This window comes from Malaclemys terrapin, chromosome 17, assembly GCF_027887155.1.
Source record: "Malaclemys terrapin pileata isolate rMalTer1 chromosome 17, rMalTer1.hap1, whole genome shotgun sequence".
Classification (NCBI taxonomy): Eukaryota; Metazoa; Chordata; order Testudines; family Emydidae; genus Malaclemys; species Malaclemys terrapin.
This window is the reverse complement of record NC_071521.1, coordinates 20,514,333-20,731,135: the sequence shown is the minus strand read 5'-3', so window position 1 is coordinate 20,731,135 and position 216,803 is coordinate 20,514,333. Positions and strand designations below refer to the sequence as shown.

General features: G+C 53.1%; 6 protein-coding genes across 9 annotated transcripts; 3 read left to right on the top strand and 3 right to left on the bottom strand.

The window, feature by feature from the left end:
• The first annotated feature begins 18,847 nt into the window (after positions 1–18,847).
• Positions 18,848–46,805, top strand: CLIC3 (chloride intracellular channel 3). Its single transcript, XM_054007883.1, has 7 exons — positions 18,848–18,884; positions 29,066–29,226; positions 41,924–42,033; positions 42,885–43,010; positions 43,393–43,499; positions 44,208–44,383; positions 45,589–46,805. The coding sequence occupies exons 1-7, from the start codon at positions 18,848–18,850 to the stop codon at positions 45,748–45,750; spliced, it is 879 nt and encodes a 292-aa protein (XP_053863858.1). The 3' UTR covers positions 45,751–46,805.
• Positions 46,806–46,891: 86 nt separating this feature from the next.
• PAXX (PAXX non-homologous end joining factor) lies at positions 46,892–55,464 on the bottom strand. The gene is made up of 7 exons (XM_054007708.1): positions 55,302–55,464; positions 51,329–51,389; positions 50,054–50,103; positions 49,762–49,952; positions 48,774–48,854; positions 47,989–48,082; positions 46,892–47,379 (listed from the first exon to the last, which is right to left on the bottom strand). Exons 1-7 carry the CDS (start codon positions 55,397–55,399, stop codon positions 47,340–47,342), a joined length of 615 nt encoding a protein of 204 aa, XP_053863683.1. The 5' UTR covers positions 55,400–55,464; the 3' UTR covers positions 46,892–47,339.
• Positions 55,465–57,187: 1,723 nt separating this feature from the next.
• LOC128825067 (uncharacterized) lies at positions 57,188–87,462 on the top strand. 4 transcript variants are annotated; one of them, XM_054007106.1, is made up of 15 exons: positions 57,188–58,053; positions 62,107–62,284; positions 63,008–63,239; positions 65,412–65,506; positions 68,222–68,418; positions 69,136–69,214; positions 70,183–70,361; positions 72,296–73,003; positions 73,452–73,670; positions 74,012–74,078; positions 74,662–74,787; positions 76,303–76,547; positions 77,281–77,729; positions 85,727–85,829; positions 86,317–87,462. In XM_054007106.1, the coding sequence occupies exons 1-15, from the start codon at positions 57,872–57,874 to the stop codon at positions 86,390–86,392; spliced, it is 3,135 nt and encodes a 1,044-aa protein (XP_053863081.1). In that variant the 5' UTR covers positions 57,188–57,871; the 3' UTR covers positions 86,393–87,462. The 4 variants fall into 4 exon arrangements, with proteins under 4 accessions (XP_053863081.1, XP_053863079.1, XP_053863080.1 ...); XM_054007104.1 differs by having other exon boundaries at positions 74,662–74,808; positions 77,284–77,729; XM_054007105.1 differs by having other exon boundaries at positions 74,662–74,808; positions 85,730–85,829.
• Positions 87,463–88,319: 857 nt separating this feature from the next.
• On the top strand, positions 88,320–92,590 carry TMEM141 (transmembrane protein 141). The gene is made up of 5 exons (XM_054007398.1): positions 88,320–88,436; positions 89,024–89,090; positions 90,999–91,082; positions 91,600–91,707; positions 92,270–92,590. Exons 1-5 carry the CDS (start codon positions 88,383–88,385, stop codon positions 92,347–92,349), a joined length of 393 nt encoding a protein of 130 aa, XP_053863373.1. The 5' UTR covers positions 88,320–88,382; the 3' UTR covers positions 92,350–92,590.
• A 5,003-nt stretch (positions 92,591–97,593) lies between these two features.
• Positions 97,594–145,860, bottom strand: ENTPD2 (ectonucleoside triphosphate diphosphohydrolase 2). The gene is made up of 9 exons (XM_054007715.1): positions 145,614–145,860; positions 120,944–121,061; positions 116,042–116,192; positions 110,332–110,491; positions 108,284–108,511; positions 106,934–107,203; positions 106,436–106,555; positions 103,903–104,037; positions 97,594–101,200 (listed from the first exon to the last, which is right to left on the bottom strand). The coding sequence occupies exons 1-9, from the start codon at positions 145,722–145,724 to the stop codon at positions 100,997–100,999; spliced, it is 1,497 nt and encodes a 498-aa protein (XP_053863690.1). The 5' UTR covers positions 145,725–145,860; the 3' UTR covers positions 97,594–100,996.
• A 61,529-nt stretch (positions 145,861–207,389) lies between these two features.
• On the bottom strand, positions 207,390–209,530 carry LOC128825295 (uncharacterized). Its single transcript, XM_054007661.1, has 2 exons — positions 209,193–209,530; positions 207,390–208,198 (listed from the first exon to the last, which is right to left on the bottom strand). The coding sequence occupies exons 1-2, from the start codon at positions 209,362–209,364 to the stop codon at positions 207,723–207,725; spliced, it is 648 nt and encodes a 215-aa protein (XP_053863636.1). The 5' UTR covers positions 209,365–209,530; the 3' UTR covers positions 207,390–207,722.
• Between the last annotated feature and the right edge of the window lie 7,273 nt (positions 209,531–216,803).

Sequence of the window (216,803 nt, the reverse complement as noted above, 5' to 3'; positions counted from 1 at the left end):
ATGGCCAGCTCCCCCCCCAGGCTAACCCAGCCCCACAGAGAGCCCCTGGGGGGGCGGCCAGGGCAGAGTAGACTCACAGGGCATTGCATACTCTGGCCTGATTCTCTCTCTCCCCCACCCCTCTTATTTTAAACTAGAGAGAAAAAAATCCTGGAATAATTTGTGGTTGAGGAGATGGAGGCTGGGGGCTGCTGGAGCAGGAGGGGGCCTGTCCCCTCTAGGGAGCCAGTTGAGGTTGCAGGGGTAACTCTGGAAACACGTTCATGTGGCAGCGTTAGGGTTTCTATTCCAGTGGGGTATGGCCACTGGGGGGGCGATATTGTCCAGCGCCCCCCGCCCACTGGAGCAGCCCGCCCTCCAATCCACGGGGTCCAGTGGAGCGCATGCAAGCGGCTGACCTGCCTTCCTCATCAACTGGGGCATCCCCGGGCCAGCCTGAGGCAGCCTTGTGTTCCCAGCCAGAACACTCGGCTGCCCCAGCCGCACAGGGGGGTGGAGGGCAGCCTGGGCCAGGAGACTGTTCAGCCCCCCAGGGCGTCTTGCCATGAGAGGCACCAGGGCAGCATGGTCGGGCCCGGAGGTGTAGCTGGGCTTGGGAGTGGCTGGAGACCTCCTGAATCCCTGGGCCGAAGGTCCATCCTCCACAGAGCTGTGGCCCCGCCTGGCGCATAGAAGGGAGCAGAGGCTGAAGGGAGACTGGAGGTGATCTCGCCAAGGGGAGATGGCTCCCGAGGGATGCCAGGCGGGCCAAGGGCTGTGGAGGACCCCCTCAAGCATTGGAGCACAAGCAAAGCCCGCCCACGCCTTTTCCCTCAGCGGCCATCCCCGCCATCCAGCTTGGAGTGATTCTGTTTGAGGCCAGGTACCTGCCAGTTGGTTTCCTGGCCATGGCGTGGCCCCTGCCCCGTCTGGGCTCTGGATCCCAGCAACCCTCACTCCGCTGCCATTAACCTGTCACACCCTGCTGGGCCTGCCTGCGGTTTTTCCTTGCTTGCGTTGCCGTGGCCAGCTGGCCTCGCCCTGGGAGCCCACACAGCCGCTGATTCCTGGGTGAAGAGCTGTCAGGTGTCCGAGACGTCTCGTGCCGAACGGGGTCACTGGGCACAGGCTGGGTGGCATCCTGGCATTGCATTAACAGGGCTGCCGTCAGGATGCACCTTTGCTCGTATTTCCTGACTTGGTGTTGTTTATAATTTATAATGCCCACGTCCCGAGCCACCCCCGCAGACGCACCGGTGTGTTATTGGAGGGTTGCTCAGAAGGGCTGCAGACAGGTTTTGGGGTTTGAAGCTGTGAATCATATTGGTTTTCCTTTAGTGGCAGGGCATCAGGAAGGTTGTGGGTGTGAGACAGCCAAGGCCCCTGCCTGCGGGCAATGGACCGTTAATTTAACTTTAAAATCTGCAATAAAATCCGGGGTTGCTCACTTGGGCTGGGAGCCTGTGACTGGGCAGGCGGGGGAGCAATGTATGTAACATGGGTGGGGGGGGAGTTGAGGGGAAGGCATGGGCTGGGAGAAGGGACGTCATGCCTGTTTTCCCAGCCCCTTGCGGATACCTTCCAGGGAGGAAGCCGAGGTCTCCATGCTGGGCACATCCTTGGGCCGGTCTGCTCCCTTTGACACTGGCTTCTCCCCTTCAGCGTCGGGCAGAGGGCTTGCGTGACATGGTAGGAGTGCCAGGGGCCCAGCACCTTGTAACAGACGCAGCCGATGTCCCTCCTTTCTGCGGAGGAGCCCGCGGACTGGTTTGCCTTGAACTGAGTCCCCCGAGCAGGGCTGATCTTGGCATGGCTCAGCCCTGGCATCACCGTCCGGGGATTTCCTTTGCTCCTCTCCAAACTCTACTGCTCAGCCAGTTTGTGCCAATGCACTACGCCCTGCCTGGCCTGTGGAGGACAGGAGATGCAGCAGCTGGTACTGTATGGACCACTTGGCTATTCCAGAGCCACCAATCTCCACCAGCCACTGAGTGCCCATCGCCAAGGGGACCTATGGGGCGTGTCTGCCCACTTCATCACCTTTGCTCATCTTGTAGATGCTTTGTGTCTTGGCAGCTGTTTGCTGGCACCCGTGGGCTCTGTTCTCACAGGAGGGCAGAGGCTCTGTCAGGGGTGCTTTCGCCCAGGGTGGCGCGTTGCTTCTCGGATGAGACGCAGCGTCGCCCCGTCATTGTAATGGTTTGTTTTTTCCATGGAGGGTGGCTGCTGTTTGCGAAGCCCCTTCAGCGCGGTGACATCGTCCCAGCGTGTGGGTCCCACCAAGGCTGTCTGCAAAGTCAAGAGGGAACCCAGCGGCGAGGGTCGGTCTTGGGCTCAGTGTCCCACCTCTGTCCCCAGCACCAAAGATTCCTTTGTATTCAGGGGCTCTGGCCTCACTGAACAGGGGAGGTAGCCTTTTGTCAGCCAGGTGTGTGCCTGTGGAGCTCTGCAAAGTGTGATGTGTGTGTGTGTGTGTGTGTGTGTGTGTGTGTGTGTGTGTGTAAGAGAGCGAGCGCCAGTAGGAGCTCCCCAGGCAGCTGGTGGCACCGCTGGGTTAAAGCCCTGTATGAATGCACAGGTATATGCCCACCCTCTTCTGGCCTATGAGCTAGTGGCTCAGGGCAGGGCCTGCAGCAGCGTTCTGCTCCTGGCACTCCTGCCCAGTCCAGTATGTCAAGTCAGTCCTACCCTGCCATCTCCCTTGGGAAAGGGTCTGCCCCCTGTCCTACTGTTCAGCCTGGGCACTACCTCTCTCCTTCAGGGCTGGGCCGGAACCAGAACGATGGCACTGCAGTGGTGTTAGATCCAGGCCTGGAAGTGCATTTAGCAAATGGCCCCGGGATTTATTCATGGTCTTGGCCTGCTTCTCCCTGGGCTTTGGGAATGCTGCCTTGTGGTCTCACGTAGGGACCCGGCTGCACATTCCCCGCTGGGAAGCCACAAGGCCAAGCTGTTGTGCCTAAACGAGACCCCCCTGTGCTTTGCTTTCAGTGTCCACCCGCCCAACTCTGAGCTGTAAGGGCTGTAGGTACTGCCCCCCGCCCCGCCCCACTTGCTGTAGCCCTGCCACCTCCCCACCAGCCGTCTGCTACCCAGGGGTCTCGGCGATCCCGTGGGGGTGGGGGAAGGAGCCCTGCTGTTGAGTTGGAGATGGGGAGCGGCCTCTCCCAAGCCATTCAGGGGCTGAGTGGGGAGAGCAGCATTGGGGGTTGGTAGGGGGACAGGCAGCAGAGCTCACTCTCCAAGGCAGGGGCGTGCCGTGTGCCCTGAAACGGACGTGCCTGCATCTGTGGTAACACCAAGCTGGCCAGACTTCAGCCGTGCAGGCTCTAGATTGTGATACGATAGACGTGTATTTCCCCCTATTGAAAGTACCATTTTCAGACCATGTATTTTTAAAGCATTTTGAAAATTGGTCTGTTTGTGTCACTGTTAAAGTCGGGGGCGATGTGTTTGATGGGGCAGCCCACAGGCTTCGCCTCTGTCCGTGGGGCTACCCCCAGCAAAACCCTGCTTGGCTCCAGCCCCGTCCAAAAGACAGACAGGCCTCAGGAGAGGATGAGTGATGTCATCCCCGCCTCCAGAAATGACATCACAATATTAGCCACTCATCAAAGCCATGATGTCATTCTCCCGCATCCTGCCTCCTGAGGCAGGGCCTTCCCCCATGGGGATGAAACCAGAGATTCCCACCAGACGCCCGTATAACTAGAACCACCCCACTGGCGACTGCCGTACCTCCAGCTTCGCCCCAGTGCAGCAAAGACCAGAATTCTGCCTGTGCGTCTTGCAGGGCTGGACACTTCGGGCTGTGTGACGGCTCACACCATAGACATCTCCTCCCCCTCCACTCTTCTCACTGCTCCCTTCACTTCCAGGCCCCCTTCACGCCTGCCCGGCCGCCTTCAGCTTCCTCCTTAAAAGCCACCGCGGGAAATCCCTCCTCATTCCCAATCCCCTGCTCCCTCTCTCAGCCAGCATCTTGTCTTTGCTTTCTCCGGCTCCGGACCTGATCCTGCTCTCACTCCAGTGACATTTACACCAGTGCGAGCAGGCCCATAACTCTTCCTTGGGGGTGCTTTTTAAATCACTGTAATACCAAATGCCACCTGTAGGCAGTGCACCAGCCCTGAGGATAGTCCAACTTTCAGCTTGCTCGTTAGCACTTGGTTTAATTGGAATTTCTGCTGTGTTAAAAAGGAACATAGAAATTGAGACTAAATCCAGGCTACGCGGCAGGGAGTCTGCTTCTGTCCCAGAGACTCTAGATTTCTTTCCCTCTTTTAATAATCTGCTGTGAGAGCCCAAGGCAGGTGAGTCACACGCTCATTTCAGGGCGAAGGGACGGGACAGAAGCTTTGGGCCAGTCCAGATAGAAGTAACACCCACTGACCTAAAGCGACCAGAGCAGACTCCCTGTGCGGACCCTCTCGAGTGGGGGTGGCGGCTCCTGATCTGTCACTGCGGTAAGTGTTCACACAAGGATGTTGTGCCAATTTAGAAACTGCTTGGGTTAGACAGGTGCAATTACCTGAGCCTCAGCCAGGGAGTTCAGTCCTCAGAGCCACCGGGGCTCCCTCACCAGGCTGAGGCCCAGTTAATTGCATCCAATTTCTTATTGGGCTCAGCCTGGCAACCAGTGTCCCCCCTAGCTGCCCAGTTGGACTGGGTGGAGCACCCCGTGCAGTGTCTGTGCAAGGCCAGGTGCTGCATAACCCTTCAGGCCAGGGCTTTATCAGTGCCTGTGGGACCCACACTCCTCCTGGGTGTGGTGTTCGGTCCCATCTAGGGCACTGAGACCACTTAGAGAGAGAGCGATTCAGGAGTCTGCTCTACAGCCTTAGCTAAGAGCCAGTTGGCTCCCCAGGTTCGATCCCGCCCGCCAACAACTGGGGTCTGTTGGCGTTACACCTGGGCTTCATGCCGCCACCTTTTTCTGAGTGCACCTCCCTCCTGCTGCCACCTTCTGACCCGAGCTCCTCTTCTCCTGCCATTCCCACAGCAGCCAGAGGCCGTGCGCTTCTGGAGGAACAAAGCGCCTGGTGCTGAGCCTCACTGATGCCAAGGGGGGGTGAGCGACAGAGGCAGAGCTGTCGGTGACGCGGAGCAGCTCACATGGCCCCTTCCCTCAGCCAGGGGTTCATCTCAAAGGGCAGCAAACCGGGCAGGGCTGGTGTAGATACCACACCCGCCGGTGGTGGCACTGGAGACACAGAAGGCAAGGTGGGAATCCATTTTAAGCCCTGCTAACCCAATCTGGCTCCTTGTCCCCCTCTCGGAGCTAGGTCATGTATTGTGGTTGCTGCCTGTGACCTACGAGGGCTGGCCCCTTAGCTGAAGCAGAAGAGGCCTCTGTTTTTTAGCTCCGGAGGTCTTGGGTTCTGTTGGCCCCAAGCACGGTTCCAAGGGACAGTGCATAGCCATTGCTGTCCCTTGGAACAGTGCCCTAAAGCTGCAGTTCTCAAACGGGGGGCAGGCCTCCCACAAGAGGCACGGGCATGTGTCCAGGGAGGCGAGAGCGGTCAGCCCCGGGTGGCTGGGGCTCGTGCAGAAGGGCCGTGCACACCTGGGAGGCGAGGATAAAGGGGACAGTCAGAACCCCACCACCCTGGGGCTGACAGACGGAGCTCTGCCGCTTGGGCTCTCCTTCCCCCCGCCACCCCCATCCCTCGCTTGGGGGCAGCAGAGCTCCAGCTGTCAGCCCTGGGGTGGCAGCAGTGGCGCAGGAGTAAGGGTGGCAACGGGGCACTGCCTGCTGTAAAAAGTGATATTGACGAATATCACTTGTCACATTGCTGCTCTTCCTGCCTTCGGTGCTGCTGCTGGCCTGGCGCTGCCTTGAGAGCTGGGTGTGGGGCTGGCAGTCGCCACTCTCCACTCTGCCTTCGGAGCTGGGCACTGGGCGGCAGCCGCTGCTCTCCGCTCCGCCTTCAGAGCTGGGGGCCCGGCCAGCAGCCGCTGCTCTCCGCTCCGCCTTCAGAGCTGGGGGCCCGGCCAGCAGCCGCCACTCTCCACTCTGCCTTCGGAGCTGGGCACTGGGCGGCAGCCGCTGCTCTCTGCTCTGCCTTCAGAGCTGGGCACTGGGCGGCAGCCGCTGCTCTCTGCTCTGCCTTCGGAGCTGGGCACTGGGCGGCAGCCGCTGCTCTCCGCTCCGCCTTCGGAGCTGGGGGCCCGGCCAGCAGCCGCTGCTCTCTGCTCTGCCTTCGGAGCTGGGCACTGGGCGGCAGCCGCTGCTCTCCGCTCCGCCTTCGGAGCTGGGGGCCCGGCCAGCAGCCGCCACTCTCCACTCTGCCTTCAGAGCTGGGCACTGGGCGGCAGCCGCTGCTCTCTGCTCTGCCTTCAGAGCTGGGGGCCCGGCCAGCAGCCGCTGCTCTCCGCTCCGCCTTCGGAGCTGGGGGCCCGGCCAGCAGCCGCTGCTCTCTGCTCTGCCTTCGGAGCTGGGCACTGGGCGGCAGCCGCTGCTCTCCGCTCCGCCTTCGGAGCTGGGGGCCCGGCCAGCAGCCGCCACTCTCCACTCTGCCTTCAGAGCTGGGCACTGGGCGGCAGCCGCTGCTCTCCGCTCTGCCTTCGGAGCTGGGGGCCGGGCAGCAGCCGCTGCTCTCCGCTCTGCCTTCGGAGCTGGGCACTGGGCGGCAGCCGCTGCTCTCCGCTCTGCCTTCGGAGCTGGGGGCCGGGCAGCAGCCGCTGCTCTCCGCTCTGCCTTCGGAGCTGGGGGCCCGGCCAGCAGCCGCTGCTCTCTGCTCTGCCTTCGGAGCTGGGGGCCCGGCCAGCAGCCGCTGCTCTCTGCTCTGCCCTCAGAGCTGGGTGGAGGTAAAAGTACTTGGGGGGGATGGGATTAAATGACTACAGACACAAAGACGGGCCCTAATGAAATAAGCTTGAGAACCACTGCCCTAAAGCTTCCACGGGGATGGGTCCCTCGGAGGCTCAGCGGTGCTGCTCCCACAGAGGCCTGGCCCATGCAGGGCTGTCTGAGCTGTAACCTCCCTTTGGTTATTTGAGCCCCACTGTCTGGCGCGCTGCCTTAACTCCATTTGCTTGTTTGGTTCGGGTCCCCCACCTCTCACCTCGGCCGCCGGCTTTCTCTGTTATGCCGGGGGGAGGGGGGTGCTGTTTGATTGTATGGCACGGATGGCGTGGGAGGCGCAGACAAGTGGAGATGGCCTGGAAGAGCCTGTATATTGCTAGCAAAAAATTCAACAACAAGATGTGAAAATGATTGTTTTAAATAAAAAACTATCTATATAACAATCCCAGCTTGGGCCTCGAGTTAATGACCAGCGGGGTTGCTCTTCGTATGGCATCGCCTTGGCCACCTCCCGGCCCTCTGGGGACTGTGGTGCACTGGCTATTATATGTATTACGGTAGTGCCTAGGAGCCCCCAGTCATGTCCCAGGGCACCGTTGTACCAAACGCTGGATGGTATCAGGTGTATTACGGTCGCGCCCAGAAGCCTGGTTATGATCAATGCACACAGCCCCATTGTGCTAGGTGCTGCACACACCGAGCTTTGCCCCAGGGCATAGGCACCTGTATCACAAATGGCACCTGTCTTCAGGGCCGGCTCCAGGCACCAGCTTCTCAAGCAGGTGCTTGGGGCGGCCGTTCCGGACCGGGGCGGCAGTTCCAGGTATTCGGCGGCAATTCGGCGGAGGGTCTGTCGCTCCGCCTGGGAGTGAAGGACCTCCCGCCGAATTGCCGCCGCAGATCGTGATCGCGGCTTTTTTTAGATCGCGATTGCGGCTTTTTTTTTTTTTTTTTTTTTGGTTTTGGCTGCTTGGGGCGGCCAAAACACTGGAGCCGGCCCTGCCTGTCTTGTGTGTGCAGTAAGAGACTCATTTACGTTGTCCAGAGATGCAAGACGCTCTCGTTCAGGTCAAGGGGACACGCACCTGATGTTAGCATGTGCTTAAGCCCCTGGCCTAAATGACACTATGCAGTAGCCTACCAGCGAAAAAGCAGAAGTTTGTGGATTTGAATCATTCTACATACATTTGCATAACAATGTGCGTTTACACAGAGAGTGGGTGGGGAAAGGGGGCTGGGAGTCCCCAGCATTTCACGGCTCCTCCCCTCGTCTTTCAGCAAGGGCAGGATCTTCACCCCTCCCAGGCCTGGGGAAGGGGCAGAAGGAAGCGAGCACTTGGTGCTCCACCAGCACTGGCTGACTGCCCTGAGCCCGGGGGACCACAAATCCAAAGCGGCTGGGGAATAAACAGGCAGAGCTAGGAATTTTAGTACATGAGCGAAGTTATCACTTAACTGGCATCCCCAAGACTTGGTGGGCTAAAGCTCATGCCTGGAGTATTGGTATAGGGGAGCGTAACTCATTCCGGGAGAGGCGGGGGAACGAATGGGAGGAGGGGATGCATGGTACACCCAGATGGTCTATGTTTGTTCTGAGGGAGGTGAGCGGCAGACCAGCTGAAAGTTTTGGGGGGGAAAACTAGGGGTGATGTCATGCTGGGGGCCTAGTACAGCCCCCCCCCCCCCCCAGATAAGGAAGAGGCGGTGGCTGAGGCATTTCTAGAGCAAATAACAGAAATAGCCAAAAGACAAGCCCTGGTAGTCATGGGGGCCTGTATGACGGAGTGGGGACGGGCCCAATTCGAGTGAGTGGCATTGCTATGCGATGCGACACCCAGAGCAGGGCGCCTGGCCCAGCCCCACAGTGTGACCTACAGGGCGCTGCAGGGTGTTGTATTTATCCATCAAGACAGTCTTCTTGATAGCTGCTGCTTGAGCAAGGCACTCAAGTGAATTGCAGGGGCTAATGGCAGCCCTATCATCTACTGTCTTTCACAAAGATAAGGTGATTCTCCCTACAGACCCACGGTAGTGTCGGGTTTTCATATAAATCAAGCTAGAATTGTGACGGGTTGGATCACAGAACCCCACCCCCGGGAGCTGCCACCCAATGTGCCAAGACTACCTCTGCTCCTGTTTTCCCTGCCAGCTCAGGGCTCCAGCACCGTGTTGCTGAGCCAGACACTCCCATCTGCTCCAACAAAGACCCAGGGTCTGAATTACTTGCCCCAAAGCTGCAGGTTTACCTGAAAACAGCTCACAGAAGTGTGCTTGTCTTTAGCACTCAGATGCCCAACTCCCAATGGGGTCTAATCCCAAATAAATCCCTTTTACCCTGTATAAAGCGTATGCAGGGTAAACTCATCAATTGTTCGCCCTCTATAACACTGATAGAGAGATATGCACAGCTGTTCTCCCCCCCCCCCCCCCCGCCCCCAGGTATTAACATACTCTGAGTTAATAAGTAAAAAGTGAGTTTATTAAATACAGACAGTAGGATTTAAGTGATTCCAAGTAGTAACAGACAAAACAAAGTAAGTCACCAAGCAAAATAAAATAAAATGCACAAATCTATGTCTAATCAAACTGAATACAGATAATCTCACCCTCAGAGATGCTTCAGTAAGTTTTTTTCCTCAGACTGGACCCCTTCCAGGCCTGGGCACAATTCTTTCCCCTGGTACAGCTCTTGTTCCAGCTTAGGTGGTAGCTAGGGGATTCTTCATGATGGCTCCTTTTTACAGACTAATCTCCTTTTAGCCTGGGTCCAGCAATCACTCACACCCCTTTGTTCCAGTTTCTTCCAAGTATCCTGGGGGGTGGAGAGGCTCCCTCTTTAGCCAGCTGAAGACAAAATGGAGGGGTCTCCCATGGGTTTAAATAGACTTGCTCTTGTGGGTGGAGACCCCCCTCCTCACTCCTATGCAAAGTCCAGCTCCAAGATGGAGTTCTGGAGTCACCTGGGCAAGTCACATGTCCCTGCATGACTCACAGTCTTTACAGGCAGAAGCCATTGTCCACATGGTATCTTGTATGTCTCCAGGATGACTTCTTATGCGGATTGGAGCATTCCAAGATGCATTGTTCCCCAAGTAGTTCCTGATCGGGTCCTTAACCTTGCGAATTCCTTCCTAAAGAAGCTGACCAAATGCCTCCCAAAGCTTACTTAGAAATCAAGCAAGTATACGGCCAATATTCTTAACCTCAAGTACAAACTGATATATGTGTACAAATAGGATGAATAGATCTAGTAGACCATAACCTTTACAGAGATATGTTACATGGCACAGGCTGCACAAACCCTATTCCCGTTATGTCATATTTCCATAAACCCTTATGGGAGGTACCGTCACAAGAATGTTACTGGTATTTTCCCCCAAACCTCAGCCCCAGAAAGGGGAGGCCAGATTACATCTGCTCATTGTCAGAAGGACTTCTGCTTTCGTAGAGCGTCTAAAATGCTTAGTTCTAGCTCCCAATTTGTTTCTCTCTTATGAAAAGAGGAATCAAGGGCGAGCAGTCACCGTACACGCTCTCTCAAGCTGGGTAGACGATGTATTAAAGAAACAGAGACTGAAGGGGCTCCCTCTGCCTGAAGGAACGAAGGTACATTTCACTAGATCCAAGGCAACTTCCCTGGCACACTCCAGTCTCGCCGTCGTCCTGTCTCTGAAATATGCAGTGCCAACCTCACTCGGCTTTACGCAGTAGACTCAGAATCTAGATCAGTATCAGATTTGTCCGGGCAGTTCTGCAGTCCTTACTTAATTCGAGCTCCGTGTTCTCCCCATCCCGGGTCACAGTTACTGTTTGTTAATGTGTCCCAGGAGGGGGAATATGCAGCAGACACTCAAAGAAGAAATGACGGTGACTTTTCTGAAACCTGGGTTCTTGGTGATGCAGGCGGCGTATTCCCACTCGCTGCCCACCATTCCCCTCTGCCTTAGCGCCGTATTGCCCAACGGGCCTGGGGGTGTTGTGGGGAGGAACCGCGGCAGCTGGAGCGGTGGATGTGAACTGATGGGAGGGGTGAGGAAGGCACACAGGCGCACCACCGAACCCGGTTAGCTCGAGCACCGCTGCTCAGACTGCACCGGTCGCGGTGGCCCAGGAGGGGGAATGTGCAGAGGACGCTCAAAGAACTCCAGGTAAGACACGTCCATTGCTAGGACTGGCTCTGAAATTGGCCCTTTACACGGCAAGTGACGTCATCTCCCTGGGCCTCAGCCACAAAATGAGAATGCTGCTGCCATGCCCGGGCCAGTGAGCACCATGGCCACCTACTGGCTGCAGTCTGAAATGCGTGATGGTGTGGCATAGGCCCTTTACAGCTACTGGAGATTCTCCTTTCGCTTCCATGGCTCGGCCAGTGCTTTGGGAGCAGGAGGCCCTGAGCACCCTCTCTGCTGTTGTGAATTTTGTGCAGCTGGGCCCAGGTCTCTGCATCTCCAAGCCAGATGGGGGAGTCACACAGGCGTCAACTCCAGGCAGCATCATGATAACAAAGCACCCCCCACCCCATTGATAGCCCCAGACAGGTTGATTTGCCTCCTGCCCGGGCTCATTGGCCGACCACCTCCCCAGGCGGCTATTTCTCACAGCCTAGTGCCAGGGGTGTGATCAGCCCAGCTCGGGCCACACCCTCGGGCAGGGAGCAGCCAGTACTCCGTTCATCCCAACCCAGGGCTGGGATTCGATCTCAATGCTCCAGGTTGCACCGTTCTGGACATTGCTGGCCCCTGCGTGAGCAGCTCTGTTCCTCCTGCCCCCGGCTGGGCACCTGGTGCCACTGCACGCAGCCTGGGCAAGCTCTGAGCCGCAGCCTCACCCATCTGCCCCATTCACTCAGGGCAGCCACAACCCTACACTGGGACATCCCCCATGCTGGGCCTGGACACACCCTTCCTGCCAAGGGGGAACCCAGGGCTGGGTCCTTCAGGATTACAGAGAAGCCAGCGCTGGGCTGGGCAGCAGGAATAAGGGTGGTGGGTACCAGAGAGCCTGGGGCTGGGCAGGGATGCAGGGATTAGCACTGGGGCCAGCAGAGACCCCGAGTAAGGTCGCCAGGTGTCCAGTTTTCGACCAGACGCCCAGTTGAAAAGGGACCCTGGAGCTCCGGTCAGCACTGCTGACCGGGCCACTAAAAGCAGGGCTAAGGCAGGCTAGTCCCTACCTGTCCTGGCTCTGCACTGCGCGTGCCCCGGAAGTGGCCAGCAGGTCCATCTCCTAGGGGGAGGGGGGAGCAAGAGGTTCCCTGCGCCACTCATGTGCAGGCACCGCCTCCTCCAGCTCCCATTGGCCGTTCTGGCCAATAGGCGCTGCGGGGGCTGTGCTGTGCATGAGAGCAGTGTGCAGAGCCTCTTGGCCCCCCCTGCCTAGGAGCCGGACCTGCTGGCACTTCCGGGGCACGTGCAGTGCGGAGCCAGGACAGGTAGGGACTAGCCGACCTTAGCCCTGCTGCACCGCCGACCGGGAGCCGCCCAAGGTAAGCCCACGCCCCAACCCCGAGCTCTCTGCCCCAGCCCTGAGCCCCCCACAACTCAGATAACCCTCCTGCACCCTAAACCCCTCATCCCCGGCCCCACCCCAGAGCCCACACCCCCCCTGCACCCCAACCCTCTACCCCAGCCCAGAGCCCTTTCCCATGACCTGAACCCCTCATCCCTGGCCCCACCTCAGAGTCCTCACCCCCTCCTGCACCCCAACCCCCTGCCTCAACCCGCAGCTCCCTCCCGCACTCCGAATCCCTCGGCCCCACCCCCCAGCCTGGAGCCCCCTCCTGCACTCCAAACGCCTCGTCCCCGGCCCCACCCCAGAGCCCACACCCCCAGCCAGAGCCCTCACCCCCTCCCACACCCCAACTCCCTGCCCCACCCAGAGCCCCCTCCCATACCCTGAACCCCTCATTTCTGGCCCCAGAGTCTGCACCCCCAGTTAGAGCCCTCACCCCCTCCTGCACCCCAACCCCCGCCCCAGCCCAATAAAGAGAGTGAGGGTGGGGGAGAGCAAGCCACCGAGGGAGGGGGAATGTAGTGAATGGGGGCGGGGCTTTGGGGAAGCGGGGGGGTGGGGTGTTCAGTTATGTGCGACTAGAAAGTTGGCAACCCTAGCAGCTTCCATTGGTCCGGAACCGCGGCCAATGGGAGCTGTGGGGCAGCGCCTGCGGGCATGGGCAGTGCACACTGTGCAAAGCCGCCTGGCTGCACCTCCGCCTAGGGGCTGGACATGCCGGCTGCTTCGGGGAGCAGCGCGGAGTCAGGGCAGGCAGGGAGCCTGCCTTAGCCCCGCTGCACCACTGACTGGGGGCCACCTGAGGTACGCATCGCCTGGCTGGAGCCCGCACCCCAAGCCACCTGCCCCAGGTCGTAACCCCCTCCCACACCCTAACTCCCTCCCAGACCCTGCCCCCACACCCTGAAATCCCTGCCCCAGGTCGGAACCCCATCCTGCACCCCAAGCCACCTGCCCCAGATCGGAACCGCCTCCCACACCCTAACTCCCTCCCAGACCCTGCCCCCACACCCTGAAATCCCTGCCCCAGGTCGGAACCCCATCCTGCACCCCAACTCTCAGCCCCAGATCGGAACCGCCTCCCACACCCTAACTCCCTCCCAGACCCTGCCCCCACACCCTGAAATCCCTGCCCCAGGTCGGAACCCCATCCTGCACCCCAACCCTCAGCCCCAGATCGGAACCGCCTCCCACACCCTAACTCCCTCCCAGACCCTGCCCCCACACCCTGAAATCCCTGCCCCAGGTCGGAACCCCATCCTGCACCCCAAGCCACCTGCCCCAGATCGGAACCGCCTCCCACACCCTAACTCCCTCCCAGACCCTGCCCCCACACCCTGAAATCCCTGCCCCAGGTCGGAACCCCATCCTGCACCCCAAGCCACCTGCCCCAGATCGGAACCGCCTCCCACACCCTAACTCCCTCCCAGACCCTGCCCCCACACCCTGAAATCCCTGCCCCAGGTCGGAACCCCATCCTGCACCCCAACTCTCAGCCCCAGATCGGAACCGCCTCCCACACCCTAACTCCCTCCCAGACCCTGCCCCCACACCCTGAAATCCCTGCCCCAGGTCGGAACCCCATCCTGCACCCCAACCCTCAGCCCCAGATCGGAACCGCCTCCCACACCCTAACTCCCTCCCAGACCCTGCCCCCAGACCCTGAAATCCCTGCCCCAGGTCGGAACCCCATCCTGCACCCCAACCCTCAGCCCCAGATCGGAACCGCCTCCTGCACCCAAGCTCCCTCCCAGAACCCGCTCCCCCACCCCCACTCTGATCCCCCTGCCCTGAGCCCCTCCCACACCCCAAGCCCCTCATCCCCAGATCCACACTAAAGCTTGCACCCCCAGCCAGAGCCCTTACCCCCTCCCACACCCCAATCCCTTGCCCCAGCCCAGTGCCCCCTCCTGCCACCCTGAACCCCTCATTTCTGGCCCTGCCCTGGAGCCCTCACCCCCTCCCTCACTCCAACTCCCTTCTCCAGCCCAGTGAAAGTGAGTAAGGATGGGGGAGAGCGAGCAACGGATGGAGGGGGGCTGGAGTGAGTGGGGGCGGGGCCTAAGAGAAGGGGCGGGGCAGAGAAGGGGCGGGGCAGGGAAGGGGCAGGGCAAGGATGTTCGGTTTTGTGCAATTAGAAAGTTGGCAACCCTAAATCCAGGGATTGTGGGTAATAGCGCTGGGGGTGGGCAGAGACCCTGAGGACTGTGGGTAATAGCGCAGGGGGTGGGCAGAGACCCCGAGGACTGTGGATAATAGCGCTGGGGGGTGGGCAGAGACCCTGAGGATTGTGGGTAATAGCGCTGGGGGGTGGGCAGAGACCCTGAGGACTGTGGATAATAGCACAGGGGGTGGACAGAGACCCTGAGGACTGTGGGTCACAGCGCTGGGCTGGGCAGAGACCCCAAGCATTGTGGGTAATAGCGCTGGGATGGTGTAATTTTCAGGGTGCCATTTCCTCAGCTGTCCTGTCCTGTCCCCAACATCGCACCCAACGCCGATATGACTCCACAGGGATTTTTAGTCCCAGTGGCCAGGGAAGGGACTCCAGTGTCACTGGCGCAGGCCAGCAGTGTCAGGGTGTGTCTGGCAGGAGGCTGGAGCAGAATCCATCCCCAAGGCTCTGAGTTTTCTCATTCCAGGGACCTGCCGGGGTGAGCTGTGGGGCAGGGACACTGTCCTCTGTGCTGAGGGGGCACAAACGCTAATCAGGGAGGACGGGGCAGGCTCCTGAACTGTTGCAGGAAACTCAGAGCTTTCAGGCGCCAGTTTGTGGGTACATGGTCATAGCCAGAGAGCAGCCGGACTAAAGAGGTGCTGGGGAGCGAGTGTGTAGCCACCTGTTATCCTCCCTCCCCAGGCTGGAATGCAACGCAGGATGTAGACAGGCAGGAGCAAAGGGCCTCGGTCCTGCCCAGCCCTTGTCCCCTGCAATCCCAGAGCGCTGGTGACGGGGTAGGGGCACCAATCCCCACCCACTGCTTTAGAGGATGATGAAACAATTGTCTCGGAGGGAACCCCTCTGTGATGGGTTCCCCAGGGTACAACCTGGGACTGGGGGACCGCTGTGCCCCCTTTGACTCTCCAGCCTGGGCTGTCTCTCACAATGGTTTGGTAATGACAAGCAGCAAACCCCTCCAGGCACTGGTATCACTCAGCACAACCGCAGGTGAAGCCCCACACCCAGCTAGATTCCAGGAATGCTCCCAGAGCCACTCACAAATCACACAGAGAAAGGCACCAGCCAATTCCCCCCTGCTCCCCAGCCTTGCACCCCGGAGCTGTACATCCTGCCCTGTTCAGAAGCCTGGTCAGAAGTTTATTACCCACTTGTAGCCCATAGGATTACTTTGCTAACTATTATATTTTACTAATCCAGCCAGCCATATCAACGAGTATGTTTCTCTTTCTGAATCAATCCATTTTATTCTTCTATTTTATCAGTATTAATTCCTACGAATTTAGGATGTGTTGAGGCATCTGATATGTGTTTCCTAATAATTATACACAGAATAAGTTTTGCTGAAATGTAAGAAGCCGACCGGCCTGTATCCGGTAAGATCTGCTAAATAGCTAAAAGTATAATCAGTTAAGAGTAAATCCGTGTAAAAGCTGGCAAGCTTTGGCACAGATAGCAATGGTCCCTGAACATTGGGGAACCAGAGGGAGGAATTACACACAACACTGAACGGGTTTATCCGGTGTCCTCAACCGTTTGGTAACCGCAGGGTACACCGCACACCTGGAAGTCATCAAGAGAGCCTATGTTGGCAGTTTTTGGAGTGAGATAATATATAGAGAGTAAGTGTCATAATCCGCTAACCTATAGGATAAGGGTCCCCATAAATTTCTTAGGGTACGGAAACAAGATTTGAGTATAGTAGATTGGGCCTGAATTGTATAGCATCAGGATCCTATAAAATACCTTGTAAGGATATCATAGGAAGTCTTTAGCTCTTTCTTTAATTTGTTCTCCCATATTCTATAGACTATCTTTTTATCTATGTCATTCTATCTTCCATCACACTATCAGCTCAGCTTGTGTAGTAGAACTAGAGTAGAACTACTCAGCATTCCTAACTAGTGGGGAAGCCAGCACCATTGTGTTATCGGGCATGCCAGGAGTAAGGCTGGTCCTTCACCTCCTATTACCGGGTCCTCGAGGAAGGGTGTGAGTATGTTAGGTTAGGTACTTGTAATAGTATAGATTATAACTTATAACACCAGGAGTTTGGGAATTTTTTTACTGTTTTGCAGTGATAAGTTTCATAGCATTTGTTATTCTTTTGTTAATCTCAATAAAGTTTTTATCAATTTGGTATTGTCCTCTGTGTACGTGTCTTTGCCAAGCACCTCGAGAGTCCTCTCCCGATCTAGAACTCTCGGACTTCTCGGACCCTGGAGTCGGAATTGGACAAGAATCTATCAATCTTCTGGTCGGATACGATCAGTGGCGAGCCATAACAACTAACCCATCAAATTCAGGTGAGCCAGCAGGAGTTTCAAGGTGTTCGTGGCAAACACTTATTTAAGGGGTTAAAAAGCAAACCTCTGTGTGACCTTGTCACTGGGCACAATCTGGTAGCAATTTCCTTTGTAACAGGCGAATTCTGGGCACCGATCCCAGAGAACTCATAATACTTCCTTTTTTCCCCCCTTGCAGCTTGTGGGTCAAATGGTTTAACTGTTTCATGTCTGTTTGTCTGTTGTATATGCCCAAATATTGGGAGTAATGGTATTGTACGCGCGATAAGGGTGGGGCTGAGTACTGATTAGGCAATTGCATTGGGCCCAATAACCCACACTCGTGGCAGTGGAGTTGATTAATATTTTAAGGACTGTGGTAGCTCAGAACTTGTACTGTTCCAGTTACCACCTTTGTAGTCCCCTCAGCTCCCCCGGGTTGCCCCCTTGAGCCGTTTCTGAGCAGTATTTGTCCCTCTGTTCAGTAGGTCCCACCAGGGGTTTTACCTCTCAATCTGCTAATATATGTTGGCCATCGAGGGAAGGGAGGGATCCTGCCCCCATCCTTTCTTTTTGGGACTTGTTTGAAGCATATGGGGGGTGGGGTAGCTCAGTGGTTTGAGCATTGGCCTGCTAAACCCAGGGTCGTGAGTTTAATCCTTGAGGGGGCCACTTAGGGATCTGGGGCAAAAATCTCTCCAGGGATTGATCCTGCTTTGAGCAGGGGGTTGGACTAGATGACCTCATGAGGTCCCTTCCAACCTTGATATTCTATTGTTGGACCAGTCCGGGGTATATTTTTATTATTACTATTATTAGTTTTGTAAGGCGCCTTTAGATCTCTTAATTTAGATTTAAGATTTAGAGTTAAGTGGTGATGTTAAGTTTTTCTCCTTGTTATTTTAAAGGTTAAGTAAATCTATTCAGTATAAAAAGCAAAAATGAGTGAGAGAACGGCAGCCGAGCCTGCAGAGGCTGCCTGCAATATAACCTTAGGGTACGTCTATACTTACCTCTGGGTCCGGCGGTAAGCACGAGAGGAGTACGCAGCGTCGACGGGGGAGCCTGCCTGCCGCATATGGACCCGCGGTAAGTTCGAACTAAGATACTTCGACTTAGTTTGAAGTGGGGGGTTAGTGTGGACCAGGCCGTAGAGATTTTTGTTAAAAGATACATTAGGGAACATGGAGGAGGATTGGAGCAATTGAAAGATAGGGAAGTTCTCTCCGAGCAGAAGAACTTGTGCTGTCTTGAGAGTGAAATGAAAGGGATTGCAATGGAGTGTTTGTTGACAGCTTGTGGTCTTCTAGGACGGACGTTAAATGCGAGAGTGGAGCTGCTCAGGAAGGCACAGAAAGCTGTAGAGAAGAAGGATAAGGAAATCAGGAGTTAAAGGAGCAGTTAGGCACTGCCTCTGAAGAGTGGGTCTCTCTTCTGTAAAGGAAACGAGTTGGAAAGCAAGTTAGAACGAAGTCAGCATCATGCCCATGAGGTGCGTGAGGAAGTGTATGGGTGGCAGAAACAAGCAGCTGCCAGTTTAAAAAACAACAAGGAGTCAGGTGGCACCTTAAAGACTAACAGATTTATTTGGGCATAAGCTTTCGTGGGTAAAAACCTCACTTCTTCGGAAGAAGTGAGGTTTTTACCCACGAAAGCTTATGCCCAAATAAATCTGTTAGTCTTTAAGGTGCCACCAGACTCCTTGTTGTTTTTGTAGATACAGACTAACACGGCTACCCCCTGATACCTGCCAGTTTAAAAGCACTGGAAGGTTATAAACTAGACCATGGTCGGTTGTTGGATCAGATCAGAAAGTTAGAAGGCAGTTGTGATTCACTCGGAAAGGACGAGGCAAGGTAAGGTGTATGGCACCAAGCTGTATGGGAGAGACCGCAGGAGCACCTGGGTCCAGACAGAGATTGTAGATAAGGAGGAGCCCCCATGGATTATGGCCAAGGAGCTAGAAGAGACAGGAGATGAGTCAGCCGTGGTTCTTATCCCTATCGGGCTAGTGGAACCAACAGAAATCGATCGGCCCATGGGGCCCGTGACAAGAAGGAGAGTGAGAGAGCTAGCTAGCGGGAGATGGCTTCTGGAGCCGCTAACGCAAAGGAACAGCCTGGTGAGTTAGAAGAGGAAGTTGACAGTGAAGTAGTGGGAGCCAGTGTGCCAGCAGGAAAGGGAAGACCTCCGGCCACAGTGCTAGAGGAGGAGTGAACCAGACACTGTCATCCAAGAAAGCAAGAGGATGTTGCAGAGGGAGAGAGAGAAGGAGATTCGAGGAAAAGCCTGTCTCAGCTCTTAGCAGAGCAGGAGAAGCGCCTTTGGCGGTTCAAATGGCCCGGGAAATGAAGCGTGCTGTCTCTGAAGTGGTTCAGGTATCTAATGCGTGTGATACAATCGTCACCAGGATTCAGGAGAGAGAGCGAGAGCGCAGCCGAGAGATGTCATTCCCCCACCTAATGTGGTGGCACCATCCAGTTCAGGAGGCTTTTCAGGATTCCCTGAGGGGGGTGGTCCTTTGTCAAGGCAAGCAGGCCAGTCACCAGCACCACCCAGGTTCCTGGAATATGTTAATGTCACCACGTGTGCCAGTGGAAGTGTCAGTACGGTATGAGAGTACCCACCATAGGAGTTAGCCAGAACGCTACACTAACTAGATATTTCCCAGGTTCCACTCAAGGGAAATATCTGATAGTTCTGATGAAGGAAGTACTGACTCGGGTAGGAGAAGGCCCCCAGGTTTGGTGGGAGACACTGATACTGATTCCAGGGGGAGCCGCCCAAACTCTCCAGTAACTCCTGACTGTCCCGTAGCAGTGGTTACAGATCTTAGAATCTGGATTTGGCAGCTAAACAAGTAGGAATGATGGAGGAGTCTTCTGGTGCAGTACAGGCACAGCGTGTTCAGGAAACAGCACAAATATTTGGTTTGCCAAGTGATGATTGTGTTAAAATCTTACAGCTTACAGTAAATCGAGCCTTAGGGAGCACCTTGCCCCTGGAGTATAGGAAGGGTGAAAAGTCTTTTTCAGACACAGTGGCCGTGCATGAGCGTAATCAGCATCCTAGACAAGCTGGAGTGGCTATCCTGTCTAACTGGAAGCAAAAGCCAAATGAGTCTCCCCACCAATTTCATTTACAGTTAAGTGCAGCCTGGCACAGTCACGTGAAAGAGGACACAGAGGAACCACAGTATGTTAGCTTGTTGGTTAATAATTCTCTTCCTTACCTACAGGAAAGGGTTAACTTGCATATCCATGATGGAACCTCCCTGGAAGAGGCCCTGGCTCTTCTAGCCAAGGCCCTACCCAGGGAAACCCTAAAGCAGGTCGGCGTGAAGCCCCAGTTGCAACCCTACAAAAGCCACAGGCTACTCCCATAATGAGGATTGAGGGTCCTACCAAGACACCTCAAGGGCAGAACCAGACTAATCCTAGGTCCACGCGATCTCAGCGCTGGGCCAATAACTTCAATTCACGGAACAATCAACAAGGGTATGCATCTGGGCCTCGAGATTGTGTTCCTTTCCTTGCGGGTGCTGCGCAGAACTCTTTTCATCCTCAGGGTTCTAGATTCCCCCGTCCACCGCCTCATCAGGAGGAGGACCTCTCCTGGTGTCGATGTTCAAGACTGTTGCCTGCCCAGAACTGGGCCCCGAGATGGCAAACAGGGGTTCGTTGCCCGGTGTGCTTGGCACCAATAAAGACACCGAGGGGAGAAAGCAAGCCAAGTTTATTTCAGAGCTCTGAAATGGCACTGGGAGACCAGCATGTCTCAGATCAAGTGCAACAAATACAAACAAATTTTCCCTTTTATATTCCAAGCAGTTTCTGTGCAAGCCTTTGTCTAGTTCACCCTTCCCCCTCCCTTCCAGACAACAGCTACAGCAGGGACACAGTGTGCATGTTAGAAACTTTCCCTTCGCCTGCTTATCTCTTGGCCTTCCAAGGCCTGTTTACAGCAGTTTTCCCCCGTCTTTCCCTCCCCTTTTTCCCCCGCATTATCACTACAAGTTTTGCGAGTGTGAACAAAAGTACAGCTGTCTGCTAGAAAAGCTGACCCTTACGTTTCTGCTTCAGCATGTAAGCCGTTAGCACAGAAGTAGGTGAGAGTTCTGAAGATGGAGTCACTGTGGCTCAGGTAAGCCCAGAGCAGAAGAGCTTCATCGGCACTTTTGGCCTTCCACTCTCCCGAGTTACCTGGTAGCTATGCCTAGTGACACCAACAAGACGGTGCAGCAAACCCTGGAGACCCAACGCCAGGATATCCGAGAACTCCGGACACGCCTAAACGAGTTGGTGTTGGGAGATCAACGTCCAAATCCCTTAAACCAACCAGTGGCCTCTGTGGACTCCACCCCTCCTCCCAATTGGGTGGCTTATTCTCAAGCAGGGTCGGCTATTCCTGAGGAGTTGGAGGTGGAAGAGCCTGAAGGTTACCCGCCTATCTATCCTAGAGATTACTCTGCATGATGCCAGCCGGCCCCGGGGAGCATCACAACTCCTTTGGGAAGAGACGCAAGTGGAAGACCCCCGGTATCTATAGTGGTAGGGAGCTGCCACCTAAATTTTATTGTAGATACCAGAGCAGCAATCAGTATCATCCATGTGAAGGATCCTAGATCCTCTCTTTTGGCATCTGGAAAACAAAGATGCTATCAATGTTTGTAAACTACTAAGTTATGGCCATGCTATCTGTCACGGTTCCTTCCCCACTCTGAACTTTAGGGTACAGATGTAGGGACCTGCATGAAAACCTCTAAGCTTCTCTACCAGCTTAGATCTGCTTTTGCTGCCACCATTCCCAATGTGCTAACTCCCTTCCCTGGGTAGCCTTGAGAGACTCTTCCACCAATTCCCTGGTGAACACTAATCCAAAACCCCTTGGATCTTAAAACAAGGAGGAATTAATTATTCCCCCCCCCCTTCCCTTTCCCCCCCACCAATTCCGGGTGAGTCCAGATCAATCCCCTTGGATCTTAGAACAAGGAAAAATCAATCAGGTTCTTAAAAAGAAGGCTTTTAATTAAAGAAAGAAAGGTAAAAATCATCTCTGTAAAATCAGGATGGAAAATAACTTTACAGCGTAATCAAACTTAAAGAGCCCAGAGGAACCCCCTCTAGCCTTAGGTTCAAAGTTACAGCAAACAGAGGTAAACACTCTAGCAAAAGGAACATTTACAAGTTGAGAAAACAAAGATAAAACTAACACGCCTTGCCTGGCTGTACTTACAAGTTTGAAATATGAGAGATTTGTTCAGAAAGATGTGGAGAGCCTGGATTGATGTCTGGTCCCTCTTAGACCCAAGAGCGAACAACCCCCAAAACAAAGAGCACAAGCAAAAGCCTCCCCCCCCCACCAAGATTTGAAAGTATCTTGTCCCCTTATTGGTCCTTTGGGTCAGGTGTCAGCCAGGTTACCTGAGCTTCTTAACCCTTTACAGGTAAAAGGATTTTGGTGTCTCTGGCCAGGAGGGATTATAGTATTGTACACAGGAGGGCTGTTACCCTTCCCTTTGTAGTTATGACACTATCTAAACCTATCGAAGTACAAACTGGTCACCTGCGCACGACCCATGTCTTTGCGTGGCTCACATTGTCAGACCCAAAAGGTAATCTGTTGGGGTCTGATTTCCTAGGTAGGCAGGAATGTGTTATTGAATTGGCTAATCGGTCATTGTGTCTTACTGCAGGACAAGAGTTGGGTTGCCTGCTAGTGGTCATGCCGCAGTGTGGTATGGTCACCCCAGTGGAGGAGCCGGAACCAGATGAATACCACCTGGACACATTAATAGGCAAACACGCCCTCTATCCAGAGTTACAGGCCATACTTTGCGAACATGCTGATGCCTTTGCTAAACACAAACATGACTGCGGGTGCATGGCCGTCACTATTGTTGTGGATGGGGGAGACGTGCCCGCCTCAAAACAATATTCCTATCCAGACCAGGCCACAGCTTACGTAGCCAAGGCGATCGAGTCGTTGCTGGCACAGGGAGTCCTGCATAGATGCACCTCTACAGCCAACTCCCCAATTTGGCCCGTTAAGAAACCGGATGGTTCTTGGCACCTCACCGATTACAGACGGTTAAATCGGGTCACCCCTACTTGTGCCCCTACTTGTGGCAAAGATGCCAGACCTCATAAAGTCCTTTGAGCCGGAGGCTAAGTGGCTGTCTGTGCTGGATATCAGTAACAGTTTTTGGACTTTGCCAGTGGCCCGGGAGTCGCAATACAGGTTTGCATTTAGCTGTTGGGGATCCAATATGCCTGGGCCCGATTACCACGAGGATATAACAATAGCCCGGCATTGTTCCATGCTCAAATGCAGCGAGTCCTGACACGATTCTTAAGGAAGCGGGATTAAAGTGCAACCCTGCCAAGGCGCGACGAATGAAAACTATCGTCTCTTTCTTAGGTCTTACTCTGACAAAATGGGGTCGAACTCCCTCACAGTAAAAGGTGGAGGCAGTCCAACAATTGCCGATACCAGAGGACCTAACAGCGCTAAGATCCTTTTGCGGCTTAACTGGGTTCCACAGGGATTTCATTCCTAATTTTGCTTCCATTGCAGGTCCCTTGTATCAACGGCTAAAGAGGGATGTTCAATGGGAATGGACTGAACAACACACGGAAGCAGTGTCCCAGCTGAAACAGGCCCTTGTCAAGGCTCTGGTGTTGATCACTCTAAATCCTGGGCTACCCTATCACCTGGAGGTGGCGATGAGTGTTAATGCATTAGCTGCTGTTGCTTCCCAAGAGAGGCATGGAAAATTCAGACCCATGGAGAGGACATGCATCAGCCTTTGTAAACTGAGCTGAGATTTCCCAAGCATTTCAAGCAAAACCCACTGGTTTAGGGAAAGTATCAAACGGATTTATTAACTACAGAAAGATCGATTGTAAGTGGTTATAAGTGGTAGGCATAAAAGTTCTGAGAAAGTTACCAAAGAAAAGAAAAGATAAACACACAATCTAAATCTTACACTAGGCAGAATTTAGATCTAGTGGTTTTCTCACTCCACTGGAGGTTAGAGGTCTTAATACACAGGCTTCTCCCTTAAGCCAGAACCAGTTTCCGCAGTTGAAGTCTTCGTCTTCTCAGCATTCTTGTTGCTTCCAGTATTGGTGGGAGAGAAGCAAGGCGAAGACAGGGTGCCACTGTCCCTTATTTCAGACCCCCAGTCCATGTGCCTGGAAAATACTAGTCTAGACACGTCCTGGTGGGTTTTGCTGAGTCGCAGGGTTGAGCAATCCCCCCGGTGTGGTCTTGTGCCACTGTCATTGAATTATAAATCCCTTGATTACAACTCCCCCTCCCCTGATTAATGGTCCTTGAACACCCTCCTGGGCGGGGATCATCTCCTTTGTATGTCGCTAGCAAACTTACAGCATATTTCAGTAACAACCAGACAGCACAATCTCATCACTTGATCCACACTAAGGATATATGTATTTTGACAGAAAAATGGGTTTCAGCAGATCATGACCGTTCATAAGATATCTCACATGACATGCTTTGTATGAAATATATCATAATTATATGACGGGGGGAATATGGAGGTTCCGGGATGCTGCTTGGAGGTACAGAGTGCCACACCCTCCTTGGCCTCAGAGCCAGTGCCCAGCTCGGCCCAATCCTGCAAGCAAGAGGCGCAGACAGCAAAGATCTGATCCCATCTAGACTCTGCTTCGGAACCTGTGAAAATTCAAGGGGATGAACCTCCAAGATCGTCCTCAGGGCCGTGATTGATGGAATCACTCTCCACCCAAACCAGGAGCACAGGCCTTTGGGATCAGCTAGCCCAATGTTTCTCAATGACCAGGACTGGCGCTAGTCCATGGACCGGAGATCTCCCTGATAGAGTTTAGGAAGGCAGCAAGCCAGTTCCTGGTATCACAAAGGTTGAGAAACACTGATTAGTCTGACCTCCCATATTACACAAAACACAGAATTCCATCCAGTGAGTCCTGCATCAAACCCAGAGCCTGTGGCTGAACTCAGCATGTTCTCTTGAGTTAAAGCTCGATTCCACCCAGCTCGAGTCCCAGCTTGGTCTCCCTTGTTTACAGGGGTCACGCCCAGTCTGGCACTAACTGACTGTAAGGAGCCATGTCGCTGCACGCTATCTGCACCTCACGGGGCTGGAAACCTACAGCATCCTCAGACTCCCTTGGGAGATTTCCTGAATGTTGGGGGTTTGGCTAGGGTGGAAAAGCCCAGTAAGCAGCCCCTCCCCCTATTTGTTTTGACCAAACGAGGATGTGCAGGGGCCAAAACCCCCTCAGCTGCCCACCCTCCCTCAAAAAAAAAAAAAGTTCAGGCACCTTCCTGGCCCCAGGAGTCTGCTCAGGCTCTGGGCTCTGGGAGAAGAGGGTCACGGAGCGTGTCTGGGAAGGCGCCTACAGGAGCCACGTGGTGGGGAGCAGTAAGGGACTGGGAGGAGCTGGTTCCAACTGCTTCCCACAGCAGTCCTTGGCCTGGAGCCCAGAGGCGTGGGCAGGCCTGGGTTCCCCTCCCTGCCCTAACAGAGGGGTGGTTCGACCCCTGAGAGCAAAGGGGCCTGAATCCCAAGAGGCAGCTGGCCCTCCTCTAGGGTTACCGGCCTCCTGCCCTGCTAGACTCTTCACCGCCCTGAGAAGGGAGAGACTGTGAACTTGGCTGGAATCACGGCAAGGAACCAGCAGACTGGGGACCAAATGGTGATTGGTTGAGCAAGGGGAAACTGAGGCAGACTCTCCATAGCACCTGTTCAATCACCGGGGGGCACCAGAATCTGCAAGCAGCTCCAGGCACGTCCCCTGTGCGACTGGTCCCTGGGAGTTACAATCCGGTGTGAGGAAAAGCAGCGGTTGGAAGGGCAGTGCAGCAGAACTGCCCCAGTCTCTCAGTGAGCCCCAGGCTGGGCACCCCGAGGCCATGGCCAGCTTCTTCACCCCTTCCTGGAGGGTGCTCCCTGGTGTCACGGATCCACAGGGTCAGTGCTCCCATGCCAGCTTTGGAACACACCAGCCCCCCCCACAGGATCTCACTCGACCTCCAGCGTAGCCCACGTGGCCTCCACCCCTCCTTAGACCAAACCCCTGGGGCTCCAGCAGCCCAGGAGCTCTGTTCAGTGAATCCAGCTGAGACAGACCCTGGGCAGAGCCTTGAACGCCCGCTAAGATCAGCACACCTCCCCAGGCATTTGCAGGGACACCCACACAGTGTTGTCAAAACAGGCGGGTTTCTAGTTAACTGGAACACAGCAGAGGAAGTCGTCAGGTGAGCATAGAGCGAGGAAAGTTAAAGCATCGTCCATCCTGGTGAGCCCAGAGCCCAGCCAGGCCGGAGCAAACCCACTGTTCAAGCTCTGTCTGAGTTCCAGCTCTTATCCCCACTTCACACCGCCCAGGCCTTGGTTCTCGAGCTGGGGGACTGTGCTCAGCTTCCCTGCTGAGAGGTGGGGAAATCCGCCTCCTTCTGGGGCCTTGCTTGCTCGCGGGCAGTGTCCTGATGAGTGGGTTTTCCAATGTCGTGTCGGGGTCAGCCTCGGCCAGGCCTTTTCAATGACCCATCCCGGCTCACACAGCCGGGCGCCATTCACACCTGTGTCTCAGCCTGCCCCGAGAGCAAACAGGCCTTGTCCACCCACTGGGGAACAATGTCGCATACAGGGGAAACTGAGGCACACATAGGCATCATAAAAATATTACCAAAAAGTCACACGCCGATTGTGATAAAAGGTGTGTTGTGTTTCCCAACGAAGGGAAGAGAGAGGGCAGAGTTTCAGTGATTGCACAAGATCTTTCTGTGACGAGCCACTCGGGACAAGGGGCTGGGAGCACTGCTGTCAATCAGAGAGCTGCACAGGTAGGCTGCTGCACACTAACTAAGGAGCTGGCCCTAATGTAGAGCTGGGACCTCAGAAACCTGTAGCAAAGGGCGAGACTGCACAGCAGCCCTGTTCCATTGGGCTTTGACGCTGGAAATGCATAGAGAGGAGTTCCTGAATGATCTGTCCCAAAGGATTGACAAGATAATCATGCAATGGGAGGGGCCCCTGCTAGCACCCCCCTCCCCCAGTCTTGACCTGCAGCCCCCTCTATCCCAGGCCTGGGCTCCCCTCCTGCCCTGCCCATGACCTTCAGTCCTGACCCACAACCCTCTGCTATCCCACCCTGTTCTCCCGATGACCCTCAATCCCAACTCTGCTTTTCCAGCCCTGAGCTCCCTTCCCGCTCTGCTGATGCCCCTCAGTCCCGACCCACAGCCCCGAGCTATGCCATCCCTGAGTGCCACATGACCAATGTGCTCTGTTACAGTTACTTCAGGGCTGGGGGAATTTTTGGTACTCCCCAACCCAACCATAGACCCCCCCGGCTGTTGTAATCGGCTCAGACACTGCACCCAAGAGTTCATGATGCCACCCTCAGCCCCATCAGCCTCCCCTTACCCTGCGCCAGGCCCCCTCAAGTCTCAGCTCCCCCTGACTCCAGCTGCTGCAGGACACTGCCCCTCAGCTCAGCTCCCAACATCGCCCGCCCCCACCGTCCTCCAGCTAACCCACCACCCAGCCTCATCGTGTCAGCTCCACAGGGCCCCCTTGCTTCTCCCCGGGCCTTGCTGCAGCCAGACCCCCAGATCTGGCCTGTCTCTACCCCGCCCTGCTCCCACCGCCCGGGGGCTCCCACCCCTCTGCCCAGTCTCTCTGATAGAGGGACATGGGATCCGTGAGGATCCGCCCACAGAACAGTATTACACATCACAAATTAGGGGAACATGTCAACGCCCGTTCTCGAAGAAAGGCAGTTTCTTGCCCTCGTGGCTGCAGAGAGAAGCTCAAACACACCCAGCACCGATTCTTTTCTAAAATCTCGTGATTTTTTTAAATCCAATCTCATGATTTCGGGGGGGCTGACTTGTGCGATTAGAACACTCGGCTCTGTCCAAACAGTTCCCTTCTCCCACGCCCAGGCCTCTTCGTTCCCCTCCCCGGGAGCTCTTGTGTCCCCTCGGTGGCTGGGAAGCACTCGGGGTTGGAGCGTCTGAAATACACGACCCACGGTTGGTTGCATAAGTTGGTAGTGAATAGGGCAGCTGCGCTGTCCGATGCCTGCTGCGTGATGCGGGCATGGTGTTGCCTTGTGGCCATCGGACACTCCGAAGAGGGGCCCAGGAATTCTCTCCGTTGAGCTCAATGGAAATACAGTAACTCCTCACTTTACGTCGTCCCGGTTAACGTTGTTTCATTGTTTGTTGCTGATCAATTAGGGAACATGCTCGTTTAAAGTTGTGCAATGTCCCTTATAATGTTGTTTGGCAGCCGCCTGCTTTGTCCACGGCTTGCAGGAAGAGAAGCCCACTGGAGCTAGCTGGTGGGGGCTTGGAACCAGGGTGGACCGGCAGCCCCCCCATCAGCTCTCCCCTCCCTAAGTTCCTTGTGCGGCAGCCGCCCAGCAGGCTAGCAATTGCTGGGCAGTTCAGCTGTCCCTCCTCCCACTGCCATGTGCTGCTCCTGCCCTCTGCCTTGGAGCTGCTCCCTGGAGCCTCCTGCTTGCTTGCAAGAGAGGGGAAGTGGGGGGGCTAATGTCAGGGTGTCCCCCTCCCCCCTGCTCCTGCCCCCCCGCTTACCCCATCGGGCCATCTCCACAGAGCGGGGGGGACACGACAGGGCTCAGGACGGAGGGAGCTTGCTGGTAGAAGCTGCTGTCTCAACTTGCTGATCTACTTAAAAAGGCAATGTACTTAGAGTGCGGTCAGCATACTTAAAGGGGCAATGCATGTCTCTCTCTCACACACTGTGTGTGTCTCTGTCTCTCTCTGCCATGCTGTCTCCCCTCCCTCCATTCGTGCTGCCTTGTAGAATGAGAGGCTACATTAACAACAATGTGTTAACCCTTGAGGGCTCAGCCGAGTGCTAGTTCATCATTCAGCAGTAAGGCATTCCCTGGGAAATATCCCACCCTCTGACTCCACCACCTCAACCAAGCTTCACACTCATCATCTCTGTGTACAGTATTAAATTGTTTGTTTAAAACTTATACTGTGTATATGTGTGTGTATATATATATATAGAGAGAGAGATAATATAGTCTTGTCTGGCAAAAAAAATTTCCCTGGAACCTAACCCCCCCATTCACATTAATTCTTATGGGGAAATTAGATTCACTTAACATCATTTTGCTTAAAGTCGCATTTTTCAGGAACAGAACGATGACGTTAAGCGAGGAGTTACTGTGACTATCAGGTGCGGCAGGTTAATTTCTGGGAGACTGGGAGGAAAACAACCCCCAGCCCAGGGTGCTGCACTCTCCCCAGAGAGGAATGCACTTGGAGGAGCTCAGGAAAAGGCGGGGCAGTACGTGACGGTGCTGTATAAAGACGGCCTGCCTGAGCGTGTGTACTCAGAGCAACTCCTGCCTGTCCAGAGCAGTCGGCAAAGGATGGCCGAGAGCTCCAAACTCCAGCTCTTCGTCAAGGTGAGGGGTGTAGCTGCCGGCTCCCATTGGAACTAAGAGCAGGGGCTGGCTAGGGGGATGCTGTAGTAAATGCTGGCTGGATTTGTGCACATCACTGACCTAGAGAGAGTCACTTGTTACTATTGATTCATCCCCCTGGCATGCAATGAAGGGGGCTGGGAATGATCTTGGAGCCGAGAAAGGTGCAGGCTGGCAGCAGAATCCAGCTGTTACTGCATGAAAATCCCCTCGGGCTCTCTGCCATAGCATGGGCCTTCTCCTTCCAGAGGGCACAACTTCTGCCACAGGCTTGGCCAGCGCGCCAGAGAGCAGTGTGTCTGGAAAGACTCTGGGGAATATTTTCAGACGGGATTTGGTCACATGGAGCTGTAATCGCAGGGCCTTGGGCACGTACAGCCACTCTGAAAGTGGTCCAGAGATGCTATTGAACCGGTTCCCAGCTCTCTGTCCCGAGCCGGGGTGGCATCCACACCGGGCAGTTGGCAACGTAAAGAAAAAGTTCACTTGGGGCTAAAATGAAAAGTAAAGTTTTGGTGAATCAAAAAAAAAAGGTGGTTTCCGGTCAGACCCAAATGGTTAGTTTCAATTTTGAGCATTTTAATGGTTTTAAATTTTTTGAAAATAAAATTACAGGAAATTTCAAAACAAAAAGTTTATATTGGGGGCATTGTGGGTTTGGAGTTTGTTTGGTTTTTTAAACAAAACAATTTGATGGAATTGACATGAAATATTCTGGTGTCACCAAATCTTCATTTGTTGCTTAAAAAAAATTTTCACTGAAAAATTGTGCCCAACTCTTGCAATGGGGGTGGGGTGGGGTGGGGGTGCATCATGGCTGGCCGTATGCCCCAGTGCAGTGGGGGTGGGGGGGTGCATCGTGGCTGGCCGTATGCCCCAGTGCAGTGGGGGTGGGGGGGTGCATCGTGGCTGGCCGTATGCCCCAGTGCAGTGTGTGTGGGGGTGCATCGTGGCTGGCCGTATGCCCCAGTGCAGTGGGGGTGGGGGGTACATCGTGGCTGGCTGTATGCCCCAGTGCAGTGTGTGTGTGTGGGGGTGCATCGTGGCTGGCCGTATGCCCCAGTGCAATGTGTGTGGGGGTGCATCGTTGCTGGCCGTATGCCCCAGTTCAGTGGGGATGGGGTGGGGGGGGTGCATCGTGGCTGGCCGTATGCCCCAGTTCAGTGGGGATGGGGTGGGGGGGGGTACATCGTGGCTGGCCGTATGCCCCAGTGCAGTGTGTGGGGGGGGTGCATCGTCGCTGGCCGTATGCCCCAGTGCAGTGGGGGTGCAGGTGGATATGAGCAGTCCAGTACCGTTGCTCCCCCATTCTCTGCACCCCCCCCCCACACCATGTCCCTGTAGCACACTCGGCTTGCAGACATTGCTGGGGATCATTTGGATTGGGGGCGGGTCATGCGGGAGTCTGGGGGAGCAGGGGCTGGGGTGTGGGGCAGGGCTGTGTGGAGGCACACCAGGCCAAGCTGTGGAGAAGTCTGGCATGGGGGAGGGAGAAGTGCGATTGAGCGAAGGGGGCTGGGGGTGGGTAGGGAGACGCACTCGGCCAGTCCCTCCTGTGCAGCCTCAGAGCACAGAACCCGTCTGCTCTGCTTCTCCCCCCAGCCCTCCGCCTTCCCGCATGCTGCCCCCGTCCCAAGCTCTGCGCCCCCTGCCTAGCTCAGCCGGCACTGGGGGTCTGCACAGCTGAGGGTCCATCCGCCCAGTGCTCGCTCCCCAGTGCATCTAACCACCGCAGCTGCCTGCCTTGTGCGCTACATTTTCACAGCCGCTGCCAGGGCCGGTTGGTGCCTCTACGGATCCCACACGCCCTGGGACGCCTCCTTTGCAGAGGAGGGAACTGGGGCTGAGATTTCCCCTGGAGGGTGAGCCCACCCAGCCCTGACTTCATACACCCCTCGGCTCAAGACAGCCAGGCTGTAGCCACAGGCACCTGGCCCAGGATACCAGCCTGGCACCCCCTGGTTACTCCTGGCTCCCCTGGCCTCCCCCCAGTCCCCGCACCATCCCCAAGCCCCCTCTATCCGGTGGTGCCAAGAGAGCTGGTTTGGTGGCCTGCCCCATGGCACACAGAGGGCATGGGCTCCCCTTGCTTGGCCTCTCTGAGACCAGGCCCCTCCTGTATCAGCTCAGCAGGGCTCCGCTGTAGCCTCTTGGGGGCCCATGGGGGGGCACTTTCACCACGGGGAGCACTTTTCTGTGCCAGGCCCTTCAGCCCCGTGCCTGGTGTATGGGTCACGGTGCAGAGATGCTTGTGCCCACACGTGCTCCTGGCACAGCCTCGGCTCCCATCTGACCCTGTGGGGACTGGAGAGTGCAGAGCTCCTGGCACCCCCCCGGATACAAGGCCGTAAGTGAAGGGCTCCATGTGGCGCCAGTCTGGGAAGGAGCTGGAGCCGGTTCAGACCCCAATCCCTGCAGCGATGGAGCTGTACAGAGCCCTGACCAAGGCTGGCTCCGGGCTCCCTGCCCTGGAACCGTTGTTGGCTGCCCATGGGTCAGGTTGATGGCCTTAGTCAGCGTGGGCAGTGGGTGCTCCCGTGATCAACCTCATTGCCCCAGCCACAGAGTCCCGCTGAGGGGCCGCCCATGCCCGATGGCTGCTGCCAAGGAGCTGTTGGCCCTGGAAGACCCTCATTCCAGTAGCCCTATGCCAAGAGAGCACATATGCCCATCCCTATACCCAGACCTGTAGAGGGGGGCTGAGACCACAGGCTGTGCTGCTCCCGGGCCAGCCAGGGTGGGAGCAGGGCCAGGCAGCCCACACAGTGCGGTGGGGACTGAGCAGGTTGTGGTGCTGACGCGCCGTCCCTCCCGTGTCCTGCTAGTGCTTGGAGTGGCCACAGCACCCCTGAGGATGGGAACAGGGATCCTGAAGAACCTCTACTCCCTATTTCCCTCCCCCGCTGTCCCCACCCATGTCTCTAGCAAACCCTGGAAATCCTGCAGCCCCTGCCCTACCGCCAGCTGATGGGAAGGCACTGACGAAAGGCAGAGGAGCAGATCACTGGCGCCTTGCAGCCCTGATCAGTCAATGAGAGCCGCCAGGAGCCCAGCCCCAGTCTGTGTGTGCGCATTGCTGTGGTCTGCCTGGGGTAGAATGCCCTGCACCACTGCCCAAGCCTCAGGGGCATTTGCATGAGCAAAGCAACCTACTGATTTCCTGCTGCCAAGCTGGCTGCAGCAAAAGACAAACCCCTGGTTTCTGGCTGACACCCTGCCAAGATAATGAGCACAACATCCCCAACCGGTTACAGAGCAGAGCAGAGCACGCCCTGCCCAACCCCCTACCTCTGGCAAACCCCCAAGCAAGCAGATGTCCTCTAGTGCCTTTCATCCAGGAGCTCCTGATGTGTTTCACAGATTTCATCTAGCCTGGGATCCCTTCACCTACAATGCACTGAAATGCAGCCACCTCTGGGGTGGAACAGTTTGTGCAATGCTGTGCCACAGTTTAGGGCAGGCCATGAAGAAGAATTCTGTACCCAATGGAAACTGCAGCGGGGATTTGTGGCTGGCAGACAGCATTTAGCTCTGCTGGAATTTGGGCACTACCCTATCCGTGTGTATTTGGCCTTATTTGTGTCTTTGAGAGTGAAGAACTGCTGTGTGCCCGTGTGGACTGCCATGGAGAGGGGCTGGTTATTGGATAGTTTGGATGGGGCGGTAGAATCATCCAGTGAGCCTCAAACAAGACAGGGAGTCAGGATTTGGGTCTACTGTTTCTGCTACTGATTGCTGTGTCATCTTGGGCAAGACACATCAGCTGCGTGCCTCAGTTTCCCCACCCATAAAAAAGGGACTAGTAATAAACACCTACCTCCCACAGGACAGTCATGAGGTTTGATTTAGTAAGGGGTTGTCTATAAATTAGGTAACTTTTTTTTGGTGATTTTTCAAGCCCCACCACTCCTGGTAACATTTTGTAACAAACACCCCCACCCCTTAACGTATTACGTGATTTGTGGCCAGCCCCACTTTGAGAGCCTCCCATGGCAGGCGCTCTAGACGGGTGAGATAGGATGTGAATGTGCACGTGTTTATGTCCATTATGTATATCTCTAATTTGGGCATTCTTGACTGATCGTTGCACTTGGACGTCTCCTAAATTGGTAGGAGTTGAAGGCTGGGCCATGTGCCAGTCTTAGGATGGCAATTAGGTTTCAGATTTGCCTTGAGGTAGTAATGCGCTCCAGCCAAATCTTTGTTTGATTTGCAGACTTGCTAGAGAGGTGTCACTATAGAAGGATAAAATCAATGTACAGAATTCAGTCATTTCTACATTTTAGCCTCACGCAGGCCCCTCTGCCAGGGGAGCAGCTGGCTCCAAAAGGCCCTTGCTCGCTCAGATATTTCTACGTTCCAGTTACAGAAATGTACAGCATTAATGCCTCAGACGGGCCATAACTCCCCAGCAATACACAGTGCATGCCACATGGCTCACATGCAAGTGCAAACATCTCGTGAAATATAGTGTAGAATCCTTTGGCTAAACTCGGTTTTGTCTCTCAAAAAGATGCATAAAGAGGGGAATCTTGAGCAGGAGCAGAGAGGTTATTTTACCTCCGTTCAGCACTGCTGCGACCACTGCTGTAATCCCACGTCCAGTTCTGGTGTCCACAAGTCAAGAAGGATCTTGATGAATTGAAGAGGGGTCAGAGATGAGCCACAAGAATAATTATCAGAGGGGTAGCCGTGTTAGTCTGAATCTGTAAAAAGCAACAGAGGGTCCTGTGGCACCTTTGAGACTAACAGAAGTAAACCCATGTGGCAGGTAGGATTTTAGACAGCTTACGGTCCTTTTTCCTTTGTAGAGAGGTGAAGTGTGTAATGTAGATCTCCTGTCTTATTTTAGTAAAGTCCGTTGGTGTGGAGGGTTGGTTATTTATGAGAGTCTCCAGGTTGGAGAGCTCTTTCTTGATGTTTTTCTGTTTGCTGTATAGGATGCTGATCAGGTGGTTCCTCAGTTTCTTTGATAACGTATGGCATAATCTCTCACTGTGGTCTGTGCAGTATGTAGATAGCAATGGATTTTTCACCTTCAGTCCATTTGGTATGATGTCCATCTGTTTGCATTTGGAAAGGAAGATGATATCTGTCTGTATTTGTGCAAGTTTCTTCATGAGGTTGATAGATTTCCATTCCATACGGCTAAATGCAGTGCCTTGCATAGAATAATTAAAGCATCAGAAAACCTGCCTTATCGTGAAAGATGGAAGGAGCTCAGTCTATTTAGCTTACCAAAGAGAAGGTGAAGGGGTGACTTGATCACAGTCTATAAGTACCTACGTAGGGAACAAATATTTAATACTGGGCTTTTCAATCTAACAGAGAAAGGTCTAACCCAAGCCAATGGCTGGACGTTGAAGCCAGCAAAATTTGGACTGGAAATAGGGTGGCCAGACAGCAAGTGTGAAAAATTGGGGTGGGGGTGGGGGTAATAGATATAAGAAAAAGACCCCAAAATTGGGACGGTCCCTATAAAATCAGGACATCTGGTCACCCTAACTGGAAATAAGGCATCAATGTTAATAATGAGAGTAACTAACCATTGGGACAATTTCCCACGAGTCCTGGTGGATTCTCCATCACTGGCAAGTTACAAATCAAGCCTGGGTTTTTCTAACCCAGCTGCTCCAGGGATTGTTTTGGGGCAGGTCTCTGGCCTGTGTCACACCCAGGAAGTCAGATTAAACCATCACAATGATCCCTTCTGGCCTTGGAATCTATGACCCTCAATTCAAGAGCTGACACATTCTTGAGTAGATCACGGGCCTGAGTTAAACCCCATTGAACAGTGGAAACCACTGACTCTAACAGCCACTGGATCACATAGCTGTGTCTAGCCTTTGTACTCAGAGACCCACTCAGTTTTGCCCTCTCTAGAGGCTGTGCCTGTAAGAACATGTATTCTGTGCGATGGAGCTTGTATTTCACTGCTGCTAACTTGGCTGTAACTGTACGGCCCTGTCAAGTTCCTTCCCCACTCTGAACTTTAGGGTACAGATGTGGGGACCTGCATGAAAACTTCTAAGCTTAACTGCCAGCTTAGATCTGGTTTTGCTGCCACCACTCCCAAGTGGTAACTCCCCCTTCCCTGGGTAGCCTTGAGAAACTCCTCCGCCAATTCCCTGGTGAGTCCAGATCCAATCCTCTTGGATCTTAAAACAAGAAAAAATCAATCAGGTTCTTAAAAAGAAGGCTTTTAATTAAAGAAAGAAAGGTAAAAATCATCTCTGTAAAATCAGGATGGAAAATAACTTTACAGGGTAATCAGATTCAAAGAGCCCAGAGGAACCCTCTCTAGCCTTAGGTTCAAAGTTACAGCAAACAGAGGTAAACACTCTAGCAAAAGGAACATTTACAAGTTGAGAAAACAAAGATAAACCTAACACGCTTTGCCTGGCCTTTACTTACAAGTTTGAAATATGAGAGACTTGTTCAGAAGATTTGGAGAGCATGGATTGATGTCTGGTCCCTCTTAGTCCCAAGAGCGAACAACCCCCAAAACAAAGAGCACAAACAAAACCCTTCCCCCCACCAAGATTTGAAAGTATCTTGTCCCCTTATGGGTCCTTTGGGTCAGGTGTCAGCCAGGTTACCTGAGCTTCTTAACGCTTTACAGGTAAAAGGATTTTGGTGTCTCTGGCCAGGAGGGATTTTAGTATTGAACACAGGAGGGCTGTTACCCTTCCCTTTATAGTTATGACAGGCCCAGTGTCCGACACACCGGATGGACCAGACTAAATGTAACCAGCCCACAGCATCCACCCTGTGACTAGAGAGACGGGCATGTCTGCTTAGAATAAACTTTGTCATGAAACTCCCTGCGCCTTGGGGATTATTGACCTGCATGCCAGAGGCTGCAAGCACCTGCTGGCCTGGGGCCTTTCCTGGCCATGGCAGCTGGCTTATCTTGCTGGCTGGGAGGATCCACAGGGTCCCTGCTCCAGAGCAGGATTATTGGACGCTCCAGCGCACCAGACTGGGGTGTTAGGGGCTCAACCCCCACAACTCTGCAAGCCACTCGTGGTGGGGAGCAGGCGGGAGTCACCGCAGTGCCTTTCCCCGAGATCCTGCCCCGCGCACTCACAGAACCAGCCCTGCATCCCCAGGCAAGGACAGAGCACGAGGCCCTTGGTCACCAGAGCACGGGCCCTGGGACCGGGAGAGGGACCAGGCTGGCAGAGGCTAGACTCTTATTAGCAGTGCTCTGGGGAAATACGGGCCCGACTTCCGAGTCCCTAGTCCTCGTCTGCTCTGCCATGGGAACGGCAGGCCGCCTGCTTTCGCTACTGCGTCCGTAAGTGGCTGACACGGGAAGGCCAAGCTGTCCCAAGGAACAGCATTACGCAGAGTCGTGGGGCCGGCAGCTTTGAGCAGCGCTGCTCCATGAGCCACCGCAGGTCTCCTGGGAGCGCGGCTGCAGGCTCAGGGGCAGCTCGGGGAGAGAAGCCAGTTCAACCAGGGTCTGATTCATTCCCCTTTGGCTCAAGTCTATGCACCGCCACCGCTGGGAATTGAACAGAGGTGGGGAAGGATCCGTGCAGGGCCCCAGCCTGCAGAGGGCACCTGGGCACAATCGGTGCGCCAGAGTGAAGTGAGCACTTGGGCCTCACACAGTACAGGACTTTGCCCCGTAGTCTGACAGCCCCCGACTGGGCGAACGTGGGCAGCTGTCACAAGGGGGCTCGCAGGAACGGCTGACATGGGATGGGGGGCCGCAGTGTCACAGAGCTGGGCCTCAGCCAAGCCCCGGTCCTTTCTGCCCGGCTAGACGCCCTGTGAAGGGGAGGCGGGAGGGGCCAGGCTAGTGACAGCAGGCAGGGCCATGGGGGTGGGTGTAAGATGGGGCTCGTAATCAGGGACCTTGGCTGCAAAGACCCACATTCCACCAGTCTTTCTTCTTGTGTCCTTAGCAAGACACACAAGGCTGGATTCCACTGGGGCAAGGCTCAGCTCAGCCCTTTGTTGAGGGAAGCAGCTTCTAAGAAATCCCCTTAGCTGCAGACAGCTCAGCTGTGCCCTTCATTCTGGTGACCCTCAGTGCCCTGCCCGCCCCTGGCAATGGAAGAGGGCAAGGAGCCTGGGTGTCTGATAGAGAGAGAGAGGCCTTGTGCTTTACAGCAAGGGGACAGGTTCAGATCTGTCACACCGAGGTACGTCCCCTGGGCCCCATTCCCCACGTGTCAGCACTTACACTAGCGCAGGGGAGTATAACACACCCACAGTGGGAGCATTTCACACACCCCAGGCACCCCTGGAAACGTCGGCACAAAGTGACGGAGATTCGAGCAGCGCTGCGTGGGGACGGGGTTTGTCATTTCACAGGACAAGTCAGGATTTCTACTTTTTTTTGTCCCCGTCGGAAATGGAACGAAGCCAGAACGTTTCGCTGTGACTTGAAATTCCCCCCAATGTTCATCCTGGGGTCCATTGAAACGTTTCATTTTGCTAAAATCAAAACATTTCCTTCCAATTTTGACTTGGCGTTTCTGTTCTGAAGCGGCTTTGCATGGCCATTTCTGAAACACTGAAAATCATACAAACAGTTCCATTCCAAAAAGGGGCAAAAGACTTTTTAAAAACATCTTCTTGCTAAACAAACCTTGCCTCGAAATGGGCCGGTCGCCACGAAACGTTTCACTTGCAATAAATCGGTATTTTCCAGCGGAAAAACATCTTGTCAGAGTGTCTGTAAGAACTACTGTAGATTTACTGTAACTGAGGTCAAAGTCTAGCCCGGATCATTAATAATCCGGCAGCCCCACCCTGTGCATGGTTTCAGTGCTATAAATCGGAGGCTGCATACCAACGCCCACAAACCAGGTAAAAATCGAGTCCCGCCCGCCCCACTGAAAGGGGAGCTGTGCCAAGACCCTGGGGGGAGCCCGGAGCGCTGTGAAGTGATATTCATCAGGATTGCTCAGGCCTTTCCTTTATGTCACTGGGGGCAACCACACTTTGCTTAGCCCGGTACCTTGTTTTCCTTTCTCTGCCTCACCAGCCAAGATGCAGCCTTGTTGCCCCCAGAAGCAGCACGTGCCTGTGGTCTGTCCTTCTGAGAGCCATGGGACCGTGTGGAGGGGCATTAGCCTTGCTGCTGCCAATGCTAATCCAGTTCCAGCTGGTGCAACTGGCCCCTCAAGGTCAGGGGCACAAAACCCACCCACTAATGTAAAGGGATAGCATTGGTTAAACAAAGCCTCCCTTGTCCCCTGAGGGATTAACAATACACTGGTGTGACGAACTGGGACTGTTCTTGCTGGGGTGTGGGAATGCTGACAGGGGAGTGTGACTAGGATGGTCTGCATCGGAGGATGGGAGTCGGCCCGAGGGAACATACCTGAGCTTGTAACATGAGAACCCAGGAGGGGGTTGGAGCTCAGGTGACTCCGGGGCCCGGGAAACTGAACAAAGGCTGTGGGAGGGGTCGCTGAAAGCAGAGTGCTGGAAGCAGGCTGGAGAGATGGCTGGGAGGCAGAGATGGCTCTGACCCCCCAAAGGGGGGTGGGCTGGCATGCCCTGGGACCCCAAGCTGGACCTAACTGAGGGGGGCCCTGTTGTCTGTGCCTGCAAGACCTGTCTTGGACTGTATTCCTGTCATCCAAATAAACCTTCTGCTTTACTGGCTGGCTGAGAGTCATGGTGAATCGCAGGAAGCCGGGGGTGCAGGGCCCTGAGTCCCCCAATACTCCGTGACAACTGGTCATCTTCTTCCTATGGCTGATGAACGCAACAACTAGCGTTTTACACTCAGAGGATTAAGCCAGATAATTGTGTCAGGAGTAGCGGAGTGTATCACCCTGATGCCTCCTTCATATGCCTGAATCGGGCACTGAGGCGTTATATGTTCCAGGGTCTCTTCTGGGTGACACACGCAGTCACACGCTGGAGAGTTTTGAATTTTCCCTTTGTGCAGCAAGTAGCCATGTAGCCGCCTACTGTTCAGCATTGTCCATAGCAGGCCATGGTTTGAGACAAGGGACGACCCTTGCAAGCTTCAGCATCAGGCCTTTAAGCCAGACCCTGTCGTAGGCCAATGACAGGTCTACAAAGGCTGTACCGTTCTTGGTTTTCTTCTGGAATTTGGCCTTGATGTGCATTCCAAGGGCCAAAACTTGGGCGCAACAACTGCGTTTAGGCCACAATCCCTCTTGTTCTTCGGGGGTCACTGACTCGACAAGAGGACTGATTCTCCAGAGGATGATACGTTCCAGGAGTTTGTAGGTCATGCACAGGAGTGATATCGGCCTATAGCTTCCCGGGTCGTCGGTTGGCTTGCCCGGCTTGAGTATGGCCATTACTATCACCTCCCGCCAGGCTTTTGGGATGCATCCAGATTTCACGGTTTTGGAGTCATTTCGCCAGCCACTGGAGTCCCTTAGGGCCTAGTTGATGAAGGAATTCGAGTGGGATACCATCTCCACTGGCCTCCTTCTCTTGCTCGATTACAGCTAAACTCTCCTTTATTTCATCTGTGCTGCTGGCAGTGGGGGTCTCGTGGAGGGATTGAGGTCATTGCTGGGTGTAGCTAACGATGGATCTCTCCCTTCGTGTTTTTGTCAAGCAGTCCTTTTGTCCTCTCCGCCAGTTTGGAGACTGTGGAGTCAGGCCAGACTTCCAAGGTCCAATATCCCATCGGATTAGTGGCTCCGAGATGCCGTAGTGGGCCCAGGCACAGTGATTGGAGTGTGTGAAGTCCAGACCTTCAACACACTCAATCCACCGCTGGCGTCTGGCTGAGTCTAGACTCTAGCAGGGCCTTCACAACCTGTGGGCTGCCCGACTGGTTGTTCTGCCAGAGCAGGTTCTGGGCCCCGGAGATGCGCTTCTTGGCAGTGATGGCAAGGAGGCCAACAAACCGGCGATAACATTCCAGTGTTGCAGGGATTCGGATTGCTGCTTTTTGCATGGATTCCCTATAATAGTCTCAGTTGGCTTTGGCCAGGTTCTGCCGTGGAATTCATTTAGACCAGGGGTCGGCAACCTTTCAGAAGTGGTGTGCCGAATCTTCATTTATTCATTCTAATTTAAGGTTTCGAGGGCCAGTAATACATTTTAACGTTTTTAGAAGGTCTCTTTCTATAAGTCTACAATATATAGTTAAACTATTGTTGTATGTAAAGTAAATAAGGGTTTTAAAATGTGTAAGACGCTTCACTTAAAATTAAATTAAAATGCAGACCCCCCCCGGACCGGTGGCCAGGAACTGGCAGCGTGAGTGCCACTGAAAATCAGCTCGTGTGCCGCCTTTGGCACGCGTGCCATAGGTTGCCTACCCCTGATTTAGACAGAATCACTGGGATTTCGGTGCGCCGTGGGTGATAATGGGCCTGTGCTGGCTGTTGGGGAAGTCGGGAAGTATTTTGATCTTTGGCATGATGGTTGTAGTCGCATTGCCAGCGAGCGGAGTGGAAAGTTGCTTGCGGTTTGGGATCGTCATTAGAACAACGGACTTCAAGAATCAAGGGCCAGATCTTTCCCTGGTGCAAATGGGCAGATGGAAATGACTAGATTGGCGCGAAGGTGATTTACACCAGCTCCCTGCAGCCTCACCATGTTACACCAGCCGAAGATCTGGGTCCAAAAGTATTTTCAAGCCTTTCTGTTGTTTTTTCCTGTCTCCCATTTCCCTCCATTCAGCCAATGCTGGGAGCCTTCCCCCTTGCTGCCGGCCTGTGGCCTTGCTGGCTCTCCTGCGTTAATAGAGAGCATGCTGGCTCTGCCCCTCGTGTACTCACTTGTGTCATATGCTAGTGTTTCACACCCCCCCATGCAGCACAGGGTGCAAGGCCAAAGAACCGAACCCAGTGGCATTTGGCCTCCTCGGCTGCAAAGGATCAGTTCAGTGCCAGGAACTGCCCCTTAGCATTGATATTTTAAGATATGGGCCGTGAAGACATGGCTGCTCATAGTAAAATCCCATTTTTAATACACAAATTTAACCAACTGTTGGGTCTAAAAGTACCCGAAGGGACTCTTCATAGCCACGCCCAGCTCGCCTCCCTCCAGGGCATGGGGAGGTTATTTTAGAAATAGGAGCATTTTCTACGTGTTGGGAAAAGGATGAAAATTGGTAGTTAACTATTTTTGCTTTGGGGAGGGTGGGGTGGATACCTGGAGGGTTCTGTTATGGGACTGGTCGCTGAGTCATTGTCTCTTCTAGGGGGAGTCACTGCTGCATCGTGACTCATTTTCCCCATCTGTATAATGGGGAGGCTGATACCAGCCCAACAGCCAAAGGCTACGCCAGAGGAATTTACATCCCCCAGCACTTTACAAGCTGGGACTGGTTGAGGCACATCTCGGTTCTCCCCAAACCCCCAGCCCCACCCCCTGGAGCTGGATCAAGGAGTGTCACAAAGAGGTGGAGCCAAAGAAAAAATCCCAGATCCAGACAGCCTGGGGGGTTTTGGGGCACAGGCCCATCTCTAATCATAACCCCCATTATACATACAGATGGGAGAAACTAAGGCACAGAGAGGCTCAACATGAAATCCAAGTTGTGCAGCACTGTACCATCAGGGAAAATCCTTCCTGACCCCAGCCAGCCATGGGGCTCGGCCCTGCGGCATGAGCGTGGCGCCTCCTGGTGAGCAATGGTGATGCTGTTCAGGGACACTGGAATGGCAGCGCTGCCTGGTTTTCAGCTCACTAAGTGTCATTCTTGTCTCCCCAGGCGAGCGACGATGGGGAGAGCATCGGGCACTGCCCCTTCTGCCAGCGCCTCTTCATGATTCTGCTGCTCAAGGGGATCCCCTTTACTCTGACCACCGTGGATATGAAGAGGTGAGGACGCAATGGGAACCATGGAATATGGTCAGCACAGCCCCAGGGCGCTACCCACCCACCTGCATGGTTTTACCATTGAGCGCCCTGCCAGTCCTCCAACTCCCCCTTTCCTCTGGCAGTGCGTCTGCCTGGCTGACTCACACCCAGCACTGCGGCTGCCAGCTCCCTGACTGTGCCAAACAGGCCCAGGATCAGGGTGGTGGCGCTGCACAGATCACGAGACTGGAGAGCACAAATTCCCCGTTCCCCACCCCCGACGGCCCAGTCCCTTGCCCCACATTCACCCAGCCCTTGATAAAGAACTGCCGAGGGGGCGTGGGCAGCTGCGGGTGGGCAGGAGGGTTGGAGGCTCCTGCTGCAATCATCCCCAGCGCGCTCACGGAGCACGTCTGGAAAGCCTGGGGGCAGCACTGCGGGGCTGGGAACCTGGCCCTGGCTGCTGTCTGGTGGGACAATGCTGCATCCCCCACCCTGCCGCCAGTGCCAAGGGGGGAGCATCCGTCTGTCAGAGCCCTGAGGGCAGCCCCTTCCCACGGCCTGGGCTTCTGGGCACCCGCTTCCCACGGCAGGAGCCCCGCGCACTGGGCCGGTTGGAGCCGGCACTACGCAGGGGGTAGCAGTCGCGGGCGCTCAGCCCTTGGGAGGCCGGGAGAGGCAGCTGGGGCTGTCTCCCGTGTGGCAGCGCTGGCCAATAGCCGGCATCGGGGCAGCCTGAAGCCTTTGTATCACTGCTCTCTGCAGCCGGGCCGGCAGCAGCTGGTCTGCACCCAGCATCTGCTGCCCTCTGCCCCAGCAAGCCCCCCGGCAATGCCCTGGGGTGACCGAGAGCCTCTGCCCTCCCTCTGCAGGGCCCTGGATGTGCTGAAGGATTTTGCCCCAGGAGCCCAGCTGCCCGTGCTGCTGTATAACGGGGAGCCCAAAACCGACACCAACAAGATCGAGGAGTTCCTGGAGGAGACCCTGGGCCCCCCAAAGTGAGTGAGGGTCAGCCCCTTCCCCATGTGGGCACAGCAAGACATCAGCCCCACAGGGGAGTCCGGGCCGGGGCATCACTCCAGAGGGGGGGGGGGAGAGGGGAGAGGAGTCCCTGCGGGGATGGGAGGCAAGGTGGGCTGGGGAATCGGGGCCAGGCAGGGTGTGAGGGTCAAGGGGGCACAGGTGGGACCAGCGGGAGAGGATGAGGGGAAACCATGGATGGGGGAGGGGAATGGGGCGAGAGAGGAGACCGAGCAGGCCAGAGAAGAGGGGAGGAGGGACGGTTCTCAGGGCATCGCTGTGAGCTCTGGTGCCCAGGGCACAGGCTGAGCCCCCAGCCCCTGCCCAGCCCCTCTCCCTCCCTCCCTTTGCCTCCTGCAGCTTCCCCAGTCTGGTTCCCCGGTACAAGGAGTCGAGCACGGCCGGGAACGACATCTTCCACAAGTTCTCTGTGTTCATCAAGAACTCGCTGCCGGCCCAGGATGAGGGTGAGGGAGTTGGCACACCAAGGGACAGGCGGGATGTGTGTGTCCACATGCAGCCACGTGGGGGTAACACCGCTGCCACCACCAGAGCCCGGACCCCCCAGTGCTCCCCCACGGCAGTGCATGTACTGGCTGCTGGGTTCCTGCCCAGTGGGATCCCGTGAGCACATGGGACAAGACAGGGCGAGGGGCCATATTCACCCAGCAGCCTCCCCGACCCCCTTGCAGCTGAGCGAGGCCACAGCCTGGCTCTCCCGTCCGGCCCCTCCTCTGCTGCTGGCCCTTGTCATGGCACGGACTAGGGGCTTAAAGGGCTGGCTCCAGAGGGGCTCCCCCTTCCCCCACCAACAAGGGTCGAGTCTGCCCTGGAGGGGCTCCCCCAAGAGGCCAGAGGGGGTTCACGCCCTGGCGCATGCAGCCATCTGCAGCTCTGCCCAGTCCCTGATAGAAACCCAGGTGTGGGGATAGCCGGGGGCCCTCACTGCCCTGGTGTGTGTGTGTGGGGTGACTAGTGAGGCTGGCAGGCTGGCTCCACCCCACAGGAAATGCCACCTCTCCCAGCGTGCAAATGCCCCAAGAGCCCCCCGGCCCCTCTCTGCACAGGGGGGAGGGGTGCCAGCAGTGCCATGTCACTTGAGGACCCCCACGCTCCCCCCACCGCTCCCCGGGCAGGTGCCAGCTGTGCAGTGACTCTCTGCCCTCCACCCCCAGTGCTACAGAAGAACCTGCTGAAGGCCCTCCTGAAGCTGGACCGGTACCTGAGCACCCCCCTGGAGTACGAGCTTGTCCGGGACCCCAGCCTCACCATCTCCCACAGGAGGTTCCTGGACGGCGACCAGCTGACGCTGGCCGACTGCAGCCTGCTGCCCAAACTGAACATTGTCCATGTGAGTACGGGTGCCCCGGGGGTGGGACCCCCACAGCCACCACCAGCCCCCTGACCAGCCTCAATCCATACGGCCACCCCACCATCTCCCACCCATATGCCCCCCCAGCCACTGATAGCCCCCCCATCAACCCTTACCCAGCAACTGACAGCCCCCCCCATGATTCCCCACCCATACAGCCTCCTCCCAGCCACTGACAGCCCCACCATCCCCCACCCGTATGTCCCCCCCCACCTACCACCAGTCCCCCACATCATCTTCCACCTTTATGGCGTCCCCAGTCACTGCCTACCTACCCCTCGCCCACTCTCCCCCCCCCACCATCTAGAACATCCCCTTCCCCTGCTCCCCATCTGTGGCGGCCCACCACCCTCCGTTCTGCCCCCTGCCCTGCGCACCAGGCCCCATATGCCTGAATGAGTTTCTCTGACACGGGAGCGGATCGAGACCAGACCCCAGGAGCCAGGCAGCTCTGGGCTCGGGCACAGCTTTATTCAAGCCTGCGAGGAGTTGCAATGGGGAAGGTGGGTTAGCTGTGGGGCCAGCCCGGTGCTGGGCAGGTGAGCTGGGGGGAGGGGGGGGGCAGGGTGGATTAGCCAAGGAGGCCTGTCCCAGGCCAGGCACGTTAGCTGTGGGAGCAGGCAGGGTGGGTTATACAATGGGGCACAGGGATGGGGGCCGGGCCGGTTAGCTGTGGGGGCAGGCAGGATGGGTTATCCAATGGGGCACAGGGATGGGGGCCGGGCTGGTTAGCTGTGGGGGCAGGCAGGGTGGGTTAGCCAATGGGCCATGGGGGTGGGGGCTGTCCCGGGCTGAGCCGGTTAGCTGTGGGGGCAGGCAGGGTGGATTATCCAATGGGGCACAGGGATGGGGGCTGGGCCGGTTAGCTGTGGGGGCAGGCAGGGTGGATTATCTAATGGGGCACAGGGATGGTGGCTGTCCCGGGCCGAGCCGGTTAGCTGTGGGGGCAGGCAGGGTGGATTATCCAATGGGGCACAGGGGTGGGGGCTGTCCTGGGCTGGGCAGGTTAGCTGTGGGGGCAGGCAGGCTGTTTTAGCCCAGAGGCAGCACAGAGCCAACCCAGAGCTGGGCAGGTTAGCTGAGGGAGGTGCAGGGCCTTGGGGGCAGGTGAGGGGCCAGCCTGGGACGGGAGGAGGATACGTCCATTGGGACACTCTCTCTATTCACCCCACCTCTGTCCCCAGATCGTGTGCAAACATTACCGGCAGCTGGGGATCCCCCAGGAGCTGCGCGGGGTCTGGCGCTATCTGGACAGCGCCAGGGAGGCCAAGGAGTTCAAATACAGCTGCCCCAACAGCGAGGAGATCGTGCAGGCCTATTGCACCGTGGTCAGGCCGCTCAAGTAGGCAGAGCCCGACGCTGCCTCTGCTCAGCCTGGCGCTGCCCTGCACCCACTGCTCATGGTGCCAGTGCTGGAGAGGGGCCTGGGGCTGCCCTGCCCAGCCTGGTCCTTCTTCATCTGGAGCCACTGCCCCTCTCGCCTCCCCTGGGCGCAGCAGCCTCAGGGCTAGGCCAGCTTGGACTCTTGGGGGGCAGAGGAAGCCATGTCCCCTTTGCCAGTCAGGACACAGGACAGGATGGGACCTCCTGGCTCCTCAAACCCAGTCGCCATCCCCTTCCTGTACTTATTGGGGGGAAGCTCGTTCAGCACCTCTTCCTCCCCTCCCCCCACGCCATCCTCGTCTCTCTCCTGCCGCCAGAGCCTTCTCCTGGCAACCCAGCTAATGCTCTCCTTTCAGCTTCTGCTCCACCGGCTGGGCTCAGCCATGCTCTCTCCACAGGGGGCTGCTGGCTGGGCCCTGTCGGCACGAGCAGTTAGTCCAGCACTGGCTCAGGTCTGCCCCGCTTAGAGACAGGCCAGGCCAAGCCACCAGGGGAGATGGAGGCCGGAGCACCCACTGCAGCCCTGGCAGCGGCCACCTGCCCCAGGAGACGATCGTGTGGGACGTGGGGCTGGGCTGGTGCAGCCATTGCAGAGAGCCAGTGTGGCCTCACCACAGCCTTTGACAATCAGTGCAGGGCCCGGGAAGCCCTGCATGGCTCGGCCGGGCTGCCAGTGCAGGACTCCGGGCTCCCGGCAGGCAATGGCCTTTGGCCGTTACTCAGCCCCATAGCCAGAAGGAGTTCAACCGGGAATGAGTCTGTCCCCTCCCCATTTGATGGGGGAAGGGGGGGGACCTGTATTATGTCAGAGCATTTAAAAATCAATAAATAGGAAAGCAAAGAGGTGGTGATGTCATGAATGAGCAGCCTGCTATGGAGATGGGGCAGGGCTTGAGGGCAGATTCTCGCCCCCACCTACCCCAGCTCCGCTCAGCCACAGGGAGAGGGGATGCCCGCACGGTGCTAGATACATCTCCGCCTCCACAACAGCCCTGCAGAGACTTCAGACCCCGCCCCGCCTCCCTACAGCCCAGCCCTCACTGGGCGGCAAACGCCCCCTGCACGTGGAGTGGGATCTTCGCAGGAGAGACGATCCGAGCAGGCTGGAGTCATGGGTTTATTTAGAATAAGTTACAGACACACAGCGTGGAGTTAAAACATTGGTAGAAAAGTCATTAAAAACGTAATTCATGACAAGCCCCTTGCATGGAGCGACGGCGACGGGACGGCCTGCCAGCAGCGGGGGACTGAAGGGAGCAGCTGGGAAGCGTGGGCTCGACCCCCTGGTGTGTGCATCGACTCTGCCCAGAGCTCAGGCCATGGCCTCCATTGGAGGCTCTGCTCCCCGCCCCGGCTGCACGGCTTGTGGTCATAGTGGAGGGCTCCTGGCCATGTCCACTCCCCATGATCTGGTTGAGCACAGGGCTGGGCAAGGCTCTCGGCATTCACACACGGTGTGTGGCAGGAGGCTGGACGTTCATAGGCAGGCGGTAAACTAGTCTGAACAACTCATTAAAAAGCTTCATTAAGGGGACGCACTGTCCAGGCTGGGTCAGGAGTCTTCAAAATCCACCCCGGTCGGTGCCTTCTTACTGGAAGAGAACGAGGGTTGCCAACTTTCTAATTTCTGAAAACCAGACCCTCCCTCTGGGTGGGCAGGGTCTCTTCCCCGAGGCCCCACTCCTTGCTCCGCCTCTTCCCCTGAGGCCCTGCCCCCACCTTCCCTCCTCTCCCCCTCCCTTAGTTCAATCTTCTCCACCTTCCTCCTCCACCAGCTGGGCTCCCTCTGCTCTGGGGCCAGGATGGGAGCTGGAGCCTGCTGTCTGCCTGCCCATGAGGCAGGTAGGAAGTAGGCCATGGCTGAGCGGGACCTGGTGCAGGTTGATGTCCCAGCACTTGCCTCCCCCTCCCGTCCGTGGTAACCAGACTTTTGGTGGCCAGTCAATACATCTGGCCACACTGAAGAGAACAGAGAACGGGGTTGAGTCCCTGGCTGTGGCACTTGGACAAGCAAACTCAGAGGGCCATATTGGCAGCTCTGTAGCTGCTAGCCATCGTACAACCCCCTCCTGGTCAAGGCTACCAGGCAATGGCCCAGCACGTCTGTCCAGGCTGGCTCCAAGTGGCCATTGCAGGTCACTGGGCTGCAGGCAGCGACCCAGGGCTGGGGCTGGGAGAGGAGCAGACCCTGGGGGAGTTACCTTTTGAATCCTGGGTTAATGAGAGACTCTCCTGGGACTCGTTTCTTGGCTGTCACGGCTGAGCCGCCTCCCCTGTTCTTCCTGGGACTCAGGTCTGCTCAGAAAGGAGGAGAGCCGCTGGTCAAAGTGCTGCTGCGGCCAGGCCAGGGTGAAACCTCGTGTGGCGGCATTAGGCTGCGTTTACTCAGCCTGGGAGCCACAGAGAACCACGGGGTCTGTCTGTGGCCAGTGGCCTCTATAAAGCCACTACCGGCAAGCCACCAGGGACACGCCGAACCTGTGCTTTTGGGCAAGAGGGTCCCCGTTCCATCCTCACTGCTGGTGCTGTGTGCCAGGTGTCCCGCTGACCGGCCGAGGCGCTCCTGGTTGTCACCAGGTTTATGGTGGTGTTTAGAGAGGGACATGCTCCTAGTAAGCTTTGCTGGAGTGACACTGGCTAGAGAGCAGAGTCCTTCCAGTGCCTGGCAACATTCCCACCGTGAATCCAGGTGGAGGGGCATTAGAGCCATGCTGGCCAGCGTGCGGTAGTGGCGATGGATCTCAGACACAGCACATGCCCCGTGGCTGAGTTATTGTTGCCGCGGACGCCTCGATTCCCTGACTTTCAGTGACCATCGGTGAACCCCAACGTTGCATTAACATGGCGGGGGGCATTTCATGGGGAGTGGTGGTGTCGAATTCATGGTGCACCGAGGAGTTCTGGAGAGTGAATGTATCCAACAGCAAGAAACTTTACGCAAATTGCAAACAGGGCAGCAAAATCCTGACAACCATCCCACCCCTACCTGGGATCAACAGCCTTCGGCTCTGTAGCAGGTTCTTCTCTGGACTGCACGAAGCAGCGGCGGCGGCAGCATCCTCTGCAGCTAGGAGAAGGAGACAGACGACATCTGGTCAAGCTTTGCCCCAGGTGCGGCGTACATGGCCCCGTGCTCCCAGATCAGCTGCTTCGTGCAGTGGTCAGCACCACCCGGGAGGAGGTGCTGAGCAAATGGGGGAAGGGCGAAGTGCACGTGGGCTTAGAGTGATGCTTGCACAGCTGGACTTGAAAATACCCCCGAGCTGCGTTCTCCTCCTAGTGCCTCCCCCACAACCCTGCCCTGCACCCCACAACGGGTCACCATCAAACTCCCAGGGCACGGTGCCCAAAAGGTCCCTGTTTGCACTCCGTCAGCTCCAGCTGGGTTGTTCTATTTACACTCTCCTCGCATCCACCTGCCCGAAGAGCCAGCAAACAACCACAGGCCTTTACTCTTCTGTGGCCAACTGAGGTCCTGGCAGGCTCCAGCTATAAACCAATCCAACTATGGCTTCTCACCAGCTCTTCACACACCCAACTTCTGCACCCCTCTCAGAGCAACAGCCCTGAGGGCTGGGCCCCCTTCCATGACTGTGTGTGGGAGAGGCGAGGGGGGATGCAAGTTACCCCAAACTCAGAGGAGGGCAACAACCCCATCAGCACCCCCAGCACACACACACCCTCCGAGGCTGGCTCTGCACCCCAGCGTGCTGTCCACACACAGGCTGGCCCAGTCGCAGCTTAGTTTTCCAAGTGCAGGTAAAACATTTTCCTCCATTATAGGTGGCCATGGTGCAGCCACCTCCAAGCACCAGCTTCCCACACACCCCGAGGGCCATGAGGAACCTGCCCGTGCCCAGCCCTGAATTAAAGCAGTGGACAGCAGATAGTAAGATAATGGCAGCTGAAATCAATGGCCCCCTTCCCCGATTCCAAAAAACACGCACGTACACACACACACACACACACGGTACCTTCAAGACGTTTCTCCAGTCTGCTGACACACCCCACTAAGCCAAACATCAGCGCCTGCAACTGTTTCCTAGCTTCAGAGCAGGGTAGCTTGAATAGGTCAAAAGTCAAGCTCCAGGTACCTTCCTTCAGCTGCAGGGTGGCTTTGCTGTCATGCACTGTCAAGGCAGCTGCTCTGTGCTCAAAAGCTTCTCTGTGCAAGGAAGAGATTGGAGTGAGACAAGGGTTTCCAGACCCACCGGAACGAGCCCTGATTATTCTTTCCCAGGTGGAAGATCTCACCTGAGAGCTCACCTGAACTTTGTGCTGTAATCTTCAGAAGGACACATCCCACTCTGGGACTTCTGAAAGAGAGACCCCCAGAAGAAGGCTTAGCCGCCAGTGACAGACACAAGGGGCCTGATCCCACTCTGCCGCATGCAGCCCCTTGCACCAGCGAGCGCAGGTGCAAAGCACCCTCTGATTTTACAACAACTCTGTACCGGTGGAAGCAGCCATACAAGGCCCTAGAGTTATGGATTGGCATTGAGCTATTTCACAGCGACTCCATCACACCGGCCTCTTCATTGCAGAGGAGGATTCCTTCCTCCCACCGAAAGAGATCATTAGTGACCAAATGACTGCTGGATGACCTCACAGAGAGCAAGTACGCCCTGGGGTACATGGAGCACGTCTTACAGCTACCCGCACTGCTACAAATGCAGGCCTTGTTTCTAAGCTGAATTTGTCTGGTTTTAACTTCCAGACGCTGGTTCTTGTAGGGCCTTCTCCACTAGGCTGAAGGACACTTCAGTACCTGTTTTTTTCTCCCCCATTAAGGTACTTATACATAGGTTTGGAAAGATTTAATGTTTATGGATATCAGTAAACGCTGATTTCTGTGCATACACACAAACGGATGAAAAGTATTTCCATTGATAACCAAAACTTAGCGATAGGCAAAGTGAGAAAAATACCACCTGAGAACTTATTAGAGGTTGATTGAAGGATATTTACTTTCGATATTTTGACATGTGATACTGACAATGTGTGTTTTAAAGCTTTATAACAATTAACTTTTTTAATCTCAACATCAACTGTCATTTAATTATTGTCTGACCCCCCACTAATTTCCCACAACTGTGAAAATTTAAATACATGAAAATATTACAAAATTCTTTAAAATAAACATTGATATTATCCATCAAAATTATAAAAAATAAAAATTGAATTCTGCCAAGCCTACTTTTACAGCCACAATAAATATAAATTATTGTTCCTAAAAGCTTGGATAATAACCCTTTAAAGTTATAATTAGACACTTTGGTTTTCTTAGGATTATTTTTTCCTGATTTTCTCTGCTTATTTTCAGGCCAAGTGTGATGTTTTTAAAGGAGCCAAACTGCTGTTTTTTAATCCATGTTTTTAAAACATTGCTCTCCTTAAATTATAACATATGTATAAAGTTTAACATCCCCCTGGTCCCCGCCACATTTGCAGGTCCCCTTTAAGTTGACTTGATGTGTGTGGTATCCATTGTGACTAGCATCTCAGCCACCCAAAGTTGGAATCCGCACAATTGTTACCTACGTGTCCCTCCAGCTTCTCCAGGGTGAAATCAGTACTCCACACCTCGGATGCATTGGTTACACTGGGGAAACAAGATGTGATGAAGTTAAAGGGACATCATCAACGTGACATCTAGCCCATTAAAAAAAAAAAAGGTTGAAGTAGTTTGGGGCCCCGTGCCAGCTGCGGTTTTTACAATCACACTGTCCTGTGTTTAAGAATTGTTTTAGTCTCTCCTTTTACTCTGGGGAAGACCAGCCCAAACAGGGGAAAGTAACTTAACTGCTGGGAACCGATTATACCAGGGAACACACAAAGAAGCTATTTCGCGAATCTTTCAGATACAGCCGTGGGTGTGAGTTGTAAGAAGAGAAGGTCAGTCATTCAGACAGAAATGCAATTTTAGTTGGCATCCCTTTAATACAAAAAGCAGAACAGTTCAAATCAAGAGAGTTGTATTCTCCTTCCTCAGTTGTCCCTTTACAACCCCCCGGCAGTGCAAAGGGGCCCTCAATGAAGCCCAAATGCCATTTAGGTCCCCTTTAATGACTCCCTTTGTGCTGCTAAGTGGAGGGGAAACTGAGATCCAGGCCCTCGCATTTGTTTTTAAAAAGGGGCGCACAGATTTAGATACGAGTCCACACAGATCTGGCGTTTCCGAGATTCCCACCTCGGGTTAGTCTCTTAGTGGGAATCATGTTGGGGTTGGATTTAAACTCTTCTCTTGCGCGGGTTGCCACGGGTGCAATGAGCTAACGCAGGAGAGACTGACCCGGGTGGGCGGACTCATGTCTCCAGTGTCCCAAGGGAGCCCCCCAAGGAGAGAACAGGCAGGAAACAGCCGAGAACTGGACCGGTGCGACGACACGTATAGAAACCCTCCCGTTTTGCAACTGGGTGCGGTTTCCACCAGCAACGTGATCATCTGGGCTACTTGTTACCACCTGGTCCATGGGGTTGCGAAACAGGAGGGATGGGGTTTGTGGTCAAAAACACTCATGACCTGCTTCCTCCTGGCTAATGTGACAAATTGCTCTATCTGACTAGGAATGGGGGGGGAGAGGGGAAGAAGTGTAGCAGATGCCAATTTGAGGTGAATATTCTCTTGGCCAGATTCTACTGGGTTTATGTTGCTTTGTGCTATGGACTGGAGCAAAGTGGCTGGTGAATAACCAAGAATCTGGTTAATAATTATTCTCTAAATTCAGCTTTTTATTTTCTCGCTCTCTGCATTATCACTAATTCAAAATAGTGGTGTGCAAGTTGACTGGATAATGGTAATAGCATAATCTCTTGTTATAACATTGTAAACCCTACTACCTGATTTTTATATAATACACTCACTATACATAATACAAGAAATCCCTGATGTTAGAACCTGGCTATGCCACTGCTGTAGAGGGCTCATCACCCAGCAGCTGGGGGCCACAATGTGGGCTCGGCAGGGCTGCTGGCCATGGGGCCAACGAGTGTGGGTGGGATCTCGGGAGTCACGTCCCAGGGATCTGCCCCACTCTCCGGCACTGCTCCAGCTCTGAGCTGTCTCCACTGCCTGGGACCTGTGGGGCCCCACCTGCCTCCCTAGGGAAAGAGCCACCTGGGACTGGTGCAGAGGCTGGGCCAGTCTCAGCCAGTCACAGGGGACGGCTGGGGCGGGGGCGGCTCAGCTGGGTCCTGCCAGGCATGTGGGTCCTGAAGGAGCCTGGCCCGGGTAGGCTCTGCTCCTGCTCCAGCCTTGTTGATTGCACCCCCAAGGGGCCGGAGTTATCCTGCCCCAGGACCAGCTCTGGCTGCGCTGCCGGCTCAGCCTGGCAGACAGTCACCTCCCATCAGGGCCGGCTATTGTGGCTGGGGGTTAGGGTGTGGGAGAGTAGGTCTCTAGTGGGTCTGGGGGAGGGTGCTGTGGGGGTTGGGGAGATCTGTGTGTGTTGGGGGGGCTGTGCAGTGGGGAGATCTGCGTGTGTCGGGGTGCTGGGAAGTGTGGGGGGTGTGGGTGGGGCACTGTGCAGTTGTGGCAGTGGGGGGCACTGGGCAGTGAGGGAATCTGTGGGGGGGCTCTGGGCGGGGAGGTGCAGGACACTGTGCAGTTGTGGGAGGACTGTGGGGGGTCTCCAGCTAGGGGGCACTGGGCAGTGAGAGTATCTGTGGGGGGGTTCTGAGTGGGTGGGGGAGTGGTCTGTGGGAGGGCACTGGGCATGGGGGTTTGTGGGGGTCTCTGGGTGGTGTGGCACTGGGCATAGGGAGTCAGAGGGGTGCTGGGCAGGGGGGTAGCACGGTGCAGCATGGGACTGCCCTGAAGGGGAAGAAGCACGATGGGAGTGCAGGGCCGGGCTGGCCAGTGTGTGTCTGGCAGCTCCCAGTTTGTAAACAGTGCCCTTGTACTGTGCTGGGTGGAACGGGGCAGTCCCTGCCGTGCCATGACCCATCTCATTTCCCATTGCCCCTGGCCAGCCCGTCGCTCTGAGGACTCTGCCCCCCTGCCCCATGTCCCCATTTCCACCATGGGGGCTCACAAATATGTTTAGCACCAGGCCCACAAAAGGTTAATCCAGCCCTTTTTGGTGTGCAGGCAGGATGCAGGCTATGGGGAGTTTGAGTGAGGGGTGGAGGCTCTGAGCTGGGGCAGGGGATTGGGGTACGGGGGGGGTGCGGATATGTGGGCTCTGGGAAGGAGTTAGCAACTCAGCACGTTATATAAGAGAAATGAGCTGCAGTGAGTGATTTCATATAGACATAGAAACTGATAGAAGACACTTTTACATATTCAAAATGTGAGAGGCAGAGTTTGAGGGAGGGAGGGTCTGTACAATTTTTCACCGGATTCAGTCTCCTGGCTGGAGCAGTAACGTAGCCCTGCACAGGGCTGCCCAGAGGATTCAGCGTCCAGGAGTGGCGTTGGAGCCACGGCTGTGCAGCGCACCAGGGCTGCTCCCGGACGCGGTGTGCTGAGACACAGGGGCTTGGGGGAAGATGGAGGCGGGGACAGCCTCCAACATACTTGTGGGGGCCCCTGTGGAAAATTGCCCCACTTGCCGCCCCCCGGGCAGCCCTGGCCCTGCAACACTTGTATAGGATAGAGAGGAGCCGCGGTGATTAAGCTTTGACAGGCTAGGAATTGGAGGCCTGTGCCTTTAACACCCCAGTCCCAGGAACCCGCCCTCTGCTCTGGGGCTGACATGCAGCATCCTGTGAGCAGAAGGAAAACCGCCTCTGCACCCCGACACCCCTAGATTAGCGAGCACAGTGGGTGGCTCATCCCACGGGGTCACTGTCCCCCCCCCTCCCCCAACACGGGTATTGTCCCTGCACGGGGTCTGGCAGCATCTCCCCCCAGGGTTAACCCCGGTTCCCACCCCCCACCCCCAAGTTTTCCCCTTCAGCCCCTCTTCTGAAGCTAGCTACAGTAGCTGGAGCCCCCTGGCCAGTAAATTTCTGCCCCCCGCTCAGACCCTGACAGCCCCCGCGGCGATTTGCCCCCTGAAGCCTTTGAACCCCCCCCCCCCCCCAAGAGGCGGCAGCAAATCGTAAGCAGAAGTAAGGGCAGAGAGAGGGCAGTGGCGACAGGGAACGTTACTGGGCATGCTCAGTGCGGGTGCGCATGCTCAGTACACCCAAAGTAGGGAAACGGGAGCAGGGTCTATGGAAATCGAGCCCCGCCCCCAGGCGGCTCCAGCCACGCGCGGGGGCTCGGGAGCGCTGCCCCCGGGAATCCGCCCGAGGGGCAGTAGCCAGCTCCCGGCCGGGAGAGGGGCCCGCGCTGCAGCGTCTCTCCAGCGCCCCCGCCCCGGGAAGCGGGACCCCGCCGGTCTGGCCCAGGCCCCCCTGGGAGGCGGATGAGCTGCCGCTCCTGAGGCCGGGGGCGTGCGGACCGCACGGGGGGGCAGGGGGGGGATTTCCCCGGGCGCTGGGGGGTCACAGCTGGAAGGGGGGGGCTCCCTGCAGCCTCGCGCCCCCCGGGGTACGGGGGGGGGGGGGGTCAGTGCCCCGCACTTACTAGACATCGAAGCCGCCGCTCTCCGGCGCGGCGCAGTAGCACAGATACTGGTGCCCCCCGTGCCACAGGGCGTGGAAGGGGCCCGCAGGCTCCGCCATCCCGGGGGCGAGGACCCGGCAGCGGGGCTGGGGGCTGCTCCCCTGGCAGGAAGGGGCGGGGCGGGGCGAGCGCGGCTCTTTAAACCTCCCAGCCGGGCTTCAAGGGGGCGGGGCGGGGGGGGCCGCAGGCAGGTTTCCGCTTTTCCTGCCGAATGGAAACAGGTGTCGCTCTGGATTGAGCCCCGCCAGGCGCAGCAGGCCCAGGACGTGAAACTGACCCCACTGGCCAAGCAGACAGACACCCCCCGCCCCCTTGCAGGCCCCGTGGCGATCTGGGTAATTTAGGGCCCCGAGTTTGCCAAGTACTAGGGTGACCAGATGGCAACTGTGAGAAAAAGGGGCCCGTGTGGGGGGTAATAGGCGCCTATATAAGAAAAAGTCCCCCAAAACGGGACTGTCCCTTTAAAAACGGGACAGCTGGTCACCCTCCCAAGTACCCACCAGTAACTCCACTGACTTCTGACCTGATGCAGCGTTAAGCACCCGTGGGACTGTTTGCAGAACCAGGGCACAGAGAGTGGCAGACAGAGCCAGGTAGAGGGAGGGGAACGGATGTAGGTGGTGTACCTTCTCCCCTGTCTGATCCCTCTCCGGAGTGACTGGCCGGGGCCGGGGCCTGCAGAGAAAACGGGGGGAGGCTTCACAGCTTGAACCAAAGAGCCGGGTGCTGGAGCTGGCCGGCCCCATGCTGGGGGGATTGGGCCTGGAGGGGACACACCACACACCCTGACCAGTGGGTTACATTATTAGTAACACAAGGAAAGACACTCGTTGTTCAGTTACAGAGGGCTATTGTCCTCATTCTCTCCCGCCTGCGTTGTGCAAAGAGAAACGCAACACCAGTCACCCGTTGCATGCTCCGTGCACGGGCCAGCCCAAGGTGCAGGGCGTCCATTTCATCTTTGCCTAAATGAACAAACGTGGAGATTTCATCTCTTCCCTGCTGGTGCGGAGAATGCTCACACAATCCCATTCACACCCCCCCTCCCCAGGCTGCAGAAACAAAATAAACCAGGCTCCCTAGTTCTGAATGAAGAGTCTCATTCAAAAGATAAGCGGCCTGCTGTTCTCTGCCTTCTCCCTTCCCACCAGCAAGCACTAAATCACCTGCACAGGGCAACAGATGCATCTGACAACAGGCACATGGGAGAAAATCATTGATGCCCTGACCCTGCATGGGATGTGCGGCTCCGACTGCAGGATTGGGGCCTTTGTTCACTGTCTCTTTGTCAGTGATTGAAAATTCTTTCCTGTTTTCATTGAGAATGTTGACGTTTATAGCAGGAGATAGTGGATTCCCCGCTATACAATATTTCCTTAATGTATATTTCCATCTGCAGGCAAAACTAAGGAGGGGAGGGATAGCTCAGTGGTTTGAGCATTGGCCTGCTAAACCCAGGGTTGTGAGTTCAATCCTTGAGGGGGCCACTTAGGGATCTAGAGCAAAAGTCAGTACTTGGTCCTGCTAGTGAAGGCAGGGGGCTGGACTTAATGACCTTTCAGGGTCCCTTCCAGTTCTATGAGATAGGTATATCTCCATGTATTATATTATTAATTGGTTTACAGTGTTTTTGTGCCTATTGTTACAGGGGTGTTCCCCTTTAAATATGGTATGACAACAAAGCAACTGACAACCACTGTAACTAACTGGAGTAGCTAAGGGCCTTCCCTTCCCAGACAGGGCTTCCCTTTGATTGGTGGCATAGGACATCAATCTTCTGTGAGCTGAAATGTCCCTCTGCCCCCGGAATGCTGCTGGCAGTCCATGAGATGTGTACACACACTGGCCCTGGGGCATTGGCTGCAGGGAGCCAGGCTGAAAGGAGAAAGGAACAGGCAAGGCACTAGGAAAAACTTAACAGGATGCAAACTCCTGGGTTTGCACTTTCTCTCTGTGACTTTGTGACTGCTGCTTCCTGATCCACCTAGTGCTACAGAGAGAAACAGCTGGGAGAAGGGGCAGGGGAAAGAACAGACCTGGGGGCAAGTGGCTCTGGGGGTTGCTGAACCCTCGCTTGATGTCTCCTACCCAACTGGAGGTGCCAGGGCAAGTTTATCCTTTCCTTTGAAGACCGCAGTGAGTTCCTGAGTGTGGGTTTTGCTCCCTTCATGGTATGTATGTCTACACGCCCTAATGCAGTCACCTAGCTACACTGGTAATCTGAGACCCGGGCAGCACTTTTGTGGGCCCCCGGCTGCAGCCAGGATGGGATAATGAATAAGCTGGAGAGAGATCTGGAAGAAATGCAGAAGAAAGGAGCGGGAAGTGACCACTGTCTAGGTCGTGTTTGCTCCCATGTCCTTTCCAAGGAGGAAGCTCACTGGAGCTCCTGGTAGCAGTTCTGTCCTTTCAGCCACCTGCCTGGATGAAGCTTTGCAGCTGCCTGACTTGACATCTCTGGTGGCTCCCTTAGACCCTGGCTTCTTGGGACGTTTGCTCCTGGTCTTGTTCCCGCTGAGGACACTGCTGAAATGGGCAGTTCCTTCCCCGTGCTGCTTTCCCCAGACCCCCAGCAGGTGCTGCAGGCCGTGCAGGGCCTAGTGGCTGGTCTGCACAAGGACAAAGGAGGCATGCTGGAGGTTTTCTTGGGAGACGCTGAGTGCGAAGAGTATCTGGGGGCTCTTTGTAGTCTCCTGGCTGCTCCCAAAGTCAGGTGAGTGAGGGAGAGTGGGACTAGTCCCCATGTACAGCGCAGTGGGGATACCCACGTGACACGGTGTGCTTTTCTGAGACTCCCCTGCTCTCACACACCGTCCACTTCTATGACGGCCGCTTCTAACGAGAGATGGACCCATACTGCACCCTCCTAGCCTAGCACAGCCAGATCCACCCTGCCTCATTCCATGTGGTCCATGAACAGATGCATTGACTGAGGCAGGGGCAGTTCAGATGCCCTGACCGAGGGACCATCCGAGGCAGGACATAGTGGTCTTCGGATCTGTGGGGCTTAGATTAGATGACCCTTGCGGTCCCTTCTAACCCTATGGTTCTATGATTCTCTCCAGCCCGTGATGGGAATTCATTGTTTTATCATTTTCCTTTAAAAAATAAAACAGGAACATTCCACCCACAAAAAGTCCGTAAAGGGATGTTAAAGTGGCAGCACGAAGTGCTAAAACATCAGGAAATGCCAAAGATCAGTTTGTCCTGGTGACCTTAACTCAGCCCCTACTGTGTCTACATTCCAGTTCAGTCTTTAACCAGATAGACCGATACCATTTTCGACAGGCCTTTTGCCTCATTCAGCTCCTGAGATCGCTTTAAATCTAGGGGACTTTAAAGCTGATACAGTTGGACTCTGTTTATTGGCCTGGTGGGGTTTGCCAAATTTTCCAGCTCCTCTCTGCAACCACTAAGAGACTTTTTTTCCCCACATGACAGTTGCCAGGCTCACCTACTCACATGACTCCAGGAGCTGGGGCTGTAAGAAGAAAACACTAACCATCATTACCGGCAGCATGGGGTCCATAGTGAGTAAGGCAGGGGACTGGCTCTCCATAGACGTATATGTAGTTACTGGAGTGTAAGTCTAGAGTAAACCCACATACCTGCCAGTGTGTGGAGAGCATGTTGGTACTTGCACTGGGCGGGACAGAGGATGTGGCGTGGAAGACACGGGGTGGGCGGTTAAACAGGACATTGAGCAGCTGCCCTGTTCTCTGAGCAGTCATGTCTAAGCCTTGAGCCCCACAGCCAAAGCCCATAGGAATCAAGGGAAAGTTTCCCCCCATCTCACTGAGCCTTGGCTCAGCCCCTAAATGAAGCCTAGGATCTGGGCCCCACGCTCCTATGCTCTAATCCCCAGACCCTGTGGCCTACAGAGACTGGACAATGGGCGCCTCCTGCTCTGGTGTTTGCTCTTGCAGGGTTGTGACCAACCCCCTTAACAGGCCCTGGGAAGATAAATGGCTCCCATTCGGAGGGCGGCGTACAGACACGTTTAGGCTGTTACACCCGGTGCACGGCTACAAAGGAAGGCAAACAGGCTCGGAGCTTGGCAGGCTCTGCTCCAGGGTGTGACGCTGCCATTCAAACCGAGGAGATCAGACCCCAGCCAGTCGGTGGGGGCTGGGCCTCTTGGAGCCACGGCCTGTTTCAGTCTCCATGCAGTTGTGATGGCAAAGCCCCAAACAGCTGTCGAACCCTCGTCTCCCTTGAGCCCTGCTGCTCAGTTGTTTGGCACAGCTGCTGCCCGTGCCGGCTGGCACCCTCAGCACCTGGCACCCTCAGCGCCTGGCTCTGCACTAGCTGGATTCTCCCTGGGCTTTGGGGCTGCTTTGTTCTTCCCAGCCGGGCTGGAAACGCTCACGGCTCCCTCTCCCCACGGCTGATCACTGACAGTCAGGTAGCGGCCTTCAACCTAGCGGCCTTAACCTTACTGGAGGCTGCTGCTGGCCATTTCAGCGGAGGCCAGGCCAGCCGCAGGACAGGAAGAATGACTCCAGGCTGGAGGCATGGGAACGCTGGGCACCACGCTGGCACCGAGGCTAATGACCTGACCTCAGTGTCTGACCCTGCGGCAGCCTGTGTGGGAGCTGAGCGCAGTGGGGCCGTATCCCCTTGGGCGCTCACAGTGCACCCAGATACCGCGTGGGGCAGCACCCCAGCTGGGGGCGTGCCCCATGTACCAGGTGGCTTAGGCAGCGACGAAACAGCTACTTTCTAACCCATTGCCGGCTCCAGTGCAGCCCTGGCATAAGCAGGGGCAGCTCCCCCTGAAGACAGTGTGGGTTACACCCGCTTGCAACAGGGCTCAACTTGGCCCCATGTGGGTTTTATTCATGCAAAAATCAAACTGTTTTGAGGCTAAAATCCCCGTTCGATTCTGGGCATTATTCATCCCTGAGCAGCGTCCTCCCCATCCCTGTTCTGAGCGCACTGCTGGGGCGTAACGAACAAGGAGTCCGGCTCCTGTGTCTCTTTCCAATGGAAGGGGGCTGTTCCCCCAAACGGGCCATTCCATCACGCCGCACAACACCGGCCTGTCACTCACTCCTTGACCTCCAGCATCGACGCAGCTAGGTGGCCGGAAGCCCCCGTAGTGTAGACAAGTCCATGGACCCTGCCCGGGTGGGTGCCCAGAGACGGCTGTGCCTGCAGAGCGGGGCACTCACTGCACCGGGGCAGTGCCGTACTGCAGGAGTGCATGGTAGGCACCTGGTAAGAATTTACACCAAACCTCCACAGACCCTGCCCCCCAAGAAGGTGCCCCACTCTCCCAGGCATGAGTCTTTCTCATGGTCTCCAGTGCTTAGTATTATTTATGTACAGTATTGGTATTGCGGTAGCACTAGGACCCCCTCTCGTGGATCAGGACCCCACGGTGCTAGGCGCTGTACACACATAGAACACAGACAGGCTCTGCCCCACAGAGTGGCCAATCTAAGTAAGCTGTCCCTGCCTCCCAAGGAGGGTCCAGAAATGGTACCAGGTACTGAAACTTCACAGGTAGAAGAATCATTCATTGCTCTTCCTCCTTCCCTGCCCTGGGTCACTGCCTGTCTCCTTCCTCCAGCCTGTTTGGACAGGCTGTCCTATAGCTTATACGATCTGCAGACTCCTGGACAGCTGAGGTGGGATGGGTATATGGTTCTAATGGGCTTCCTGTCCCCCTCCTGCCTTCCCTGCTAGGAGTCACAGCGTGAGGGTAACAAGCTTCCCAGGTCTCAGTCAGGTGCAGGGCCTGGCACCTCTTTTCATGGTGGCACGCCGCCCTGGCACCACTGCTGGCAGTGGCATATCGTAAGGAAAGCAATTCTACACGTGCATGCAAGGCGTGAGCTCGTCTGTACGGTGCATGCGAGGGCAGTGGGAGGATGCCGCTTCGGGCTAGGAACGGTATCGTTCTTGCTGGAGCCCTGCCACCTCTTTCCTGTAGTTTCGGGAACCCATCAGCCTGCTGCAGAAGGTGCAAAGTTCAGGAGCACGCCATGGTAACGGCTGTAACTCAGCGCGGAGGAGCCAGGCACTCAGCACTGAGCCACCCTCCAAGCTGGGTTTCCCTGCCCTCCACCACAGCAACCAGCATCAACCGCTCACTCAGCGCTGCCTGCCAGCGCCCCGCTCCAGCCGAAGGGAATGGGAATTGCAGGTGGTCAGCACCGCCCAGGGGTCCCTGCAGGATCGGGCCCTAACTACCCTTCTCTCTCCTCTGCCCTGATTTCAAGCTGCATTGCTCAGTTTCACTCCAGTTCTCCCCCCCCACCACACACACACTCCCTAGGAACCTGGTGCCGTGGCGTCGCTAGGGCTTCGGCCTCACCACAAGGCCCAGCTGAGAAATGCACCCCAAATACCCCGGATTTACCACCGCGGGGATGCTGGGAACTGTAGCTTGAGGGGGCTGCTGGGGCCTCACTCCCCCAGTGCCGGCTGGCAGCGCAGCGCTGAGTTCGGTTGAACGCGGTATAACACACACACACATACACACACACGTTCCTAAAATATTAGGCCAATTTGCTTAAAACCCTGCAACCAGCTCAACTAAAACCCAAACCTGCAAACGTGAATCACTGCGCTTGGGACAGGCTGCATCTTGCAATGACAGGCCACGTTGCCCCCAGCCCTTGCACGGTTGCACAAGGAGCCGTTGGTGCAAGGGTCTCATTGCCAGCACTCTGCTCCCAGCTAGCAGCACCCTGGCTCTCTGCCAGGCGGGTGGGACATGAAACAGCCCCAAGACCTGACTGGCTCTCTCCTGTACCAGGCTGTGCAGCAACGTCGCCTACATCCTGGGCACCATCGCCGAGAAGGAGAGCGGGGCGGCACGCCTGGTGGCACTGGCAGGCTCGGGCTCCAAGGGGCTCCTGGATAGCCTGAGCGCCATGCTGACCTGGGACGACCCAGAGGCTGTGATGAATGCGGCAGGTACCCTGGGCTCCCTGGTAAGGAACGCTCTTTCCCTAGGCAGTAGGCTGGATCCCAGAGCGCTCCAAGGTTTGTGTAGGTGGAATCCCTCCTTGGAGTGTCCTATTGCATAAGGCTCCCATCCATTAGCAAGCCCATGCCAAGCCCATTCAGGGATTCAGCTGGCTGGCAGCCCCTCCTTCCAGACCTATGCCAGCCTCCGGGACATGGGCTGCACCAGCCTGCAGGGCACAGGGCTGGCTTTTGCAACCCCACCACTGGCTCGTAGAGCAGCCTGAGCGCCAGGGTGCATTGAGCTTGTGGCCTCAGACAACGCAGGGGCAGCACCTCAGCACGGGAGAGCCCTGGGGCAGTCCTACAGCCTGGTGCACAGGATTCACGTCCCTCCTGCTTTCACAATACCCAGCTCTTACCTTGCACTTCTCATCTGTAGAGCTCAAAGTGCTTTACACAGGACGTCAGGATCATTCTCCCGCATTGTACATGAGGGGAAACTGAGGCACGGATCAAGAAAGTGACTTGCCTGAGGTCACAGTTTGCATCAGAGTTGGGACTAGAACCCAGGTCACCCAAGTCCTAGCCTAGTGCTGTATCCAGTAGGCTATGACAGCTGCAGCAGGGAAGGGGAGGCTGTGCCCCAGATAACCTCTCCCCCTCCTGAGTGCACACACCCTGACCTTCCATTTGTGGCTATCAGGTATTTCCCCGATTCCCATCTTTTCACCCATTTTTCCCCCAAGGCGGAAACAGGTCCCAGCCGGCGATGGCTGCTCCAAGCCCCGAAAGCTGATGAGATTATTGAGAAGCTCACGGCGCTGCTGGGCTCGGCTGACGAAGGCACGGCAAGCAACGCTGCCCTAGTGCTGGCCCGAATCACTGGCTCCCAGGAGGGCTGCGTGAAACTGCTGGGCCACCCCCACTCCCAGCACCTCCTGAGACAGCTGATCACTTCCCTGACGGCAGAGGAAGCAGGTGGGTTGGGATGAGCCAGGGGTCTGTGCCTGGGGTGGAGATAGCGAGGGCTCACGGGGGACCGGAAAGGAGGTGGAGAAAGGCTCAGTGAGAACATCAGATTGTATGGATGGGCCAAAGCAGGGGAGTGTCATGGAGGAAATGGGACAATCTACAGACAAGGAGAAGATCTCTCATTCTCTCTGTCACCATCTGTCCATAGAACTATCTGAGGGTCTGTCTGTCTTGGGGATCTGCCTGGCTGAGATACAGTTTTTCAGAATAGGTTTTAAAGGCTCCAATTCCTCAAAACCCCCAAGACAGCCACAAACCAGATGTCTGAGCTGCTCATTCCAGGCTCAGGCGCACCCCTCTCTGCCAGGGTTGGTCCCTGCCCATGCAAAAGCAGAAAGCAGTTGCCCCATGGCAACATTTTCCCATCTCGGGTCCAGGGATTTGTAAGGGGAGGAGTGAGAAGTGGCTGGGGCTGGAGGAGCAGCGGGTCCACCCTGCACCTGACTGAGACCTGGGCAGGAAGTTCCAGAGCCTAGGAAGTGTCTTCGGGAGCAGACCTAGTTGGTCGCCCTGCCCCTGACAGCAGTGTTTGGTCCACGCTGAAGAGGAAAGTGGTAAAATCCCCCTAATACAGCAACCCCCGTAATGTGGGGGCCTTTGTCTGTTAGCACCCCCTTGTGGTGAGAGAGGGCACTACATCAGTCTAGCTTTGTCCCTGTCACCACCCCTAATTTGGTGTTTGGCAAGTCCTTGTTATGACTTGGTCAGGTCCTCAGTAGTCTCTGTCCCCTTCAAGATGACAGGGAGTCAGAAGTTCCTTGGTTCTAGCAGGGCTAATCAGTCCAAGGTCTCCTAGGTTTAAGACCTTCTCCTCCAAAAGCCCCTGGCTGGAGTAGGTAGGGGAACCCAGGTCCAGCCACTCCACTGGGTTCCTGCTCAGGGCCTGTGTTTGGAATAGCCAAACCCATCCTGCTCACCCCCTTGCTGCTCCCGGAGCTAACTCCCACCTCTCCTCCTCTGTGGGCTTCCCCAGCCTCTTGTCTGACCTCTTTGGAGCTTGGGTTTGTCTGGCAGCTTCTCACCTGCGGAGCACTCCTCTCTCTGCATTCTCCCTGCAGCCCTTTTATCCTCATAGCGGCCATGGGGCAGCCAATCCGCTCTGTCAGGCAGTTACTCCAATTCCCTTTGGCCACTGAACCAGCATGGGGTGTATAGACCTCAGGACACGCCCCCAACTTCCTAAGATGTACTGCAGGAAATCCCTTCCTGACCCTGCCTGACAATCAGCTGGTGTCCTGAAGCATGAGGATTGAGAGTCCTGGTTGATTTTGTCCTATCTAGAGTTGCTGAAGATTCCATCCTTAGTCCTATAAGTGTCTGACCCTCATGGGACTCTCTGGTGCAGTAATATCCTGCAGCAGCCAGTTCCACTGGGCCATTTTACGCTGCGTTGTTGAAAAACATTTTCTCATCTGCATGTTGAATATGCCTCATTCTCCATCCTGGGCTTTGGCTGGAGGGCTGGTGATTGTGAAATGGGTCCTGGGAGGTCTAACGTGGTAGAAAATGGAGAAATATGCCCCTCCAGAGAGACAAAGCTGCGGTCAGCTGGCTCAGTGGGAGAGTGCAGTTTTGATCAGGGTGTGAATTTTAACCACACAAAGGAGCTTTTAGGATTATTCTCCTAGTGAACGGGCAGGTCCCCAAGCCCTTTTCCTAAACACGACACACACGCAATAGGGGATTGTCCTAAACTTCAGCCCCCCTCCCTGGAGTTTGCCTCTATTCTTAAGTATATCAACCCTCTAGGAAGGGCTGTACTAACAAACAGAGAACCTCAGACCAAGCTTCTTCCTGGTGTTTGTAGAGTTAATGAGACTGACCTGCTCTGGCTGCCAGGGTGAGTCAGCAGCACAGCTCTGCACCTTCATGCAGGCTTCTACAGCCTGAAAAATGGCCGCACCCCCGTCATGAGTGGCATAAGCAGTCAGTTCTCCACCAGGCAACCTGTAGGGGACCCCCAACCATGCAGAGCAGAACTGTCCAGCCCCCATCCTTCACATCCCCTCTGTCTTTCCTTCCTGTGTCCCCATCCCCCCCCCACCGCGATCCTGGGTGCCGCATGAGAGCCCAGCACTTCTGACCAAACTTCTGAGTTTCTTCCTATTGGGATTCCAGGCTGCAGCATGAACGCTGCCTTCACGCTGGGGCGCCTGTGTGACACGGACCTCGGCCTGCAGCAGCTCTTTGCCCTCCCTGAAGTCTCCAGCATGGTAAGAGGAGAGGCAGGTGAGGGGGCAAGCCCGGGGGGCTAGAACTGCTCCCCCAGCATCGGGGGGGGGGATTGTCCAGAATGCAGTGGGGCCAGGAGCAGGCCACAAGCCCTATCACAAGTCCTGTCCATGGTAGAAACAACGCAGAGATGCCACCACAGACCAAGTGGCATGATTGACACCTGTTCGTCACATCTATAGCAGCCACCTCTGCTGTTCGCAGCACTGGCCCAGGATCTCACAGGGAAGAGCAGGACCTAGGGTTGCCAGGCGTCCAGTTTTCAACTGGAACATCCGGTCAAAAAGGGACCCTGGTGGTGCCGTTCGGCTGTTAAAAGTCTGGTTGGCAGCACAGCGGGGGCCCAGGGCCCAGGGCCAAGGCAGGCTCCCTGCCTGCCCTAGGTCTGAGCGGCTCCCAGAACTGGCCGCCAGGTCCTTGCAGCCCCTAGGCGCATGGGCGGCCAGGGAGACTCCACGTACTGCCCCTGCCCCTAGTGCCAGCTCCAAGCTCTCACTGGCCAGGAACTGTGACCAATGGGAGCTGTGGGGGCGGCACCTGTGGGCATGAGGGCAGCACACAGAGCCTCCCTGGTCGCCCATGGGGCTGCAGGGACCTGGCTGCTACTTCCTGGGAGCCGCGGTAAGCGCCACCGGGACCCCGCTCCCTAAACTCTGTCCCAGCCCAGAGTCCCCTCCCGCACCTCAACCGCCTGCCAGAGCCCACACCCTGCAGCCCACCACACCCCAACCTCCTGCCCCAGCACAGAACCCCCTCCTGCACCCCAAACCCCTCATCCCTGGCCCCACCCCAGAGCCTACACCCCCAGCCGGAGCCCTCATCCCCACCTCCCGCACCCCAACCCTCTGCCCCAGCCCAGTGAAAGTGAGTGAGGATGAGGGAGAGCGAGCGATGGAGGGAAGAGGGATGGAGCGAGCAGGGATGGGGCCTCAGAGAAGGGGTGGATGAAGGGGCGGGGCCTCGACGAAGGGGCGGTGCCGGGGTGTTTAGTTTTATGCGATTAGAAAGTTGGCAACCCTAGCAGCAGCAGGGGGTGGACTTGGAGTCCAGGGATCCTCCCCTCTGCAGCCCTTCAGTGCGGCTCCTTACATCAACCAGAGGGAGAGTAACAGGGCATTCTGTGTCCCTCCCAAATCCACAGCCCCAGCTCTGCCCCAGACGTGGCTCCCCCAGCCACACCAGGCTGGTCTGCAGCCAGTATAGCAATAGCCCCTGCTCATCCCTAGGGCCCTTCCCTGGAGGAGTTCGGAGCACTTCACAGGCATTCATTAGCCCCACCGCTCCTGGTGAGGTGGGGCAGTAGCATTAGCCCCGTTTTACAGCTGGGGAAACTGAGGCACAGAGCAGGGGAGTGCTGCACCCAAGGTCACCCAGAGAGTCAGGGGCCGAGCTCAGGACACCCAGCCCCTGTTCTAACCACTGGACAACTCGGCCTGTACAACACATGCTCTGAAAAGAGGATAGTTTCCAAGAAGAAGATTTGGGAGTTTCCCCAGCGGCTCTGTGTGGGGCGTTTCCAGCTCACACACTGTGACGAACTGGGCCTGTTCTCACTGTGGTCTGTGAATGCTGACAGGGGAGTGTGGCTGGAATAGTCTGCATTGGAGGATGGGAGACAGCCCGAGGGCGCATACCTGAGTGTGTAACACGAATACCCAGGAAGGGGTTGAAGGCCAGGTGACTCCTTAGCCCGGGAAACTGAACAAAGGCTGTGGGAGGGGTCGCTGAAGCCAGAGTGTGGGAAGCAGGCTGGAGAGATGGCTGGGAGGCAGAGATGGCTCTGACCTCCCAAGGGGGGCTGGGCTGGGATGCCTTGGGCCCCCAAGATGGACCTAACTGAGGGGGTCCCTGTTGTCTGTGCCTGCAAGACCTGTCTTGGACTGTATTCCTGTCATCCAAATAAACCTTCTGCTTTACTGGCTGGCTGAGAGTCGCAGTGAATCGCAGGAAGCCGGGGGTGCAGGGCCCTGAGTTCCCCAATACTCCGGGACACACACATTCAGCGGGGACGGCGCGGGTGCCACTTATCCTGACACTACGGGCACAGGCCCGGTGTCCGTGCTGTGGCCCTTGTCCTGTGAGAGCGGCACGCAGAGCGGTTACAGGTTCCTGCCTCCAGGGCACAGCACAGAGGACTGGGAATGGGAGCCTCTCCCCTCTAAACTGCTGGGAAGCACCCAGGTCAGTAGTGGTTCCCATCATGCCGTTGTCCCTTTGCCATGCGTTGGGTGGGAGGAAGTGGAGAGGTGTCTCCACCCCCAAAACTGCTGAGGAAACCGGCTACACTGGCTGGCAGTCTCTGGCTGGACTGCGTGGGGCTAGCTAGTGCCCCCCTTTCGGCCCCGGTCAGGTTGGGCACAGCAGCAGAGAGCCGGGGGGTAGGTTGCCCTGCAGCTGCCCATGCTGTGCCTGCTCTGGGCACAAACAGACAGCACCTTTCCCCAACGCTCGTTTTCAGTGGCAGCCTGGGTTTGCTCTGGGCACTGCTCCACCCTGGCCCAGCCCAGCCCCCCGGGCACATTAGGAGACGACAAGGCAGCCAGCAATGGCGTGGCACAGCATCAAGCTGTGCTCACGCTGTCCATCTGGACAACCACTGGGAACCCAACAGAGGCACAGCCATGGGAGGAGGCTGGCGCTGCCCCCAGCGGCTGCTGCCCGAGGACCAGGCACTAGGTGAGGTGTTTCCTTTTCAGATCCATGCCCTGGTGTCCATGATGGCCAGCGCGGAGGCAGGAGGGAGCCGGAACGCCTGCTTTGCTCTCAGCTGCCTGGCTGCCAACAAGGAGGGGCATGACCACGTGCTGCAGAGCCCTGCCTTCCCCCGGGCTCTGGATACGCTGTGCCGCCTGCTTCGCGCCAAGGAGCAGGAGTCCTCCTGGTTTGCTGCCATGTGGGTGACGCTTCCCCCACACTGTAAGGGGTGCCTGGGAGAGCAAGGTGGAGGGACGTCTGAATCTTCACGTAGAAACGGCAGGGGCAGTACAGAGCGGTGGCACAGAGCTCACAACAGGGCACCAGGAGTGCCTGGCACAGAGCTCACAACAGGGCACTGGGAGTGCCTGGCACAGAGCTCACAACAGGCACCGGGAGTGCCAGGCACAGAGCTCACAACAGGGCACTGGGAGTGCCTGGCACAGAGCTCACAACAGGGCATGGGGAGTGCCTGGCACAGAGCTCACAACAGGGCACGGGGAGTGCCTGACACAGAGCTCACAACAGGGCACGGGGAGTGCCAGGCACAGAGCTCACACACAACAGCCAGTGGGAGCCCATGACACAGGACTCACACAGCAAGCTCATGGGAGCTGATTTCAGTGCACCCCGGTCCAGGCATTTGAGAGGCTGGAATCCGGCTGGTGGATGAGAGCATCACTCAGCCCTCACTTACCCCTCTTCTGTGAGCCCCCACTGGAGCCTGCAGCGCCTCCCTGAGTGACCCGTGGGCACAGGGCGAACGGTCCTTCTCCACTGCACAGTTGCGTTCTGGTTTATCCTTTGGCTCGGCCCATAGCTGAGCCTTCTCTCTTCGCTTACCCCCTGATCTATGGGGCCGGCCCCCACCCCCCGCTGGACACGACCCATAACAGCTGCCATTCATGTTTTCTAGGACCCTGCGTGTGCTCGCCAGCCAGCCCAAGGGGGTGATGACACTAAGAGAACACCCAGAGCTGGAACCCCTCCTGCAGGTACGCTGTCACCATGCGACGGGGGCAGCGGCTCAGGCCGGGCCACATTCTGATCGCAGCGATACTGGGGTAAAATCAAGAGCACCAGTTTCAGATCTCACCGCTGTCACAAGATTGATTTGGCTGGAGTTACTCCAGATTTACACCGGGGAAACAGAGATAAGAATCCAGCCTCTGGAGTCACTTCAGATTTACACCAAGATCAGAATCTGTCACAGTGTATCATCAAACAATATGAATCCCTTGTTTTCCAGAGGATCCCGAATGTGCTAGGTGCTGTCCAAACACAAACGATCCTGCCCCTCCCCCATGCTAGCCGACAGCCCCCTTGAACTCCCCTCCGAGCTCTATTCCTTCAGTCAAGTCAGGAAGTTTGGGGGTTGAGGGGGAGGGAGGGGACTGGTCAAACATTTTCCGTCAAAACTCTTTTTTGACCGAAAATGGGGTTTTCGACTAAACAAAATTGTCTCGTAAGAAGTGGCTCCTTTTCCTGCAGAATTCTTGCTTGATTTTTTTATCAAGAAACCTAAAATATTTTTATTTGGAAACACTGTCACAAGGCCTCGTGGGAACTGTAGTTCAGTTACCTCACATTGCTATTCTCCTCAATGGGCTGGGCTCCCTGCCTGCACTGCACTGCATCTCCCATGATGCACCTCAGCAAGGGACTCCCGTAATGTATCACCCCCGTTCCAAGTAGGGGACCTTGTTGCATCATGGGAGATGTAGTCCGATCAATGAGCTCAGCCTGTAGAGGAGAATGGAAGCATGAGGCTCCTGAAGTACAACTCCCATGAGGCAATGCTGCATCATTTCCAAATCAAAATATTTTGATATTGAAATTTCTGCTTGAAAAAAAAAATTTCTATGGAAACCCCCATTTTGTGTCCAGCTCTACTTGTGCGTTACTGTCCACACTGGTGCAAGGTACTGCCCGCATCAGTGAAGACAGCGTTTTCTCCCCACAGGAAGTGGCTGCCTCAGAGACAGTAGGAGAAGAGCTGCTAGAGGAAGTGACCGGCACCCTGGCCAAGCTCCGGCGCCTCCCGAAACCCCCACCCCCGGAAGCCAAAGTTCTGGATTCTGGTTCCATCCAGGTGGCCTGGGAAAGTTTCAGGCCTCAGAGCAGCCTTGAGGTCAATTACAGGTGCTAGCATGAGAGTCCAGTATCCTCTAGGAATGCACTGAGCAGAGCGGGATGACTTTGACCTTGGGTGCAGAGATATAAAGTGTAATGGGAAGGAGGGGAACCGCCTGGCTCACCATGACCTTAGGGCTATCCTCTACCCACCCCCTAGAGACGAGTTCTGTTGTCGGGTGTGGCTCTGTAGATCTAGAGTAACAATTCTCCTGGATCTATGGGCTTGATTTGGAGCTTCCATTGGGTTTACACTAGTAAGACTTCAATGGAGTGATGCTTGGTGTGATTTGTTCCCCCCCTTTAAGAAGTGGGAGGGAGTGGAAGGGGCAGAGGCGGGGCTAGGGCAGGACGGGAGCGGGGCTAGGGCGGGGCTCCTCCCGTCCTCTTTTTTGATTGTTGAAATATGGTAACCCTACTTAAGCCTCCTCTAGGGCACACAGGCAGGGCCACCCCCAACTGCTGAATGACGCAGACACTGAGATCAGCTCTGGGAAGAATCAGCTTAAGGGACTTGCCCCAGCACTCAGGTGCCCACCTCCCTTGGAGTGCAAACCCAAAGGTATATTATGAAATCCGCCTCCTCCCTCAATGTGGAGGAAGGTATGCACGGCCTCTTACCCGCCCCCCCAATTATGAATTGAACAAACTAGGTTTCAGAATAAACAAAAAAACAAGTTTTTTAACTAGAAAGAGTAGATTTTAAGTGAGTATAAGAGATAACAAACAGAACAAAGCAGATTACTAAGCAAATAAATTAAAACACACAAACTAAGCTTGATTCACTAAAAAAACAGGTTACAGAATGTAATTTCTCCCCCTAAATGTTGAATTAGGCAGGATGCAGAGTTTCTGTAACTCAGAGTTCCAGTTATTTCTTCTTATAGACTGGACTCTGTCTCAGTCTGGACTCTCCCTGTCTTTCCCTTCAAGTTAGTTCCTTTGTTCCTCCAGATACTTTCCTCAGTCCTCCTTCTTGGGTAGGCGATGGAAGAGAGTCTCCTTTGCCTTCCCTTTACATACGGTGGGAATCCTTTGTTTCCCAAACTTCACCCCCCCTTCCCTTTTAGTGGAAAGTTACAAGAAATCCAGGATAATGTTTAGTATCAGGTAACAAGACCACCTGACCTAGTAGTGTCACAGTTACTTCCCAGGACACCTCCCAACAGGGAGAGAGATTAGTATCTTCAGTTTTGTTGTTTCTTCCTGATGGCTCATCAAATCTGATGGCCAGTCGTCTGGTGGGTGTCTTCCTAATACACACCCACTTGTAATTGTTACATAGTCCATATTCCTAACTTTAGATACAGAAATGAGACATGCATACAAATTGGATAATTACATTCAGTAAATCATAACCTTTCCAATGATCCCTTACATGAGCCATCTCACCTGAAGTATATCTCAGTTATGTCATAGCCATATCATAAGCATATTTTCACAAAGACTACGGAGTGTAATGCACACTTGGGTTATGCAACTGCAAGCGGAATCTAACTCCGTGGTCTCCAGTGGGGTGCCGGGTGGGGGGAAGTTGTACCACTTTGCCTCCTGCACTAGTTTTACAACCCATTTACACTGAACGCCTGGTTCTCCTCTCAGTGACCTCAGCAGTTACTCCTGATTTACACCCATGCCAGTCAGACCAGAACCATGCCCCTGCCGTGTCACTGTCCACTCCCGTTTCCATCCTTGCTTGTGATGTGGCCCACCGCCATATAGGATTGACCCTTTACGCCAGATTTGGCTCTCGGTCACACTGGGGTAAATCCAGAGTAACTCTCTGAAGGCCATGGAGCTACCCCTGACCAGTGGGGCTGAGAGCAGAATCTGGCCCTCTGTCCGCAGGCCTAGCATGTCTTTGGGTCTAGTCTTGGCTGACCTGAGAAGACACCACATTCTCTTCTGCTGAGTGGTTCTGTTATCTCCCGCTGTGTCTGCAGGCTCTACGAGGGGGGCGCCCTGCTGTACCGAGGGCCAGCGCTCAGCTATGCCTTCGCGGGCAGCGGGCCATGCCAGGAATACTGCTTTCAGCTCTGCCTTGAGGCCAGGGGCGACCGGGGGCCATGCAGCGATGTTACGGTGCTGCCCAGAGAAGAGCCGGTGCCCAGTTGCCCCTTGGACTTCCGTGTGACAGCTCGCATGGCCACCCAGTTAAAAGTGAGCTGGGCCCCTCCGGCTGAGCCCAGCGGCCCCATCAAACACTACACAGTGTATAGGGAGGAGACCCTGGTGGGCTCCACCCCAGAACTCAGCTGTGTTGTGGGTGGCTTGGCCCCTGCCGCGAGCTACCGGCTCAGCGTCTGCGCATGCACCAGCAAAGCCCAGGGAGAGAAGGCCACCCTGCTCACCAAGACCATGTCCCTGAGGGGCCATGCCCCGGAGAGGTTAACCCTCGTAGTGCTGGGGCGCAGCGAGATCTTTGTGACGTGGGATGTGCCCAAAGCGCCCCTGGGACGCTTCTTTAACTATGAGCTGTGCCTGAACGGGGAAGTGGTATACCTGGGCACAGCGCGCTCCTACATGGCCCGCCGGCTCAGGGCCAACACGGCCTACACCTGCACCGTCAGCGCCCTCACCAGTGCGGGACGCTGCGTCAGCCAGCCAGTCACCAAACGCACGCCCAGGGATGAGTACAGCGATCTCAGCAGGTGAGATCTCGCTCTCACAGCCACATGGTGCCCCTGGGGCAGGCCCCCGTTGTCCCCAACACCACCACCTCGAAAACATCCCTCCCTTGGCCAGACCCACCACCACCCTGGTGCCCTTTTACCTCTCTTGGCATAGCCACCACCACCACCTCCACACCCCTCTACCCTACTCAGCACTACCACTATGACACTGCCCCTGCCTGTGTCCAGACCTGGCCCTACCCCGGCCATGTTCACCGCAGCCTCCACAGTGACACCCCCATCACACTGTGCCACCCCCTTTGTGCCACTCCCGCTGCCCTCTTTTCTATACCCAAATGTGGCTTGCTTGCCAGCCAAGCTGAGCCCACACCTTTCCAGAGCTTGGTCTAGACTGGAGCTAGGTTCTCCAGCACCGTTCCCTGAGCCTGGATTTAAAGCAGTTCTTGTGTGTTGCCTGCTCCCCTAGGTGCCATTACCCCTCCCCAGGGAGCGGGCAGCCTGCCACAGCTTCAGCACCCAGCGAGACTCCAGAAATCCCTCAGGAGCCAGGAAGGGGCAGAGGCAACGCAGGGGAGTCGCTCAAACCTTCCCCTGCCAGGACGCCGAGAGCCCCTCTCCTGCTGAGCAGAAGGGCCAGTAAATGCTGGGAGATCAAGACCAGCGCGAACCCCGCTGCCACGCCCAGGTACGGCTCGGTGGTGAGCAGCTGCTGCAGGCGCTCTGGCTGGGATCTCTTCCATGGGGACCTGCAGGTGGGAACCGGGGGAGGAGATGGGGCAGATGAGAGACATGAGGGGATCCCGTCACCCCTGCGCACTGCCGAGGGCACAGACCACGGGACCCTGCTGCCAGTTCCAGGCATGGCTGGAGGATCACCCCCCATGCCATGGCTGGAGGGCAGAGCGTCAGCACCTGTGCCCCCTTCGCTCTCCCCCACATGCCCCTGGGGTTAGATCGCTGTCCCCGTCCCACCTGAGGTGGTTCTACAGCCTGGCGCTAAGAGAGCTGCTGTTCTTCCTCCCCCAGGAGAGAGCCTGCTCTGTCCTGCTCCAGACAGCCAAGCCAGGCAACGCGAGCTGCCAGCCCTGCCAAGGTGAGTACGGGCAGCACCCTCCCCTCACCCACACACACAGTGGGAACAGGTCAGGCCAGGAACCTGAGACCCCACAGGCCTGATGCAACATTGGAAGCAGCAGGGGTGGGGGCTTGGCTCAGGTGCCCAATGGGGAAGGGGAGCAGCTGGTGTCTGATACTTCTTCATTAACCATCCCCGGGGTTCTGCTCCGCTCTCCAAAGCCCTGGTCCCTGCGACCCAGGGCCCGTTCAGGGACATGCCCAGCCAGGAAGGCCAGCTCGGCACAGAGACGAGAGTCCTGGGGCAGCTCGGCTTCTTGTCATGGGGGGACATTCTGGCCAGTGGCCAGAGGCCTTGCTAAGAGACACGAACACACGGGCCATGCAGGATTTGGGTCCCAGGGAAATCAGGGCATGCTCAGCCCCTGAGGCGAGACGCCGCTCTCCCCCGATGCCTCCGGTGACTGCTGTGGGGTCACTGCCGAATCCCCAAGTGCCAGGGAGCGGAGTGAGACCTTTCCTAGTGCCGGTGTGTAAACAGGGTGAACAGCGATGCACCACTCGATGCACCAACCCCTCCCTTGTGCCTCCCTTCTCACCAGGCTGCCCCACTTCCCAGGCAGCGGGCGCCTGATGCAAAGAGCCTCCCGAGGCAAACTGCACTTCGGCCCAGCGGGGAGAACAGCTCAGCCAAACCTGGGACGCCGAGCAAAACGCTCTTCCCAGAGGTACCAGCAATATCTGTGCAGGTGTGTGTGTGTGCGTGCATGCAACCCTCTGTGTGTATCCCTGTGCACCAGTGGGCGTCCGCATGCATCGCTGTGCGTGTGTTTGTGTGTGTGCTCTTCTCTGTGCATGCATGCAGGGGTGGACTGCCTTGCCCCTTTTCCAACCCAAGCAGCTGGTCAGTGTGTGGGGGCTGGGGCTGTTCCTGGGGAGCTGAAATTGGTGCCAGGCGGGTATTTCTCTGATGAACGGTGACGAAGAAGGCACAAGGCCCTGCTTCTCCAGACACAGGAGGATCCCAGAACAAAAGGAGCAGGTTCTTAGCAGCGTCTTTAGCCACCAGACCCTAACGCGCTCGCTCGCTCTCTCTCTCTCCTTGTCACCCTGTGCTTACCAGCTGCTGCTTGGTCTTTGCCTCTGCCCCTCTCTCTGTTCTGCCTCTTCTCAGTTTCCGGGTGTTCGGCCTTCCCTCACACAAACACCCCCACCCCTCACTCAGCCAGACTCCTGGGCAGGGGCACATCCTGTTCTCTTAGGTGGGGGGGCTTCTGGTCAGCTCAGCCTGAGTTATGTTAAGTGACGGGTGCGTCACCCCCAGTCTCCGAGAGGTTGGTGCTCGATATAGTCACCAGGACCTCTCAGTGTAACACTGCATACATGTGCTTGCGTGTGCATCCCGGTGCGTGTGTGTGTACAATGTGTGTATACAGGTGAGTGGTCTGCATGCATGTGGGTGTATCCCTCTGTGTGTGTGTGTGTATATAGGAGAGTGGTGTGCATCCCTGTGCGTGTGTGCGTGTGTGTGTACAATGTGTGTATACAGGCTAGTGGTGTGCATGTGGGTGTATCCCTGTGCGTGTGTGAACAATGTGTGTGTACAGGTGAGTGGTGTGCATGCATGTGGGCGTATCCTGGTGCGTGTGTGGGTGCGTGTGTGGATGCGTGTGTGTACAATGTGTGTATACAGGTGAGTGGTGTGCATGTGGGTGTATCCCTGTGCGTGTGTGTACAATGTGTGTGTACAGGCGAGTGGTGTGCACATCCCTGTGCATATCTGAATGCCAGTGTCTGCAGGTGGCCTAGGGAAAAGCCACAAGAGCACTAGTGACATTCGCTGACAGCTAGTGGCACAGAACTAACATTGCCATGCAGGGAGGGCCTGGAGTTCAGTGCCTCCCTCCCCTGGGAAATGGGCTGCGGCGTCCCAGGCTGCTGTAGTTGTTGACGCTGGGTCCTGAGCGAGCCCAGCCCGGAGGGACAGAGGGGGAGCCGTGCACATTACAAATGAAGGGCAGCCCGCTGTGAGAGGTCGGTCAGCCACACCTGTGCCATGCGGGGGAGGGCTCATATGGAATCACAGGCGGCAAAAAATTCTCTGCAGCCCGCAGGGGGCCAACAGGCCCTGCCCCAGCTACTCCCAGCACCCCCCGGGCACCACACCAGGGCAGGAGGTAAAACCCCTTTCAGATACCCCCCCACAGGGCCTTCCTGGTGTCTCCTTCTTGTCTCTCAAACAGCTGGCAACAGTCCTCCCACTCGGGCACCCAGCTTGGCAGAGCTCACCCGGTCCGAGTGCTGTGCCCGTGTCCCTTCAGCTCAGCCGTGACCTAGAGCGGAGGAAACCCAGGCAGGCAGCCTCAGGCCAGCAGGGGCCGGGCTACGGGCACCCCCCTGTCCTGGAGAGCTTGGGGCAGGAGCAGCTCAGGGCTCCACTGGGGAGCCAACTGCTCCGGGGGCTGCAGAGGCCAAAGCCACAAACAAGGTGAGTGCCCTCCACGGCGAGCGGCTTCCCCCTGCCCCTGCACTCCTTCGGCGGGCAGCTCCCTGGCCTGCAGGGGAGCCAGCGCCACACAGCATGGGGGGAACGGGGTGGGGGGCAGGGAGGCCGCTAGGAACCGAGGGCGAGGTTGTGCTCAGCCTTAGGCATGCAATAAAGTTTTGCACTCCTGCCCCGGAGCCAGTCCCAGTCCCACTGGGAGTGTGACACGGCTCCACGCTAGCGTCCCCTGCTTGGGCAGGGAGATCACAGCCACGGCCTGCCCCACCGGGCCCCCTGCACGCCCTGCAGCGGAGCTGACGCAGCGCTCGACATGTGACTGCAGCATGGCGTTCCCAGCCCCTGGCTCAGTCAACAGGAGCCCCCCCCACGGCAGCACAGGCCTCTTGATTGCCCCCAGCGTGGGCCCAGCTGTGGAGCTGGCTCCAATGCCAAGGGCTCGCTCTTTGGAGTGGTGGGTGGGGCTGGGTGCTGGGCAAACCAAGCCAGCCGAGTCCTCCAGAGAAACTCATGCACTCGCTGGCCTGTTAACGCCTGGGCACTGCCTGCAAATCAGACCACACAAAGGCCTTGAACTGGTGCCCTGAGGTGCAAGGCTCTGCCCGCTGCCCCCAGCCCTGAGCTAATGGCACTGTGACACTTCACACCAGCTGCGGCTCTGCCCCAAAGCGGCTAGCAGAATGACCATGGCTTTGCTGTGTCTGCTCTCGTCCCTAAGCAGGACTGGCCGGGGTTGTAGCCGGCTCCTGCCAGCCAAGACAACTGTGCCCCTGGGTGTATCTCACAAGGGAAACGCCAGCCTCCACCCTGCAGTGGTACCCACGAGAGCTCTCTGCCCACGGCGGCGGGATGGCTGCGGGAACGGAGCCGGGTTTAACGCTGAACAGACCAGGGAAGACGTAGCCTCGGGGAGAGGCCACCCCCGCCTGCCGCTGCTCTGCCTTTCAGATTGGCTGGCAGGGCTTAGCCGGCGGGCCCCACAGCATGGCAGCTGCCAGGGGCTGAGCGTATTGGAGCGGGAGAGGACCTGGAGGGCTCTGATGTCCAGATTCCCTGCAGGCCCCCGAAGCTTCCCGACTAACCCCCTCCCTGCGATGATCAGGAGGCCCTCTGGCCAGACACCCCAGGGGATGCTCCTCGGAGACCATCTGCTCACCCAAGCCCGTGGTAAGTGGTGACTCTCGGGAGGTGCTCCCCTGTGCAGCTAGACCCCGGGAACACTCCGTTGTACGGCACACCTGGCACTGCCGAGCAGTCTCCGAGCCCGGGGATCTGTCAGGCCCCAGTCTGTGCCAAGAGGGATCTCTCCTGTCTCCTCTCCTTGCCGGGGGTGTGACAATGCGGTTCTGGCAGAACCCAACTGAGAGTGCCAACTCAGGACAAATTGCTCAAATAGGGCAGTTACAGCCCAAGGCCGGGGTTTTTCCACCTCTAAGGCAAACCAAACCAGCCAGATTAAGACTTCGGTCTCACCCCACTGGCTAACCGCAAGTCTCACAAGCAATCTCCTTAGACACCCCAGTTTCCCAGTATTACCACCAGTGCCACACGTTATGGGGACAAATGGTTATAAAAACCAATACCCCAGTAAAAGAAAAAGGTTCTCCTGATCCCAAAGGACCAAGCCCCAGACCCAGGTCAATATACAAATCAGATCTTTCCCACAAATCACGCTACTGCCAATCCTTTAGAATCTAAAATCTAAAGGTTTATTCATAAAAGGAAAAAGATAGAGATGAGAGTTAGAATTGGTTAAATGGAATTAATTACATACAGTAATGGCACAGTTCTTGGTTCAGGCTTGCAGCAGCGATGGAATAAACTGCAGGTTCAAATCACGTCTCTGGAATACATCCCCGCTGGGATGGGTCCTCAGTCCTTTGTTCAGAGCTTCAGTTTGTAGCAAAGTCCCTCCAGAGGTAAGAAGCAGGATTGAAGACAAGATGGAGATCAGGCATCAGCCTTATATAGTCTCTTCCAGGTGTAAGATCACCTCTTTGTTCTTACTGTGGAAAATTACAGCAAAATGGAGTCTGGAGTCACATGGGTCAGTCCCTGCATACTTTGCTGAGGTACAAGGCGTATCTGCCTTCTCTCAATGGGTCCATTGTATAGCTGATGGTCCTTAATGGGCCATCAAGCAGGCTAGGCAGAGCTAATCTCAGCTTGTCTGGGATGTCACCCAGAAGCATAGCATAAGTTTGCCATACAGACAGTATAGAGCCAATATTCATAACTTTGACCACAAAACTGATACACACATATAGACAGCATAATCATAACCAGTAAACCATAACCTTGTCCTAGACACCCCATTTGACCCCCTTTATACAAGATTTGGGTGCCACTACAGGACCTTGGTTGCAACAATGATCTATACGGTCCCAGTTTATGTCAATAACGTCACACCCCCAACGCAAAATTGATGCAGGAAGGGATGACACAAACATCACTGACTGCATCCCAAGAGCTCCCCATCCTGGGTTCTGTCTCACTACAGCTAGTATTGGGTTAGAAGCCGTACCAGTGTATAACAGAAATGGTTTATCAAAATCATGTTCAACCACATGATTGAACCTCTTTACAAACTCAAGGTAAAACTTAGTTAGAACAATAGTGGATTGGATCTGCTCTGGCAGCATGGTTCCTGTATGTGTCATGTGATCTTGCCAAGAGCTAAAGAAAACTGCTACTTTATCCATACAAGCTCGGGCAAATGTTTGGAACCCAATTAACATCGAATAAATGCAGATATTAATGTTCTTCATAGTCCAGGAATCTTGGCATTTAGCCATGAAAGCAATATGGTAGTGTGCCTCAGTCTTCCTTTTCATACAGCACATTAGGTCTGGAATGTCTTTTCCCCTGTGAAAAGTTCCCATATTGTTTATAGGCATTACCTGTGAAACCCCAGTGTAACAAGGCCTTTTAACATAACGTGTGTTTTCATGTATTCCTTTTAACATGTTCAAGGGATTCTTCAAAAGATTAGGCACATTGTTAATTACAAAATTTAGCAATAACAACAAGTTCAGTGCAAGTGTCCATCTACAGTCATGTTTGTCATGCCACACCTTTGGCTCAATACCATTGGAGTTTGGGCATTTTAGGGTTAACCTGTGGCTTCCCTTTGCAAAATTCAGTTTTCTCTTTCCTCCTTGTCCTGCAGGATCAAACCCCGATTTCTTTTGCTTAACAGAATTCACTGGCTGATGGGGTGGGCCCTCTGTGCTAACAGCTATTAGCAAGTCCTTCCTTTCCCAGCCAGGCAAGTAATTTGCACTACCCCAGACCAGAGCCAGTCCACCAGTTTTCATATTCGTAACTGCTATCATTTCCAAGGCTGGACTCTGTCTTAAAGAGATACCACACAAATTCAAAGAGTCTGCGGGTGAGAGTTTGCTTGCTCTCCCCCGCATCCTCAAGCATTTAGCCATAAAACTGCTCTGCTCTGACACATCAGTAACCAAATCTGTCCTTAAACCCTGAAGCACAAACTGCTCATTTAAAGAATCAGAAAGGAGACATTCCTGTTCCAACACCATTGTCTCCCCAACAAGTTGGCCCCACACAGCCACTCGGTTATAGGGATGCCTCAATTCCTTAACAACTTTTACTTCCTCTGAGACCTTCTCAAAGCTACCCACACTGGATCTTTTAAAAGGAAAGTCAGAGGATCCATTCACAACAGACAATTTTTGGCTGCTAGGAACTGAAACTTCCTTGATTAAATCACTCTCACACCCTTCAGTTGCAGGGAACTGCTTGCACCGAGTACCATGAGGATTCCTTTCTCCAGGAGCTTTTCTAAGCAGCAATTCACCCCTTACAGAAATTTTGCCCTTACCCTCTTCACCTAGGGCTTGCTCTAAAGGCACACTTTCCTGAGCAACAACAGACTCTGTCTGGGTCTTACTTACATTTAGGATCACCTCTGGCCCATCAGGCAGATCTCTACACAATCCCCTTTCAGGCGAACCCATAGACTTCCTAGATAAAAGGTTAGAAATACTCCCCTTCTCTTTGCCACACACAAGCTTAGGAATTTTTTCCTTTTTGCTACAAGTTGTTAAACTGTCCGTAGGTAACACAACCAAATTACCTTTCTGCTCTCCTTGTGCCCTGGCTAGGGTATCACCCTGATCAGACAGAGTTGTTACACCCTTCTCCAAACACACATGAGCAACAGGCCCAATACAAGCATCAGAATTGTCTGGTCTCTGGGATTTTGCTAAGACACTAACTGGATGCAACCTAGTTACGGTGCCATTCTCCCCAGCAGATGCAAACTTAGGACCATTCCCTTCCTGGGCTTTAGTTGAATTCAGAACCAACTCTGAGACAACTAAATTACTCTCAACCATCACAGGCCGAAAGGCACCTTCTGTCTGCTCCACAGACAAAAAAGAGTTGGAGACGCATTTTTCTTTACTAGACATATAGTTTGGGATTTCATTTCCCTTGTCCCAGCACACCGGGCTGTTCACAGACAACTGCTTGGAGACTGGGGTAGCTTCCTCCATCGGCAAGTCAATACCCCTGACAGACACAGGCACATTTCCTTCACTGTCACTATTCTTCGCACAGGAAACAGATAAGGTATAGGGACACTCATCTTCCACTCTCCTTGCCTTCCCAAACTGCTGACTGGATAAAGCCATCAGTTCACAAGACTGCCTAGACTCATCCAAAATCTCCTTGTTCTCCTCTCCCTTCGCTTGATCTAATTTCAGATTTACTTCTGAGACATTAGATAGATATTCAGAAACTTCATTCACAGCCAAACAGCTACTTTCCAAAGACAAACTTTTGGAGAAACCCTCCATAGGCACAACCTTAGGATCAATCCTCTCTTGTGCCTGGTTTGTATTAATTTGACTGACCATAGCTTTAATATCATTTCCAATCATAATATCCTTAGGGATTATGTCTTTTACTCCCACAACCATGGTGCCCTCCAATCCCTTCCATTTCAGGTGGATTTTAGCCAAAGGCACCCTGACAAAATACTTAGATAAGGCTACAACAGTTACATCTTCACCTGGCAAATAATCTTCCTTCCTGACAAGACTTGCTTTAACCAGAGTAATATCTGCTGCGGTGTCCCTCCATGCCATACACCTTACTCCATTCACTTCGGCACTGCTAATAAACTCTGCGTTATTTCCCCCATATTTAGCTTTAATGTGAGTTCTAAGGTCAAATTCTTCCGAGACCACAGAAACAGCATTTGCACACAGGGCACCAATGCTGGGCTCTGTGTGGCTTGCCTGTGAGTTTACAACAACAGGGTTAGCATTGGCCGTGGCATTTGGGGTTGCTGGTTTTGGGCCGCCCTTCAGTGTCGGGCAGTCTGGTCTCATGTGGCCCAGGATACCACAGTGATAGCATGTAAACTGTTCCGTCCTGGGATGTGAGTTCCTACCCCCCCGGGTCCCCTTGAACTCCTTTAGAAGAGTCAGGTTTATTTTTAAATCCTTCCCTCCTCTTGAACTGGGGAGAATGGTGATCAGTTTTCCCCGGGGTTTTACACCCTTCTCGAGCCCTGTTTTGGGTATGGGCATCCGCAATCTCTGCTGCCCGTAGGACTGACTCAGGGTCCCTGTCACACACAGCTGCTCTCACATTGTCAGGCACAATGTCTAAGAACTGTTCCAAAGTTATTAAATCCAGCAGTTTTTCAAAACTCCCATGAACCTTGGCTCCCATAACCCACTTTTTAACAAAACCCATCAGCTTATGAGCACATTCTACAAAAGTACAATCCTTAGACATTTTAAACTCTCTAAACTTAACTCTGTAAGATTCAGGAGTAACCTTGAACCGCCTTAACACAGAATCCTTAAACCGCTCATAATTTAAGGCTTCTTGTTCCCCCAAGTCATTAAATACCTCCCTGGCTTTTCCAGTCAGTCTGGTCAGCAGGACAGGCATTCGCTGACCCTCAGGGATCTGGTACAGATTGCAGAGGCGTTCAAAGGTAGACAAAAACTCCTCTATATCCTCAGTATCATTGTAAATGGGACACATCCTTTCCCAGTTTTTCTCATGGTGGGGGGGAAGTGGAGTACCAGGTGGGGATGACTTTCTCCGCTCTTCCATTACTTGGAGCTGAAGTCTGGCCGTCTCCTGTTCCATCCTGTGAGTCTCCTGCTCCATCCTGTGAGTCTCCTGCTCAGCAGCGAGCAGCTCTAGACGTCCCTTACGAGCTCTCTCTTCTCTCTCATCAGCCTCCTTCTTTCTTTGATCAGCTTCTTTCTCTCTCTCAGCAGCCTCTTTCTCTCTCTCTCTTTCTAACTCTGCTATTTTTTGCTTCTCCAGCAATCGAAGATCTGCTAGCTTCTGTTCATGCTCAAATTGCAGTTCACTTGTCACCCTTTGCATCCTAATTTTTTCTGCATCTTCTGCAGCCTCAGGTAAGGGCTGTGCTCTTTCCCCCTGATCACTGGCTATTAGCAGATTTCTCAGTTCTTCCTTTGTAGCTTTCTTTCTAAAGCTTATCCTCTTTTCTGAACACAAATTTTCCAGGGTTTTTTTGCCAAGTCCCTCATATCCTCTTTGCTCAGCCATTGCAGCAGCTCTTTAACCAACAAAACTCTCAGTCCCAAAATTCAAATTTGGATAGCGTGGGGTTCTGACCCAAAGCTTAATTGACCTGGTTCTGTGGATCCAAGCATGACTACGCCACTGTGACAATGCGGTTCTGGCAGAACCCAACTGAGAGTGCCAACTCAGGACAAATTGCTCAAATAGGGCAGTTACAGCCCAAGGCCGGGGTTTTTCCACCTCTAAGGCAAACCAAACCAGCCAGATTAAGACTTCGGTCTCACCCCACTGGCTAATCGCAAGTCTCACAAGCAATCTCCTTAGACACCCCAGTTTCCCAGTATTACCACCAGTGCCACACGTTATGGGGACAAATGGTTATAAAAACCAATACCCCAGTAAAAGAAAAAGGTTCTCCTGATCCCAAAGGACCAAGCCCCAGACCCAGGTCAATATACAAGTCAGACCTTACCCACAAACCACGCTACTGCCAATCCTTTAGAATCTAAAATCTAAAGGTTTATTCATAAAAGGAAAAAGATAGAGATGAGAGTTAGAATTGGTTAAATGGAATCAATTACATACAGTAATGGCAAAGTTCTTGGTTCAGGCTTGCAGCAGCGATGGAATAAACTGCAGGTTCAAATCAAGTCTCTGGAATACATCCCCGCTGGGATGGGTCATTCAGTCCTTTGTTCAGAGCTTCAGCTTGTAGCAAAGTCCCTCCAGAGGTAAGAAGCAGGATTGAAGACAAGATGGAGATCAGGCATCAGCCTTATATAGTCTTTTCCAGGTGTAAGAACACCTCTTTGTTCTTACTGTGGAAAATTACAGCAAAATGGAGTCTGGAGTCACATGGGCCAGTCCCTGCATACTTTGCTGAGGTACAAGGCGTATCTGCCTTCTCTCAATGGGTCCATTGTATAGCTGATGGTCCTTAATGGGCCATCAAGCAGGCTAGGCAGAGCTAATCTCAGCTTGTCTGGGATGTCACCCAGAAGCACAGCATAAGTTTGCCATACAGACAGTATAGAGCCAATATTAATAACTTCGACCACAAAACTGATACATACATATAGACAGCATAATCATAACCAGTAAACCATAACCTTGTCCTAGACACCCCATTTGACCCCCTTTATACAAGATTTGGGTGCCACTACAGGACCTTGGTTGCAACAATGATCTATATGGTCCCAGTTTATGTCAATAACGTCACAGGGGGCTTGTGCATTTCCAAATGATCCCAGCTGGCTTTACCACATCCCTTTGGTATTGTTACTACCAGAGCTGCTGGAGGTCCCAGCTGAGCTCAGGGCACGGCCCCAAAGAGCTTACGGCCCCAAAGAGCTTACAGCCTCAAGAGACCAAGAGTGGCAAAAGGAACTAAGGCACAGAAAGGGGAAGCGACTTGCCCAAGGTTACCCAGCAGGTCAGTGGCAGAGCTGGCAATAGACCCTGGGTTTTTCATAGATTCATAGATTCATAGATTATAGGACTGGAAGGGACCTCGAGAGGTCATCGAGTCCAGTCCCCTGCCCGCATGGCAGGACCAAATACTGTCTAGACCATCCCTGATAGACATTTATCTAACCTACTCTTAAATATCTCCAGAGACGGAGATTCCACAACCTCCCTAGGCAATTTGTTCCAGTGTTTAACCACCCTGACAGTTAGGAACTTTTTCCTAATGTCCAACCTAGACCTCCCTTGCTGCAGTTTAAACCCATTGTTTCTGGTTCTATCCTTAGAGGCTAAGGTGAACAAGTTCTCTCCCTCCTCCTTATGACACCCTATTAGATACCTGAAAACTGCTATCATGTCCCCTCTCAGTCTTCTCTTTTCCAAACTAAACAAACCCAGTTCTTTCAGCCTTCCTTCATAGGTCATGTTCTCAAGACCTTTAATCATTCTTGTTGCTCTTCTTTGGACCCTTTCCAATTTCTCCACATCTTTTTTAAAATGCGGCGCCCAGAACTGGACACAATACTCCAGCTGAGGCCTAACCAGAGCAGAGTAGAGCGGAAGAAGGACTTCTCGTGTCTTGCTCACAACACACCTGTTAATGCATCCCAGAATCATGTTTGCTTTTTTTGCAACAGCATCACACTGTTGACTCATATTTAGCTTGTGGTCCACTATAACCCCTAGATCCCTTTCTGCCGTACTCCTTCCTAGACAGTCTTTTCCCATTCTGTATGTGTGAAATTGATTTTTCCTTCCTAAGTGGAGCACTTTGCATTTGTCTTTGTTGCCTTCCCTGAGCCTGTCCAGCCCACTAGCCACTAGGCCGCACTGCCTTCCCTTTTCTGCTCCTTCAACCTTCCCATCCTCCCTCACTGCAGACCCCCCGAGCTCCCAGTTTTCAGGGCTATGGCCCAACTCGGGGGAAGGTTCTGTTCTGAAGGAAATGTCCAGTGCCTCCCAGTAGCTACCTACAGTCACAGGGCAGAGGCCCTGAGCATCAGAGCTGGGCCCTGCCTCGCGCTGGGTCCTTCCCGGCCGGCGCTGCCAGGTCTCTGCACTCCGTGAGCAGGCTGGCTTGGCCGAAGGTGAGTTCCAGATCTCAGGGCCAATCCCCGTGGCAGTAAAAGCATTGAGTGTCTGTGTCTCTCCAGCAGCCCCAGAAGGAAGATGCGGGCGGGGCCAGCTGCACCCCCTGGCACCACGGCCTCAGCGTGGAGACAAGAGTTTGCAATGGAAAGCAGCCATGAAAAGCAGGTAAATGGGGAGGGGGGAAGAGGTGGGACAGCAAACAGGTGACACCCCCCGATGGGAGAGGGGAACAGGAGCCATTACTCAGCCCTGTGCAGCGGGAGGTGTCAGGAGGCTGGACTGTCTGTGGGCTGTTCCTGCTTCTATGTCCTGGAATTGCGGCTGTTGCTGGATTCCAGCCCAGCTGGCATGTCCATACTCCCCTGGCTTCCCGGCCACAGCACTGCCCTGACCCTGCTCTGGGTGCCAGTGCAATTCCATGGCCCGCCTCCAGGGGGTGCTGCAGAGCTCCCCTCCTCTATGGCCAGGAGCGGGCGTTCTGGGGACTAGCGACCTGCTCACTGCCACTCCCACCAGGCCAAGCCCTTCTTGCACTGAATGAGCCCCTCTGTGCTGGCCTTGGCCAGCTTCTCCCCCCCACCCTGGGACATGGCCCTGTTCCAAGCGCTGAGGCTGGTGGAGATGGGTGGATTCAGTCATTTTTGCCTTCCAGGAACCGTGGCCCTTTGGATGAGAAACTGAGGCCGGAGCTGCTTGTACTGGTGGGCGCTGCTATGGCCGTGCCCTGACAAGCTGTGGTCCTAGGTAATGCCCTGTGCCATCTCCATGGCTGACTCAGCGCTGACGGAGGCCTAGGGAGCAGGAAATCATCCCTCGAGTCTGGATTTCTCATACAGAACTGACCTGACCTCATGCCTCCGCCTACCCGAGCGGTCCCCAGGGGCTTTACACACCCTGGCTTTGATGCCTGCAATGAAAGTGCCTGGGAACTCGACTGTCTCCCCAGACACCCACTGGCAGAGCGGAGCAACATCTCAGCTAGAGGCTGGCACCTGCTCCAGCTGCCTGCCCTGGTGCCGCTCTGCAGGGAACCCAAGCCCTGGTACAGGACTGGAACCCATAACCATTAGATTAGAGGGAAAGTGGAGACAGTGAATGTTCGGCACACCCCTGGGCAGTGAGGGGCTCTGGGTACAGCCAGGGTGGGCGGCTTGCTGGAGATTAACACACACACACTCAGTGTGTTACTCTCTGACCCCCATAGGCCAATGACAGGAGGGCAGGAAGATTACAGACAGGGCCTGGAGGTGGGGACGGAAAGTGATGAGAAATGGGGGGCCCTAGAGGCCCCCTCGTCTCTGCTGTCCAGCCTGCGGCGCTGACACAGGGCCACCAGCCACAGCTCTCATCTTGTCACACACCCGAGGTCTGCCAGGCCCAGAACTCGCATCCAGGCCCCAGACACGACTCTCCTGGGATTGTCCCTGGAGCTAAATAGCTTTGGAATAAACCGTCTCTGTTCCCTGGGCACAAACAACCTGAGAGAGGGTGCCTGGCAAACTTATTCCCCAACAGCGGGCGCAGCACCATCTCCAGCACACACGTGCACACGCACGAGAAGGGTGTCACACAAGGATTCACCAAACATGCCCGCTCACCAATCGAGGGTCCCGCTCCACGTCATCCACCACAGGCACCCCAGTCACAGAAGCAGCGGCTCAGACCATGCCCCCCCCACACCTGACAAAGCCCCCAAGTGGGACCCCAGGTGAGGGACACCAACGATACCTTTTCTGCAGGAGACGGAAAACGCTGTGGGATTTGCACCCTGGCATGTGCCAGGCTCTTCCGGGTCTAGCTGCAGTAAATCATTTTCAGCAATAAAAGGGAAACCAGGGAGGCGCCGGGCGTGTGTGCAGCACAGGGCGCCTCGCATCAGATGGCGCGTTCACACCCATTCTGGACTACGGGGTCCACATGCATGTTCCTCCGGTGACCACTGCACGAAGTACTCTGGGCTTCGCCTCCCCCACACGTGCACTCGCTCACCGGCAGTGGACACCCGACACAGTCCCAGGAGAGAGCGCCACACAAAGATGTTCAACGCTAGAGGGTGTCACACGCAAAAACACGCTTACACAAAACCACACCCACACACCTCACACCCACATTCACCCACAGAGCGTGCCAAATGTATACAGTACAGTACTGCCAAGGGACGGTCTCACACACACACACACACACACACGGCAATGTCTCCCACAAAGGCCTTGTCTAACATAAGTCGTTGCAAGGCCTTATGGACACACCTCACAATGAGCAGGCCGCCATTGACTCCAGTGGGTCCCCTCCCGTATGCACAGTTCTGTGTATCCCCGTCTGTAGTATCAGGGATCTCAGGAGCACATGTGCCCACATGCACACCCGCAATCATACAACCCCTGCCCCCATGCAGACACACGTGCAGACACACACGTGCATGCAGACACCCGTGCAAATACACAGGTGCACACACATATGGCGACAGAAACGCACACCTGTACCCCCCCCCGACACACGCCTGCACCCCACACGCGTAGACATGCACACACGACTGCGCTGCGGTTCAGCGAGGGGCGCCCCGGGGGGTCACACCGGCCCCTTGGCAGAGCCGTGCCCAGGGCAGCCGGCCTGTAGATGGTGCTGCTCGCCGGGCCGGGCCGGTCCCTCGCTGCCGGAGGAAGCAGGAAGCGCCGGGAGCCGGGAGTCGGGAGCGCGGTCTAGGGGCTCTCCCCGGCCATGGTGAACCTGGGGCTGTCCCGGGTGGACGACACCGTGGCTGCGAAACACCCGGTCGGTGGCAGGGGCTGGGCGGCGCTGGGCAGCGGGGCGGGAGGGCTCGGATGGGGGCCCCGGCGGGGCAGGGTCCGGGGCAGGGCGCTCGGTCCCCGCTCGCTGCTCGGCCGGCGCCCGGCGCACGGGCTGCCCCCGGCGGAGGGGGCTGGTGGCCGGGGGCTGCGGGGAGCAGATCGGGGCTGTGCGCTGCCCCCAGCCCGGGCCAGGACCTTCCCTCGCCAGCAGCCCCGGGCTCGAGCGGGCCCTGCCCAGAGCCCGGGCCCAGGGCAGCGGTGGGGTGAGGGGCCGGGGCCGCCAGGGGCAGGACCGGCTCGGAGAGGCGGAGCGGGGAGTAGCGGGCATTGCCCTGGCCCCGCCGGGTGCAGGTGTCCTGTTTTCATAGCGGGGCGCGGCAGGGTTTGCCCCTGGCGGGCACTGGGAGACGGGGGGGGACAGGAGGCGCTGGGGTCCCCGAGCCGCCCGCCGGCACGTCGGGAGGGACAGGTGAGATCCCCGGGCAGGTGGCGGGGGTGGACTCGAGCCCAGGGTTTCCTCGTTTGTGGTTTTCACCCCATCTCATCTGCTGCCCCCAACTCCCTTTCCAGGGGCTGCAGGAATACGCTGCGTGCCAGTCCCACGCGTTCATGAAGGGCATCGGGACCTTTATCACAGGTAGGGTGCAGCGGGCAGTCCTCCTGCTCCTCTGCAGGCAGACACCGTCGGGGCCACTGGCCATCACGGGGCCTCGGGGGTCCGGCCAGGCACTAACAGCCACTCCCCCCCCCCCCCAGCTCTTCGGCTCTCACTGCCCATTTGCATTCGCCCCCCCCCCGGCCCGCTCATCCAGCTCCCAGCAATGGACCGGCCGGAGCACTGGGGGCTGAGCCAAAGCTCTGGGCATCTTCCTCTCTCTGAAGGGCTGCCCCCCCCCCCCCGACTTTGCAGAGTTTTGCTGGGTTTAGCTGGGGCTGCAAGAGGGACCAGTTCAAAGCCCAGATGCTCAGTGTGACAGTGCATGACTCCTCCCGGGGGCTGAGCCTGCAGGCGTTGGTCTCCAGGCCATGCTGTCCTTAGAGCTAGGGGCCAAACTGGGTTGGGGCTGTTGGTACATGGGTGAGAGTCTGTGGGAAAGGCAGGGCACTGCAGGAGTGATTCAGCTGGTGGCACTCCTCCCCCAGTGCCCCAGCCTGGCACTACGGGCTGCCATCTTTTGGAGGAGAAATCAAAGCAAGGTCTCATCCATGTATAACTATCTCCCGTCCGGTGGGACTTTTGCAGGAGTCAGGGAATTAACCTGGCCACTTTCAGCTGGGTTATTGCATCCTGCCCCCCTGAATTTTCCTGCAGCTGCAATTGGCTCTGGTATTCGCAAGAGTGTTGTATTAGCAGGAGTGTTGTAAGCAAGACACAAGAAGTAATTCTTCCGCTCTACTCCGCACTGATTAGGTCTCAGCTGGAGTATTGTGTCCGGTTCTGGGTGCCACATTTCAGGAAAGATGTGGACAAACTGGAGAAAGTCCAGAGAAGAGCAACAAAAATGATTAAAGGTCCAGAAAACATGACCTGTGAGGGAAGATTGAAAAAAAACTGGGTTTGTTTAGTCTGGAAAAGAGAAGTCTGAGAGGGGACATGATAACAGTTTTCAAGTACATAAAAGGTTGTTACAAGGAGGAGGGAGAAAAATTGTTCTTCTTAACCTCTGAGGATAGGACAAGAAGCAATGCGCTTAAATATTGCAGCAAGGGCAGTTTAGGTTGGACATTAGGGAAAACTTCCTAACTGTCAGAGTGGTTGAGCACTGGAATAAATGGCCTGGGGAGGTTGTGGAATCTCCAACATTGGAGATTTTTAAGAGCAGTTAGACAGATATCTGTCAGGGATGGTCTAGATCGGGGGTCTCAACCTTTTTCTTTCTGAGCCCCTCCCCCAACATGCTATAAAAACCTCCACGGGCCCCCCTGTGCCACAACAACTCGTTTTCTGCATATCCAGTCGATGAAAAGCCAGGGCTGGCATTACGGGGTAGCCAGCAGGACAATTGCCTGGGGCCCCACGCCACAGGGGCCCCCGCAAAGCTAAGCTGCTCAGGCTTCGGGTTCAGCCCTGGGCCCCAGTGAGTCTAACGCTGGCCTTGCTCTCTGCTTATTTTGGCGGCCCCCCTGAAACCTGCTCGTGGCCACCCAGTGGGCCCCGGACCCCTGGTTGAGAACCACTGGTGTAGATAATACTTAGTCCTGCCATGAGTGCAGGGGACTGGACTCAATGACCTCTCAAGGTCCCTTCCAGTCCTATGATTCTTCACTTCCTGTCCTAAATTGTTACCCTGGAGGGGCTGCATTCAGTGTTGGCTGAAGGGATCCCTGTATTGTATAGTCAGCAGTGCTTGTTCTGTGCTTTGGGGTCTCTGGATGGAAGGCACTACCATTGCCATGTGTTAGATTGCGCTGATGCCCAGCGTGTGCCGGGCACCTTCCAAACCCAGAGGGCGATGCAGCCCCTGCCCCGAGGAGCGTGCAGGCTGCGACAGAGAGGTCAGCTGCAGGAACTGCATCCACACTCACGCGGGTCTCGTATTAACAGGCATCAGCGCAGCTTTCGTTCTTCAGAAGCTGATAAACAAGAAGCTGCCCTACCCCCTGCAGTGGAACGTGCTGCTGTCTGTAGGTCAGTACTCAATGCACGCTGGGCCTCTCGGTCAGCCCCCGGCCCCCAGAGGTTCCATCAACGGGGCAGGCATGCAGCGTCTGCCCTTCATGGTTACACTCGTAGCAGTCCAAGGTCCTGGGGTTTGCCTGTAGTTCACGAGAGCCGGGAACAGGACTCACAGCTCTGTCTTACCAGAGGAGGATCCTCCCTCGCTCCCATCTATCTATTTCTGTGTGATTTATTGAAACCCCTGCTTCCCTTTAAAGTGCTCAGACTGGCTCAGGCCACTTGCGCTCACCCCCCCGCCCCAGTGAGTGTGTTTGCAGTGGCACCTGTGGACTTCCAGGGGCTCGCTCCCGATTCACGCGGGTGAAAGTGAGATCAGAATCCGAGTGACGAGCAAAAGGCGGCTCAGAAACTGCCAGCCCTTTTCATGCAGCCCCAGCTGTTCTTCACAGAGAGCAGGACCCCACCTGCTGGGAAGCCTCTGCTTCCAGAGGGACTTGGAAACACCCCTGCCTGTTGGTGCTTTTAGTTGCAGGTTCAGTTGCCAGCTACGCAGTGACCAGGGTAGAGACCCGGAAGTGTTCCAACCTCTGGATCTACCTGGAGACAGGACAGTCCCCGCAGGGAGTAGCCAAAGGTGAGAGGCATTCAGTGCCCAGGCAGCAGTCACCTGCTGTACTTGGGGCTCCGTGTGGCTGGTTTCACTTGGGCTGCATCTCCATTTCTGAAGGGTCCAATAGCGTCCTGCGCTTTGTCATTTAACCAGTCCGGGGTGGCAACAATCGCTATACAAATCCCACACACCTACAGAGCCCAGGCTGGAATTCCAGGCCTTCCGCTCTTGTGCTCAAGGAGAATCCCGTTAATTCCTAGTGTCTCTCCTGAAGTTCCACAGGAGCTGTGCAAAGGGTTCTTAGTCCCCAGAGAAGGATGGGGGATGGGATGGAACGGGCTGAGAGCCCCCCTACAATAGCGTCCTGGGGTCATGCTGGTCTCTGATCACCTTGTAAGGTGATACTATGCCAGCAGGGAGCACAGGGAAACACACCCAAAAGCAGGTGAGTGCGGGTGTCTCTGCTGGGATCCCGGGAGCCTGGTGTGCCGTCTCAGTGAGTTACACCAGGTGGCGGGGGGTGTGTGTTTTTATCAGTGTTCCTGGCCGGTCTGAGTTCTGAACAGTTTTCTCTCATCTATTGCAGAAAATCTCCACAATCCAGATCCCACAGAGAATGCAGAAACGAGGGTGAGAGGAAACAAATATGGAGACAACATGGAATAGCTGCGGGAGCCTGGAGCTCTGTCCCGACTCCTTTACCAGTGTACCACGTGACCGGGGCTAGAGCCGCATTGCAACACCTGGGGAGCGAGGAACGTCCCCTCCACTGCCCATTCATGAGGCTTGGGGAAGTGCAGGGAAGGATTTAGGGTGGGGTGGACGTGGGGTGTGCAAAGCCCCCAGACGGACTTTGTGTGAGCAGCAAAGGTTGGAAAAGTAATAAAAATATATAGCTAAAAATGGACATTTTGGACCAAGTGAAGTTTAGGGGTGGTCGGGGTCACTTACAGGGAATGTGAAATCATTGGGGGGGCTACTGCGGGGGAAAGGCCCAGGGAGGGGGTGTCCCCCAGAGTGGTCTGGAGGATCCCAGTCACGCTGCTGGGCCCGTCCCTGCCCTGGGGGTCTGTTCTGCCCTCAGTGCTCACATGGAACGTCCAGGAGCATCGATAGCCCGTACGCTCACTAGCGGGAGAGAGGACACCCCCATGTTGACTGCTGCACTAGCGGGAGTTCTGTGTCGGGGCCATCTGACCCCCGCCCTGAGCCCTGCATCGCTATTACACAAGAACTACGTGAAGAGAACGTTCAGGTTGCAAAGTCAAGTGCTCAGAAGTTCAGAAAAGCCCGAACTAAGGTTGTCTGTGTAAATGAATTAATAATTCCATCTTCAGAGCAGGTTCTGAATAGCGTGCAGGGAATAGGCCTAGGGCCACTGGACAATGAGAACACCAGCTGTTCGTGACGTGAGCCCCGGCACTGACTGAGGCAGGGGTCCTGTGGAAAACGTAGCATGAGAGCAGGTAATTAAAGACTGTATCGTAATGCCTGTGCTGGGGGGTGGGGGGAATTAGGGTTGACCAGGCAACTGTAATTCTGTCCTGTCCTAACTTTGGCGTGTTTTGCAACCTTCGTAACGTTCTGTTAACTCCTGGCTTCTGTTCTTGTGTCCTCGCCAATGTTCTCATTATCCCAGGCTAGGTGCTTTACCATGGGGCTAGACCATCGATTATCCTTGTCTTCCATTCCCCTGCCTCAGGGAAAGGACAGCCAATCCGAGACACCACCTGCGACCGGGCCAGCTCTCCTTCGCCCCCAGATTTCACACAGGGGAGGGCGTCTGGACGACAGGAAGCAGAAAGACCCTGCAGCTCTGGGTCCACACTGCTCCTTCCTCCCCCTGCCCTGAGGTGAATGTGTGGGTCTGCTCTCCCTCCCCTGCCTTCTAGACCCACCCGGTTTACCCAAGGGGTGAATGGCAAGGAACCTGGGCTGCTGAGCTCGCTTGGCTGCTCCTGCCCCTCGCTGGCTGTTGGCCCAACTTACTGGCTCCCTTTCTTGCCAACCCAGCCCAGGGAGGGGGAAAGAAGAAGGCCCGTGAGAGCACCGGGCCATTGGAAATACGGCACGGTAGCATTCATCTGCCATGCGTACCAGAACCCCATCAGTGCATCTTAAACTTGCCATCCCCGTCCTGCGGCTGCCTCCCCGTGCCAAGCTCTGTCAGCCCCCTGCAGCCTGCACGTACCGTTTCGATGCCTGCATGAGATGTGCAGGTGGACTCCAGGAACAAGGGCGGGTGGAGGGATATAGCAGCACCATGCCACACCAAGAGCCTGGTGTTAGAACAGGGGGCTCCAGAATTGAGCCCCTGGATTAGACAAGTAAAGGGACACTTAACCATGAGCTGCGTTCCCCAGGGCAGGCAGAGTGACACTTTACAAACCCCAGCCCGCACCCCTTGGGAGGAGTCTCATGCCTGGAGGGAATGTGGAGCGTAGCCAGACCTTACCGAAGGGCTTCTTTGCAGGGAATGCTGCACCGTGGAACTCGAAATGGCTCTCAAAACAATCTAGATTAAGTAGTGTCTACACAGTGGTTGGCGCAATCTCCGTTTTACAGCCCAAAAGCAACGGTAAGAGGCACATGCCCACCCCCAACATCCCCTTCCGTCCAGGCGTGGTGCTATGGCCGTGCCCTGCCTTCATTTCCCGCTTTGGGCCGCCAGTAGGCTCAGCAGGCGTTTTATGCATTGAGCAGCGCCTCCTTCTGGGGGCCTGATTTATTAACAGAAATCCAAGAGCCCAGAGTTCATAGCAGGGCAGCAGAGTCTATCAGTTCCTCATCCAGGCCCTTTACCTGCCAGGCAGTCCTGACCTTGATTCCTTCCTTGGAGCCAGGGCCTGCCAGCTAACAGCAGCTCGCCTCCCAGCAGCACCCAGGCTGGGTCTCCTGCAGCTGGCAGCAAGATCTCTTCGCCTCGTTCTTTTCCCTGGGAGCTCCTCTCTAACTGACCTTTGGTGGTAGTTTGTCAGGTCCAGGGGCTCATTAGCCAGTAAGCCACCTGGGCAGTTACTTACTGGTGGGCTGAGCAGGGCCCTGACTTCCCTTAAAGGGGCCAGCCACCCTGTGACAACCGTGCTGTAAGAACATGAAGGTTGCAGTCAAGCACTCAAAAAATTTGCAGAATACCAGAATTAAGGTTTCCCGTGCAACCGTACATCTCTCCCTTGTGTTCGCACATTGTGCTAAAGGTGTTAATCACATGATCACATGCGGTTTTATCCCCACAGGACCCCAGCCTCATTCAGTGCACAGAATGGCTGATCTGCTGGAAAATAATCAGGATTGTGTAGAGGAGGAGGCTGGTGTCTGTGAGATCCCCGCTGCATTTGTTGCAGAGGCTGGAAGGTGTGTAGTGAATACGGCCAGGATCTGCAGGAAGACACAGGATGGGCTCTGCCCTGGAGCACTGGCTTCTAGCCAACCCTGTGCCACGGAGCTCCTGTGTGATGCTGGGCAAATCACTTAAACCAAAATGTTCTGAGATGGCTACTGTGTGGTACCCAATGGGAGACCGAGGGCGGGGGAGATTTTATTTGCAGAAGGGCTGAGTCCTTCCAGCTGCATCTGAAGTCAGTGGCAGCGATGCTTCGCCCATGTAAAGTGCTTTAATCTCGGTGTTAGTTCCCCAGGTGTAAAAGGAGGCTAACGCTTCCCTCCCCCCAAAGAGGGGTTGTAAAGCGAAATTAACCACGCTGTGTGAAGAGCTCTAGTACTACAAGGAGAGCAGCGTAGACAGCCCTGAGGAAATGAACAATCCTGTGTACGGTGCAGGGTTTGACTGGCGTGCAGTAAATAACGCACGGGGCTACACAGTGACCACGGCGGATAAACAGCAATACTGACTAGCAACCCGTTCAGCCAGCGCCACCTGCCTGGGCCCTGAATGAGGCACAGCCCCGTGGAACACAGACTAGGTGATCAGTTGATGAACGAGTAGGGCCGAAGGGCTAAAGAAAGGCTGCGCCGGCACCGTTGGTACAGCAGTTCTTGACTTCGCAAGCATAACAAATGTTTAACTGACTGGTTTGGATTGTAAGTCTCAGCGTTCAGCTTGTGGCTGTGTCTGAAGACCACAACCAGGTTGGCCCCGGCCTGCGAGGCCCTGTATTCCAGTGACTGGCGTTCCTTCCTCGGGATTCACACCCTGTTCATTTCACCCCCTTTAGCGGCCTGATGGGCACTTGGTTCCTGCTTTATAACAACCTCTCTGGAGCCCACACAGACCCTTTGCCCCCATGTTCCTGGCTCCCCCAGGAAGAGGCCTCCAGCACTTTCCCTCAAAGGACTGGGGAGAGATGCAGAGCTCACGATTCCTCCCCCACTGGGCGTGGTCATAGTTTCCCCGCTTCACCGCAGCCAGGGTCTGTCCTTCCCTCCTCAGGGAACTGAGGGGGCCAGTTCACAGCAGGGCTGTATCAGTGACTGCCCCACCAGGCCTTCCCACTGCCTTTTGTGCCCGTTATTTTTCACAAGGCTGCTCTCAGCTCCTCTCTGCTCCCTGGCACCATACTCACTGCTGTGCCGATGCCTCCTGCTCCAACCAGGCTCTGCTCTCCTCCTACAGTCTCTGTTGATCACCTCTCTTACTCCCCCAGTCAGCAACACTCCAGCCCTAAGGTCTAGTGCACCTCAGTGGCAGGCTTCCTGGGTTCTGGTCCCAGCCCTGCCACTACTGTGTCTCTCGAGCTGGGATAAATCACTCACCCTGTCTGGGCCCTACTTTGTAACCCACTAGAGAGAAAAGACAGGTCACTGCTGAATCGCTCCAAATTGATTTTATTGACGCAAATGAGAGTCAAATATCATCTCCCCTTTCCAAACCTCTGGAGACTATAAACTGTTGTGTGCCCCAGGTGGAGAGGACCGAGGCCCCTGCAATAGCAGGAAACTGATTCAGGTGATTATGCCCACAGATTCCTTGCTCCACACTGCAGAGGAAGGCAAAACACTACCCAGGTTCCTGCCACTCTGACCTGGTGGAAAATTCCTGCCTGACCCCAAATCTGGCCATTAATGTGACCCTGCACACGTGAGCAAGAAGCAGCCAGCCAAGTAGAGGAGTCAGTGTACCACCACAGAGGAGTGGTTATCTCAGCTATTCGTCGCCAATACCTGATGCTTCAGAGGAAGGTGAAAAATCCCCAGCATGTATCTGACCATTGTGCATGGAGAGGGCTGGGGGAGAAATTCCTTCCTGATCCCTGAAGGCAGCTGGTTGAAGACCTGAAGCATGAGATTGGGTTATAGTCATCATCTTAATCATAGAATATCAGGGTTGGGACCTCAGGAGGTCATCTAGTCCAACTCCCTGCTCAAAGCAGGACCAATACCCAGACAGATTTTTGCCCCAGATCCCTAAATGGCCCCTTCAAGGATTGAACTCACAACTCTAGGTTTAGCAGGCTAATGCTCAAACCACTGAGCTATCCTGCCAAGGGGCAAGTGTTCTGAGCATGGCGAGGGCAATGTAGAGCTTCCTGTTCTCTCCGTGGCCAAGAAGGGAGGGTCCCATGCCCAAGTCCCACTCTGCCAGCTGGGCAGCCACTTAGTTCTTCACCCCCCCCCCCCCCGAGCTGCAAAGCCCTTTGTACTCCCATGGCAAGGCATCAGCCACCTCCATCCAATGCCCACTCTGTACCCCCTGGCTCACAGCTCCTTTCCCTGGCCCTGACGCACACGTCTGCCGTGGGCTCTCCAGGCGTTTGGTACCTTTGTGATGGATCATCTGTAACCCATGAAGACAATTTGCCCACGTCCTCTTAAGTAACAGTTGAGCACTTACCTGCCCCTCGTTGGCTCAGTGGCGCTTTCCAGAAGGAAGAGGATCTCTTGACAACTTTCTGGTTGACACTTGTTTGAAGGCAGCCCGGGTTTTAAAAAAAACAAACCAGACACACAACGTAACATTTCCATCTTGTTTTAATAAAGGTTTCATGAGCAAAAGGGTGGTAGAGGGCTTATTCCTTCACCCTCCCACTTCCCTGGTCCTTCTCGCGTGAACAGAGAGTGACAATACCCAAAGTCCAAAGGTGCAAACAATTCGATGTTTATTAGGGTGAACTTCCAGCAAGCTTAAATCCAAGTTTCTTTTTCCTTATTTTCAAATCCCAATTTACTTCCTATTTGCTCCTAATTGATATAGTAATATTCTCAGCGATACGTGAGGATGTGACCGCACGCTTCCCAGCCTACGGCTGCCCCTGCTTCTTAGCCGAAGGCCTTAGCCTAAGAACAGGGCCTCAGACTGTCACAGCGAGAAAAGGCCCTTACACAGGCAGACAGTGATTTTGATTCTTTCTTTTATACCTCTAGAACTAGCTAAATGATAAACATATACCTACAGGCCTGAATATCTATATCCTAACAAAGGAGGAGGTGAACTGATGGAGTCAGGAAGGGGCAAGTAATCGCCCCACATTGGCTATCAGCCTCCCATTCTCCACTTCTCTTTGCTCAGCCAGCCCCGCTGTGTGGGTTTGTGCCACAGAAGGGGGCCGTCTTCAAAGGAGGAGTAAAAGCACCCACAGCGTCCCCCCTCCTTTATAAAAGTAATCTACAGGAGTGAGCTGGACCAAGACTAAAACCCGCCAAGGAACACAGCCAGGCTGTCTGAGGAGCAGAGTCAAAGCTGGCCCTGTTCGTTAGGGGACAGTCATTGACGGGGACTCGCCATCTCAACGGCTGGCCAGAGCCCCTGAGGAAAATGAACAGGTTTGTTAAAAAACACTCACTGTCCGTAAAAACAGGGTGTCCCTAGCAGGTATCCCATCGGGTCTGAACGGCACATTAGAAAAATCCACCCCGGGGGTTTCAAGTAAAGAACTCTCTTGTCCTGAAGCTACGCCCAGAACAACGGCTGTCCAGTTGTCAAATCACAAGTGAGCTGCCTCCCTTCGTCTCACTGGATTGCTGAAAGGTGACAGCTAATGAGCTCACCGTTGGACAGCGCCATCTCCTCACCGGAAATGGGGCTGCGCCGGCGTGAGCCACAGAAGGACTCAAAATCAGCCAGTGACTGAAAAGGTCTGAGGCAGAAAACTTGTTTCAGGAGTTCGCTGTAAAGTTGATTGAACTGGCCCTGGGCTGCCCAGCAGAATAAAGCTGTTTGAGAGCAAGCACCCACCTTTAGAGCAACCAAAGCCTAAATGCATCCTGGGATGTGGGTACCAAAAGGTGACGACTTCTTGGGCAAAAGATAGAGAAGCGGAAAGTGAATTTTCGTAAAGCAGCAAGGTGTCATTGCTTTAATGTGTGTGTAATCTAAAGCACCAGAGGAACTCGCAGGAAACCTGGCATTGGGCTGCAGTTTATCTCATTTTTTGTTACATCTATCAGGGAATATTGGGAGAAACTTGAAATAACATTAAACGGTTTCACGCAGAGAGTGAGGTTCAGTGTGTGGTCTGAGCGTTCAATATTCATAGATTTAGGGAGGAGATGATTAGCTCTGGGTTATAAGTAGCCGGGAAGGCCATTTTGATTTAAATTGATTTTTGGTAACTAGGTGTCTAAACTTCTAACCAATAATAGCAGAATTATTGCTGGGTGTATTGGAATATATCTTTCATTGTTGCTTAAATTGATTGGCATCTAACTGGACTGGCATCCCCACCATCTTAGTACTGAAATCACCTGCTTAGTGAACAGACTGAGGATATACATTTCTTAGTGGGATTATAGTTTGTGATAAATTCACCACTGTGTGATTATATTTAGTGTAAGTTCTTTCTCTGCTGTGAGCGGCTCTTTCCATCCTGATAAATTTCAAGACGGTGACAATCTCTTCAAATTTTCAAATATTGACCTGGATTTTCTCAGCAGCAATTTCCTATTTTCTCTTCCAATTCTCTTTTTGATTGATAAAATAGATACCTTTCCAAAGAAGTCCCAGCTCTGTGCTTTGGCTGAGAACCCCCGACGGAGGTGACACTGTCAGCTGAGCTCCCCAAAGGCATAAACTATCGCATAGGCTGCCTGTTGTCCCTACAAGGAGTGCAGTCACACCAGTCCCAGCAGTTCTGCTGCAAGCCCGGAGCTTTGCCTCAGGGAACGTTTGGAAGAGCTCAGTGTTCTACTGTCTCCACCCCACTACAGGTGTCTCGGGGTAGCTGCCCTTTAACAAAGTTTATTTCCCCTTTCATCTAAAATCCTCCCCTGGGTTTACATTGTTATGTTGTTTTGTGAGCATTAAAACACACAAATCCCTATTTGATCTTATCTGGAACTAAAGACAGACCCTCCCTGTCCCCAGGCTGATTAGGCTGGGGGTAGAAGGTTTGGGTCTCAACATGCCCTGGCCCGGTGTGTCTTAGCGGGCAGCTCAGAGGTGGTTTCAGGTCTCAGTGCTGTGCGAGGGAGCCCTGAGCATTTTCTCCATCACGCCAGGGGGCTGGTTTACGATGCTCCCTAAGGTACCCAGGGCCCCCCCCCGTTGAATTACACACCTGCTCAGGCTCCACCCCCACCCTTCATCTTGAAACTTCCCCCTGGGCAGGAAGGATTGGCTAGGAGCAGCGCCAATTGTAAACAAACAAAAGAGGCAAGGCAGAGTTGTGGTGCTAAGAGTGGAAGCCCCCTGGATTGTCAGAGCCTGTCGTGGGCAGCACTGCTCTGCAGAGATGGAGGGGCTTCCCGGGAGAGAGCCAAATACCACTGAGATCAATGGCCAAACTCCCAGAGACTTCCTGGAGGCTGTGATTTGGCCCTTGCTCAGGGAAGATAGTGCAGGTCCATGGATAACACCCAGGACCCCAAGTCACAAAATCCCTGGAAGGGACAGGACAGGGCTCCGGGCAGGGGGGCTGGAGGGAACAGCCTTCCACAGACGCTTAGGTAAGTAACCCTCTCCACCCTGAACCCCACCCCCTTGGATGTGAGCATAAAAACCTCCCTTCCTTTGCACTGAGCCAGTCGCCTGCTGGCTGCTGCTGTCCGTTTACTATGTGTCTGGTCTCTGTCCAGTGGCAGGCAAAGGAGGATGCCCCGGATCTGGCTGTCCAGGCTCTGATGCTGCTCCAGGGTGCACCAAAGGGGATGCACTAGGAAACCATTGACATTTGCTCCTCATGCAGCTCCCTGGGTGTCAGTTCTCCTCTTCTGTCCGCTTCTCCAGCTTCCAATCAGGGAGGAAAGAAAGGCAACAGGACTGGTTTCCCTCTGGGCTACAAACAGGCAGCGGGGAGGGACAGGGCCTCCAGGAAACGCTCACATCTGAAGTATGTTGGATGCTGGGCCGCCTGCCAGGATCAGTGGAGCTCACGTCAGCTCCAGGGAGCCACGTCGCTCGGCCTCTCCTGCCCCCGTCCTACATGGTGCGGTGCTGCTTGCCAGACCGGAGCAGGCAGAACGCTGTCCCCAGTGCCATCAGGATTACCGCCACGAAGAGGACGACGAGGACGACCCAGGAGCTGTAGTTCGCGCCCTTTTGGAAGCCCACTTCCTCAGCCGGGATCATGTTGGTGAGGTTCAGCATGTAGCCCAGGGCCCAGCCGATGGAAGTGTCCCCAGCCTGTGAAAACAGCAAGACAAAGCAGCTCAGAGTCTTGTTAGTAACGATGCCTCATGAGGGTACGTCTACACTGCAGTCAGACACCTGCGGTGGGCCCCTGCCAGCTGACTCGGGGTAAGGGGCTCGGGCCAAGGGGTTGTTTCATTGAGGTGTAGACGTTCCGGCCTGAGCTCTGGGACCTTCCCACCTCGCTCCAGCCTGAGCCCAAACATCTGCTGTTGCAAAAAAAGCAAACATGATTCTGGGATGCATTAACAGGTGTGTTGTGAGCAAGACACGAGAAGTCATTCTTCCGCTCTACTCTGCTCTGGTTAGGCCTCAGCTGGAGTATTGTGTCCAGTTCTGGGCGCCGCATTTTAAAAAAGATGTGGAGAAACTGGAAAGGGTCCAAAGAAGAGCAACAAGAATGATTAAAGGTCTTGAGAACATGACCTATGAAGGAAGGCTGAAAGAATTGGGTTTGTTTAGTTTGGAAAAGAGAAGACTGAGAGGGGACATGATAGCAGTTTTCAGGTATATAAAAGGGTGTCATAAGGAGGAGGGAGAGAACTTGTTCACCTTAGCCTCTAAGGATAGAACCAGAAACAATGGGTTTAAACTGCAGCAAGGGAGGTCTAGATTGGACATTAGGAAAAAGTTCCTAACTGTCAGGGTGGTTAAACACTGGAACAAATTGCCTAGGGAGGTTGTGGAATCTCCGTCTCTGGAGATATTTAAGAGTAGGTTAGATAAATGTCTATTAGGGATGGTCTAGGCAGTATTTGGTCCTGCCATGCGGGCAGGGGACTGGACTCGATGACCTCTCGAGGTCCCTTCCAGTCCTATAATCTATGAATCTATGAATCTACACCACAGTTAGCTTTTTAGCCAGGGATCTGTGAGCCAGCTGGCACAGGCCAGCCGCGGATGTCTAACTGCAGTGTGGACGTACCCTCAGAGGCTAGGAGTAGGAGCTGCAGTAGCAAAGGGAATCTCCCATTACCTTGTCTGTTCCCCCCGCATCTACCGTGACCCTCTCCTGGTCTCTCTCATCATCATCATCAATTCTTAGCCCTCGCTCATCCTGAGATCTCGAAAGGCTTCACAACGGTGGGCAAAGACCAGCTGCATTGTCAAGGTGGGGCAACGGGAGGCCCAGAGGAGCTGTGACTCCCAGCAAGCCAGTGAGATGACTAGAACCCAGGCGCCCCCGTCCTTTGCTCCATTCCCAGGACCCTGCTACCTTTAGGCAACAGAACGCAGCAGTTCTGGAGCCCAGTGCACAGCCCTGCACTCGGTTACTACCATCCTGGCAGTGCCTGAGGACTAACGGGAATGCGTGGAACAGAGCCGCTGGTGCTGCTCCTGGGCGGGGCTCCTCCTCGTGCCCTGCTCCCCATGCAGTGCTGCCGGTTTTCTTCGCCCCTGCGGTCTGTTTACAGAGGAACTGGACTCAGCCAGATCCTGATCTTTTTTACACCAGCGTAAATCCAGTGTAACTCCACTGATCTCAGTAGAGCCACTCCTGATTTACACCAGAGTAACTGAGATCGGAATCTGGGCCGAGTTTACATCCTCCATAGTCAGGAGTTATTTTCTCCCTGGGAAAGGGCCGTGTGAAGTTCAGCCCGATGTGGCCTGTTCCCCCCAAGGCTAAGGAGGTGTTTAAGAAGGTATGAATGGCCAGACTGGGTCAGACCATGGTCCATGTAGCCCAGTGTCCTGTCTCCAACAGTGGCCAGTCACCGAGCTTCAGGGGGAGTGTACAGAACAGAGCAGTTCTTGAGAAATCCACCCCTGTCACCTAGCTCCAGCTTCTGGCAGTCAGAGGTTAGGGCCACCCTAAGCATGGGGCTATATCCCTGACCATCTTGGATAACAGCCATTGATAGGCCTATCCTCCGTGAACTTATCTAGTTCTTTTTGGAACTCAGTTATACTTTTGGCCATCACAACATTCCCTGGCAGTGAGTTCCACAAGTTAACTGTGTGTCGTGTGATAAAGTCCTTCCTCTTGTTTGTATTAAACCTGCTGCCTGTTAATTTCATCTGGCGACCCCTGGTTTTTGTATTGTGGGAAAGGGTAAATAATACTTCTCTATTCATTTTCTCCTCACCATTCATGATTTTAAAGATCTCTATCATATCCCGCCTTAGTCGTCTCTTTTCAAAAATGAACAGCCCTAATCCTTTTAATCTCTCCTCAGACGGAAGCTGTTCCACACCCCTGATTATCTTTGCTGCCCTTCTCTGAACCTTTTCCAATTCTCCTGTGTCCTTTTTGAGATGAGGCGATCAGAACCGCACACAGTATTCATGGATTTATAAGGTGGCATGGTGATATTTACGGTCTTATTTTCTATCTCTTTCCTAACAACCACGAACATTCCATCAGCCTTTCTGCTGCTGCCCACTGAACGGAAGTTTTCCGAGAACAATCCACAATGGCCCATTGGCCATTTCTCCTCCTCTGAGGCATCTTCTCCAGCTCACAGAGTGAGCAAAAGCAAAAACCAAAAGCAACCATCTGACCTGGGCACCCGTCAGGATCCCTGTCCCTGCGAAAAGCCTTTAGTCGAGTTCATTTCCTGCCGGGATCCTGGCAAAACCCATCAGACTAGGGCGTCCCCATGTCCTATGTTGGCAAACAATGACAGACACGGACAGATGTTGCATGGCAGAGCCCGGCTAATGGCAGGACCCCATCTGGGCCGAATACCAACCTTTTTCTGGAAGGCGATGTTGGGGAAAGAGCTCTCATCAAAGCGATAGCCCTTGGTGATCAGCAGATAAACAAAGTTGGCAACCGCACAGTAATCTGGCAACCACTTCTCCTGCTCTGGGGCTTTTAGCCGCAGCTGGGCACCATAGGCAGGGAAGAAAGAGAGGACAGAAAGAAAAGAGATGAGTCCTCCCTGCTCTGGCCCATCAGAATCCGGTTATAGACCCTTCGCAGGGAGGGGGACCTGGGATGGGGAGGCGCAGGGAAGCTGCAATTACACCCTTCCCCCACCAGGGGGTGCTGCAGCCTCAGGGCAGCGGGCTCATGGGCAGGAGCAGACAGCCGGGGAGTGGGAGGGGGCAGAGGCTGCTCTCCTCACAGCACCCTGCCCATGGGGCCAGGTGAGGAGGCACAGGCAGGGCCGCTGCTACCATTAAGGCGAACTAGGCGGTTGCCTAGGGTGCCAAGATTTGGGGGCGCCAAAAAGCAGTGCCCCCAATTTCCCCCCGGCGGCAGCTCCCCACCCCCCCGGCCCGGGGAGCCATGCGGCAGCTCCCCACTCCACCTCACCTCTGCTCCGCCACCTCCCCGAGTACGCCGCCCCCGCTCTAATTCTCCTCCCCTCCCAGGCTTGTGGAGCCAAACAGCTGATTGGCGCTGCAAACCTGGGAGGCGGGAGAAGTGGAGCAGCAACGGCGTGCTCGGGGAGGGGGCGTAGCAGAGGTGAGCGGGGGTGTGGAGCTGCCGCACGTCTCCGCGGGCCGGGGGGGTGGGGAGCTGCCGGGGGAGGGGGTGCCTCAGGGCGGGTGCAGGGAGCTGCCGCGGGGGGGCGCCTCAGGGCAGGGGGGGGAGCTGCCATGGGGGGGCGCCTAAGGGCAGGGGGGGGCGGGGAGCTGCTGCAGGGCTGGGGGGGGCGCAAGGTGGGTGCGAAACTTCCTTGCACCGGCTCTGGGCACAGGATATGTGGGGTGGGGCGGACGGACAGAGCGGGGCACACAGAGTGCTGGGGGGGGTCACACAGATGGGTTCAAAAGGGCTACTCGGGGGGACAGACTGGGGCAGGGACACAGGAGCTAGTGGGTGACAATATTGAGCCAGGGGCTGCGTGGGCGTGGGGGTGCAGGGTCACATGGGGACTAGGGTTGCCAACTCTAATCACACAAACCCAAACACCATTGTCCCGCCCCCTGCCCCACCTCTTCCCCACAGCCATGCCCCTGCCCCGCCTCTTCTCTGATGCCCCACCCCCCCACTCCCTCCTCTCCCTCCCTCCATCACTCACTCTCCCCCACCCTCACTCACTTTCACCGGGCTGGGGCAGGAGGTTGGAGTGCGGGAGGGGTGCAGGCTCTGGGTTTGGGGTATGGGGCCGAGGGGTTCAGAGTGTGGGAGGGGGCTCCGGGCTGACCCTGGGGGAAGGGGTTGGGGTGCAGAAGGAGGTGTGGGCTCTGGGAGGGAGTTTGGGTGCAGGAGGGGGTGAGGGGTCTGACTCTGGGAGGGAGTTTGGGTGCTGGCTCTGGGCTGGGGCAGGGCGTTGGGGTGTGGGAGGGGGTGCGGGCTCTGGGCTGGGGCAGGGAATGGGGGTGAGGGGGTTGGCATTTACCTCAGGCAGCTCTCGAAAGTAACCAGCACATCTGTCTAGCAGCGGCTCCTAGGTGGTGGGGACCATGGGTCTTTGTGCATTGCCCCAGCCCACAGGCACCGCCCCTGCTGCTTCCATTGGCTGCAGTTCCCTGGCCAATGAGAGCTGCGGAGTCAGCGCTCGAGGGAACCTGCCTTCACCCTGCTGCACTGCCGGACTTTTAGCATCTAAAATCTCCCAGTTTGGCATCAGTCGCCTCCAGGAGATAGGGCCTGATTCCAGGAGACTCCCGGCGAAACTGGGAGGGTTGGCTACCCTAGTGGGGACAGGCAGTAGTGGGGGTGCAGGGACACATGGGGATGGGAGGAGTGGGGGAGGCTGAGTGTGGGTGCAGGGACACATGGGGACATGAGGGGCGTGGGGGTGCATGGACACAAAGGGATGGGAGGAGTGGAGGGGTCTGAGTGGGAGTGAAAGGACACATGGGCTCCTCCCCCATCTGACCTTGGGCTGCCAGGTGAGGAGGAGGCACCGAGCCAGCCTGGCCACAGTGCGGCAGGGGGAGGAGGCGGAGCAGTGCAATCTGGAACCGCTGCCTCTCTGCTCAGCCATCAGCCAGCTGCCCGCGTCCACCCATGCCCGTGTGGTGCTGCTGCTGCTCCCTGGCCCACCACTTCGGGTGAACCCCAACAGGCAGGGGATGGAGCCGGCCACCGGGGACCCAGTCTGTGGTGGGCCACACATTGAGCCACAGTGGGCACCAAGCTGGGATCTGGGGGGCGGGCAGGGGGGAGAGGGAGAGAGAGATGGAAGGGACTTGCCCCCAGAGGAATTCTGAGATCTGTCCCGTATTTTCGAAATTCCCACTATTGCAGTAGGGCTGCCAACATCGTGACATCCCAGCCCAGTCCTGGCAGCCATTAGACTAGCCCTCTGCTGCCAGGGCACTCACCTCGGGCCATTCGGCACTGCAGATGGCGTCAGCAGCAGTGTTAAGGTCAGCTGGCGAGGCCACATGTCTCTTCATCACTGTCTGGATAAAATCCACCGTGTAGAAAAAGGCAGAGAAGGCCTGATGCCGGGGAGAGAGGAGGTGAGAAAGCAGAAGCTCACTAGCACAGCCCTCAATTTCCCTGCTAGGACACAAAGGCAGGGCTTGTTGAGTCAATGTGGGAGCCGAGTTTGGGGTATATTCATCTCACCCGCAGGGGGCAGCACTCTTGCTGCTAACCATTGCGCTGAGCATACCAAGGCCCCATTCCCATTCTAGCAACCTCCTTGCATCTAGAGCCTAAGTCTCCAGCTGCAGGATAGAAGGGAATCCCATAGAATTCAGTAGGAGACTCGGGCTCCAGGGCTCTGGGCTGCCCCATGCACAATACCCTGGAGCCGGCACTAAACGTCAGAGGCTGCCGGCTGCCCACTAGACCTGGGACCTCGGGACACTTACAATGAAGTTTCCCGAAAGGCCGGGCTGGAAAACCCCGTCGAAGGAGCAGCGGGTGAAGCTGCAGCTGGTGAAGCTGAAGAGACTGTCCACGTGCAGGAGGCACTGGGCTGTGTCCCCGGATCCGCTCATGTTGATGGTACGTTGGGGATCGTAGCTGTCAGGCTTCTCAGCTGCCGTGCAGGGAGAGTCGTAGACCTTTTGGAGTTTCAAGTTCCTTTGGTAGCCTTTGGGCCAGCAGGGGTTGGACACGCTTGTTTTGTAGCCGTCAGCCTGTTGAGGAAGGAAAAGGCACCACACAAGCCTGTCTTAGTCTGCAGCTACCACAGCCATGAGGCGGTCTAGGCCAGGCAGTGCAGTGTAGCGGGTGGAGTCAAGGACTGGCATTCAGAAACACCGCCCCTCAGATCTGCCCCAGACCCACCGTGCGTCATTGTGAACCAATCATGTCCCTGCTGCGTGCCTCAGTTTCCTCATCTGTAAAACACGGGGATCCCCCCACACAGGGGCTGCAAGGTTTCAGTAGCGCCAGTGCTCTGACACGATAGTGTCCAACCCTATGTGTCCACTGCTGTCTCCCCAGGCAGGGAGGTGGCAGCTCAGCCCAGGAAGATGAGTAGCTCGTAACTGGCACAGCCTGTGCTGGCAACAAAGAGCAGCGGGGAGGAGACCTGGCTTTCCTGAGGGGTCAGTTCAAAAGCACCAAAGGAGTTTAACTAACGTGTGTGATGTGAAATGTGCGCCAGGCTCTGCATCAGCACCAATTGCATGGGGGAGGCTGCAGAGCACGTTTGAAATTCCCAGGTTCAAACCCCGTGAAGGGAGCTCAGCCTCCATCCTCGGGAGGGCGATAACAGAGCCACGGGCATTTCCTAGCGCTCGGGGAGGTGGAGCTCCTCCAGCGATGGGAAAAGCCCTTCTGGTCGCTGTCGTGTGCGTCGGCACTAGGGTGCCCGAGCTATGCTGCTGCAGTGCCCGTAGGGTGCACCCAGCTGAGCCCGCCCTGCTCTGTCGGGAATTCTGGGCCCCTTAGCATGGGTTGTAACAGGCTGGGCTCACCCCGGTGCCCTTGACTCCCCGCTAACGAGCTGCCGTTCACTACAGCTGCTCCAGGTTGGGGACACGTGGGGATCAGGGGGGAGAAGAGCAGAACGTGCTCCAGAGTGGGGCAACCACCCTCCCTGCTCTTTCCAAAGCACCTGGTGACCTGAACCTGGAGCCCTGTGTGTAGCAGCCTGGCTGGGAACGTGATGCGGGGAGCTGGTGGTTGAGGAGGGAGGGGGATGAATGCTGGGAGCTCAGCCCTGCAGGCCATCGAGGAGAGCCCGCTGGGGCAGAGCCAGGCCTCCGTACCTTCATGACCTTGGAGAGCACCCTCCTGAGGATCTGGTCCCTGCCGTAACACAGGAAGCTGTGGGTGTACACCTTGTACGTCTGCCCGTAGAGCCGCAGCATCACTCCGTTCTGGGGGTCCTCAATCGGGTCCTGGGTTTCAAAGGTGATCTGGGTAGAGGCTCCCCCCAAGTCCATGGCCCCCAACGTGGGTTTCTTTGGCCGGAACCACTGCCCAATCCAGCCGTACTGTGGGGAGGGGGAACAGAAGCAAAGTCAGAGAGATGGTTAATTGCGAGACACCCCCAGCCTTGGCTTAGTCCATGCAGAACGCCCCTCCGCTCTTGGCTGCCGTCAGAACAACATGCCAGGACTAGAGTAGCACAACGATCCACGCGGGGCCCGATCCTGCACCCGCTGGCAGCGCTCCCGCCAGTGCTTCCAGCAGCAAACCAGCAGGGCACAGTCTAGCGAGGTGCGAGCTCTGTCCACTCTCACTGACCTCTCTCGTGGGGAGGGGTCTCAGCACCCTGCCGCCATGGGGCGTAATAGCTTGCTTTGGACACAAGAACCCCAAGAGGTCATTCTGCCTAAGGCTGGGGCTAAACAACGGGATTGGCAAGGCATTCGGCGAGTCCCGTGTAGCTGCCTACGTGTCACTGCAGGACACTCAGTCGCGCACATTCGGCTCCCGTTGAAGGCAGCAGGAGCTGCATGCATGCAGCCGAAGGACAGTTTGATCCCAGCAGGTTCCTACCCTCTACCTACACTGCACCTCCATGGCTGAGCCTACAGCGCGTGCTGGGTACTCCCCCTGCTCCCTAACTGCAACTCCAGAATGGACGGAGCAGTCTCCGGGCACGAAGCTGACCCCAGTTTTCCTTGCTGAACTGGCGAGGGAGCCCTCTGCATTTCCACCCAGTTCCAGATGGACGCTGCATGAACAGATCCACCATGGGCTTTGTTAAAAGCAGCCTCCAGATTCCCTTGGGCGCTGGAGAGAATCAGTTACAGCTGGGGACTGAATGAGACCAATGCTGGGAAGGTGGAAGGAAAACACAGCTTTGCAAAGGGGCCTGTACCCGACTGAGATGAATGAGGCCCATCAACAGGGAGTAACAGACACCCCCTCACCTACACACCGGCCTTGTAAGAGCCATGCGCATGGCAGTTACTGCAAGAACCCTGCACCCCAGGGAAGGGCTGAATCCCAGCTGGCCTGCTATTAAACTAAGCACAGATGGGTGAAGAGCCAAGAACAATGCTGCAGGTTTCAGATCTGCATGTCAATTCAAGAGACAAACCACCACCAAAGAACAGAAAAAACCCTCTGATTCCTTTCCCCGGTCTCCTGCCCTGACTGGCCGTCTCACTCGGTCTCGGTTTTCCCTTCCATCCAGCCCCCTCGTGTTCACTGCTAGGACCAAGTCCCACTGTTCTCCTCGAGGCTGGCTGGAGACCTGGGCTCTTTGCTACTTCTTTACAGCAAACCCAGGCCATAGCTAGGTTTTTAGACAGTTGCCCATGACCGCGGTATCTGACCGACACGTAGAGCCATTCAGCTCGCTTGGGTGTCTGAACAACAGCTGCCATTGGCCAGTAACATTAATAACACCTGGCACTCTGAGAGGCTTCTAACACGCAGCTCTGCTCATGCTCTATGGAAAAGTGGCAGCATTAAAAAGGCTCCAGACTGCGAGCATGTGTCAGACCCTCCGCTTGAGACCACCTCAAAGGCTAGTGCTGTTGACAGGGCTTTGGCGTTCCCACCTCAGTGCAGTGAATGCGGGAGCCGGGGGTACGTTCACATCTCTGGCCCAGTGGTCTCCACAAAGCAGAAGTCTCTCGGCAGCACCCTGCCTATACAAGGGATGAGGTAGCTGCTTTTAAAGCGGAAAACCTACGCCCTAGGTGATGAGGCAGCCATGGAGAAATGGGCTGTTTCTCTCCCCCGCTATGCCAGCTACCTGTGTGGGGTAGACAGGCTTGCAGGCCAATGATGGGGGGAGCCCATGTCGGGATGGCCATTGGAAAGTACCGTCCTAGGAAGCCAATCCTGCTGGACATACCTTGATGAAGTTCTCCAGGAGATAGTTAGCGGTGACCCAGCCAAACACCCCCTCGTCTTCACCCGACAGAATTTTTGCCCCCCGAAAGTCAAAGGGGTACGACTTCAGCGTCGAGGTCACTGCGCTGAGGACTCTGTCTGAGGCCTCGGCGTCAGTGAGGCTACGGGAGACACAAAGCAATGCTTCAATGCGAGAGAAAAGAGGCAAATGTCTGCACCCCGGGGATCAAACCGTGAGCCAGTCCCCAAAGCACCCAGCACAGTCAGGGCTGTGGAACGCGGGGCAAAGGGAGACAGCTCTGCCACCTCCCTCCCTCAGAGGGCAATGAAAGGCAATGGTTATTCTAACGCCTGGCACAGCTATGGCATACGAGGGACCGAGTAGGGCTGCTACTAATGCCAATGAGTGTCAGATAGGAAGGGAACTAAGTAAGCATCCTTTCAGCAATCCAGGAGAAAGGCTGCCCGAGCCCCCTCCGACATTGAAACTGGCCACTGCACGGGGCTTAGGTGGGACTTAAGTATCAGACCTGTAGCTGTCACTCTGCACTGGGCTGAACTAGTCACAGAACTGGAGGGTCTCTACGTTTCTACACAGGACCCAAGCCACAAAATCTCAGTTCAGTTTCTTCTCCCCAGTCCAGCACAGAAGGCTGAGTGAGACCCTCAGCTGGACTATTGCTTGCGGTGGTCGTCAGTAGCCAGCAGTCCCTCCTGCCCACATCACAGACAGGCACCAGCCGGGGTCTTGTCATTGCTGGCAGGCGTTCTACATCTACCTCTGCTGTTGCTGCCTGGGCAGTGCCCTTGCTGCGTTCGAGAAGGGTGGGGGGAAGCATTGACTCATAAGCCTGCATTGGCCAGAGAAGGTTCATTCCTTCTTTCCTGTGAGCCATGTTTAGCTGGGCTTCTTGCTTGGGTGGGGACATGTGGTTCCCCAATCAGTGCAGGTCTAATGCAGGATATTTATCCTGCCTTGGACAAGGTGATCCAGGGCCCAGGTAGGGCTGGGGAACTCATGAGGAAGAGGAGCACTTGCTACTCCACCCAGCTTCCCCTTACAGGAAAGGAGAGGTGGACAGCAGAGGCTAACAGCGGGAGTTTGCCTGGGAGTTCGCCTAGGGAGAGCGCACTGAGGCTTTCATCTGCAGGTTTCTCCGAGTAGTTCCTGCAACAGTTGAGGAAGCTCCTAAGAGGACGGTGATATGGAAGGTGAGCGATCAGCTGTTGTAACCTGCACAGGTTGTGCCATGTTTGTCTTTCTTCCACAGGACAGAAGCGACTTTGTCTGCACAAAGTGCAAGCTGGTCTCCATATTGGAGGAGAAGGTTCGAGGGCTGGAGAAACAAGTATCAACTCTGCGTTGCATAAGGGAAAATGAAGATTTCCTGGACAGACGTCAGGAGATGCTTCTACGGCCACAATGTTCTGAAGATTCAGAGCAGGCGCAGCAGGGACAGAAGGATTGTGAGGAGGTTTGGCAGCATGTGACCTCCAGAAGAAGAAAGAGGAGCGTCCATGCACCAGCAATGGAGATACAGGTGAGGAATCGTTTCCATGTTCTCTCTACAGGTGCCAATGCGGAGAGTGGACTAGATGGCCCATCTGAGGGAAGGGAGCAGAAGGAGACTCCACCGATTGGAAGGCAAAAGATGCACTGTCCTAGGGATGGGGGTTCCACGACCACCACTCCCAAGAGGAGGAGGAGGGTGGTGGTGGTCGGGGACTCCCTCCTCAGGGGGACTGAGTCATCTATCTGCCGTCCTGACCGGGAAAACCGAGAGGTCTGCTGCTTGCCAGGAGCTAGGATACACGATGTGACGGAGAGACTGCCGAGACTCATCAAGCCCTCGGATCGCTACCCCTTCCTGCTTCTCCACGTGGGCACCAATGATACTGCCAAGAATGACCTTGAGCGGATCACTGCAGACTACGTGGCTCTGGGAAGAAGGATAAAGGAGTTTGAGGCGCAAGTGGTGTTCTCGTCCATCCTCCCTGTGCAAGGAAAAGGCCGGGGTAGAGACCGTCGAATCGTGGAAGTCAACGAATGGCTACGCAGGTGGTGTCGGAGAGAAGGCTTTGGATTCTTCGACCATGGGATGGTGTTCCAAGAAGAAGGAGTGCTAGGCAGAGACGGGCTCCACCTAACGAAGAGAGGGAAGAGCATCTTCGCCAGCAAGCTGGCTAACCTAGTGAGGAGGGCTTTAAACTAGGTTCACCGGGGGAAGGAGACCAAAGCCCTGAGGTAAGTGGGGAAATGGGATCCTGGGAGGAAGCACAAGCAGGAGAGCGCAACAGGGGAGGACTCCTGTCTCATGCTGAGAAAGAGGGACGATCGTTGAGTTATCTTAAGTGCCTATACACAAATGCAAGAAGCCTGGGAAACAAGCAGCGAGAACTGGAAGTCCTGGCACAGTCAGGGAACTATGATGTGATTGGAATAACAGAGACTTGGTGGGATAACTCACAGGACTGGAGTACTGTCACGGATGGATATAAACTGTTCAGGAAGGAGACAGGGCAGAAAAGGTGGGGGAGTTGCGTTGTAGGTAAGAGAGGAGTATGACTGCTCAGAGCTCCGGTATGATACTGCAGAAAAACCTGAGAGTCTCTGGATAAAGTTGAGAAGTGTGAGCAACAAGGGTGATGTCGTGCTTGGAGTCTGCTATAGACCACCAGACCAGGGGGACAAGGTGGACGAGGCTTTCTTCTGGCAACTAGCAGAAGTTGCTAGATCACAGGCCCTGGTTCTCATGGGAGACTTTAATCACCCTGATATCTGCTGGGAGAGCAATACAGCGGTGCACAGACAATCCAGGAAATTTTTGGAAAGTGTAGGGGACAATTTCCTGGTGCAAGTGCTGGAGGAACCAACTAGGGGCAAAGCTTTTCTTGACCTGCTGCTCACAAACAGGGAAGAACTAGTAGGGGAAGCAAAAGTGGATGGGAACCTGGGAGGCAGTGACCATGAGATGGTCGAGTTCAGGATCCTGACACAAGGAAGAAAGGAGAGCAGCAGAATACGGACCCTGGACTTCAGAAAAGCAGACTTTGACTCCCTCAGGGAACAGATGGGCAGGATCCCCTGGGAGAATAACATGAAGGGCAAAGGGGTCCAGGAGAGCTGGCTGTATTTTAAAGAATCCTTATTGAGGTTGCAGGAACAAACCATCCCGATGTGTAGAAAGAATAGTAAATATGGCAGGCGACCAGCTTGGCTAAACAGTGAAATCCTTGCTGATCTTAAACGCAAAAAAGAGGCTTATAAGGAGTGGAAGATTGGACAAATGACCAGGGAGGAGTATAAAAATATTGCTCAGGCGTGCAGGAGTGAAATCAGGAAGGCCAAATCACACTTGGAGTTGCAGTTAGCAAGAGATGTTAAGAGTAACAAGAAGGGTTTCTTCAGGTATGTTAGCAACAAGAAGAAAATCAAGGAAAGTGTGGGCCCCTTACTGAATGAGGGAGGCAACCTAGTGACCGAGGATGTGGAAAAAGCTAATGTACTCAATGATTTTTTTGCCTCTGTCTTCACGCACAAGGTCAGCTCCCAGATTGCTGCACTGGGCAGTACAGCATGGGGAGAAGGTGGCCAACCCTCTGTGGAGAAAGAAGTGGTTCGGGACTATTTAGAAAAACTGGACGTGCACAAGTCCATGGGGCCGGATGCGCTGCATCCGAGGGTGCTAAAGGAGTTGGCGGGTGAGATTGCAGAGCCATTAGCCATTATTTTTGAAAACTCATGGCGATCGGGGGAGGTCCCAGATGACTGGAAAAAGGCTAATGTAGTGCCCATCTTTAAAAAAGGGAAGAAGGAGGATCCGGGGAACTACAGGCCAGTCAGCCTCACCTCAGTCCCTGGAAAAATCATGGAGCAGGTCCTCAAGGAATCAATTATGAAACATTTAGAGGAGAGGAAAGTGATCAGGAACAGTCAGCATGGATTCACCAAGGGGAAGTCGTGCCTGACTAACCTAATTGCCTTCTATGATGAGATAACTGGCTCTGTGGATGAGGGGAAAGCAGTGGATGTGTTATTTCTTGACTTTAGCAAAGCTTTTGATACTGTCTCCCACAGTATTCTTGCCACCAAGTTAAAGAAGTATGGGCTGGATGAATGGACTGTAAGGTGGATAGAAAGCTGGCTAGATCGTCGGGCTCAACGGGTAGTGATCAATGGCTCCATGTCTAGTTGGCAGCCGGTTTCAAGTGGAGTGCCCCAAGGGTCGGTCCTGGGGCCGGTTTTGTTTAATATCTTTATTAATGATCTGGAGGATGGTGTGGACTGCACTCTCAGCAAGTTTGCAGATGACACTAAACTAGGAGGCGTGGTAGATACACTAGAGGGTAGGGATCGGATACAGAGGGACCTAGACAAATTAGAGGATTGGGCAGAAAAAAACCTGATGAGGTTCAACAAGGACAAGTGCAGAGTCCTGCACTTAGGACGGAAGAATCCCATGCACTGCTACAGACTAGGGACCGAATGGCTAGGTAGCAGTTCTGCTGAAAAGGACCTAGGGGTCACAGTGGACGAGAAGCTGGATATGAGTCAACAGTGTGCTCTTGTTGCCAAGAAGGCTAACGGCATTTTGGGCTGTATAAGTAGGGGCATTGCCAGCAGATCGAGGAACGTGATCGTTCCCCTTTATTCGACATTGGTGAGGCCTCATCTGGAATACTGTGTCCAGTTTTGGTCCCCACACTACAAGAAGGATGTGGAAAAATTGGAAAGAGTCCAGCGGAGGGCAACAAAAATGATTAGGGGTCTGGAGCACATGACTTATGAGGAGAGGCTGAGAGAACTGGGATTGTTTAGTCTCCAGAAGAGAAGAATGAGGGGGGATTTGATAGCAGCCTTCAACTACCTGAAGGGGGGTTCCAAAGAGGATGGAGCTCGGCTGTTCTCAGTGGTGGCAGATGACAGAACAAGGAGCAATGGTCTCAAGTTGCAGTGGGGGAGGTCCAGGTTGGATATCAGGAAAAACTATTTCACTAGGAGGGTGGTGAAACACTGGAATGCGTTACCTAGGGAAGTGGTGGAGTCTCCTTCCTTGGAGGTTTTTAAGGCCCGGCTTGACAAAGCCCTGGCTGGGATGATTTAGCTGGGAATTGGTCCTGCTTTGAGCAGGGGGTTGGACTAGATGACCTCTTGAGGTCCCTTCCAACTCTGATATTCTATGATTCTATGATTCTATGACTTTGGGCTGCTCTGGCCTATTCTCCACACCAGCCTTCCCAGCCAATAGAGCAACAGATCTAACCCCTCCGGGGTTCATTTGCAATAACGTAGAACGTGCACTTTGTAGGATTTTATGGAGGCGAAAACCCAGGGACATATTTGGATCAAAACATTTTTATAGGGGTGATAAACCCTCCTGCACCAAGGCAGGTCCAACCTGTAACTTCCCGGGTCAGGAAGAAACTTCTCCTATGGGCCAGTTATTCCATTAATGTCCACTGGGGGGCTCCCTGCCCCTTCTCAGGAAGCTGAGGGGCTTGGGTGGTTGGAGACAAGGCGCTGAGCCAGATGGACCCAGGGTGACAATTCACATGTTCGCATGCTCAGCCGTGCCTCTGCGGGCAACAGGGCACAGGTGGAAGAGTTTAACCCAAGACCATCCCCTTTAAAGACCACAGCCCTGGCCTGGCTCTGGCCTGGCCCTGGCAAGAGGGAGGGGGTTTGACAGCAGGTGACAGCAAAAGCTCACTTCAGCAGCCTCATGCCAGCGGTGGCCCCCAGGTAGAGGGGGGTGAGTGGATGCCTTTCCTTGGGGACGTCGCTCACAGCCTGGTCGAGACACTGCTTGAGGCTCTTGCCGGCGGCCGGGGGGTTCTCTGCGTAGCTGGAGATCCCACCACCTGCGGGCGAGATGAAAACGAGCGTCGGTCTCTGGCCCCTCGGTCCAGGGGCTGAGGAACCGGGGAGCCGTCCTGAGCACCAGCAAATGCCGGGCGGGGAAGGGAGTGCGGGAATGGAGAGCGACTGTAGCTGTAATCGGCCAGCTGCCCCAGAGGCACGCCCCACAAGGGACCCTCCACCCGCACGACAGCTCTGACCCAAACCCTCCTGTAGGGATGGTGTGGGGGAGCAAGAGGCGTCCCCCAGGGTGGGGAGCCCACCGTGGGCCTTATGCGAACACAGCGTGGGTGGTCTTGGCTTGTGTATGCCAGCCAATCCCAGTTGTTCTGTGTTTCTTAAGTAGGGGCAGCCAGGGAGTGGGGGGGGTTGTGCCCTCTTCCCACGCCTGTGCCAGCTCCTTTTAGGGAGGGGACCATGGGGCTTTCCTCACTGTAGGGCAGCTCCGTTCTCTCCAGGCCGGTCAAAGGGCCGGCGTGGTGGAGCCTTGGCTGGGTTTTTGTGGCTGTACACACACAGCTGAGAATGTGGGAAGGGAAAACACACCAGGCTTGTGGGTGACTTGGCACAGTCCTCTACTTGAATCGGGTTATTCTGTGCCCATCGTGTCACGCCCAGGCACACATAACAAGGGCTGGGATTAGCCGTTCCAATGTCCAAACAATATAACCAAATCCGCTCTCCACCCAACACAAAATCCTCCGCCTGCTGAAAGCCAGGCTGAACCAGTGGGTCTTCCGAAAAGAAACCCCGACGCGGGCAGATGGTAAGGGGAGCCGCCCTCCCTCTCGTTCCCAGGAGTTCAACCCTAGGCCAGGCAGTCAGAGCTCACTGGCTTGTCCCACATGGCATGACAGGATTCAGCCCCATGCTAGCAATGACGATGCTTAAAGGTGGCCATCACCCCGAGGATTCTGGGAGAGCGGAGCCATAGGATGAAATGCATCATATACAGCAGCATCCCTCCTACAGCTCCACCTACGTGGTAAGCAGAGAGGCAGCACCTGGAGCAATGCCCCCTGGGACATTCACAAGGGGAGCTGATGGGAGGGACCCATCCTTTGCCAAACACAGGTGAAAAGCCTGAAGTAGACAGAGCTACAGCAGCATGTTTGTAATTACACGACCCGGGGGGGGGGGGGGGGGGTTGTCGACAGTTGGGGAAAATGAACCTGGGACCTCAGGATCTAAAACCATGGCCCTCTACTGCCAGAGCTAAGAGACCCAGCTTTGCAACCCACCCCGCAGCAGGCTCATGAATCTCTGTATGTGGCCCTGTCATTAGAGGGGACAGAGTGCCATGCTGTATCAAAGATTCCTCCGTCAGGAGTGCTCAGCCCACACTCTAGATCCTCACTCTCCAGAACGCCGCTCTCACCCCCCTTATGTCCAGGTGGGATAACAAATCAAATAGTTCCATAACAGCCCATCTAGTACAATTCTGGGCCAGTTCTCTCCTGCCTTGCACCTTGTGTGGTCATTTGTGGCTGTCATTTTTGATCTGTTACCACTCTGCACTGTTATAAGCAATGGCACAAGGTAGTGGCCAAGTAAACTCTGCATCCAATTTGCTGGTGGCCCAAGTGGTGTAACCCCATTGAAATCAATGGAGCCCACATCTACTAAATCCAGAATTTGACCTTATATAGGTAGAAATGAAAACCCTGGCAGGACACAGACAGTTCAGTAAAACAGACTCAGTCCCACTCCCTGGGGGTGTCGGGTTATTCCACCAGCTCTAATTCTTCATCACGATAATCCTTTAGGGTTGCCAACTTCCTAATTGCAGAAAACCGAACACCCTTGCCCCGCCCCTGCCCCGAGGCCCCGCCCTCTGCTCCCTCCATCCCCCCTCCCTCCATGGCTCGCTCTCCTCTACCCTCGGTCAATTGCTCTGCAAGGCCCAAGCAGGCACCAGGACAAGGCAGGAGCTGCCACAGTTTGAATGGGGGAGATGGAATGTGTGATTCAAACCCCTTCACTTCACCAGGGAGAGATTTTAAACACGATTGTAAAATCAACTGACCCCAAAAGACTCCCACTTGCTCGCAATGAGCGACACTAAAGAGACTTACAGGAGCTTGATTTTTCTTGCCTTCACCCAACTGTCCTGGTGGGAGACCCAGTAGTGCTGCAGCCACTGACGGACTCCATCCCTACCTGACAATGAACTGTATAGCGGGGGGGAAGTGATGCTGTTCCATGTTTAAACATATGCGCTTATAGACAATATACGCAATGTGGACAAATGAACGTTATGGGAGTCTTAACGTTAACACTTCCTGACACTTACGTTTCAATACATAACCATAATATTGCACTGATGTTATTGTATGAATTCATTATAGCTCTTTAATGTTAAGGTGAAGTTGCATAAAATGTAATTCATGCTGCAGGAAACTGACCCCTCCTATTGTACCATTCTGCTAACCAAGAGATTTTCTAGTGCTCTTCGTTTCAAATTGTCCTGTGTCCCAGATTTGTCCCAAAGCAGGTTGAGAGGAAATATGTTAGAATGTCACACACAGCGTGACCCCCTGTCCTTCGGTGCCCAATGCTCCACATTACACATCAAATCAATACAGACTGTCTTGGTTACACCACTAATCATGCAAAGGATTGTACACTGTCGTACAAGGTGTTATTTGCATACGAGTGTGTGTCACAAAGAAAACATTGGGGAGGTGCCCTTCAAATAAACTTTCTCCTATCATTTCCAAGTTGTCCTTTATTTAAAACAAAGGGTCTGTACATGGGCCTGAGGGAGATTACCATAGCCAGGACTAGCTCTTCTGTTTCCGGAACATCAGTGCTAGTGAAGCTCTGCGTTCCCTGTGGCCAGGCCCCTATTGTGCTGCCTGTGGTGTTGGCCATCAGACCATATGACCCGATTCCTTTTTGCAGACTCTGGTGGGCACCCACCAGTGCCAAGTGCCAGGCTTTGTGCACAGCCATGCCTGGCTGCTGGCATGGCTCCTGATGTGCCCTGCTGACTGGGTGGGTTGCAGTGGCCACCCCAGTGGCGGAGGCCGGACCAGCCCCAGTGCACTGACCCTGGGTGCACTGACAGAGACATGCCCAAAACCACACTGACCTGCATGCACCTGCAGGGAGGGACTGGCCTCCACAGCCACCTAGGCTAGCAGCTGCTGTGTCCCAAGTTGGCTGCCCCATCCGCTGACTGGACTCGCTGTGGGGCTGTGTCTGGGCTAGCTGAACCCCAAGCTCTGAGACCCCTGATGGGGGAGGGACTCGGAGAGCCCACATGTCTACACAGCAATGTCACAGCCCCAGTCCGCTGAGCCAGGCCAGCAGGGCGTTTAATTGCAGTGTAGACATACCCAGAGAGCTCAGGGGGGCTGACGTGGAGACTCCCAGGTAGGGATGACCGGGGAAGGGAGCCGCAAATTTGGAGCATCTTTGTCTGATCCCTCCTCCCCGAGCAACCGCCAGCTGCTTGTGGGGAGCAGGGCCACCTAGCTGGGGCGGCTGCTAGCAAGAGCAGGAGGGTGCTTGGGGTTAGAGGTATGGGAGGGGGTTAGGAGTGTGGGAGCAGGGTGCAGGCTGGGGGACAGAGGGTTGGGGTGCGGGAGAAGGTAGGGCCTCTGGGCTGAGGATGAAGGGTTTGGGGTACAGGAGGGGGCTCTGGGCTGGGGCCAAGGGGTTCAGAGTGTGGGAGGAGGCTACTGGCTGGGGCAGGGGGTTGGGGTGCGGGAGGCAGTGAGGGCTCCAGCTGGGGGGTGCGGGCTCTGGGGTGGGGTCAGGGGTACAGGGTGCAGGAGGGGGCTCAAGGCTGTGGGTGAGGCGTGGGAGGGGGTGTGTTCTTCTGGAGGGAGTTTGGGTGCGGGAGTGGGTTCCAAGCTAGTGCAAGTGGGTGGGGTGCAGGAGGGAGTTTGGGGTGCGGGCTCCGGGCAGCTCTGGCTGCTGTGGTTTGCAGGGGCTCCGGGAGGTGCTGACCTCAGGTGGTCCCTTAAATAGCAGCCACACCAGTGCTGCCCCCGCATTTCCTGGGGACAGAGGAAGTCTGCATGGCTCCTGGGAAGCGGTGGCATGTCCGGCTCCTAGGTGGAGGGGCGGCCAGGGGGGCTGTGTGTGCTGCCCCCGCCCACAGGTGCAGCCCCAATCACTGGCTCTCCAGCTCCCATTGGCCACGGCGTTCCTGGTCAATGGGCGCTGCAGAGCCGGCGCTCAGAGCGGCACCTGTGGGTGGGGGTAGTGCATGGAGCCTTCTTGGCCACCCCTCCACCTAGGAGCCGGACATGCCGGCCGCTTCCCGGGAGCCACACGGAGCCGGGTATGGAGCCTGCCTTAACCCCGCTGTGGCCAACCGGACTTTTAGTGGCCTGGTCAGGTGTGCTGAGAGCTGCCAGGGCCTCTTTTCAACCGGGCGTTCTGGTTGAAAACCAGACACCTGGCAACCCTACTAACCCTATGGTTGGGCAGGGAAGGCCCTGTGCATTGCAAGGCTTGTAAAAGTCACTGGCCTGATTCTTCTCTCACAATGGGGTAAAATTCGGAGTAACTGCACTGACATCAATGGAGTGACACTGATGTAAGCAAGACGAGAAGCAGGCCCAGCCCGGGCCCATCTGGATACAGACATTTCTGTAGATAGCGAATCATCCTGTGAATTAATCTTGATACCAAAATAGCCCTGCTCTGATTTAGTGTTTGTCTGAAGTCGCCAACAGTACCCAGACAGCACCCACTCCAGAGCCAGGTGACACAGCACAAGCCATTAATTCACTCCTACCTTGCACGTCGCACATGCTGTGCTGGCTGACAATCCCCGTGTCATTCTCTTTGTCCGCAGGCCACTTGTAGATGAACATGGCAGTGTGGGAGGAGCCGGCGTCCAGAACGATTCCATACTGCGGGACAGGGAGACAGAGGGAAAGGCTCAGGCCGGCACAGAGACAGGTGTGCAGCAGCAGCAAGTGAATTCTGCTACCGTCAAGTCCAACAAGATACTCCCAAAGGGCCAGAGGTGCAGCCATTTAGAGGGAAATTTGGAAGACTAGAAGCCCTGCTTTGCGTTTCCTGTGGGCCAGAAATTGCAGGGCCATTTCCCTTCCAAGAATCACTCCGGGTATGAAACGCAAAGAGCATCTTCCGGCAGAAAGACAAGCTGAGCCCAGTGGGGCCAGAGGCAGAAGAGCTCTGCACCCACCGTGCTCTGACATGGGCTCTTCTGACATCCTGGACGAGGGACCCTGCACATTGCCTAACCACAGCCGATTGGCTGGAGACTCGGCTTCAGGCAGCATGGTCCAAATGGAGCGTATGGGCCTGGAGTTCCGGACTCTGCCACTGACCGACCCTGGGGAGGTCGGGGCATAGAGCCAGGCAGTGCTTCGACTGGGAAGGTTCATTGACAGGGTGATGACGACACAGGAAGCTGCCAGAGCCGGGCCTACATTAGGGCTCCCAGTGGTGCTAACCCCGGTGCATCGGCAGCAGAGGGAGCACGGATGGGAAGTACGATTCCCTAGAATGAAGTCCCAGTGAGACCCCAGGGTAAGGGAAGAGGCAAGTATCTGGATTTTGATCATTGGTTTGGTCCCTCCTTGTCCCAGCTAGACAGTAGCCCCGTCCTTCCCTAACTCCTGTATAGTTCTCAGCATTAACCTTCTTTTTGAGTTTTTTCCCTTTACTTTTCTCTCCCTACCACTGAAGCAGACACCCCCTGTTTGACGTCCTTCCTAGCAGGGAATTACAGGGAAGTAGAACTCTGCCTGGTTAATCCCCTTGGTGTTACCATTCATTACTCATTACAAAGGGCTCCCTCCCTCCTCTAGGCCAGGCCCGCTGCTGGCTGCCTGTCTGCAAGGATCAAGAGAGACCTGGGTGGGGACTGCAGCTCTGGCTCCAAAGAAGGACAGAGAGTTCACTAATTAATTCTTTGCCCATGAATGGATTTGCCATTCTTCTTCTAGAAATAGATCCACCTCTCTCCTCTCAGACAGGATTTCCACAGCACCCAAGAAAGAAACAAGGCAGATTCAGCTTTCTATCGTTCCGGGGCAACCCCAGTGCACTGCTCTGCTCACCCACCTCCGCGGAATGGGGCCGAATTTCATCTCTGTCAAATGTATGCTTTGGGCTTTTCTTCCGGCTCGAGAATCCTGCCACCAAACCACCAGACCCTGGGTAAAACCAAACTGCTTTGGGTTTGTCTACACCGGAAAGTTGCACTGCTTGAATTGTGATTTTTAATGACTGCAGAAGGCTGTGTGGACACCCCGATTTTGGTTTAAACCAGGCTTCTTGTGGTTTAGGCCCAGTCGATTAGGAATTAGCTTTCGAGAGGGGAACCGTGTTTCATTTTCTGACCCTGATCAACCAAGTGACTTTATTCTGAGCATATTTACTGTTAAAATGCCAGGGGTGGAATTTACCCCATGCATCAGGCCAATAAGAGGCCTAAACATTGTTTAAGGCCATTGGTTTAAACATGGGTTTTGTCTACATGGGGACACCCAGAAAAATTAATCCAAATTAACTAAAGTGTGAATTTAAAGTGGATTGGTTAAACTGCATCAAGCCCCCATGTGGATGCTCTGATTCAGAATTAAAGTTGACAATTCAGTTTTTCTTAATTCACTTCCAAAGTTGAATTAAAGCCCCTTTAATTCTGAATCAGAGCGTCCACACAGGCACTTAATGCAGTTTAACCAATCCATTTTAAATTCACACTTTTAGTGAAGTTGGATTAATTTTTCTGAGTTGCCCATGTAGACAAGCCCTAAATTGGGTATTTGCCATCCTTTCTAGCAGGTAATTAAAGGCTTTAATGTTGGGAAGTGGCCTCAGGCTAGCCCTCTGCGCAGGGGTAAATTTCACCCTGTGTCCTATTTCCTCCTCTAGGTGGTGCTGAGCAGCAGAGACGGGGTCCTGGGCTGAGGAGGGGAATTCACACTGGGAGGGTGTTTGTCAGGGGAAAGACGGGCCCCACCTAGGTCTCTATGGGAGACGAGAATCTTTGCTCTGTTTCTCCGTTGATGTGTGCTCTCCGGCGCAGGCACAGTCCCCTGCACTGGGCACCCAGGCTCCAGCTATAGTTAGTTTCTCCAGCTTTATGTTCTCCCCCCATTCCCTGGCTGATTCTTCCCACCCCCCCCCTCCTCCTGCTGCAGTCTGAGCACGCTGCCCACCTATTACACCCATCACCAGGGCGTCTAGGCACCAAGACACACGCGAAGCCCCAGCTGCTCCTCCTTTGTCCAAGACACATGGACAAAGCAAGCAGCCGCGAGGGAGAGACACGGCCCTGTCAGTTCCTCTCCCTCTGGCCAGGGCAGGAGAGAGAAAAGACTAGTGGGGCAGCACTGAAGGGCCTGGGCCCGCGGAGCCGGGATTGCGTCTCCAGCTCAGATGCTAACGGCCTCCCCATGCTGAGTTTGTGGCAGGCTTTGACGCGCTTTCCTGGATGGGCCCGAGCTTGGCTTTTAGAAACAGCCGCGGTGCTGGGCCCTGTCTGTGCGGGTGGGGCCAGGAGAGATCCCAGGCCTGGAGGAGACAGACGCGGTGAATGACGGCAGCAAGAACTGAGCTGCAGGGACCTTTGGAGGAAAGGGGAGATGGGGAAGCAGCTTAATGACCTTTACATCCACCACTATCCTTGGGGGGAGGGGATGTGACCCTGATCTCCCCCCCCCATTCCATAGGGAAGTCCCACACCCACACCTGGGAACCCTCATGACCCCCCCCCCCCCACACACACACACAGATGGGTCCTCGCACAGGCTCTGCCAAGGGCATCCCTGCCTTTATCCCCACCCCCATGAGGCAGGTGTCCCCACAGGCCAGAGGGAACCCCGCTCCTGGGCAAGGCCCTAGACTAGAAAACACTGGCTAAGACAGAGAGGTGGCTGGGCTGGGCTGGGCCAGGCTGCACAGCACATGCTGGGAGGAACCATGGCCGAGCAACCTTCTGGCTAACGCAACATCCCCTATGCCAGGACGGGGCCCGAACTTATGCCAACACTCCCCCTTCCTCCATTCTCCTAGGGGAAGGGCCCCATTCTAGTACCCAGCTCTTGGACAGTGTTTTTCACCAGTAGATCTTAAAGCTCCTATACACAGGAGGGCAGTGTCATTATTCCCAGTTTACAGAGGGGAAACTGAGGCACGGGATAGGTGACATGACCTGCCCAATGTCATCCTGCTGGCCAATAAAAGAGCCAGGAACAGAACCCATGTCTGAAGTCCCAGGCTGGTGCTCCAACCATGAGGTAACACTAGCTCCCAGCTCTTTCCTAACCTCCCTTGTATAATACACCCTTGGCCAGAGCACGTAATCCCAGAGCCGATGGCTAGACATGAAGATGGCCTAACCCCCGGCCAGCGCAGGCTTGTTCCCTGGAACGTATTGCAGTGCTGGGCTCTGTAAAACATGCTGTGGGACTGCCATCACTTCCCCATCCGCCCCTGCTGACGGGAAAGGCTAGAGGTCTCCGCCTCCCGTGGATCACGCTAACCGAGTGGCCAGGGTTGGGGTCACCCAAGAAGCTGTTGTACAAGGTGCCAAAATATAAGGAGCCCAAAATCTGTTCCTTGCTGTCATGGACTCCTGGGTTCTATTCCCGGTACTGCCAGCCACTCGCTTTGCTGTGGCCCTGAGCCACCCTGTGCCCCACCTGCCCTGTCGGCACAATGGGAATGGCCCTCCTGAACTCCTTCCCAGGGGCTGTTTGCAAAGTGGCATGAGATAACACCATCCCCTTGCCCTTCAAAGCCTGACTTTACTCCGGGTTCATTTGCTCACATTGATTCCAGGTCAAGTCGGATCAGTTTATAAATTGCAAGGTGCGTGTTTTCTATCGAAACGCCTGCAAACTGCGCCCGCGCTGGAGACTCGGGCTGGGTTCTTCCGGGCTCGTGCACTAGCAGCGATAAAGATCTGCGTCCAGAGCCTCATTCTCCACAGCAAAAATACTATGGCTCGGCCCCACCGGGCGCTGGAGCCAGTGACTGCACAAGGCAGAGGGCAATGCAGAACCCAGGCCTCAGAACGTAGAGAAATTCTGCTGATGACGCACAAGCCAGGACAGACTCCAGCTCATGCTCCCCTCGTCGTGTTGGCTCCCCAGGCTGACAGAAGTAAACAGCAATCAGAGCTTGGCTCAGTCAGTAAAATCACCAGACAGGACATGCGTTTTGTTGCCCTTTTCTGTACCGTTTCCAATTCCAATATAGCTTTTTTTGAGATGGGGAGACCACATCTGGTACTCCCACATCTTGAATCCTGCGTGCAGATTTGGTCGTCCTGCCTCAAAAAAGATCTATTGGAATTGAAAAAGGTTCAGAAAAAGGCAACAAAAATGATTGGGGTATGGAATGGCTGCCATATGAAGAGAGATTAATAAGACTGGGACTTTTCAGCTTGGAAAAGAGACAATTAAGGGGGGATTTGATAGAGGTCTATAAAATCACGACTGGTGTGGAGAAAGTAATAAGGGAGTGTTATTTGCTCCCTTATTTACTTATTTACTTATAAGAACTAGGGGTCACCAAATGAAATGAATAGGCAGCAGGTTTAAAACGAACAAAAGGAAGTATTTCTTCACACCACGCACAGTCAACCTGTGGAACTCATTGCCAGAGGATGTTGTGAAGGCCAAGACTATAACAGGGTTCAAAAAAGAACTAGATAAGTTCATGGAGGATAGATCCATCAATGGCTATTAGCCAGGATGGACAGGAATGGTGTCCCTAGCCTCTGTTTGCCAGAAGCTGGCAAAGGGCAATAGGGGATGGATCATTTGATGATTCCCTGGCCCATTGCTTCACTGTGAGGCCATTCTTACCTCCACTGACACAGGAAGCTGAGCAGGAAGTCTCCCCCTTACGACATCAACTTGCACAGCTAAAGGGTTCATTTAACTAAGAGCTAGGCTGGGTGGTGAGGGGAGAGCATGGCAGGCCTGTATGGGTATGGGCTCCACGCAGAGTATGGGGAATGCCCTGCCTTGGATCAACCCCACTAGCCCTGCTCCCTTGGAACTATGGGAACCGTGTGTTACAAGTGCTGGGAACTCGGACTCCGAGGTTGCTGAATGACTGGAGTGAGCCATCTGTGATCACTTGATGGGCACTCTCGGTGTTTACATCTGGGCCACTCCAGACAATGAGGCAGTGTTCTGCATTGCCAAAATTACTCTCAGTTGAGAAACTGATTTCAAAATATAGATGTCAAAATCATCTGGTTCCTCCCACCCCCATAGGCCATTGGCTTCACAGGAGACCTGTTGTGAGTCTGTGATGCATGAGGCCCACATGCCCAGCAATGCCCCGGGACAGGACTTTTTCATGTAAGGAGCAGGGCTGGCCAGGTCTGCTTCACTGCTGTGTTGATGCAAGGACCACCTCAGGGTTGTCAGGTTTTTTTCCGTGTCTCCTATTTGTGTGACCACAAAGTGCCACCAGGTCACGGCGCGGCATTGGCCCGTCGCTGTGCAACACCACGACTGCACATAGGGAGGTTTTGTGCTCTTATCCCACCCTGGGATATTCTGAGGGCTGAAAGCGATTGTGGGCCTGGGACCTGCAAGCATCTCACAAGCACTAGGAGGTGCCACTGGGACAATCCAGGTGGACTCATGAAGAGTGTCAACCCCGCCTGTGACATAAACCATTTAAAACAAGGTAGTCCAGTGGAACTCCCAGCCACTGGACCATCTTGGATCTGGACTCACTACAAACGCTTCCCTGGGAGCAGCCGCTCAGCTGCTGGGCTACCACTTTTACAAGGCATATGGAGGGAGACATAAGGGCAGGGTGCTTCTGACCTGAGAGACTTCCCCTGTTGTTCCCTTAAGGCCTGGTACACCCTGTAGCAGACCCAAACCTGCATGGGGGTGAGGTACATTCACAAACGTACACTGGGTGCTCGTTCACTCCTTGGCTAAAAGGTGCTAAAGAAGGATACAACGTTATTGTGGCTTTAAGTAGCGATTCAGGAAGTTGTACGCATGCACACACACTAAGTAGGATGGGGGTGAGAGGATTAGTCAGCGGACTCCCAACTGCCCTTCTCCTAAATCAAAGATTCTGCAGTCATAACACAGATCATTGTTTAACGATGTGTGAGCTAGCAGAATCCAGCTCCCTGCTATGCTCCCCTCCGTGGGAAAACAGGAGCAAAATGCAGCGGAAACTTACTTTAGCCAGCAAAGTCCCCGGATCTAGCTCTGAATATACAGGGGGAGTAAGTCAATTGAGTGAATAGGAGCAATCTTTACCTAGAGCCAAATTCCATGGTCCTTAATCATGCAAATCTCTCCTTTAAATCTACAGAAGATTTGCTCCACTAAAGACTAGAGAATTTAGGCCAGAGTAGAACTGCCAGGTCAGGATGTCTGATTGGTGAGACCTCAACTACAGGGTGGCAGTCGCTGGTTTGATGCCTCACCAAAGCCACTGTGAGATTAGACAGTCTTTGCAGGTCTGTCCTAGACAGGTGCCAGTTTCCATTCAGATAAACGTGAGGCACTTCACAGAATAGGTTTCCTCGGTCCCAACGCCCTTTCCCACTAGTGCCCTGTTTGTATCTCTCCACCTGGGGCTTTGATGTTTTACAAGCAAACCTGAAATGGGGTTATTTTACAAGAACAATGCTCAGCGCTTCTGAGACAGCTACAGAGAAAACCGCAAACAGACAGGCGATGAGTCAGAAGGGCATGTGTAGAGATGGGGGTGGGACAGGCTAGAGAAGGCTGTCAATCAGGAGAGCTGGGTGAAATTTTTCAGCCAAAACCTTTTTTTCAGTGGGAAATGAAAAAAAAAAATGCAGTTTCCACTATATTGACACTCCCAAGAATTCGTGTCAGTTTCGCCAAATTCCTTCAGTAAAAAACACAACCCGAAAAAGACTGGAAAAAAATCGAAATGTTTCATTTTTACATGTTCAAAACATTTTGCTTTTTTTTTGATATTTCCTTCTGTTTTATTTTTAAAAATGTTTAAAATGCTCACACTCGCAATGAAACGTTCACACTGTGGGAGGGTGAAGAGCTTTGTTCAACAAGAACTAACTAACTAACTAACTAAATGTATATACATATCTCTACCTCGATAGAACGCTGTCCTCGGGAGCCAAAAAAAAATCGGACCGCATTATAGGTGAAACCGCGTTATATCGAACTTGCTTTGATCTGCCGGAGTGCGCAGCCCCGCCCCCCCGGAGCAATGCTTTACTGCGTAATATCAGAATTCGTGTTATATCGGGTCGCGTTATATCGGGGTAGAGGTCTATTAGCAATTTTTCAGAATTACCAGCAAACTGAAAACTCCAGTATTTACCTGGTTCTCTTGATTGCTTTTGTCATGCAACATACGAACCTGCACCAGCACTAGTGTCAGAGCACTCACGGGGCTGGCATGGGCCCGGCCACGCCATCAGGCAGAGCAGTGTGAGGGTGGCGGGGACCGGAGGGGAGAGAGAAGCAAAGCTGTGGGAAAAGCTGGTGAAGCAGCCAGAAGATGGGCCGTGGGGACGGGAAAGTCTGAGGAGCAGCACCTGGGGTGAAGAAAGAAGTGAGACAAAGGAGAGGGCAGCAGAGAATGCAGAGAGCGCGGGGAGTGGAGGTGGGAGAGAAATGAGGACCGGTTAGCGAGAGCCACAGCACAGGTCAGGAAAGATGTGTGTGAGTCCTCGGGGTGCAGTAGCCAGGGGTGCCCCGGGTCTGTGCTGGGATGCACTGACAAGTGTGCAGGGAAGCCAGCCAGCTCCTGCCTGCACTATCTCCACCCCCAGCCAGTGCAAGACCACCCCTTGCAGAACTCTGAGGACTAAGATAAAACCCACAGCGCAGGGATCAAAGAGCACGGCCGTCGGCCCAGCTGAGGTGAGTCAGAGCTGGGGTAAAGTACACCCTGTGTGAGCTACTCAAAGGGGCTTCACTGCCTTAGCCTCCCCTCCCAACCTGCCCCAGGACCGAGCCTCGACTGGAGACAGATGCACAAGAACGAACCACAATGCCAGCACAGCTGATATTAATAGATGAAATCCCAGCCTCTGCTTCCCTGGAGCTACAGAGCAGACGCATAGCCCAGTCCTGCCGTAAACAGTGCCCCTAGGATCTCTCCATTTCCCAGCCATTCCCTCTGTAGAGCTCACATCAGCCAGCAGCCCAGAACCTGCCTCTCCACTCATCGCACAGGGCAGGGGAGGAGAATGGTGCTTAGCGTGTGAAGATGTGGAAGGAGCGCTCCTCTCTCCCTTCAGCCGGCCACCCAGCCTTAAAACACAGATCAACGCCACCTGCCTAGGGTCTCCATCCTTAGGAACCGGCCTTCATGCTGGATAGAGGAGGATGGGTAGCGTGACCTGGTCGGTAGCTGACACATTGTGACACTTCACGGCAGGGACTCGTCACTGGCCTGTGGGCCGAAGCGTCTAGGTGAGCAGGGTGTGGGAAGTGCGGCAGGATGAAGGTAGCATGAGGGGGGAGGGGAAGGTATAGAAGGAGCAATGCAGAATATTATACATGGGCTAGGCACAGTAAGGCCACTTGTGAGATTATTTAAGCAACAATATGCTCAAGAATGTTTAAACCAGTCCCAGTCCCAGTCCCAGGGAGTTTATAATCCAGCAGACTCTAGCTCTACTGAAATGAATAGGCCGCAGGTTTAAAACAAACAAAAGGAAGTATTTCTTCACACAACGCACAGTCAACCTGTGGAACTCTTTGCCAGAGGATGTTGTGAAGGCCAAGACTATAACAGGGTTCAAAAAAGAACTAGATAAGTTCATGGAGGATAGGTCCATCCATGGCTATTAGCCAGGATGGGCAGGATGACGCCAGAAGCTGGAAATGGGCGACAGGGGATGGATCATTTGATGATTCCCTGTTCTGTTCATTCCCTCTGGGGCACCTGGCATTGGCCACTGTCGGAAGACAGGATACTGGGCTAGATGGACCTTTAGTCTGACCCAGTACGGCCATTATTATGTACTGAAAGTTTTCTGACCAGCTGTCACCAGCACCACACCTGGGTCTCTAATGGCCATGAGCCAGACCCTCAGCTGGTGCAGCTTGGCATGGAATGGCTCTGTCGGTGGAGCTATTCCAAGTTCTGCTAGCCAAGGCGCTGTCCCCATGTCTGCTTTGTAAAATACACCATGCAGAACATAGTTTGCATCCAGGCAAACAGGCAAGATCAAACTGGGATTATAATACAGCAGGAGAGGACATCAAGAGCAACATGGCGCCCACATAGCACATCTGCAATGGAGATGGGACAGTAGGACAGGACCGACGTAACCAGGAGCGTTCCCCTTAACTCTTGTGCCACTAGGATTCAGGCCGGTAATCACTGAATGTCAGGCAGTTACAGCCACGCTGCCTTCTGTGCAAGGCGAGCTGTGTTCCCCAACTGCCAGCTTGGCATACCAACAATGCCCGGCACCCGCCACTGGTCCCACTGCAAGGCCTGGGCCTTGATTGTCAGCTCCCTTGGTAGAGCGGGACCCAGCCACACCCTATAGCGCCACTCCTATCTATGACCCTCTGAGACAGCTGCATCCTCCGGGGTGCAGAGTTTTGGGTGATGCTCACGAGAATCAAAGGTGGGATGCTTTCAGGTGAAAGTGCCCAGCTGTAGAATGAGCTAAGCTGAGGCTTAAACCCACCTATTTGCTTCCAGCCATAACCCACCCCAGGGATGGAGACGGTAACCCTAACGGAGACGGGCATGTACTGAGGGGAATGGGCATAGTAAAGATAAACACACAGATCTGGAGGGCAGCTGCCAGGTTTGGGGTCCAGCTACAGAAAGAGCCCTCTGGAGAGGGAAACAAACCAAATAGGTACAGATCTCTGTCCCTGCTGACAAACTGTACCCAACTGGATTGATGAATAGGGCCCCTGCCGGGCAGTTAGAGGGGTGCAGTGGGTTAGTGCATTAGGCTTTCTGCTCTGGAGACGTGGTGAGGTCATGAGTGAGTCCTAGTTAGGATGCCCCATTCTAAGACACTAACTAATGGCCCAAGAGTCTCCTCTCAGAGGCCTAGAACCAGACTGTCAGGGTGTCACAGCAAGAGCGAGAGGCCAAGGCAGAGCCGTGGGGAGGGGTTTAATAATGAGGTCTGACTTGCCTGCATGCATTGCTGGAGTTCTTTATCGAGCTATGGGGCACTATGAACATTAACCTGCCCAGTGCCTCTCTGAAGCAGGCATGTGTTGTCCCCACATTCCAAGGGGGGAAACTGAGGCACGGAGAAGGGAAATGACTTGCGAGTTTTGGCAGAGCCAGGTCTAGACCCCAGGTTTCCTGACGCTCCATCCCGTGCACAGGGCTCCCTCCCATTCACTCGGGATTGATTCTTTGCGGGAGCTGGGGTGGTGGCAAGAAACATAATGACAAGGCTGAAGGAGGAAGACATCCAGGCTGGGATTCCTGCTTCCCAATGTCCTGCCAGCAGCACGTCCCAGTCATAGGTAACGGAGCCTGCAGGGCAGATTCACACACAAACCCAACAAGGCTGGGCCTAATACGGAGGACTCTAGAGGACTCCTAGACCAGGCATCCTTCAGCCCAATTCCTGGGTCTCAGAAGGACCACAAGGAAATCTGTCCTGAGAGTGAAGGTCGGGATCCCAGCCAGGAGACGGCTTTGCGGAATTACGCTGCACGCTCTGAAGCGTGTCACCGATGAGCAAACAATCGGAGGTTACTCGACTTCTTGCAGAGAGAGAGGAAATGAAATCAACTGACAGATCCAGCAGAGCTAAATTTAACCTTCGTCAAAACCAGGGCCAGCGTCTTGGTTTTCCACTCAGCAACTTCCATATTGGGGCATTCAAAGGTGCTTCCGGTAGCTGGGGTTCTGTTAACTCTTTGCTGGCCTATGCTGAGTCATTCCTCTCCCACGAAGTGGCTGGGTTTACAAGAACCCAGCATCACCAAGGACACCTTTGCCTGGGGAGAGACAGTTAATAAAGGACAGATACCCACTGGGGGCTCTGAGCTCACCAAACTCAACTTGTGACCTAAGCGGGATTTGAACCTGTCACCTTGGCACTCAAGAGGAGCACACTAGTCACATTCGTCTACTTCCACCCCCAGTGAGGCCAACTGCGGATCTTGTAGGATGGAGCCTTCGCTTTTGAGCCACTGGGTACAGCAGGAAAGAGCTTTATGGAGCCCCATTTGCCAGTGCTCGGTGATGGCCTTTCCCATCAGACGTTGGCAGAACAGGCACCAACAACGTCTGCTGCCCCCGGGCCAGCCCCCCAGCCTCTCACAGTTGCACAGACGTGTTTTAAGTTGGAGTTCTGCTCCCCCAATTGTGTACATGTCGGGGGCACACAGACCATCTAATGGCTGCCCCCATCTCCGCCTGCCCTGGAGATCAGAGCAGATTAAGTGCCTAGATACCCAGTGTGGGTCACTTAGAGAGAAATCAGGCACCTGTCTCTCAGCCCGTGCAGACCCAAATGTGGGGTGCAGCGTGTGACCCCAAATGAGGGATGCACAAACATTATTTGGGCAGAAAACTTAAAAATGCCGCGGGATTCCTTCCGGCGGGTAACCAGTCCTCTGTGACCTCCCTGGCAGGACTAAAGTCAAGCAAACTGGCATTGAGAGCCAGACTTTTAAACAGGAATGGTAATTAACCATGCAACATGGGACATTCTCCTTGAAATGAAGCCTGACCGTCTAGCTCAGAGTTACACTGCAGTTCGGGTCAATGCGGGTGTCACGGGGCGACAGTCTGGGCCCTGGAGGTTTCGTACGGGTCCCGTCTGGCCTTACGAATGATGAATTCTTCACTTCTGACGTGAACAATGGTCAATAACTGATGAGAAGGGGCACCAAACTGATGCAGGACACTGGGAATTTGGGGATTAAACGTGGGTGATGTCCCTAGACAAGAGGGACATTTGAGCGACAGGCTTGCATCCCTGACCCCACGTATCCACACTCCCGAGCTGACCCCCACCAGGCTATGGGGGGCTGCCATGGGTGGCAGGTTGACACTTGAGGTTCTTCAGAACGGAGCTGTCTAAGCACTTATACTGTGATCACCACCAGAGCACCTCAGCACCGAATAAAACCATCACCACCAGCCAGCGGTGCTGGAACAATTTGTACAGTGGGGGAGCTGAGAGCCATCGAACCAAACTGTAAACCCTGCGTATGATGGAAACTAATTCAAGCCAGGGGGTGTGGCAGCCCCCCTAGTTCCAGCACCTATACCACCGCCACTGAGAGGCTCACACGTAATCTAGTTTCCTCTCTCCACCCTGAAGTCTGTCCCCTCCACCTTCACCGTCCTCCCCGTCAGCAGGGTCTTTGTTGGAGCTCAGCTGAAGACAGGAGATTTCCACTTTCCTCTGGAAGGGGCAAAAGCTCTGATCAGTTTCAGCTCCAACAGAAGGGAGCTCTGAGGAAGCTCTGGTCAGATCCCCACCCCTCACCAGGCCTTTGTGTCACTCCGGGGCACGGCGACAATGGGAGGCCTTCCAGTTTGATGTTTAGTGTTTCAGACACTAAGACCCAGGGCATTGTTTAACTCTGGACAAGCTCCACGTCTCGCTCCAGGCCCAAGGTTGGACGCGGGCCCATACCACACAGCAAACTCACAGCCGAGGGGCATGGAGAATGAACTCTCCTGCCACGGCGCTGTTGGGGCAACCTGGCATGGAGGAGACATGCATGGCTGCTGTCCACACTTCACCTGCTCTGCACCTCCTGGGGTGCTGCGCCTTTCCCAGGGCTAAGTCCACACGTACACAAGCTCTTCTACCAGTTTGCCCTGAATGCTCCGTCAGCTGGCGGGAGAGTGTTATGCCTCCAGTGGAAATACGAAGACAGAATTCAAATCAGGTTAAGCCCTGACCTAGTTTTTCTTTAATAAGCCACTTTCTGCTGCAACATTGTCCCTTTGATTCCCTGTGTGTGTGTGTGTGTGTGTGTGTGTGTCAGCGGGCCCAGCTCTGAGGCCAGTTCACAAACACATCAGCTCAAAGATTTCCCTCCCCCACCTTCCTCTCTTGCACCACGGTTTAACCATGCCGACGCTGATGCTGAGGTCCCATAGAAGAGGACCACGATGCACCCACACACCTTTCCAGGGTAGCTTGCTTGGAGTTGGGGGCTGGGTACTTTTCAATAGCCTAGCAACGCTCGTGACTTCCCGACCACATTGGGGTGAGACCATCGTAGGGGGCCCAGCCCACCAAGATCTCAGTGCGGGTGGTGCAGACACCTGGGGTGGCTGTTGTGCGTACACAGGGCCTTAATGTGCTGACGCTCTGCTTCCAGCGATGCTGCGCCGAGTCCCCAGTAGGGCATTGAGCAGGAGATGGCAGCACAAGGCCAACAGGAGGGGATGGGTGGAGAGTCGCTCTCAGGATGTGTCTGCAGGGGGCCAAGGAGCCAGCGACAACAAAGGCCAGCCAGGGTACTGTTCTACCAGGGCTTGAACTGTCCATGCCTGCATTCGAGGTCACTCGCAAAGGGGAAATGGGGTGAGGAAGAGCGGGAGTCAGGGTGAAACGTGAGCGGGGGGAGAACTCTGGGCATGGGGCCGGGTCAGCCCCTGACACAATCCCTGAGCTCTGCCCAACTCGCACCCGGATGACAATGGCCCCTGTAGGCCTCACACCACTGGGGAATAGGTGGGGCAGGGGAATGCCTTGGCCATGCCCTCTCCTGCCCCCTGCACCAGGGGGACTCCAAGAGCAGTGGGCTCAGTCCCGACTAGGTTGCCAACTGTCTAACCACACAAACCCAAACACCATTTATCACTTAGGAGCCCTCGTCACAGCCCAGGACCCCACAGTGCTCCCAATATATATTGGGAGTCCATCGCTGACGATAGTGTCGCAATTCTCATTTACGGCTACGTATAGGACTCCACAGTCCGCACCCTGAAGCACAGGGTCGGCCGCACCGAGGGCATGGGAAGTTTGTATCTATCATGTTTGATGATGCAGCTCTGTGGCGCCTTTCACGGGCAGCCTGGACACGATTTCATCGATCCCCTCAAACTTGTCACACGCTGATCTCGTCAGACAGCCAGCGAGTCCTGTTCTGAGCCATTTGTTCTGGTTCTTTAGGATTGACGCCAGCCCTCTGGAGACTCCTCTTCAGATGATCTTCAAAGTGCTTTCACAGATGACCCTTCTTTCCTTTGCCCTGACTCAGCTCCCCATACAAGATCTGTTTTGGGAGACGGCGTCTTCCATTCTGAGGACATGCCTGGTCCACCTAAGTTGTGCTCTCAGTAACATTTCCTCAATGTTGGTTGTGTTTGCTCTCTCAAGGACCTTAATATCGGTCACTCTGTCCTGCCAGCGAATGCTCATTATTGAGGGGAGGGAGTGCAGGTGAAATTGCTCACTCTGTTTAATGTGACGTCAATAAAGAGTCCACATCTCAGATCCATACAGGAGAGATGTTAGAACCACTGCACTGTAGATCTTCAGTTTGGTGGAGAGAGAGATGTTGTGTTGGTTAAGAACTTTTGTTTGAAGTTGGCCAAGGACCTGGCTGTCTTTACGAATTCTGGAGATTTCCTGATCAAGGGAACCATCACTTGAGATGGTGGTGGCCAAATACTTGAATGATACACATTTTTCAGCTGTGTGCCTTGGATGAAGATGACTGGCACTGTGGCATTGGAATGAGGTGCTGGTTGGAACAAGACCTCGGTCTTCCCACGGCCGATGGTGAAGTCAAAGAGCTGGGAGGCTTCAGAAAATCTATCAGCGATGACCTGAAGGTCGTCTTGTCTATGGGTCATCACGGCACAGTCATCTGCAAAAAGTGCCTCAACAAGAAGCCTCTCCAATGTCTTGGTCTGAGCACTGGGTCTTTGAAGATCAAAGAGGGAGCAAGGCAGTCCCTGCTCCAAAGAGCTGACAGTCATTCCAATGCAGATTCCTGCTTTGCCCTGCCCTGCCAGTCTTATTAAGGACTCACTTGAGCCAAACACTGGTTCTTTTTCATTGAAATTCACCAGATGTTTTTTGTGAAGGACTCTGCTTTTGGGGCTCACTCCCCCTTTGGTCTGCCAGGACCTGGGGCTGTTAACCGCCCAGGGACCCATCTGTTCTCATGGAGATGTGAGGACCAGGAAGATTGATGGGGTGGGGATATGGTAGGTATGTGGATAGGCTATTGTGACTGATGGGTTCTGGCTGTGGGAGGGATCAGTTCTATTGTTCAAGGGAAGTTCCGTAATGGCCAGGTGTTTAGAGGAGCACAAAGCCCCCCCACACTGCTGAGATCAGATTTCCAAAAGAGCTCAGAGTGCTTGGTGCAGGTTGGGTGCTGCTGAGCCCTGGGAAATCCCTCCCTAAGGCTGTGTCTACACTTGCAGAGTTTTTGGGCTGTCTGTTTCACCAGTGATAGTGAACCGGTGAAAAAAAAGCACTGGTTTGTGTTCTCACTTACTTCCACAGGCATCAGAGACTGTTCAAGTGTGCAGCACTTCCATCCCCGATGAGAGCAGCGCACGGAGGCAGTTATCCCACAGTGCAGCTCTCTCCATTTTGACGATAGGTCTTGTGGGAAGGGGGAGGGGGGGTGATCGCGGGGCATCCTGGGTCCCTGCACAGCCTCCTCTCCCCAAACACTGATCAGCTCCCGCAGCTCAGCATTGCTCCAAGCAGGGGATCGTTTGCTCCCTGGAGCAGGTATTGTCACCTGGCCAGATAAGTGAGCACTTGCCAAGAAAACAGGAAGGGGAGTTTCAAAGTTCCTGGGGCTTTGCAGGGGAGGGGTGGGCGCCTGTTTACCTGGCTGCTGGCCAGAGTGGTCACTGTGGGATATCCTGCGGAGGCTAAACACGCTGTAAACAGGAAGAAGGTGTCTTCACTTGCACATCACTGCAAAAGCATCACCGGTAAGAGCTGTACGTCTCTCGGGGGAGTGGTTTTCTGAGTTTCACCGCAAAAAGTCATTGGCAAGTGTCGACGCTTCCACGGTTTTTGCGCAAAAAAGGGACTTTTTCCGCTTGAAATGGCAAGTGTAGGCATGCCCTAAGTCCGTCCTGGCTTTTTCATTTTGCGTGAGCTACTGTTCCTTTGAATTAGCATAAAGCAACTGGATCTGGGATGATTGCTTACCACTGCCATTAATTAGGAATGTCTAATTACAGCACGCCTTCAAAAGAGTGCAGAAAGTTTAACTTGCCATTTGCAACAGTGCAGGATTAAGAGTGAGCCTTGTGGAAAAGAAACTCTATTCGAACGCCTACGTGGCTACTGAGGGTGCGTCTACACTGCAATTAGACAGCCGCGGCTGGCCTGTGCCCGCTGCCTGGGGCTAAGAAGGTATTTAATTGCAGCCTAGACGTTTGAGTCCAGGAACCAGCCTGAGCCTGAACTTCTACACTGCAATTAAACAGCCCCTTAGCCTGAGTCAGCCGGCACGGGCCAGCTGCAGGCTTTTAATTGCAAGTGTAGACATACCCTGATTCTCAGCATGGCTCCCTTGTGTTATTCCACCAGATGTTTCTGTGGTTGCCCCCAAAAGTATGGAAAATTATAACTGGAACTTACTGGCCATCCCGATCTCCGGGATTGTATGTTATAGCCCTGCCTGCCTCCTTTCCTCTGATTGTGTCTTCTTAGATTGTAAAGTGTTTGGGGCAGGAGCCTTGTGTATGTACAGCACCTAGCACAATGGCACCCTGATTCTGATCAGCATCTGTGGCATTACCATAACAACAATAGCTTTCCATGATGTCAAAGAGCAGAGATCTGTCTAGCCACTGAACACCAGCCTCAGTTGTTCTTTAGCAATGACAGGATGGGACACTCCTTTTCTGACTCTTCCCTTAATTTATTGCTGCCTTACTCTGCACACGCACACACCCAGCACAGGTGCAGGGGTAGCATCTGCTACTCGGACTGTCAAGCAACCCTGTGCTGCAAATGCATCACTGACAATCTCTCACACACGCCTTTCACTTTGTATCAAGGTTTCCTGACTGCAAGGCAAGTCATAAAAGGCAAGGAGATAAGCAGCTCCCCCATTTGATACCCAATCTATGCTCCAATCGTCAGTTCCCCTTTCACAACCTCAGCTATCTCCCTCCTGCCATTTGCAGCCCACATACCTCCACCCCCACCCTAAGCAACCCACAGTCCGGCCTCTGCCCTGCTGCCAGCCCCTTGTAAATGACAATGTTACAATGCCCTCCATCGACAACACTCTGTCAGATGAAGGTGCTACATAAGGACAATCTCAAAGCACTCTCACAGAGCACCAGTACCTCCACTACACAGTGGGAAATTGAGGTACAGAGTGGGGCAGTGTCTTTATTCAAAGCCACATGCTGGCAGCATAGGGGCGTCCTGCCTCCCAGTGCTGTATTCTAACCACTAGACCACACTCCCACCCACAAATGTAAGCTGTAGACTGAGGGTATGGCTGTGTCTACACTTAAAACACTATGATGGCACAGGAGGGGTTCTGCCGTCAGCACAGGAATCCACCTCCCGGAGGGGCAGTAGCTAGCTCGATAGGAGAATTCTCCCGTCGACCAAGCGCTGTGTACATGGGGAGTTCGGTCAGTTGAACTGCATCGCTCAGGGGTGTGAAAAATGCACCTCTCGGAGCGACGTAGCTGTGCCAATGTAGGATCCCAGTATAGACCAGCCCTGGGGCTGTGCACACACAGCACTGGAATACTCAACCACAGCAAGGTTTCTGCATGACACACGGGACATTTCAGAGCTTCTCCTGTGTCACTTAGCAGCCTCCTGGACTAGCCCAGCTCAGCTGTCCCAGTGGAGACATCAGCCTTCGCCAACTGGCTGCCAGCTTCCCTTCCCCTCCCCAAAGGGCAGGTAGAAGGCACCAGGCAGCAGCTGGAGGGTGCAGACAGGAACAGATTTCCTTGGAGGAAGGGGCCCAACCCTTGCTTCTCCCCATCACTGACCCAGTGCCGCATTTGGGCACAGCTCTCCTTAGCACCATGCCAGCGCGTCACGGAGCAGCAGTGAGGAAAGCCCGGAGAGAGGCAGGGCCTGTTGTTGCAGCTTCTCTCACTAACCGCACTGGAGAGGTGGCAGATGCTGCGCTAACACGGGCACGGAAGGAACCACAATTTCTGCGGGCAGGACCCAAGCACTGCTCCTGGGAAAGGGCAGCAGGGGTTCAGAGCGCTGAGGTTTGGGGAGCACGGCCGATTCCCACTGCAGCATGGTGATGGGGGAGGCTGAGGGACACAGCCCCCGAGGCGTGGTCAAGGAGCTGAAGAAGCTAGTGGACGCACTGCAGCCTCTGAAGCAGCCGGTAACATGCAGGGTGAACTCTCAAGGCAAAGGGAAAACGCTGCTTGACACAGAGGCCAGGAAAGTGAGGCTAACGTCCCCGCGGATGGCTTGATATTGTCACTGCAGACACAGGACCCAGAGAACAGCACGTTTCCCAGCGCCAGCCAGGCCCGGCTGCTCGAAAAGGAACAGATGTGGAGGATTTCAACAGGTTAGGCTGAGTTTCCCGGCATTCTCGCTATCTCTTAGTGCTTCCCTGGCCAGCAGCCAGAGCATTGGCTGAGCAAGGTAAGCTGAACATTGGCACTGCCTGCCGGATTGCCGCAAAGTTCAGCTCTGGGCTCCCTGCCACATGCAGCTCTCTTCCCCACCCCACCCCCCAACGTTGCCCAAAGTGGAGTTGGGATGATGAGACATATGGTCCCTCGTGCCAAATGCTGGGCCCAATCCTGCGCCTTCGCCTCCCAGGGGCGCAGGATCTAGCCAGGCAGCGAGAGCAAGGGCAGAGCCGTTTCCCCAGGCTGATTCTCTCTCGGGCTCTTCCACTTCTCGGCATAACTCAGCCTTCGCACAGGGAGCCACCCTCCCATCCCAGAGCGTGGCTCCCACGCCTCCTCACCTCCACTGATGGAGACCCTGCCTCTTGGCCAGAAAGAGCCGCCCCCGCACCCTGCTAGAGTCCCCTCTGGAAATCCATGCATGCTCCTCCCTGCTCCTTGATCACGGGGTCACTCGAAGAGCGAAGAGAGAACTAGCTGGACTGGTTTTGTATAAGGCTGCTTGGAGAGACCTACAGAATTCTAGTGGAGAAAAAATTTAAAAAGGAGATGGCCTGGGGCAATTAGACCTCAGTTCTTCTAGGAAACGGGCAGCCACCACCCACCCAAGAGAATCCAGGGTGCTCAGCACCTCATCGGATCAGGCCCTTGGATAGGGAAATAAACCCACTTTGGGGTATTTTTAGGGTTACTATTTGTAGCAGCTGAATTGCAAGCAAAATTTCAGGCTGGAAGGCAACAGAGCTGGACGTTTATGTAATTCCCATTGGACCTGCACTTTAATCCCATAACTGCTGAGAACTCTCCCAATCTGCTGGTAAATTCAACTGGGCCGACACTAACAAGGGCCCAGCAGTAACGGGCAAAGGCAGCGACACACAGAACGTCCGGCCTGGAGACTGGAGCCAGGCTGATGGCTCAGGTTCGCCATTTGCCAACTGCTCCTGCCCGGCAGCTTTAAAGGTTTCAAAAGCCGCCTTGAGGGGGCAGGCTAGAGAGGAGAATCTGCTGGGAAATCACAGTATGCTAGTGTGAGTCAGGCAGTCTCTGGCAGAGAGCCCTGGCCCTGCAGCCACGGAGCTGAGTTGGGGCAGGATTGGCGCTGGTGCGATCCCAGCGAGGATGCTCTTTATCCAGAGGACGGTGCAATGGACTCACTGCACCCGTCCTGCCCAGGGAGGCAACCGCCAGGTTTTGCAATACGGTTCTCACAGCAAATTATCCCTCTCTGCACCGGTCAGGGAAACTGCTTGATGCCAACTGGCAACAGAGCCCGGGCCTGATGCAGCACTCCTGGCTGAATTCAGCAGGGCAGAGCCCCAGTTTAGAAGGTAGGTTCAGACCCATGCGTGTGGCCTCGTGGAGAAAAGCCTCGACTCACAGTAGCCTCCCCTGCGATAAAAACCCAGTCTCAGCGCCCGGTCAGCCACTCAGGCCTGGGCTGGAGTCTGGGCTCCTTGATGTGGGGGGAATCTCAGATCCCAGGCACCAGCCCAAGCCTGAACATCTACAGCTGCGAGCCCCGGTCAGCTGACCTGGGCCAGCCCTGGCTGCAGTGGGTCTTCTATTGCAGTGTAAACGTACCCTTAAGGACTCCACTCTGGTGTCACTCATGCACATGAAACTCCCCTCACAGTCAATGGGAGCTACACCTGAGTAAAGGAGGGTGCAGCTGAGCCTTACTTAGTTAATGCAGCCTGCTACTGTGGCCTCCGGGAGGCAGGGCTCATGCCTTGTAAAACTGGGCGAGCACGTCAGCAGGAATATCCCAGGAGTTACCACCCACTTTAACAGGCTGGATAATTGCAGGGCTCCAGTTCCCGTATTTACCGTCTTTCCTCTTTGCAGTAGGCCGGCAAGGAGCACTAAGAAACATTTCTTATAGGAACATAATTTTGTTCCATGCGCCTCTGTGTCCACCTGCTGAAGAGAGCCTCCGGCTGGGGGTAGGGGGAGTGGGCAGGTTCTCTTCCAACGTTTCTTCTCCTCTCTAGGGCAGGGAGAACGGGACCATGCTTGTTCACTCCCCTTCCCCCCACCTTTCCTAGGAAGGGGAGATTACTGGAAGCGAAGGACAGACCTGGCGGTCAGCATTTGCTGAATGTCACACTTTAAGGCTTCCCTGAGGTGGTGCAAGCCAGGTCAGCAGGGCCCAATTCCCCCCTCGGACCTATCTAACTTCAGTCCTTTCCAACTTACACGGGGGTAAGTGAGATCAGAATCAGGCCCGTTGACTTTGTTAAAGCTCCCAGAATATCCCATACACAGTTTTTATTGCCCAGCTGATTAGCCCTCACAGAAGACTTGGGGAAGGTTTTATCTAGCAGTGAGTCTGATTCAGGGAGTTTCTTCATTTCTTTTCCATCTCTCTAGCCGTGTGTACTTACCTACTACCCTCCTGAGGGCAGGGCTCTCCAGCCATGGCATCACTCAGCGCTTCTTGTGGGAAAGTAGCAAACACCAGGGGCCCGATCCTGCATTATCTGTGCACTCTGAACTGCTGCCAACTTCACTGAGAGCCGAGTGTGCAAGAAAGGCAGGGTCAGGCCCCAAGTAACTGGGGCACTGGGAGGGGAATCGTAATCACGACTGCCTTGGGGAAGAGGTGGGAGAAAGCGGGGGGTTAAAACCAGCCAATGAATAGTTACGCTCTCTCTGTAACACGCTCCCGTTAGGATACCAGACGGAGACATGGAGATGCCCTGCTCTGCGGCACTCTCTGTGGGGATGTCCACACTGCAGCTGGAGGTGGGATTTCCAGCTCAGGTAGACGTACGCGCACTAGCGTGCTAAAAATAGCAGCGCATCTGTGATACCGCGAGCTGCGGGCTGGGCGGCCGCCCTGATCACACAGTGAGGGTCTTGGCTGGGAGTGCACTTGGGGTAGCTAGCCTCTCCTGCTGCCGTGACCGCACTGCTCTGATCGGGTCTACCTGAGCTGGGAATCACATCTCCAGCTGCAGTGTAGACAGAACCTGGCAAAAGTCACGTAGTCGCTCTGGGCCTCAGGTGCCCACCAGTAAAATGGGGGTAAGAGCACTACCCAGCCATCCCAGGCTGCTCTGAGCATGAAAGCACTGAAGAGCGAGAGCTGCTCAGATAAGTCAGGTAAGTACCTTGGCTAGACAGCTAGACACACACTAAGTGCTGGGCACAGTATAAAACCCCAGGCAGATTAGATTTGACGGGTGCCAAGTGGCATGTCTGAGTGATGAGGGGCATCTGCACGAAGGGCGCTGCAGAAGGGCTCTGGTTTCCCAGGTGGGCGCCCCATTGCTCTCCGAAAGCGCTGGAGATCCCGCACTGCCCTCTGGAAGAAGCTCCATTTCCCCACAGACCAGGCCCAGCGAGCGCAGCACCGTGCCATCTCCCCTGCCAACGTGCATCAACCCCGACCTGGGAGGGCCAACGCTAGGGCAGGAGAGAGGATGGCTCGTGCTGATTCAAGAAATGGCTGCTCCCCAGGGCCAGTTGCAATGGGGGTGTTTGGGACATGGAGACGTGCTCTGAGAAACTGGACTGGGGCCATCAACTCACTTCACCCAGGGGCCTTCAAACCACTGTGGGATCCTTAAGTGTCCAGCAGCCACGCCTAGATTTCAGCCAGGGACCTAGGCCCCAGCCATGCTCCAGCCATAAGCAAGCGGGGGATCCAGTTATAGATCACTTCGAAGCCGTAGCAAAGAGGGGATGTTCCAGCGAGGCCCCATCTACACTACGGCTTTGAACAGTGTTGTAGCTGTTCCCTGACTCAACTCTGGTTGTGGAGTAACGTTTTCAGAAGTACCCAAGTGACTTAGGAGCCATTTTCAAAACTAATTTTGGGCCAGATTTTCAAAGCTATTTAGGCACCTCACGGCACCGAGAGGTGCTTCTGCAACTCCCACTAGGCACCTATCTGCATCTTTAGGCTCCTGAATTGCTTTGAAAATCTGACCCTTAAGAGTTGACATCTCCCTGAAAGTCAGTGGGAGTTCAGTGTCTGTCTAAGTATCTTTGAGGATAGGACTCTAAGTGCCTAGGTCACTTTTACCAATGAGACCCAGGAGCCTAAGGACTTAGGCTACATCTCTGCTATGAGCTGGGGTGCGATCCCCTGCTCGTGTGCACATGCCCGTGCTAGTGTGCGGAGAGCTAGCGGGAGTATAACTAGCATGGGAGCACACTAGCGGCAGCAGAGGCATGGCTTAGCCGTGCCCGGTACAAACCTGCCTCAAACCGGGGGGCATGCACTGTGCCAGCAACAGCAGCTACCCTGCTTCTACTCAAGCTCGTGTACACCAGCAGGGAATCAACCCCCAGCTCACAGCCTAGACAGAGCTTGTACAGTCTTGTGGATGAAGGTGAAATGCTCTGTATCCCAGTAACATAGCCCCAGAAACCAAACACCCCTACACCTTCATCCTTTGGGCAGAGCACCCTGCCTGCTAGGCACAACTGGAGGGGAAAAAGAAAGGGGGGCCTGCAGGTATCATAACGCAACAGAGGAACAAAGAGAGTTTATCATCTGTGCCTCCTACTGCCAGTGGATCCTGAATGCGCTTGTTCCATCCAGGGACAGCACAAAGCCTTGACTCTCCGTTTTGTTTTTCTAAAGCCCTGCTTTAATCATCCTGCCCCAAGGAAAGTGGAGCCCTTCGGAGAACAAGCATGACCCGGCATAGACCGGATCCTGCATTCCCTTGGCACTCTAATTCCCTTTGGCTTTGGGAGGTGCACAAGGAAAGTAGGAGCAGGTCTGAGAAGCAAATACGTGTCCCCCCAGTGACACCAAAACCACAGCAGTGCTCACCCGGAAACTCAAAAGCCACTAACAGTGGGGAAACCTCGGGAAAAGTTCCGCAAAGCCCCAGCTACAAAATAAAATATTGATCACTATTAAATCAGTTTGTTAAAGAGCAACGGTCCAGTGAGGAATCAACTGCAGGAAACACAAGTCATTCAAAACTACATCAAGTACAGTGAATATGGGCCAGGCGTAAATCAGAATCTCTTCATTTACACCAGCTGAGAATCTGGCCCATTATGTTTGCACATGTCTGATGGGAGGCTGGAGTGGTAAACACAACCACAATGTTGTCAAAGGGGTAATAATTACTAGGAAATTACTAGTCCTAAAATACAGGGCTGGCAATGTGCTACCCTTGCCTCTATGGAACGACTGATCTTAGTGATCTCTAACAAACCTTCAGAAAAGGCAACGTATCTGTGAAATCAGTCTTGGGCGGGTCACAAGTTTTCCAAGAAACCTGCTTTTTGATGGAAAATTGGGGTTTCGACTAATAAACGTTTTCCACAAAAAGGATCTGCTTTCTGTGGAAAATTTAGATTTTTCATTGAAAAACTCAAATACCCCCAAACTCAAAAGATTTTGGCCAAAAAAAAAAACAGATGATTTGGGGTGTGGATCAAATTTGGGGAGGGGTGTCAGCTGAAAATGTGCAGGTTTTGAATTTTTGCAGGGGAAAAAAAATCAAATGTTTCTGCAAGAAAAAAAAACCCAGCCCGTTTTTCTTTCAGACGGGGCTGGCTCTGCCCCGGGACGTCCACAGTTCGCACTGACTTCAGCACAAGAGTGGGCGCCCAACTCGGGAGAAATCAAACTCCTAGAGCGGGGAACTGCGTCTAAACCCGCTGCGGGTTTCTAGTCGTGTATTTTTTGAATGGGAAAATAAAACCATTCGCACGGAAGGGGGCTCGCAGCGACCGCCCAGCTCCGCGTTACGCGGGGGCTCGCTGTCTGCCAGGGAGTTCACTTGGCTGGGGGAACAGGGCGGCTCCTCTGCACCGGGCATCCCTGAGCCAGCAGGTCTGGAGCTGCGGGCGCCCCCGGCTCTGCCCCGGCTCCCGGCTCCCGGGGCGCCCCGTGTTCTCCGCACTCTGGGTGGCCGGTGGCCCCCGCTCACCTTGAAGCCCGGCGGCTCCCGCAGGTCCTTGGTTTTCAGGCACAGCAGCAGGACGCCCACGATGCCGAGGAAGCAAATCAACAGCAGCACCGCGATCACCTTCCTGGCCATGGTGCTCGGTCCCCGCAGGACTGGAGCCCGCCGGCCTGGGGCTGGAGCTGGGGCCGCGGCATTAGCAGGCGGGGCTTCCCTCCTCCTTCCTGGCGCGCTGCCCGGGGGCTGAGACGGGCCACGAGCCCGGACGCTGCGGGAGGGGGCGCAGGTGATCGGCCCACGGCTCCTCCTCCGGCTGAGACGGGGCGGCTGCGCCGGGCTGTGCGCGCTGCGCCCCGGGGCTGGGGCCTGGCCAGGTGGCGCCCGGGCGCTCCCCGTGATCTCCCCGCGTCCCGCTGGGCTTTGCAGGCAGTGGTGGCGCTGCGCTTGGCCCCGGGGCAGCCGGGCTTGGCCTGCAGCTGCTCGCCCCAGTCACAGGCCCCCTGGCTGTGCCTTCGCTGCTACTGGAACCTGCCTTAAGACCAACACCCCTTTGGGGGGAGCCCCCAGCCTAGGTGGAGTGATGTGGGGCAGGGGGCTTGTCAGTGCACACAGGTGGCTGTGTAGACAGCGCTTTGAGCTCGGTTTGTGAAACCCAATCGTTCCCCCATCCTAGCCGCAGCTTCGGATTGCTGTCTACACAGCTCTTTTCGCTAGCGCAAGCCCCACTCGCCCAGCCTGGACTGGGAGGCTCGCTCCAAAATGCTGTGTAGACACTGTAGACAGTGTAGACACAGGGTGGTCACTGACACGTTCCCTGAATACCAGCCCTTCCAGTGCTGCCAGGAACGCCGTGGGCCCACCCCTGCCAGCGCGACGTGTGCGCCAAGTCGCGGGGGGAGAGCAGCGTGCTCTTTAAAATGGCGTACCCCCATCAGATACCGGACAAAATCACGCCCGGTTTTGTCCCAGTACTGGACGGGGGACGAGCCTCTCAAAAAGACTGCTCAGTTTAATAGCAGATAAGTGGCTTCCCTACAGAGCCATACCCTGTGTGCTTCCTGCCGGAGTTGGCACGCCGTGCGCTGCGTTCTGCTAGGGTACCTCTACACTGGAGCTGGAGGTGTCATTTCCAGCTCAGGTACACGTACCCATGCTGGTTCTGACCCAGCTAGTTCACTAAAAATAGACACGTAGCCACCGCAGCCAACTGGAGAGGCTAGTAGCCCCCTGAGTACGTGCCTAGGGCCTTGGATGGGTGCGTACTCGGATGGCGCTGGGACTGCTACACCGCTATATTCAGTGCACTAGCTCGATCAAAGCTAGCGCGTGTATGTCCCCCAAGCTGGGAATGACGTCTCTAGCTCCAGTGACTACTCACCGTCTGATAAATGTGGGGGTGGGGTGAGCCCTGCTGCACCCGCTTGATTTAACCACTTGAGAAGGGATTCTACACCATCCTGCAGTAATGGACTGGAGTGGGTGACAGTGCCTGCCCAAGGGGCAGCAGGACCACCCCATTCTGAGCATGAGGTCGGTTTCCAGAGGGGTAGGACTGCAGGGATGGGTGGAGCCTTGCTTCAAACTTGAAGCTGGGAGAGGAAGACGGGGTGAATCTCTCCAACTGCCTTGTTCTATACACTCCCCCTGAAGCTCTGGGACCGGCTGCTTTCGGAGACAGGACACTGGGCTAGGTGGACCATTGGTCTGACCCAATATGTCTGTGCTTATGTTCTTGAACTGAAACTCTGACGGGCTCAGTGAGTACCACTCCCTTCTTTCACCCCCTGTCCATTTCCTGGGCTCCACTCGCTGCTAAACAGCACTCGCACTTTAGGTTTTAGAGTAGAGCTGGTCAGTCAATTCACCTGTGCATCTGCTGGGAACCTTCTGGGAGGGGTCCACTGCCTGGCACCAGCTTTGGAACCCCCGTTCAGGCAACTGAAAGCAGCTATCAAATCCCCCCTCATTCTTCTCTTCTGCAGACTAAATAATCCCAGTTCCCTCAGCCTCTCCTCATAAGTCATGTGCTCCAGACCCCTCATCATTTTTGTTGCCCTCAGCTGGACTCTTTCCAATTTTTCCACATCCTTCTTTTAGTGTGTGGCCCAAAACTGGACACAGTACTCCAGATGAGGCTTCACCAATGCCAAATAGAGGGGAATGACCATGTCCCTCGATCTGCTGGCAATGCTCCTACTTATATAGCCCAAAATGCCGTTAGCCTTCTTGGCAACAAGGGTACACATATCCAGCTTCTTGTCCACTGTAACCCTTAGGTCCTTTTCTGCAGAACTGCTGCCTAGCCACTCGGTCCCTAGTCTGTAGCAGTGCATGGGATTCTTCCATCCTAAGTGCAGGACTCTGCACTTGTCCTTGTTGAATCTCATCAGATTTCTTTTGGCCCAATCCTCTAGTTTGTCTAGGTCCCTTTGTATCATATCCCTACCCTCCAGCATATCTACCACTCCTCCCAGTTTAGTGTCATCTGCAAACTTGCTGAGGGTGCAGTCCACGCCATGCTCCAGCTCGTTAATGAAGATATTGAACAAAACCAACCCCAGGACCGACCCTTGGGGCACTCCGCTTGATACCGCCTGGCAACTAGACATGGAGCCATTGATCACTACCCGTTGAGCCCGACGATCTAGCCAGCTTTCTATCCACCTTATAGTCCATTCATCCAGCCCATACCTCTTTAACTTGCTGGCAAGAATACTGTGGGAGACCGTATCAAAAGCTTTGCTAAAGTAAAGAAATAACATGTCCACTACTTTCCCCTCATCCACAGAGTCAGTTATCTCATCATAGAAGGCAATTAGGTTAGTCAGGCATGGCTTGCCCTTGGTGAATCCATGCTGACTGTTCCTGATCACTTTCCTCTCCTCTAAGTGTTTCATAATTGATTCCTTGAGGACCTGCTCCATGATTTTTCCAGGGCCTGAGGTGAGGCTGACTGGCCTGTAGTTCCCCGGATCCTCCTTCTTCCCTTTTTTAAAGATGGGCACTACATTAGCCTTTTTCCAGTCATCCGGGACCTCCCCCGATCGCCATGAGTTTTCAAAGATAATGGCCAATGGCTCTGCAGTCACATCCGCCAACTCCTTTAGCACCCTCGGATGCAGCGCATCCGGCCCCATGGACTTGTGCACGTCCAGTTTTTCTAAACAGTCCCGAACCACTTCTTTCTCCAAAAAGCATTGAGTACATTAGGTTTTTCCACATCCTCTGTCACTAGGTTGCCTCCGTCATTCAGTAAGGGGCCCACACTTTCCTTGATCTTCTTCTTGTTGCTAACATATCTGAAGAAACCCTTCTTGTTACTCTTAACAGCCTTTGCTAGCTGCAACTCCAAGTGTGATTTGGCCTTCCTGATTTCACTCCTGCATGCCTGAGCAATATTTTTATACTCCTCCCTGGTCATTTGTCCAATCTTCCACTTCTTGTAAGCCTCTTTTTTGTGTTTAAGATCAGCAAGATTTCACTGTTAAGCCAAGCTGGTCGCCTGCCATATTTACTATTCTTTCTACACATCGGGATGGTTTGTTCCTGCAACCTCAATAAGGATTCTTTAAAATACAGCCAGCTCTCCTGGACCCCTTTGCCCTTCATGTTATTCTCCCAGGGGATCCTGCCCATCTGTTCCCTGAGGGAGTCAAAGTCTGCTTTTCTGAAGTCCAGGGTCTGTATTCTGCTGCTCTCCTTTCTTCCTTGTGTCAGGATCCTGAACTCGACCATCTCATGGTCACTGCCTCCCAGGTTCCCATCCCATCCCATCCCATTTTGCTTCCCTTACTAATTCTTCCCTGTTTGTGAGCAGCAGGTCTAGAAGAGCTCTGCCCCTAGTTGGTTCCTCCAGCACTTGCACCAGGAAATTGACCGCTACACTTTCCAAAAACTTCCTGGATTGTCTGTGCAGCGCTGTATTGCTCTCCCAGCAGATATCAGGGTGATTGAAGTCCCCCATGAAAACCAGAGCCTGCAATCTAGTAACTTCTGCTAGTTGCCAGAAGAAAGCCTCGTCCACCTCATCCCCCTGGTCTGGTGGTCTATAGCAGACTCCCACCACGACATCCCCCTTGTTGCTCACACTTCTAAACTTAATCCAGAGACTCTCAGGTTTTTCTGCAGTTTCATATTGGAGCTCTGAGCAGTCATACTCCTCTCTTACATACAATGCAACTCCCCCACCTTTTCTGCCCTGTCTCCTTCCTGAACAGTTTATATCCATCCATGACAGTGCTCCAGTCCTGTGAGTTATCCCACCAAGTCTCTGTTATTCCAATCACATCATAGTTCCCTGGCTGTGCCAGGACTTCCAGTTCTCTCTGCTTGTTTCCCAGGCTTCTTGCATTTGTGTATAGGCACTTAAGATAACTTGCTGATCGTCCCTCTTTCTCAGTCTGAGACAGGAGTCCTCCCCTCTTGTGCTCTCCTGCTCGTGCTTCCTCCCAGGATCCTATTTCCCCACTTACCTCAGGGCTTTGGTCTCCTTTCCCCGGTGAACCTAGTTTAAAGCCCTCCTCACTAGGTTAGCCAGCCTGCTTGTGAAGATGCTCTTCCCTCTCTTTGTTAGGTGGAGCCCATCTCTGCCTAGCATTCCTCCTTGGAACACCATCCCATGGTCGAAGAATCCAAAGGCTTCTCTCCGACACCACCTGTGTAGCCATTCGTTGACTTCCACGATTCAATGGTCTCTACCTGGGCCTTTTCCTTCCACGGGGAGGATGGACGAGAACATCACTTGTGGAGTGAGGGTGCAGGCTACTAAGCCCTGGGGAGGGTCAGAGGAGGAGACAGAAGTGCCAGGCCTGGGAGACACCTAGAAAGAGGTGAGTTAAGGAAGGGGTTATAAGAACATAAGAACGGCCGTCCTGGGTCAGACTAAAGGTCCATCTAGCCCAGTATCCTGTCTTCCAGCAGTGGCCAATGCCAGGTGCCCCAGAGGGAATGAACAGAACAGGGAATCAAAAAGTGATCCATCCCCCGTCGCCCATTCCCAGCGTCTGGCAAACAGCGGCTAAGAACACCATCCCTGCCCATCCTGGCTACTAACCATTGATGGACCTGTCCACCATGAATTTACCTAGTTCTTTTTTGAACCCGGTTATAGTCTTGGCCTTCACAACATCTGTACATCTAGGTCCAGGCTGGATGGGATCGGGGGTCCACAGGGCCATAGGGTTTTTGATCCGTGTGTCAGGTCTGAGGCCTTTCTCTGCAGCCACATTAGAATAGCAGCTGCCATGAGCAGAAAATCACATCCTCACGTTCCCTCTAAATTATACCAAAATAATGACATATCGAGCTGTTCAGAAGGCTCCTGTCCTAACAGTGCCCATCATCACCACATAAAGAAACAGAGCTTAAGATGTTTAAAGAAAATTTTGTTTGATAAGCCCCAGACGACCTGATCCTGACTGGCCACCAGGAAACGTTTGTCTGCCTTATTGGGAGTGCTCAGCATTGTATGCTTAGGGTGAGAATTCTGTTTTGGTGATTGTTAATAAATAGAGGTTAAGAACATTACTGTGTAAGGCTCTTTCACTGGTAAAAGGCCCTGCAAATGTGCAGACGATTATGCCTTGAGCCCTAGAAATCGGGTGTGGGTGGCCCTGAGCCCTAGGAATGGGGTACGGGTAGGTGCCTTTCGCCCGGAGCACTAGGAACTGGGAAAGGGTCGGGGATGCCTAAATTAACCAGATTACGCCATGAGCCCACGGAAGGGTAAGGGTAGGTGCCCTAGAGTGTGCAGATAACACATGGGTAAGGGGGCCTGTGTCAAGGACTGCCAAAATCTGCTACAGGGAAGGAGGAAACAGAAGATATAAGCCACAATCGAGGACAAAGGCCGTACTGGTTAAAAACCAACCTGGTCTAGTGGGGAAGTGAAAGCAGCTAAAGGCAGCTATGGAAAATTAAAAAAAAAAAAAAAAAAAAAAGACAACAAATAGAAGAAAGGAGAAGTGGATAGTAACTGATATAAATCAGAAGCTCGGGAAAAAAGTTGTAGTTATATTACATGATGATGATGATGACACTCCATTCCAATAATAACATTGGAGGATGTTAAAAAGCAGCTGCTAAAGTCAGATATTTTTAAATCAGCAAGTCTGGATAACTTGCACCCAAGAGTTTTAAAAGAGCTGGCTCAGGACCTCAGTGGAGCGTTAATGTTGATCTCTAATAAGTCTTAGAACACTGGGGAGGTTCCAGATGATTGGAAGAAAGCTAATGTTGTGCCAGTATTTAAAAAGGGTAAACTGGAGGACATGGGTCATTACAGGCCTGTCAATCTGACATCAACCCCAGGCAAGATAATGGAGTGGCTGATAAGGGACTTGATTAATAAAGAATTAAAGGAGAATAATGTCATTTATACTAATCAACATGGGTTTATGGAAAATAGATCCTGTCAAACCAACTTGATACCTTTGAGATGACAAGTTTGGTGCTAAAGGTAATAGTGCTGATGTAATGTACTTAGAATCCTGTGAAGCGTTTGACTTGATATGGTTGAGCCCTACTGAGTCTTTCTCTTCTCAGGCAAAAGTGCTCCTTTGCGGGATCGACCTGCTACCCGCCTGGTCTGAAATATCCAATTCCGGAGTCTTGGGTAAGTATTTAAACAACAGCTTTTATTAGCTTAACAAAGAGAAGGTTAAGGAGTTGCTTGATCACAATCCAATGGCTGGAAGTTGAAGCTGGACAAATTCTGACTGGAAATAAGGTGTACATTTAAACATTAAGGGTAATTAACTGCTGGGACAGTTTACTAAGGGTTGGGGTGGATTCTCCATCACTGGCAACTTTTAAATCAAGACTGGATGTTTTTCTAAAAGCTCTTCTCTAGGAATTATTGTGGGGCAGGTCTCTGGCCTGTGTGGTACAGGAGGTCAGACTAGATGATCATAGTGGTCCCTTCTGGGCTTGGAATCTGGGAATTTACCGACAAAAATGGCAGGAAACTATCAGTGCCATGAGCGCTTTTGCATGGGGTGGATTGGTTTGGGGCCCCATTCACCTACCACTGACTCTAGAGAGATGGGTTTGGAGGGGCAGCAAAGCAGGCGTGTCATGAGCGACCAATAAACCACCTACACGAGGAAAAGTAGATTAAATGTGTTTTTTAAAAGTTACATTTTTAATATTGCCGAAGGGGGTTGTAACACAGCTGAAGACAACTGTTTATAAATATTATTTATTTCTGGATAGTGTCCTTCTACTATTCCTTAATATAGCCAAAGGGAGTAGGAGGTCGATTTCAATAGAGGCATTCTCTATATATTTTGAATATTTTTATTAAGTTCACAAGGGAATAATCTTATGTGTTTTCACTAAGCACATTACAAGCAAAGACAAAGATTACGTCACCTGGCTCCAAATCAGGCCATTTTAAAAGCTCACATGTGTAGAAAGAAGAACTAGAACAAAATAATAGGAAAAGGATGAGAAAGAAGAGCGCTTCCCAACCCAGTTCTCTCTTCACTTTCAATAATGAAGGCCCAAGCAGTATCCAAGAACTTGCAGAATGGATTGGTTTTTAGGCCATGCTAAAACTTCCCATATTTTGCTAGGCTATCTGCCCTATGCATTTGTATCTCTGCCAAGGTTCCTGCATGTCCATCATTGTGCCATCTGTGCATTTGGGTTCCAGTCCAGCAAAGCACTTCAGCATCTACTTGTACATACTGATGTACTTAAGTGTCCCTGTTCTATTTTATACAGGTTCTTACAGAGCTGTGCAAATAACATATATATATATATATATATTGGTTCTCTGACAATTCCAAAAAATTGAAAAAAAATTGTTCCACGTTGAACCGAAAACAACATTTTTAAAACTTTTCAACAAATCGAAAAGGAAAAAATCCATTTGGGGCTGAAAGAAAAAATTTGTTTGACCCAACATTCAATGTTTAATTTATATTCGGAGTGCTTTTTAAATACTAAAATGGAAGGAAAATTTTGCAACAAAAAGTCGTTTCAAACTGAAAAATTGAAATGGTTTTGAAAATGTCAGAATCTTTTTTTTTTCCAACACAGACAATTCAGTGAAACTGACAGAAATTTGCCAAAGGGTTCAGTGTCCCCAGATTTGTGTTTTTCACCAAAATATTTGTTGCCCAGCTCTAGTTATTATACCATGCCCATCATCAGAGCATCTGAGCACACTGCTGAATCCTGGCCCTAGTGCCTCCGACATGGCTGTTCTATTGCTAAAGAAATGTATCCCGGTCAATTGAAAACCCAGCTTCACCCTGCAAGACGGCGGTTCTTTCCTTGCCTTAGTAGATCGTCCACGTGGCAACACCATGCCAAGTACCAGCACCCTATTTAACCATAAATTCCTTCCACATGGCTTCCATCACTGCCTGCAAACTGTTTGTAAACAAGGGCATTTCTCTTCCACGGACCCATTTTCTCCCACACCAAAGTCAGTGGGCTGAGCAAGTGGTGTTCAGATACCAGGGTGATGGGCGCAGCATAAGGACCTCTGTGCCCGCAAGGGGGGCCGTGATACCGGCGAAAGAATGACACTCGGTGCCTGAGAGTAAAAAGCAAGGCTTTACTGAAGGAAGAACTTACACTCCAAGCGCGGATGGGCTGCGGGGGATTCTGACCGTCCGGGACAGCTGGCCAGGCAGGACTCCACTGAAGGGAGTCCGCTGCCATGCTATATCCCCCCACGCTTATCTCAGGGTTACATGGGGTCAACAGCTGGCTACATTCATTTCATTCATAAATCGTACTCATTATATAAGCTAACTTGTTTACTGACAAAAACATGCTGAACTATACTAAGCTACATTTTGGCAGGGTCTGCCGAACAAAGTTCATTGCATGGCCTTCAACTACACAGCCTGCATCTTCCGCTCGCATTCAGTCACATACTCAGTCCGCCACTTAGCTCCTCGCCAAGCTTCCGCAACCTGTCCCCTACACCCTCAGTCTCAATCTCAGAGCAAGGGGCTGACGTTGCATGCATAGAGGTGGGAGTGCATTTCATGACCACGTTGAAGGCGGCTGAATGTGGTGGGAGAAGGAGCCCATCTTTCAACAAAGCAACCTTCAGCTCTGTACGTGGGGTGAAGGATAACGCCACTGTTTTCTATCTCAGTCCTCCCCTCTGCAGAGGAGCCAGCATAAGATCTAGGCACCATATAGACTCCCAAGGCCCAGTCACCCCTTAAGTGCATCGGCATTGTGCTGTACCTCTGCATCCGAAAAACACCATCGGAGTCCCTGACTGGAACCTGCGCAGCGAGAGAACAGGAACAATAACAGGTTTGCCTTCATTTCTGAACTGCACAGAGAGAGATTGGTGAACTCTGCACCCAGCTGGGAAATTGACAGGGAGTATCCTTGCATGGAGCTGAAAGCCGGACCCTGGGCAAATGCTGTTTTTCATGGATTCATCGATTCCAAGACCAGAAGGGACCACTGTGATCAGTCTGACCTCCTGCATAGCCAGACCATAGAACTGCCCCAAAATAACTCCTAGAGCAGATCTGTTAGAAAAACCTCTAATCTTGATTTTAAAAGGGTCAGTGATGGAAAACTGGTCAGTTGTTCCAATGGTTAATTACTCGCACTGTTTATAATGTATGCCTTATTTCAGATCTGAATTTGTCAGGCTTCAACTTCAACTGGATCATGTTAGAGCTTTCTCTGCTAGGTTGAAGAGCCCGTTATTAAATATTTATTACCCAGGTAGGTAATAGGTAGTTACCCCTTCACCTTCCCTTTGTTAAACTAAATAGATTGAGCTCCTTGTGTCTATCACTATGAGGCAAGATTTTAGTCCTTTAATCATTCTCATGGCTCTCCTCTGGACCTTCTCCAATTTATCTACATCCCTCTCGAATAGTGGACATCAGAACTGGACATAGGATTCCAGCAGTGGTTGCACCAGTGCCAAATACAGAGGTAAAGTTATCTCTCTACTCCTACTTGAGATTCCCCTGTTTTTGCAACCAATGATCCCATTAGCCACAGCATTACATTGGGAGATCATGTTCAGCTGACTATCCACCATGACCTCCAGACCTTTTTCAGAGTCACTGCTTCCCAAGATAGACAGCTCTTTCAAAACTCTTGGATGCAAGATATCCAGACCTGCTGTTTTAAAAATGTTTGACTTTAGTAGCTTTGGAATGGAAAGAGTATCAGCATCAGCATCAAGCACTTGTTCCCGCCCCTCACCCCAAATACAGAACAGAAATATTTATTGAACACTTCTGCTTTTTCTGCATTACTATTGATAATTCTACCACTTCTATCTACTAATGGACCAATACAATTGACAGGATTCTTTTTGTTCCTAATATATTTTAAAAATCTCCTTCTTATTGTCCTTAACTCTGTGGGCCATAGATTTCTTCTTGTGTCCCTTTGCTTCTCTTATCAAGTTTCTACAACTCCTAACTTCTGATTTATATTTATTATTATCAACTTCCCCTTTCTTCCATTTATTATACAGTATATCATTTTTTTAAATTTTGCATACCTGCCTTCACTTGCCCTCTAAACCATGTCATGGGTTTTTTTAACCAATAAAATCTTTTTTCTTCAGCTGTGAGATTGTGGCTTTTTGGGTATCTAGTAAAGTGTTCTTGAACAATGCCCAATTATCCTTCACATTTGTCTGATTCAATTCTTCCTCCCAGCTGATTTGGCTCAGAATTGCTTTTAGCTTTGTGAAACCGGCCCTTTTAAAGTATCTATTATTTATATCACTGGTTGCAACTTACAACAATGCATTCAGAAGCTGATTCTAGCCCCAGTGACATCAATGGGCTTTGGCTCAGGCCCCCAGACTGCTGGAATTTGATACCGGTCTTGAATTCTACAACTAGATCTATTTATTTTCTGAGGCCCAATGCCCCTGAAATTCAGTCCGAGAACATGAACATCCACTGAACCTCGGGAGGAAAATCAGGTGTAATTAGAATCATAGAATCATAGAATCTCAGGGCTGGAAGGGACCTCAGGAGGTCCAACCCCCTGCTCAAATTATACACTATATGATGCAATAATGAAATTGTATATAATTAGAGTGCAGAAAAAAATTAAAAACAGAGAAATGTGGACAATATGAACCAGGAGGATCTCGGAGAAGAGAGGGGAAGTGAGCACAGAAGAAAAAGAACAAAGGGAACTTCCATGTATGTTGTGGAGGGAACTAATATAATGACAGGAGAGAAATGGAGAACATTAAAACTCTCCGATATCACTGCTCTACAGCCAAAATGCTTCTGAAATAAATGTAGTCAAACTTCACTAATTCTGGGTCACTGAGAACGAAAATGATGCTTAAAATGGTTGATTGACTCTAGTTTTCAAGATATGCTATTGGGTCAGTATATACGACCCTTGACTTGGGAATGGCGGAGGATAAGTGAGTTATCAAGGGAAGGGATCTCAATTTAAACCAGAAATGACTAAAATACATCTTTGACTGGATCTATGAATAAATCTATGACTGGGTTTGGACAGTACTTGCTTTTTAGGCAAAACAATGAATGATGCAATCTGAAGCTGGTATTACGTCATACATGATATGAATTGCATCATGTTATTCCTAGAAGTCATATATGATGCAATCATAACGAAGCTTACATTACTCTGCTGAACAAATTGCCCTATATCAGCTCTAGAAATCATAGAGTGTCGTGCTCTCTTATTTGTCAGTGTTTGATTTTGCAAAGGGACACATTTCTGTTTAGCCAAAGTGAGCAGAGATGCCTCGTACCTGTGTGAACAGGGCAGATAACTTCTGCTATGTTTGTGGTGAAGTGACTTTTGCATCACAAAAGCGCAGTATAACCACTATGGTTAAGAAAGCCTATCACCTTTATTTTGGCTGCAAAATTGGAGATCAGGACAAGAGGTGGGCCCCACACATATGCTGCAACACTTGTGCAACAAATCTTCGCCAGTGGTTGAACAGGAAAAGGAAATCTATGCCTTTTGCAGTGCCAACGATTTGGAGAGAGCCAACAGATCATACCAGCAATTGTTACTTCTGCATGGTGCCTCCAGTTGGGAAAGGTGTGTCAAAGAAGAAAAAGTGGACTGTGCATTATCCAAACATTCCATCAGCTATACGCCCAGTACCCCACGGAGAAGGACTGCCGGTTCCTGATGCACTAGAATCCTTCTCACTTGAGTCAGATGAGGAAGAGGAAGAGGATGAAACTTCTGGTCCTGAACCATCAATGTCACAGGACCCACATTTTCTCCCATCCTCCTCCTCTGAACCACACCTCATAACACAAGGTGAACTAAATGACCTTGTCAAGGATTTGGAACTACCCAAGAGTAAGGCAGAGCTGTTGGGCTCCAGACTACAGCAGTGGAATCTCCTGGCAGGTGATGTTAGGGTTTCCATGTTCCGTGACTGTCAAAAGGATCTTGTCCCATTCTTCTTCATGGAAGGTGATCTTGTAGCCTGCAACAACATCGATGGTATGATGGCAGCCCTCAACATCGTTCACGATCCAGATGAGTGGAGACTGTTCGACTCTTAAAGCTGTTTTACTGCATAATGGCAATGTTTTGCCATCAATTCCAGTTGGTCATGCAGTCCATATGAAGGAAACCTATGACAACATGAAACAACTTTTGAGGTGCATAAACTATGACCAACATCAGTGGCAGCTTTGTGGTGATTTGAAGGTTGTTGCTCTCTTGCTTGGTCTGCAGACTGGATACACAAAGTACTGCTGTTTTCTCTGCAAATGGGATAGTCGTGCAAGAGATTCCCACTACATCAAGAAATATTGGCCACTCCGACAGTCATTGGAGCCTGGGAGGAAAAGTGTTCAGCATCCACCACTTGTTGAATCAAGGAAGATTTTGTTACCACCCTTACACATCAAGCTGGGTCTGATGAAGGCCATTGACAAAACACAAGCAGCTTTCAAGTACCTCGGTGGAAAATTTCCAAGGTTAAGTGAAGCTAAGATAAAGGAAGGTGTCTTTGTTGGTCCTCAGATTTGTGAACTTCTTCGAGATGATGCATTTGACCATGCACTGCGTGGCAAGGAAAAGACGGCCTTCCAGTTAGTGGCAATAAATTTTCTCAGAAACAACAAGGCAGACAACTACAGGTTGTTGGTGGAAAACCTCCTCAAGGCATACAAAAGCCTTGGTTGCAACATGTCACTAAAGATACATTTTTTGCACTCTCATCTAGATTTTTTTCCACCAAACTGCAGAGCAGTGAGCAACGAGCATGGCGAGTGATTTCACCAGGACATTGCAACAATGGAGAAACGCTATCAGGGCAAATGGAGCCCATCAATGCTTGCAGACTATTGCTGGACAGTGACAAGAGATGCTCCATTTAATGAATACAAGAGACAAGCCACGAAGCGCCGAGTAGACACAGAATAGGACTAAACTATGTACATAATAGTTTTTTGCCTTTTGTTTCATAATAAATTTTATTTATATAGCCCTTTTGCTGATTTTTAAAGTGTTACATAAACAGGACAGGTGAAATATTATCATGTAAAACAACCATAAACCCATGAAAAGACCTAGGTTTACAATTTATGATTAAAACTCTACTATCTACACAATATACATAGACATAAAATGTAAAAACTTAAATATCTTAGAAACAGTAGCCAATCAGTTGTTTTAATTGTCATATTTGAATTCAGCACATCAAAATACATAATAAATAGCACATTTTATCTCTGAAGCAGACGACTTCTCAAAAATTGTAGACCAGTGTAATCAACAAAGTAAAGAGGGTTAAGGCAGAAATCCTATCCCTGCTGAGAAAACACCCTTGTCCGTGCAACTAGTAATACAGCTGGAAATCATTGTGACAGAGTTTTTGTGTTGACTGCTGATAATCTTTTTTTATTTCATTCAGTTTGGAGCATGAAGCTAGACCCGTCGACTTCACATCCCGGGCTGGGATTTCCAAAACAGTCCAAGGGGGTTAGGCACCAAACTCCCGGTGAATTTCAGTGGGATCTGGGCACCCAACCCCCTTAGGCTCTTTTGAAAATCCCAGTCCTATCTCTTGTGCACTAGCATAAGAACATAAGAATGGCCGTACTGGGCCAGACCAACGGTCCATCTAGCCCCGTATCATATCTTCTGACATGTCTGACTGCCAGGTGCTTCAGAGGGAAAGAACAGAATAGGTGATATCAAGCACAACACTCTCGTGGTTGGCTTTCCCACACTGCAAGGCAATTCTTCTTTCTTAAAGAGTTTTTGCCCAGCTTTAAAAAAAATAAAAATAAAATAAAATGTGTCTTTTCATATTATTGCTTTAGTTATACAGCCAGATCTGCATTGTCAGACTCTTAAATGGGTGTGACTGATTGCAAGATTGTGTGCTGAGGTTTTAAAAACATCCTCCAGCCTATATATACAGACACTGTGATGGGGTATACCACCTCCACTCTGGGCTGGAAAGGGTTAAATGACAGTACGAGCCCTGTGGAGCATGTACCAGTTGGAGACAAGGCTGAACAGGGAGCAGCCCAGCTCAGAAGGGAGAGGCTGGAAAGGGACAGACCTGTCCTGAAAGCTCCTGACAAGGGGAATGGAGAAGCCTCCTTGAGGGAATCAGGCTATATCCTAAGCCCATTTGGGGCTGATGGTTTGGTGTCTTTTTCTTTTGTCTTATCTGGACCAGAAGCTGAGAAAGGAAAGCAGTGGTAGGAAGTGACCTAGGGCGGATAACTCAGAGGGCCCCCTCGGAGGCTACGCACTGCTGACCCTCCTAGGACCCGGAGTCAGAGCGCAGTGGAGAGGCCAGGCCGAGATTCCCCTACCACTGCCCCCACTACTGGGTGGGCACTAACCACTAGGCCACCCAACCCACTAAGGACCCTATTACACACACACACATGCCCTTGTTTTTTAAGAAACAAGAACTGACTTGGGCTGGCTAAACTATCTGATGGAGTCAGCCCAAGCCAGCTGACAAACACGGCGGAGTGTCGATGAATTACAGAGACCCCCCAGCGACTGTACTGAACCCAGATACTTGAGGGAAGGGTGACACTCCTTTTATTTTATTTGTCCTCTGAGGGGAAATGAGACTCCAGGATCAATGTCAGAAGCAGTCAGACAGAGGATCCACTGGAGGTAAATTGAGCTGCTCCTGATTCTGCTAGGATCCATGCACGTTTTTCTCCCCATAGACCAGGGTAAATTTCATGCTATGGTCTCTCTCCACCGCAGAACTGTAAACTGAAAAAACATTGTGGAGTTCAAACAGATGGCAAATAAACATGAACCTCACTTGCCAGTTTCTTTCTGCCGTCACAAGGGCTAGAATCTTGTTTTGTTTTAAATGATTGTTCAGACTCCCATGTAATCACATGTGGGGGGAGATGGGGGAGAAAGGAAGGGACAGGGGGAGGGGCTCTAGACCGCCCCTCCCCCCCTCCATAAGCACACCTGTCCCCAGGGAGTGGGCACACCAGGTGTCCTGCTGTATCAGTTGGGTAGGAGATTCTCCTATTTGGCCCCATCGTAGGAAGGCCAGTCTCTCCGTCGTGTCTCTGACAGGGTCCTCAGCTCCACTAGCAGCATCTGGCAGAGGCCATTGCCTCGTGGTCAGTAGGCTGTCGTCCTTAGCTTGTGCCTGCCAGACGGAGAGCACAGTTCCTTGAACACCTGGACTTGCAGGGCAACCCATAAGCACCTTGGTGGGGTAGCTGTAGGGCTGGACAAAGTAGCACCAGATGGCTACTGCGTTTCTTCTGGCTGTGATCGCCTTGAGGGGCACAGTGACCAGTATTTGGTATAGTGATCCACCGTGGTCATGACATAAGATGCATCACTCTGGCTTGGTTCCACCTTCAAGTGGCCCAACGCTACCAACTCCAAGGCACTCTGGTCTCTATCTGCTGGAATGGGGCCCTGTCTTCTGCCTCAGGTTTCTTTCTTCAGATGCAGACTGAGCAGATGTTGCACCACTCCTGCACGGCTATGGCCATCCCTCCTGCGAATGTTCATCGCAGTCTTTCTGGAGCCAAAGTGGCCCAAAGCATCCTAGCAGGCTTGGAACACCATCTCAGCTGCCGTCTGGGGGAGCCCCCTCTGGGTGATCTCTATTGTCCCAGGGTCCTGGGTCTGGTAACTAGTCTTGTTACTTCAGGAGCCAGGCACTTCCAGGGGCAGATGGCCCCACTCAATGGCAGAGAACGCAGCACCTTGTTGGATGATCTCTAGCACTCTCTCTACACCCTCGTGAGTGTCAGGGGTGATGCCAGCTGCCTTGGAGCCAGGGCCGGCTCTAGGTTTTTTGCTGCCCCAAGCAAAAAAATTTTTGGCTGCCCCCCACCCCAGCCCTGGGCTCCCCCCTCCCCACCAGTGCCCTCCCCCACCCACACCCCCTGCTGCCCCAGCCCTGGCTCCCCCCCACCAGTGCTGACTCCGCCCGCTCCCCCCTTGCCTCCAGCCAGTCCGGCACTGGCAGGGTCGGGGTAAGCAGTGGGGCTCTCGGGCCACGCCTCAGCCCAGGGTCCCTCCAGCCAGGGATCCCACCTCCAGGACTGGCCGGACCCGGGAGGGCAGAGCCGGGGGACCGCCCCGGCAGGGGGCTGAGGAGCCGGGACTGGGCAGCCCCAGAGGGAGTGGAGTCCTGGACAGCGGGATGTGGGCCCCGCATGGCAGCACCCCGCCCTCTATGGCCCCGCTGCTGCTTCTGCTTCTGGGTGCCCTGCTGCAGTCCCTGGGCAGCTCGGGCTGTTTCGCCCAGCCCCGGCTGCGGCACTGGGGGGCGGCTGCCCTGCGGTACCTGCAGGTGGCTCCCTGTGCCCCGCGGGGCGGCCCCCAGCACGAGTATTTCCTGCTCGGCCCAGCCACGAGGTACGGGCACTGCTCCCCCACAGCGTGAACCGTAGCAGCCTCAGGGCGCCCTGCGCGCACCACGCACTGCTGCTGCCAGAGCCGGCTCTAGGCTTTTGCCGCCTGAAGCAACAAAAAACAAACCCAAAAAAAGATGGCCGGAATGCCGCCCCTGAAAATGTGCCACCCCAAGCATGTGCTTGGTTTGCTGGGGCCTAGAGCTGGCCCTGCTTGGAGCACACCTGTACCACTTCAGTGGGGACGGCCGCTAATGGTAACTTCCCCAAGTCCTGGCAGGCGTCTGGTGCTTCCGGTTCCGGCACCGTAGGCAGCCTGACTGGGGCATCAGCACTGGCATTGCTCCAGCCGCACTAGAATTCCTTCGAGCCTTAGAATTGGCCAGTCTCGATGCCCAGTGTTGTTCCAGTGCCCTCAGCTTGGCAGAGCCAATATGCGCCAGGGACTGTTGTCCGTTTATAGGGCAAAGGGGATGGCTGCCAGGGAGCCTTTACGTTTCTGGGTGAGGATCCCGACCAGGGCCGGGAATTTTAGTTTGAAGGAGCTGTAGTGTTTGTTGTTCTCGTCTGACTGTTTCAATTCTTGGCTGGCACTAGGAGAGTATGGCTCCCATCCCCTGGTTGCTGGCATCTATATCTGTAGGAGAGGCAAGGTGTAGCCTGGATAGACCAGTATTGGTGCTTTCACAGGGAAGACTTCAAGCATTCAAAAGCCCTCTGGCAGCCAGCATCTCTGTTCAGAGGACCCTTCTGTGCGGCCTGCCCATGTAGAGCCCTTGTAGCGGGCACGTAGGGGCACAGCCAGCTTGGCAAAGTCATCTATGAAACATCTACAGTACTCAGCAAACCGCAGGTGCCTCTGGACATCTCATGCTGTGGTGGGTGTCGGCCATGTCTCAATCATAGAATATCAGGGTTGGAAGGGACCTCAGGAGGTCATCTAGTCCAACCCCCTGCTCAAAGCAGGACCAGTCCCCAACTAATTCATCCCAGCCAAGGCTTTGTCAAGCCTGACCTTAAAAACCTCTGAGGATGGAGATTCCACCACCTCCCTAGGTAACGCATTCCACTGCTTCACCACCCTCCTAGTGAAAACATTTTTCCTAATATCCAACCTAGACCTCCCCCACTGCAACTTGAGACCATTACTCCTTGTTCTGTCATCTGCTACCACTGAGAACAGTCTAGATCCATCCTCTTTGGAACCCCCTTTCAGGTAGTTGAAAGCAGCTATTAAATCCCCCCTCATTCTCTTCTGCAGACTAAATAATCCCAATTCCCTCAGCCTCTCCTCATAAGTCATGTGCTCCAGCCCCCTAATCATTTTTGTTGCCCTTCGCTGGACTCTTTCCAATTTTTCACATCCTTCTTGTAGTGTGGAGCCCAAAACTGGACACAATACTCCAGATGAGGCCTCACCAGTGCCGAATAGAGGGGAATGATCACGTCCCTCTATCTGCTGGCAATGCCCCTACTTATACAGCCCAAAATGCCATTAGCCTTCTTGGCAACAAGGGCACACTGTTGACTCATATCCAGCTTCTTGTCCACTGTAACCCCTAGGTCCTTTTCTGCAGAACTGCTTCCTAGCCATTCGGTCCCTAGTCTGTAGCAGTTGCATGGGATTCTTTCATCCTAAGTGCAGGACTCTGCACTTGTCCTTGCTGAACCTCATCAAATTTCTTTTGGCCCAATCCTCTAATTTGTCTAGGTCCCTCTGTATCCTATCCCTACCATCCAGCGTATCTACCACTCCTCCCAGTTTGGTGTCATCTGCAAACTTGCTGAGGGTGCAGTCCACGCCATCCTCCAGATCATTTATGAAGATATTGAACAAAACCACCCCAGGACCGACCCCTGGGGCACTCGGCTTAATACCGGCTGCCAAATAGTCATGGAGCCATTAATCACTACCCGTTGAGCCTGACGATCTAGCCAGCTTTCTAGCCACCTTATAGTCCATTCATCCACCCCATACTTCTTTAACTTGCTGTTAAGAATACTGTGGGAGATCATATCAAAAGCTTTGCTAAAGTCAAGGAATAACACATCCACTGTTATCTCGTCATAGAAGGCAATTAGGTTAGTCAGGCATGTCTTGCCCTTGTTGAATCCATGCTGACTGTTCCTGATCACTTTCCTCTCCTCTAAGTGCTTCAGAATTGATTCCTTGAGGACCTGCTCCATGATTTTTCCAGGGACTGAGGTGAGGCTGACTGGCCTGTAGTTCCTGAATCCTCCTCCTTCCCTTTTTTAAAGATGGGCACTACATTAGCTTTTTCCAGTCATCCGGGACCTCCCCCGATCGCCAGGAGTTTTCAAAGATAATGGCCAATGGCTCTGCAATCACATCCGCCAACTGCTTTAGCACCCTCGGATGCAGTGCATCCGGCCCCATGGACTTGTGCTCGTCCAGCTTTTCTAAATAGACCTGAACCACTTCTTTCTCCAAAAAGCATTGAGTGCATTAGGTTTTTCCACATCCTCGGTCACTAGGTTGCCTCCCTCATTCAGTAAGGGGCCCACACTTTACTTGATCTTCTTCTTGTTGCTAACCTATCTGAAGAAACCCTTCTTGTTACTCTTAACATCCTTTGCTAGCTGCAACTCCAAGTGTGATTTGGCCTTCCTGATTTCACTCCTGCATGCCTGAGCAATATTTTTATACTCCTCCCTGGTCATTTGTCCAAGCTTCCACTTCCTGTATGCCTCTTTTTTGTGTTTAAGATCAGCAAGGATTTCACTGTTAAGCCAAGCTGGTCGCCTGCCATATTTACTATTCTTTCTACACATCGGAATGGTTTGTTCCTGCAACCTCAATAAGGATTCTTTAAAATACAGTCAGCTCTCCTGGACTCCTTTCCCCTTCCTGTTATTCTCCCAGGGGATCCTGCCCATCTGTTCCCTGAGGGAGTCAAAGTCTACTTTTCTGAAGTCCAGGGTCCGTATTCTGCTGCTCTTCTTTCTTCCTTGTGTCAGGATCCTGAACTCGACCATCTCATGGTCACTGCCTCCCAGGTTCCCATCCACTTTCGCTTTCCCTACTAATTGTTCCCTATTTGTGAGCAGCAGGTCAAGAAGAGCTCTGCCCCTAGTTGGTTCCTCCAGCACTTGCACCAGGAAATTGTCCCCTATACTTTTCAAAAACTTCTTGGATTGTCTGTGCACCGCTGTATTGCTCTCCCAGCAGATATCGGGGTGATTGAAGTCCCCCATGAGAACCAGGGCCTGCGATCTAGCAACTTCTGTTAATGGCCAGAAGAAAGCCGCATCCACCTCATCCCCCTGGTCTGGTGGTCTATAGCAGACGCCCACCACGACATCCCCCTTGTTGCTCACACTTCTAAACTTAATCCAGAGACTCAGATTTTTCTGCAGTTTCATACTGGAGCTCTGAGCAGTCATACTCCTCTCTTACATACAATGCAACTCCCCCACTTTTCTGCCCTGCCTGTCCTTCCTGAACAGTTTATATCCATCCGTGACAGTACTCCAGTCATATGAGTTATCCCACCAAGTCTCTGTTATTCCAATCGCATCATAGTTCCCTGACTGTGCCAGGACTTCCAGTTCTCCCTGCTTGTTTCCCAGGCTTCCTGCATTTGTGTATAGGCACTTAAGATAACTCGCTGATTGTCCCATTTTCTCAGTATGAAGCTGGAGTCCTCCCCTCTTGGGCTCTCCTGCTTGTGCTTCCTCCCAGTATCCCATTTCCCCACTTACCTCAGGGCTTTGGTCTCCTTCTCTGGGTGAAGGGGAAGTTTAAAGCCCTCCTCACTAGGTTAGCCAGCCTGCTTGCGAAGATGTGCTTCTCTCTGTTTGTTAGGTGCTGCCTCCAGAGGGAGGAGGCGCACATGTGATGGCAGCCCCCCACCCCCGACCCGACCCGGCTCCCACCACAGGGGAGGCGAGGGGCCTTTCTGGACCTGAGAACAGCCCTAGGAGCACGTGCAGTGACAGTGATGTGGGGTGAATGCTGCCGGCTGGGGGAGTCTTCCTCTCTGGCCCCAGCCCCAGGGCAGCCTGCCTGCACCCCAAACTCCTCACCCTGGCCCCACCCCACCCCAGAACCCCCACCCCCTGCCAGAGCCCTCACCCCTCTGCAGCACAACCCTCTACCCCAGCCCTGAGCCCCTCCCACACCCCAAACCCCTCATCTGCAGCTCCACCCCAGAGCCCTCACCCCCCTGCACCCCAACCCTCTGCCCCAGCCCTGAGCCCCTCCCACATCCCAAACCCCTCATCCACAGCCCCACCCCAGAGCCCTCAGCCCCCTGCACCCCAACCCTCTGCCCCAGCCCTGAGCCCCTCCCACACCCCAAATCCCTCATCCGCAGCCCCACCCCAGAGCCCTCACCCCCCTGCACCCCAACCCTCTGCCCCAGCCCTGAGCCCCTCCCATACCCCAAACACCTCTCCTGGGTTGGACCCGTTCTGGGCACCACGAAAAATTGCACAAACCTGCCGCCCCTGGCCAGAGCCACTGTCCCCAGGGCTCTTTGCCTAAATTCCACAAATCCTGTTTGTCAGGCCACTTGTCGCATGGGGGGCTCCCACAATCTGGAGAGGGGGCCAGGGGGCCCAGCCATGCACCTCTGCAGAAACACCCACCCTCCCTTCTAGAGCTCAGGGTTAGCCCCTGGAACAAGCACCACACTTAGCAACAGAATAACACTTTTCTCTAGCCCTGGCGCTGCCCTGAGCAGACCCGGGGGAGGAGCTCAGGCTGGGGTTATGCAGACCCCCTTGCCCAGGCCTGGCACAGGGTACAGCACACCGCCCTCCTCCCCACCCCAGCTAGACACAGACTGTGAGCGCAGAATGGTGGGTCTGGCTGTGTGGTTTCTGCTGTCCTGTCTGCTCCAGGCCGTGCTGGGTCTCCTTCAAGCAGCTCCTACTTCAGATTCTGCACATGACTCCTGGTTCTGGGGCTTGAAGACAATCACCAACTGTCACGACAGCTGTCCCCGCTGCATATCAGAGACTAAAGACAGGGAGGCGGGAGGAAATAGGGATTTAGTGATCCCTAGAAATCAAGTCGGAGAGGGAGAGGAGCCCTGCAAAAGGCCCCAATCCTGGTCAACTGAAGATTGGCCGTTGCCTTGACTGGGCCCAAAGAAGGGAGATACTCGCTGAGCCAGGGAGTGGGTGTTTCCATTTCCTGTTTAAACAAGGGGCCCAGTTCACCCCAAACAGGAGATCAGTTGCTGCCAGTGAAATTGAGGGGTTTACTCATTTCCTCTGGCAGACGGGAGAATCCGGGCTCTGCAAGGCTGTGACCTAGCGATCTGATTGTGGTGCTGTGGGCCGGTCCCTCTAAAACTAAGTAACGCAAAGGATGAAAACAAAGCGAGTCTGAAGGGAAATGGGCTGCTGTGTTTACAGAGATGGAAATTTCATGACTGAGGAAGCTCAAAGAATCAAAGCATCAAAAGCAACCTCAAAGCATGAACTCTTTCAATGGGAGAATTGAACAGAGAGAACGAGAGCAAAGGGTCCGTCTGAATGGATGAGTCAGGCTTTCTTTGCAAAGGAGAATAGAGCGGAGCGGATGGGTTCTTAGTTGACATGGAAAACACAGACCAGATTTCTGCCTGCCAAATGAGAACAGGAAAGAAATGGAGTTTGACCCAGCAGTGTAGGGTCTGCGTTTGCTGACACAGATTTAGCCCCTGCAGGATTCCAGTGAAATCATTTCTTTTAAAACAGAAGTGACTTGTGATATACAAACAGCAGAACAGGAGGGCAGACTGGCAAAGGCAGCTGATCAGTCATTCTCCGCTTTGCAGCCATAGAGCTCAAAGCACGTCACAGAGGGCAGTAAATACCATTATCCCCATAACGCACAGAGAGGCAGCAGCAGAGATGAGACCAGCCCCCTACCCACTGGACCACTCTGACAGTAAAAGCTTTTCAATGGTGCTTATCTCCCAAGAGCCCTTGCGGGCTCCCTACACTCCTGCACCCTGCTGCTGGGTGGTCATATAGGGGCCATATATTGAATGTCAAAGATTTTTGGAACTGTTGGAGCAAGAGCTCCCAGTCTCCTGCGACCATCCCGCTCTTCTCAGCAACCATCTCAGCGTGCTGCAGAAAAGAAACCTCTGACCCTAGAAACACTCCACATTCCCAGCCCCCAGGCCCTGACGGGGCAGCGGAAATGCCCCCGCTGGCAGGAGCTGGAAGGGGGATACCAAAACACGAAGGAGAGGAGGAGCAGGGGAGCTGAACCCCACACAGCACGGCACAGTGTCCCGACCGCTGACGAAGGAGAAAAGCTAATCCCCTGCCCCCCCGCACTCAGCCAGGCCTGGGAAACGGGCCCTAGGTGGGAAACACCTGGGTTCCAAGCTGAATTTCCACTCAAATAACAAGAGCTCTCCTGCCACACTGAGCCTGACCCGGGAGTTAGCATGGCCCTCCCATGGGTCCGTCTCCCCAGCAGCTTGCACAGCTGTACCTTCGCTGCAGTGAACCTCACACGGGACCTGAGTCTGCTCCACCTACACTACCGTGACTCCATCACCTTCACGGGAGGTCAGCGGTAGCCCCTCACTTATCACAGAGCGGTGGCGTATTTAGTAACATAAAGGGCCTGACATGAGCGCAGCTGAGAGCAAAATCAAGCCCGTGGCGTTTTATTTGGCTAATACCAAACCAGCTAGCAGGATGAATTCTGTGCTTCTGTAATTAACCCCGTGTTTGCTGAGGCTGCCATTCCCTTCCCGGGGCTGATACAATCCAAGAAATGCTATTTCGAGAGATGATTTCTTGCAATGCAATTGTAACGCCAACAGACCCCGGTGGTTGGCGGGCGGGATCGAACCGGGGACCTTGGGAGCTTAGTGCATGAGCCTCTACCGCATGAGCTAAAAGCCACCTGGCTGCTAGCTAAAGCTGTAGATTCATCTCTCTAAGTGGTCTGGGTGCCACTAGGTGGGACAGACACCACACCCCGGAGGTGTGTGGGTTACACAGTGCCTGGAGGTGGGCGTGACATCGCTGGTTTACTCTGGATTTCCTGGGGCCTTACAGGGCACCCGTGCAAGTAGACTCTAGTTATGATTATTATTAGTTGTGTTGCAGTAACAGCTAGAGGCCAGGGCCCCAGTGGCGGGTGCTGTACAAGCGTAGAATGAAGAGACAGGCCCTTCCCCAAAGGGCTTGCAAGGCAAGTGTCACCAGGCCTCCAGAGCACCCCTTGTGACCTGAGGTGGCTGTGTACTGAGTGCCAATGCTCTGTCTCAGTTTCTCCACACCAGCATTTTCCGTCTCGCTCAGGGATTCCCATGGCTCGGCCCTCTGGCTGGGTCACTTTCAGAGCTCAGTCCCCTTTCCGGGTAATAAAAGTCCACACAAACAAGAGTTCTGCTCTACTGGGGCTATTCTTCAACCCACTCCTAGGCCTGGAGGCTTTCCTGTTTTGGCAGGCCACTCCCAGCCTCACCTGGCTGGAGCCTTTTCCTCCCCCACGTCTAAGGGTCTCCTGCAGGAGTCTCCTGCTACAGGCCACAAAAGCCTGCAACTCTCTGCAGCCTCCTCACGCCTTCTGTCAAGCAGCAACTCCCAGGGCCTCCCACCTGGAGTCATAAATAAGAACGGCCATACTGGCTCAGACCAGTATCCTGTCTACCAACAGTGGCCATTGCCAGGTGCCCCAGGGGGAATGAACAGACAGGTAACCATCAAGTGATCCGTCTCCTGTCACCCATTCCCAGCTTCTGGCAAACAGAGGCTAGGGACACCATCCATGCCCATCCTGGCTAATAGCTAAGGCTACAATTTTGTCATGGTTATTTTTAGTAAAAATCACAGACAGGTCACGGGCAATAAACAAAAATTCAGGGCGCCCTTGACCTATCCATGACTTTACTAAAAATAACCCGGGGGCAGGGTTAAATAGGGGGGAGGAATGGAGTCCCATGGGGGGGGCAATAGGCCAAGACCCCCGCCATGGCAAGGGACAGAACCCCGGCTCCAGTGGCCACAGTGGAGGATGCAGCCATGGGGGGCGTGCAGCCCCCACTCCGAAGATGGCTGTAGCTGCGGGACAGGATGTGCGGCCCCAGCTGCAGCCCCCACCTCACCACCCCAAGCCTCAGCCAGGAGGGGGCGCCCGGCCTTGGGACGCTGCGGGGTGCACAGTCCCCGCTGCAGCTCCCACCACGGGGCTGGGGCATGCAACCCCAACTGCAGCCCCCGGCAGAAGCCGTGGGGCTGGGGCGCAGCGGGGGTATGCAGCCCAGCTCTGGAGCTGGCCACAGCTGGGTGGGGGCACACGGTCCTGGGACCCCACAGGGCAGAGGCGTGTGGGGTTGGGGCGCGTGTCCCTGGTTGCAGCCCCCGACGGAATCCACAGGGCTGGGGTGCAGCCATGGGGGTGCACAGCCCCCGCTCCGGAGCTGGCCACAGCTGCGGGACAGGGGCACAGAGGGTCCTGATTCCAGCCATCCAGCCCCAGTTGCAGGAGGCCGGGGACGCACAGTCCTGCCTCTCGCCCCACTTCAGCTGCTGACAGTCATGGAGGTCCAGTAAAGTCACGGGATCCGTGACTGCCTTGACCTCCGTGACTAAATTGTAGCTTTACTGATAGCATTGATGAACCTATCCTCCATTATCTTATCTAGCTCTTTTTTGAACCCTGTTATAGTTTTGGTCTTCACAACATCCTCTGGCAAAGAGTTCCACAGACTGACTGTGTGTTGGGTGAAGAAATATTTCCTTTTGTTTGTTTTAAACTGGCTGCCCATTCATTTCCTTTGGTGACCCCTAGTTCTTGTGTTATGAGAAGGAGTAAATAATACTTCCTTATTTACTTTCTCCACACCAGTCATGATTTTATAGATCTCTATCATATCCTCCCTTAGTCGTCTCTTTACCAAGCTGAAAAGTCCCAGTCTTATTAATCTCTCTTCATATGGCAGCTGTTCCAGACCCCTAATCATGTTTGTTGCCCGTTTCTGAACCTTTTCCAATTCCAATAGATCTTTTTTGAGACCGACTCTATCCCTGCCCCCTCTGCTCTCCCACAAGGGCTCCAGCAGACACGATATCTGCTCCCGGCTCCAGGGGAAACTGAAGGGCTCCAGAGGGCAGCCAAAGGCCAAGACACCCGGCAGGTCTCCCCTTGGGCACCCTTCCAAGTGAGATCAAAGTCCAGGCTCAGACAAAGTCTAACCACAAGCAGAGCCCAAAAAGTCTGAATAGCATTTGGCTCTGCCCCCCCCCCGGCCGGTTGACAATCCAGGGGAGCCTCAGGCAGCCCACAAGGGATAACGGTCGCCCCAAATCCAAGCAGCATGACTGTGGGGGGTTGTCAGCAGCTGACTGGGCGGCCTGACAATAAAGCCCAGGTCATCTCCAGTTCTTTCACACAAACAGTTCCAGCCCAGCCCCTCGGCTCAGAATTCCCACCAGCTCCACCACAGTGAGCCGGCTGCCCTCCGAGGAGGACGTGTAAGGCCCATCCAGCATCGGCCCCTAGAGCTGGAGTGGTGGAGTCCTTCCCCCTAAATGGGAGAAAGCGTTTTGTGTTGAAATGCCAGGGGGGCTGGGAGAAAGTGGATCTTGGAGATGGGGCAAAATTTGGCAGGTGCCACACCCCCAGTAGCCTTAATCGGCTCCTGTCAGCTGGGCCCCATTGAACTCGGGGGCCAGAGTCATTCCATAGCATGTTACCCCGCTGATGTCCTTGGGGTGGGGCCTGGGGTAGCTGAAACACACACACACACACACACTTTCTGCCTTGGCATCAGCTAAAGAAACGGCTAATTATGGCAATTCCCTTCATTTCTCATTTTGATTCAATGAGCTCTGACCCCCTCCCCCTCCCCCCGCCATGGACCCAGCCCAGCTTCCCCGAATGCTGCGTAAACGGAAAGAATTCCCATCAAGCCCAGTGCTGTTCTGTGCAGGCTCTCTCTGGGCTGGCTCTTTAATTGCATTGGCTTCATGAAAGCGATCGGGCTGCTTCAGATGCCCATTGTTCGGGGAGACAATGGCTCTCAATGTTTAGCGCTCAGAACAACCGCACACTCGCACAGAGACACGCCCAGGCAAACCCAGACCCGCTGGCTGTCTAGGACAGCTTGGCCTCCAGCCAGATGGCGGCGTGCCCCATGGAGACTGAGTGTGACTTGTCCAGAGAGCCCGTTGTATTTGGAACGTCGATGACAGAGGGACATTCATGTAAATCTCAGCTGTTCCCCCACCCCAGGCCACCCTGCACCGATGGGGTTAAATTCAGACCCCTGGTCAGGGAATGTGGCCCCACGGAAGTCAGGGGAGGCCCTTCCCGTTTAAAGGTTTGTCCGGTGAAGAGCAGGAGTCATTCCATTCACTATATTGACGTGACTCTGGGTTTCCACCGGTGTCGCTGAGATTAGAATCTGAGCCTGGCAAAGAAGGGCTGGGATTTGAACCCAGGACCGCTCACTGCCTGAGCGAAAATTATACCCCTTCAACCAGCACGTTTCTCTGCCTGCTTGATACTGGATCGTTTCTATATTGTATCCCCAGGACTGTGTTTTTCCCTGTTCAGACATTATATGGTCCCACATACGGTGCAAGGTGACTACGGAAGAACCTTGGCGGGGTCGCTAACATTTTTCTGTACCTTGCAGCGGAAGGGTTTCTCTTGCTGCAGGCGGGGAGAGAAACGGAGCTAACTCCAGACCGAGCGGGAGAAGACGGACGCTTTACAGCGTGTTCCGCAGAATCAAAACGGCTCTGGGGAAAGCCATTCTACTGCCATTTGGGCAGGGGGACAACGCAGACAGGTTTGGAGGCAGGGAATGACCTGACCCTGCAGGCTCTCTCACACACGGATACTCATGCAGACATACGCCTACATGCACACAGGAATGAGCAGATGCGCAAAGAAGCAAGTCGAACCCACCGGCCTTAGCTCATTTACACCACTTTAACTGAGGGCAGAACTCAGGTGGCTGCTGTTGCTTGATCCTGGAGTGGGGAGGAGGGTTGCTAAATAAATCACAGCTGTCCTCCCGTGCATGCACACACCCAAACACACACACACACCCTGTACATGCTACAGAGTCACATGTGCCAGGAGAGGCGGCTGAGGGAGCCCTGGTATTCAGCAGCCAGGTCAGTGATGCAATGCAAGTACCAGATGCCCTGACAGGGATGAGGCAAGCATGGAACGTGCACGCACAGCCCTGCCCAAGAAACACCAGTCTCTGAAAAGAACATTCCCGGGCAGCGCTTGGGGGACAAGTACGGGGGGGGGGGGGTAGGAAATATCTCAGAGCAGGAGCCAGCAATCTACAGTGGCTCAGACATGTGTGAATGAAAACTAAAGTGAGTTTAGGTTCCTGTTGAAGGCACCCCTTGATCTGGCCATTGGGCGCATTCAGCTGATATTTTTTGTCTTGGCATTTTTTGTTTTCTCTTAACAGTGCCAGGTCTCAGTTTAAAGGGGCAGGTGTCCTGTTGTTCAAATTAATCTAGTCTGAATTTCTGTAATATTCATGTTCTTGCTGGCATTCCTGTGTACATTTCCATCCCTTCAACAGTAAAAGCAAATCTACTGGTTTGAATTGCAGAGGGAGGAGGAGTCAGAGACCAGCTCCTGTTACTCTCTGCATTTATCAAACCTGACTTGTAATTAATAGCTAACTTTCTTCTATGTCATCTCTCTGCTTTTCTAGACGGGTCTAACTCCTTTTCCCCAATCCAGCAGACCCTGCTTTGTTCCATTCTACAGTTTTCCAAACTTTTAAGGTCACAATCCAAACTGTTATGAGTTTCCAGTGCTGATGGACATCCTGGGCCAGATTTTCAAAGGAGCTCAGAACCAGCAGGTCTCAGTGGAGCACTGGCCACGTCATGTAGGAGTTTATCATTTTGAAAATCTGACCCACCGTGATCTAAATTCTGCCCTCATTCACACCCCCATGACCCCTGAATAATGAGTTCCATGTTACGGTTCCCGAGCCCAGGTCTGAACACTCTTACCCGCGTATTCCCACTGGCTTCAGTGGTGAGACGTGGGCAAGCAAGGACGACTTACATCAGGATCAGGCCTCTCTGAGCCACTGATTTAACTCCAACCCTAACCTCCCATTCTTGCATTGATGCCCTAAATGGCTGGCTGGATGTACTGAGGGGGCTCTCTGGGATTGGAGTCACGGCTGCCCTGTTCCAGACACGAGGGTTGCCAACTTTCTACTCACACAAAACCGAACACCCTTGCCCCACCCCCTTCCCAGCCCCTCCTCCAAGGCCCTGCCCATTCTCTGAGGCCCCGCCCCCACTCACTCCATCCCCCCTCCCTCTATCACTTGCTCTCCACACCCTCACTCACTTGGTCATTTTCACTGGGCGGGCTCAGGGGGTTGGGGTGCAGGAGGGGGTGTGGGCTCCGGCTGGGGATGCGGGCTCGGGGTGGTGCCAGAAATGAAGGGTTCAGGGTTCGGGAGGGGGCTCTGGGCTGAGGCAGTGGGTTGGGATGCAGGAGGGGATGAGGGCTCTGGCTGGGAATGCAGGCGGGGGCTCCAGGCTGGGGCTGAGGGTTCATAGTGCAGAAGGGGTCTGGTGCAGGGGGTTGGGGTGTGGGGAGGTGTGAGGGCTCCGGCTTGGGATGCGGGCTCTGGGGTGGGGCTGGGGATGAGGGGTTTGGGGTGCAGGAGGGTGCTCTGGGCTGAGACTAAGGCGCTTGGAAGGCGGGAGGGGGCTCAGGGCTGTGGCAGGGGTTTGGGGTGGGGGTCGGGGTGCAAGATCTGGAAGGCGCTTACCTCAGGCCGCTCCTGGAAGCAGCAGCATGTCCCTCCTCCAGCTCCTACGCAGAGGCACTGCCAGGTGGCTCTGCACTTTGCCCTGTCCACAGGCGCCATCACCGCAGCTCCCATTGGCCGCAATTCCCAGCCAATGGGAGCTGTGGAGCCGGCTCTTGGGGCGGGGGCAGAGTGCAGAGTCCCCTGGCTGCCCCTACACATAGGAGCCAGACAGGGGACATGCCACTGCTTCCGAGAGCCCCACGGTACCATGGCAGGCAGGGAGCCTGCCTTAGCCCCGCTCCGCCGCTGACCGGACTTTTAATGGCCCAGTCAGCGGTGCTGACCGGAGCCGCCAGGGTCCCTACTCCCCAGATAGGCCAAGCCTAGGAGGAATGAGCCTGTAGATGGGGTGGGACCCCCACAGGATGACAGGGCTGCATCCAAGGGGGCCAAATGCTTCCACCACTGGGAAGTCAGGTGTCAGGGAGGTGTGGGGGTAAGTGAAAGCCAGCCCCGCCTGAGTCTCTGGCCAAGCCCTGGAGCGCCCGCCCTGGGGCTGGAGGAAGCCGTGTGCGGAACCGTGTGTGATGTGCACAGTAACCGGAAGATTGTCGTGTGGCCACATGTGTTACAGGGAATGTCGGTGAGATGTAGGGGGCCAAAACGCAGCCCTCCCGGCACCTCTGAACAATCAAAAGCGAGGAAGCCGAGGCAGACGCGTGCTCTGGGACACCTGTGCAGACAGTCAAGGCTGCAGCATCCCTGGCTGCAACTGGACTTTCCTGGCCTAGCCCCTCTCAGGAGTCTGGTCAGCCCCCCCTCGCTCCCCATACAAGAGCAGCTGTAATCCAGTGCTGGGTTCCCTGGGCCCCCAGTGACCCCTCCAGAGGAAATGCTGCCTCCCCCACCCCCACGCCCCTGGGGCCCAGGTCACTGGGGGTACACTCTGCCGGCTGGAGCCTTCACAGGGGCTTTTGTTTTTCCTCAGTGCATTCCTTTGTCCTTTGCAGAAGCAGCCAAGGGCTTGCATCCCATTGTGCCTGTCTTTGGAGCCTCATGGCTGCTGGCTCTGCACAGAGGCCCTGTTCCAAGTGGCTCTGGCCCAGTTTAGTTTTCTGGGGTTATTCTCTTTTAGGACTTTCTCCCTCAAAATCCTTTTCCTGTCACTAATTGAAATCGGCTTGTTGTGGGTGGGAAGAAAATCAGCTCTTTTCCCCCAAACCTGTTACCAGGTTCTGCAGCTTTGACCACACGGCTCCCATTCTGCCCTGCACTGCAGTGTGGGTGGGGGGAGGACCCCAGGAATTGTGTGTAGGGAGCATAGGGCCCTGGGGAAGAGGCTGTCTATCCGTCTGGGAGAACAGCGGAAAGTAACCATAGTTGCAGGACTTTTTGGCTGTTTCAGCTGACTGGATCCAAGTAAATCCAATTAATTGCCTGGGGTCACAGCGCTGACCCACTGCCAGACTGCAATAATTCCCTTGGCTGCCTCTTGTAAACTGGTCTCACATGGTGTGTCCAGAGACGAGGGGAGGATCCGATCAGAACAAACCGAACCCAAGGACTGAAAGCACCTCAGGCCAGCCCCTCAGCTGGTGTCTGGAGCGCTATTGACTTCACTGGCGGAGAGCTGTCCCAGTCCACCAGCTGCATCATCAGAGCCCAGCACGTTGTCATCAATTAACAGATCATCACTTACGAACCATCGGAACACACACAAGCTGGTGGGCCAGAGACTGCAATGTGCAGCGCTCCTCCTTGGGGCAGAAGTGTCCTGGAGCTGGAGGCCTTGTTTGGCTTGGGAGAAGAAAAAGGCAATTGTTGATCATTTTCCTTAAAACTGGCCCAAGTCCCACGCAGGATCCCCAGTCATTTGTCTCCCTGATCAGTTTTCCTCTTACAAGATACATCCAGGTGGACCCCCAGTGACAGTCCAAACCCCAGGATACACTTTTTAGCCAACATCAATATTGTTCATAGGAGTGTTCTGTAGGATGCAGAAGACAAGCAATATACCAGATTCTTGGCGGTATTGAGCTGCTTGGCGCAGTGTGCCAGTCATTTCACAACCTTCATGCCAGTGTGCCCAACTCCTCGCACATCCATGCCACTCAGGAAAAGTCTGGTTCCGAGCGCTCACAGGTTTTGCACAGCTGTTTTTCTGTTTATTCCTTACAAATGATATCATCTGCATTTGGCAACATAAACCTTCCACATCCGAATCACAGCTGAGATGCATTATTGTCTCTTGTCCTTCCATAAGTTTCAGAGCATTCCTTGTTCATTACGGCTTCTCCTTAGCTCCATTTCCATATGGCCAAATCCTCAATCCTGGCTCTGGTTTTACTTCGGCGAATCTCCCATGAGCTTTCACTCCTGAGTCAGGACTTCCCGATCCCACTGATGTAAGTGGGATTTGCAGGAGCTCAGTACCTTACAGGGTCTGGGCCCTTATATTTTAGTACTGCCTATAAGACACTTTGGCTGAGTTCTTGGGTCCATCTGAGCTGTGCCTTGGAGGGGGAGGGAGAATGGTGGCTTGAAGCCATCTTAGTGTCTGTCTAGCCCTAGGGCTGGGTCTAAGTTACACCCAAGAGGCCATTCCAGCAGCCAGGGAAAGCTGGAGGGCATAAGCTCTCTGCCTGCAGCCCCTTTCCCCAGCCCTCCCCCCCACCCCATGCTTGGGAATTCCTGGGTAGCTGATTAAGCCACATTTCCCACCTCTTTGTACTACCACTGTGGAGCAAAGGGGCAATCTCATAACAGAGAATTAGGCCATTGAGATAGTCCCCTGTTGTCATGATGACAACTGGCAACAAATTCGTACTCTTTGTTTACGTGCCTCCAGTTTTCATCCAGACCACATCACACGATCCACTGTCTACAGCCAAGCTCTAAGATACAACCACATTTGCTCCAACCCCTCAGACAGAGACAAACACCTACAAGATCTCTATCAAGCATTCTTAAAACTACAATACCCACCTGCTGAAGTGAAGAAACAGACTGACAGAGCCAGAAGAATACCCAGAAGTCACCTACTCCAGGACAGGCCCAACAAAGAAAGTAACAGAACGCCACTAGCCATCACCTTCCGCCCCCAACTAAAATCTCTCCAGTGCTTCATCAAGGATCTACAACTTATCCTGAAGGACAATCCCTCACTCTCACAGATCTTGGGAGACAGGCCAGTCCTCACTTACAAACAGCCCCCCAACCTGAAGCAAATACTCACCAGCAACCACAGACCACACAACAAAAACACTAACCCAGGAACCTACCCTTGCAACAAAGCCCGTTGCCAACTCTATCCACATATTTATTCAAGGGACACCATCATAGGACCTAATCACATCAGCCACGCCATTAGAGGCTCATTCACCTGCACATCTATCAATGTGATATATGCCATCGTGTGCCAGCAATGCCCCTGTGCCATGTACATTGGCCAAACCGGACAGTCTCTATGCAAAAGAATAAATGGACACAGATCAGACGTCAAGAATTATAACATTCAAAAATCAGTCGGAGAACACTTCAACCTCCCTGGACACTCAATTACAGACCTAAAAGTTGCAATTCTTCAACAAAAAAACTTCAAAAAACAGACTCCAATGAGAAACTGCTGAATTGGAATTAATTTGCAAACTGGACGCCATTAAATTAGGCTTGAATAAAGACACGGAGTGGATGGGTCATTACATAAACTAAAAACTATTTCCCCATGCTAATTTTTTTCCCCTACTGTTACTCACCCCTTCTTGTCAACTGTTGGAAATGGGCCATCCTGATTATCACTAAAAAAAATTTTTTTCTCCTGCTGATAATAGCTCACCTTAATTGATTAGTCTCGTTATAGCTGGTATGACAACACCCATTTTTTCATGTTCTCTGTGTATATCTATCTTCCTACTGTATTTTCCACTGCATGCATCCGATGAAGTGGGTTTTAGCCCACAAAAGCTTATGCCCAAATAAATTTGTTAGTCTCTAAGGTGCCACAAGGACTCCTTGTTCTTTTTGCTGATACAGACTAACATGACTACCACTCTGAAATCTTTGTTTTCTAATACTTTTAACCAGTTTCTGACCCCTGACAGTGTTTTCTTTCTCACCCCATGGCTACGGTGAGTGCCGCTCCACCGGAGCTGAAGGTATAACTTCCGGTTTGGGTAGACATACCTGCGCTAGCTCTGATAGAACTGGTGTGCTAAAAATAGGAGTGTAGCCACAGCGCCATGAGTGGCTGGAGGTGCAAGTCACCCTACAATCCCATCTGAAACCCTAGGTACATACTCGCCTTCCTGCTGCTCGCCCCACCGTGGCTACGCTCCTGTTTTTAGAAGAGCTAGTACAGGCATGTCTACCCGAGCTGGGAATCATACCTCCAGCTCTGTGTCGACATACCCTTAGTTTCCTTAACAGCATCCTGTGAGGGATTTCTATTAGTTGCTTCTCCTTTATTGCTGTTTTCTTGACCTGTCCAGAGCATTCTAGTGGATGGAAAGGCACAATGTTCCTTTGTGGAAGCCCGGCTGGTTTGTCCCCATCCTATCTTCACCTCGGAGATTTACAAATTCTCTCTTTAGTTATTGCCACCTGTACCGTGGCAATGCTCGCTGCTCTGTGATTTCCAGGATAGTCTTTAAAAAAAGATACTGAGGAGAAGTGCAACATTTGCTGCTGTCCAGGTCTCTGCCGCAGCCAACGATTTCAATGGGATGGAAGGAGACGGTAGCAACTCAGCCACTTCATTCAGTTCTTTCTTGGATCCTGCCAGCTGGGCCAGGGGACTCTCTGCTATTTAATGTATCAGTTTGTTCCAGCCCCTCCTCTTGTAACACCTCAGCCCATGGCAGGACCTCAGCTTTATTACCTAAAAAAACAGACCTGGGAAAGTACTTCCTCAAAACCTCTGGGGGGAAGACTGATGCCCGGGAATCATTTAGATTCCCTGCAATGCCCTTATCCCCTGGAACTGCTTCCTTTACTTCCTGTTCGCTCAGCAGACCCTCAGATTGTCTCCCAGTCTTCCTGCTTCTGATACACCGTAAAATGCCCCTCAAGTCTAGTGTCCAGTCCTGGGGAACAGTAATGTAGCCTAACTGGTCACTCAAAGTGCATTCCTTTGGCCTCCCAAGGGGACCTTGGCGCTGTCACCCGGTCTCCCATCACTAGATTCAGGAGACGGGCAGGCTCGTCTCATTGCCCAGGGAATGCTAGGTGGGCTGTGTTAGCAGCAAAGCCTGCTCAAGCGACACAGGGAGAGAATTGCTTCGATTCGTTAATTCACGTGGAAGAATTCCCAGGTAAACACTTAACGCCCGAAGGGATCCCAGCTAGAATACAGACTATAAAGCTCCCTGGTACTGAACTTTCATACAAGTGGGAGAAATAACCCCTGAAAACCCTCACGTGGACACACCGGCTAGTCCAGTGCAGCCCGGTGCGATGGAGCTGTTCTGCCCCGGTCACAGCCAATGCTAGGCGTTCTGCAGGTAGGGTGTCCACATGTCCCAATATTATTGGGACCATCCTGATATTAGGGGCTTTGTCTTATATAGGCAACTACACCCCCCCGCAACCCCCCCCCCCCAAAAAACTGTGTCCCAATTTTTCGCACTTGCTATCTGGTCACCCTATCTGCAGGGAACATCTGTGCTGCAGCCTCCATAGGGTGGATCTGTATAAAGACAGGCCGACCCTTCCTGTCAGCTGCAATGGAGTTCAGAAGTGTGGACAGATTTAAGTACATGAACTGAAGATCCTGCCTAACGTAATCTTTCCGAGCTCTCACCACAGCCTTGTGGTTTCTCACCCTGACTCTGGAGTTTCCGCTCATTGCATTTGTTTGTTATCTCTGTGAAAAGGGCCAGTGCCGCAGACCTGTGGAGAAACGTGATCTGCTAAGAGCACATATTTCAATCAACGCCGTCCCTCACCCCCCCAAAACTCTGGAGCTCCTGCTCTTGTGATGCCACCCTGGCTGAGAATGCCATTCTTGTGCCCTGTGGTGTTGGTGACAGAGACAAGCTTTCAAGCTGCACAGGAGCTCTTCCTCTGGTCACAGAGCTCAGTGTAACTCCAACACTGGCCTCTCACCAGCAGAAGTTGGCCCAGTAAAAGCTATATCACCTCACCCACCTTGTCTCGCTAATATCCTGGGAACGACACGGTTACTTCAACACTGCAGACAGGTATTGTGCTGGCCGGATAGAATTCCCAGGATGTCTGATCATTGGTCAAGGTGTCAGATTTGACATTGGTGCCCCCAAAGTTACACTCCACCCGCCCCGTCCCATGGATGAACTGTGCTGTGAGTAGCCAAATTCCTGACCTGCCCTCCAGCTTTGGAATCCATCGCCCTCAGATTATCCAGTTTGGCTGATTTGAGCTTGGCCCAAGTACAGGGGGCAAACAGGGCTTTAAGCCACCCTCCCCAGTCCTGAGGCACTGGTCTAGCTGACGGCACAAGACAGAGCAAAGCCCATGAGGACAGATTCTAAGAGCTGCTGTAAGGGAAATGGCGAGTGTAATCTGTGTTTGTAGTGCATGGGTTGAGAACGCCTCTTTCGAGCCAGACATATCCCACGTTGGAGATCAGATGGGGGCAACTGGGTACAGACAGAAGCTATCCAGAGGAGCTGCCTTCCTAGGAGAAGCTTAGGTTCTGCTGTTCATCTCTTGGGGGAAACCATGCCTGTTTTAAATCATGATGTTCTCTATTCCTTCAAGCCGGAACTCGGATCCTTCGCCTGCTGCTGCCTTTTGCTACTGCTGCCTTTGGCCCCCAGGCTGAGCTCAGCAAGTTCATTCCTGACTCTGGATGTACTGGGATTCCATCCAAAAGAACAAAGGCAACAAACAACTGGTGGGCGTAGCATTTTCCAACAAGCCCCCAGGGGAGGCAGCTTCAGCATTGCGCACGGGAAATCCTACTCTGCTTCACTCTGTTGACTGACTGGCATTGTGCGGTGTTGCTTTCATGTATTTAAACAGGGACTCTGAAAGACGCCAAAGAGCAATCTCACCCTCAGATGATGCCTTTGGAGCTGGAGGCTTCTCTGAGCTCCATTGTGTCTGTGCATTAACTGGCGGAGTCTTGTCCCCATTGGTGTAAAATCCCACTTCTGACACCAATGCACTTTTGCTACTAACCCAACCACAATAAAGAGCCCCATGAGTCACCTGCAGCTCTTTAGTGGGATCAATGGAACAAAATAATGCCTCTTTCAATCCCCAGCAAACAAGAGTAGTGTTAGAGGGTGAACTCTGTGCTTTGTAAATGCATAGGTAAATCAACGGCACAGTACAAATGGTCATTGATAATGTATTTCCTTCTGCTATCTTGCTTCCCACAGGTGGACCCTGCCAAGGGATAAAGGAGAAATGAGGTTATTGAGTGAATGCCTAGTTAATCCTTCATTCCAACTTTTGCTTTGGACTAACCGAGCCTTTTAAGATGTATTTCTACTTTGTAACTGAGACAGCAGAAACAAAGAGGCCAAGTTCATTCGTGGGAGAATGGAGAGGGATTGTTCCCTGATAAGAATGTTCACAAGGTGTCACTCCTAGTAACTGGCACAGAGTTACTGCAGGTGTAAACAGATACAATTCTACTGCCCCTGATTGCACCTCCAAGGAACTCGACCTATTGTGCATATTGCAGGTTGGGGTGAATGGTTCTGATAGCTACTGAATCTTCATTCAGATTTGCAATTCTGTGGTGATGGAGACTTTCCTTCTTTCCTTCCTTGGGGAATCTACTGTTCATTAATCACAGCTCCCCGTGTGCTACGGGTGTTCAGTCACAGCGCTTACCCCACGCTCCACTGCAAACTTTCTGTGCACCCCCTGGAGCTGCCAGTGCAGTGCCCATAGGGGAACTGGAAGTGCCGAGAAGAAAGGCTCCCAGAGCTCAGATCAAAATAGAGACAGGAAGATCAAGGAAAGGGAAGTGGGGCCTGAGTAAATTCGCTGTTGTCCATCGTGGGAGAGCCTGCAAAATGCTCTTTCGTTTTGCATCTAAATGTCAAGCCGGGTGCAGAGAGACAGGGAGTGGGGGAGTTATACTGCACGGGCGTCTCTGCTCCCCCTCCAGCTGTGCTTTCCCCTCCCTCCCTAGCCTGGCGGGCACTGTGCCCAACTCGAAAGCATTTTCTTTCTCCCTATGTTTATCCCCTTCTAAAATAATACCGTAGCGCAGCCCTTCAAGCTGCTGCCTGGTCCAGCTGTAGGTCCAACAGCTGAGCATTTCTCTACCGTGTAGCGCTGGCTCAGGAACGCTGCTTTCTGCCAGGGCGGGGACGGCTAGCGGGTCTCAGGGATTTGTTCTGAGCAGGGCTCTGCAGGGGGAGGAGATCAGGATTGAGGGGGGAAGGAAGTTCCTTCCTGAATTGGCCATCAGGAGAATCTCATGTCTTGACGTAACCCCTGCTGACCTCACTGACACGGCCTGGATGGAACTGGGGGCAGGATTTGACCCACAATGCATTGCAAATTTCTTCATTGTTCCCGGGCAGAAAGGAATAGGAGGAGCCTCAGGGTTCGCAGAAATCTATTTGACCCAATTTTGCCTGACCCTTGCTCTGTACCTGCCCCACGTGGCTGCCTGCCCAGCACAAGGCTTTACCTAGGAGATGGACCGGAGCAGCAAAGGTCATGTCCGGATTTGGATTTGAATCTTCCTGATGTGCAGGAGGGCTGGGGGTGGTTCTGCCTCTTACAGGGAGAGGCTTGAAGTGGGATCCCATCCTCTTTGCAGCAGCTAAGGTCTCAGCCCCGGAGCTCTGATTCTGGGTCCCTAGGGACCAGGAGGGATCTGAGCCACTGTTCTGTTCCACACCCATCTTGTTTGCAGTGTTGTTGTAGCCGTGCTGGGCCCAGGATATAGGGAGACAAGCTGGGTGAGGTCCTATCTTTGATTGGACCAACTTCTATTGGGGAGAGAGACACGCGTTCGAGCAGCACAGAGCTGTTCCTCAGGCCAGAAGAAGAAAAGCTCTGCAAGTTCAAAAGCTCGTCTCTCTCCCCAACAGAAGTTGGTCCAACAAAAGATCTGACCTCTGTCTCTCTGCACCCATCTTGCCATTTAGATGCAAAAAGAAAGAGCATTTTGCAAGCCCTCGCCCTACCGACAGCATCTCTTATTTATTCACACCCCAGTTCCCTTTCCTTGATCTTCCACCTCTATTTCAATCTGACCTCTGGAAGCCTTTCTACTCAGCACTTCCAGTTCCCCTATGGGCACTGCTTGTCTCGCTGCCCTGGCAGCTCCAGAGGGTGCACAGAAAGTTTAACACAAACACCCAAGGAACAATGCACTGCGCCAAACAAAGACACGTTCAGTTTGAGATGAAGACCTCAGCAGCCCATCCCATCAGCAGCTTTCTGTGCCTAGCGGGCATCTCTATAAAATCATGTTCCAGCTAGAACGCTGGGTACATTCTTGGGGCAGGGGGAAGGAAATTAGTCACCTTACTGCTGGTTACTGCATCAGAAACGGTGCAAAACATACCTGCAGCGCTGTCCTGCGTCAGCTACGTCACAACGTCCTATGGTCATTTCGGGAGGAATGTCAGAAAATCACGGCAACACAGGCTGGACTGGCAGTGAGGGGGTTAATGATAAAGGCAACATCCTCAGTCTTGGGTCTTTAAAGTTAGGCACCCAAATAAGTAGCTAATTTTCAAATGGGCCATGCAACCAGAGTTGCTATTGAAGTATATGGGAGCTCTACGCAAATCTCACCTCTGAAAATTCAGTCACTGATCTAGATGCCTAAATATTGTTCAACACCCAAGTGTGAGCTTCTTCCAAAGCTTTGTTTGTTCAATTTCTTTAAAAATTCAATATTATCCAGGACTGGATGGCTCCATAGAGTGTGAATGGGGGAGGGGAGCTGTCACCAGTTCTGATCGAGCCCAGCTTTGCAGGGACTGACGAACTAGATGGCTACCATCTCCCTAGGCATTTCTACGATGCCCACCACAGTGGCACCTTGTAGCCTGACCCAGTTAGTAAAGTGGACATGCAAAGCTAATGGCAGGGTAGTGACCAACATGGAATGAGCTGGTGGCTCCACTCCACTTCCTCCTGGGCCCACACAAATGGCCCCTTCAGTGGCAGCCCCCACACAAAAGCCACGGACTGAAGGAGAGTGAGTCTGAACCACCCTCTTAGCCTGGAATGGCGCCTCCAAGGCCAGGTTGAGGCTCCTTGGTAGGAAAAGCATATGTGACCGCCGCCATTTTGGCCAACGCACTGGGCATTGAACCAGGACCGCCAGAGCTAAAAGCACGAGCAACTCACTTGAGCTAAAAAGCAGCTGGAATTATAACAGATTTATACCCCCGGGGCTTGGGTGCCGAGCACCCGGCCTCGATCCAGCGAAGCACTTCAGCGCGTGCTGCCCTGTAAACACGCGAGTGGAGCCATTGCCGGCGACAGCCCTGCGTTTGGCATGAAGCCCATCCCCAAGTACACTTAGTCCAGGACCGGAGCGCTCAGCACGCTGCAGGATTGAGCCCTTTGATAGACATTTACCGAATGGGCTCCAGGAATGGGCTCATTTTCCATACGGGAAGCACTTCCCCAACGCATTGTCTGTCTCTCGTTATCACTCACACACTCCAGCACAGAACCGTACCCCAGTGCAGGACTGGAGATGGCGCCCAGGGGCCTGTGTTGGTTTTCTAATGCGCGACATTGCAGGATCCTGCCGGTGCTACGAATCAGGAGCTGTTCCTGCAAACGCTCACTGCTAAGCGCAGCACCTACGAGCTCAAGTGATTTCATTTCTGTCGACGGGGCTACTCACAGAACGCACTACAGGTGAAATCCTGCCCCTATTGAAGCCAAGGGGAGTTTTGCTACCAGGGCCAAGATTTCACCCTACGGCTCAGTAATAAGATCAGAGCTTCAAAAGGTATTTAGGCACCTAACGCCTATTGACTTCAATGGGATTAAGGAACCTAAATATAGGATCTGGGCCTAAATGTTCACAGGATCATGCCCCCAAGTTAACACCGCCTGGATTCTCTCCCCAGCGGTGTTTTACCCAGTATATTCAAAAATAAAATTTAGCCTTGAGGGGATCAAGGTAATTTTATAACATGGATCATCTTCCCAGACTCCTGTGTTTCTTTCCCTCTCATTGGAGATGACGGACATGTCTGCGTGGCTCCACTCCTCTTTCCTTTCTAATCCGGATTCATTCCAGGATCTCACAGCTCAGCCTGTGTGAGCGTTTTCCCGGGGAAGGGGATGGGGGCAGTGTGGTGATGTTACAGGCGTTGGACTGGACAGTTGTAGAAAGCGGATTATATGGATACTGCAAGTGTGTAGAGGTGTGCAGGGTGCCGCACAGACGTGTGACAGAAAAGCTAATAAAAAACAATTCTACTAAAACTTGGCGGGACTCAGGCCGAGGAAGGTTATGGGACCAAGAGGGATCATGCCATAAAAGGGCAAAGCGTTTCAGAGTTTGCTTAAAAGTGGGGAAGGAACAGCTGTCAAGGGGGAACGAGTCCTCACCACAGAGTCATCACAGCAAAGACCTGTTACCTGCTGACCTGGGGATCCCTGAGAGGCAGGTGGGTGGTGCACACAGATACCACTTAGCACACGGCTCGAGCAGTAGAGCGCCGATGAACCCCCCTAGGGTTGCCAACCCTCCAGGATTGGCCTGAAGTCTCCAGGAATTAAAGATGAATCTTCAATTAAAGATTACGTTGTGATGAAACCTCCAGGAATACGTCCAACCAAAATTGTCACCCTACATACACCACGCCCCCGGCAGAGCTGCTCAGGGCTTTAAAAAGCAGCGGAGCAGTTAGGGTGACCAGACAGCAAGTGTGAAAAATCGGGATGGGGGTGGGGGATAATAGGATCCTATATAAGAAAAAGACCCCAAAATCGGGACTGTCCCTATAAAATCGGGACATCTGGTGACCCTAAGAGCAGTGTCACAATTCTACTTCCTGACAGCTGCCCCTGCTGCCTGGGCACTGCCCAACCTGTAGGGTTGAAACAGGCATCGCTGAGCCCAACAGGCGGATGGTGTTTGAAGTGGGTGGGGCTCCTGGCTCCCACGCCCCCAGTCCTTTCCGTAGATTTCCCTGACTCCCTAATCCTGGGAGGGGTTGGGGATTGCAGGGCCAACCTCCCATCTCTCCTTCCCCCCTTTCCCCCTGCTGTGTGCAGCTGTGAAGCATAAATAAAGACGTGCTCCTTAGCTTCAAGCGGCTCTTGGAACGGCCAGGGTCACTCCCAAGTGATGAGGGAGCACGTGAACCGAGGCTGGGGACTGCTCTCAGAAATACATCGGTGTCCTTACTGACCTTTCCAACCAGCTATTCTGCAGCTGCAGAGTTCTTTAATCAGGGGGTGTGCGTGTACACGCATGCATGTATGACTGTGCCCAGGCACTTGCACGTGTGTCTGTGCATGCCTTTGCCTAGGTACCCGCATGTGTCTGTATGTTCCTGTGTACGCGCCCATGTTGATGTGCATGTGTGCCCATGCTGGGAGTGCTTGCATTCACATGTGCATGTGTTCGTGTGCTTGTGGGCACTCATGTACCGATGTTTGTGCATAGGTGTTCATGTGTTCACATATATGTACAGAGGAGTGCGCACGTACAATCTTGCATGTCTATGCGCTTGTGTATCCATGTGTGAACATGTGTTCCTCACTGTGTTTGTGCTGGTGTGTATGCCTGCACAACTGGTTGAGTGGGTGTCCTGTGTGCGCGCACAACTGTTTGTGTGTGTGTGGCTGGACTCGTGTGAGCATGTTTCCGTGTGTGCCCCTGCGTTCGCGCAGGTCTGTTCACTGATTGCACGTGTGCATGTGTCCGTCTGTGTCTGTTTGTGCACATGCCCACAATTCCCGCTTTCCAGAGCCTTTGAGAAAATGGCCAACTGGACAGAATGCCTCCTCACCGAGCAGGCCCGCGGCGTTGTCCTAGTAACTAACTGCAGGGTCAGTGTTGCCTTGGAGAGTAGAGGGAACAACACAAAGCAAACCCAGGCATCGGAGCTTCTGGGCTGTAGCCAGGGCCGTTGGATTCCTGCAGTACAGCACTCCGAGCTCGTCCTCTGCAATGTGCCTTGTCTGAGAGCAGGCAAATGCCCCCTGAAAGCAGGAGGAGGCGGGGGATGAGCTCACTGCTTGGGAAGAGAATCTGCCTGAAAAACGACGGCTCTCTGAGGCACATGCCCAGTCCCCAGGCCTATAGTATCTGAACCCCTCACAATATTTGTAATGCATTTACCCTCACACCCCCCTGTGTGGCAGGGCAATACAGCTGAGAAACTGAGGCACAGAGAGGCTAACTGACCTGTCCAAAGCCACGCAGGGCAGCTGTGGTGGGAGCAGGGAATTAAACCCAGGCCTGCCAACTCCCGGGTGCTCTAACCACTGGGCCATTCTTCCAGCCAGAGCAACCAGCTGTGTTGAAGGTGTGAAAACCCCACACCCATCTAAACTGGGATAATTTTATGTCTCCCAAATATTGTCTCTTCCACTCCCTTTAGGTTCTGCCCCGGCAAAGGTGCAGGGGAGCAAGGTAGGAGGTCCCAGATCCACCCATTCCACCAGCTCCCAACCCAGGGCCCTAGAGGGCCATTAGCCAGACCACTCGCTGATCCACCCCAAATTATTCTGCCCCGGGTCACTTCCTACCATGCTGTGGCTCCTCTGTAATTAGAAAGTTGGCAACCCTACAATCGCAAAACATCAAACACCCCACCCCACCCCCGTCTCTTCTCCAATGCCCCACCCCCGCTTGCTCCATCCCACCTCCCTCCGTCGCTCGCTCTCCCCCACCCTCACTCACTTTCACTGGGCTGGGGCAGGGCGTTGGGGTGTGGGAGGGTGCAGGGTGCAGGCTCCGGGAGGGAGTTTGGATGTGGGAGGGGACTCCGGGCTGGGGGTGTGGGCTCTGAGGTGGGGCCAGAAATGAGGGGTTCAGGGTGTGGGAGGTGGCTCTGAGCTGCGGTAGGAGGTTGGGGTGCAGGAGGTGGGTGAGGTGCAAATCCAATCCAATCCAAACTCTAAGAAAATATACTCAGTGATACCATACAGAGAGCAGAGTCTTTAACGTTGCTTGCAGTCACTTAGTTTGTTACAACTCAGACCCACCAAAACGACCCTGACTCTGCCCCTGCAGTGGTGCCAGCCTGCAGCCTCCACCCTTTGATCCTGTCCAGCCTATAGCCTTGTTTTAAACACCTTTATGTACACAATTAATTTTTCACTCATGGAAAACTGAAAAAAGAAAAAAAAAGGCTGAAGGGTTTTTGATCAAATTTTACTAACAGGTAAAACAAAACGACCCCCAATAACTGAGCATGGGAATGGAAAATGTCAACCCCAGAAGAGCCTATCATGTGCCTTGGGCAAATCATAAATATTGACATAATCTAATTAATGCAAAGTTACCTAAAATACATGAATAGCTACTCCTACAGGAGGGCATTAAGCCCAGTGGAATTATGGAGGTATTTAAAAAAAGAAGAACAGGAGTACTTGTGGCACCTTAGAGACTAACAAATTTATTAGAGCATAAGCTTTCGTGGACTACAGCCCACTTCTTCGGAGGTATTTAAATGACTTAAAAATGGTAAATCCCCAGACCTGGCTGGGTTTCTACCAATTTGTCAGAGCCCAGCGGGTACAGCCACTGTCAGGTCTTTAATGATCTTTGGAAGAGAAAGAGGCCCCTGATGCCTAGAGAGAAGCACAGACTGCTTCCCAAAACCTGCTAAAGACGTATCCAACTTCACATCATACAGGCCCATCTCTTTGCTAAATCAAAATGCTAAAATCTGTGCTTCAGTAAATACACTGAGGGGAAAAACACTGCCAAGACACATTGACAGAGATCAGACGGGTGTGTGTCAGAAAGGGTGTTCGCAGACAGTGTTCCCAGAGTTCTTGATTGGATTGATTTTTAGCTAAAAACGAGCAAACCCCACCCATTGTTATCATTAGACACTTCTTAGCATGAACTGGCAGTTTTTAAAGGGCACCCCTAGACGCATTTGGCTTAGGCCCCCCATTTCAAAATTGGATATTCATTCTACACTCAAATCTAAATACCAGAAGAATTGGCACCTAACTGAATGATTCCCCTTTTTTAGGAATACATCTCAAGCAGGCCTCCTATTACCACATCTCCTTGCTAGAGTAATGGAGCAGTTTGCACAGATGATCAGAAATAACCCAAATATACATGGAATAAAAGTCAGAAACAAGGCTCACAAACTAGCTTTATAAGCCGATGATATCATGGTGTTTGTGCCAAAGCCGCTAGGCACTACTACGGAAATCTTGCAATTTGGTAAAGTTTCAAGTTTTAAAATAAACTATGATAAATCTGAACATCTGGGTGTTGGCATGGAATCTGACCCTCAAACAAACAAAAAGCCCAAGCCAGATCAAAATGGGGGCCCATAGTACTAAAATCTCTGGGAGTACATCTATTTAAAATGACAGAATCTTTATCATAGTAATTCCATTCCTCTGGTCAAGAAAATTAAAACAGATTTAGAAAGTTGGTCAAACTATGAAATATCACGGCTTGGTCAAATTGTGTTAGTCAAAACTAATATCTTACCTCAGATCAATTTTCCCTTTCAAATGCTACTGATCATCATCCCCTGGAAAATTCCGGAACGTTGGCAACCCATGATAAACCAATTCATCTGGGGACATGAGAAGTCAAGATTCAAACTGGCCACTTTGGAAAAGGGAGGGACGGGCTTTACCAAACAGTAAAAATGTATTACCAGGCAAGCCAAATCAGAAATGTGCTACACTAGATCACTACAAGCCATAATAAGCACTGAATAGAGCCAGAACAGGCACATTGTGTAACAATCAAATTCCACAGGATTCCCTGGATAAAGGAAACTTCTAGGCCAAGAACAATATATCGCCCCCCCACACACACACCCCACCTCTAACGCCCACGGTTGAGAACACCAAATTCAACCCTAATAAAACCCTGGGAAGGTTTAAGGCCTGGGAGTACATCGGTATCATGAGATTTAGTCAATTATTCAGAGAAGCCACATTTGGATGTTTGACCTGGTTCAATAGCTTGCAAAAGTTCCACTGTACCAGAACCTGCAACTGAGAAATGTTTCAACCCACCCTCTTAGAAAGACAAACCTCACCAGAATATTGACAGACTTTGAAAAAACTACGCATCACACCCCTGTGAAACACAAGGGTCAGCTTGGCACCTTCGATCAAGTTACTTTAAGTTATTACTCAGAGGAATTGAGCATGTTCATGATAAGGTGGAGGAATGCAGACCTGGGTATGGAAATTAAGTATCTGGAGCATTGCTCCCTGTCCCTCAATATGCATAGTCAGAAAATAAAACTATGTCACAATGGGAATTCGCTACCAATGGTATCTAATCCCCTTACAATTAAACACATCTATTGTGCTGGGCAAATATATGTTGCAGGGAGTGTGAGGAAATGGGCAGATCTCTTCACTTATGGTGAGCTGTCCAAAAGTTAGGGATATTTTGCTGGAAGGTTGGGGACTCCATTAAAGGGGAGATGGGTTGCAAGCTGTCAGATAACCCATTGGGGGGAGGGAGTTATTGAATTTTCCTCCAAAATTCTGTACTGTATAAAAGCCACAAAGAACTAATTACCACCCAGTAGCTGCATTAAGATTCACAGTCGCAAGATGGTGGAAAAGAGGTCAATCCCCTAAATTAATTCTCTGGTTCCAAAAAGTATGGAAAATATTAGAAAACCTGACCCATCCAGTCTGAGTGCTGCAGGGAAGTATTAATCAGGATGGGCAGGAATGGTGTCCCTAGCCTGTTTGCCAGAAGCTGGGAATGGGTGACAGGGGATAGATCACTTGATAATTACCTGTTCTGTTCAAAGCAACAGAGGGTCCTGTGGCACCTTTGAGACTAACAGAAGTACTGGGAGCATAAGCTTTCGTGGGTAAGAACCTCACTTCTTCAGATGCAAGTAATGGAAATCTCCAGAGGCAGGTATATATCAGTGTGGAGATAACGAGGTTAGTTCAATCAGGGAGGGTGAGGTGCTCTGCTAGCAGTTGAGGTGTGAACACCAAGGGAGGAGAAACTGCTTCTGTAGTTGGATAGCCATTCACAGTCTTTGTTTAATCCTGATCTGATGGTGTCAAATTTGCAAATGAACTGGAGCTCAGCAGTTTCTCTTTGGAGTCTGGTCCTGAAGTTTTTTTGCTGTAAGATGGCTACCTTTACATCTGCTATTGTGTGGCCAGGGAGGTTGAAGTGTTCTCCTACAGGTTTTTGTATATTGCCATTCCTGATATCTGACTTGTGTCCATTTATCCTCTTGCGTAGTGACTGTCCAGTTTGGCCAATGTACATAGCAGAGGGGCATTGCTGGCATATGATGGCATATATATATATATATATATATAGTGTTAGTCAAAACTAATATCTTACCTCAGATCAATTTTCCCTTTCAAATGCTACTGATCATCATCCCCTGGAAAATTCCGGAACGTTGGTATATATATATATATATATATATATATATATATATGCCATCATATGCCAGCAATGCCCCTCTGCTATGTACATTGGCCAAACTGGCCCCTCTGGGGCACCTGGCATTGGCCGCTGCCAGAAGACAGGATACTGGGCTAGATGGACCTTTGGTCTGACCCAGTATGGCTGTTCTTATGTTCATAAGTAGGAAAACAAGATGCTTACCTAGAAAACTGGTGGGCTTTCCTTGAAAGGAATTATATCCTAGCATGAAACCTGACAGACTGGGGGATTTCTTTGAATATGAAGGATGGGAGAAAGGGTTAAACTGCTAGCTTACTAGTTGGCCACCATCCTAGCATTACAGATTTCTGAAAGCCAGTTTATGTATCAGAACATGTATGTACATGTGACCAAAGGCACCCCTGTATTCACACCCTACACTCTATTGTAATAATCTTTGTACAAAATATGGCTTGTGAGGAATCATTTGAAAACTAATAACTCACTAGTCAATAATATCATGGTGAAATGTACGTAGCAATATTATATGTATAGTTATGAAATCCCCCCTATATAATGTTCTTAGCACATGTTCAAAACCTCACAGCCCTGGGTATCCGGAAGAAAGAAATTTGTGTTTACCTCAATTTACATATAAGTAGTAAAAGGGGTCCTCACTAAAGTAGGAGAAGAGACAGCAGGAGACAAAGCAAATTTGCATGCAGCAAACATGGGTGAGAAGGAAGAACATGGAGCTTCCTTCACCATCAGACTCCATGTCACCTTGTTTACTGTTTGAAAAAACTTGCTTTGAGGGGTTCCTCAGAGGAATCCACTTCAAAGGTCAACTGGACTATAAAAAAAGAGGAGCAGAAAACCCCAAGGAATCTCTCTCTCTCTCTCTCTCTCTCTCATTCACCTAAGAAGACAAAGGAACTTTGTGGGAGAACCTGACCTGAGAATTTGGTCAGCCAAGTTGCTGGGAACCTGTGGTAAGGATTTTACCTAGAACCAAGTCTAGCTTGTTGAGTTTTAGCTACTAGGAAGTGTTTTATCTTTATTTCTCTTGTAACCATTTCTGACTTTAATACTTTATACTCACTTAAAACCTCTCTCTTTGTAGTTAAATAAACTTTTTTTTAATCTAACCTATTTCAGTGCAGTGTTTAAAATGAATGGTTTGGTAACTCCAGTTAAAGTAGCCAACTGTTGAATATTGACTCTTTACAAAGGCAAGGGACATTCAATATCTGAACTGTCCAAGAGAGGGCTGGCCAGTGCAGAACACACATTCTGGGGAAATTCGGGAGGGTGTTGGGGTGACCCTTCCAGGGGTGCTAGAACTAAGGGTGGCGGGGTGCTGCAGCACCCCGTGGTTTCCATCATATACAGGGTTTACAGTTTGGTTCAATGGTTTCAGTGGTTTCAGCACGCCAACTATACACATTGTTCCAACACCCCTGCACCCTGCAAGTAATAACCCAAACTGGTGGAAGCCAGAGTGTGGCCCGTGTGTTGCTGATGGACTGCTGGGGACAGAGTTGCTGGACCAGGACTGTAGCCATACACAGACCCTCCGGGTGTGACTGTTTGTGAGCTATGCACGGCACCCAAGGTTACAGGGCACTGGTGACAACCCCTCACTGCTCTGGATTGCGCCCCGGAATGTGACAGTACATCACACCTCTTCACTGTGGAATTGTAAAGTTCATATTAGAACCAGGTTCCTGGGGAATCTCAATTTTGTATAAAGCCATCATTTACAGAAGGGTTTTACACTAAAAAAAAAAAATGTTAAAAGCTACATCATAGCTTTCTGGAGGGTTAAAGGACAGAGACAAAAATAAGGGCCTGTCAATTGATGAAACCTCATTTAGAAACAGTATATCAATATTTGATTGACAATAAAAAATAAAAGCTATACAACCTGTGGTTTTTAATTGCTTAAAAGGACAAAGATTAAATAAGGGATCGTCAATGTATAAACTACTCACCCACGGAGAAGTTTTGCAATAACAAATAAAAGTTTAAAAAGACAAACTATACTTTTTGACTGCATGAAAGTGAGAGATAACGGCTTGCAGCTGCTGACGCTATTATCTGAAGAAACAAGCCCCTTAGCCTCCTTTTTTCCTAAAACTGCCATCTTTTGCAGAATCTTCAGTGAAATAATTATTAATTGTAGGATTAAAATTAAATAAAGTGAGAATTGTAACTAACTGTATAAAAACTTTACTATTCCAGGCTCTTAAAAACAACAGAAGCATCATTTTACATTGGATCTATACATTACCCTACAGAGACCAGGGCCGCCCGGGGGGAGGGGGAGTGGGCAAGTGGGGCAATTTGCCCCAGGCCCCAGGCCCAGCAGGGGCCCCCACGAGAATGTTGGAGGCTCCCCCCCGCCTCCGCCTTTCCCCATCACCCGGTGCCTCAGCGCGCTGCGCCCAGGAGTGGCCCCAGACAGTTCTGCAGCCGCGTGGCCTGAGCTCCTCCCGCTCAGAGCCGCGTGGTAAGGGGGCAGGGCTCCGCGCTCCGGGCCGAGCAGCGGGAGCTCAGGTTCTGTGGAGCCACGCCGCTGCAGCGCTGTCCGGGGCCGCTCCTGGACGCGGCGCGCTGAGGCTCCGGGAATGGGGGGAGGCGAGAGTAAGCAGCATGGTAAGCCCCTCTGAGCCGGACACCCCCCTGACTCCCCCCACAGCCCTGACCCCCAGCTCCGAGCCCAGACCCTCTGAGCCGGACCCCCCCCCCCCCAGCCCTGACCCCCAGCTCTGAGCCCAGCCCCTGTGAGCCGGGCACCCCCCGACCCAGAGCCCAGCTCCCCACCCAGCCCTGGGCAACAGCAGTGACAGCCCATTGGCACCAACCATCACCCAGCAACAGCCCATTATGTAATTGCAAATGTATACATACCGTTAAAGCATTGAATGTTTTTAAATAATGTATTTCATGTATTTTCAAATTATTAAAAATTAATTTTTGAATGTATCTCACTGGTTATTTTTTACATTTCCAAATACATGTTACTATAGTATTGCAATTTTTTTTTTTTTTTTTATGGAAGTGTTGGTGTCACTAGGCCTAACCCTAGGTAACTCGGGAGGGTGGAAGGCCACGAAGTGTCAATGAAGCCTTCCTGCACTAGGCCTATATGAACCAAACTTCTTCCATGTTTAAACTCTAATCAGCCTCAAAAGCCAGGTGCAATTGGAATATGTAAGCAACCAGTTATCTGTGTGCAACCCCCTGCTCACACTGGTATCAAGTGGTAATAACGATAGGGTTACCATTCGTCCGGATTTACCCGGACATGTCCTCCTTTTGTGTGCTAAAAATAGCGTCCGGGGGGAATTTGTAAAGCACTCACAATGTCCGGGATTAGCAGAGCGAGCGGCTGGGAGGGCTGCAGGGAAGTCCCGGGCTGGACTCAGGAGCAGCTGTAGAGGAGCCGGATCCGCCCTGCATTCTGAGCCGGCAGCTCCCTTGCAGCCCAGTCCAGCAGCACTGTGCAGGGCCAGACCGGGTTTTGTTGTGCAGGGCCAGGGACCGGGTTTTGTTGTGCTAGGGAGCTCAGCCACGTGTCCGGCTCGGCTGCACAGAGCCCAACACTCTGTTCTGAGCAGCAGGGTAAGGGGGACCGGGGGCAGGAAGGTTCTGGAGGTGGCAGTCAAGAAACGGGGGGGGGGCTTTTTTGGGGGGAGTGGAGAAAGTTTTGGGCAGTCAGGGTACAGGTAGGGGGTAGGGTCCTGGGGGGCAGTTGGGGGGGGGTCTTAGGAGGGGGCAGTTAGGGGACAAGGAACAGGGAGTCTTAGGTAGGGGGTGGGGTTCTGGAGGGCAGTTAGGAGCAGGGGTCCCAGGAGGGGGCAGTTAGGGGACAAGGAGCAGGGGGGGGGTGTTTGGGAGTTCTGGGGGGGGCTGTCAGGTGGCAGGGGTGGGGAGATGGATCGGAGCAGTCAGGGGACAGGGAGCAGAGGGGTTTAGATGGGTTGGGAGTTCTGGGGAGGGGGTGGGGAGTGGTTGGATGGGGCGTGGGAGTCCCAGGGGTCTGTCTGGGGGTGGGGGTGTGGATAAGGGTTGGGGCAGTCAGGGGACAAGAGGCAGGGAGGCTTAGATAGGGAGTGGAGTCCTGGGGGGCAGTTAGGGGCAGGGGTCCCAGGAGGGGGCAGTCAGGGGACAAGGAGCAGGGGGGGAGTGTTTGGGAGTTCTGGGGGGGCCTGTCAGGTGGCAGGGGTGGGGAGATGGATCGGAGCAGTCAGGGGACAGGGAGCAGAGGGGTTTAGATGGGTTGGGAGTTCTGGGGAGGGAGTGGGGAGTGGTTGGATGGGGCGTGGGAGTCCCAGGGGTCTGTCTGGGGGTGGGGGTGTGGATAAGGGTTGGGGCAGTCAGGGGACAAGAGGCAGGGAGGCTTAGATAGGGAGTGGAGTCCTGGGGGGCAGTTAGGAGCAGGGGTCCCAGGAGGGGGCAGTCAGGGGACAAGGAGCAGGGGGGGAGTGTTTGGGAGTTCTGGGGGGGGCTGTCAGGTGGCAGGGGTGGGGAGATGGATCGGAGCAGTCAGGGGACAGGGAGTAGAGGGGTTTAGATGGGTTGGGAGTTCGGGGGGGGGCTGTCAGGGGGTGGGGAGTGGTTGGATGGGGCGTGGGAGTCCCAGGGGTCTGTCTGGGGGTGGGGGTGTGGATAAGGGTTGGGGCAGTCAGGGGACAAGAGGCAGGGAGGCTTAGATAGGGAGTGGAGTCCTGGGGGGCAGTTAGGGGCAGGGGTCCCAGGAGGGGGCAGTCAGGGGACAAGGAACGGGGGGAGGGTTGGGGGTTCTGGGGGGGCGGGAAGTGGGAGGGGCAGGGGCGGGGCTAGGGCGGGGCTCCTCCCGTCCTCTTTTTTTCTTGCTGAAATATGGTAACCCTAATGGAACAGCAAAGATTACTCACTAAATCGTGGCTCATGCAGCTAGGGAGAACAATCTCATAGGTTTGTAGGAGACTTTAAATTTGCTTACGCTGGCCCTGTGTTTAACAGTTGCACACAAGGCTATGTAAGCGTTTAGCACAGGACATGGTGAAGAAGAATCATAGTTAATTGAAACTGCAGGGAAAATGGAGGGGGATAAGATGTAATTACATGAATTGGTATATGCTAGCTAAACTGTCCCAATATCTGTAAGAGAGGCAAGGTGGATGAGGTCATATATTTTATTGGACAAACTTCTGTTGGTGAGAGCGACACATTTTCAAGCTACAACACCGAGATCTTCTTCAAGTCTGGGAAACAGTCAGAATGTCACCATTAAATACAAAGTGGAAGAAATCATTAATGCTAAACTAACATATTTCAATTTATGTTAACATATTACTTATGCTAAACAATCTGTTCCACCTCGTATTTAGCTCTGACACTCTAATTAAGTTTCCCAGATCTGAAGAAGAGCTCTGTGTAAGCTCAAAAGCTTAGCTCTCTCACCAACAGAAATTGGTCCAGTAAAAGATATTTTTTGAGTGATTGCTCATATCGATTCCAATTAGGTGTGTGCATGCTGCATGCACAGACGCCAGAAAGTTTTCCCTTAGCAGCTCCCATCGGGTCAGTTGTGGAGCCCCCTGGATATATGCCCCTGCCGACACGTCCCCTCCTCAGTTCCTTTGTTGGAACCGCAGTCGTTCGCCTAGCAAGTGCTTCCCTTAGCATACTTTCTGATAGTTGTAGTTTAGCTCTTAGTTAGTTGTATAGCTGGTGTATATCAGGGGTTCTCAAACTTTTGTACTGGTGACCCCTTTCACATAGCGAGCCTCTGAATGCAACCCCCCTTATAAATTAAAAACACTTTTTTTATATATTTAACACCATTATAAATGCTGGAGGCAAAGTGGGGTTTGAGGTGGAGGCTGACAGCTCATGACCCCCCATGCAATAACCTCACGACCCCCTGATGGGTCCCGACCCCCAGTTTGAGAACCCCGGGTGTATATAGTGGTAGATAAGGTTTGAGAGTGAGGTTTTTCCAATGACAGGCCTACGCCTCAGGGATCCGAGACAACGTTGGCAGAAGCCCCACCACCTGTCCGGGTCGCCGCTGAGTCGACTCTGGTGCAAGTCACACTGCAGGGCCAGGCTACTATCACCGCAACAGCAGTTGCCTCAGAGGCTCCCGGCACTGACCAGGAGGAGATCAGAGAGCTGGAGGGTCAGGAGGACCCCGTGCCACCTCTGGCCTCCTCATCTTCGTCCCCCGGACAAGGCTTCTATCTTGGGTCCTCCACTGATTGACCATAGGGCCCACCAGGACCTTCTGCGGAGGATCGCCTGTAACATGGGGTTGCAGGCAGAGGAGGTTGTCAAACCTGAGGTCCCGATGGTTGACATCCTCGCACCAGAAGACCCATCCAGGGTAGCTCTGCTCCTGATAAAAACGATCCAGAGCAACATTAAGTCTCTATGGCAGACCCCTGCATCCATCCCGCCTACCGCTAGAGGCATGGAGCGCAAGTATTTCGTCCCTTCTAAGGGTTACGAGTACCTGTTCTCACACCTGCAGCCATGCTCGCTGGTAGTGGCTGCCGTTAATGAGAAGGAGAGGCAGGGGCCAATCTCTAAATCCAAGGAGTCGAAAAGGATGGACTTTTTTGGTAGAAAGGTCTACTCTCCGGGGGGCCTGGAGCTGAGGATAGTGAACCAGCAAACTATCCTCAGCAGATATCTTCAACTCACGGGCCTCCATGGGGAAGTTTAAGGAGCTGATCCCAACAGACTCTAGATCCGAGTTCTCGGCAATTATGGACGAAGGGAAGGCCGTGGCGCAGATCTCCTTGCAGGCCTTGCTAGACTCTGCAGACTCGGCTGCCCGCACCCTTTCCTCTGCAATAGCCATGAGGAGGAGCTTGTGGCTACAAGCCTCCAGGCTACCCTGAGGTGCAGCAAACCCTGCAGGACCTACCGTTCAAAGGCGCAGGGTTATTCTCAGAGCAAACAAGCTCCAGACTGCACAGCCTAAAGGACTCCTGGGCGACTATGAAGTCATTGGGTATGCACACCGTGGCAACCCAACAAAAACATTTCAAGCCCCGACCACAAAAACAGAGATCATATTCTCCTGGGCTGAGGCAGGATTTTTATAGACGTAGGGGCAGGAATGGCAAGGGCATGCCCTCTGATCCTTCTGGGCAGGGACAGGGCCTGACCAAACCTTTGTTGGGCTCAAAGCAGGCCTTTTGAAGGTCCGCCCGAGGACGGAGCACCAGTCTCGGCACCGGATCCTTCCACAAGTTTTTTGAACCGTCTATCCCACTTCTACCGTGCTTGGTCCCAAATAACTTCAGACTGCTAGGTTCTTCACATGGTAAAAGTGGGATATTCTCTCCAATTCTGCTCCTACCCTCCCTCCCACCCCCCTTCCCTATCCCTCTTCAGGGACCCCTCTCACGAGCAACTCCTTATCCAGGAGGCATGGACACTCCTCGCCACAGGAGAAGTGGAGGAGGTGCCTCAGGAGCTCTGGGGCAAGGGATTCTATTCCCGATACTTCCTAATCCCCAAAACCAAAACATCAGTTCACTGTCTTTCCCTTCAGCCTGTCCACAGCCCCCTGAGTGTTCACCAAGTGCATATTGGTCATAGCAGCCTTCCTCCGAAGGAGGCAGGTGCAGGTATACCCCCACCTCGACAACTGGCTGCTCAGGGGGCACTCCAGGGAGCAGGTGGAGTCTCAAGTCCGTTTAGTCAGATCCACTTTCGAGAGACTGGGTCTCCTCCTCAATGAGAACAAGTCAAACCTTCTCACTGACCTAGGGTTACCATACGTCCGGATTTTCCCGGACATGTCCGGCTTTTGGGGGCTCAAATCCCCGTCCGGGGGGAAATCCCCAAAAGCCGGGCATGTCCGGGAAAATCGGGAGGGAGGGCTGGGCCGGGGTCGCGGTGCCGGGCCGGGGTCCAGGGGCGCAGTGCTGGGCCGGGGCCGTGGGGTCGGGCCGCCGAGGGGGTGCGCTGGGCCGCGGGGCCGCGGGGTCGGGCCGGGAGCCGGGCCGCCGGGGGGGTGCGCTGGGCCGCGGGGCCGGGGGGTCGGGCCGGGAGCCGGGCCGCCGGGGGGGTGCGCTGGGCCGCGGAGCCGGGGGGGTTCGCTGGGCCGCGGAGCCGGGGGGTCGGGCCGGGAGCCGGGCCGCCGGGGGGGTGCGCTGGGCCGCGGAGCCGGGGGGGTTCGCTGGGCCGCGGAGCCGGGCCGGGAGCTGGGCCGCCGGGGGGGGTGCGCTGGGCCGCGGGGCCGGGAGCCGGGGGGTCGGGCCGGGAGCCGGGCCGCCGGGGGGGTGCGCTGGGCGGCCGGGATCCGGGGGGTGCACTGGGCCGCCGGGGCCGGGAGGGTGCGCTGGGCTGCCGGGGGGCCAGGGCCGGCACCCCAGGGCCCGAGCCGACCCAGGCTGGAGCCGCCGGGGGGGCCAGCCTGGGCCGCACCTCCTCCCCCCACACACCCCCTTACCTGCCCAGGCTTCCCGCGAATTAAATGTTCGCGGGAAGCAGGGGAGGGGGCGGAGACTTTGGGGAGGGGGAGGGGGAGGGGAGGGGCTGGGGGCGGGGCCAGGGCCCCGTGGAGTGTCCTCCTTTTGGAGGCACAAAATATGGTAACCCTAAATAACGAGGCCTGCATGTTTCTGGCTGAAGGGAAAAAGGACAAGATAACGGTTTAAAGAAGTTACTAACAAGCTAGGCTTATAGCTGCCAAGAATGAGTTAACTGCTTAAATGTAATCGTTATTTGCTTAGTAACTGTTACCAGGGAAGGGAGGGGTAGAAGGGGAGGAAGGGAGGGGAAAGGGGGTGGGGGGTGAGGCTTAACTGCAAAATGTATAAAAGAAGAAAAACTGTTCCTGTTAGTGTGCTTGATTTGAGACTTGCCAGTCTCCTTGCACCGCTTTGGGATCCCAAATAAACTTTGTTTGCTTCTCCACCCCTGGTGTTTTTATTGGCGCGAAGCACACCAGGCAACAAACCCCGCTGTTGCTGTCCTCTGGCACTCTGTGCCAGCAACAGAAGGGGCCCCCGAAATTGCTTTGCCCCAGGCCTCCTGAATCCTCTGGGTGGCCCTGACAGAGACCAAGCACAGGCAATTGCTGCTAAGTTGACATCTTTTCCATAATTAAATAATTATCATTTTGCAGTGAGACAGGTGCTTGTTACACTTCCAGTTTAGCAAAGGTTTGCCTAAATGAATTGCCCAGCATGCAAAAACACCCCAAGCAAACAAAAACACTGGAAATAGAGTTCACGTGTATATCATTTGTGAAGTGTGGACAAAATTTTACATTCCTGGTGACTGTATACAATCCCTACCATTTACGAGGGGCTTTACAATAATAAAATATTAAGGTTTTTTGGCTGTTTAAAGGACAGAGAGAAGAATGCTTGCATATTCCTCCCACCCTCCTAGGCTTTTTCCCCCTGGTGTTTTAGCTTTTATCTGAAGAAGCAGGACCCACCCTTCAAAAGGAGCATGCATGTAGCTTTCTTCATTTACCAAACCTAGTTACTCAAAGGGCAGGTCTTCACTACGGGGGGGGGGAGGTCGATTTAAGATACGCAAATTCAGCTACGCGAATAGCGTATGTAGGGATATAAAAGAAGGTACTAACAGTGATTCCCCCAAGTGACAGTGACCCCCTCATAATTTGTCCCCCACACTTTAAAATCCAACAGTTTCACCAAGTACAAACATCTCTTGGGTCTTCTGTTAAAACTTGTAAGCTACTGTCTGTAGAAACCATTGATTATATCTATCCTGTGAAAGATACTTTACTACTATGTAAAACTTACAAACAAGTTAACTGACTTTGTTCTTGAAGTAATTGATAGGATGCAAACAAACACTATAAGCCGTTAAGTGACTTTCACTTCATTCAACGGCTCCTAGGACAGACCCCCACCCTCTGGGATTAAAGGGCCGGGAGTCTCAAATGAATTAGCACACACCCTAAAAGTGGTGGAGACAGTAAATTAAAATATGGTTAAGGGATGGAATGTATGCTGATGAATGCTTGATATACATGGATGGTTAGGGAGGTGCCAACCTAGAAAGGGAGTATCCATCGGCCGAAGAATGTGTCAAGTGGATAACCAGACAACCCCGGGAGGGTAAACTGGGATCCACCCATCACCTGGAAGGATGAGAAACACAAACTTTGGACAGTGTGGAGCCACCGGGAATGTGCCACTTTGGACAGGAATGTGCCATCTGCTGATTGAGTCAGCAACAGCAGGATGAAACAGCTCCCATAGACTAACATAGGAATTAATTCCTATAAGAATGGACTCTAAAGACTGATGACTTTGAGTCTCTGGTTCTGCTGCCAGCCTCCTGGAGCATCAGATGCACCTGACACAGACTCGGCTCCATCCTCATGACCAAGATACCTGGCCTTCTAGGCTGGTAACTATAACACCTATACAGAACTTGAATGAATAATTGTGTGAATGAATCTCTCTCTCTCTCTCTCTCTCTCTATGTGTGTGTGTGTGTATAAGAAATAAGTAGTCAAACAACGTTGTTTACTTTTATCTTTTGCTTTATCAGTATATTTACAATAAATGTGGCATCTTTGCCTTATCCCTCTTAATAAGATCCTGCTGTTTTTTATTCTATTGGTATAACACGTAGCTGAATTCGACCTATTGGAGCCGACTTACCCCGCTGTGAGGACGGTGGCAAAATCGACCTCCGCAGCTCCTCGTCGACGGCGCTTACTCCCACCTCCGCTGGTGGAATAAGAGCGTCGATTCGGGGATCGATTGTCGCGTCCCGACGAGACGCGATAATTCGATCCCCGAGAGATCGATTTCTACCCGCCGATTCAGGCGGGTAGTGTAGACCTAGCCAAAGACATATTTCTTCACAGCCTTTTTTATTTATTGCTAATTATCACCGATTATCTTAAGTTGCTTTTACATTTTGTAAAGTTTTTGAAGGACAAATACATTTTAAAAAATGTAAAGCACAGGATGCACAGAGACGCAGCACCACTCACCCCTATCCTTGACCCTACTTCCCAAAACAATTACGCATATATTGAAGCCAACTTGTACGCACGTTTATAGATAAACCACTGTAGGCGTACATTTAAATTAGTTTTATATTATTTTGTAGATAAGTCACCTGCTCTCACACTCACACATCCATACTTGTTTATTCAGCATTAATCTACACAAACTACACACACCCTAACTTAAAGGAAATCTAATGGTGTAACATTGTTTAATACGCCCACGTATGAGACAAAATGCAGGACTAGTTTAAACTATTCTACGTACAAACAGTGGATAACACTTTTTACTACTACTTTTTCCACAAACTATCCCCTTTTTGTGAAGGTAAAGCTGTATCTTTCAGTGCTTAAGGTATGCGATGTGGCATAATTACATTGATTAAACAAGGATTTAATAAATAAAATAAAAGCAGGAATGGAGTGTTAGGGAAAACTATATTTTAGTATTTGAGAGGCAGTAGATGCAAACAAAATGGTCTTAAAATACAAAGTATCTTAAATGCTTTAGCGATAAATATTTTGTATTATTAACATATTTGGCATATTTAGCAAAATAAAATAAAGAAGTTAAAAATCATGAAACACTTTCATTCATTCACACACACAGAATGACCCACACTTGTAAAGGTAACATGAGAAAACAGAGCATGAGAATAAGAGTTGGTCTGGATTTTTAGGGACATTTTAACAAATGTTTCAAATCTCTTTTAGCGAAACAGTTTTGTATTTGTTCTTTGTTAGCTGTCATGCATGGGCAGGAGTAAATGTGTGTCCTACAGAAAATCTCCTCAAACTCCTGAAGCACTAGGTTACTCCTTTTTCCAATTTTTCTAATCACTCTTTACAGGGAGGTCAGAAATAGCATATAAGATTGGCAAAAGGGTTAGGAGGAGAAGAAGTATATGTACAGGGAAAAGCCACAAGACAGTTCATTTCTGACTGAGATGACAAGCCCTGTAACAATCAAAATCCTTGTTTTTACAGCCTTTAGTGAGATATTGTAGAATTGCCGCAAAAGCAACGAGAACTTTTCTTTGTTAGACTACCCAAGACATCCACTGGACCTTAAATTAAGAGCTGAGACTAAACATGAAATTTAAAAAGAATGATGGGGGGAAGGGGCAGGGAGAATGCAAGTCATGGGCTATCCTGCACAGCCACACTGGTGCAAAAGTTCAAGCCCAAACTTTTTTTTTTTTTAAACGATAAAAATCCCTGTTATATAATCAAAATGCTTCACCATTTTGTAGCAATATTTTATAGAGCTACCTGCAAAACATTTTCCCCGTTTTATTTACCATCACATTGATGAGGCCCGAATGAATTAATTTTCCTGCCCTTATTCAAATCTCTGCTTTGTAGAGTGCCTTTAAAACTGTAAACTTTGTCTCCACTTCTCACACACATTTTGGTTTTGTCTTAACCAAAGAGGAAGAGGTTTAGTGAAATAACACTTACAATACAAAAACAACAAGGAGTCTGGTGGCACCTTAAAGACTAACAGATTTATTTGGGCATAAGCTTTCGTGAGTAAAAACCTCAATCTGAAGAAGTGAGGTTTTTACTCACGAAAGCTTATGCCCAAATAAATCTGTTAGGCCTCGTCTACACTACGAGAGTAGTTCGAATTTACTTGCATCGAATTTTTGGAATCGATATTGCAAAGTCGAACGTCTGTGTCCACACTAAGGACAGTAATTCGACTTTGTGAGTCCACACTAACGGTGAAAGCGTCGACATTCGAAGCGGTACACTGTGGTCAGCTATCCCACAGTTCCCGCAGTCCCCTCTGCCCATTGGAATTCTGGGTGTAGCCGGCAATGCCTTCTGGGTAACAAAATGTGTTGAGGGTGCTTTTGGGTAACTGTCGTCATCCGTCCATCACTCCCGCCCTCCCTCCCTGAAAGCGCCGGCAGGAAATCAGTTCGCGCACTTTTCCAGTCATTGACAGCGCGGATGCCACAGCACTGCGAGCATGGAGCACGCTGCGACCATCGCTGCAGTTGTGGCTGCTCTCAACGCCTCGCAGCTTATCATACAGGTTTCCCTGAGGCAGATGCAGAAAAGTCAGGCGAGGAGGCTATGGCACCGCGGTGATGTCCTGAAGTCTGAGAGTAGCACAGACCTCTCAGAAAGCAGGGGACCCAGCGCCGAGGACATCATGATGGCAATGGGTCATGTTGATGCCGTGGAACGGCGATTCTGGGCACGGGAAACAAGCACTGAGTGGTGGGACCGCATAGTGCTGCAGGTCTGGGATGAATCCCAGTGGCTGCGAAACTTTCGCATGCGGAAGGGAACTTTCCTGGAACTTTGTGAGTTGCTGTCCCCTGCCCTGAAGCGCAATGACACCCGGTTGCGAGCTGCACTGAGTGTACAGAAGCGAGTGGCCATAGCCCTCTGGAAGCTTGCAACGCCAGACAGCTACCGGTCAGTCGCGAACCAGTTTGGGGTGGGCAAATCTACCGTGGGGGTTGTTGTGATGCAAGTAGCCAAGGCAATCGTTGATGTACTGCTGCCAAAGGTAGTGACCCTGGGAAACGTGGAGGCGATCATAGATGGCTTCGCAGTGATGGGATTCCCAAACTGCGGTGGGGCCATAGATGGAACTCACATCCCTATCCTGGCACCGGACCACCAGGCCACCCAGTACATTAACCGAAAGGGCTATTTTTCCATGGTGCTGCAAGCACTGGTGGACCACAGGGGACGTTTTACCAACATCTACGTGGGATGGCCGGGCAAGGTTCATGACGCTCGTGTTTTCAGGAACTCTGGTCTGTTTAGACGGCTGCAACAAGGTATTTACTTCCCGGACCACAAAATAACTGTTGGGGATGTGGAGATGCCTATAGTCATCCTCAGGGACCCAGCCTACCCGCTAATGCCCTGGCTCATGAAGCCCTATACTGGCGCCCTGGACACTGAAAAAGAACTCTTCAACTACCGGCTGAGCAAGTGCAGAATGGTGGTGGAGTGTGCTTTTGGCCGTCTCAAGGGGAGATGGAGAAGCTTACTGACTCGCTGTGATCTCAGCGAAACCAATATCCCCATCGTTATAGCAGCTTGCTGTGTGCTCCACAATCTCTGTGAGAGCAAGGGGGAGACCTTTATGGTGGGGTGGGAGGTTGAGGCAAATCGCCTGGCTGCTGATTACGCCCAACCAGACACCCGGGTGATTAGAAGAGCCCAGCGGGATGCGCTGTGCATCCGGGAGGCTTTGAAAGCTAAGTTCCTGAGTGAGCAGGGTAACCTGTGACTTTAAAGTTTGTGTATTGAGAAGCTAAACCTGCCCCCGTTTCTTTACCCAGTTAATGTTGACTATCCTATCCAGTTACATACCCCCTTCACCCCCCTTCCAACACACGTTTCGAAATAAAAATAGTTCTACTTTGTTAATGCACACCGTTTTCTTTAATACTGTTTTCGCGGGAATTTTTTAAAACTGGGACGCAGACTGGGGTGCGGAGCGGGTGTAGTGTAGTGACGCGAATGAAGCTTCTAAACTCAAGGATTGACGGGCTCCGCTGCGGTGGGATGGTTGTTTCAACGGAGCCTGTCACCCCTCCTGATCGGGACTGTGTGTATGGGGGGGCTATGTGACTTTGTGGCAGGGGGAGGACGGTTACAGATCCCCTGCTGCGTGGCTCTGTGATCCTGCATAAGGACCGCCGCTTAAGATCTGTAACTGCCCTCCCCCGCCACAAAGTCACAGAGCAACCCACCCCCCACCACATAACATGAAAACAACCTCCCAGACTAACCAGGGTAACTAGTCACTGCATCACTGCACTGTGTATGTGCCCTGCTGCTGTGCCTGCCCCCGCCTATGTACCCTGCCAAAGGCGACTGTCCTGTCCAATTACCAACCCCCTTTCCCCTCCTCCTCCAAAAGAACATCATTGAAACAGTACTTAACATGAACGTATTTTTTATTATCAACTACACATGGAACTGGGAGGTGAAACTTGGACGGGGGCTTGTGTCAGGCGGGAAGGAAAGAACTTTTCAAGTTTTGGGGAATGAGAGCCTTCTGCTACTAGAGCTCTCTGCAGGGGTGGAGTGAGAGTTAGCACGGACTCTGCAGCCTCTCCTTCTTTGCACTTTGGGTGAGGTGGGTATGGGACTTGGTGGCGGGGGAGGGCGGTTAGAGATGGACTGCAGTGGGGCTCTGTCCTCCTGCCTCCGTTCCTGCAGAACATCCACAAGGCGCCGGAGCGTGTCTGTTTGCTCCCTCAGTAGTCCAAGCAGCGTTTGAGTCGCCTGCTGGTCTTCCTGCCGCCACCTCTCCTCCCGATCCATGTTTGCTTGGTGCATTTGGGTCAAGTTCTCCCGCCACTGGGTCTGCTGTGCTGCCTGGGCTTGGGAACAGGCCATAAGTTCAGAGAACATGTCCTCCCGTGTCCTCTTCTTCCTATGCCTAATCTGCGCTAGCCTCTGGGAGTGTGATGCCAGGCTACGTTGTGAGACAGTCGCAGATGTGGCTGTGGGAATGGGAAAAAGGGAGTGAATTCCTCAGAAAGATAAATGTAGTTGTGAACAAAGAACATAGTCTTTCTCTGTGAACAAGACCATGCACAGCACCTATCACATGCGCACTCAGCACAAGGTCGAATTCTCGGCCTTCGCATTCAGTGCCTGGGGTCTTGCACAGCACATTTGAGAAGCGGGGCAGCACAACGGAATTTCTGTTGCAGGCAGACATGGTAAGCCGTAGACTTGTGGCAGTTTAAAACTTTTATATTACCACTGGCCTCATTTCACATTTAAAGCAATGTCAGTCCCTGCTGCCAGCAATCCGGCAAGCGGGAACTCTGCCCCTGTCCCACCCCCTCGCGGCTGTCCCCAGGAACGATCCCTTTCGGCAGCCCCTCTCCCGCCTCCACCGCGTGGCTGCAAACCAGCTGTTACAGTTCTGTAAAGGAACGAGCAAGCAGTCCCAACACTAACATTCCCCTACCTAATTCAAAGCAGGTCACCATGGGCGACATCACCCTGATGAGGATCTCTGACAGTGAGAGAGAGAGAATGCTCCGGGAAAGCCTCCAAAGACCAGGGCCGTATGCCGCCCTGCTGTGCAGAGCAATGATTCCCGAGTACTTGATAGTCTCGTGGCGCGGCAACGTGTCGTACTTCGGAGGACCCAATAAGGCCGCTCTCCCCAGGAACCTCATGCAACGGCTTTCCAATTACCTCCAGGAGAGCTTCATCGAGATGTCCCGGGAGGATTACTGCTCTATCCCTGCACATATAGACCGCATTTTACTCTAGCTGCAGTAGCAGGGACTAAACAGTAGAGCGGCTTGTGCGGGACAATCACGGAAAACCGGACATTGCTAGATTTTTTTTCAAAACTTGCACTGCCCATGACTGAACCGTTAAGTGCCTAGGGCAAAGTAATCATGAACAACCCATTCTTTTAATTGTTAATATTCCTGTTCTGTTAAAAATAAATGTTTAGATGTTTACAACACTTACTGGCTGATCCTTCCCCAGATTCTGTGTCCGGGGTAACGGCTGGGGACGCTTCGTAGGGGATCTCTGTAAGGGTGATGAAGAGATCCTGGCTGTCGGGGAAATCAGTGTTGTGAGCGCTGCCGACTGCCTCGCCCTCCTCATCTCCTTCCTCATCTTTCCCGTCCGCTAACATGTCCGAGGAACCGGCCGTGGACAATATCCCATCCTCAGAGTCCACGGTCACTGGTGGGGTAGTGGTGGCGGCCGCACCGAGGATGGAATGCAGTGCCTCGTAGAAACGGGATGTCTGGGGATGGGATCCGGAGCGTCCGTTTGCCTCTTTGGTCTTCTGGTAGCCTTGTCTCAGCTCCTTGATTTTCACGCGGCACTGCGTTGCATCCCGGCTGTATCCTCTCTCTGACATGTCTTTTGAGATCTTCTCATAGATCTTTGCATTCCGTTTCTTGGAGCGCAGCTCAGAAAGCACGGACTCATCGCCCCACACAGCGATGAGATCCAAGACTTCCCGATCAGTCCATGCTGGGGCCCTCTTTCTATTCACAGACTGCACGGCCATCACTGCTGGAGAGCTCTGCATCGTTGCCAGTGCTGCTGTGATCGCCACGATGTCCAGACAGGAAATGAGATTCAAACTGGCCAGACAGGAAAAGGAATTCAAATTCAAATTTTCCCGGGGCTTTTCCTGTGTGGCTGGTCAGAGCATCCGAGCTCGTACTGCTGTCCAGAGCGTCAACAGAGTGGTGCACTGTGGGATAGCTCCCGGAGCTATTAGCGTCGATTTCCATCCACACCTAGCCTAATTCGACATGGCCATGTCGAATTTAGCGCTACTCCCCTTGTCGGGGAGGAGTACAGAAGTCGAATTAAAGAGACCTCTATGTCGAACTAAATAGCATCGTAGTGTGGACGGGTGCAGGGTTAATTCGATGTAATGGCGCTAACTTCGACATAAACGCCTAGTGTAGACCAGGCCTTAGTCTTTAAGGTGCCACCAGACTCCTTGTTGTTTTTGTAGATACAGACTAACACGGCTACCCCCTGATACTTGACTTACAATACAACATTTTAAAGGTTACAAAGATGGCACATAGGTCTCTTCAGAGGTTCAGCATTTGTAAATTGTGCAGAAAGCGCTCTCAGTTGAGGATTTTACAATAATAAATAAATACAATGTAAAAGGCAAACGTCATAGCTTGGTGACTGCATGGAGTCAGAAATAAGGTTTTAGCCTCTGATACTGTTATCAGAAGAAACAACCCCAAGCCTACGTGCTCCTCCCTTGACTTGTTTTTAAGTCTAAAACTGCCATATTCTTCTCCTAAACAGGCTGGTTTTCAATCACATTAAATAAACTCTCCACATTTTTAGAGGAGCGTTCATAACTGACTGAAATCTTTTTTTAGTGAAACAGTTTTTTATCTAGTCTTGGTTCATTGTTACTGGTGAGCATGGGCAAGTGTCATACTGAAACTCTCCCCAGCTTCAGGAGACATTGTCTCGCTTATCACGTTTTGAATGGGTTATCGGAACTAGTAAATAAATGACATTAACAAAAGCAGTGGGTAGATTGCGTGCATGGTGATATTTTGGAACAGCAATTGCAAATTTTTTTTGTTGATCATCACATTCCAGGGGCCCTAAAGAATTATTTGTTCTGTTCTTATGACATTTTACTTTTACACAAGCCGTAACCCCAGATACTTTACAGTGTTAAATAATACAAGAGGGTAGAGGAGAGACCTGAGAAATGACTGAAAACAGAGGCATTATGATGACTAAGTGCCTTAATGCAGAGGGACCAGGGGGAAATTAAAAGGCACAGCTGAAGCGGAAGAGGGTATGATTTAAGAGGAGATTTGAAGAAAAGAGAGTTAAATGGCCTTCCACCTTCCCTTTTGATAACTGTCCCAAGTCTACTATGAGCCAGAAAGGGGTTTTTCTTTATGTAAGGAGGGAAACCAATGAACTTTTGAAGCATTGTCCTGAAACTATTGGCAGAAACAGTAATGCACAATTGTTGAATAAAAGAGGATGCATCATTTGAACAGGCTTATTGATTAAAGATGCGAGCACCTAAAAGTCCCTTGAACCAGACCTCAGCACCACCCACTATCAAGATGCTCATGAAGAGATGTTATATGGGCAATGTGGGAATGGAAGAAACAACTCAGCCACTGACACAGCATTTGAGATAGAGGAACCGTGTCATGGGACAACAGGGATAACAGCTGATGAATGTGGTCACAAGGACAGTGCAGAGGGAGAGAACAAGGCCAAACCGCTGACCCGAGTTTTGTTTGAAACTCCAGCCCTTGCCAAGGACACCCCAAGAGGTTCACATGGAAGGTTGTACAGAAACAAATCACAGGTACGTTGTATGTAAGAATGTAGGCTTAAAAAAACCAAAACAAACAAACCATGAGCTGAAGAGACTTCTTGACACACATAGTAAAAAGGTTTTAAAAGCACATTTTAAAAAAGTATGATGATGTCTTATGTATATTTCTTATTTTAAATTATTCAGTAACTGAGTGATGGCTCTTCAGATATCTAGGAGAACCTGGACACTAACAGCCTAAAGGAAAAAATGAAGTGGGCCCAATTTGCTTTTCCCAGACCCAAAACCAGATGCCCAACAGGCTGCTGGAAGAGAAAGGAACATGTACCATCTAACTTGGAGCAAGCAATTTGGTATTGAGCTGGTGCTAGTCCATAACCCAAAATCTGGTGTGCACTCAACTGTACAAGCTGCCATGCACGGAATCACCAACTGCTGCGTGAGAGAGAAGCAATTGCCCAGGTTATGTCATGGATGCCCTGGGCCAGAGCAGCCATGGGTGTGTGAACTGGACTGTAGAAGCTGCAAACTCATAAAATCAAACAGATCTGTATTAATTTATGCACAGAGAGTGTTTTAAATGTTATCACACTGCAGTGCCTGTTTCTCCCAGGAACATTTAGCTTAGGAGAAAGATGTGGAGAAGGTGGCAGCTTTAGATGAAAAAAAAAAACACATCAGGAAAGGAGGAGGAGGTGGTGTGGGCTGGGGGCTGTTTCTTCCAATAAGCATTAGAGGCCACAGCCTTATCTCTGACCTTCACACAGTCACAAAGCTATGGTTTGTGTCTTAAAATTTTCTTTATTTTTTGTTTAAAACTCTCAATTGAAGGGCTTTATACTGTATCCTGGAATCGAAAGGTTTCTGTACAATTTACAAGTGATGAACCTATTAAGAGGCCTATGTCCCATCTTGGTAAACTTTAGAGAAGTTTTTGTATGTGGCAGTCTAAAAAGTGAACAGACCGTTGGGAATCATTAGGAAAAGGATAGATAATAAGACAGAAAATATATTGTCTCTATATGAATTCATGGTACGCCCACATCTTGAATACTATGTGCAGACCTGGTTGCTTCATCTCAAAAAAAGATACATTGGAAAAGGTACAGAAAAGGGCAACAAAAAATGATGAAGGGTGTGGAACAGCTTCTGTGTGAGGAGAGATTAATAAGACTGGGACTTTAAGGCTTGGAAAAGAGACAACTAAGAGGGGATATAATAGAAGTCTATAAAATCATGACTGGTGTGGAGAAAGTGAATCATTATCATCATCATGATGTTCCCGTTACGCCTCTGGCGTTTAGGGGCGTGACGAAGCTCCTCCACTCCTGTGTGTTTCTGGCAAGTTTTTCAATGGTTCCCCAGCTGTGCCCCAGGTTTTTCAGCTCGGCTTCCACAGCTCTTCGCCATGTTGCTTTCGGGCAGCCTTGTTTTCACTTGCCTTCAGGTGTCCATCTTACTGCTACTCTGGTGATGGAATCAGTTTCCATCCGAACCACATGACCGATCCATCTCCAACGCCTCCTGGCAACGATGGTGCTCAGATCCTCTTGGCTGCACTGTGTCAACAGATCTTGGTTTGAGATTGTTCTGGGCCAAAAAGATACGGAGGATTTTTCTGAGACAGGTTGTATGGAATGAAGACAGTTTGGACATGTCAGTCTTCCTCATTCCCCAGCATTCTGCGCTATAAAGTAGTGTTGAAAGTACGCAGCTCTGATAAATCTAGAGTTTGGTTTTGGTGTTGTGAAAGCGAATAAAGAAGTGCTATTTAAACTCCTTCGCAAGACACAAGAATTAGGGGTCACCAAATGAAATTAATGGGCAGCAGGTTTAAAACAAACAAAAGGAAGTATTTCTTCACACAACCCGCACAATCAACCTGTGGAACTCCTTGCCAGAGGATGTTGAGAAGACCAAGACAATAACATGGTTAAAAAAAGAACTAGATAAGTTAATGGAGAATAGGTCTATCAATGGTTATTAGCCAGGATGGGCAGGGATGCAAAACCAAAACCATTTTGGCAAAACTTTAAAAACAAGCTAACATTTTTTTAAAAAAAGATTGGGATAGCAGATCTTGTAAGCATCTCAATGTAATTTTTTATTTCATTAGCCCTCTTCTCCTCTTTGGTAAAGACAAAACAAAAATGTTTGTGAGAGGTGAAGACAGAGGTTACAGTTTTGAAGGCACTCAACAATGTTGAGTTTTATATAAGGGCAGGAAAATTAGTTTATTGGGGCTTCGTCGACGTGATGATAAATAGAATGGGGAAAGGTATTTGTTTTGCAGATAGCAATACTTTATAGAGCTACAGAAGTAAAGCTGGTGATGCATTTTGATTATATCACAGGGATTGTAATCATAGAACAAAAATTGGGCTTGAAGTTTTGCACCAGTGTGGTTGCACAGGATAGCCAGTGGCTTTGCACCCCTCCCCCCCTTATTCTTTTTAAGTGTCATGTTTAGTCTCTGCTATTCTCTTAAGGGCCAATGACGGGTCCTAACAAACACGACTTAGTGTTGCTTTTGAGGTAATTCTGCAAAATCCCACTAAGGCTGCAAAAACTAGGGTTTTGGTTACATTACAGTGCTTGTCATCTCCATCAGAAGTGACCCGCCTTGCTGTTTTTTTCCTGTATGTATAATCCTTCCGCCTAACCCCTTTGTCAGTGTTATGTGCTGTTTCTGAACCCTGGTGAAAAGTGTTTAAAAATTTTGGGAAAAGAGGTAACAATGGCTCAGGAGTTCGGGGAGAGTTTCTGCAGGACACACATTTAACTCCTGCTCAACCATGACAATTAACAAAGCACGGATACAAAACTGTTTCAATACAAAAAGATTTCAAACATTTGTTAAAATGTCCCTAAAAATCCAGACCAACTTTTATCCCCATGCTCTGTTTTGTCATGTTACCTTTAAAAGTCTGGGTTATTCTGTGTCTGTGTCTCTTAAGTGTTTCATGATTTTTAATTTTGAGCAAAATTAAGTTAGTAGGGCAAAATATTTACTGCCAAAGCATTTAAGATACAAACAAAATGTTCTTAAAATACAATGTATCACCTGCCTCTCAAATACTAAAATAAAGTTTCCCTAATGCTCCATTCCTGCTTTCATATTATTTATTAAATCCATGTTCAATCAATTTAATCACTTTACATCCCAGACCTTAAACACTGAAAGAATTACAGCTTTTCCTTAGCAAAAAGAGGGACAAGTAGTAAAAACTGTTATCCACTCTTTATACAAAAAATAGTTTAAACTGTTCCTGCAGTTTGTCTCATACATGGGCATATTAGCCAATATTACATCATTAGATTTCTTTTAAATTAGGCTGTGTGTATTTTATATACATTTATGCTGATAAAACACGTGTGAGTGTGTGTGTGAGTGGGTGGTGTGTGAGAGAGAGTGATTGGTCTATAAAATTTGAATGTATGCTTAAGGTAGTTTATAAAAATAGTAAACAATTGGGTTTGAATGCGTGCTCAATTGTTATGGGAAAGAGGAAGGAGGAGGTGATTGATGGTGCTGTATGTTTGGGGTGGGGGAGAAATATCATTCTTATCTCTGGTAAAAAGCAAAAATCAACTCTTACATAAAATAGTTTAAACTTGGCTTACATTTTGTCTACATGGGGTGTATTAGCCAATTTTACACCATTAGCTTTTTTTTGTTAGGCTATGTATTTTATATAAAACAATGGTAAAAATATAAAATATGAATGTGCATGTGATTGAGCATGTAGGTTATCTATAAAATAACATAAGACTAGTTTGAATGTCTGTGTACAGTGGTTTTTCTATAAGCTATATACAAGTTGGCTTCAATGTATGCTTAATTGTTTTGGAAAGGAGGGCCAGGAAGGGGGTGAGTGGTGCTGTGTCTGTTTGTTTTGTGGTTTTCCTTGTTTTTAAAATGTATCTGTCCTTCAAAAACTTTACAAAATGTAAGAGGCCCCTAATTCAACTTAAGGCAATTTGCAATAAATAGTAAAGGCTATGAAGAAATACACGTCTTTGAGTAAATAGGTTTTGTAAATAAAGAAATCTACATGCACGCTCCTTTGGAAGGGTGGGTCCTGCTTCTTCAGATAAGAACTAAAAAAGGAGAAAAAAGGATGGGGGGGGTGACTATGCAAGCATTCTTCTCTGTCAGACAACCTTAGCTTGTCCTTTAACGTTTTATTTTTTATTGCAAAGCCTCTCTGTAAATGCTGGAGGTTTTATACTGTCACCAGGAATCTTAAACTTTGTTCAAACTTTACATGGACCATAGTTCCAGTTTTTTGTTTGCTTGGTTTTGTTTTGTTTTCCTGCATGTTGGGCAATTCATTTAGGCAAATCTTTGCTAAACTTGAGGTGCAACAAAGGCCTGTCTCTCTGTTGCAGAATGATGATTATTCAGGGCATGGCTACACTTGCCGGTGTCGAGCGCTGTGAGTTAAACCCGCCTTCGGAAACCACAGCAGGGAAAGTGCTGCAGTCTGTCCACACTGACAACTGACAGCGCACTGGTGTGGCCACATTTGCAGCACTTGCAGCGGCATTGGGAGCAGTGCATTATGGGCAGCTATCCCAGCATGCAAGTGGCTGCAACTTGCTTTTCAAATGGGGTGATGGGGTGGAGTGTGAGAGGGAGTGTGTTGTGTGTATGTGGGGGGAGAGAGAGTGGGTTTTGGGGAGGGGGTGAGAGCATGTCAGCATTCTGTCTTGTGAGTTCAGACAGCAGCAGACCCCCTTCTCCCCCCGCTCGCCTCTCTCTCACAGACAGCATTCACAGTAATGGCTTGCATGCTGGCTGTCAGAAACGGAGCTTTGAAAGGGCATTTCCGCATTCCTACAGGAGTTCAAAACAATGACAAGTGGCCACTTGACTTAAGGGAATTATGGGACGTTTCCGGAGGCCGATCAGTGCGCATTCATCCACACTGACGCCTGGGCGTTGTAGCCAAGGCGCAGAAAACGTTATTCCTCTCGCCGAGGTGGAGAACCAGCATCGCTGTAGCCTCGGAGTCAGAGCGCTCTACATGCCATGCCAATGCGGACGGGGAGTGAGCTAGTGCGCCCAGGGCTGCTTTAATGCACTGAACTTGCAAGTGTAGCCAAGCCCTTAATATTAGGCCCAACAAATCCTGCCTCTTGGCAGGGGGTTAGACTAGATGACCCTTGCAGCCCCTTCTAACCCTGTGGTTCTATAGTTTTCATTATGGAAATGAAAAACGGAGCAATTTCTTGTTCTTGGTCACTGTAGGCATTGAGGAGTTCTTTAG

Coding starts and splice junctions, on each gene's coding strand:
- PAXX (XM_054007708.1), bottom strand. CDS start 55,399: ATGGCGGAGCCTGCGGGCCCCTTCCACGCCCTGTGGCACGGGGGGCAC. Junction 50,104..51,328: donor TGGAGAAGCTGGAGGGACAC/GTAGGTAACAAT, acceptor TCTCTCTTTCAG/AAGTCCCAGAGTGGGATGTG. Junction 47,380..47,988: donor ATTAACCCAGGATTCAAAAG/GTAACTCCCCCA, acceptor GTTCTCTTCCAG/TAAGAAGGCACCGACCGGGG.
- LOC128825067 (XM_054007103.1), top strand. CDS start 57,872: ATGGGCAGTTCCTTCCCCGTGCTGCTTTCCCCAGACCCCCAGCAGGTG. Junction 65,507..68,221: donor TCCCTGAAGTCTCCAGCATG/GTAAGAGGAGAG, acceptor TTTCCTTTTCAG/ATCCATGCCCTGGTGTCCAT. Junction 73,671..74,011: donor AACCCCGCTGCCACGCCCAG/GTACGGCTCGGT, acceptor TTCCTCCCCCAG/GAGAGAGCCTGCTCTGTCCT.
- ENTPD2 (XM_054007715.1), bottom strand. CDS start 145,724: ATGGCCAGGAAGGTGATCGCGGTGCTGCTGTTGATTTGCTTCCTCGGC. Junction 110,492..116,041: donor GCTGGCATGAGGCTGCTGAA/GTGAGCTTTTGC, acceptor TGTCTCCCGTAG/CCTCACTGACGCCGAGGCCT. Junction 107,204..108,283: donor TGCTCTCCAAGGTCATGAAG/GTACGGAGGCCT, acceptor CTTCCTCAACAG/GCTGACGGCTACAAAACAAG.
- CLIC3 (XM_054007883.1), top strand. CDS start 18,848: ATGGCTTCTGGAGCCGCTAACGCAAAGGAACAGCCTG. Junction 18,885..29,065: donor TAACGCAAAGGAACAGCCTG/GTGAGTTAGAAG, acceptor CACTCTCCCCAG/AGAGGAATGCACTTGGAGGA. Junction 44,384..45,588: donor CCAAACTGAACATTGTCCAT/GTGAGTACGGGT, acceptor CTCTGTCCCCAG/ATCGTGTGCAAACATTACCG.
- LOC128825295 (XM_054007661.1), bottom strand. CDS start 209,364: ATGTTAGCGGACGGGAAAGATGAGGAAGGAGATGAGGAGGGCGAGGCA. Junction 208,199..209,192: donor ATCTGGGGAAGGATCAGCCA/GTAAGTGTTGTA, acceptor CCATTCCCACAG/CCACATCTGCGACTGTCTCA.
- TMEM141 (XM_054007398.1), top strand. CDS start 88,383: ATGGTGAACCTGGGGCTGTCCCGGGTGGACGACACCGTGGCTGCGAAA. Junction 89,091..90,998: donor CATCGGGACCTTTATCACAG/GTAGGGTGCAGC, acceptor TCGTATTAACAG/GCATCAGCGCAGCTTTCGTT. Junction 91,708..92,269: donor CCCGCAGGGAGTAGCCAAAG/GTGAGAGGCATT, acceptor CATCTATTGCAG/AAAATCTCCACAATCCAGAT.